This window comes from Parambassis ranga, chromosome 9 (genome assembly GCF_900634625.1).
Source record: "Parambassis ranga chromosome 9, fParRan2.1, whole genome shotgun sequence".
NCBI lineage: Eukaryota > Metazoa > Chordata > Actinopteri > Ambassidae > Parambassis > Parambassis ranga.
In genome coordinates, this window is record NC_041030.1 from 5,345,604 (window position 1) to 5,605,113 (window position 259,510).

At 41.5% G+C, this 259,510-nt stretch overlaps 8 protein-coding genes, 1 long non-coding RNA gene and 1 pseudogene across 12 annotated transcripts; 4 read left to right on the forward strand and 6 right to left on the reverse strand.

The window, feature by feature from the left end:
- Positions 1-36,305: 36,305 nt before the first annotated feature.
- LOC114441900 (uncharacterized) lies at positions 36,306-51,214 on the forward strand. Its single transcript, XR_003671291.1, has 3 exons — positions 36,306-36,317; positions 48,823-48,829; positions 50,905-51,214. It is a non-coding gene; the product is annotated as an uncharacterized LOC114441900 (long non-coding RNA).
- Positions 51,215-71,201: 19,987 nt separating this feature from the next.
- On the reverse strand, positions 71,202-72,244 carry tcima (transcriptional and immune response regulator a). Its single transcript, XM_028414461.1, has one exon. It carries the CDS (start codon positions 72,099-72,101, stop codon positions 71,799-71,801), a length of 303 nt encoding a protein of 100 aa, XP_028270262.1. The 5' UTR covers positions 72,102-72,244; the 3' UTR covers positions 71,202-71,798.
- Positions 72,245-81,607: 9,363 nt separating this feature from the next.
- Positions 81,608-96,822, forward strand: LOC114441834 (zinc metalloproteinase-disintegrin-like brevilysin H2a). 3 transcript variants are annotated; one of them, XM_028414937.1, is made up of 24 exons: positions 83,138-83,236; positions 83,727-83,788; positions 85,290-85,367; positions 87,460-87,548; positions 87,634-87,710; positions 88,012-88,090; positions 88,281-88,357; positions 89,021-89,204; positions 89,285-89,347; positions 89,539-89,610; positions 89,705-89,874; positions 90,474-90,555; positions 90,691-90,824; positions 91,896-92,073; positions 93,438-93,527; positions 93,868-94,063; positions 94,156-94,258; positions 94,340-94,496; positions 94,588-94,668; positions 94,863-94,956; positions 95,050-95,155; positions 95,234-95,315; positions 95,390-95,488; positions 95,564-96,822. In XM_028414937.1, exons 3-24 carry the CDS (start codon positions 85,310-85,312, stop codon positions 95,594-95,596), a joined length of 2,304 nt encoding a protein of 767 aa, XP_028270738.1. In that variant the 5' UTR covers positions 83,138-83,236; positions 83,727-83,788; positions 85,290-85,309; the 3' UTR covers positions 95,597-96,822. The 3 variants fall into 3 exon arrangements, with proteins under 3 accessions (XP_028270740.1, XP_028270738.1, XP_028270739.1); XM_028414939.1 differs by lacking the exons at positions 83,138-83,236; positions 83,727-83,788 and adding an exon at positions 81,608-81,626; XM_028414938.1 differs by lacking the exons at positions 83,138-83,236; positions 83,727-83,788 and adding an exon at positions 84,701-84,815.
- A 194-nt stretch (positions 96,823-97,016) lies between these two features.
- On the reverse strand, positions 97,017-131,301 carry LOC114441101 (serine/threonine-protein phosphatase 2B catalytic subunit gamma isoform-like). Its single transcript, XM_028413879.1, has 18 exons — positions 131,109-131,301; positions 126,829-127,000; positions 122,972-123,054; positions 121,419-121,904; positions 117,845-117,929; positions 113,573-113,770; positions 112,422-112,546; positions 108,853-108,964; positions 106,910-107,055; positions 106,678-106,817; positions 105,400-105,477; positions 105,218-105,312; positions 105,003-105,128; positions 104,502-104,579; positions 103,892-103,976; positions 103,005-103,102; positions 101,367-101,393; positions 97,017-99,553 (listed from the first exon to the last, which is right to left on the reverse strand). The coding sequence occupies exons 1-18, from the start codon at positions 131,211-131,213 to the stop codon at positions 99,393-99,395; spliced, it is 2,400 nt and encodes a 799-aa protein (XP_028269680.1). The 5' UTR covers positions 131,214-131,301; the 3' UTR covers positions 97,017-99,392.
- Positions 131,302-132,324: 1,023 nt separating this feature from the next.
- On the reverse strand, positions 132,325-138,397 carry LOC114440769 (ATP-binding cassette sub-family B member 9-like). The gene is made up of 11 exons (XM_028413251.1): positions 137,027-138,397; positions 136,036-136,150; positions 135,827-135,957; positions 135,537-135,742; positions 135,230-135,427; positions 135,014-135,142; positions 134,747-134,935; positions 133,984-134,157; positions 133,457-133,616; positions 133,231-133,367; positions 132,325-133,131 (listed from the first exon to the last, which is right to left on the reverse strand). The coding sequence occupies exons 1-11, from the start codon at positions 137,709-137,711 to the stop codon at positions 132,820-132,822; spliced, it is 2,436 nt and encodes an 811-aa protein (XP_028269052.1). The 5' UTR covers positions 137,712-138,397; the 3' UTR covers positions 132,325-132,819.
- A 4,016-nt stretch (positions 138,398-142,413) lies between these two features.
- LOC114440774 (phosphatidylinositol 4-phosphate 5-kinase-like protein 1) lies at positions 142,414-145,441 on the reverse strand. Its single transcript, XM_028413255.1, has 10 exons — positions 145,313-145,441; positions 144,527-144,717; positions 144,397-144,447; positions 144,145-144,299; positions 143,929-144,053; positions 143,679-143,710; positions 143,544-143,599; positions 143,363-143,475; positions 143,086-143,248; positions 142,414-142,672 (listed from the first exon to the last, which is right to left on the reverse strand). Exons 2-10 carry the CDS (start codon positions 144,713-144,715, stop codon positions 142,414-142,416), a joined length of 1,143 nt encoding a protein of 380 aa, XP_028269056.1. The 5' UTR covers positions 144,716-144,717; positions 145,313-145,441.
- A 1,324-nt stretch (positions 145,442-146,765) lies between these two features.
- On the reverse strand, positions 146,766-150,325 carry LOC114441102 (Golgi-associated plant pathogenesis-related protein 1-like; annotated as a pseudogene).
- A 1,237-nt stretch (positions 150,326-151,562) lies between these two features.
- On the reverse strand, positions 151,563-153,034 carry LOC114440775 (Golgi-associated plant pathogenesis-related protein 1-like). Of its 2 annotated transcripts, XM_028413257.1 has the most exons (6): positions 152,996-153,034; positions 152,883-152,909; positions 152,551-152,760; positions 152,382-152,459; positions 152,078-152,227; positions 151,563-151,706 (listed from the first exon to the last, which is right to left on the reverse strand). In XM_028413257.1, exons 2-6 carry the CDS (start codon positions 152,887-152,889, stop codon positions 151,702-151,704), a joined length of 450 nt encoding a protein of 149 aa, XP_028269058.1. In that variant the 5' UTR covers positions 152,890-152,909; positions 152,996-153,034; the 3' UTR covers positions 151,563-151,701. The 2 variants fall into 2 exon arrangements, with proteins under 2 accessions (XP_028269058.1, XP_028269057.1); XM_028413256.1 differs by lacking the exons at positions 152,883-152,909; positions 152,996-153,034 and having other exon boundaries at positions 152,551-152,851.
- Positions 153,035-157,332: 4,298 nt separating this feature from the next.
- LOC114440770 (folylpolyglutamate synthase, mitochondrial-like) lies at positions 157,333-164,422 on the forward strand. The gene is made up of 15 exons (XM_028413252.1): positions 157,333-157,575; positions 157,656-157,784; positions 158,080-158,133; positions 158,232-158,296; positions 158,810-158,924; positions 159,396-159,473; positions 159,563-159,624; positions 159,720-159,822; positions 160,968-161,045; positions 161,445-161,601; positions 162,410-162,490; positions 163,048-163,195; positions 163,464-163,539; positions 163,620-163,674; positions 163,932-164,422. The coding sequence occupies exons 1-15, from the start codon at positions 157,528-157,530 to the stop codon at positions 164,285-164,287; spliced, it is 1,605 nt and encodes a 534-aa protein (XP_028269053.1). The 5' UTR covers positions 157,333-157,527; the 3' UTR covers positions 164,288-164,422.
- Positions 164,423-172,413: 7,991 nt separating this feature from the next.
- Positions 172,414-191,606, forward strand: LOC114440767 (protein crumbs homolog 1-like). Its single transcript, XM_028413249.1, has 13 exons — positions 172,414-172,483; positions 176,107-176,802; positions 177,815-178,010; positions 179,280-179,419; positions 179,751-179,936; positions 180,012-180,125; positions 183,270-184,223; positions 184,955-185,496; positions 186,146-186,311; positions 187,441-188,302; positions 188,742-188,858; positions 189,012-189,138; positions 189,244-191,606. The coding sequence occupies exons 1-13, from the start codon at positions 172,414-172,416 to the stop codon at positions 189,463-189,465; spliced, it is 4,392 nt and encodes a 1,463-aa protein (XP_028269050.1). The 3' UTR covers positions 189,466-191,606.
- The last annotated feature ends 67,904 nt before the right edge of the window (positions 191,607-259,510 follow it).

Here is a 259,510-nt window from a genome sequence, read left to right on the forward strand (position 1 = left end):
ACCGATACAGCTGCAGTCTGCAGTCCCAGGGTTTTCAATCGCAGTTAAGGTTTGATTTCACTCACAGTTGGGGTTGCCACTTAAAACTAAAGGGTTAAAGTTAAGTGTTAAAATCAGGACTTGTCTTATAGCATGTATTCAAAATATTACAAGGAACACTGTTCCCTTCTGTGGTCAGCATTCTTGGCTACCACGGCAACAGGTCTCGAGGTGTTTCCAGATAAACACACCCATGATTCATTTTTAAGGACTGGAATTTTAACCTCATGTTATGTTCTCCTGGTGAGGACAGGGGACATACACTATAGCTTTGCACCATATTGACTTTCTCATGTTAATATTTAGACCACATCCTGAACAGTCGCTACCTCTGTCAGGTTAAAGTCCCAGCTAATGTCTATTGTAAAGTCTGGGACTTCTGACTATCCATCTGTTCAGTGTAAAGTGTCACTTTATTGCTTTAAAAATAACTAAAAAAAAATCAACTAGCAGTAAGCGTAGGTATTCACAGTTGCACAACAGTATGAGGCATCTTTCTGCACAAATCTGTTTTTTCTTCACTGGCCTGTATTTGCAGTTATTGATGTCTGTGTCCATTAGTGGTTTATTGTGTTGCACGGTTCACCAGGCCAGCTTAGGTAAAGGGTGTATGTGAGTGTGTCACATCAATATTAGAGTCGCATACAAATTCTAAAGCCCTCCGGCTGCAGGCCTGTGTAGCCTCTCTCTGTTAATATGATGCTAAGGTTTGAAAAGGAATGAGGAAATTCAATTTTGGCTCGGAGAGGGAACAAATTGCCCGTACATGTCAGGTGTGCTAATGAGCAGAGTGATCGATACCGCTCTAACAAGTACAACAACTCTAATGCTTAAAGTCTCTGATTTGCTGTTGGCATCCAAAGAAAGGACTTCTAACCTAATCGAAGATTTACTAGTCAATGGGATTCTTTTCTCTTTTATTTCCTTCTTTTTCTCTGCTCACCTCACCAGTTTCAAAGCCCAATGTACAGAAAAATGGCCTCTGGTTTTTCTAGGCTCTTTTTCAAGCATGACGGTCAGCACGTAAGAAGAAAAAATAGTAAGTCGGTTTCCTTAGCCTAGGAGGACGAGGCACTCGGTAGATAAGTGCAATGGAGAGGCTAGAAGTTAGGCTGCTGTGTGTGGCCAGCGTTAACTAAAGAGGAAGAGAATAGATTCCAGCTGACTTATGGTTAGGAGCTACTCATCCACCGTTTCCCAGCAGGCAAAGCAACCATTTGCCGATCACTTTGGAGATCTGTGCAAAGGTTGACCTTTGTAGTGTTTTGACCTCAAGGCACTTCAGTGGGATTAATTTACAGCCACTGCATTAACAAGTCCACCATGAAAAGGTAAACATTAGTAGCTGCGCTGTGGGTGGGAATAAATGAGGCTGGAATAATATATAAGATTTAATCTACATGTGAAGCAGTGAGACTCAGAGTAATACCATATTCAGTGGTGTGTAGCTGCACTCCTTATTGAACAATATGTACACACAAGCCAAGAGCTGTAAGCAGAAGTCTCTGGGAGTCCTGCCAACCTGACACTGACAAAGAACATAGCGCCTAAAGCACCAATATACTTCACCACTGATGCAGAAGTTACAAATTTGCATTTTTTTCTGACCTCTTGGATGCTTATTTTAAGGATCCAGATAAAGTTTCTGACAGCCACCCAGAACCCACAAGACAGTACTTGATATTTATTAACCAGCCTTGTTGGAAACAACAACACGACAACCACAGCACAGCTTCTGACTGGCACACAATGAATCTTCTGATCAAATGTCCATGGGCTTCATCATTTGTTATGCAAATATATAAAAGACAAAGTTATCCAGTGGCAGTGAGAGCTCTGTACTGTAGATCTTTACATACCTGACCCTATGACTGTATGGGTTATGCAGGCCATCCCATCTCCTCTGACACCTGTCTGCAATGGTATTGATTGTAATCTGCACAGTATGGTTCACTAGAGATAATAAACCAAAATTAGGTATATGTTATGGGTATTTGCTTTTCTTGTACAGTCATCTGTGTTGTATACCATACTTAATTAGCATCAGCTAATAATTATCATTATTCTGAACACATTTGTAAGTTTATATAGAGTTTTTTTTCCTTTGAATGTTTTTGTTCATGTAGTTTAAAAAGGAATTCATTTAAAAACAAAATTGTTAGGCATTCTTTTTATTTTTCTGTAATTCCTCCTTAAAAGAACATGGCCATATGACGACGAGTCCTGGGGATGGAGGACTGGGATGTCAACAAGATAGAATTCCTCTGAGCTTTCTGGATTCTCTAGTCACCAGAATGCAGATGAAATAAGCATTTGCGATGATTTTCTCCCAGCTTCACATAAATAATTGTCCCTTCGCTTTTATAGTCCATTTTAGTTATTTCTTTTTAGTATCACTTACTACAGAAATTGCTTGTTAATCAGAGCATTTCTGCAGCATGGATGCTGTGTTCAATAGGTCAACTCGTGGTGACAGCGTAATTATTGTGCCATCACCTCCTCCCAGGACAGCCATTTATCAGCCAGTGGTCACTCTATGTGTGTTCATGCTAACATGCCTGTGTGTGCATACAAATTGGCTTCAGACTATTAGCTGCAGAGGTCCCACTGCTGAAGCATGTGGATCTGCTGCAAATCATTTCATGCAGCAGCTGAAGGTTATTTTTTCTTAAACCCTGTGGATTTACGGTAATTACATAGTCAATACATGAAGAGCACATTACCTGACATACTGTTTGTATGTAAGGCAGAAACCATGTCTTGAGACTGTATGTGGAGCATTTTGTGCATCAGTGTCCTCATGTTTCAATAATAATCACTGACTTTGCCCAGTTAAAAGCATTCCATGCCAATGGAAAGCCTGACAAATCACTTATGCGAAAGATTTCTTACCATCAGTAGACCAATTCGAGGTTTTAAGTCACGCTGGCATATTTTGACAGTCAGCTACTCATTTGGGAAGTGGTGAGTCACAGATAATTAATCTCTAGACGTTCTCTAGTCTAGTGTGGTCACATCTCCATGCTCTGTCACATCAACACATGCAAATCCTTTGCTTTAAATTGAGGGTAAAATACCCCAGCTGCTTTATTCTGTTAGACCTAACTACAGCCATGCTCACAGCTTCATGAGGTGGAATTTTAGGGCAGCTAACATTCATGTTGACAATGCTAATGCACTGATGGCAACAGAAAAAGGTATTTCTGAGCCATTTGTCACTGATTGATTGTAATTGGCAGCATCACTGCAGTGATGAGTTCCTTCGAGCATCATTGACAGGGTCGTCCTCAGTATTTTCTTTAGTGCTTTCTCAGGCATGGTTGTCGATGCGAGAGGCTAGCCTGGGGAGCAATCAGACCCTAGGGGCTCTGTCCTGCCTGCCACACACCACCATCACCACCGGCATGATTCTTCCCTTCCATTCAAACAAGTAAAACATGCGCATACAAATCACATCTGCAAAGCCTGAAAGAACTCTCTCTAATAAGCCCTGACTGTTTCCCTCATTGCCATTCAGACAACATATTTACTGTTTGTGTTCAAAAGGAAGGGATTCAGCTGGTAGGGGTTGTTTTTTTTTCTGTACAGTCAGTAGAGCCACAGTTTCTGCTGTGAAATAGACTGGTGCTCATTTGGACATGGAAACAAAATGCCCTCTGGGGCCTCTTTGAGAAACATCAGTCAACCAATGAGCCCAAGCGCAATTCGAAAGTCTATACCTTAGGGCTGGGTGATAAATCAATTTGATCAATTAATTTGAATTTGCTCTTTTGAAAGATTTGTTTTTCAGAAAAATCAATTTTAACTTCCATTGCGCCTGTGTGCTCCCATAGTTTAAAGTGGGCTCAGCCCTTCCCCACGTGTATCTGACAGAGCTTGCCCCTAAAAAAGGCCTATGGAAGAGATTTGGCTTCGCAGTATCAGAGCCAGAAGCAAGCTTGCCTTTCAGAAATGTTTCATCTATCCTCAGGGCACTGCAAAGATCTTTAATAACATTAGTGTTCCACTCTCTCCTGATCACCCGCGTCACTGCATGTTTTTGTGTGTATGTAGTTGCGTGAATAATCAAAGGAGTGAGAGCTCTTACCGTTAATACAAGATCTTTAAAAAACACGCAGGTTTTTGAGCCATGTCAACAAACCGGACAGATCGCTGAATGCTGCGGGATGAGAGACAGAGGACAGCAGCCGCCCAAAGCCTGAGAGTTCAGAATGCATATGGATGAAGAGTGAACGCGTCTTGCTGTGCTCTGTGTTTTTATAATGTCCTTCAATCATGATGCCCGTACTCTGTCTCATTAGTAAGCTGTATTGTTAGAAAGTGTCTTCTAACATGCCCATCCAATGACAGGCTGAATAACACTACAAAGTAGGAAAACTTTGCATGCTGACATTTACGAGTTAAAATAAGGACAAATAAGGATTTCCTATTTTTTGTTGCATTTTATTATCATCCATTTACCAGCCTCCCTCTTTACTTGATGCCCACAATGTACCCTATGACACAGACTTGACTAGTTGCAAATAAATGGTTATCGGTATACCAAAAATCTAATTTAACTACTCTCCTGCTTCTCCTGCTACACAATCATTAACAAGCTTACTTTCTATTGGCAACATTTCCTGCTTTAGCTTGCCATGAGATAATCCTTGTTCTAGCCTGCTAATCTACAAACACAACTCAGACATGTTGCCTTTGAATTTGCCAGTGTTTGCTACTGGTTGAAATGATTAGAGCTGCTCATGAGCAGATGTGCTATTTATTTCTACATACTTTTATGAAAAATATATAGACCTTCACAGAGACACTAAAATGTCTGGTTTCCTCTAAAGATCAATACAGTAACTGCTGCTAGGATGATGTATTTATAGTCCAACTCCAACATAGTCCAAGCGAACACCACTTGCAGGATGTTTATTATCACTAGAAGTAAAAAGCTAATGGTAAGCTAAACAAACTTTCGCATGATGGTCACCATCAGCACATAGAATGTTAGACCTCTCCATTCAGTGAGCTGATGTTTAACTTCCCCAACAACCTCTGTACACTCATTTAGCTACTTGTTAGCAGCTGCAAGGTTAAATTGCTAGCACCTATCATGGTTTTAAGACTTATCTTAGGACATCAACATTGAGTCATCAATATATTTTTTTAAATGATTCCTCACATTTCTCAGACAGCTGACAAAAATTATAGGATGTTCAACTAAAACTTTGAGTTCTGAATTTAACAGTGGATGGATGCATCCGGCTGACTAGGATTTTTGACCCTCACAGTGTCTCTCTTCCTCTCAGTGCTCCTGCCTGTGCTGGTGTTCTCTTTTGTCTCTGTCCTGCTAAATGCTTGTGTACATCTATTAGTCAGCGCAAAAGTGCAATTATATGATGGGTAAATGTCATCTGGAACAGTTGGTGTATTTACTACAGGTAATATTTCATTCTCCCACCAGAATGGAAACCATCAGTTTCAGCCAGATGTTATGTAATAAGCTGATAACATTACATCTTTCTTCTGAAAACGTAGACAAATTTTTTCTTGAACGTTGTGAAAAAAAACTAATTTCATCACAAAAAGCTGTCATCTAGAAGTTGAACGCCTTACCAACATTCTGCTATCACTATCGTCTGACTTTTTGCGATGTAATATTTACATTTCTTGCCAATAAACTGATGAGGACAGCCAAGTGCATTTTTGGTCTCTGTGAAGCCAAGTCATTCAGAGAAAAATGCAGACTCCAAGTATTTGGTAAGAATAATGACTGAATTCTCCTCCTGGGGGGTTACTGGGTGACAATATTCACCAATCATCCAACACAGAAAATGAAAAGAGAATAAAGAAGGTTGGGGACACTGCATTGAAATGATCTTATCAGTGGGAAAGTTGTGGGAAATGATGACTTGAAGCACCTGTGGTTCTGAAGGCCATGGAAGGTTAAATATTGAACATGTATAGTGCATTGTGTGCTGAGGCAGAAAACAGCCAGGGCTGAGGCGGGGGGGGGTTCTCTGCCCATATTTTCCCAGCACTCATCTCCCATGTAATGGCTCTGTGATTTACAACAGCGTGCGGCGGGAGCTCTGCGAAAGAGCGGCCCATTTTTACACCTTGCACCCATTAACTGCTCAGCGGAGGCATTTTTTCCAAGGCACTTTATGTGCACGTGGTGGGCGGGTATCGATGACAAGAGCAGCTCTCAGTCATGACAATCATCACAAGCTAGGAAGGACAAAGGAGGCAACGCCATAGAGATCGTTATGGTTTTTTTTTTTATTATTCAGACTCGTTTCCTCTGATTATCAAGCCACTAATTAATTCCCCTGTGTGCAGGGAGATAACTCAGGGACCCAGGTGGTTACAAGGCAATTGTCAGCCTCCAAGTGGGGCAAGTGCCTGTCAGTTCACCTGCTTTCTCTTTTCTTCTCCTTTTTCTTTCTCTTTCTTCTGCCGATCGTCTCCCTTGAGGGCTGCTAGATGAGATGCCAAACCTCATTCATTTAATCCCCTGTCATTCACTGGAGGGTAATCAAATATTCACTTTGTTACTTGTTGTATACGCTGCAGAGAGTCATCTGTCTCAGCTGAACAAGGTCAGCCTGTAGCCACATTGTGTGGATGTAGAGGATATACACCAGTGCAAACTGTTAGGTGGAAAATTTGAACAAACAACGCTTCTTTACTAGAACCTCCATGCTTCCATTATATGCCAAAAAAATGTGCAGAATCAGAAAAAGTCTCACTAAGCTAAGCTTGTAATGTTGGTCAGTTCGTCAGCCATCCCTCTTTTGGTCTAAATTGAGAAAATCTCAACAGCTTTCAAGGTTTGACATTTTGCTAGTTCTGCTGTGACCTCACAAATTACACCAGAATCGCAGCTATTCAAGATAATTGATTTCTATAAGTGTTGGATGTATTGCCACAAGAATCCATAGAGTACCCCTGAGCCCATTTTTCCCAAACAGCCATGAACTGAAGATAGCTTTACTAGTGTACCAGTCTTTTCTGTGCTGCAAGTTTCTCCACCATCTATTCAATGTCCTCCAGCAATTTATTATCAGGAACAAAGCACTTCAACTATCCTGCAATCTCACTCAGAAATGTTTTTTTTTTTGCATGGTGGATTATTAGATGTAAATCTCTTCAGTGCTCCGTTGTACAGTCAAATCGCTTCAGACAGGTGACTCCTTCAAACACACAGACGACACAGACAATCATAAGCTGCAACACAGCCGCAGCGAGCAAGGCTGTTTATCATGAAGAGGGAATTAACTTCAAAGGGATTTGAAAATGTCCATGTGGAATGTAGGCTCCAGGATGAATTATGCATGAAAAAAATGCTTCACCAGAGTAATGTGCTGACACAATTTGTCACACACCATAGGAATACATAAGTTGTATGAGTATGCCAAGATGGAGAGGTTGATGCAGTCAGGTCGTGTGGTTGCTCTGGGCCATCGGAAGTTGTACAGTTGTGTAACCTACACCGAGTGCACTGTGAATTACTTATGAGAGCCCCCCTCCCTTCATCTCTGAAAGATAGCTGGCAGCCTTTATACAGTAGCTTGAAATTTTTACTAAGAAAGTGTGAGTGTGCTGTAGCACAGTGGTTACATGCTGTGTGTGAGGTCATGCATCATTATGGAGCTCTTCTAAGAGTATGTCAAGCACTGACGATTTGATGGAGAGGGAGGAAAAAGCAGCAAGGACTTTTAAGGTACTCCAAGAAATCCTTAAGATGTTTTGCAATCACTTGAGGGATGATGTCCCATAGGCTCATCAGTAATGTAGACACTTCTACTCTGTCATCCAGTGGTGAGTAATGTGAGGAGGAACATCACACATAAAGTGTAACTTCACAGGTTCCTGTCAAGGCCATTTAATGTGAGATTCACTTGGTCATGAGAAACTCAACCCTGGACCTGGATCTGTGGATTTCCAACCAAGAAACATCAAAATCAGTGGGAGACTACTGCAAGAGGAAGAATATTCCTCATCCTCTTGCACTGAGCATCACTGGCTTAAGAAATGATAATCGCTGCTTGTCACTGAGCTTTGTGCTGACATCAAACGTTCCCACAGAGTTGTCCTAGTTTGAGTTTTGCAAGACTCATGCATTTTACATTGAATACTTTCTGGATTTGGCATCTTATATGTCTTTTTAATATAGAGGTTATTGTACTGCATTTTGTACTTTTGTTTCCCAAAGAGCCTGCAATTCTACTGTCTTTGCAAGAGAGTAGTAGGCACCAGTGCAGCACTGATGAGTATGAGTATGACCCTAGAGTGTGAATCGTCATAATAGACTCTGGACATCACCATTTTGGCAGTGCCTGCAGTCCACCTAACTAAGACCCCGTCCACACTGGGGAAATCAATCCGGCTAGAGCGGGATTCGCTAGTGACGTTATACTTCCGGTTCACAGGGACAGTGTCCGTCGCGTACAAAAGCCGCATGTAAACAACTGTCCAACTACGATAGCTTTTCCCCAGGTTTATTTTCGGCAGGGCTACAAAGGAATAAACTGCTTTTTGAACCGAAAAAAACAAAAGAACAAGTAATAATAATAATAATAATAATAACTTTATTTATAAAGCACTTTTTTAAACACTTTTCACTCTGGTGTAATATGGTCACTTCTCCTTGTATGAGTGAGAAGCCTTGCAGCGGCATTCTGTATTAATTGTAGTCTGTGAATGTTATGTTTACTGATACCAGAGTAGAGGGCGTTGCAGTAGTCTAGCCTGGAGGAGATTAGTGCATGTATAACTGTTTCAAACAGAGGTGGGGAGAGGAATGGTCGAATTTTTCTTAATTGCCTTAGCTGTGCGAAACAGGATTGAACAACCTTGGTAACTTGAGTGTCATAAGAAAGTCTGGAGTCAAAGATGATACCCAGGTTGCGGGCCTCAGTGCATATATTTTTAGACCAGGTGCCAAGACAGGTGGAAAGGTGGGCAACATAGCTGGGGTTGGGGGTGGAAGGTGTAATGATAATAATTTCTGATTTAGCATCGTTTAACTGTAGGAAATTGCTGGACATCCAGTTCTTAATTTCTGTTAAACAGGACAGGATATGTGAGCCATCAGAGCTACCGGGTGTGAGTGGTATATAGAGTTGGATGTCGTCAGCATAACAGTGGAAGTTAATATTGTGTCTGTGCAGGATATCACTGAGGGGTAGCATGTAGATAGTGAAGAGAAGAGGACCCAGTATGGATCCCTGGGGCACACCACATGACAGGGGGGCGGACACTGAGGATGTGTTACCCAGTATCACAGAAAAGGACCTGTTTGACAGGTATGAGGTGAACCATTCTAGTGCCACTTCACTGACTCCAACAGTGTACTTCAAACGGCTGATTAAAACATTGTGATCCACAGTGTCAAATGCGGCGCTGAGGTCTAGGAGGATTAAAATTGAGTGTAGACCAGAGTCAGCCGCCAACAGAAGGTCATTTGAGACTTTTACAAGTGCCGTCTCCGTGCTATGCATGCTCCGGAAACCTGACTGGAACTTCTCAAAAATGTAATTATTATTCATGAAAGAAGTTAACTGGGAAGCCACAACTTTTTCTAGAATTTTTGATAGAAATGGTAGTTTAGATATCGGTCTGTAATTACTTAGAACAGCGGGATCGAGTACAGGCTTCTTTAAGAGAGGGCAAACGATGGCATGTTTGAGAGAAGATGGGACAATGCCAGAGGAGAGAGAACCATTTACAATGGCTAGGATACTTGGACCAACCGTGTGAAGTACATCTTTTAAAAACCAAGAAGGGATGCAATCTGAGAGGCAGGTGGTAGGCCTTAACTGCGTAACAATGCGTTCCAGTGAGGGGAGTGAAATTTCATGAAACTGTTTTAGAGCGAAAGGGGTGGAACAGATATCTTTTGGTTCGACAAAGACAGAACGGAATTGTTTGCGGATGTCATGGACTTTAGTTAAAAAATAGTTAAGAAATTCACCGCATTTCTCAGGAGAGGGTTCAGCAGGCTCAGTCGCAGGGGGACTCAGAACAGAATTTATTGTTCTAAATAGGAGTGACATGGGACAAAATAACGCATGTGCACACGCGGTCCTACCACAGACTGAACGGACTCTGTATATTACAAGGTGCCACCTAGCGGTTTGGAGGACAACAAACAAGCCGGGTTAAGCAGGACTGAGCGCGGACACACGTGTGTGATAGCCAGATTTGAAAATAGGTCTGAAAGTATCCAGGCTATCCGGATACAATCCTACTCTAGCTGGATTGACTTTCTCCAGCATGAACGGGGCATAATGGCTCATCCAAATATGGGCAAGGCAGTGAATCTTGTGCATTGCCATAAACTTTGGCATTGTAACATGGACATGCGATGCGATGTCCATTGCGTAGCATAGGTCCAAGAAACGAAGAACCCTGGTGCAAATAGAATGCACTGGTGCAATTGTGACCAACACTAGCAAAAAGGAATGAATTCATGATTTAATTTTTAAACATCTAAACTGGTGTGAAGTTCAAGTGTAGGCTTTACTGATGTAGCGAGGTGCTCAATTAAGCAAACAGGAGCACTATATTTTTACCTGACAGCTGCATCCTGTCAAATGAAAATATGACTTGATGTAAGAAGAAGTGAATGCCTTGAAGGAGAAAGCCGACTCGATGGGGAGTTATGAAGAGATTCCCGCTAATCCTGAATGCGCTGTAATTACAGCAGGTTTCGCAGCAATGTAAAGCTTAAAGCTCGAGTGTACATTCATACGTATGAATGATGGCAGGAATGTAAAGCACTGCAAATTAAAGTGCAGAACATAATAGAAGCAAGCCATTAGTATTTTTAGAATGATTATTCAAAGCCTTTTCCGAGGTCTTAGGTGGCTTCTGTTATATGCTTCCATGCCTTCATCCATCATTTCCATAATTAGAGGAGAGAAAAAGGTATAGTGATAACACTAACATTACCCGGAGTACCACTCCACTAACAGCAAGGTTGCCGGTTTGATCCCACTACTGTCAGGATCGTGTGGTGAGGACTTGTGTGGTGAGGCAATGTTCAAAGTTCAGATTTACTTAAACAGGGTCAATACTAGTTAGACAGCAAAAGTACAAAGGGATAAGGCAAAGTCGTGGTCGACTTGGGCAGGGTGTCAAACTGTGAAGAGCTAACAGGCTAAGACCCTGTTTACACATACACCGTTTTTTTGAAAAACTGAGACTTTTCCCGTTGTTTGTGCCTTTCATTTACACATAAACGGAGGTTTTGCCTTTGAAAATGAATCTTTCTAAAAACTCTGGCAAAAGTGAATATTTTGGAAAACGGCGTATTCGCTTTTGAATGTGAACTGACAAAAACGTAGTCCCACTGAACCTGGGAAGCAATGGCTGGAACTCTCAGACGAACACAAGACACTCTGGCAGGGAGTGCAGGGAAAGACACACACTACACAGGGGAAGACAATCAGACACAGGTGACACACAGTAAGGCAGTAAGGCAATCAAGGTACTAAACAAAATAAAACCGGAAAACCAGACCATGAGGAGGGGACTTTGCAACACAAAATCCGTTTGGTTCCCTTGCCACCAGTAAAATTAATGAACCATTGAAAGACTTAAATGAATTGGGACTTAAAACATTGGATTAATTAACCCCTTTAATGCCTGTTTACACAGTGGTCACTTCAAATGTTAGTATTACAGCTAACAGTACGGTTCTCCCATTTGAGCGCCACTAGCAAACAAAACACACCCAGACAAGGTATGAAAGTGGAATCTTTCCCTGGTTAATGACTGTAAAATTCATCACAACATTCAGTGGCAGCACAAATGTGAAGAGCTGGTTCACTGCTCAGCTACACCTCTGAAAAAAATGATGTGTAGCTCTGCTCCATGGCAATAAAATGACAACTACATTGATTATTTGTTTCACAAGTTGTCATGGATGTTGGTTTTCATGTGTGTCTCCTGTGGTTTTCTATCTTTCCTTCGTGTGTACTCCCCTCTCCAAATTTTACACTCACCTGTGTTTTATTAATGCATTAGCCTTGAGTGTGTTTACACTCCAGTCTCTTTCTCTTGCTGTTCTGTTTATCTGTCTGTTTAAGCAGCCTGTGAATCCTCATGTGATCCTTGCTCCACTCTGGCTTGTTTTTTTTTGTGTGTGTCTAACTTCCTCTATGCTCCACCAGTTTTCTTCTTGTTTGTATTTGTTAGTTTTGTATCGGCTTAAGTAAAAGCTCACTATTTGCTATTCCAGTCTACCCTGGGGCCATACCAAGAGATGAACTGTAGAGTCAGGTGATAATTATCTGTGGCGCACCATTCACCTCATAGTGTAGCTTTCAGAGGTGCGGTTTCTCACTACAAAAAGGAAACATTCCCAGAGGCTTTTCACATCATTCAGTAACTACTAAGCTTTGCACACCAGACACATTTTCATCATTTTAATATTACTTCCATATCAACTCTTTTTGGTGAGATTTTTATTTAAAATATGCAATTTTTAATTTTTACAAGTACCGGGAAACATCTTAGAAACTTGTTAATTAGCCACCTTCTTCTTGGCTACTACATATAAGTGAGAGTTGGTTGTTAGATTTAAAATAAAGTTAGATTGAAAGCAAGCATCAACCTTCAGGGCTCAGACCTGAAGCCCATTAGGAAGTGTCAGAACTTGTAGTTCACACTGCAACCACTGGGGGCTGGCTCCAGAAGCGAGTCACTTCCCATAGACTAACCCTCTTTTTCCATATTTGGATTTGGAGTGGAGGCGCACTGTGATGCTGCCAACATGGCGTCGGTCGGAGCGTCCCGGAGCCTCCCATTGAGCCTCGAAACAGCTCTTCAGAAACAAACAGATGACGTCACAGAAGCTTTGTCCATAGTTTTTACTGTCAATGATTGAAAGTCTGTCCTGTTCACACCTGTTGGTGATGATGTGTGCAGTAGTTCAAAGCATTTGTTTTTTGAATTCTGTGCATTGCGCCACATTAAGTGATCCAGTAGAATAAGTGTAGCAGTCTGTTGCGCCCCACTGTACGTGCTCTCTCTCTTACAGTGCAGACTGTGATTACTCTCCTCAGCTCACCGGAAGACAGCATGCAATTCCCATAATACTGACAGGGGAAACCACATTGATTATGTGCAGCAGAAATAAAGCAGAGACAGAAACAATGCTAACCGTCAATCTGTCATGTTTCCGCCCTCGATTGCACTGTCACTGTGTATCCCCGCTGGGGCGCACTGCAGGATGGCTCTGGATTTATTTCCATCTGAGCTTTTAAACAAGCAGCCACACTGCTCGGTGCTGTTCATGCTGTCTGAGACACAGACGGCCACTGGCTGGTCTTGACTTGGTCCTCAGTGGCTTGAACGATTGAGCCTGTGAGTACATCAGTCTTGCTGGAGGACAGCAATTGTGCAATGATAAACTGATAAGATGAAACCATCTGTTGGTCGAGACTGCTGGAGCGATAGATGAAAGGATGCCACCAACCTATTCAATCACACAGCAGTGACGATAAGAAGGGAACCTTTCTCTGGGGTGTCCTGTGGGTTTTATAATTTGATTTTCCAAATGAACAAAATGTATTTATTTATGCAGGCACTCAGAAGCAGCCATTATTTGAAACAGCTCCTAAAAGACTGAAAATGTTCCTCTACTGTTATGGCAGCTGTGCTCAAATGCTGGACTAACACCGCATGTGACAGTAATGGCTGATAAAAAGTCCAGGACAAGAAATAACCCCTGTGTACATACTGTTGTTGTGTATACATACTGACACACCCCAACATCTCCTTAGGATCTGTCGCATCATTTTATTGTAGTTTATTGTCATTTTACAGGTCCCTGTGGTCATTTTTGATCGTATTATTGTCACGTTGCATCCTTTTCTGCTTTCTCTGTGCTTAATTCGCATGTCTTTGCAATTGCTTTGTGTCTGTTTCTGTCTGTGTGGACTTGTTGCGCATCCTTTTGGCTTTTTTTGGGTCCTATGTGTTTAAATTTTGCGTTGCATCTCCTGGTCATTTGCATCTCTTTCTGGTTGTGTTGCATCTGGTTGTGATTGTTCCTTCACCTTCTTCTTTTACATCTCTTTCTGGTCCTTTTGTCTGTTCGTTCCAGTGTGTCTTTGCGTTCATTTTGCATCTCTTTGTTGTTGTTTTTCAGCCCTGTGTTTATTTTTAATAGTTAATGTATTTTTTAGAGCTGTTTTGCATCCCTTTGTGGTTCCTGGCTCCCCTGATGGTTGTTTTGGCTTTCTGTGAACAGTCCAACAGCACAAACAAAAGCTCACCGAGGTCATATTGAATGATGATGATGAGGATGAGGGTCTTTAAACCTTCCCTTTCTGTTTTTTTTTCTCTCTCACAGTCTGAAGAACCAGATATGTGTCCAGTGAGTCTGGGACAACGATAAAAACCAACTACTGGATTGATGTCAGACAAGCTGTGGTCAGCTTGCCCTGCTTTTCTGCCTCTGCCCTGCTTCTGCTCTCTTCAACATCATTTCACTCTCTCTCTCTTTCTATCTCTCTCCGGCTTTTCACTCTGTTTCAGCCGCCCTGACAAGGAGGAAAATAAAAGGGTGTTTTTGTTACACTCTCACACTGCATCAGCTCTCTCACCTGTCAGTATGAAATACAGTTTAAACAGTTTCTCTGCATTGCTGGCCACTCTTAAAGCATTGACCTTTGACATTCCACTGCAGCTGTGTTTTGTGTTTCTCTTCATCCACTGACTTGTTTGAGAGCATCTAAGTGGATCTGATACAAGGCAGCCTTTCTAAAAATGCATGGACTAAAGTATACTTTACTTTTCATAGAATACTGTGTGAGAATATGTGGATTTGTTTGCTTTTACTTGAATGAAATTGAAAGAAAGGGACATGCATTATTTAGCATTATGGGCTTTAACTCTCTCTTTGTCCTTTTAAATTCTATATGGTACACACAGTAAAACTGAGCTTTTATTACATATGTTCTTACAGTGGACCTAAATCCCCTTGGGGCTTTAAAAGGGGTTGATGGCAATAATGACACTGGTTGGTCTCTTAGTGCATCTTGTGAAGGTATTATCTTTTTATTGGCTATACTGAGCAGTGAATACTTTTTCTCCGAGGCTCTCCTAACCCATCAGAAGTAAGAGGTTTACTCCCTATCCATCAGTCATTACTCAGGTAATGACTTCACACTCACCAGGTTAGTCATTTAGATCTGGAACATCACTAAAAAGAAGACCACCAGGCCAATAAAAACTTCAATCCATCCAACCCACCATTTCCAGCATTGGACCAAAACGATAGAAGGCTGAGTGCAGTGATCCAGATAATGTTTTCCTGAGGTCTCGAGTCCTCCAGGGGTATCCTTCCTAGACCAAATAGTAGTGATCTAGCTTCTCCACCTAACCAGCCTCTGAAGGGCTTCTATTGTAAGCGCCTCCGATTGCAGTGATCCATATAGTGCACACTAAGTTTCCTGCTTTCTGCCATCTCATTCTTTCACCTGAGACTCAAACCCCCAGTTGAGGGGTTTGGGTAGCTCTAATGGCCTTCATGCCATCCAGGATGCAGTATGTGCTTGGCCTCATAATGATGTTTGGAACAGAATCACATCATCTGCATAAAGTAGATTTGCAGGCTTAAATGTAGAAGAGTGGGTTAGTATAGTTAACAAAGTGGCTAACAGTGCCTGAAATCTATCATGTCCAGCACCAGCATCATGTGATGGGAGGGCTGCATACATTTCTCCAACATTAACATAAACACCCACAATTGGTCAGGTAGAAGTTGTTGAACTGCCATAAAAACAGACAGTAATTCAGAATTAATCAGAAAGCTTTTTGTGTAACAGAGCATGCAATGAAATTTTGGGGACACTGCTCTGATCAAAAATCAAAAATAAGAAGCCAAAAAATCAAATAAATAGAAGAAAATTCTTTGTAGCAAAGTGCTCCCAGATCAGAGCTGAGCTGTCAACTCAAATATGAGACCAAAATATAAAGTCAGATTTCTCCTCATCTGGACCTCTTCCACAAGTTAAAATGGGATTTTCTTTAGCTGTGTATGGCAGCATATATACAGTTTACTGTATGTAACTGGTGTTATAGGCTTAGAAATCTTTCATTTCAGTATGGTCTTCATCTCAGGGAGGTGTAACTGGTTGCTTTTGTGAAACTTAACCCACTGCTGTTGAGAGTTGAGCATTCACGTACTGAATCCATTCCACTCGTGAGCCTTGTAGAACGCGTTTGTAGAAAAGGTACTACTAAAGGACTGAACCATCACTGTCATGGTTTCACTAAGAATATTGACATTGTGGAGTGTTTTAAAGGGTCTAATTAAGCTTTATATATTAGTATATATATAAATATTATTGGAAAACCTATGTAGCATTCTTGTTTCTTACCTGTCATATTAAGAAATGAAAAATGTTGACTTTGAAAGCCAGTATTGTACAAATGAGGAATCTATAAATGAATATTACTGTTGTGGATCAGATTAAGTTGTATTTGCTATCTGTTTACAGTATAAGTGAATTCATCTACTGTCATTTCCAGTGCTGTGTCACCTGCAGACCTGTGTTTGATCAAAATGTAGCTTTGACTTGTGTTGTTGAAGCCTTTTTTTTTTTTTTTGCAGAAACCTCAAATTTTGTTGACAGCTGAAATCACTTGAAATAGAGCTGGAGATTTGTACTGTAAGAGAAAGAGAAAAAAAAATCATCATTAAACATCATGGACTGAAAACTGAACAGACTGTAGCTGGCTGATGTCAGAGCCGCCAGCTGGTGGGGAGAGACTCCAACGCCCGTAGACATTAAAGATAATTTATAGAAATGTGTTTTTTTATATATATATATTGCAAATATGACGTGCACGTATGATTTGTTATTGCAAGAAAATGAAAAAAAAAATTCCACTGAATTGCTTTGCTCAGCCTGAGTGATGACATCTCTGTCGAGCTTTGGATCCATCCTTCATCACAGGACGTCCACCTCTCATACAACCCTCTAGTCCCCCCCACCCCTCGTGCTCTGGGTATGTGCTCTATTGTGTCTGAGAAAAGAATAAAAGACACTTGCAACTACATTTACTCAGCCTGGTTTCATGTTGCTTTTCTTATGTTGCCTCTGTGTTTGTTTATAATAATTATAGTGCTCGTCTGAGTGGGAAGTTAAGTGCAAATAATGTTAATCACTACACAAGTCCTAGGAAGAGAAGAATGGACCATAGTTTACAAAGTCTCTTATCCTAAATATTTAACATGTAATTATTAATATTCAGATTATGTATGGGGGAAAATTTTAATACGAATGAATGTACCTGTATTTGTGTCCGAAATGTTCTCTCAGTATATGGTCATTCTGACTACTGGCAGATTATTGTTATGATTTTAAATCTACTATCAACTATCAAGGTATTTCTGATAATTTGATGAAGTAAAACTAAACTTTTGCTGCAGCAGATGTTAATCTATAGAACTCTGAATCATTTTTCAGCATACAAGGTACCTCTTAGCTTTAAAATCCTAAATATGTAAATGGCAATGTGCCCAAAATATAAAACTTCAAGCCGCTTTATGCTTTTTTATGTCTTCTGTGTCGTAGTATGCACAAATGTTTCTTATGTTGTGTAAAATCACATCATTAAGAAATAATATGACTATGTCTAGATATGCTAGTTTGTTGACTACAATAGCCTATAAAGTCCAGCATCTCTATGGAAATGTTTTCAATGTGCACACGTGTTCCCAATCTTGGGAAAATGGGAGCTTCATACATTATCATTTAATTTACAAATTATTTTAGGAGTTTTTTTTTTTACATCATCTTTTTAGTGCAAACTTTTAGTGCAAATTGAGACTGTAATATGGCATTTTTCTACTGTACACATGATGCATTTAATCTAGTAATTCTGCCCTCTTTACAATGTCTCTCTGTGATGAACCTGTCTGCAGCTTTTGAGGTGGCATTGGTGGCTGTGGCATCAGGTGGTGGAGTGGTTGTCTACTACCTTAAGGTTGGTAGTTCGATCCCCCACCCTGGCTGCAGGCCAGTGTGTACTTGGGCAAGACACTTAACTCTAAGTTTGTCACCGGTTGCACCACTCGTGTGTGAATGTGTGTGGGCTTGTGTGTGCGAAAGGGGTAAATGTGAAGTAGCTTTGAGTACCTGAGTAGGTAGAAACGCACTAAATAAGTACAGACCATTTACCATGTTATAAGGGTCTAGGCGGTTTCCTACAAGTGTTAGAAAATGATAAGTGTTTGTTTTTATCATGCATGATCAGCATGTGATTAGACTGTGTTTTACTGACCTGAGGTCGCCCGCAGCATAGACATGTCGCACCATGAATCCTCGCCATGTGTCCTCCTTTCATTCCCTTTTTAGCAGTGAAACATTCCAGCAGCACCGGGCTTCTTGAGTCCTGACCCATGAAGATAGATTATTCTAATTAAGCTATGCAGACAACAGCGGCCCATCAGGAAGCAAGACTCATTAATTCACTCTTTTAAAATTTGAATAATTGAATGTAAATGGGAAAAGGGTCCCAAATTGGATCTGCATGAGGAGGCGTGTCAAGAAAGAAGCCAAAGTATTCCTGAGGTATCTGTGCTGACCTCTGAAGGGTCCTTAAAGTTCTCTTAAGGCGGAACAATGAGACGGCATCCATCAATTTGTCAATGACACACTTTTAAACCGAGACATCAATCAAAGTGTGGACAGATCATCAGACTGCAGCGGTCAGCCGGGGACAGTGTGTTATTACAGGTTTCTCTGACAGCTTTAAACATCAAGCTTTGTTGTTTGGATACACTTTCTAACCTCCCCAACATGCCAAATCATCCCTAATGTATGAGTGTTTGATCTATTGAATTGTGGTGTCTGAGATGCAATCACATCTTCTCTGATGTTCTCTCTGCCTGATATGAGAAGCAGAGAGGAGCTGGAGCCAGCATGCTGGGAAACATATGAGCCAAAGACATCTGTGGGGGGGTGGTGCCGTTCTCTGGCTTTAGAGAATGGGGATATTTCGAGGACTTTGGGGGCTAAGGTGAGTATGGGATTTTTGATTCTTTTTGCCCAGCTCTCACCCTCACTGCCTGCCAGTTTAAACCATGAAAGAGAACAAACACAGAGGAGAAGGACTGATGGGGGAAAAAAAAGCCTACAGATCTGGGACAAAACCAAGTCCCTTATGTATTCCTACTGTGAATACAAAATATATGCAGTTGCTTTTTTTTCCAGGACTGGAGGAATTAGGAAGTGATTTAAGGAGCTTTTGTGTAGCACACTGACAGTGGCACACTGACTTTACAGTCCATGGATTTACTGTCATGGCTTTATATTCCATGCACATGCACATCTTCAGCATGTCGCACAGACACATGCGGCGTGCTGAAACCTTATTTCGATTATCTCAGGCTGGGTGGAAGAGCTAACCACCAGATAAGGTGAAACGCAGTTCACATTCTAATGTGGACTTACTTTACATGCATTACATGTAAAGTAAACAGGCTGGTATGGTGTCATGGTGATGAATGGCAAATAGTCAATAGGCAATTAAACCACTTGGTTAGGTACGTTTTCAGTTTTAATGGCAACAACTCCTGCTTTGACATGCATTAAGGTGCCACGCCAAACCTGTTTTCAGTACGCATTCTGCACTGGTACAGCGGTCTGACAGCGGTCTACAGCAAATCAGGACGCAGATCACAATGCAAAATTGCACGAAAAAAAACCCCACAAATCTTCAAGGCCGCGTTATAGCGAGGGACCACTGTACTCCTGACACGGGCAGAGAGGTGGAGTCGAGACAGGAAGCAGAAAGCTTGTGATTTGAGTTGGGACCTGCGTGTCACTCAATGGTAATCATGAATACTGCAGAATTATATAGTCTACTAAATGTTAACTTATCAATAGAGACAACTGTTTTGTTTTAGGCTGTAAACATGTTTATGTTTATTTATTCATATATTTTTCTCAGCCTTGGGTGTTGCTGCTTGGGATGGGCTGACATTGTAAAGTGTATAGTCCAGTTTTACAGCGTATATGCAGACAGCACTGCTTGTCTAGAGAAGGCATTCCGGTGTGTGGTTCAAAGCTGATTATTGAATGGATTTATAAGCCTTTGCTGTTCAGTTTGTATTGCTGCTTTGGATCATAAGTTCCCAACACAAATTTGAGGAAAACACATAAAATATGCATGCTTATGTTTCTGCAGCAGCAACTATAATGTGGTTTAGATGGTGTCGTGTGTTTGAAGGCCTTCATGCATCACTTCGTATACTGCAGGGCTAAACTGATGCTATCTTGTCTCATGTCCTATTGGAATATGTGTCATGTTTGAAACACCCCTAAAAAAGCATTTTCCTGCCGCGCTATCAAGACATTGTTGTGAAATGTTAAATGTAGAAAACATAAATACTCCTTATAACCTTGCTTTCTGCATGCAAAAAAAATCATATCAGTTTTTATTGCTCACTAAATATAGACAGTATGATTATGATTATGAGTCTATTATATTATAGCTATGCATCCTGATTGTCAGATTCCTAACAGCAGCTCTAATTCAGTCATCTATGGGCAAAGAATAGTTAGCGCTCATTGCTTTAAAGCGCTAATGTGCTTCTTGGAGGAAATCAAATGTTCTCTCTGCATACAAAGTGGATGAAAGTTATCTGGGAAAGTAATGAACATGAATCAATTTTTAATGGTCCATTAATAAAATATTTTTGCCTCATAATTTCCTGAGGCGGAAACGCAGCCTCCTTAAACTTCCCTGAAGCCGAGTGCAAAGCTCTCCTCTCATTACCGGAGCGAATTTTTACAAATGGAAGAGAGGGAGAGGGAGGGGAGTATGCTACACACACAAACACACACTTTAGTTCAAACATACAGGATGCAGACATATAAATGCATGGATACACAGAAAAAACCCTTAGTCAGGAAAAGCAAACCACTTTCTCTGATAATCAAAGATAACACGTGTGAGAGAAATATGAAAGTTTCTTCTTCCCCCTTAGAGCAATTCACCTTCAAACAGTGCTGTTGGCTCTTTTCAGTAAATCACTGCTGTTTATCTCAGAGTAACAGTAACAGAAAAAAAATCAATGTACAAGACAGTCGCAGTGGGTCTGAACATTTTATGTGCCTGATATACCGCACACTGAACCATACACTTTCCCTTACACTGTCACTGCTACATAATATTAGCATGTGCAGGATTATGTGAAAGCCACCCGTTAAAATATACTGTGTGATAGTGGCTCTGGTGGTAATCACTAGGCCCAGGGTTGGTGCAGGTCTTTTTATAGCTGCAGCTTTTAGAAATACACAGGTCCATAAAGTGAACTTGTTATTACAAAATACTAAATATGTATAAAAAATCATATTCTACTTTAATTTTTACTAGATTAAGAATTACTTTATTGATCCCCATGGGGAAGTTAAGTTGTAGCAGGCCAAGTGAAGATAAAAACACAGTTAATGTAACTGAGAAGTTTGAAGTGCACCTGTGATGATGTTTCAGTCCAAGTTCATCACAGAGGAGTTATACAGTCTGATGGCGGACGGCAGGAATGACTTCCTGTACAGTGCCTTAGAGCAGCAGGGCAGCAGGAGTCTGTTGCTGAAGCTGCTTCTCAGTCTGTCCACAGTGTTGTGGAGAGGGTGGGAGGGATTGTCCATCTAGATCTGTGCAGTCATGAATGTTGGACTGAATGTTGGAGAAGTTTTTTTTTTTTTTTTTCACATATTTTATCAAAGCTGATAAATAATTACTGAAATGACTAAAACCATAGCACCATGATTAGACATGCATTTAAAGTTAATCAATTCAATTTAATATTGATCAAAGATATTTTATTAGTGACAGAAGCATTCACCCCTCTAATTATCCACACACACACACACACTTAAGTGGACATCTTTATAGTATATCATTGTAGTAACAAAATAGAGGAGATCATTATTATTACATTCCTCAGAAATGCAGGAATACAGACCAGCAACAGGCCTGGTTCCTTCCACCCACCAGTCCATGTGTCCATCACCAAGCGTGAGTCCACAGAAGGATGCCGTAGTCCCATGAAGCCTGGAGCTGCGAGGGCAGCTGTAGCTGCATGTTTCTGTCCATGTGTGAAGCAGGCCACATTTCCCTGCATAGTGTACTAGCAGTGTAGTGTGTAGTGTACTAGCAGTACCATGAGCCCTTTAGGGACACATTGACATGCACAGTAACATACCTTATCACTGTAGAGAGGCCCCTTTCAGATAAGAGATATGTAATATCACCACATTCATCAGACATGGGTCACTTCTAATGTTCTCTTTCATTCAGACCCTCGACAGAGAGAGCCTCTGTGTGCATACAATATTTACCAGATATGCAAGATGGGAAGTCATTCTGGGCCTCCTGCATCTCTCTGTCCTTACTTTGCCTCTGCTCCTGGATGAGGGCAGCCTCTCATTTATTTATGTCTCTCTCAGTTGCCCAAAAGTCTCAGAGGTCTGCTAATACCCAGACTGTTGTATGTGCGGTATTAAAATGAATATGTAATTGTGACTGCTATAAGGAGAGAGCAATTCAGCATAAATATGACATATCCGATTGCTGTCAGATGCTCATGTCAAAGGAGGTGAAATAAGAATTAAGACACCAGGCAGCTAATGTGTGTAACTTGTTTTTGTAGCCACCTTCAAGTGGAAATGCGTCTGAGGCTGCCACCAGTAAGCTTCAGCCTTTAGAGCTAACAATAACCATGTGGCAAGTGGGTCGACTTTGATATGAGAGTTTTATTTTGATGATTGATAATTGACTTGAATGTGACTTATATGTGCTTGTAGTGGAGTTCCTCCTGTTTAATTTGATATGTAATACTATTATTATTTACATGGTTTGTACAGTGTTTTATGGCTTTTATTGCTGGGTGCATGCAAAAGCCCCCACAAAAGGGGGCTGTTGGGATGAAAGGGTTAAGAGGCCAACAAGGGCTGGTTCCTAATTGGCACTTAGATTTTTATACAGCACAACCCAACATTTTAAAGCTTGATAGCTAGCATGCTAATCAAAACGTGACTTTTAGACCAGTTTAATGACAATATGATTGAATAACAATTCATCCAGGGACATTTTAGACACTTTGATTTAAACCACTTGTTTTATGCTAGGGTTTAAAAAGTGCTCATGGATTCGCACATTAAAGGTCTGAGATGTTCATCAGAAGCAGATATAAAGAGGCCAGGAGAGCAGTCACCAACAGGCGCTCCCTAATTCAGAGGCACATGTTTCCCATTCATAATTAATGGGCCTATAGGGCAGCAGGGTAGCCCTCCAATCACGCTCAGTCTCAGTCTCAGCACGCCCTGAGAGCATGACAGCATTACCACTGCAAAGCATCATTTACCTTTCAAGATGATCATGATAGCAGAGACATGGCAACAGGAGCGATCTGATTGGACGGTTTGTTACTCATATTGCTCGCTGTCTTCCAGCAGATTCATCAAGTGGTTGGTTAGATTAACGTCAGTGCTGACGAATGATTTGTCAGAAAGAGCCGCTGGAACACATGTAAGCATTTATTTGTTTAACTGTTTGTTTTCTTTTTTTCTTTTCTTTTCTTATCAGGGCATGTTCAACAAGTGTAATGACATCCTTGCATGTTAAAGAACCACGCGATTGTCAGCAGCACCTCCGGGGTGTGAATAATGTATGCAAATTTGCAGGCCCTCCTATAAGCCAAGCCATGTATTTTTAATTAGCATTTCACTCTTTTCTCTCTCTCTTTTTTTTTTTATAACTTTTTGCTTGCAGGCTTTGCGTGTTTATGCGTTAGGTAGAATTTGTTGTGATTTCATGCTGCTTAGCTGCATGCAAGTGCACATCAGGGAGACTCCCAGGCTCACTGGCGGGAGAAGACTCCTGGCTGACTTAATCAAAGATTCAGTGACTACACTCGTTAGGCACAGAGCTGTACCTTCTTGGCACATGTCACTAATTCTAAGGCTCACCCATTCTTTGTTAGCAAGGCAGTCCGCATATCACTACTGTGGGGACGTCCATGTGTCACGCCCATTCATCCCCAACATCGTTTTCATTGTTTTCACATGAGATCTATGGTAATTCATCTTAAATGTTGACTTTGCAAATATGTGGGAGGCTTTCTCTAGGATTGTCTGTTGAGTTATTCTTTTGATTATACACCTACAATTGAAAGCATAGCTTGGCTTACACACCTGCTGTTAGTGAGGTTTAACATATGCTATATATTGTGTTTATCTACAAATGATTCAAGGCCCATGTGGATCCAAACAGTAGAACTTGCTCTAGCTATACACAGCCTCACACCATTATGTGAAATTTTCATGTAATTTAATTTGTGTACACTGTGTATGAATTGAACCGTGAAGAATCGGCCATTTTCCCTGTCATGGTATAAAGCTGTGAAAGTCTGCATTAGCAAACTCACAGCTGATATTCACCCAGGACTCCTGAGTTCATGGTACTGTTACTTCAGTTTTTTGTGAAATGCTCCTTAATTTTCCGTTTCTGGTGTTTTAAGAGTGGTTTGGTTGTATTTCCTGTTTTACTTCCTGATTGTTTTCACCCATGCTCCCCTTTGTCTGTGAAAGGTGTCTCCTGTGTAATCAGGGTTGTCTGTGTGTTCTGTTCTTGACACTTATGTGGGACTCCTGCTGAAAGTCCACTGTAAGTTTAAGCCATCAACCACGGCTCCTTCCTTCTGACATTGAATTTCAATGACTATGAACCATGGTAGGAAAAAAACGGACCGTTGATGTCGGTCTGAATAAAAAAAATGACACAACTATTAACAGTATGAGACGCCCTCATTGTGTCTACCTGTGTTTTCCTACCATCAACACATGTATTTAGTCCATGTGTGCCTGGGAATGTCAGTCAAAATGAATAACAGACAAAATCAGGATGAGGTGTGACGTCTTGACTTAAATGCTTCATCAGTTTAACACATCAAACTCCTTGTTTGGGCTGCTTGGTAGTACGTGGTGCTTACAGTCTCTGTGTGCTGAAATATTCCACTGTTCCTCTATCAGCATTGACTGCAGCCTGTGCTGATGACACCATTATGTGCTGCAGGCCAGAGGCTGCAAGCTTATTGATCCATAGGCCGGGTGGTCAGTCCTATTGGAATCCTCTAATGATAGTTTTGGGAGACTCACTGTGTGTTGCTCTGTGTGTGTATGGAGTGAGCGCGCACACACACACACAGAGATATAGCTTCAGATTCTGGAGTGTTTTATTCTTGCTGCTGGGTCACATTTTGCTGCACGTCATCTTTATCTCATTTGGCTCTCTGTTAGATGGTGGGTGTGTGCTGAATTTCAATTTGCATGTAAAAAGCTGGTGAGTGAAGGCCTGATGAAATATCTAACATTAAAGGGAATATGTGTTCCCACACAAGATAGCCACTGAAAAAAACATGAGACACCTACTGTGGTTAAAATCCCCTCTGGCATGAAAACAAAGAAGAAAAACAAGCTTTTAAAGAAAAAAATATCAAATAAAGGAAATCATTTATAAAGCTCAGACTCCAGAACAGCCACATATGATTTACAGTCAAACTAATGATATGAATCTGCTGCTTTGCACTCGGTTTATTTGGCTTTTAATAGGCATTTCCACTAATTTAATGAAAGGAAAATTACCTCTTAAGTAATGATGATTACAGTCTCCATAGGAGACACATCACTGCTTTCTGCTCATCAAAAAGATGGAAGTGGTTGGAGATAGACTGACACTCTCCATGGGGTAAATTGAACTGTCACTTCTTAATCCAAAGGATTCGATGACAGGATGATGTGTGTTTATAGAGGAGTCAGAGAGGGTACACAGTGGCCATTTTGACTGTGGTTGGCTAGACAGCTGTGTTCAACCCGTTTAGTTGTCTCTTTTAGACATGCAAACCTCAAGAGTTCTCATCAAGAATTTATGGCAGCGAAAAGTGAAACTGTAAAAATAAAACGGAGAAGGAAAAGAAGGCTAACAGTATCACTCCAACTGAGAGGTCATGACCCAGAGTAGTTTATCCATACCTTTAAACTGAAATACAGCTCATGGACATCTATACCTTCACAAAGACAGCAGAAATCATCTACTACAAACATGCTGAACTTAGTTAAAAATGGTAAACTTTATTAATTTTGTTCATATCGCAACAATTATGTAATCATGTTATGAACTGTGTGTGTGTGTGAGTTTATTTTATCAGTGCTAACTGGTCCCTATCAAATAACCTATAAATAAATGCTAACTGCTACCTGCTAGCTTTCAGAGATTCTCAGCTACTTATTGTTCTTCCTCTTTGTCAGGGAGTGGTTGAAGATACCTCGTGATACATGGCTCGACCTGCAGTAATTTTTTTGGTTGACTCAGCAGAAACAAACCATCAGGTTAGTAGGTTGCCATTTGATTACAAAAAGGAAAAAAAGAGTATTCATAGATGGCTCTTTAACAAACAAACACTCCACATGTTTGCTTCCCAAAAGTATGACCCATAATAAACAAAATCTGCTAGGATAAAAATAATTAGGGTTAATATTTCCATTTTGGCAGCAATGCTGTGTTAAGCTGGATCCATACTCCACGAGAACAGAGAACTCCCTCCCCCCTGCAGACGTTACGCCCACAAAATAACGTCATTTTTTATCTACCGCCCGTTGTGCAGCGATCTCGTGCACAGGGTCCGGGCAGAACTTTTTCTCTCAAGGCTCTGCGTCAACCATGCTGTGATTGGTCGGAATTGATTGTGGGCATGATGAAAGCGCAAGAGCTTCTTCAGGTGCAGAACACACAGACAGAAGGAGGAAGTACAGCGACGATGGACAGTTTAGATGAGCAGCTGGCAAACAGCTCCTGGAAGGAGAAACACGGCGCACAGAGGAGAGTGTCTGTCCAAAAGGTGGCGATATAAAAACTAATCCCAGTATTGATCACGGTGTTACAGTGGCTCGTGCACATTAAACACCGGGAGACGGGATGTATTATTGCAGACAGTCATCCACACGTTCACAGAGTTAAACTCACACAGACCAGAGGTCTGCTACAGTCAACCATTGCATTGTCACCCTTTTGTGTGTGACGTGCGCTGCGTAGGAGGGCCGTATGTGTCATGAGCCAGGGTTCTGGCTCCTCGTCATGTTGTTTTACTGTTTATCTTGTTATTTAGTGTTGTGTGTTGTTCCTCTCTCCTCCCTCCTCTTTCTCTGCTCCTCCTCAGTCCTTCCCTCTCTCCTTCTGTTCCTCCCTCCTCTTTCTCTGTTCCTCCTCAGTCCTTCCCTCTCTCCTCCCTGATTACTAGCTCCTCCCTGATTGTGTTCACCTGTGTCTCACCCTCCTTATTTAAGCCTTGTGTTTCCCTTTGTCTTTGTCGGATCATTGTTTGCTGTTCCTGCGTTGTGGCTGTCTTGTCTTTGCATCCTCCCTGTTGTTTCGTCCTCCTTCCCTCCTTTGGATTATTCAGGGTTAGGTTTGTTTGTTTGTTTTATTTTTCGTTTATTAAGTCCAAGTCTTTGTCTTAGTTTAATCTTAGTTCCTAGTCTTCAGACGAGGATTGTTTGAGTTTACCTTGGCTTTTGAATAAAGCTCGCCTTCCGTTGCCTGAACTTCGCCTGCATTTGGGTCCTCCTTTACACCGCACATAACAGTATGAGGAGTTCTACACACACACGTCTCGTGGAGTATGGTACCTCCGTGCCGAAAAGAACTTTTTTTTTTTACTCTTACCACCCGTGGAGCAAGTTCTCTGTTCTCGTGGAGTATGGAACAGCCTTTAGTGTCACTGGCCGAAACCCTGACATCTGTTTGCCGTCTGAGTGATGACAGGTGTGTATGAATGTAGATGTAAAGGTGATATTTCAGAAAGGAAATATCCTTCTTTGTGTGTAGTCCTGACACATGTGATGGCAGAAATCAAAGAACACAGTCTGACGTGCTGCATTCCACTTTGTCATATGCTAATCCTGCTCTGTTTGAGGTGCTAAAGAAAACATGGAGCAGAGGAAGCAAAGTGAAGACAGATGATCGCCAAATGAAACGCTGGCTGTGTTCAGCTGTGCCTGCCTGCTGGCTTGGAAGATACGTTGCAGGAATCACAACAGTTCTGTCTGTAGCTCATATTATGCCCATTGTATTGCCATGATGACCTTGCTATTGGGACGCTAAGGTCAAGGAAATCACCAGCCTGCTGCACTCTTTTCTCTTTTAACCCTAAATTCGTTTTGACTGCCAGGATTAAATGGCACTGAAAGTCTTTCCAGTCAAATGTCACTCTTTCATCTTCCACACATGAGGACTCAGTTACAGAGAATGAATGAAAGTGCAATATTTACGCTAGAGTCTTCGTTTGGAGAATAAAGCCTTTGATATGTGTCTATAACTTTGAACCACATGAAGAGCAGCCAAGACAAAAGGTCACTTTACACACAGCATGTGATGACTGGGACAGATTGGAGACAAATTGAGTCTTAGAGAATCACATGAGGGTTTCCTTTTCTCTTAAGCTGATAATTGTTCAATTAGGCTAATGGTTGGTGAAAAGACTGCTCTTCATGAACACTGCTGCAGGTGTAAAGAGCTCTGCACCCTGGGAGGGCCGCAACTCGAGCCCCGCTGCCTTCTGAAAGCATCAAAAGCACCTTCAGAGAATTTAACACATTTACCAACAACAAGAAAAGCAAACATCTCATGACTGCTGCACCCTGTATTCCAGAGGTGGAGTGCAGCCTGGTAAATTTTCTGAAGTACCAACACTTGCTATTTTAACCGTCAGGCATCATTGGGGACAGACATGCCCTGCTATAATGGCCTGCTATAAAAACAGATGTTTTTTCTGCAGATATATGTTCAATATAAATATTGACTTTATTATCTAAATACACTGCTCAAAAAAAATCAAGAGAACACTTAAAGAACAGAATGTAACTCCAAGTCAGTCACACTTCTGTGAAATCAGCCTGTCCAGTTTGGATCAACACTGATTGTGAATCAGTTTAAGCTGCTGTTGTGCAAATGGAACAGACAACAGGTGGAAATGAGAGGCAGTTATCAAGACAGCCCTATAAAGTAGAGGTTCTGCAGGTGCTGACCACAGACCATTTCTCTGCTCTCATCCTTTCTGCCTGATGTTTGATCACTTTTGCATTTTGTCAGTGCTCTCACCCCTAGAGGTAGCATGAGGTGGTGTCTACAACCCACAGAAGCTGCTCAGGTAGTGCAGCTCATCCAGGATGGCACATCAATCGGAGCTGTGGCAAGAAGGTTTGCTGTGTCTGTCAGCACAGTGTCCAGAGCATGGAGGAGATACCAGCAGACAGGCCAGTACACCAGGAGACGTGGAGGGGGCCGTAGGAGGCCAACAACCCAGCAGCAGGACCGCTACCTCCTCCTTTGTGCAAGGAGGAGCTGGAGGAGCACTGCCAGAGCCCTGCAACATGGCCTCCAGCAGGCCACTAATATGCATGCTTCTGCTCAAATTGTCAGAAACAGACTCCATGAGGGTGGCCCGACGTCCACTATTGGGGCTTGTGCTTACAGCCCAACACCGTGCAGGGTGATTGGCATTTGCCAGAGAACACCAAGATTGGCAGATTCACCATTGGCGCCCTGTGCTCTTCACAGATGAGATCATGTTCACACTGAGCATGTGTGACAGATGTGACAGTCTGGAGACGTGGAGAACGTTCTGCTGCCTGCAACATCCTCCAGCAGGACCGGTTTGGTGGAGGGTCAGTAATGGTGTGGGGAGGCATTTCGTTGAAGGGCCGCACAGCCCTCCATGTGCTAGCCAGAGGTACCCTGACTGCCATTAGGTAAGTAAGTAAGTAAGTTGGATCAGCCTGTAACGTGATTTTTCCACTTTTATTTTGAGTATGGTTCCAAATCCAGACATCAGTGGGTTAACCCTTAACGCACTGGATTCATAGCATTAGGTGCTGTTTTGATTCACACCACTAGGTCAGATTGTCTTGGTCTGAACCTGAGTGTGATTATTGGGTCACTCCAGACAAAAGAAGGACAAATAATGAGACTTAGATATGACCCAGGAAAAGGTGCATGACTCCCTTTAGCTGGAAGCTAAATGGTTTCCAGGAATAGTGTCTTTTACTGTATGCACCAAGGAAACCTCCCAGCACAATGCATTCAAGTGGCGTTTGGCTGCCAGCAGGCTGGGATCTAGCATCCTTGCACTGAGAATCACACTCCTTCTCCCAGGGCCTATCTAAAGGACAGTGCAGTAATCTCTCTGTCATGGACCCTCCAGGTGTTCTGGGTGGCAAAGTGTTACTTTTTTAATCCTAAAAATTGCTAATGTTTTAGTTACACAAAAACTGCACTGCTCATAAAAATAAATGGAACACTAAATTACACCTCCTAGATCTAAATGAATGAAATGTTCCTGTTTAAAATCTTCATTCATTACATAGTGGAATACGTTGAGGACAAAATAAGATAAAAATGATCAATGTAAATCAAAATTATTAAAAACAGGGCAATTAGGAGATTAGAATTAGCATGAGTAGCCTGGGTGACTGAGTATCTTCATGACTTAGAACATGTATGATGAGTTGAATTCTTGAAAATGCTTTCTCGGTCAGAAGCGGAATGGCTTAAACACTGTCACACTGCTGGGTGTGTGTGTGTGTGTGAGGTCACCACAGCAGCAATAAGGCTGTCGGCCCGCCATGGACGGCAAACACGCAGCGCTCAGCATCTGTCGTGATGCAGTCACATGGAAATAAAATCACAGGAAACACAGAATGCTAAAGAGCTGTTGTGAAATCATCTGCAAGAACAGATACAGGAGGAATTCAGGCAGAAGTCTTTACAAACTGCCCGAGGCAATCACATGAAAAATCTGAATATCTTCGATACTCAGCCTGACGGGGAGGGGGGGCGGCATGCTGGAAGTTCAGAGACAGCAGTAACACGGGATGATAAAGCACGAAAGTCATTGTCCAACAAGAACACAATGTTCTCACTCAGGAAATCAGCAATCCAATCCAAGCAATGCTTCCTAATGGCATCACGCTGCAAACTATCAGGCACCAGTGTGCAGTCTGGGACATTTCTTGGCTGAGCTCTGGCAAGGATTTATGCATTTTTACATAGAGGAGATTGAAGCAAGGCGTCTGGACTTGTAGAGTTTTCTTGAAGACGTTTCGCTGCTCATCCAAGCAGCTTCATCAGTTCTAACTGTTTGGTGTGGAAACATGGTTTATATGTGGTTACAGACCTATGTGGGTGGGTCTGGGTAAAACTTACAAACAATAGCACTAAATGTTTCCATAATTACCTGTGATGATGTGACTGGGCCAGGTGTGTCTAACGACTGGCTAACGACTACGAAACTGCCGGAGGGGGACTGGTTGACAGCCCTTTGTTCTTGCTGTGAGTATGTGCAAACTTCCTGGGAATGGATGGAATCACTGCATTGTATGTGGTGGAAAGATGATGTCTGAGGCCACCACCTCTGTTAAGGGAAGGTTTTTCCAGCTCAACATAGATGGCTTCCTTGACTCCTCTTTCAAACCACCTTACCTCTCTGTCTAATGCCCGGTTTACACTGTGTGATTTTGGGCTGTTGCAGACGAAAGACGAGCATTGTAGGAGAATCGATTCGCATCGCATAGTGTGTCATGCAATGGACTTATAAGATCACTCAAAATCGCACAGTGTAGAAAGGCCATAAGATGTGGACATTGTTGTCCTCAAAGGAGTGTCCTTTCTCTTTGAGGTGGAGGTGAACAGCTTGTCCTGTGGAGGTGAGAAAAGACCCTCAAGATCTGGCTTTTTACTTTTTCTTTTTTGTATGTATCATGTAAGTTATTTCAGGATTTAGAATGTTTTTTGTTTGTCACTGTTTTTATATTTTCTGTAACAGGTGTGTTAGCTTTACATCACATTAATAATACAAGTAGGGGTGGTGCAGTGTTGCAGGGGTTAGCACTGTTGCCTCATAGAATATAACATCAACCCAGCTGGCTGGATGGAGCCTGTCTGTGGAAACCTCTTTGTTCTCCCTGAGCCTGTGTGTGATTTCCCCACATCGCCTTTTTTTGTTTTAGTCCACAGATGTGCATGTTGGGTGGGTTAACTGGTGATTCAAAATTAGCTGTAGTTGTGAATGTGAGTGTGTTTGGTTGTCACTCAGGGCCCTCTTTCACATTGCAGGGGTAGGAATGTTCTCAATGGCAGAATTGAGAAATTTCCCCATAAAATAAATGACATTCATAACCCAGAAATCTCTTCTTTTATTTTTATTCCCAGCTCCAAAATCCAAAGCCATCAAAGAATAGACATTTGTGAGCCCCAGAAATCCACACACATACAGACATGGGAGTGTGTGTGTGTGATGTGCGGTGTGTGCTCTTCAGGAAAAGATATGAAAGTGTCTTGTCAACAGGATCTCAGCTCGCTGTCGGGCTGAGCGGCTGGCTAGCTGATATCAGGCAGCACCCCCTCAAAGTGTTTTCTGAACCCTATCAGGTTATGTTCATCAGCTGAAGTGAGATGGGACAAGCCAGGAGAGAGAGTGTCTGTCCAGCTGTCAAATCCTCTGTGAGGACGAAGCAGCGTCAGCCCGGACCTGTGCAAACTCTGCCCAGCTCTGGATCCAGTGTCACTTCAATAGACAGGCAGCCTACGCTAGCAGCCAACTGTGACTGCTCCGGTTACAGCTGCGCTCACCCAATCATATCGACTTCATTTGATCTTCTTTATTAAACTGTCCTCCACCATCTCCTCCCAGGAGAGCAAGTCTCCAAAGTGACACATACAAAATGAAACATTTTAGCATTTCTTTATCTCCAAGAGGTCAACGCAAGACAGGAAAATATGATTAGTACTGCAGGGACTGAACAAACTTTCAGTGATTAAACTTTAGAAAAAGTATGCAAAAAGAAATGTAATTTTATAAATAAAGCAATAAAAAGAAAGAGGAAAGTAGAAAAGCTACACCACAAACGCAGAGTTACATTCCCCTGTGTATTTAACTGTGTTTATCCATTAATGTATATTGTTTGGCATAAAAATGGACCACAATGGCCAAAAAGTATATTTTACCTCCATTTAAAAACAAGTTACAGTTTGGTTTTATGAACTGTGAACCCTACTGTCGTGAAGAAAAATGTAAACAAATGTCAGTTCACAAGTAAAACCAAAAAAAGGAACATTGTTCACACATTGTTCATTGATGAATGTTACATGTAATCCCATTAGTTGTCACAATCAGCCCAACCATGCCATGTGAACATAAGAGGTTAATATTTCCAGGCCTTTGAAATGAACACTGTATGTGTATATAGTGCCCCCATGTGGCGATAGCTAAATAATGTAACACAAACATGGTCACTTCAAATGTCTTTATACAGTCAGTTTTACCCATTGACAGTAAAATCTATGGACAGAACAATCATCTGTTGCTCAAGCGGCAACGCCAATAATTATGAATCCGAATATAATTAAAACGAGTAAGTTATAAAAAAATTCACCCCTGTACAATTGACACTAGAAGGGAACCTGTCATTTGAGACCAGAATGGTTTTTTGTACCAGGCTGTAAACATGTTTATTTCTGCTGTGAAGCTGGACATTTTAACGTGGGAGTCTATGGGAAATGACTCGCTTCTGGAACCAGCCCCCCAGCAGTTGCAGGGTGAACTACAAGTATTGACACTTCCACATGGGCTTTAAGTTTGAGCCCTGTAGGTTGCCGTTTGGTTTTACCCCAAACCAAGATCCTGGATTAAAGTCTTGAACAAAGTTATTGATATTAGATGTTAGATACTAATGTACATCATCCAGCTATGGCCGATGGTTACGTTTATGCTAATGAAACATACTGACATATTGCCTGACATCATGCAAAATGGGACGATACAGCTGAGATCAGGTGACCACGAGAGAGAGCGCTGTCACTGGACAGTGAACACAACAATTCAAGTGTTTCCTGTTGTAATGCAGTGGTAGGGTTTGTTTCCCTGTGGTACTTTACCTTGTGAAAAATAAAAACACTCAGCAGTTGATTACAGCACTGGAAAGTCAATGGTAATCTGCTGAATCGTTCACTCGTCCTCAACAGTTATATACCGTCCAGGCAATGTGACTTACACTTTTATAAACAATGTCTGCTGGGAAATCAATGTGTCAGAGTGAAAACAATATCTATATGTAGCCACACAGGAAGAACCGCCTTGTGTCCTGGATTAGACAAAGTATTAATTCCGCTTACATGAGTGATATAGATTTCCCCGTGCAAATGTATTTAAAAGTTTTGTGAGAAGGCAGATTTGTCATCCAGGTTTTGTTTGATGCAGTGTCATCGGAAATGCTATCGCTGACAAATTGCTCTCAAAGCAAAGAAAAAAAAGCTGCTGGAAAAAAAAATCTATGAAAATATTTCTCTTCTGGTAATTCCTTCCCATCAATCTCTTCTCTGGTACATGCTGCAGAGACAGCAGGGTTTAGTTAAATTCCTCTTTAATAATGCAGCAGAAAGTCTACTTAACTATGGCCGGGAACACAAATTTGTTACACCAAGCCGTCAGATGGTGATGCTGCAGGACCGTCACGGCAGGCTGGCGTGGGAACAAGTTACTGTTAATGTATATAATGCATTGAACTCTGGCTGAGTAAACTTTTTTTGAAGAGCATCATCAGATGATGAGCATGACATTACCCGCAGACTGTAATGAATGAATGCAGTCATATTGGTGCAGGTGTCTGTGTGTCTGTGTGTGTGTGTATGGATTAATTGCTGACACACATGGCTAAAGGACAGCAGGAAATCAGCGTGGAGAGGAACAGTGTCAGGCAGTATCACTGAAGTGAGCTTACTGTAGAGGGAGCTCAGTTGCAGCAAAGCTCAACAGAAACACAGCTTTCACTATTACATATATAACAACATATATACTACTAACATTTGTAGCATTTTAGGCCTTAATAACGTAGGAGCTTTATGACCTGGGCTGCGTTTAATAACACGTCATGTTGTGTTAACCTGTGAAGAATCTCTCTGATGAGGTCATAAGCATTTCTTTGTTACATTCATTATAATTTACCCTCAAATTCTTCAAGATCGCACAACATTTAAATCAAAACATGATCAGATATTTACTGTCTAACAATGTGTGATTATGTGCAGTGTGTGCATTGGTGTCAGCCATGACAGTATGAGCACATGTGAGGTGAATAAATCTGATTATCTGGTTACCATGGCACCTGTCAGTGGGTGGGTTTGGAGCAAGGAGCAAGTGCACATTTTGTCCTCAAAGTCGAGGTGGGCATTGTGCAGCAGAAAGATATGAGCAACTTTGACAGGGACCAAGCTGTGAAAGCAATATGACAGGTTCAGAAGATCTGATCGGGTTTATCAAACGTATAGTCCAAGGAGGGAAAAGCTGGGTGACTGTGGTATGAGTGGTCCAAGCTCTGGTCCAATCAAATGAGTTTCTGTAGCTCAAAGTGCTGAATGCTGATTCCTATATGTATGCACATCACAGTTTATTAGTCTGGTCATTTAAGATTTTTGTAATCCCATTGGAATAATCTATGACTCAACCTTTCTCCTTTTGTAGTTTCACTACAGGCATCCCATCAGAAATTTACCTGAGACTCAGTCCATATGAAAGCACTGACAGCATGTGTCCTTACCCTGACCCTAATTTACACGAGAGGGCAAATATGTGCACCTGAGTCTTCAGTTTGTGGCCTGAGGAAGAAGGAACTCTCACACTCAGTTCAGCTGTTCATGCAGAAAGTTTGAAACTTTACTGGTATTTCTGTTCCAGGTAAATGAAAAACAGCCAGTTTTCTTTCTTTAGCACTGTCTGGATCCAGGAAAGAGTAGTCCTTTTTTAATGATACCTTACTTGGCCCAGGGCGGTTCTAACCCAGAGCTGGAGAGTAGCTGATGGCAAATAACCTCATTTAACTCTGCATCATTTACTGAAGCTCTGCTCTCCCCAGCAGAAAAGCTGGAACAGTAATGGTTGTGTTTCACATCTCTGGACTCTCTGATGTGAGATTTTATCTGAAAGATGTTTTATAAACAGTGTAAGACCTGCAGCTAAGATACCTCCCTCTGCACTTTCAATGCACTTGATTTAGCTTTTGAATAAGCAGAAGTGCATGTCTGATGTTGCTCAGCGTGATCGGAAGAGTTGTTTACTTAGACTAAATAATACATGTGTATTTTTTTTGTGAAAGAGCTTTCCTTGAAGATCCACATTTTGCCTGAGAGTACTGCACACATTTTGTGTGTGTGTGTGTGTGTGTGTGTGTGTTTGCACGTGGAGTATTCTTGTCAGCTCCACTCCCACGCCTCTCCTCCAGGCTGTGAATGCACCAACTTAGTTTTCAAGCTGAGATTTAGCACACATTCTCATAAATATTACAACTGTCTCTGTGGCTATACTTAGCCAGTTGATTCATGCGTCATGTACAACAGATGACTCTCCCCTGTTATATCAGATGTCCTGACAGAGGGAGTCTGGGAAAATGTCGATGATAATAACAGTACCTGCCACAGACTTTCACTGAGGTGATTATTTTTGCATTTCCGTGCATTGCTTATCATTGATTTATTCTAATGTTGTCTGGCTCTGTTACTGCATGCACTAGACTGTGTTTTTGAGCTGGTTTCAGAGAGCCACTTCTGATGCAGGTGCCGTTTCTCACAGCAGATGGTGCTTCTTAATCAGGTTATCACAGTGTTTGTTGTGTAATTGGTTGAATTTCTAATCAACTGAGGCTTTTTTTCCTTCTTTTTTTTACACCTGTTGGCACAATCCTCCCTGGCTCATTTTGTCATTTGTGAATTTGACACATTCGCAAGCGTGACAGCCCTTTACTGCCCCCCTTTAAAAGCTGCCCACAGCGGGGCCTTGCGTTCCAGCAAATGGCCACGAGGGGCTACTTTTGGCCTGTAATCACATCATTTCTCAGGCAGTGCAATAAATTCATATTCACATGCCTCAGAGGCAGCAATAATGAATGGAGCGAGCTGCGTTATTTACAGGGGAGACAGTTCTATTTGTCATTTCAGGGGGGATCAGGCGCCGTATCAGACAGTAACTGCATCGTTTAGCATTAACGCTGGATAAATATAATCACACAATCACACAAATTACGCACTGCTGCTTATCTACCAAAACATCAGCAGGTTTCAAATTAGCAATTCATATCAGGTGAAGGTGTCTCCTTCTGATAATGAGATTATCAGAAGGCTTCCTGTTGTTCTGCCCATATTTGCAGCTGATTTATGATCAGGGCTGGTTCTTGATAATTTCTTCTTTGAAGTGCTTAAAATGTTTGTAGCGTCAGTTGCATTCCTATAATGTCAGATTTAGGAGGGATAAGCATGTGGCCTGAGTTTTCTCTTGAGGGGAGCAGATGGCAGCCTTTAAGGACTTTGGAGAAGGCCAAAGATTTTAGCAGATGAAATATTACATTACATCATCATAAATAATTCTTCTAAATGCCACATCTCTTTCAACTTTGCTTTGGAACAGAATTACTACAAAAACATATAGTTTAGATAAATTTGAACTGGTTCATTGGTTATGAATGAACTTACTATCACTTATAAATGAACATTAGGGGTTTTTGAGGACTCGCTCTAAAACTTTACTTCTGAGTGGACTTCTGAGTTTTCTCAAGGTATGATGATGTCGGCTAATACGGTCATATGTTCATTTAATGCACATGTAAAATAATGTCATTTATGCGAAAATACATCCATATGCATCCTTAGCAGAAACCTAACCACAAGTCTTATCTAGCGGGTGTATTATCAACCAAATGTTTCTTTATTTTCATGAGAACGTGTTGACCCAATTGTGAATTTCCCCTCTGGGGGACTAATAAAGGATTATCTTATCTTATCTTATCTTAGCTTAAAGGTAGGGTAGGAGATGAAAACTCAGTGAGAGTCAGCCATATTTTGAAAGTAAACACACGCCCCTTTCTCTCTGAGCTCACCCTGAAGCCACGCCTCCCAACCAGTCTGTGACTTTGTTATGTTGCGGTCGTCTATTATCCACATGTATTTAAATGCCATTTTAATACCCTCTTATTATTTGAAAATGAATGATTATGTTTTGACTTTCTTCCATTGACTAGTAGCAGTAGTAGTACCAGTAAGTCTCTCCTTTAAATGTTGGCTAAGCTAAATGTCTACCTGTAACAGCCATGTTTCATGGTCATCACCATAAGGTTTATATTTCTGAGCTACTTAGTTCAGAGTGGAGGTTCTTCATATAGATATTATCTGGTTTCTGGTGTTTATGTGATTCAATTCAGCTTGATGATGTCTCCATACTATTAAATAAATTGCACAGCATTATCAAAACATAATTGTTAATCCAACTCTGTAAATGTGTTGTGTGTTTTTTTCTGCCATGCTCTCAAGAAAGCTCCTCACAGACAGGCGTGTCAATCACCGCTGTGAGTCTGTGTTCTCTCTCTCACTCTCTCTAAGCTCTGCCCTTGTGCTGTAACCTCTGCCTCATCCATCACACATTCACCCTGATCTCATTTGACATTTCAACCTGATTCCATTCCTCTTGCCCTCTTGTCGAAGGGTAATCACATCAAGCATTCATGAAGACCAAAGGTGTAAGTTATATTTCAGGGATGATTTCTCAGCGGGGTGACAGATGTGACGTGCAGCCCCCACATTCCCCTCAGTTCATAAAGTTAACTGAGTTCTTCTCAGAATCAGGACAGATAACAAGTGGGACAAAAGTTTCCAACAACACAAGCTGTGAGACACAAGGACGTTCCCAACCTGCGGTGAAAAAAAACCCTGGAAGATAATCTTTGAATGATATCGGACAGCTTCTAGGCATTTATCAAGGTGAAGGGAAGGGCTTTAGATATCGTCTGTTCCACTTTAGTCAGCTGCATTCCGGCTCACATGCTGGGTGTAATTACTCTACAAAGGCAAGCGTGTAACGTTATCTGCGATCTCTTCGCTCAGGAGAAGATGACTGTCAGCCGTCACGCCATCTCTAGGTGCATCTTAAATAACGCTGCAGCCCATTGAAATGCTCCTACAAGGCAAAAGCTGTTGTGAATGGACATTAAAATCCCCACTGTTGTCATTTACACTGCAGTTATCATCACGATGACCTCATTCAGGAAACATTCAAACACATTTGCAGCAGTCGAAACACTAAAAAACGACATCTGTAAATGGTCAACTTTCAGTTTTGCAGTGTGTGGGTCATTTTGAGCATGGCTTTATGGTTTAATTCACATGGTTAGCAACAGCTGAGCACAGTTTTTATTAGTGTCGACAGTATTCTCAATGACATTGCCCACAGGCATACTGCACCAACACAATAGGGATGAGCCAAGTATATCAGGACGACATATGTAGTGCAGAAGCACAGACCACAATGCTACATTCACATGCATGTATCCAGCTGCCACCATAAAGGTACACAGGAGAGCTGGGTGACGTGATGATGTACAGTAGAACATAGAAATGGTTTTGTATTAATGATCCAATGATCAAGGTCCATTAGTTCTTTTAGCCTTAGAAGACAATATTAATATAAGCATACAATGGATTGGATAAATTATAATAGTTTAGAATGGCACAGAGCACTGCACGATGCCACTGATAACTGGACCCAAACTTACCATGTTGGTGAAAATTCTCAGTCATCCAGGTAATTTCCATTCAGAAGGTTGAAGCGAAGCATCTGGACTCTACTCTAGAAAATTCTACAAGTCCAGTTGTCTTGCTTTAACGTTCTGAATGAAAATTTAACATGTGTGGAGTACTTCACCTTAAAGGTGGGTAGGAGGGTAGGAGATTTCATTCTGATGCACCTTTTGTTAAATTAGTGTAACTTCCTTTTTACAATCCGATAGCAACCAATTAGCAGTTTCGCTTTAAAACGAAAAGAATATTAATCATCTGTGGAAGCTATAAAACGCTAAAAACATCAGCCAATCCTACGAGGCACACCTGCACGGAGTATTGGCTGGTTGTCACAATTTAGACAATTTAGTTTGAAATTGTTTACATTTGTATGTGATTTTTTTTCAGCTTCAATTTAAATGTTTTAAAGTTTCATTTTAAGCAAATGTATCTCCGATTTGAACATTTTCAGTAATGCAGGGCAAATCAATTAGCCTGTAGTAATCAAACTTTCATTTCTGCAGAAACTCCATATTCCAATGTGGTTTTTCCCCACCATTAAGCACTTTTGTTTAATATAGTTAATTAAATATAATTTACTAGGATACAATGTAGTAAATTAGTTGCTTCAAATCTCTAGAACTAAGTTCAAACAAAACACTACAAATTAGTTGGGTCAACAAAACAACAGCTAAATTGGATGTTGACCCAGCCTAAGAACAGAACCACATTAGGCTAAAACAAAAAGCAATTCAATCAGACTTTCTGTGACTGTTCTGTATTAGGGCTTTTATTGTGAAAGATGTGCATGCCTGTTGTTCACAGTACATTTATTTTGGAGATATGCTCTTTAGATGTTTAATTGGCAATAACAAAGTAATGAAAACAGCATGATTGTGTTGTATTTCTTCAGCTTCAACAATTAAGTTTCTATGTGACGATACATGCTGTATTAAAATACACTGAGTACATAGAAATGAGATCAATAATTATTATTATTTCCTGCTCTCTGCGGTGTAACAGTAACTTGGTAAGAAGGCCAACTCTACAGGAATGCAGGTTTATGTAAATGATCAGTCTTTTATTTTGAAGTCCATTCTGCTGTGGCATTTACATCACATGAAACCGCTGTGTAAGCATATTTTTGTACAAACTATTCCAACCCTAAATCAGAAACTGACAGAACTAATTATTCAGCAGGGCTGCAGCAAAAAAAATAACCATTCTAATAACGTTGATATGGTGGGTTCATATCTGACAGACAAGAAAAAGCTGAATGTTGAAAGTCCACTGACATTTGATAAATAGCTGCATGCAACATTGCTGCCTCAGAGCACAGCAGCCTGAATCCTGATTAGCAACGCTTCATATGAAGACCTGTCACGATCTGGGCCCTGTTAAAAATGGCTGAAGAGAAGAGATGAAGTCTGAAGGGGGGCGGTCTTTGCTAATCATGATTTGAGAAAAGACAATCTCTTTTGTCTGGCAGGCGATGGAGTGTAAAAAAAAAAAAAAAAAACCCTCAGTCTGTTTGATCTCTTCGTCCAAAACTTGATGTTAACGCAGGCTGAATGAGTGCAGCTAATACAGGCAGGAGAGAAGTAATTGCCACCACTGACTGACCTATGGAGACATATTGATTTGGTGTTGTTTTTACCCCTATTGATACAGACACCCTCATTTGTTAGAAAGTAATTGAATTCTTCCTTCTTTGACAGAATTACAGCATGCCAGCCTCTGCATTGATTTACTGTGGGAACTGTGATTTAGTCGAGATTCTGTCGACATGTTAATACAAGGAACATTTAGGTTCGAAACAGAAAACCCTTTCTGACTGTAGCATTTAAAAAATATCACAATGACGAAAATATAAAAGATCTTCTGAATTGTGTGTCATCAAAATTGATCCTGTACGGCATCAAAATGATGCCGACATGCTTAAAGCGGTCAGTGTTTTTTGGTTTCCACAGCATGCCAGTTACTGTGTCAATGGAGGAAGCGTGTGGCAATGGAACAACAGGGCAGCACAGAAACTGTTAAGCTAGCAAATGCTGTTTGCACATTGGGGTAAATAGCCATTGTATCTACTCCTATATGAATGTAGAGCACGGCAGATACAAACTCCAGGTGCTTTTATTGTGGAAACCTAACCAAGTAGTTGTGTTATTGATATGAAAAAATCAGAAAAAAGACCCCGAATGTCTTGTTTTCAACCTATTTTTTCATAAAAATGGTTGTTCTGGCATCTAAAGGCCAACATGATTCTTCTCATCTAATAGAAATAGACCCTGTTCTGTGTCCGCATGGCTGCAACATTACAAATGATTTATTTTAATGTATTTTCTATTGTAAATTGAAGAAAACATGTCTCAGCCAGCAATAAGCACAGCTCAGTCAATTGGATGAAAGTTAAAGGCAAAGGCGGCATGCAGCAGAGGGTAAGCTAAAGCACTGAACCTTATCTGTACCAAAAGGTCATTTAAAGCCCTGTCATGAATGCTAAGGTGCTAGCATTCAGAAGCCAGTGATCTATGAAAGACATATGGAAGGTCTGAATCTCCTCTTCCTTCAGATCAGGAGTAATGATTCATCATTCTTTAACTATAGATCACAGCCTCAGCAGTCCATCATGCAACTGATGGTTAATATGTCCTCACTAGAGGCAGTAAACAGTTAACCTTCTCAGTTCAGAACCGGAGTGAGAGAGACCAGCGAAACATGTTTTCAGGTTTATCTAGAGAGTGAATGATAGAATTGCTGGTTTCTTCCTAAAGTACTGCTGTCATAAGAGAAATCAGACCTTCTAAAATGAGTCCATCCATCTGCTGGACTACCAGAGATAATCTGATGCTGCCTTCTTCAATCCAACTGCGATGACAGGTTCTATGGCCCCCGTACACATAACTAACAGACACATGAAGAGATGACTCAGCAGTAATCAATTGCAAAGGGCTTTGACTAATATCTACTGGTAGTTATTGGCTTTTATTATGATATTTTGATGATGAGATTTTGTGTATATATTTAAGTGTATATTTAGATTTCTTCTACTAGGGCTAATTTGGGGTCTTTTTTCCCATTTTGCAATTGTTTAAATATAAATCCTTACTTTTCCTGTTTATTTTAGAGTATCTGTATTTTCCTGGTTTATTTTGCCCTGTGCTTGGTTGTTTCCTGTATATCTGTGTGTTTTACTTCCTCTTGTTTTTCCTGCCTTTGTGATTGGCTGCCTCGCCCTAATGTGTTTTACCTGTGTCTTGTTATCCCTCATGTATTTATTTAAGTCTTGTGCTGCCCTTTGTCTTTGTCTGGTTGTACTGTGTAGTTCCTGTACTTGTGGTTTTTCATCTTTATTTCATCAAAGCTTGTGTGAAAATTCAACCTAAATCTTAAACAAATATCAGTGCCTCAGACAAAAGGGGGTGTAGTATGAACAAGCAGGGTTTCTTGGAGTGAGCCAACTTGACAACATCAAAGCTTGTGATCAAAGTTAAAGGTAGGGTAGGAGATTTCATTCTGATGCATTTTTTGTTAAATTAGTGTAACTTCTCTTTACAATCCGATAGCAACCAATTAGTTCAGCAGTTTCGCTTTAAAACGAAGAATATTAATCATCTGTGGAAGCTATAAAATACTAAAAACATCAGCCAATCCTCTGGGACGACCCTGCGTGGAGAGTTGGCTGGTTGGCTGCTCTCTTCCTGCTCCAGAGAGGTACGTGCATGATGGCCGAAGTCACAGGCGCTTGTCTTCAAGTAATGCACGTCCATGTGATTGGGAGGCGTGGCTTCAGGGTGAGCTCCGAGAGACAGGGGCGTGTGTTTACTTTCAAACTCTGGCTGACTCTCACTGAGTTTTCAAAATCTCCTACCCTATGTTGTACTGTGGTGTTGATGTTTTATATGAATAATATTATATATATAGATATTATATATTATCTATATATATAATATCATTATTTATAAAAGTTCACTATTGGTTGGGCTTTTGTCAAAATAAATAGTCATTCTATTTGTCCATATTAACACCCCTGTTTTTGAACAAAAGCTCACAATAGAAATTATACTGTTCAGAAATCCTAGTGTGTGTGTGAATGTGTGGTTGTGTGTGTTGCTTCGAGCAGCTCCAAATCTCATTTCTCACATCTTAGACTGGTCGAACCTTGCACAGACAGACATTTTTTTTTTTTTTTTATCCAGCTCGGGACCTTTAAAACTAGAATTCTTGGAGCCGTAATGAAAAGAAGAGAAGTGAGGAGGGTGATTTATTATAAGCATGAGATGGCTGCCTTGTTTTTAATAGATATATTCCTCAGCGCTCCCTGTCAGAGGTTTTACTCCAAAAGAGAAAAGCGCAGACGTATCTGCAGAGTGATAAACATATTTCAGGATCGGACGCCTGCACTGTTTCAGATATTGCTTCATTACCTTCAAAAGCTTCTGTTGCCTCTTTGAGCTGGTGTGATGAAAGTGCAGCAGCTCCTGCAGTGTGAGAAGAATGAGACCTGTGTTTCTGTATTAAAACTGATAAAACTGATCTTTTAAATGAGTTATATTCAGTGCAATAATGCAGAGAATTCTGAGTAACAAAACTAATGATACACAACAAAAACGGTGTATGGGATTACAGGAAACAAATTTTAAATCAGCATTAAAATTAATGAGAATTGTAGCTTGCTCCTAGAACTCTATGAGCTATATATCATACTTTATGCATTTTAATTCTTTTTGCAGACTTGTGGGACCAATTATATATAACTTACACAGTTTATGAGCAAAATCATTATATGAATTATACATAAGTAGGAGGATGATTCATATACTGCCAGTCCAGTGAGGAGAGTGCTGCAGAGCTGTATCAGGCAGGGACAGCAGGTGGACTCGCTGTTTGCAGCAGGAAACTTCTATTTAAAAAAGTTGCATAAACATTTGTGAAATTTCACAAAAGCCATTCCTGTTCTTTTCACCGGTCTGTGCAATGCATGATGGTACAAATCACTAACTGTAGTGACCATCGGATGGACACTACTTTTTTTATGATGCATTGTGGGATACATTGAGGGATTGATTAATTGATACTGACAGTCACGTTTTTCGCTGTTTTTTGCAACTCATATTTCAAGCCACAAATACCGTTTGTAATTCCACTGTTTAACGTGCATTGGATGATTTTTTTTCATATGACAAATATCAGATTTATCATATCTGTTTGGTGGTTGAATCAGATCACTTTCAAATTAAATAACATGTCATACGTCAGTCTATATGTAGCATCAGCAGGGTCTCAGACTGAAACTATGACAATAAACATCATCTTTCTGTGGAGACTGACCTTCACCTTAGTGATGAAGGAGGCTCCAGGTAATCCAGTTAAAGCTCCATTAGTGAATGGGCTCTTGTTTTTCTGATATGGGACAACGTCCATGCCTTGCTGGAGCTCCCGATACAACCCGGTTCAATTTTCAGTTTGATTTTTTTTCCCCCTAAATACATCCTGACAAATCTTCAGAGGGTTTTGGAGTGCTTGTTTTTGTAATGAAACAAGATTAAAAAAATAAATAAATAAAGGCTTGAAATAAATATGTCACCTCTCTCCAAAGCTGACCTTGCTTGTTTTGTGTTTTGAACTACAGTGGGTGGTTTTCACCCACAGTGGAGATTAAAAAGTTCCTGCAGAAAGAACTGAGGGGTTGATGGGAGACATTTTGAACCAACAATCTTTTTCAAACAAGAAAAAGAACAGTGTGGATTTCACAGAGAATAAAGCAATCTGTGTTTTTCTGATGGCTCCGGGGCACAACAGACCACTCATTAAAACCAACAAACTGTGCTTTCTGAACAACACTTCTCATGGATTTAAGCATGATTCAGTCTTTTCCAGTAAAAAAAAGGAAGGCAAAGCTCAAAAGTGTCAGAATGGATTGGACCTAAAGATGAATGGTGATGATGTATTAGCCTGTATGGCTGGTTAAACTCATGGAACACATGGAAGTGAAAACATGAGGACAGGAACTGAGCCTGCAGATTCTTGATGAATTTTTTTACTCCTCTATAAGAATAAGAAAATTCACTGCTGTTTGTGCCTCATCCAAGACTGCATTCAGACTTTTAGTACGTCTGGAGCAGGGCATCACTTTTATCTGCTCTATGAATTTCCTGAATCTGATCTGAGCAGTATATGTGCAGGGCATTAAAAGCATAAGAGGTTTGTCCCAGCATTCCTGTCTGTGACTTTGCAGTGGGAGTCAAACCTCTATCTAGAAGGAGGCTTGTAAAAAAAAAAGCGTTGTATTTAATTATTAAAAACAAGGCAGAGATTGTGGACAGAGGAAGCCGCAGAGCAGCTCGGAAACAGGACCGGCCGTCGTGTGCGGTTTAATCACCCTTTGCAGACTCAGCCGAATCTCTGCAGTGAGGTGGGGAAAGAGATAGGCAGTCGATAGAGAATGAAAGTGTTGACATTTTGCTCTCTATTACACTTTAATGCCGCCTCACTTTTCTTTGATGGCAGAGCAGAGGCTGGGATCAGACAGTTTGCACACAGATACTATAAAAAGCAGCAGTCACAGCCTGAATCTGTGACATCATGAGGCCAGACTGTCTCTAATGCTGCGTCCATATTATGCAGGGAATATAAACAGATGATTCAAACGGAAGCAGTGTAAACAAAGGTAGAGGTAACTAAACATGTACACACTTGTGTGATTTTATTCAACAAAAGACTAGGTTCCCACTTACTCTGGCAGCATGTGGAAGGAGGAGCTTTGGGGACTGGTGATTTCAGGTTGTCTACTGCAGGGCAGATGCTACGAACTGAGCTAATACATCCTGCTTCTGGATTTTCAGTTGTCATGAATTCCAGAAGATTTGTTTCCTCATTTATTTGTGTCTATACTGAGAGCTTTCAGAACATTGCTGAACATAGGTCGCTTGATGTGCCCAGCACATAATGACTGTAGCTTTAACTTAAAGCCTAAAAATACATTTGCAGATGCACTTTGACATGCAGGCCATCATGCCACTGGTGTAGGCAGCTGTATTAAAGAAAGGCTCATATGTCATGTTGACAGTAACCTACTGGTATGAGAAGCAAAGCACAGACGTGCCATGAGTCAGTCCCCATAGCATAATAGATGATTTGCATGACTCAAAAGTGGCTACATAAATCTGTTCACCTTCAGATTCTGAGTGAAATTCAGTCGTGATGCTTTTGAAACCAGGGCTCCGGTAAGCTTCAGCAGTATATTAAAGACATTAAAATAATAATTTTAAATGGATAAACCACTCAAGGCTAGCAGAATGTCCCACTTTGCATTTCTGTCAATAAACTGCTGCACAGTGGTGAGGAATGAAATGAGGGCAGAAAGTGTCACGGTCGTGTCTGGCGGTGCTGATAATACACAGAAATACATTGAAGAAAATGAATGTGGGGAAAAAAAAAATCCCAATTTATTCCTAGTTGTTTGTAGATGAATGGAGCGGTCATAGCAGCCTTTACAATAAATCAGACACATTATCCTCTGTTGCTATTTGCCAGTGTTAATCTGGTGAAAATGTGTTGTGTGTAAATATTTTAATTGCAGATGCTTTAATGTGGATGTATGCTAATATTAGCCTGTCATGATTCTGCTTTGTTTTTGTCTTGGCAGTGAAGCCATATAAATCAACCTAAGAGCTCCCCAAATACAAGAGCCACTCAGCAAACTATATTTAAAAAAGTAAATCTCACCACAACAGTGACCCGATGACCTCTTTCTAACCATAAAATGTATCATTACACTCAGAGACAGCACAAATCTTACCTCTTTTTTAGCTTGGCAGTCATTGTCAAAGCTGTCACTGCTGGTTAGCTAATGCCAGCCACTGTCAGACCTCCACACTAATGTTACCATCTGTGCTTGGACAAGATGGGACTATATATGTTGGTAAAGTGCAAATAAAATAACTTATTATTTAAATCCTGCTTCACTGACAGCGTTAAACCTGTTATTATTGTTTACATCTATAATCTTTAATGATGTTAACTGCAGTCAATATTTAATTTAATAAAAATGGATTTTAATGTGAACATTGCCATTGGGCTCCCTCTACGTGTGGGACGTTGTTATTGATACTTTTTGTTTCTTTAATCTCAAGCTGAGGACATTGTGCAGCCCCATAGATCACAGGGCACATGTGCACCTGGTGGATCTGGGGCTATACACACTAACACCAACAGGCAGCTCTGAGAAGTATAGACTGTGGCTTCTTGTTTTAAAAAGTCTGTGTTTGTCAGAATCAGTTTTTTTATTTTTGGCTTCAGATGCAGGGTCGTGTCCTCTAATTGTTTGTGGTTGCACCTTTACCATCTAATCAATAGACCTTTTCACAGCAGACGGTTGGCAGTAACAATGGCTGCCTTTCACCTTTAGAATACTGTGGTACTGACTGGACAGAATGCACAATGAATAGCTGTTAATTACACCTTAGCTTTTACAGCTGTCACCGTACCTGCTGTGAAGGAAGCAACACTTTGGGTGAATTTAGCTGTAACTAAATAAACCTGATGCCAGGTAAAACAAAAACAAAAGTAACACTGAATCAATAAACAAGTGTCTGTGAGGTTGTATAGCTCTATTCATGCCCTTCAAACTGCAAAAAAAGGGAACGTTGTCTGGCACTGGAGGGCCTATACGCTCCTCTTTCCATTCTGATCATTGATTTGTTGCTATAAAATGTGAATAATGAATGGACTCCGCAGTCAATACCAGGAGACGTTTCCTGTTGATTTATGAGTTGAAGTCAAACACGAGCTCCTGTGGACAGATAGCTCTTTGATGAGTCTGATGAACTGTTTAGACGCTGACTTTGGCAGCGCTGAGAACAGTGCTAAAAACTGAGGACTCATGCTTCTGTGCTAAATCTTCCTGATTTATGGAGGTGCTATCTTCTAAAAGAAGCTGAATTTATGGAGCTCTTTTAGGTGCTTCATCATTTCAACCTTAGCATACTCATATTCCTTGGAAGGAGCGTGTCAGCACTGATAAGTAGACTCTGCTGAATAGCTCTCAATCCGCCCCGGACTTGAATTAAATGTTAAACTGATCAAAGCTGAAGTGAAGCTGCAGACATAATAGAGTGAGGTGGTTTGTTTGGTTTCTTTGTCACAATGGGGAAAAAACAGCAAAAGTCAGCATCCACAGGGTGATTTATGGGTTTATGCTAATGACCCTGATATTTCTCAACTGAAGTATCATCCAAAGGAAAGACAGAACACTCACAGAGGCCATTGGTCTTAAGTTTTATCACCACCACCACTTATCTGACCATGATTCCCTGTGCAGATCAACGAGAGCCACATGTAGGATGCTGTCACGTAACTGGACTGTCATATCATTTAGGAAAAGTTTGAAGTCACAGCCACAGAAGAAGAAAAACAGAAAAATGTTGGTTGGTTAGTCCACGTGTCACTCATTCACTATGTAGTGTTGTGGTCTTTATGTTCTTTATTATCTCTTTACAAAATTATGTAATAAGTATAATCTGAAATGTTTAACTGTGTAAATTAATTATTCCAATTTCAAATATTTCAAATGACCCCCCCCCATATTACACATATTATACACTTATATATAACCATTATATTGTACATTCATACAATTTTAATGTAAAAAAGTTATTTTGTTTAAAATACATTCAATTTTATTAAATTGGAGCAATCCCATTATTTCAGGTTATGCTAAATTAAAATTAAATAGTTGGCTTTACATTAATGTAATGTAAAAAAGTCACATTTAAAAAAAATAAACAACTTAGTGGACCTGATAGACAACTCCCCAGCTCAACTTATTTTATATTTCCCCTTAACACAGGAGCATGAGCTAATTAAAAAATGTCCTCATGATGAAATGATGATCGATTTAGCTTACAGCATCTATAATTAATATTATTATGAATTATTAGTAAATAAATGAAATAATTATAGAATACAAGACAAACATCCTGAATCCCACAGCTCAACCTATTATTCCCTACTTTATATTTAGAGACAGAGGGCTACATCTACTAGCCAGGGCTCAAGGCGCACAGCTTACTGAGCAACCATGCTCCTGATGTATCAAGGCAAGGAGTTAGTTAGCTCTTTTTTAACAGACACAGACCAAGGCGGCTGCATATTGACTGCTGCTGAACCGCAGTTATGTTAAGTTATCATAACGGAAAAAAAAAATTCCTAAAATGAACAGCAGCTTTGTTTTACTTTTTTCAGTCCACTGAGGCTTTGAGCACCTTAGATGTTTCCATTTTCCATCACAGCCTTGTTTTTGTGTTCATGTGTGTTTTTTTATTGTTGTGGCATTCAATTACAAATGTTCTCAGTGATGCTAAAGGAAGCGAACCTCTGTCACCGCCTCCATTATCACTTTTATTCACATCCAACAATGGATCACTTTCTCATTTTCCACACAATGACATGGAAAATATCTGGATTAGGACAAATCCCTTGTGATCACCTTGAAAGAAACGTTCAGTGTCAGTCTAGAGACCTGCATTGTCTCTTTAAAACCTGAGTGGCAGCCAGGAGTGTTATTTGAAACACTATACCTCGTCTTTGTAATCAGATCCTGAAGAAATACTCCATGTAGCGTTAATTTCCCCTGGTGGCGCAGGTCACTTGAGAGCTTTTCACTCTGCGTTTTGTTCGAGGCCTTGCAGGTTAATTGACAGGCCTGTCAAGAGGCTGTGATATCAATATTAAAAGGCATCAAGTATTTCCATAAACGCTGGTGGTTAATACTGCATGGGAGGCAGAGAGCAGACGTGTGCCAGGCCCGGCGTGTCCCTGACATTAACAAATGTCAGTCTTTTTGCTATAGCACATTCAAAATGCATGATGGGAGGTGCTGAGTAAGAAACGCATTAAAAATAAACTGTTTTTAATTGGGATTTTGCCAGAAGATTTATCTGACATTTCATACACTGATGAAAACCTGATGGGGCCAAGACGTTTTATTAACAAGTCAGCCATTTGTACATATTGATATCTTTGATATATTGATATATATTTATGATCATAGCTTATAGCACCTAGCCCCTTAACAGTATTTTTTTATGACTGGCCTAAGACCTTTTTTAGTTGTTTAAATGGCCCTAAATGTGCCAATGCAGGCAGGTTCTACCACAGACCTCTCCTCAGTACGCAGCAGAATCAATATCTGTGTAGGAACCAAGCGGCAACCTTTGGGGCTCAGACTTAAAGCCCATGCGGACGTGTCAAATCTTGTAGTTCATGCCGCAACCACTGGGGGCTGGCTCCAGAAGTGAGTCATTTCCCATAGACTCCCATGTTAAAATGTCCAACTTCACAGCAGAAATAAACATGTTTACAGCCTGATACAAAAAACCATTCTGGTCTCAAATGACAGGTTCCCTTCTGGTGTCAATTGTACAGGGGTGAATTTTTTTTATAACTCACTCGTTTTAATTTTGTTCTGACTTAACATTACGCATAATTATAGGCGTTGCCGCTTGAGCGATAGATGCAACGCGAGTTACCTGCTTCCGCGATCGCCCGTCCCCCTAAACTTCACTCGTGCTCCCCCGCTTTGTCCGTATTTGGAGTTTTGGCGGCGGTCAGCACGTCCCGGAGCCTCCCACCGAGCCTCAAAACAGCTCTTCAGAAACAAATGGGTGACGTCACGGAAGCTTTGTATATAGTTTTTACTGTCAATGGTAGGAACATGGATGACACACTCAATCTGTTATTAAACGCATTGGTGGATGGTGGTGGAGGCACGGTGAGAATCACATTCTTTGACTTCTCCAGTGCCTTCAACACCATCCAGCCTCCATTACTTGGTGAGAAGCTGCTGCTGATGGGTGCTGGTGGGTCCACTGTCTCCTGGATCACTGATTACCTGAAAGACAGGCCACAGTTCGTCCAGCTGGGTGGTGTCCTGTCTGATACGGTGATGAGTGGTGTAGGAGCCCCACAGGGCACTGTGATTTCTCCATTCCTGTTCACCTTATACACCTCAGACTTTCAGTACAACTCAGAGTCATGTCACTTACAGAAGTTTTCTGATGACTCTGCAGTTGTGGGGTGTATAAGTGGTGATAACACAGACTCACTGCTGCAAGGGACAGGTTCTGCACAAGGTTTTGCACAAGGTTTAGGTTTTTCTTACTTTCAAATTGCACACTGTTGTTCTTGTATATCATATCATTTCATATCTTCATACCAAATTCCACAATCCGTTTCAGACTTATATTTATAGACTATTTTTGCTTCTGCACCTGTGTTTATATTTATCTTGCTGTAAATAATGTTTATACTGTTTAATTTTTACCGTTAGAGGTATATTTGTTATTTTTTTGGTATGCTTGAGTGAATGAATTTGGCTTCTGCAACAGTGAAATTTTCCCAGCTTGGGATGAATAAAGTATTTATATTCTATTCTATTCTAAATGTGGCTAAAAAACAGAAATGCTTATGCGTGAAAAAACCTAGAGATGAGGAATACATAAAAACAATGATGAGAAGCATTCAAATTTTTTAGATTTTTTTCAGATGTATGCAGTGCTTCCATTCAATACTCATTAATTACAGGGAAGAGCAACATACCCTCATCCATAACCAAGATAATTTCATTGCAAATGACTCCCAAAAGACCACCCCACACGATCCTTTTGGGGGGAGACTACAGTTCATTTAGGCCTCTGTGCTACTTGATTAGGTTTAAGGAATGATTATAATGTTTTCTTCTTTTATAGTTTTGCGTATTCCTGTTAAATAGGATGGAGAAAACAGATCGTGCGACCTCTAAATGTTGTTTGGATTGTAATATTTTCATTACCGTCTGATTAGTCTGCTTTAATGGGTTTGAGGAGGCATTTTATCTCAGGCAGATTACACTGACTCCTGGAGAGAGGTGCAAATTAAATGTTACTTATCTCCACTCTGCACAAGCACAGCTGTCAAAGCGCTGAGGATTTGACCACGGGAAGGTAAAATGACACTATATGGGGACTATCTCATATCTATTATAGACAATGAAACATAATTTCATATTTGTCCAATCTTTTTTTTTCTGGTGTTAAAAAGTAATTGAAATTGCATAGCTGTGAAATAATCAACAAGGAATTATAGTTAAATCATATCAGTTTCACTGCTGGGTTCTCATTAAGATGTCCCAGAGCTCACAAAGTGTAGCGGGATATGCACTGCAAATATAATATATCAAATCAAGCGGTAGTTATTAATTTACTACAGTTAATCTTTCATCACAACCATTCATCATAAATGTGTCAAATGTCAAAGATATCTTTTTACCAGTGCTGAACGACACAAGATCCATCTCAGGAGTGCCAAAGTATTAACTTCAGATGACTAATTCAAAAAGCTGGTGTAGCTCTGCAGACAGTCACAAGTGTATGAGACGTTCAAGATCTGAAGTGGCTCTAATGTGGCCCTAGCCTGACCTAAACCTGTGTTTTGTGGCTGGTATGACATTCTGCAGACCACCCATCAGATGAGATGCTGTCTCAGATAATACAAACTGCATGTCAGTCACCAGCTATCGCAAAGTAAATTCAATTGATCAGATCAATGAAAGAGGAAACACACCAATGTGAGATGAGAATCTTTTAAAGCTAGCCAGTAACAATTCTTTGTTAGATTGCTGGAAGATGACTTTGCAGAAACTACAAGGGAATTATGATCAAATATTTTCACAGCAGCCGTGTCTTTTTGGTAATACATGGAGGAAGTGATTGCTGCATTGATCTTTTACTTGGTGTGTGAAAGTGTCATTGTGAGGCAGGAAGTATGTGCAGTGTAGGCTCTCAATGGCAGCTTCCCATCCTGTGTGAGCGTGTGTGGCATGTTATGAAGTGGCTCTGTGACCTAAGTTTTACCTAATCTCTGGAAGCTTCAGAGAGTGTGTTGAGCTGCTGTGGGATATTAGCTTGAAATGCATGCAGCCTTCCCTCCTTCATGAAAGCTTTGATTTCCCCTCATGTCAGAGGACCTCTTTAGAACATCTCCTGAGTGACAGCTGGACTTTCATCTCTTCTCCAGCTTTTTTTAGGAACTCAAACCAGAGCTCTGCTTTACTTCCTGCCATTGACCATACAGATATTTAACAGGGCAGTATTGTCCAATCATCTCCCATTATTTCCAGCTACCATGGTGACGTCCTGCCCCCGGCATCACATTTGAGTTTCTGGAATAGCTGAAATGTATTGTACCATTTATGTGTGAGGATCAAGCAACAACCTCCGGGCTCAGACATGAAGCCAATGCAGAAGTGTTAAAAACAATTCACACCACGGCGTATGAGTGCATAATTATGGGCATGACTGCTTCACTCATGCTAGTGTCACCTACTGTAGTGGCAGATATGGTAACAGCCTAGCAGAAATCTTACAGGCATCACTCTATAAACTGTCTATCAAAGGGGAATGTGTACTAAGTGAATAAAGTACTGTGTGACCTTAAGAAAGACGGTATAGCGCAGATAACAACCCACAAAAAAAACTAATATAAATGTCAGCCTTCCTGCAAACACACAGGGAAAGTGGATTTATGTTGATCATCTGTGCAACCAATCTTGGGAACAGTGACCTCTTTACATTTTCCTGGTAAGGACATGCTTAAGGCAAAACACTGTTAGAATGTAGTGAGTGCTTTTGGTGGAGTTTTCAAAGCTTGGAGCAGGACTATGTCACTGTGTCAACAGTAATCTTCCTCTACATGTGCTGCATTCCTTCTAATATTAAAATGCCATTTTTAAATTTAAGCAGGTCTGTAGAGCCCTGTTTGCACATATATTGCTGGCTGGATACAGCATGTATTTCAAGCGTGGCCTCTGACCTTTGACTGCCATGTTATGACACAAGCAACAGACATGAGTGTGGTTCTGAATGCAGCAGTGCCAGTTCTGTCTTAAGAGCTCCTGTCTGACTTAGAATAGAATAGAATAGAATAGAATAGACTTAGGCTTAGCAGTGGCTACACTTCCTGAGAGTCCTCAGGAAGCACAACCTGCTGCTTGACCTTCTACCGCTCATCCATTGAGAGCCTGCTGACATACTGCATCACAGTTTGGTACGGCAGCTGCACTGTAGCAGACAGGGGGAGGTTAGAGAGAGTTGTTAAGACAGCACAGAAGCTCATCGGCTGCCCTCTCCTCTCCCTGATGGACATTTACACCTCCCGCTGCCTCAGCAGAGCCAAAAACATTATCAAGGACACTTCCCACCCTGGCTCTGACCTGTTTGCCCTGCTACCCTCTGGGAGGCGCTACAGGTGCATCAGGACCAAAACAAACAGCTTCTTTCCAAAAGCTGTAACCACCCTGAACTCCCACATACACTGATTTTAATGTACAATACTACATATCCAGATGGACAATATGCAACATGTGCAATATGTTTAAATTTACAACATGTGCAATATTTTTTTCTTAAACACTGTATATAGATCATATTTATATTCTCAGGACGGTGCACTAACTTCTGTTTATATTGTAAATATTTTTCTTAATATCTTTTTAATATCTATTTTTGAATATCTCTCATACATCTTTTTATACATTGCTTTTTTTGCACTGAAATTGGGTGCCAGCTTTAATCTCATTGTACTTGTGTATAGTGACAATAAAAGGCATTTTATTGTATTCTATTCTATTGACTTATGATCACACCTCTGAAAAACAAATGATATAATTAACACAGTGGCACATTTAGCAGCAGCTTTTGACTCTGATGATCAGATCCGTGTGTTACTGCAGCTCTGGTGGCTTCTGAGTGGTATAAACACTCTCTGCACTCTTAATGAGCCACATTGAATGAAAGGTCACTGTGTATCATCTCACAGTGCAGTCTGGTACAAGGACAGGGAGACGAGTGGACCTTAAAGACCAATCAGGCTGACTCGTCACAGGCAAGGACACATGTCTGTGCAACTATGTTAATTTTCCATTGACCATATAAAGTGTGGCCTATATGACATCCTCTGTCTCCCCCTTACTCTTTGACACAGTCACACGCTGCAGCTTCCAAAGCCGGCCGTTAAACACTGATGCACCCAACTTTATCTACACAGGCTCTCGGTGCCCCCTGGTTGTTGTCGTTCAGTGAGGTCCCATGGGAATTAAGCACGCCATGACATGCACTTCCTCTCCCATTGGACATTCTGTCTTCCTCTCTCTCTCTCTCTCTTTATCCACCTCGAGCTCATCAAAGGACTGCGAGCAACAACAAATGAGGGAGGAAGTGTGCAGCCTCCAGGCACCTCACAGGCTTTTCTCACCCTATCTACAGATTGAGATCAGCTTCTGTATTTGAAGCTGCAAGCAGCTGTGACACTTGCATAATTGTCACGCTTGTTGTGGAGCAATTGGTCCGTGTGCGTGTGTAACCTCTGATGTACAGAGAGCAGTCAGCGCCTGTATTACGTCTACATCTTCCCTTCTCCAGTAATTCACTTAGGCTCCTTGTTTCACTATAGCTGTTATGTGAGAGGATGGACATTAAATTACATCACCCATCTGCACATTCAAATGACAGACTGGTGTTACAAGGTGTATTGCACACCAGTGCTTTGCTGCCCTTACAGGATGACCTGCTTCTGTAAGTGTCAGAGTGCATTTACACTTCCTGTGACTGAGGGCTACATCCTGCTCAGCTTAATGGGGTTAGACACGAGCACTGGGCCGCAGGTCAGAGAGGGCAGTCTACTTTGAATCAATCCACAGGACAAATGCGATGGTTTGATGATCAGCTTCGGTTACACCACTTCCTGTTTCGCTGTCACATGCTCTAGCGGAGAAGGATCTGACAGCCTGGTGATTCAAGCAGACACTTGAATGACATCAATACAAGAGGAGACTTTGCTTTTGTTCTACAAAGGGTTATGAGGGGGTTCTTTTCACTACTGATTTGCATTTGTATCAGCAGCAGACACAGGAGTTTACAGCTGTGTGTCATCATTAGGGGCACGGGAGAATCACGTTCGTCTGGCTAAGCACTTTCAGGGTATTAGTTCCCCTTGCTTCTGCCAGAACGTTACTCTCATTAACATCCTGCCCCGTCTGCAGCCACAGAGGAAGGGTTTCAGTCAGTGAAAGAGGACGAAAATGTCCATCCGACACCCATCAAGCCCTCATAAATCTTCACTGTCATCTGAGAGAAAACGACAATGCATAAGATCGTGATTAAGACCAGTAGTAGTGCTACATTTGGACACCTAAAATAAATGTCTCATTTGTCCTCTGGATTGATTCAAAGGATGAATTTGTAACAAAAAACTTTGCACAGAATATTTGTATTATCAATGTCTCAACCAGTCATGTCTCCCAACCAGCACAAACAACATCATTTTACATACAAACATATTGGATATAATAGTTATAGATGTTCACATGGAAGCAGGATGAGTCACCACCACCGAAGCAGGTGAATGAACAGATCGTTTTCAGTAAATAAAGCTACAAACAAAACTCCTCAAACACGGTAGTGTGTGTTCTGTGCTACAGCAGACACGCTATGATGATAAGTTGTCTGGCTGGGATGACATGTGCACCAGCTCCCACCCTCCCCTCCCCACCCCTCTGAGAATTGCTTCACACTGCATGACAAAAAGGCACTGCTGGCATCTCAACAGCAATTAAAGTGAAAATGGCCATGTCAAATCCATCTACCGTGTTTCCAAGATAATTATAACCATCTTGGTGGGTGTCAGCTCAGCCAGAGAAGTGGGTGGAGGAGAATGACAGTGGAGGAAAGTACAGAGAGGGAGGGAGGGGGAGGAAATTGGACCATTAAGCATTAGATTACCAACAGCGACAATACGATGTGCCTGGCTAGCCTGTATTACAGCCCATGCAGGGTCCTGAGCCTTCGCCGTCCTGTTTACCCATGATTCCTTCAATGCAGCTGAATGGTTTTGAAACCATATTGCCAGTGAATGGCCCTGGGGCCCGGTGATGTGCCATCACAGAGGCAGTGGGCTTTTAATCGTGTGCTTGGCAGCAGTAATCGCTGACAACAGCTGGTCCTTTGCCGGGGCCTTGAACACTGAGGCCAGGCTGCAGGGTTCAGCAGAAACACACTGGCCTTATACCCAACGGCACATTCCCCTTTAAACTCTCTAATCATGTTGGAGCAGTGTGGTACATAAGGCACTGTCCAGCATCACAAAGCAGTCAGACTTCAGGATGTCACATAAACCGGCTTTGATTTTATTCACTGTCATACTCAGGTCAACAGGCTTAGAAACAGATCATGACAAACTCTAACCTGCAGGGTTTTATTATTTTTATTTTATGAAAACATGTTTTTAAAGTGTGGTGAGGCTCTAGGCTGACCGTCCAGCCTCAGAGCTGGTCCTGCGGGGCCACTTCATTCTGTGCTGATTGCTCTGCAGACAGGTCTTAGCTCATACAGTGAGGGCTAACAGATGTTTATCACACAGAGGGCAGTATTGAATAGCTAAGAGCACACTTATTGTGCCTCCTCTTTGGCAGTTTGGTGAAGTGACTAAAATTCTCTTGACTGACAAATGCTTTGTCCAATCACCTGCCAGGGTTTTTTTGTTTGTTTGTTTGTTTGTTTATGGGCACCTCTCTAGATGATTCCATGTTCAATAGCTATGAAAGGGAACTAACCAACATGAGCTTTATGAAGTATCAGAAGCTGCAGTTCCCCAGATGGCCACTTGAGGCAGGTTCCAAACTTGTGATATTACTCCCCATTAAAGCCATTTTAAACAGTAGAACAGAGGGAGGATTCTGTATTGTAATCTCTGAGCTCAAATCAAGAAGTGATCACACACATCACAGACATTTTCAAAGTAAGTGCCATTTGTTCAGTTTTTATACACTGTTAAGAAAAGTCAGCTATGCCTTAATTGTACAGCAGATTTGAATAATCAGAGCTTAACCGTTTTTATTGCTGTGCATGTGACTCTGTCAGTGGATTCATTTGCACACTGCGTTGTTAATGAGTTGTCAGTTACCACGCTCCTTTAAAGATCTACTGTACATCTTAGCGTGTAACTAATTCCTCCTTTCAGTGGATCAAAGTATTGTTTCTCCTTTTCCCTAGCGAGCATCAAACACAGTGACTCATAAGCCTTGTGTTTGTTCTGGGCTTTTTTTCTCTGCATCTATCTGTTTAGCTTTGCGAGTGACAAATTGTGGAATTAACGGCAATGAGAACAATGACCACTGGAATCTGCCCAAAGCCCGATGTAAAGAATCACCCTGCCAAATGAACAGAAAATAGCTCCGGCTGCTGGGTGCACACACAGGATGTGGCATTCTTTAGCTGCCTCTAAGCTAACTCTTTTGTTTATTGTTCCACCCTGAAGGCAATACACACTGATATCATGCTTCTGTTTGTTTTGTAGGAATGTGATTCTAGGTCATGCTTTGGTATATCTGTGCATACCTACTCTATTTTTTAAATCCACTCAGCAAGTGGTAGTATGCAGTTTGACCACTAGATGGGGTAATAATCCAAAGAAAACAAGTGAATGAAGCGCATCACTTATTAAAGTTTTAATGATTATAGACTCTTAACTATTGGGATAATTTTTGTAGTTAGCTATTTTTCACACAGTACAAATTGAGGAGTACAAATACAAATAAACACTCAAATCAGCAGAAAACTTTACTATATAATGAAAGAAAATATGCAAGTACAAGTTAAGCAAAATAAAATATGTGTTGCTTGAATGTAATATAACTCCATTTAAGATAAAGGTGAGGATTTTATGTGATGAGGATGCACCGAAAGGACTGAACAACTGCATTAGAGAGGGATCTGTCTGCAGAAATTGGCTGTAGTAGCTCTAATTTACCACAAGATGGCACTAAATCCCACTAATCCTTCAATTCTGTCAAATATATTTCAGAAAGAAAACAAAACACAGTTTAACATGACAGAAACACACATGGGTGTTTTTATTACATTTAAAAATATGTTCATATGCAGCAGAAGTTTTGGTTCTGTTAGTGCAGACCATTATGTTTTTCAGGACTGCAGGACCTCTTTTGGAAAGGGCCATAGAGTCTTGATGATCTCAATTATGTTTAATGCGCCACCCACAAATATGATCTGTGTACAGCACAAATGTCTCTTTTGAGAACAAGTTTAAAAACAAGCTATTAAAGTAAAATGGTCCCGGGCAGATTCACCCACATTACAAGGTTGTGACATTGAGGTAGAAGCAAACCTTTTTCATTTAAATTACATTTAAAAATATTATATTTATATTTATTTTCAGTTAAATGGATGGAATTCTACAGGAAATAAGGAAACTGATGTTCTTTTTCAAACAACTGTCTGAGTTTCTTTTGTCTGTTTGTTTGCATGTGTGCAAGATATAAAAGAGGAACCCATAATTTATGATATACTTTCAATTAAAAAATTATATACAGATTATATACAGATGCCTCCTGGACGCCTCCCTGGGGAGCTGTTCCAGGCATGTCCCACAGGGAGGAGACACCAGGGAGACCCCTAGGACGCGGTGGAGAGACTATGTCTCTCGGCTGGCCTGGGAACACCTTGGGATTCCCCCAGAAGAGCTGGAAGAAGTGTCCGGTGAGAGGGAAGTCTGGGCGTCCCTGCTTAGACTGCTGCCCCCGCGACCCGGCCCCGGATAAACAGTTGGATGGATGGATGTTATATGTTAGTGTAGTGCACGTGTAAATAATAAAGTGAGTGAACCTGATATTAAGCCTATTGTATGCTGCTATAAAATACTTTTTTTAGAATCCTTGGGTGATAAAATCATGCTTGGAATTAACACGGCTGTATCTACTGTATATATTAGAATAAATAATTTGAGCTTTTAATGCACTAGAATATAACACAGATGCATATCAAGTTGTGTGATCAATTGCAAACACCAGATGGCGCTGTCCACTTTGCATCCACCCTGATGCCTCACCAGACTTTCTCTCTCCCTGACTTTAAACACCATTTAATCTGACCTCGCTCTAAGCACCTTAAGGACGTTGCTTCCCATGTCACTGTCATGTCAACAACAGTAGAGAAAGAAAACGAGGGACCGCTGTAGACGGCGCACCTAATCAGTGCCGATGTGAACACACATGTGCACAGTGTGATCCGGAGGCCCTGACATCTGTACACATTTACACTGAGAGCAAACATGAAGCTGCTGCACAGAACAAAGGGAGCAGCAACATCAAGGGAGCTGGTCTGAACCAGTTTTCAACAGCAATCTCATCTATCTCATCTCAGAGCTCACCTGATCCAGGTAGTAAACAGACCCTTTCACACAAAGGAGCTGCGCGTGTCCTCCTGTGCCATTCACTGGTAAACAGCCTCTTTCTCTCTCCTTTCTCTCAGGTACCTGGGATCAGAGGGAACACAAATCAATCTGGTTCCAGCACAAAAACACAGCATGACATAACTCCAGTTTGGACTTGATGACTCATAATTGTGGGCGATGATAAGCTTCTTTTTGCACCTTTGTGTTCTCAGTGCCGTAAATCTGATTAAAAGTGCATATTTCTGTGATGGCCTGCAGGTATGACTGCTTTGATTCCTCTGAAGTAAAACCTTTCTTTGACTGTGCAGCTGTTTGACACTAAATAAAGGGACAGTGCTTTAAATATGAAGAAGAGAGTAGTGAAACTGTGTCACTGAAGCTGCACACAGTGCTGCTTGCTGACTTGTGTATAGTGCGGTATGTTTGCTCTGGCCGGCTGACAGCTGATCTGCTTATAGGCTTTGCTGTAGGTGCCAGGCTGCCTGGATAAAGCAGTGGTGTGGTGTGATCTGCTGCTCTCTCCAGCTCGCTCTGACATGACCCGCAGGGTTAATCTGAACAAGTTTGGAACCGGTTTTGGGCCAGCGCATGCAGCCAGACGCTGTGTAGATTTTACTCTCTTGTTGTGGAGTGTGCTGATCCAGCATTAAGGCTCTCTCTCTCTGTGTGCAGCCTAAAAGCCTGCCCTGTCCTCGGCTAACTTTGTGATTGGTCTCACTGTGGAGGCTTAATTTTAGAGTTACAATGGCAAATGGTCAGCTGATGTTCATTCACATGATATCACCAGTTAATCATTATACTACAGAGTTATGCTATGGAGCGATATTTTCTCGTGAGAAGAAAGAAAAAGGTCAAGATTAATGGAGCAACTATAAAAGCGGACTGTTAATCACTCTGATCATGCAAAGCAGAGCTGGCGCTGCAGAAAAACATTCTAATAAAAGCATGTATGGGTGAACAAGAGGTCAATGAGTATGTGATTCAAAATCAATCAGCATCTTATGAGGAAGTACTTGGCAGGTATGTGTGTGTTTACAGTGTGATTATAATTGAGAGATGTAACTATTCATTTCTAAATACTATTCTCAGCTTTAACTTTTAGTGGCTTCTTCATGTCATTATTGACACTAAACATCATTTTCTGGTGCCAGTAGGAAGAGACGATTATTTCTCTGTGTCATCCTAGCCTCGCCAGTGACCCCCGTTCAGGACCCTCTCACAGCGATCCCCTCTCTGTACTAGTCATACTCATATCATGTGGCCCCGTTGGTTTGACAGAGCTTCATCCTCACTGAGCTGACATTAGTAGCCAGATTAAGAGACCTCACCGCCGCCCACCATCACAGCCTGACAACTACCGACTGCCTCCCTCTCGCTCTAATTAACATAGTGATGTTGATTACAGGCCTGGATAAATACAGCCTCTCACATCTGAAGAACAGGACAGAGGAGGGAGGATAAGACATGTATTTTAGCTCTAAGGGCTTATGTCGGTTGAGCAATGCCGCAAATACCTGGTGGTTATATCATTTTTATTTTCAACTGCGGAGGACAAAACTTTTCATTCCTTTTTACAGCAGACACACTAAGGCATGCACGATCAGGGCTGACAGACTGATGACAGATGACTGGCTCCTGTATTTAGGGAACTCTTAAGCTCCCAAAAACATTATCAATGCTTAATGCTAGGTTAGCACTTAGAGAAAGGTCACAGAGCAATATTAGCATATTTAATACATTAAAGCACCGTTGATTAACTGATATTTATGTGGGATAAAAAATAAAAAACACACAAGTTGCTCAAAAGTTATCACAAATATATAACACTAGCAAGCGTGTCTGATTTATTGTAAACAACTGTACAACATTCTAAAAACTTAAACCAGAAGTCAACCTTATATATGGTCTGAACCTTACCTAGTAGTTTTAATGTTTTGTCCCAAACCATGACTAATTCTGATAAAATAGTCTAATAGAGGCTACTGAATTTCTATTGCAGCTACTTGCTATAGTTGTAGCTTGTAATGAGGGCTTTGCATTAGATAGATGTCACTTTTTAACATCTAAAACCTTGTATTTTTCCCTAGCCTGGAAGCTAAATTGGCAGAATTCCTGCCTCTATATTAGACTTGTTTACCAAGTTCAGATCTCTTTTAAAGGGTTAAATGTTTAAACCATCCATGAATAATGCAATTTAATGGCCGTAATGTCACATATATCACAGTGAAAGTTAAAGTTAGGGTAATGGAGTGAGCCATTGTCACTGCACAGGTATCTGCATGCTGTAAAGTGTGAGAGCAGATATGATCTGATTTTATGGTGAGATAACTCCAGAGGGGGTAAATGATGCATAACAATTCCTGAGTGAACAAAGTGCATTGTCCACTTGAAGTTACCACCCATTATACTGCACACCCTAATGAACTGACCCCAGCAGCTGTTCAGCTCATTATGAAGACATAAACGGCAGCCCGGTCCAAAGCGTGACTGCAGCAGACGAAGTACATATCCGCTCTCCCAGTGGCGTAAGGCCTGACGTTTGCCCACTCAGATACGGATCAGCGACAGAGCAATTGAGCCTTATCGGTTTCCCTTTTCTTTATCAAGTTCCTGTCGCTCTGTGTCTGATGGATGTTGAGCAAGTCTCTGTGCCCGAAAGCTGCTATTGTTGTGTGCATTTCACTCTGGACCTGTAAAAATGGGCATTTGTCAGAGACGGGCAGAATATAAACACACACAAGCTTCAGTGGTTAGTAATATGTGGAGTTTCCACAGGAAAGATCAGGGAAGCTACCATTATTCTTCAAAATAAGGACTCGTATATTGTTCATCTTTTAGTGCAGTGTTTGGATGGATTATCACTTAACTCTTAATGTATTTACTGTATCGAGAATGTGGATTCATTCTGTTGACTGTCTTATAATTTACTCACCGAGGACACATTTGAGCTTTGCCCTCCTCTAGACTGCTTCTTTGTCATAGGACAGGGTTACAGTGTGTTCTCTCAGTATGCAATTTCACACACATCTTGTCACATGTTAGATGCATGGCATGTAAGAGAAGAAGAAGTAGGTCAGTGACACCAGTACTGCCTCATGTCGCCTGTGAGGTCACCTAATGGCCACCGCATAGGTAACAAGCTGTTACAAAAGCAGTTACAATTTTTGTACTCAAGTTTCATTTTCATCACTTTTTTTTTACTTTGATATAAATCTTACTTGGTAAAGTTTAGAAAAACCTCATATTTTCATTTGGGGTTACCATGGCAATGGTGACAACTCCTGGCCCTTCTAAAATATGATTCGCTGCTAAAGACCTTCTATAAAGTCTATTGGACTCCCACTAATATTCAAAAATTACGCAAAAGCAGTTGATCATATGTACATATATACACATCATATATGTGACGCTCTGAGACCCTGATCTGATTGTGTCTGACCATGGGTTTTCTCCCCTCGCTGCATAGTTTTGCTAACCTCACATTTCATGTTTTGCAAGTGAAAGTGTACACATCGTGATGAACAGAGAGAGTGTATGCACTCAATGCCCTGCACTCGATGCCCTGTTACACCTGTCTGCTACATTTTACCGGCCGAGGACTTTGACCTGTATTATACCAACTGTGTTCGCCTGCAGTATCTTGTAAGCTCTTGTGGGACACCTATAAGCATGCTATCTTATGCAGATTGCGCTCGATGGTGTCAACCCTCATTACATCACATTAACCTTCCTGTATCCAGCTGGCAGCCTAGTTTTGGTTATTGTGTGCCTTTGTCTGTCATACGTGCTGAAGTCATCTGAGATAAGATGAAACCAATAAAATATGAAATAATTTGTGAGGGAGATATGGGTGACTCCACAGCCATGGCACATTATCAAATCAGTCAAGTTATTATACAGTGTGTGCTGCTGATGATAAGAATGTAGTGGCATGTAAAATAGACTTTACACCCGGGTCAAAGGGGGAGTCCCATAACCCTGTTGGCCATCAACAACACATGTTTGTGTGCTGACACAAGGGATTTTTTCAGTCCAGTGTGCTAACAGAATTTTTCAAACTGATGTCAAAGCCCTGAAATAAGCAGTCAAATGCACAGATAAAACAAAGAATTGATATATAAATAGGAGCTATTGTTTCTAGGCCTGCACTTCCTTCTTCTCTAAGCCACAGATCAGCTGCACCTGCAGGGCAAGAGACACAGGAGGAGAGGGTGGAGGTGTTGGCAGACCGAACAGGACAAAGGGAGTGAGGGCTAGAACAATGGTAAAGGCCTTGTGGTGGAACTGAAGCGAGACAGTGTGTCTGCGGAGCCGCCGGTGGCCCGGCCCCTGAAGGAGCCTCCAGCGCCACACAGGAAAAGGGCTTTTCTCCAGAGCTGCGTAAAACACACACACACACACACAGATACTTACACAACATACAGACACACACTGACACAAACAATAGAGCCCACCTCCCCAACCACCCCACAACCCCATCCTGACCGAGCCCTGGATATGAATCTGCTGTAACTCCAGGGAGTCATCTTACACAAACTCAAAGAACAGACAGTCCTGTCAGGAGGGACAGAGGTTACTAAAGGTCAGAACGTTTCATAGGAGATCCAGGTTTACTCATTCTGCTTACACAGCACTAACACTCAGAAATGGACAGATTAATACCAGATAAAACCAGTTTCAGTCAAGTATCTCAAGTTAAACTAAAGCAACATTTGTAAGAAGAAGCTGTACTGATTCTGTGGCCACCAGTTGGTAATCATCACAGAGCAGCACTGTCAGCTGTTACAGAAATATTGTTTTATATCAAATGAATGAAACAAGTACAAGTTCTAAAGCCAAGGAGCACATGTTTCTGTCAGATTATTCTTCATCCCAGTCATGCTGTTTACTGGAAATGGAAGGATTTATAATCTATATTAAAAAAATGTGGTCTGCAAAATGCTGCACTGTGGTTGGATGATTAGTCCACCACTTTGATATTCAATTTGCAGATGTACAACTTATATTTACACTTAAATTTTTTGACCTGATTGCTTTCTTATCCTGAAATATTAGTGCATGTCAGTAGCTGTGTTCCAAGTCAAGGGCAGCGTCTTTTAATGGAGGCCTAGCCTTCATAGCCTCAGCAGCAGAAGCAGAAGTTTATCTGTTGCCCGGCAACCTGCCGTTGATGATGATGAATATTTTAGAGTTCCAACCATCACTGGTGGGCAGTGACTCCTTGCATATGTTAGGACGGAAAAGGATCCGCCTGATGTATGTATGCAGGAAAAAGAGGGACACATTTATCAGCCTCATTGTTGTGCTGTGACTGTGACGCAGTCCACCTGCAAACGCATATTTTAAAGGATGCAATCCATGAACTGAGGCATATAGCACATTTTTGTTTATCTCTCTCTCCTCCCCCCTTCACTATACATAAAATGAAAACAATGTTTTTAACTGGTGGTTCACCTTCTGCCTTATTAAACTAAATTTAAGATACTTTTAAAGGCTGTTGTTTGCTCCATCTGGTGATTAAGCAGACTCTTGAGATGCAGTGCATGTGTATTAGTCACAATGTGGGGGTGGAAGCCTTGAGTTTCTTCTGGACAAAATAGGGGGATAAAAAATGCTGACCTTTGCAGGAATGTGCTTTGGATGTGTTAACATCTATAGAGATGGATTAACCCAAGGTTAACAATCAGAGAGAACATGACGTGTTTCCAGAGGAAAGAATTCAGTGTTTCAAACACACCACACTGCTTCCCTATAACAACACATGTGCTATTGGTGGTTATCGTCTGCATTCCGTGTTTGTCAGCAGCCGCAGTGACAGGAAAGATCTCTGTCCCAAACCACCCGCGTAATCCTGAGCTGCCATGATGTTTTGTTTCAATAGGAGTGCCAATGGCGTCCGCCCAGTCCCTCCACGGGTGCCATCCAGGTGGAAGGGGTCACCCTGGACGCGCACCACTGACGCACTACTTGCAGCAGTGTTAACGTGAGGTCGCAGCAAATTGCGCACTAGAGCGAAGGGCAACATTGCAAACTGCACTGACTCATCCAAAAACAACAAAAAGTGCTGCCAAGCTAATGACATCTGCACGGGGACAAATAGACACTGCAAATATGGCAAATTCTAGGAATGGAGGTGAAGAATGCCTTTCATTTTCAGTCCGTCTCTTCTGTGTTCTCATCATGAACTAATCCGGATGATGCCGCTGCACACATGGGGCCCCTGTAGGAAAAGCAGTGAGTCAGACAGGCCGGCGCTTCAAGGAAAACCCTTGGACAGTCAGTGACAATTGTTTTCCTGCATTCTTCTTCTTCTCACACATTGGAGCCTCTTCCTGGATGGATCTTACATCACCATAACCCCCTGACCTTTACTCCATCCTGACCGGCCGGGTCGCTCAGCTGCTTTTGACATGTGGTGAAGAAAATAGGGCACTGCTTCGGATTGAACCATCAAAAACAGTCTGCACCAGAGGAGACAACTTTGACAGTCAGAGTTAAGGAGGTGGATCTGATTGTGACACCCTAAACAGTCATTTACAGCAGACTGTTTCAATTTCACTGTAATGACTAGATCAAGCACACATGGCCTGAAACTCATGTTTAAGGAGAATTATCCCAGTGTTACTCAGCAGGTTCACTGGGTTCTAACCAGAAAGCTAAATGACTGTTGTGTTGGGGGAGCTTTAATCAGGCCAGTGTACACTGTTATCCTGTCTGTCTTACATCCAGATGGAGTTTTAGATGAAGATAGAAACTCCAGTGGGATAACTGGCAAGCACACAAAGACAAAACAACTACAAAAAAACAACTGAATCTGTCTCAAGATGTGGTTTTCACACTGCATTAGTATTAGTAACATTATTGTTAACACACAGATATATATCTTTTTAAAAGCCAGATCTTTTTTTCTGGTTTGAATAAGGCATCATTTGTTACAATACAGAAATTCAGACACAAGTATGCACATTTGTTACAGAGGCAATGTAAAAAAATCCACATTATTAATGTTGACATGCTGTAAGATAACACTCAAGAGCAGAGAATATATTTTAATACTCACAGTGAACAATGATGGAAGGCCAAAGATGAAGCTGTGGCCAAAAAAACAGGAAGTGAGAGAAAAGTCTGCCCTATACTTCTTTACAAGAATCTGTATTTTTGCCTTTATTAGGGCAAGTAATGGAGTGAGGGGATGACATGTAGCAAAATGAGCAGGTGTACAATAATAATAATAATAATAATAATAATAATAAATAAGACACATTCACATGCCAAACTGAATGTTTAAACTAACATGACCCTAGCTCACATTATGTGGTGGGTGGCTGACAGTAACGCCTCCGTTTGTTTAAAAAAGCTTTTAAAATAAACAGCGGGATGTGATATAAAACCATTTTAGTCGCTGCTGTCCAGTTTTGGATCTCTCTCTCTCTCTCTCTCTCTCTCTCGCTCTCTCTCTCTGATGCCTCTGATGTCAGGAAAAATCCAGCTGCTTGGCTTAATTTATGATAAAAACAATCTCAACATAAACCCAAGAGGAGTCTTTTGTTAATGTGAGACAGGCCAAGTGTCGCAGCCCACAGCAGTTCATCAGACAACAGACTCCGACCTACGTGGTGAGCTGTTGATTTTATGGGAGCATCTTCCAGCCGAACGCTGACTAATCCTAAGCCTGTGTACAGCTAATGCTTAGTTCCTCATCGCAGACCTCAGTTTGAACCGGTCTGCGCTGGAATCGAGTAGACTGCCACTCCCTGCACTGTAATCACTAATCTCGCACCTCTCCAGCTGGCTTCCTCCTTCCTTTTTCGTTATCTAGCCTGCTCTGTCTACAAAGAAACAAAAAAATCATCTAATAGGAACAGGCCAGGTCTTGTTTGTCTTTATTCAGGCAAAATGATTCCTTTTGTGGCCATGTAGCCTCAGGGCCTTTTCACTGAAACTTAAACAACAGGAGAAACATATCAAACAAATACAGGCTTCATTTCATTTGTGTATTTGTTCTGTTTTCAGTCGGCCTTTAATACTCTTTCATTGATGCACTTCTGGCCCTGCTTCACTCACACCTCCACCCTGCATCTTCCTCACTGTCCTCCAGGCTCGAAGGCTGTCTGCCACAGTGTCTGTTGACATCAAAGCTCTCGCCGTTTGTAAAGCTGATGAAAGGCAGGAAGAGGGTGGGAGAGGACAGGCTCAGGTCCAGCACTGGACACCGCTGCCAAAACAGCAAAGACAGCCAAGGCAACTGCCTTGAATGTTTAGCTTTCTTTTCCTTAACAATTAGATATCCCTAAAAAGGAAAAGGGGACCGATAAAAAAATGCTGCCTGGTGTGAGGTACACATGTCAAACAAAGGGGACAGCTGTGAGATAAAAGAACAAAAAATAGACAGCAGGCTAAACACACTGTAGTAAAATTCTCACAAAATAATGAGTATTATTTGATTCTTATTTTAGACCTGTTAGGAAACATGGATGGTTATCTGCCTTTATAGTTTATTATGAATGTATTTTTAAACTGCTAACAGGCCACGAGCTAGCTGTGAGGGTTTATAAAAGATCCATCATGGTCTGTTACTAGCTTTTCTTTTTTCAGCTCTTCTTCCTTTGTTCCGCTGAAGTTTGTGTTTGTTCTTCTGAGTTTCTGTAATGGTTTGTGTATGATTTCTGTTCTTTTTTTTCTTTTGTTATTTTTCATTTTTCACAATACTTTTTCGACCCTATAAGAGCTCTTGTTAGGAAAGTCACAGTAGTGGTAGCAGAGATGACAGTTGATGCACACATTTGTTTACATCCATACTTTTAATGCTGTTTGATGAAAGGCATGGGGGCCCTAGGCCAGCTGGGGGCCCCTGAGGGCCAACAAACTTTAAACTACAGCAGTGGCAATGTAGACAGTTGTTCACAATATCACTTCTTTATTCCCTTTTAGCTCTATTTTTGGTCTCCATCCCCATAAGGACAAAATCTGGTTCATTTGCTAGTGTTTATATTATTAATTTTATTTCTTCTATAGCTACATACCTGTCTCTAAGTGAATCTCTATCTTATTGTATATATACAAAACTATAGGTTAGGTTTTATTTATCATGTACAGGAAAGCCCCTCTAAAAATGACACCTGTGCTATTACATTTAAGAGTACACGCTGTTGTTTGTGATAGTTTCTGGTGTCAGCATGCGAGCACTCCACTGGTGACTATTCACCTGAGAGTTCCGTGCCTTAGGGCGACAGCCAAGCCTTCACATATCAGTGAGCACATGCAAGAAGCGCCTGCAGTCAGATGTCGTCATGCAACCCAGGGAACTGGTTTGAGCTGGTAGAGGGACTATCAAAGCAAGCAGATTAGCAGGCATCCACTCAAGTGATCTCTGTGTCTAAAGCCTGCGTACACACCCGCCCTATTGCTGACACAAAATATACCACAAAGCTTCTGAGATGGGAGTTGTAATTGTAGCAGGTGGTTGCGGTAATGGTGGGGTCGTTTATGCTGTAGTCGAGGGTAAAGAATCAGAGGGCGCGGAGGAAAAGCCTCTACGCATCTAAACCCTGTAATGCTACTTAGACAGGCTCTTATCTAAAGAGCAGGCATGATTAAATAGACTCCATCGCAAACACGCTATGTGGAGAAGCCGTCCACCCCCCTCCGCCCCACTCCCTGCCTCCTCCACCCTCACAGCACAGACCTGATCCAAACTGGTTTACGCCGGTCTGGGGAAGCACACACACAAAGCGCAGTAGCTGTAAGGAAAACCCAGTAAAGGTTAACCACATCCTTTTATGAGTAACCATATTCCCTACAAATGTCCTCTATGTGTCACAATGCATCAAAGCACTCCCTGAAATGTGCTTTGTTATTACTAATCAACAATCCTAGATTACATGACTCAACACTAAGTGACCACATTGCTTTGTGTCTGTCTTTCTTTTCTCCTCTTATGGAATGTGAGGTCAACACCATCTATTGCCATGGTGATGTGTATTGTCGGGGATTCCCTGTGTGTGACCAACACTGAGGTCATGGGTAAGATGCTGCATTCACTCCATCCTGATTCAGACCTGCGATATATAGTAAACCTGTCATTTGTCCTCCATGACTCCTCAGTAATCCTTGGATGATAAAGGTCAGCACCACAAGCCTCAGCTAGTGTCAAATATGAAGAGGATGCAAAAATCATGTGAATGATGTTTAATAAGGACAAACAAGGGTTCAACTTTAGTTTTCAGTGGAATCATTTATTTTAAAAAAATAACAAAGGAAGGTTTTACAAATGCAAATCGTTGTGCTGAAACATTTGATGAAAATAACACATTAGTGGCCACTAATGTTAGTGTTCATACAACAAAATGAAGCTTAGAAACAAGGCATGTGTTCAGGACAGGCATTGGTTTTTTTTCGGCACTGTATAGTCTCATATTGCAGCTGTGCACCAGCATCAACACAGTGATGTGCACATGTACAAGGTGCTGCTTCACAGTCACGCATCCATAGGAATGCATACATGAATTCAAGTCTGGGGAGGGGGGAAGACGTGCATATCCCTTCATATTCCCAGTCACTTCTTCTTTTTGCTCCAAGCAGCAGTCTCAGCTGTCGCCTCCGTTCCATGAGGCGACAGTAGCCGGATCTCGCCATATAGTGCGCCCCTGGCTGCACCTTCTCGATCCGCACCTGACGCACCTTTTTCCAGGGCGACAGGTGAGCCGCGTCCGCGGCGATAACCCAGTCACATTGGGAGTGTTTTCACCTTCAGCTCACGCAGGAGCCGACAGAGAGAGACACAGGCGGTGATGGCCTGGTACACGACACAGTCAGCGCAGCCTGAGCAGCTGCCGGACCATCCCCGCAATCTGCATAAACTTGTCCTTCTTTCGCTGCTTCAGAGCCATCAGGGATCGTGCCGTCTCCTCCGGGTCCTGCGTGTAAGAGAAGATGCTCCTCACTCTCTCCTCCGCCTTCATGTCGCCCGTTTTCTGGAAGAGCCTCATCAACGCGTCCTGGTTGACATTCTCAAAAATGTTGCCAACGGCCTTTTTGCGGTGAGCTGTGTCAAACTTGTTGCCGTAGACAGACGGGCTGACCCGGCGGGATTCATAGCACGGGTACGCAGACATCCTGACTCTCCGGTATGTATCTGGCTTTGTCCCTTCTCCCAACTGTGGCCCTCCAACTCGCTGTGGATGAGTTGCTCGGTGCGCACTGTTTTGCCGGAGCGGCTCTACGTCAACGAGGGCTGGGAGTGAGTGAGTGCAGTACAGCCGAGCCCGTGGACATTTATAGAGCCGTGTGGGACGCGCTTTGGCAGAGCGCACTTCCATTGGTGACGTCAGCCGTCGTGAAGCAGACAGAAGCACCGCCTCTCGGAGCACAGTTGGAGAATGCGGCTCCACAAATACGCACAACTCTGATGAAATCGGCGAGCAAAATATCACTTCACTTCTAAAGGGAAGAGAGATGTCTCTCACTGAGATGCTATAAATCTGTAAACTATGGACTAACTAAAACTATGGAAATACAAATGCATAAATTCAGTATTTTTTTTGTATAAAAAAACGAGAACGGCTGCGTTTGGACTCACCTTTTGATCATGTATTTTCTAAATGGGGATAGGTTTATTTACTATTGTGTGCAGTAATCTAAGGCTTGAATGTCATTAACGCATTTGTTATTAAAAGGAAAGGGAAACAACATATCACAAATCCAACCTTCAAAATGATCCAATAAGTTCAACCTAATATGAATAAACAAAACATTTTCAACAGACAACTTTATGTTCTTAAATAAAATGTGAAAATAAAAGCACTACATGGAGAGATAATGTGTTATTTACATGCTTTGGTAGGGACAACAACCACCCCCAATCATTGTACTGGATTTCTGATTTTCCTATGTAATCAAATAACTATTTTAACATTAGTAAGGATATACCTTATATTAAGCAAATGAGTTTGGCCTAGACTACGGTACTTACAAAACATGACTGAGTCAATACTGGGTCCAAATACATTCTGAATTTATCAAGCACTGATTCCTCATTACCCTGGCTTGCATCTGCCTTATACTGTCTTTCCTGTACACAAATGATTAATTAATTAGCTTTAATAGTGCATTAATGGCAGCCTGCTCTGGGCACTAATTACTCTCTGTGTGTTGAAATAGCTCCATGTATCTTTTTTCTTTTTTGGTGGCATTTAATGTCATCAACAAAGCAGAAAAATTACTTTTTTATGAGGATATGAAGTTGCAGGCTACCACAGATAACTTAAGTTGACAGCACAACACAAAGGCCTGTGCTCTCTTCCTTGTTTTTTCTACTTGCCACCACTAGATTCACTTTTGTGTATGTCCATGTAAGGAGAGCCTGCAGACAATCTGTTTCAGCCAATGAGATTGCAGTATGGATTACCTTGTCGCTCTATAGCTCTGGAATACAGAAATTCCATATGAAATTGGAAAACAAAACGACTACTACAATTACTATTGAGTCTGCAAAATATATGTGAAAAAAACATATTTTTGTTATATAAAAAAATAAATGCTAAATATATTGAGGGACTATTTTGCCTAACCCAAAATATTGGTTGTAACATGTCCCTATGGTCCATATGCAAACCCATGCCCCTGTTTTCATGCAGGACACAGTCAAATAAGGACACAGGATGTATTGGCTCATATGACTCATTTGTTTCTTTTCACCTGCTGGTTGAGGAGTAGTTTACAAAAAGTCTCAAACACAGAACTGTGTGGTGTTCATTTCCTGCTGCAAACAAACAAGCCGCTGTATTAGGTAGGTGAGGGGTTATTTGTAAAAGTAAAAATGACTGTGTGGCTCCCAAAATTGCTACATCAGATAAAATCTTCCTTTTCCAGTTAGCTGTGAGCTAAAAATATTTGGCTTACATTCTGGACTTTACATGAGAGGGTTTTTGTTTACAGCTGGAGGTGACCCGGGGCCTGTGCAGCGTGGCTGACCCAAGCTGATAAGGCTGCAAGGCGTTCCCCCACTTGAAAAGCTCCTCATAAACAAGTGTCAATCCCGTGTTGGTGTAACAGTGTTTCTGATAACTTGCATTTGCCCAAACATGTCCCCTCTGCAAGTGTGACAGCAGGCTGGTGCCTTATATGGAAAAAAACACTGTGGCTGAGGAAGTGTTTTTTTCTTGCAGAATAAAAACTCATGCACGGTATGCCCGGCATGTGGCACTGACTTTGTTTGCTGAGTACAACAATGAAGCAAAAATTCTTGCTCAGTCTGAAGGGAAACAATACCCAGATCCTCGCTGACTGCTTTGTTCTCCAGGTCTGCCTGAACAGTGTCGCCACAGGATACCTGTCTTGTCTCCAGCTGGCATGACATTTTCAATGGGAGACAGAGAACATCCCTGCCCCTCAATTTTTTTAAAAAAAGAAGGAAATGGCATATTTATGACCCCAAAGTTGTCCCAGAAGCTCAGGACACAAGCAGCACACAATGAGGATTCAGCGGGTAGACGGAAACCTGAGCCACTGACCCTGTTCTCCTGTCCATCCCAAGCATTCAGACTTTATCATAACAAAAGAGACACTAAATTTATCCTGGGTTCAAAGGTTCTGTCAGCTTTTTACCCCAGGAGAAGAAACCTCAGTGGGTTTACTCACTCCCTTGTTTAACATTTGGCTCAAATTGCATAATCAGTCTCCCAAATGTCCCTAAAATAGTCCAGGTCAGAGATAAGACCTCACGGTATGTCGCGACGCCGTATCGGTTAAGCAACAGGGTCAATGTCCAGGGTTATCCATGTGGACTAATTTTGCTGTGTTTCCCTCCTTGTCGTCTTTGTTTATGGTTGTTCTGTACTTTAGGCACAAAGGTGTGATATATTATATAATATATTTGTCAGTTGTAGCCTGATTCTATAGGAGGCAGCGATAGCACAACATGAGTCATTATATAGTCTGTGGCATTTGATTTGGCACTGATCACTGAGGTAATATTATCTTAAAAGGGAATTCTCTGTTGCTGTTTGATAACTAAATAGTGAAATTAATTGCAATACTGTGATCGAGACACAAAACGATTTTTGAAATTGTCCCTGAGTGTGTTTCCAGGAAATGTATCTCAAACCTCGGGAACTCAGAAAGCTCTGGTTTCCTCATAATCTGGGCCCACAGTCCTCACTGCAGTAACCAAGGATGTGTTCCAGCCTGAACCCTTTGCTGTGTGTCACCTTCATTGCTTCTCCACTTATACAGTCAAATAAAGGCTTAAAATAAATACATAAATGTAATTATGCAAATCTGCACATTGATAGTTGGTTCAGTTGGTGGTGCTTTATCAGCAGTCCTTGTGAAAGAAGAGGGTGCAACATACATTTACTCAAGTGCTTTACTGAAACAGTTGAAAACATGGTGGAAATATGGTGATGGCTGATTTTACTTTCATATTAACTCTTTCCTTCTGCTGTCTCAATGATGGAAGCAAATCTAATTAACAGTTTTAAACGGTGAGCTAGTAGATGCTGATGTTATGGCTGTCAACTAATCTTAAGGAGGAAATAAAAACAACAATAAAAAAGCCTGACCCTTAGCAAGCAGGTGAGGCAACAAAAAATATATATTTTAACAGGAACAAACCTTGAGCAGCACCAGGCTCACTCGGGAGCCCTCCTTGCAAAGAGTAGGCATCCAAGAGTTAGACGTAGAGTTGCTGTGTTTACCCAGAGGAAGCCTGTGGAACTCCATGACTGAAATATCTCTGAGAAATATAATTTAAAGTAAAGCTTTGCACTGTCCCTTTAATCCCCAAAACATGTTTTAATCTGTGTAGTAAAATTCACTGTTTTAATACCCAAAGCCTAATCCCAGCAGGGACCTCCAGGGAGGAAAAGTTACACACACTGAGAAAATCGTGATAAAGTGACAGCTGTTGTTTGAGTGTGCCCACAAGAATTGTTGTAGTCATGCAAAAAGGTCCAAAAGACGATGCAAAGAGTAGCTGTACTAGTTAAGATTTTGTTATTTTACATACTGTGACCCAGATTTTAATGTGTGATTGTTTGATGTGTGTTTCATCAGGGAGAAAAGACCAGCCAGTGAAACAAACAAGCAGTGATGCTTGGTGAGAAAGTAGGTGATGTAAGAAGACGAAATGCCAACATTTGTACTAAATCCTGTGTACTTCAGTGATACTGACCAATCTCGGGTTGCTTGCTTTTCCCTAATATGGATGTGCAGTGTTTTATAAATGAATTTGTTGTTTGTGTGCAGTCTGCTGAGACCAGACCAAATCAGACCTCTTTATCAGAAAATGACCTACAAGAGTCAATCAAATGGTTTGGTTAAAAAAAATAGAGATGGACCAAGAACAATATAAAAACATTTCATAAAAACAATTTCCTGGGTTGTGCTAAATATAAATGAAAACAAACCAACAGCTGTTTCAGCCTTGAATGGCGGTAAACTGAATTAAATGACTCTTAGCAGCATGCACGAGTACCGTAATGATGATGAATAATGAACCCCCGCAGGCTTTGTGGTCACAGCACGAGAATGTATTTATTCAGGCCTGTGTTTATATCTGGCTGCAGACTTTACTGGAATCTGCCACTAGCTGCATGTCTGTTTGGTAGAGTGGCTGCTTATGTAACATTAGCACAGGAAGGACATTTGGGGAGAGTTGGAGTCTCCAGTGGGTTGGTGTTTGTGTGTGTTCGCGTGGGTGTACAGGGACTGTGTGTGTGTGTGAGAGAGATTTCAGAGTGGTGGTACGGGTGGAGCAGATAATCATTGCTCAGATTTAACTGGCATTGCAGGGGTTCTGATGGTAATACAGGTGAACTTTGACTCACTACAGACATTGTTGCAACCACATTAAGCAGGGGGTCCAGTCGAGCCAATAAAAAACAAGCCAATTATAGTAAATAAGAGCAGGAAATAAGTATTAAGTGTAGGATTTCCCAGAAAAAGGCAAGAGACATTTAATAACATATTGCATGAGTAACACAGCTGCCTCATTCATCTCTCCATCATTAGTTTTTATGCCTTAGACTGCACCTGACATCATATTACCTTAATTTAAATTCTTCCAAAGGCTGCACAAAGGCTTCAGAAAAACCACCAGGTTTTATTTTAATCTTCAACTGTTGTTTTTCCTGCTGAGTGAGCAGCATCAGGGCCACAATAGACCGAGCAGGCACAGTTGCACACAACTAAGAGTTCGTATTTCCACTCTCCTCTGCTTCCTCCTGCCCTCCAGGGACCATGCAGATTAAATGACTTAGCACAAGGCACCATCGCACAGAACCAGCTCAATCCGGCTGCTGCTCGGGTTCACGGCTGGCTGCACCACAGGGGCCCGAGGCCAAAAAACCTACTGTTCATCTGTCCACGCGATGCTCCCCCAGCCAGGATGCTGAGCTGTGCCTGTATGTCCATGCCCCGCTGGATCAGGTGGATCATATTAACAGTTCTGATGTACGGGGTGCTTGTTGAAGGATAGTTTACTGGTACAGTAACTGAAAGGCAAAGTTCTGATGTAACCCTGAGTATAGCAGCTTTTGTTGTGTAATATATTATTTTATGGGAGCTGTTCCGGTACAGTAGCACCACTGTCTGAGCAAATAAAGAAATAAGAAGACGTATTGGATGTTTTGTCATTTCTGTCATTTGATTATTAAGATTTATTAGGACACCAAATATAACTAACTTTTAATAAGTCCTTGTGTTTTTTAAAAGGCAGAAGCTACACATTTTTTTTTAGAGAGTTTTTTTTTTAGATGTCACCATTCTAGGGTGTAAAAAAAAAACTGCAGTTCCCTCCACAGCCTCTAGGGGCTGACTCCAAAAGCGATTTAATCCTCATAGACCTCCATGTTAAAATGTAGTACAGCCTGGTACCAAAATAGGTTTCGTCTCCATTGATAAGGTCAGGTGACATCAAACATAGTCATATTTTTTATGTTATATTAAATTTTGCAAAAATATGGGCTTGACTGCTGATTGACAGGGTTGCTCACAGCATAAGCTTCTTCGCTCCACGACTGCCTGGCCACGTCAGCGCCATTCCAGCTCCAGCTCCAATTCTGCCTGTTAAAAGCCAACATGGCAACAGCTTTTCAGAAACCTATAGGTGACACTTTCCCAATGTATATTTTATTTCTCCTATCTATATGTTGTTCATTCTTTCCCTGAAGCTACATCAGAACTTTGGAGTCTTACTCCTGTAGGTCCAACTGTTTAAAGTAAGGTCACTGCTAAATTGGCAGGATAACCCTTTAAGTGCTGCATGCGCTGCATTTTAATGATATACACACAGAACACACGATAACAATTGTGTTTATGGAGGCATGATAGACACAGGGATACCCTTATCCAAGCGCAGTTCAAAGCTCACACAAGCTATAAAACACAGACATGCCCGCATATGCTGTTACAGTTTCTGTTTATCATTAGCAGAGCAGGGTGGCACTGTAAAGCACTCTTCATCCCTGAGAGAGGTAACCCTGGATGCACTGCTGCTCACGGCTTATCACAGCTCAGATTCCTTACTGTCGCTATGGCGATACGGTTTGGATACAACATGAGTAGTAAGCGGGTGGGCGGGTGGAGGGACAGGGAGGATACTGCTATAGCGTTTGACTGGGTCACCATAACACTGCACCAGCAAACAAGCAGTGAGTCAGAACGCTTTATAAATTGTGACATCCTGTTATACTTGAGGCAGAAACAGTCTCTGCTGAGGAAACAGAACAGAGTTTTGCAGGTAGATGTTAGTTTCATTTGATATTGTGACTGAATATTTTTATAAAACATCATACACACTACTAGTTCTTACTCAGTGAAACTAATTAACACTCTACTGGACGCTCTGTGCTCCAGTCATCTGCTTCTCCACCACTGCACAGTGAGGTGGCCAAATGAGCTGACTCCCTGTTAAGCACAGCAGAGTACATGAACTGATGGAGCCTGGTCCAGTGCCAGGTAAAGGAAAGTGCTGGAGCTGGCCGACATCAGGTCTATTGTTCGCCGTGGTGGGAGGGCAAGGTCACATCAGAGAGACCGGTGGGAGCAACACGCAAGTCTGAACTGATGTACAAGTAATCTGCAGCAGGAGTCCTGATTAATCTGAGAGAATACACCCATAGATAGGAAATGTCACACTGGGGGTACTGTGGGTCATGTCTGTGGAATAAAGCCCTGTAGTTTTTGAGCAGAAACGTGAGGACTAAAAGTGCAATTTCAGCAGATGTTGATAAAATTCACAGCACCAACTACTCTATTAATCTCAAATAAAAGAACAGAATAATTTTTAAGTCTATTATAATCACAAGAAATTGAATAAATGTATTCAAAATGTCAACTTCAAAAGTATTAGTAAATTACATTTTTTACAGACCAGATTAAAAGTTATTCATCTTTCAGCTGAATTGCCACGACTGTGATTCTCCATTAAAAGCTTAAAAAATACAGATCGGATAAAATCAGAAAACTTAAGCAAACTATATAAGTGATCTCTGACCTGTGACCAGTATTCCCGATTTCTCCTACTTTAACTTTTTTTGTCGAGTTATAAGCTGATATTTTGAAAAGTAAATGAAACATATACAGTATGACTTACAGTAACTCTCCCACTTTCAAGAAAGCAATGGTACTTCTTAGCACATCCCCCATGCAGCAGACACATGGGAACCATGAAAATGACTCATCCCTGTGAAAGGGTGTAGTGATGGCAGACTGAGACACTTTCAATCACACCACTGGACTGCTGCTGAGACAGAAGGAAAAGGAACACTTATGCAAAATAAGTCTTATTTACCGTCATCTGACATTTATTGGCCTGGAGTTATAGTGCCTGAAAGACTTTTCCTTCCTGTTTCTGTGCTGGAGAACAAAAGCAAGTGCTATAAAAAGGAAGGGTTACATTTGTGTCAACATGTCAATGAATTAAAAGAAGGAAGGCCTAATGTAATATGAATTAACAGTGAAACTAGACGGATTAGGAGGAAGTCTATCAGCTGTTCTTTCAGAAACTTTTTTCTGAGCTCAGGGAGGTTTAGAAGTGCTTAGTGTGGTAGGTTGGATGTGGAACTGAAAGCTAGTTTCAGCTTTAGGCTGGTTTAAACCGGTCTGCTGGTGAGACAGTCTTGTGGATGTCTTCCCTCATGGCTATGAGTCTTTTATATCTATATCCATGGTAGACAACAGACACACTATGGTAAGAGAGGGAAAACAACAACTCTTATCCTGGCTATAAGACTTCTCAGTGTGTGAAACAGATCATAAACAACAACAACAAAGACAGTGGGGGGGGGGGCTGAAAATAGGTCAACGGTCACCCTCTATCTCCACAGCATTGGTGATCCACTCAGCATGCACACACTCAATGACTAATGGACTCAGAGTTTTGCATTAAACTGAAGTACTGATGGGTGTAAGTCCATGTTTTAGCCGTGCTTCATCCCTAGCCAACCCCTGCTCTAGTTTGGGCGGCAGCACGTGGCGTAAATAAACAACCTGACATGTGTCCAGCCAGGATCCCGTAAAAACACGGGAAACGCTCTGACTCCGACTGATGGGTTATTGTATAAATATTGTATACACAAAGAGAATAGTTTAAATGACAAAAGAAAGAAAAACAAAAAAAGACAAATGCATGTGTGCACTGTCTGCTCAGTGTGTGGTGTAATAAATGCTGTTTTTGTGAATTCCTGCCAAATAGTGTGCACTAAATCGTCTGAGAAAAAAGTGTTTGAATATTTGTTTGGAATTGTAAACAGTTCTACAATTAATAATATATATTTTACATTTAAACAATATAAAACAAATATATTTACATATTGCTGACAGTGTTGTTGTGTGATTGCAGTAGGTTATCTTTGGTGAGCTTGGTGCTATGCAAGTATATTTAAATGTGTTAAAATATTGCAGTAACGTGGCATCATGTTTTTCTCTTAAGTTAAAAAAAATCAAGTCACTCTGAAAATGTGCAATTTCACATTCTTTCCTTAAGTTGCAGGTGAACGATAACATCTGGTTTCCCATGCACTATGATACTATGTCAACCGTGAGGGTCGATCTGCTCTGCTCTAATGTGATATGGATCTTTGCCTGCAGGGAAACTGGAAAATTCTGCAGTCTGAATAAACTGTGATCTACAAGGTCATGCTGCTGGAGAGACCGTAGTGCCATAATTTCTGTGTGCATGATCGATAAAGTCCCCTTTTCCACAGATGTCCAGTCATGCAGGCCAGCTGTCCTTCCACAGATCAGCTGCAGCACACTGCCTGAGGCTGGCAGCACATAAACACAACTTCATTGTGTTGTTCTTTTTGACTTTTGTGGCTCATAAGAGTGTCTAAAGTGTCTGAAAGTGGCCTAATGAAATATGTTAATAAACCCTGAACTAGCTTTAAAGATGACTTTGACTGATATCAGACTTGTGGTGAACTTAGTGTTGTGTCAGAGCCCTCTGTAGCCAGGTCAGGTTTACTGCAGCTGTAAGGATGTGATATGAAGAGACTGCCCTCCACTGGTACTGGTGTGCACTGCAAACCACTGATTATATTTGTTTAGGATGTGGAGGAAGGAGTAAGATGTGGCTTCGAGTCAGCAGCCTGCTTAATATAATTCAGAAGTAAACAGCATTCAGTCATTGTGTGTGGGTGGGTTGGAAACAATTATTGGTATGTCTTATAATACATTTAAGATGCTTTATTTGGCAAATCAGTGGGTGTGTGTGTGGGCAGATGTGTGTGTTGTGTGTGTACATGTATTTGTATATGACTACTGGTCATTGCTGTTGTGTATATTTAATGTATGTGTGTGTGTAAAGTCTCATACATAAAAGTCTCATATACTCTTGTGTGTGTGTTTGTTAACATGGAATTTTTGTACAATTTTTAATGACAATCTGTGGACATGAGGGGAATTTGAAGACAGTCCTGATGTCTCTGAATTCACATGTTAGTGTCTGAAAAGCACACTCTAACTTTCCTTTTGCAAATCCATTATTACCACGACCTGTTTTTTTTTAGTGTATACCAGTGTATAGAAAAGCAACGCCTGGATTCACTGCCAGAACTGACGCACAAGGCCCGATTTTGGCGGACATTTCGCTGATTGGTCCATTTTCTTAACTGGGCGGGGCTTATCGGAAGACAGCTCTGCAAGGACCGCCCTGAATGGCGGTGAGCCAGAAGAGGCCTGCAGTGAATGCACAGGTAAGCCTAACGTTGCATTAATGACGTGCATGTACTCCGAAGGACTTTTGCACAGTGACAATAACTCATTAAGTCATGTTTTATTAACAAAGTTGATTTTTTTCTGTACATTTTAATGCTAATAAGATAATGGCACCATTACGCCTTACAGTATAAAATCATGCCGTGACATAGTTTATACAGCGTGTTTTTTTTGTGCTAGCTTGTGACCAACGCAGCATGCAGAGCCAGGAAGCTAATGTTAGCTGCAGCAGCTTTGTGTGAGTGTTTAAGGAAAGAGAGAAGCAAGGGGAAAACATATGGTCGTATGCTTTTTGAATTTTTTTAACTACTTAAAACAAACTTATTATTCATGCTTGTGGAAGCTAGTGTAGTAGCAGCCTGCCATCACTCGGACAGTGGGTGGGGAGCAGAGCTGAAGCTGCTAACATTCAACCGGTCAGGTTGGTGATGTTGGACTTGGACATGGAGTAGGTGGTTTTAGTTAATAAGGCTCAGTCAGCATGTGGCAACAGGCTTCTTATTAGCTTGTGTTTTTATGTTCTTTCATGAAATCCGTTTGAGGGCCTTTACTAATAAGATCAGATCTCTGTCATAGATTTGTGTAATGAAAGTGTCGGGTTATAACAGTGAGGTGAAACAAATTTATGGTACAGGTGTTTGGGCTGTGTGTTGTGACATGGACCTACATACATATACATATTTGATTCTTATTGACCTTTCATAGATATTGGATGATTACTAGAATGTTTTTTGTGCTCTATTCTATAGTTTCTTGCAAACAATGGTAAAAAAAAAACTACACATTTTAATTTGACCGCAAAAAAAAAAACAACAACAACAAACACAAGGGTCCCCCCTTTTTGCTTTTACAGCCTGCATATGATTGTTTAATCTAATGCAGATATTATCATTATTTTATCTCATGAGTGCCGAATCCTGATGGCCTGTGTTGTTGCTATGGAAGACAACAGAGGGAGGTTAGACTGAGAGCTGGTTGCAGACTGAACCCAACAACTACAGCGTTTGATCCACTTACCTGGATTAAAAAGGTAAGCTAATGATATTGATGGTAGCAAAATGTAAACTCTATTGGCGCAGTGTGTGTGTGTGTGTGTGTGCAGTCAGCTGAGTGTGATGGTTTTTAAGGGAAGTGGTATGTTGGTAAGTCTCAGACAGGTGGGGGAGGGAGTCAGCAGTCATACTCATTCTGATAGATGATCACCCAGCCTGCGGTAATAACTTCAACGCAGGGCAAAAGTCAAAGGTAAAATAAAACGGCATATATTTCAAAACATCAAAATCCACAGTCAGAGTTCAAGTCAGAGTGTGACTGGGCTACAAGAACTTACATGAATCAAATGTCAAATTCATTAATTACAATTGACTTAAATGTTTGCAGTCTTGTAGACTGTCATTGGCTAAATTTGCAGGTGACTAAAACAGTTCCAAAAAGGACATTGTCCTCTCAACATGAGTCATGATGTCTTTCATATGCTAAGAGATCCCTTCTTTATCATATTTGTCTGTTTTCTTTACCAGAATATTGAAGAAGAGATGCCGAAGACAACAAATACTCCATCATCAATGAGTATCTTGTACAGGTAGGCTTCAAGGAATTAAAACTAGAGGATCCTAGAGGTTCCTCCTAAGCTGTTTGTGAATCATAGGCTTTATGAAAACTGGATTTTTTGTGTTTGTGTAAATTCTTAACTCCTCACACAAAGAGTACAAATCTTGATGGCCTAATGTACATCATCTTTGAAATCAGCACTCTGTGAATCACAAAGATATTCACTTCCTGACCCTGGCGTAACCTTGGCAAAACCAGTGTGACCAGTAGTTTGGGACACTGTGTTGGCAGACAAACTCATATTCACTGTAGCCAAACATGTTGGTATGGTATTTATTTAGGACTATTTATTGCAGGTTCCTCTTTCTATGTGTAAGTCAGAGCCTGATCAGCCATATGAAGCTGAATGGATGATTCTTTAATACTTTTGCTGCTCTGACTATAAGAACCAGAGGGTTAAAGATGCACTGTTTTCACTCAGAATGGGGAATTCACTTTGTCTCTGGGTGCAGCCTGATAGCCTCACAGTAAGGCAATTGTTCTGTCACATCTCTATGAATGGACCTATGAGAAATGAATGAGCATCTTGAAATTGCAAAAACTAACATCTGTTAACCCGTTTTACAGTCAAGAAGGTTTCTACCAGACATAAACAATCAGTCAAATTTCTTTTGCATTTTTAATTCCTGCTGTTTTTTTTAAAGAAACAAAAAAACCTCTGGACACTTATGACAATGCATGCTGTGTATTATAAGTTTGATCACAGTTGTGTGAGCAAAAAAAACTGCCTGTATGCTTATGATACTATCACACAGTGTTGCTATAAGTCCACCATGCTCCACCTACTGAGCCACCCACATTAACCCCGTGTCCTGAATTGTCCAAAGTCTGCTGACAAGGGAGCATGCACATTGGTCTTATTGTCTTTGGATGCTTTTGTCTCCGCTGTGACTCCAAGCATGCAGTGTAGAGTGGGAGAGGGACGGAGAGGCAGAGGAAGAGGCATCAACACTGCTGCAGATGAAGTTCACTTTTAGTGTCTATATTTGGCAGAGATGGTGAGAAACTTTATGAGGTGGTGATGACAGCGTGAGAAGTGGTGTGTGCGGAAATTACCATATGGCTGATGTAGTGTTAGTGAGTCATTCAGCCACAACACACAATGAGTCAAACTGCTGATTTATGGCTTTAAAAAAAGGAAGAAAGACAAATTTCAACCAAGAAAAAAGGTAGGAGATTTAAAACTGCTGCTGAATCTAAGCTACAGCTGATAAAATACACAAGTGTGTAATGGGAGAATGCAAGTTAACCTCTCACCACAACACACCCGTTTTCTTCCTGCATTCCTTAAGAGAAGCAGGGGCGTGTTTGGGCCGCTTTGGGAGCGTGCTCTAAGTCTGCTGTCAATGAGGAAGTGGCTATGACAGGTCCAGGGGGGCCGGAGGACAAGGCGTGGCCTCGCTAGAACAGCACTGCAGTGTGCAGGTAGACAGTATAAAGCCTGATCAGGGGCCTGATCTGCTCTGTTACAGTGACTGTCTGCACTTGGACAATGACGCCAACACTCCTATTGTGGGTCCTCATCCTAAATGCTTCGCTCAAGCCCTCAGGTAAGTCACTGGATACTGTTACCTCCACTCAGCACAGTGGCTAATTAATAACTAAAGGCTAGCTCTATTCAGAGCACTTTAAATTGTAGGTTTCTGAGCAATAGGCAGTGCTTTGAAGCATATCATGAATTAAATGAAGTTTTTATATTATGTTTAGCTTCCGTGAGATCATAGTCATGAAACGTGATTAGTGTCTTCTTGTGTAAAGTCCTCCCTGACAATTAATAGCTGTTGTTATATTGTAAACACGACCTACACATACTTCATAAGCCAAACAAGATAAGTAAGGGAATTACTTTAAAACGCATCGCTGCTGTTGTTGTGACACACTTTCTGGGCTGGATTACAAACAAACCAACACCCTCTCAGGTGCTACTATGGGCACATGGTAGCTGTGACTCAGACGGACGTAGTCATTTCCTTTAAGGCACTTTCATAGTTTGGGGAGTACAGTTGTTTCTTTACTTTGGTGACACAACATCCGACAAAGATGAGAGACAGGATGTCATCCAATAAATCTGAAACATCAGTCGATACTGCATGGACTGAAACAGTTTGTGGTGAATCAGAGCTGATGTCAGATCAGGATCTGAATAAATTTATGCAGAAGTGTCCCTATTAATATGGCAAGTAAGGAATCAGACAGCAGACCAAAAATGTTCTCTCTGGTTTATCACTAGTTTGATCTATCTGCCTAAATATAGCAATAAACTGCTGTATAGACAGCTTGGTTTCCATAAAAGTAAACACAGAAATGCTGTGTTAACCCACACTGTTGTGTTGCTAAAGCACAATTTTAATGATAGCATTACTGATAAGCATGTATACAATCAGACAAGTCTGTTTTCAGCAGGTAAATCTTACTATATTTTGCAGTGTATTCTGTTTGGTATCCGTGGTGACGATAATGAGCGCTATTGTGAATAAGTGCATGTTGTAGGCTTATCAGAGTGCAGCCAAAAAACCCACACCATATTCTGTCACTGATCAGAATCCAGTGTATCCATCCATTCATATCTAGACAATTTTGGTAACCCTCAGAAGTTGGCTTTTAATGCTTCAACAACCTCTGCAAAACAAGCTTAAGTCATAAAGCACATCTCCAAATGGTAATTATTATGCAAATGTTAGATTTGAAAGTTGAATATCCCTTTTCCTGTTCACATATGTTTAGAGTTTACATGTAGCTTCCATGGTGAAGCTGCAGATCCTGTGCTGATACTGTAAACACTTCATAATAACGTGTCATGCAAAACAAAGACAATAGAAAATCCTGTGATTACAGGACAGCTTTGTTACACAATTGTCAGAGATTTCAGAGGTCACACAGCAGCAGCAGCAATCAGCCCAGCCATCTTATCTGTGGTCTGTTATGAGCTTAGATATCATCAATCTACTCGATAACCTTAGCGTTTTTCTCCATAAAGCTGCAGATACAGGCGCTTGATGTGTAACAGATGTCATGTTTTTTTCTCTCTGGAATGAACTTCTCTTAAGCCAGAGGCTAAAGCAGAGAGACTCATGGGGCCATTCAGTGTACAGATGGGCTGAGTGAAAAGTCTGACTGAGATTCCACACATAACTTGGTTCCATTATCCTTTATCTTTATTTCTATGTTAATATGCTGACTTGATATAACAGTGACATCCTTAATCTGTACTGAAAATATGTTGGGTTATGCTGACCCCTGCGTACACTTTAAGTAAACATAAGGCAGATGTTCAACATTTCAACATTTTAACAAAGACTTATGGAGCCATAATTGATTGTCTGTTGGTAACCAAATCTTCTTAGTCAAATGAGAAGACCGATATCCGTTTCATCTCTTTGTGTCCTGCACAAAGACTGACACCACCACTGGCTGTTATATAGATGCCCACAGTCATACACCCTGTGGCTGCTTTTACCTCACGATGACCACAAGCGGCACTAATATTGAGTTGTATTGTTATAGATAAGGAGTGAATGGCTGAGCCAATAATGATTTATTGCATGCCAATATACTGTGCTCTGAACAAAACTCTGCTCGCACACACAATAAGAGATGCAAAATTGGATTCGGATTCATATAATGTGTGTTTTGTCTTAACAGAAAGCCACAGTCACGAGTTTGAAGAGGCAAAGGACTATGAAGTGGTTCGACCTGTCAGAATTCACACAGTCAGAAAAAGACATGCAGAGGCAGGTTTTTCTTTTTAAATTCTGTCACAAGACTTTGTAGCAAATATTGTGCTCTCACACTTAATATTTGTTTTTTTTCCCACAGCACCTAAGACCAGAGACTATTAAGTATGTAATGACTGTGGGAGGAAAAGACATTGAAATGCAACTAGAGAAAAATAAGTAAGTTTTTTTTTCATATTTATTACTTGACATGAACAATTGGTATGGTCACTCAGATCAAACTGGGATGATTATTTTAATCATAAAGCTGGAAGTAAAGAAACATTTATCTAGTTATTGTTGAAAACAATGTTTAACAGCAACTTCCTGGTTTTACTTCCCTTTTCACAAAAAAGGAAGACATGATAAAAACTTTTAACCACTTCTTACACAACTAGAGACTTCATGTTTTCTGCCTTGTCTCCAACTTTAGTGAGGTAAATCATGTGCATATTTCCATTTATCTGTCTGTCGTCATTAGTGACTTACTCACCAAAGACTACACTGAGACTTACTACAACGATGATGGGACTCAAGTAACTGCAGCGCCACATGACATTGTAAGTGTCTGCATCTGTGAGTCTCAGTTCCTCAATCATAAAATGCCAGCATTCCATTTAAACCAGACAAAATATTATGAAACATTTGTTGTTTAAGAGTAAATGCTGTAAAAAAAACATGTGATAAAGATAGATTTCGATTTTCCTGTTTAATAACCCAGTCTTTCATTTCATGCTCGTACTCTTACAGGATCACTGCTACTACCATGGCAGAATTGTGAATGACAGCAGGTCATCTGTTAGTATCAGCACTTGTGATGGACTCAGGTGAGCTGTTGTGTAATAACACATAATAATCCATTATGGTTGAATTTAGGTAGAGATGAGGCTGTAAGGAGGATTCATTCACAACATGTAACTTTTGTAGTTGATACAGACCTTTCAAATGCAGCTATGTCTAGAACCTGATTTTTTGCTGTTTCTTCATCATCTCCTATGTAGCATATAAGTCTGTTTTACTGCTGAACGTTGTCAGTGGCTAAATTCTGATGTCTGATGTGCTGCGCAGGTAGCATAACTGTAGTCACAAAATATGTGTGAGCTGAGTAGCATAAGCTGCCCTAGTTTTAGCTCACAGCAGTCAGTGAGCAATGGCAGTGATGTCATCAATGCAAACAGTAAATGATACATAACTCTTCAAAAACAAAACAGCAGACTAGCTGAGTAGCCAGTTCTCGTACCAGTGTCACACAGGCTTTTTGGAGGCTGGTGGTGGGCAGGTTGATAAGATCATAAACACCCTCCTGCCAGTGTCACACAGGCTTTTTGGAGGCTGGTGGTGGGCAGTGGCAGAGGATAAGATCATAAACACCCTCCTGTGGCTATATTTTATTATTCCAATTATAGCTGCTAGCTACATATTTAATTTTTAGCCAAGTAAAATAATAATATGGAGGCCTTAAATGTCTAACTGGAATGGTCTCTGTTTAGGGGTTACTTCAGGACATCTGCCCAGAGGTACCTGATCGAGCCCCTGTCAAGTGATGATGAGGGTGATCACGCAGTGACAACTTTTAATGAGAAAAACTTCACACCTGCAGTGTGCGGCGTCACCAACACCAGCTGGAGTGACGACTTTGAACCCCCAACAAGCCGCAGTCGTTCCAGATCAGCGGTAGTTTATTAGTGTTGCAAATCTACAGATGAAATGCCCACACATTATTTAGACTCATTCCTATTTTTGTGACCTTTTAGGGTATTTCCATTGTTCAGCAGCAGAAATACATTGAGCTCTTCCTCGTTGCTGATAATCGTGCGGTAAGACAACAGGAAGTCTTCTGCCTGTTTTTGTACACGTTTTTGTAAATCACAAGACCAAATATATATATATATATTTATATAGTATAAATGAACCTTGTGTAGTCACTGTTGGTGTCGGCAGTGTTTTCTAATGAAACCACTGCCGACACCAACAGGATGTGATCTAACATGAAGGCATGGTGTTTCAGTATGAGAAGATGAAGAGAGACCAGACAGCTCTGAGAAAGAGGATGTTTGAAATTGTCAACTTTGTCAACATGGTTAGTCAAGGATTTTGCCATATATGCACATTTAAAAAAAGAAATGTAGATGTTACCTGCCTCCTTATTGTTTCTTCCTGGTGATCTTCTGCAGGTATACAAGCCCCTGAAAACCTTCATTGCTCTGGTGGGTCTGGAGATCTGGTCCAGCAGCGACTTGATATCTGTGACCCCTCCAGCCGGGGCCAATCTCAACGCTTTCATGTCGTGGAGGAACTCTGAGCTGATGCCGAGGAAAAATCACGACAATGCACATCTCATTAGGTTTGAATGACACTAAGCCCCAAATTAGTCAACATGCAGCATATTTTCCAAGTTTACCCCCCACTGATACATCAGATCCTTATGTACTCAAAGTCTAAGGTTTCTACACAATACTTGTGTAACTCGTGTGTATTCTCACATTGGAGTACAAATGGCCTCACCACTCACAAAATGTGACTTTGTGAATATTTTTGGAAAAGAACAGGGAAGTCAGTTTCAAGGTAGCACTAACCGCCTTTAAACTTGCATCACTCCAGTTATTAGGAAGACGTGTGTGTGTGTGTGGGCAGGTCTATGCCTTGATAAGTTGAACAAACCTGTATTTGAAAGTCAAATGATTAGAGCTGCCAACTGTCCATTAAATACGTACCTGTACCTGTTTAGATCTGTAACTCAGTGGATTCGTGGCAGCATTGTTATCATGTCTTTGCTTTCCACGCAAGTAACCAAATGAAACCCACAGTGCTGCTGATGCAGTCATGGTTCCCCTAATTCGACATGCATTTTTTTTTTCATTTCAAACAAATGACTGCCTGTCTAATTGGAATAAATGGATAAAGTCATACGTTTATAAAATATTTTCTCATCTTCTCTTGCAGTGGTATTGATTTTGAAGGAGCAACTGTAGGTCTTGCTTTCATTGGGACTCTGTGTTCCGGTCATTCTGTCGGGGTAGTACAGGTGAGGTGCTCAACCTTGTGGTTCTCTGAATCAGATGTGATGTGAAATGAACAGAAACTGAAAACATTGTTGTATCCAGACAATCACAACATGGCTAGCAGACAGGTGTAACAGGTGTCTTTTTTAACCTCCCAGGATCACAATGACCGTGCCATTGCAGTCGGAGCGACACTGGCCCATGAGATGGGCCATAACCTGGGCATGGACCATGACGACTCCAGCAGCTGTGCTTGTACTGGGGAGAGCTGCATTATGGCAGCAGCACTCAGGTAATAGAAGTTCTAAAGCCTCAGTCCAAAGGTGCTTCTGTAGAAATAGGTCAGATAAAAGACTCATTTGTTTGGTATAGTTACACATTTTAGAGTTAGAGTGATGCTCATTTGCTTCTTACTGGTAGTTTATGGAGTGTATTTCCAGTTTCTTATCTGTGAAGTCATCTGTGTTAAACTGGAATAAGGGAGGGCAGCTGATATTAACTCTGCTAAGTCAAGTTACATTATGATGTCATGCAACTTTTCGGGAAAGATAAAAATAATAATGATAAAAAGTCGAAAAACATCTTGTCTGCAGCTGAGGATGAGCTGTCAACACGTGTGGGCTCAGCTGTGGTCTGTTCAAGTTCAAGTTAGTTCACTGGTCAATCTACCTTCCTACTCACCGGTTGTTAAGGGTTGTGACTGAAAGAATGAGCTGCTGAAATGAGTTTCCTCCACAGTGTGACTAGAATCTCTCTTAGTGGTAGAGATAGGCTGAGGAGCTCTGTCAACCAGGAACAGTTCATAGTAGAGTTGCTGCTCCTCCATGTGTTGAGATGGTTTGGGTTAGGGTTCCTCATTCATATGCCTCTGGTGAGATGATTCAGGCATGTCCATCTACATGGAGACCTCAGGGCTTATATCTCTCCTTGCCCTGGGAACACTTTGGTACCCCCAGTGGAGGAGCTGGAGGAGGTAACTGGGGGGAGGGGGCCTGAGCTGTCCCTGCAACCAAACCCCAGATAAGTAGAATACAATGGATGGAAGGGTGTTTATTTCTGCTGTAAGGTTCATGGGGGTCTATGGGAATTGACTCACCTTGGAGCCAGCCTCAAGTGGTAGGCTGAGGAACTGCAGTTTTAGACACAATTGACTTACCGTACCTGTTCAGTTTGTGAGATTGCTGCTAGCTCTAAGGAGTTATACTTCACCTCAGATGACAGGTTAAAAAGTCATTACTGTGGTACATATTAAAAGACCTAATGTAGTTAAAGCAGTGTAGAATCATAGTATCATCAGTAACATCAGTGTAATTTAATTTCAAAGAACTTTGATGCTAATTGGGTCAAATGTGCTTTCCTTCAGCTGGAACATTCCTCGGTCCTTCAGCAGCTGCAGCAGCAACAACTATGAAAAATATCTGACAGAACGCAGCCCCAGCTGTCTGCTGAACAAACCAGACTACAGGGGTCTGGTGGCTCCTGCAGTCTGTGGGAACGGTTTTGTGGAAAGTGGAGAGCAATGCGACTGTGGAACTGTGGCGGTAAATACGCTATCAAAGCACTCATTCAACACAGATATGCAGCATTTCACTTTGTTTTGGATATTTTCACAAACCTATACTCATCACAATATGATTAATGCTGTGATTGTTCAACTATTAAAAACTGTCTGTGCACGCTCCAGTCTGACACACAGTCTTCCCCACAGCTATTATTTTCTGAGACTAAAATGCATAGCACTGTTTTCATGACTGAAGTTTTTTTGTCCTGAGGTACCTCAGTCTGATGCAACCTGACATGCACCGACACATTCTTCTAGGAAGTCTTTCAGAGTGAACTGATCTAAACTCTTAAAACAACGTCTGTTAGCATCCTGGCACATACAATGTATAGACTAAGAAAAGTATTTTTACATACATCACGTTTGTTACATACACCACGAGAACAGATTACCATTAGATACTACACACTTACAATTGTCTCTTCTACGAAAACACCTCTATGAAAACAGCACAAGAAAGGTTAGAAGTAGAAAGAAGTCAAGCATGTGTTTTTGCAGTACAGTTACAAATGTATAAAAATATTAAATATTCTGCATGTGAGCATTAGAAGTGAGACAAGGGTGTCTCTCATGGCTTCCTAGCTGTGGTAGGAAGTGGAGAAGTAGGCCTACACTTTTTTTTTTCTTTTTTTTTCTCAGAAAATGTTGGCAGTGACCATTTTTTGTCTTGAGGGAAATTTTAATTGAGGCAGATTTGGTCATATGTTCCAACAGTTCCAACCATCTCAGTTGGTGCATTCATGGACCAATAGAAAGCTCTCTTTTTTCTTATATATCTTTTATTACGTACCTGTGCAGGTTCTGGGGGTCCTGAGGGTTGTTCAATACTTTTATTAAGATTTTATTATTTTACTTGCATTTTTTTTGCACAGACACACACCACTGTGTGTGGTTTTCCACTGCACCTTACTGTATCATATAACACCTAAACAACAATTGCAATTTTTACTTGGATGAACATTCCTCTCTACAGTCGTGTTCCGACCTGTGGTTGCCTCTAAAGGTATTCAGCATATCCATAACAACAAACTCCAGCCCCCTTCCCCCCTGTCCTACCCTTAAGTCACGGGCTTTACAGCAGCAACTCCGTAAAATAGATTTTTGTGGACATGTTATAGGAAATGAAAACGTGTGTCAGAGAGTATAGAGTAACAGAAAACATGCAAAATACAGCCAGGAACTGAAACATGAATTTGCACAGTGCGCATTTTCATTTGCTTATTATGTCCAAATTGTAAAAAAAACTTCCAGTTCATATTTTCTCAAAACAAAAAACACAAGAAGAAGGGATCAAAGATTAATTAAAAAAAGAGAGCTGAGTTTTGTTAATCCTGATGTTTTCAGGAGTGCACCAACCCGTGCTGCAATGCCACCACCTGCACCCTGACGGAGGGCTCACAGTGTGCTGAAGGCGAGTGCTGCGACAACTGTAAGGTGAGTCAATATGAAATCCCTACATCCACTCAGCTACAGCCCTCTAGTGGACATTTGCAACATTAAAAATAGATCAGAAGAGGAAATAATCATCGATTGCAAAGCAATATAATAAAACAGCATTTTATTAGTGTAGTGAACACAACCAGTAGTGCTTAATAAAATATTCAACAATAGTATAATCTTCACACTCCTCCTAAACACTCCTAATAAAGTGTTTTCATCCCTCCAAACATGTCTTATTCCAACAAAACAATTTGTGTGGCAGCGTTAAATGCCTGTTGAAAATATTACATAAATATATTTACATAAATAAACTGTGTTACCTTGTTCCACACAGATCTCACCTCGCTCCAGGGAGTGCCGCAGGAAGCAGGATGACTGTGATCTGGCAGAGTACTGTGATGGGAAGAGCGCCACCTGTCCTGAGGATGTGTTCGCTGTGAACGGGCTGCTGTGTGATAAAGGCCGGGGATACTGCTACGATGGCAAGTGTCCACAGAGGTCGAACCAATGCATCAAGATGTACGGAGCATGTGAGTGGCCTCTTCTTTCATGTGACCTGTTCTACTTAACATCCTGTAATCTGAAATGACATTAAAAGTTACTGCTCATGTCATCCCCTCAGCTGCTACAGAGGGCGGACAGTACTGCTACGACCAGAACACCAGAGGAGTCTACTACGCTTTCTGCAGACGTGACAAAGACCAGTACTTCCCCTGTCAGCGACAGTGAGTCAAGGTGCAAAAGTTTTTTTTCTTGAATAAGTTGACTCAGAAATAAAAGCAAACAAACCCTCCTTCTCTTTGCAGAGACGTGCTTTGTGGGAAGCTCTTCTGCCACAATGGTATTGACAGCCCAAACTACGGCCGCATGGTCCGGTTCGGAGAATGCAAGGCAGCTTTCTTTGATGACTACACCAAAGACTATGGCCAGGTGGACACAGGGACTATATGTGGAGAAGCAAAGGTAACGGTTTTAATCATCTACAGACAACTGAGAAATCATCCACGTGTTGCAGAATTAAACCTGAGTGTACATGTTTGTGCCACTTTTCAAGGTGTGCAGCCAGAATCAGTGTGTGGATCTAGCGACGGCTTACAGAAACGTAAACTGCTCAGCTAACTGCCCCGGCCACGCTGTGAGTACACACCACTAACCCCGCTGTTAGAGCTCATTTTTCATTTTTAGTTTTCAAAATGGAGGTTAATGTCTAAAGGACACCAGGCTTTTGCCATCAGGACACCTCAACTTTGGAACGACAGTTTTTATAGACAGGCTTTGATGTTTCCTTCCATTAAAATTGTGTCTTACAAACATCATTTTGCTCTCCAGGTGTGTAACCACAAGAGTCAGTGTCAATGTGAACCAGGCTGGTTGCCTCCTCGCTGTGATTCACAAGATGAAGCCTTCAGTGCTCTTTCTTCTGGTAGGATCCGTCTACACACTGTCTTCAATAACACACACATGCACCATGTTGCACTGCCTCACCAAAACACAATCTTTACTCCCCCTTTTGCAGGAGCAACTGCTGCCATTGTGGTGACAGTTATTCTAGTGCTTTTAGGTGTCATAGCTGGTGCGGTGGGGTTCATCTGGAAAAAACGACAGAGTCCCACATTACCCACGTAAGTAATCGCTGCACAAATCCTTCTTGGTGTGACTACACTGAGTACACACAGCTTAAACCTTTGTTTGCATAACAGTACACACAGAAAGCAGACACCCAGCTCCACTCCACACGTGAGCAAAGGGCAGGTACCCAGTCAACACATGTCAGTCGGACAGGTAATGTAATGGAAGACACTTTGTAAAGCTGCAATATGTCAAAGTACAATTACTAAGAACAGCTGTTATCCTAGGTTGGTATGTCAAAACCAAAAGGAGCTCCTCCTCCACCGCCTCCAGCAGGGAACAGACCCAAACCCACAAACCAGAACTACTACAGCAACGCACGTCAGGTAACTCCCTTCTCTGCTATAATGATATTTACCTGTTAATATTTTGTATTTAATCCATCTCTTTTTGTCCACTAGGCTCTGAGGCCAGTACCTCCACCTAAGGTGTGATGTCTTACATGGTGCCAACTATGAGTGACCTACTGTCCTCAGTGAGAAGCTGCTGGTGATCCAGAGGAGCAAAATGGTGTCATTATTACATTATGTTGCAGTTTACAGTGCTCTGTCAGGCATCACACTGAGGACCAATCTTTTTGTTTTTAAGGCCACTTTTTATTACTGTCGGGTAGCACAGGTAGTATAGACTCTGGCCCTAAATGTAAGCCATATCTTTTTTTTTTCACAATAATAGAAAAATCTGTGAGAGTTTTCAATGTCAATATTTCATGATGTTTTTTCACCCTTAAAAATATCCTGATCTGGTCTGATTAGCTTCGTCTGACACTGCCATACTAACTCAGTTATAACTGCTGTTATACTGACACTCAAACAACGATTTTAGATCGAAATGCTGTGAAATGAGTGAGCAATTTCACACATTCCATCAGCATAATTTTAAAATGCTTTCATTATAGATTATTTAAAGTTCATCAGCAAAACTTGAGATTCAGCAAATTCTGACATGATTCTTGTAAATAGATTTTTTTATGCAGAGCCACTGCTGCTTGTCTCGAGTTCACTGTGTGAACATGTACATAATGTAAAACAGCTCAGTGTCTAGATTTCACATATAGCACTGAGAAATTATATGATGCTAGCCAAAACATTTCAGATGACTGTAAATGTTGCATCTAAAAAACCATGTCTGGTGCTTTGTTAAGTCAGGTGGCTGACTTAAACAGGCCTGTGACTGAGGTTTCACAGCTGCCTGAACAGCTCTGGGTTAAAAGGGGTTAACGCCAAATTTATTGCATACTGTCTGAAAGACAACTGTAAATAACACAGACACATAGGTGTCAATGTAAAATACAAGCCCATACATATATCTGTGGATGCTATCATACATCGTTTGATAGAAACGTCTTAAAAAAAAACAATCCTTGAGTCCAGTTGCCTCAATTTAAACTCCTAAAACAGCCCATACATGCACCTTCCTTTTTTCCCTCAATACCTTTGCACATTTGCTTGTTTTTGTATTCTTTTTAAATTTTACAAGTGCTGGCTGGAATGTACCTCTTCACTTCTCACACAGTGCTTATGCAGCTTGTGGCCCTGTAGATAAGTCTGCATGGACACAATAGCAGGGATTCACCTTCTAATGATAAAATGCACATTCACAAGTCGCTGCTCTGACAAGTTTTGAAAGAGAAACTTAAGGTAACATAATTAAAGCAAAAATAATTTGTAATTTTATACTCTGTAAAAGATTTTTTTAATTAAACATTGATATACGTTTCTTTTTGTTGGTGTCTTTCTTCTAAAGCCCTGTAGGGGGCAGCAATGCAGGTGACATCATTTGATCACTGTAGGACCGTCAATAGCCTAAAAAGCAGTTTTAAATACACTGACATAAACAAGATGAGTCAAATAAAACACTGTATTTTAATTTTATTTTTTTCCCCCCCAAGTGATACAACTACGTAAAAGATTTCATGGCCTTGCATGACAAATACGGTACATTTTTTCACCTTTTTACAGCTAGTATAAGATTTTTGATGAACAACATTTTTTTTTTTTTTTACATTCTGCGAGATATGTATGGGACCTAACAGGAGGTCAGTATACTGTATGGCTCACCCAATAAAGCCTTAAAACAAATTTCAACATCACAGTTATGAATGTAAACCCGAATACTTAATCTTTAGGAAGCTTCCCCAGAAAACAACTGAACATAACAGCAAACAACATGTTGGAAATTTTTTTTAAGGATATTGAAGATTACCGAAATTTATTGTTTAGTCATTTAGCTCCTGGCTTGACTCACCATCCACACACACACACACACATGCACACACACACACACGTGGATCTCGACGTGTGAAGAAAGTGGCATGGCACATGAGCACAACTGCCTTTTTAAAACAAAAAAACATCAGAGAAAGGACTTAATTCACAAGAAAATAGCAAGTTTTAAAGCTTATCTCTCCCTCTTTTTCTTGTGTGACAAAAAGACAACAGAATTACAGTCAGGTGTGTCGAAGCACCAGTAGAGTCAGTTTTGTATGTCCTTGAAAAAAAGCAGGTTTTAAAGGGCTGGGAGTGCCTGTGAAGAGGAGGAGAGAGAAATATATATATATATGCACTAGCAATCTCAGCATGATTCCCCATTTTGGTGTGACCACGAGTTGTAAAAATAAGATACCATGTATGTGAGTCAGACAGGCGTGAGATGATTACAGTACTGTGAGGCCTTGACAGACAGCTGTTAGCGTGTTGGTGGTGGTACCTTTTATAGCATCATCCCTGCCGAGGGGAATGACTCAGTCCATTGTGTCCTGGTACAATGCTGTCATTTCACTGAAAGTCAAATGTTTCCCTTATTTGATACGCACGGTTATCACAATTCAAGAAAATCTGCATACTGTATAATCAACAGCAGATGGAGACAATAATACGGCTTTAGAAACAAAGGAAAACTCCCGAAGCACACCCTGTTTTTTTTTTTAGTGTTTTACAATAAAACATCAAATCAAACTGTCATTATTCTGTTAAGTACACTGAAATTCCTACGCAGTAATGAACATTAGTCTGTGTTGAGAACAGTATGGCCAGCAGTTTCTTGTCCAAAGAGTAAAACTTGTCCTTTTTGTGTGTTGTTGTCCTTATCTTGTTGCACGGCGCTCAGCACTGAAGAGGTTGGTTTACCCAACGTTTGAGGAAGAAAAAGTGCTTCCAATGAAATCAGTAGACAGTGCTGACTGCAGTGACAGAGCGAGACATGCTGTATGTGTGTGTGTGTCCCTTTTTTTTCTTCTTTTCTTTTGGTTTAGCGGAGCGAGAACATCCTAGCTGCCATCTTGCGAACACGTTTCGTAACCAGCACAGGACAGCCAGAAACACAAACTATCATTGCACATAATCCTTCACTTCAACAGTGTCCTTTACAAATTACAGAATACACTCTTAAAGCGAACAAAATACTGAAGAAAAAAAACATCCATTCAGCATCTTTGGGGGATTCATTTAAAATGTATAAATAAGACTATAGGTCTTCATTAAATTTCTGCTTTAAGTATAAAATGCTCATTTGTCATCATTAATATTAATCTGATGGGATTTACTTCCCTTCTTTTTTTTCAACCCCTCAATACATATATATAATTCATATGTTTACTGACATACATATAAGCATACACTGCACTGTATGAACCTCAAGTGCCTATATGGACCTTGTATGATCCGATTGGGACTATTGAGGCTACAGTATTTGTACTTTTCCCTTATCAAATACATGGAGAACAACAATTAAAAAACTTAAAGTGGCTAAAAGTCTAAGATAACAAGGGCTTCGCCTATGTTTCAACTCAAATTTATAAAATTATTTTTTCCCTCATCATTTTGACATGTATAAGTTGTACAGTCAATAGCTGAACAGTTGTATAATGTTTTCAATCAATGATTTGATATTTGATTGCTATTACACAATATATATCTAATATATTTAATCTTTAATAAATAAGAGAAGTTTTAGCCCCAGAATAATCATATCGAGTGTTTTTCCCAGCACTGTGGCCTCCTTTTGTTTTTATCCACTGACGTGTCTGTGATGCTTCTGTTGTCCGCCCAACTGTGGGCAAGCAGAAGATGGACAGGCAGCTTCAGCAGAGGAGACAGACAGAGAAAGAGCGACAGAGAGTGGGAGAAAGAGAGCGAGCGCGAGAAAGAGAGAGAGAGAGAGAGAGAGAGTGGGGTTGGGGGCTATGAGTCAGGTGGTGTGGGCCGTGTGAAGATGGAAGGGTTCTGTTGCTTATCCATCAGTACCGTTCTTGTTGGGGGTGTTGGTGTTGATCGTGGTTCCATCTGGCTGCTGGCCGTCCTTGCGCGGTGGCATCCTCTCGTTTATTCTGTCCAGGCCGCGTGCCTCCTCAAAGTTCCGGATTTTCCTCGTGGGAGAGAAGCCTTGAATGGCTGAGGGGCAAAAGAAACACCGAAAAGAAAACCGTTAGAAGCTGGACAGCTTTGAGCAGTAACCCTACGTCACAGCAAGTACTTGCTGTGAACTCTATTGCTTAGCCACAATCAAACTGGATTCCTTGAGGAATTTCATTTGATATGCACGAAACACATTATCTGCCTAGCACAGAACAGACGGTCTGAATACGGCACATGCACAGGTAAACAATGACTTCTAGTGTGGAAACACCAGTGGGACAAGCTACAACAATAAAACACCTCACACTTTGTGGACTTACGGTAACGTCCGGAAACAGCCAAGGAAACCAGACAGAGAACGTGTGCAAATGAGAAGCAAACTTGTAAAGGACTGCTCAGATATACTCTTCAGTCATTTAGATTGTCAAGTTAAACAGAGAATGAAAACTCAGATTTTACGATTTATTTTTGATTATTTCGAAACAAGGCTACTCTTGCACAACCAGATATCTGTGAAAATAATTACGATTCCATCAAAGACAATATATACATCTATTATTGTTGAGAAGTCAAATATTTAACTCCCACAATGCTTCTGCTGTGTCAATGTGAAACATTAAACTGCCAAAATAATGACATACATGCATTGTCATACAGTTAAGGATCGTTATTACTCCAATAATTTGCTATGAATAAAGATCATATGATCAAATAGTTAATGTCATAGATGAGTGGTTGTTGACAGTTTGCAAAAACTAATGATTGCATATCGTGGTTGTGATTATAGTAGGAATGGTTATGCAATTTGAACGTAATTAACTGAAAGCAACTCTTACACATGTTAAAACAATTTTAGCGAAATATAATGGTTATCAGTAAGCTGAAAGGAAGAGTCGCATGTTGAAGCTAGTAGTTAAAGAATTAGTAATTAATAGTTACATAATGAAATAATAAGTTATTGACTGGATAAATGTGGAAAAATCAGCTTCAAGTAAATCTCATAGTTAAATGTTGAAATTATCAGCTAAAATATCTTTATGTAGCTTAAAGTTTAGGTAATAGTTAAATAATGTGCAAAGAATTTGCAGTTTATGTGTCATCAAAGGTGTCTGAGAACCTCTGTGCTCTTGACAAACCTAGAGCAACTTCGCTCTGTTATCTGTGCACCTTATCTGTTGATGTGCCCTGCACCAAATCCACCTCGACTAAATCTTTTACATTTTACAGATTTGACAAAAATAAGCATTTATCCTGACTGATCCAGCAACCATTACTATCAACCAGAAGGGGCAGACAGTGTAGCAACAGCCAAACGGTGTAACAGGATTAGTGTCTGAAAATATCCCAGGCAGGGATGTCCCTGGTTTTATCTTAGCCAGGTCTTAGCAGGCTTTTCTATGTGTGGGGAGCCACACTTGGCAAGAAAAGCCTATGTGGCCACAGCCTGAGACTTCTCATCAATAAGCGACAAGCCAGGTCCTAAACCCAATCACTATAACTAACTACAAAACCCCTGTGTAGCAGGTTTTTAGGATGTCTAATAATAAGCTGAAATGTACTACTTTGACCCTCTTATAATTGATGCAACAAAAAGCAGTAATTATTGTTTGTAAGATTCATTTCAATTCATGTTATGTTCATCTCATCTATTTTTACACTGGAAGAACCAGTGTGATTGACAGACACTGATTATGCAAGAGCAACCAGCATAAAGGGACACAGTATACAGTAAAAGGGAAACCAGTGATATAATAAAAGTGGGAACATTTTACGAGTGGGGCTGTTTAAAAAGTGAATAACGCACACAAAACACAGACATTGAGATTTGAACCACACAGCCAATGCGTACCTTTTGCTTTAGCTGCCTCAATGGTAGCTAGGTTAATGGGAGTTGAGGAAGGAGGGGGGAAAAAAAGGGAGTCATCAAAGCAGCCAGAGACAGCAAATAAACAGTAAACTGTAGACCCAAGTGTAATCAACAGCAGAAACAGATGGCCCCTGGCAGTCATATGGGGCCACAATTCACAGCAGCTGTAAAATGTCATCAGAACATGTTAGTGAGTGGGTGGGAAGGTTAGAGTGAAAGAAGCCTGTTGGAGATTTAAGATGATGCTGGTGTTAAAGAGTCATGAGGACTTAGGTGTGGACAGCTGAGGGGGGATTTGGCTGAGGACTAAGAGTCTAAGGCTGGAGCGAGATAGGCAACAATGACCAGCAGGATGAGGCGTTCATACAGCTGAGCTGAGGTGCACACACCCAGGCAGATGTGCATGTAGACACACTCCTTTACACAGCTTCAGTTAAATTCAATTAAAAACAGGAAAACAAAATCACCTCCCACACTTGACGAGGTGCAGTGGCGTTGGATTAACCAACGAGAAATGGACAGAAACACACAAACACCTCCCGTCTTTGTTAGAACTGCCCAGGATGATCTGAAAGCCGCAGCTTGAGAGCGAACATGGACAGTGACATTCTCCAAAAGGTCATAACATGTGGCTTCTCCTTCGATTGCTGGGCAACTTCTGTAAGCCTCCAGCGTGGCAAAGCATGGCTCCCAGCATGTTTTCTGGCGGGCAAGGCCGCGGTGTTGACCTTTAGATCAGAGGGTCAGCGGCAACTTTCAGGTGACCTCCCTGACCAGTCAGCCCAAAGCTCAGACTGAAAACTTTCTGCTTCATGGAGGTGAGGGGGCTTTCATCTAAGTCTAGCCAGTGCTTCCTGTGGCAGGCACGCAGCCATTGATCATTGATCTATAATGTTTCAAAAAGACTAGCAGAGCAGGAAAGCTGGTCTTCACAAAGCTCCTCCATCATCAAAACTGCAATATGCACTGACAATTAAACAGAAAAGTGGAATTGCCCACTCTCTGTCTCACTTAGACATTGACGTATTTCCCACAATTCATTTTTTTTCAGCTTAAAGAGACAGGGTGGCCCTGTTGTGTGTTTGCACCTGCTATCAAAGATGAAACAATCAAGCTTTGTATAAGGTGACAAAATATCAATACCACTTAGTATGTACTGGGCTGGTTAACTCAGTATAAAGACAGGAAACAGTTAGGTTGACTGAAGATAAGCTACAACTCCCTGCCAAGAAAAAAAGTCTGGCACACAAAGTGGTAAGACATTATTCAACACTTTACTTTTTTAGGGTGGGTTACACAATCACAAACTGTTAGAAGAAGTACTGGGAGGTAGATTGTTTTACTTTAAAACATTGACCGTTTCCTCACTAACAAAGACTTAAATAACTGCATTATCTAATTATTTCCTTATTCAAGCGGGAACCTCTTATCATGTTACTGTGAATTCTTCTGTAATCCTACACTAGAAAAAGAACAGATCATGTAACACCACCTCGTGCCTGTGTTGTGAAAAAACAGGACTGGTCACAAGAGTGAGGAAATGTCTGTGGGAGTCTAAGTTGTGCTAAATAGCAACTAGAAAGAATTGTAAGCAATTTATTAAATATAAAACACACTTACCGGTCTGTAAAGTCTGCTTTCCCCCTGACAACACTCCCACCGGAAGAGTTCCAGTTGGGGTGAGGCCTTTGAGCGTTAACACACTCTCACTTTCCTCCCTGGTCCACAAACAAAACAAAGACACATGAGGAACACACACACACACACACACACACACAGATTACATTTCAGTGAGCAGGGTTGCACCTGTCTGTTACAAAGCTGTCTGTAACTAAAGGTCACAAGTTCGATCATCACTGGATATTTAATCTGTGCCCACTCACTCACTGCTTGACTGATAGACTGGCAGCTTGAAAGGCCTCCAGCCAAACAACTAACATGTGTCCTGGTTTTGTAAGTGGGTCACCACCAACACAATTTTAGAACCTGGAGCCATATTTTTAAGTATTGGTTCGGTGATCAGTGTAAAGATTTGTGTCAACACAGTCATCTCCAGTTCCTTTATCTTCATATAGAGTCAAAAGAAACTATGGGCAACGAATATCATTTATTACCTTTGCAGAAAAAATAAAAAGGTCTGAAAGACTGCTGCTCTACTTCCCACACAATTGCAGCTATGCAGCAGGCTAGCAGCAGCAACAGCATTAATCTGGAATAATGTCATTATACAGTCTAGGTGCATCGTGACTCATCTCGTGCCACCTCATTAATCCTAGCAGGCCAACATTGTGTTTTGAACCAGCTCTTTATTCTGCACTCAATTGACTTCATTTCACCAACACTTGCTGGCTCTGTGGTGACCTGCAAATAATTTTTTTTTGTATTCTGACGCCCTTCCACAACAAGCTCCTTAAGATCCATGTGTGTGCGTAGAGACACCTTTTCCAGTCCAAGCATTATCATGGCAAAAAGAAGCATGGAATTTACACACAATGCTAATGACAGACCTGAGAACTGAGAAGACCCGGGCCATTTTTCCCACAGCGCGGATTTTATTCCGGATCACCTCCTTACGCATAGCTGAGGTGCCACCTGGAAAAGGTTGAGGGGTTTAAGACACAGTGATGTTTTCATATTTTTAACATGAAAATGATGTTGTTAAAAGAACACAAGATGACACGTCTGAAAGCTGAACTGCATGTAAGGGTGTGTTTCAGACCATAGTGGCTATACTTTTGTGAGCAGAACTCCCTCATCAACAGACAACTGAGATCAAAGCTGAATCATGATGAAGCTCTATGTATAAATCAACCTCCAGCACTCATTTTAAATTTATCTGACATATTTTTGGAGCAAATCTGCGGACAGGGTAGCAGACTCATTGTATCTAACAATGAGTATGTTTTTCTATTATACACCTTTAGATTTATTACACATTTTCTGTCACAGTATGCTTCAACATTATACTAAAACCCATGTGTAATGTATCATGCAGTATGATTACATTTTATAAAGAATAGGTTTGGTATTAAAATGCCTATACTGTTCACAATCTAACCAAAATGAACAGGTCTGAACGCACTTTCAACAGCAACATTCTTATTCTTTCAGACTTACCTTCATACAAGTCGTCTCCTTCTGACATGAGCTCGTCGTCAGAGCAAATGTTCAGTACATTCACCAACATCTCTGTCACTGTGTGTGAGAGAATTAGACCTCAATTTGAATTAAAATCCAAATAACAAATTGGTTTGGTATCTCCTTAAGTTACTGCTAGGCAAATGATGGGTTTACAGATGGAAGCTTCTAAAGAGTAACCTGGCCTGTTAGTATCATCCTCAAAGCAGCAGTTTATGATATTATTAAAGCCAGTTCCTCATGTTGACATTTAATGTCCCAAACAACCTTTGTTTTGACTTAACCACCATTTCTTTTAGGAGGTAATGATTCATATTGATATGTCATTTTGCTAGTTGTGTCCTAAATTAACAATTAACACAATTTACTATAAATTCCAATGAGAAAACGAAACACTTCAGGGCTGGTCTATAAAGAATGAATCATAAACGACTCTTTACAGGGTTTATTGTTGTATTTTTGGCTTCTCATTGTCAATACCTTTCTCTCCAACAAAAGGCAAAGACCACGTGAAGACATCCATAAAGTTGGGCAACCAGTAAGGGTGGGGTGAACAGTTGAACTGTCGGATGTTCATCACGTTGTTCTCATATTTTAATACAGCAGCTAAGATTGAAGGAAAGAGACAGGAGTCAGACATTCAAGGACTAAAGCGTGGTAAATGTAAGGAAAAATGTGATTCATAAGACAGAGACCTTTGTTGTTGTAGACGTCTAGATAATTTGGAGCTGAAAAGATTGTGATTAATGAAGGGAAGCCTGTGGTCTGGCTTTTTCTGTACATCCGATACCTGTGCAGCCACAAAAAAAATACAGACTCAATAAACATACTGTATATAAATAGTATGCTAGAAATTAAGATTACAGATCATGCTTACCCTGCATCCTGTGCTTCATGGGCTCTTATTACTGACAGCAAGTTATTATTTACCAAAAAGTCACATACTGCTGCATAACTGCAAAGAGAAGCAGAGAGAGGGCAGACCTGTTAAACCACAAAGGGGAGGTCAAAGCTAAGTAACTTTAACCATTAAAAGGAGCAGCATGACGGCCCTTAAGAGCAATTACAAACTGACTGCTGCTGGCCTAAGTGAAAATGCTTCAATAGTTATTTTCAGCATGCTGTGCCCTCTGGCCTGTTGAGCTAGGTTTTTAGGGATGCTGAGCATTCAGGGGCAGGACTGAGAACCACAGCCGGCCTCAGCAAGGGTGCAAGAAATATTAGAGGCTGAACAGACTAACATCATGCAAAGACACAAATGTACCAAGATTTTTCTTAATGTGTAAATTAGAAAAAATGCTACAGTTATGAAACCAGACAGCAAACAAAGATCCTGGGCTTTTTTCTGCTGCCTCGACTTTTTTGGTGACCAGCGCCCTGTGCCTATTGATTCTAACGGCAGCAATGAACACAGTTACTTACTGTCAGACCATAATAACCAAACTAAATCTTGGATGAATTTGTTACAAGCCACATAAAAACATTGTGACACCAAAAAGAATGAGTTTTCAAATTATATTTGGTGGAGATTCTCCAGCCCATTCAACAACACAGGATTTGTCATTTCCTATGCTAAATCTAGCTGCTACTTGTGTAAATATCATAGAGAGTAAGAACTAATATATAGTAATATATATAGTAAATATATAGGTTTGGCAAAAAGACATTTATAACACAGTGTACAAACATAACCTACCATAGAAATTCAGATTATGGATAGAAATTCAGAAATTCAGTTACTATTACACCATACAGCAACACTACCACCCCACCCACTTAGGGGAGAGGACGTGTGTATGGTGTTATCTTTCACTGTGTGGAGTGCCTTTGCTTTCACACAGCTGTAGAAAAATGCATCCATATCTGCCCAAAGATGTTGTTAGACTGCATTTTACTTCTGAACTCATTTCCATTTAATACATTGAACGAGTTGTTTGCAACTGTTAACCTATTTTGTCAAGGCACATTGAATGTGCTAACCTATTTTGATCAAGCTGTTATTTTTTTTTAATCTTTTAACCTATTTTGAGAAGGCCATTTTTGAAAGTGCCTCAATCAACTGTTTGCCCTACATCCTCTGACCTGTGTGAGACAGCCTATTTTCTGTTAGATTATCATTTGTCATTATTATATGTCCACACAGCAGTTTTATTACCTGAAAAAGTAAGAGCAGCCTCTGACGGAGTTATGGTTGAAGTGTTCAGATGTCTTTTCACTGCCGTAGTCCTCACCAGGGTCGGCCCAAATCAGGTCGCACATTGGCCCAAATGCTGGAGGCTCTTTAAACCTGTCTAACTATTGAGCACAATACAAAACCAGAAGAACTCAGTTTGTTTTAGTACAAAAAAACAGCAAAAGAATGAGGCATTTACAGTTTCATCACTTACTTTCCTTATGTCATCTAGGCAGTTAATTTCTGGTGAGAGTCCACCGTGTACACACAGAAACTGTTGATTGAGCAGGGCAGCAAGGGGCAAGCAGTCGAAGGCCTCCATACAGGCGTCATACACTCGTTCAGAGTATTTAATTTTACCTGCAGAAAAAACGATGTCAAATTACACTTCACTTTTTCTAGCACAATTTGCAATCAATGTCTATAAAATCTGTATCAGCAGCCAGTACAGCCCGTCTGCCAGCAGCAGAACCGATGATTGTTTCCAGGCAGTTTCTGCCACTTGCGTAAGACTGCGGGTCAGGTAAGGTCAGGAGGAAGTCAACTCCTTATAGAGAGGGAGCAGCCAGGACAGTACAATATGAGTGCCAGTAAAGAGTGCTGGATGTAGGTAGTGCATGCTTTTATTAAAATGAATACTCTTTAGTCTAAAAATTAAGTTAAGAAGGGACCACATTTATAATGTTTACCTATTTTAATAACACAATCCACTATACAACTAAATATGTCTAATTCTTTAGTACAAAGATATAACAGCAGCCACATAAATTACATAATAACTGGTCTAACAGATTTTGGACTACACTCTTCTAGACTATGACGTCTATTGTGTTGTATGACCAAACTGCAAGTTGTTAAAACACATCTTGCTCCAAAAGTGACTATAATATGTTGTGTATGTTGCAAGTGAATATGCATAATATGTGTGTAAAGCTTCTTTATGCCTGACACATTCATTCGACTGCTTTAGCAGTAAGAATGAGGATTTCTTGATGCTCTGATAGTAACATGAAACACTGCAGATCAGAAATAAAACTAAATAAATGCATGAGTATGTTTTACTATGCAGTAAAGTCCATTGGACTAGTTGTAATCATTTCCAATTGCTATGCTTAATTTCTGGAGCAAATCTATTATCTGATCAAATATAATCACAGTGCTTAACTGATAAGTGAGTATAAACCACATCACATCAAAGATTCGTCACAGCCAATCAATATGCTTGTTAGGCTCTCCTTTCACAAGTGAGTGCTGCTGCTTAGAGAAACTGGTGTCACACAGAGGTGAGTAGTCTGTAATTTAGGCAGCAGCAGCATCAGAGGGAACCCTAAACATTAGTTTAGTCCTAAAAACGTTTACCTAAATCTAATGCATTGTCTGCATTATTACTTTTTACATGCATGCTTTCCCATCTTAATTATAAATCTGTAGCTATGCATTCAACAACTACCTAAAAGGTGGTACAGTCTGCGTGTGAGTGTGTGTATGAGTGAGTGTGTCAGTGTGTGTGTGTGTGTGCAGATGAGGGGGTATGTGGGTGGGAGTGGAGACGTACTGAGTGAAATCTATTTGCAGCTGGCAAGGCTGTCTTTGCTGACTGCCAAAGTATCTTTGTTTCTGAGTTTGCATACTAATATCTCCACACCTGCTTCATGGACACGCACTTGTGCATGCATACACGCACACAGATTCACGCAAGCAGCTGTTACAGATTTAAATCACTTGTGCGTGTGTGTGGCTGTCTGAGATGCATCAACAGCATGCCTGGCTGCTTTCTATGCTTCAGCAATCCATCATCTGCAATGTGAAAAGAAAAAGTCTACCTCTGCTCTGTAATGACTGTGATGCTGATAGACTGCTTAATGTAGTGATGGGACTCCCCAATCCAGCAGTTTGTGACAAACATATTTGGATGCTAGACATTTTATTAAGGGGCTTTAAAGTTTTCCTGTTTTACTTCCTTATTTATGCCTAAAGTAACCTAAAAACTACCAATACAAACCTACACTTACATTGTGACAATCTTCTCTACCACTAAACCCAAGATTTGCCTGAAATCTGAATCCTGACACTGGTACTGATACTGGCCAGTCTGAAGTGGTTCAGAGAGTATAGGAGCACACCAGACTGCCCTTCATATGGCTGAAATGCACTTACATTCCTGTTTGAAGGTGAAGTACTCTGTGAGGTGCCGGCACTCGTGGTTCCCACGCAGAAGGAAGAGTGTGGTAGGGTGGTTGATCTTGAGCGACCAGAGGTAGAGAACACACTGGGGAGGAGAAGATGTAGGAAAGGAAAGATCAGAGATGGGTGCTGATACTTAAGATGTGCAGTGTACAACACGTTTTTTTATCAGATCTTTTCATATACAGTACCATTTCAGAGGTCGCCAAAAGAAAGCATTTAATAATATTACAATACTAATTCTTTGATCTCATATAGCACTTTACAAAGTGCTTTACATTGAAATCTTTCAATCACTCCTCACCCAACACTCCACATTCACACAGTGGAGGTTTAGGAAGGACATGAACTTGGTAGGAGATTGGATGAAGAACCTGTCAGTGACTGTGTATAACAACCATATCCAACCAATCCCTACATAGGAAATTCTAAGAAGCTAGCAAAGTTCTTTGAAAGCTAGCGAGTAACAGTTGGTGGTCAGTTAAACAGTACACGGGTTAAATGTCCACTATTCCCTACTACTCAATCTCAAAGCTCACAGCCCTAATTACAAATAACCACGTTTTTTCCCACATGATTGTTTGTGCATGTTTCAATCTGAACTTCACCAAAACAAGTTAGTTTAACTACCCATGTAGGCCTTTTTTACTTTAATAAAATAAAAATAAATGCATTCTGATCAATGGATATAAACATGTATAATTACATTCGGGATGCAAAAAAGACAGCTTTTCCTTTTACAGACTCATCTCATATTACAATCCTCTGAATGCATCAGAGGCTGGCTCTAATAAAACATAAGAAAGCAGATCAGCATTTACAATCCAAATGAACTTCAGTGGCCAGACACAGTTCAATAGCTGCCACTTGCCACTCTCAGCCCACTCTTTTCACATGCACCAACCATGGCCTGCTATTAAGTTGTTGGAACAAGATGCCAAGGTAACTGGAGCCAGCAGGTGTGTATTCACATAAATGACAATGTAAAAAAAGAAAAAAAGATTTTATGAGCCACGACTCGCTTGTCTAATTTGCTTCTATTGTTGAGAGGAATACAGAGCTGTGAAGAGTAGGTAAATGTGAGGGGATGTCGGTGTGACTTGATCTCTTATGTGCGGAGGCGGAGGAAGGGACATGGCTTAGAGTGGCTGGAAGCTGACATGGGTTTTAATGAGAGCCCTCTGCAGTCTTTTGCCACTCTGTGTTTGAGGCTGTAGTTGGGGGGGGGGGGGGGGGGGGTGAAGAAAATGGCACAAAGGTTTGTGTGGCAGATGTAAATACTGGCTATCTTCACCTCAAACCCAGAGATGCACACAGTTCAGCCTGTGCCTGGTGTGTATAGGGGTGGGGCTGCATGAGGCTAGGAGAGTTACTCCGTCCACAGACACACTCTCAGATCAAAGACTATTCACTAAGTAGATAAAACAGAGCACAGAGAATAAAATGGGTTGCTCACATACACTCAATTTAGACTTTGGCAAATTGCTGGCCTCCAGTGGTAATATACTTCAAGAGGCTATGGTGACTCTTTATGTTACCTAGGTAACGATATCCTCATATCCATTTTCCTATATCTGTCTCGTGTGTTGCTGCAGTGAGCTCCGTGGCCTTTAAGATGAATTATCAGCCCTGCTAGTAAGAACAAACAGCTATAAACGTGAAGCTTATATTTCTGCTCACTTTACATACACCACACAGACAAAGCATCTCTCTCTGATAAAAAGGAAGGAAAACAGATTTTATATATTAACTCATTTAATGTTGTAGTTGTCTGTCTACAGCCAATTCATTTGCTTGGTTGTGAGGACAATTTTGCCTGATTAAGGGCTGCCAATTACTGATTATTTTCATCACCATGTCTGCAACTTTCTGAATCTATTTATTATTTTTGCATAAAAATGTCACAGAGAAAATCAGAAGATTTTGAACTTACATTGTAGAGTCTTTTTTAATATGTCTTAGAGTAGTCAATGATTTTTCTGTCAAACAAATGGGAAATCTGGTTCAACACTAGACCAACACAGGTGTGTTGTTAAACATTGAGGGATGTCTAATAATAGCTGCATGTTGTTAGTATTGCATCCATGTTTTAGCTGCAATGTTACACAACGTTCCACACAGGGTGGAATAGCTCTAGTTATTCAGATATTATAAGAGCTGTTTACAAAAGTGTCACTAAGATCAAATTGATATCCTTTGGCCTGCGATCTACCTCCTTTACTTATTCCCAGTTTTAGTCCCCACTTTGAACACTGGTATTTCACCCTACCTCACTGTAAAATCCAGCAGCCATCAAAAGGCTGCACTTGTGCATGCAGCTTGGCCAAAATGTAAGTTCACTGTAAGTGAACTACCATAAGCAAATTTGAAGAGTCTGTCCCAAGCCACTTGTTAATTGATAATGTAACCGCAACCAACATAAACACATACAGGAATACGTAAACCAGTGCAGAATTATTTGTAACAAAGAATACAAAATTAATACTGCACCTCCCTGTGAGTCAGAATAAACAGCAGTAAAGCTCGAGATTCACACTACTCCCACAAGGTAAAAAAAAAAAAATGTTTTTTACAAATCTCCATCAAGACCAAGATTAATTCAATGCCATCTGGAACAATGTCTGCCTGTTCTTTGTCAGTATCCATGCTGGCAAAAAGTAGTAGTTCTGCCAATTTTTCAAACTGATACTGAACCATCAGAATAGTTTTTACTCAACCTGCACAAAGCATTGCGGTATTAGGGTGAGGAATAAACTTTCTTTCTTTTTTTTTTAACCAATGATAATGGGTCACCTCCCTCCAGTCAAGGATGTCAATTGGAGGCCTGTGCTTTGTAGAGTCAGCAGTCAGACTGCCTCCTCTTTACTTTAAATGTTCCCATGAGCATGCATGAACTGTCCCATTTGGATGTGTCATTACCTGCATAATTAGTTTGTTCAACAGACAATACACAAGGATCTAGTACCCTCAATCGTTTTTAAAGGCTTTCATTTTGAGTTGCAGACAGTGCTTTTAATGCACAATATAATATATAATAAAATATGTACAATTACAAGCAGCAGCATCAAAAGCACATTGGTTATACAGTTTTGTCACACTTAACACTTGTAAAGACTGATTACATCTGAAATTAAATGTGGATCTGCCTAAAATTTCTATTTATTATTTCATGTATTTGTCTCTCTGAACCCCTAACATATTTGGGGTGTTTTCTATTTTTACAGCTTTTACAAACCAGTTTTTCCACTCTGCATATCAAACCTATAGCAAACTAACTTTTTTGCTTTGTAGCCATGGGACCACTGGTGAGTCAATCATGACTACACACTTGGACTAAGAAGTAAGCAGTTTTTTTGTTTTTCACAGAATCTTGTTAGCACGATTTGAACAGTGGTTTGATGCATCGGAAAGTTCATATCCCAATGGTTATGTCTGCTTCTTGGGTTTCGTTCTTCTTATGAAGAACATAAAAAGCAGTATTTTTGCACAAAAAGCATTTTAGGTTAAAAATGTATTATTAAAATAAAGGACAAACGACTTACCTCAATACTGAAGTATCCTCGATCTACGTAGTCACCGAGGAAGAGATACCGTGTGTTACTGGGTGATCCTCCCACTTCAAACAACTTCATAAGGTCAAAGAACTGCCCATGGACATCACCACATACTGCCAAAAGACAAACACGCTGATATTATTTATTCATGTAAGTTAGTATTATTTTTGTTTCTTTACTAAAATGTCACACAATAATTCAATTTAATACTACAAATCCTGATTTGATTGTAGAGTTTAACAATTATACAGTATACATTGCCTACATTCAGCGGTTTGAAGATGGATGAGTGGACATTGCCTACATTAGAGAAACTTTAGAAACATGGGCTCTCTGGGTTTGGCCTTTATATTTTACTTCAAGTGAGAAAACCCAAGGAATGAAAAATCGTGTTTTTCTGACAGCTGGTTAGATCTGAGGCAGCTGAATTTTGTTGTGCTGAATTGAGACCATGCAAAGGTCAGCAAAGTAAGTGCAGATCCTTTTCAAAATCTGAGATGACGGAGTTGACTCCGGCAGTCTGTGAAGACCTTGATCTTTTACTGGAGTCAGTTTAGACCAGCTGGCAGTATATATGAACAGCACTGCAGTGGAATTAAGCTATGTTTAGTCATTGTTTACAATGCTTTATATGATGTGTTGAAGTGACTCATTTATTCCTCATCCAATCCCTTCAAAACACACAGTATGTGTGCATTTATGATGTCAAATGTCAAGGTAATACATATAAAGAAGCTAAGCAGCTAAGGTGGATGGCACATTAAAGAAGAAGTCATGGCCATAGACTCCAGCTGAAGGACAGTCTTCCAGTTTGCTTCATTACACTACTACATCCAGGACAACAGCATGTCCATTTTTTGCCAAACATACTTTACAGCACAGTCCCTTTTTGGCTCCAAGCATATATCTGCCAGTCCACCTGTTTTTTTTTATATTTAAATTAAAATAGTCATTTGAAATATTTACCGAAAACAAAATACATTAATTCATTCGTGTCCTAAGAGGATACCAAAAAAACCCACTTTAGAAACACCCAAATGAAAATATTTTCAGAAACTAAAATACACCATTCCATTCTCTACGTAAAATAAATTGTGCCCATCTAAGATCTTTGCCCGAAGGCGTGCTCCCCTCCCCACCTGTTATAGGCGCCTCCACTTCCAGCATGCATTTCTCTTGGCGAAGGACGTTGGCCCCATCATTGACGATCTTAAGAGCCACGTCCTCTTCAACTCTGCCCTCCTTGACGAGGTGGTTGCGGAGCAGCTCAGCATTGGGCTTGCCATCTTCAAACAGCTCTTTTATAGTAAGCTTATGCTGTGGAGGGTATGGCACAGCTAGAAAGGAGAATAACAGAATTATGATAAACGAGGGGGAAAAAACAAAACAGTGGGCATGCAACAATGAAGACATTCCATGTTTATACGTTTTTTTATACATTATACGTTTATTTGTCTGAACATACATGGACACAGGCAGGAAATGCTAACAGCTAAGTTGGTGCCAACTTGCCAAAAAGAAAATGAACAGAAACTTATTTTTTTATGCTATAGTCCGCAGTGAGCTACAATAACTGCCTTCCCTGGCAATGCACCACTTCCTGTTTACATTCCCCAATGCCTGTAAAATATGGGAATTTTTACAGTTACAATAAGGTTCACAATTTCAACACAGTTCTGATATTTCCGAAACTCTCCATGACCATTTATTACATGCTTGTGTTGAAAACTAAGCCATCAGAATCTGCTGATTGATGAAAATGCCAACATCTTCATATGCATCTGTACAAGAAGCATGTTGATTAGTAATATATGAAAAGCAAAAGACTGTAAATCTGTGATATTTGCATTTGAGGAGGGAAACATCTACATGAAAATGCCATGTGAGAAATGTGTAAGAGAGACAGCCAAAGCCCTGCACCTCAATTGACCCATCTTTTCTCTGTAAGCTTCTCCATACCACCTACACAATCCTTTTACTGTCATCACTAAAGGTCAGTGCTGTCGAAGCTGAGAACTGAGAGCTTCATGATCAAAACGCAGGTGAGTTAAAGTTAAACTTTAAAATTTATCAGAGAATGAAAATGAAAGGCCAGTGATGACTACTGTGTATACATGAATTATGGATTAAAGGAAGACAGGTAGTGCCAATTTGAAAAAGAAACACAGCCATTCAATGCAAAATTATATGCAGATTAGTGCTTCATCTGTTCAAAAAAAGCCCAGCAGCAGATAGTCACAGACTAATCTGCACTTGTTCAAAACAATAGTAAGAGTGTGATCCAAGCACTCTCACTTCCAGGGCCTGTGAGGTAAAGGGGATTACAGCTGGTGTGTCTAATAACAGACTAGGCACACACCATAAGCATTATGCCATCAATTAAGTATGGTGCAAATCTAGTCTGCAATGCTATTTGTAAGACACACACACAAAAAATTGGCTTTATATGGCAAAAAAGTGATCATGTAACAATCCTGAATTCCTTGTATCACAATTAATCTGCAAGTCAGTGCTCAGGAAACCCTGTTCCATAAAATGTGACAAAAATACTGATATCAGCTTGTGTTACTTCTGTGAAAGTGGTGCTGGTGGGAAGGAAAGAAAAAAAACAGAGGCACTTTGAGAATGCAGTCACGCCCACACAAAAGCAAATCCAAGTGCAGCATGAAAAAAAAAGCATTAATGACTTTTTTGTGTGGGTGCATTTACTAATCAGTGATGCGGTTCTTGAGTGCAGGGGAAGACAAATGTATGTGCGCCTAGGTCTGTGTTGCAGTGTGCACTTAGAAAAAACATACTAAGAAGCTGATCCACTGAGGCTGTGAATACAGAAAGGGGGTGTTTGATTCATTCTGAACTGTTGTTCCAGACTATAGCCTGACCTGTTAATGCAAAAGCTGGGAGTATAGCTTCAGCTTGGCTAGCTTGCCATGAGGACAACCTGTCATGCATTGACCAGTGTGGTATAAATAAACAGTAAGTGCTCCCAGGCCTACAAGGCACGGCTGTGAAGAGAGCTGTAAGCTGAGGTACGAGCCTTAAGAACAGATTAGGTAAAGCCTCTATTAGCAAGGGCTTCCAGATTCACAGGCTGTTTACTTAAAAGCCTCGTCACACTGAAAGAAGCCTCCTGTGCGAACAAAGCAAGCTCAGTGAAAACATAAGGATACAGAATGGGCTGCATCATGACCATGGGGTAACCAGACCGTAAAACATTTCAGGCAATAGCTGTGCTGACCAAATTTACGAGTATTTGCCTGGAGGCTGGCAGTAATTACCCACGCTGTACAATAATAACTCATCTCAATGCCCAGAACTGAATACTCCGTCCAACTCAACAGGAAAAAGCTTCCTGCCCTCCAATAATAAAAACAACAATAATAATAAAAATCCTGGGGTCGTTTGCTTGTACAATCAAGGCTGGACCCATCTGTTCAAACACAGATACAAATGAATCTCTGACTACCAGTGAGCTGCATCACTCCTCTTAAACACACTGACTGAGCGCTAAAACGGTGCGTACAAAAGCCAGGCCAGCCAGTTGTTTTTCTAACACACGACCCAATGGAGAAAATTGTTTTTTTTTGTTAAAAATAATAAGCTAATAATAAAATAATAAGCTGCCACTGCCCTGAGACTGGCTTCTTATTAGACACTGCCTGGCCTAATTAGCATTAATGTTTGATGAACTCTTCAAAACCACAGACACACAGCGGGTCACTGCTGCACTGCATCAACACCCACAGTCTGGCATGACAACAAACGACTCAAGAAACAAAGACACCACTATCTACCATCCTGCCCACCGAGGATAATGTTTTGGACAGTGATATGAGCCTGCGTCTGGAATATGTTCACTATTGTTTCAAAATCAACACAATAGAAGAGGATTGAATTACAAAGATGCGGCTGGATAGAGATGAATGGAGCGGACTGTGGCTTGATGAATCATGAAGTCCACTTCAGATTGCTCTAATTATCAGTGAATGCATTACCGTCGCAAGCTAAATAGCCAGGCCTGTGGGTTTATTCGCCATCTCTGACTGTCAGTCACGTGGGTTAGTAGTAACAGCATACATTTGCACTGCCCTCTCCATGATTTTATTTCACACACACACACACACACACACAGTGTCAGCTCTAAGTCACAGCAACAATACCGCTCAATCAGAGATGATATAAATCATTGCCACAGCAAGCCGGAAGCAAAGCCTTGTCTCGCTTTCTTCACAGCCTGAGGTGAAAAGATCTAACTTAATGACCAAAAACCTGAGCTACCAAGTCAAAGGCAACACTCAGCAGCTTAACTGCTGACTTACACAACCAGAGCAGCATTAGTCTTAGGGAGTCTACCAGTTAAGCCCTCTTACAGCCACCAGTTACAGAGAAACTTCAAACCTTATTGTGATCTTTCATATTTTCAAGTCATAAATCTAAAGTTTGACTTTTTTAACACATCAGTCTGGGCTCCCACCAGAAAGCAAAGGTGTTCAGCCTACTCTTTCTTTCCTCTTCCTTGTCACGCTCCTATCCCCCCTCTCTCTCTCTCTCTCTCTCCCCACTGTGTGGCTGGCCATGTTAGGAACATCACTGGGGAGATTCTTTCCACAATTAACTCACTCTCTCCCTACTGGCTCACACTTCAGCATTCCAGTCCTCTGGCAGGACACTCTCCCAGTGCCCTTGCAGACAGACAGGGATGTGGGCTGCACTGGCATTAAGTCGTCGTGCTGGCAGTGATTGGTAGGAGGGGTGGAGTTGGACTCCCTCTCTCCCCCCCTATCTCCGTCTTTCCCTTCTCTCCGGAGCTACCTCCGACTTGGCTTTGCCTGTCCCGTGTTAGTGAGACACAACAAATAGTGCCCTGTCTGTCCAATGAGCCACAACGACCTCAGTGTGGAGGAATCCATCTTGTCAAGCTCAGCTGGTAACTTGAGCAGACCTTGGGTATTCCCAAGAGTGAGAAAACACCTCATGATCTCAGATTTAATCCATCCTGAATATCAGCAAGACTAGATCAGACAGCTTCACAGCTTTGATTTCTATTGTGTGATGGTTTATTGCAAATACTATTACATATACTCTGGAGAAATTAGAGACGTAGCAGTCAATAAAAAAGATGCTTTGATCAATGCTTATGAACTGTTAACTAAAGTAAGTAGAGTAAGCCTGAATGTGACCACAATATAAAAGTAAAATATCAACATAAACTACACATATATACAATCATATTCATTATGATTTCTAAAAATCTGTAGATTTAGCTTCAGGGCACAAGCCTTTCAAAAAACAGTGTGTTTAAACAAAAGTTGTTTTTTTCCTTTTTCAAAAGCTACAGGTGGTTTTCATTCATACATTAACAAGTCAAAAATGTATGATGCTAGTATTGCAGTTTTATAAAACTGACTTACCTTTTACCAGCCGTTCCGTTGTGGACTGTTTCTCCTGTTTGTCTTTGTCTTTATCCTTTCCTGACATCTTTGCTGCGACTGGAGGCTAATTTCGGGGTGCAAATCTTGTACAGTTCTTAGCCCAGCTAGCCTGAAGACAAGCTAGCACACAGGTCTGGCCGTCACCTCCGTCTTGACTTTCGTTTGGGGTCAGAGGCACTACTTTTTATGTTTACTCTCTCCAACAAAGAGTTCAGATTAGCTAGCGAAGAAGGTGCTTCTCTTGTTGTTGTTCAACCAGCTAATAACCTAGCTAGCTTGCAGCAACATTAACGCTAGCGGATAATTAAAGCACAAAATAGGAATTATGACACAATAGTAGAAATGTTACAGCGATAAAAACGGGCAACCGTTTGCTGGTAATAGTTGTGCAGTACAGCAAATACCTGGATATTACCCAGAAGGAGGCTGCCGTTAGCCGCTAATCCGATTTAGTTACTCTTTTTCAGCTAGTTAGCCAGCTAACATCTTAATGTATTGGCAAGTCGGTGGACAGGCAAAGACAGCAGGGAAGACTGGCGTCTCATTTTCTGTGTGCAGGTCCTCTGTTGAATAAAAAATAAAAGCTGCTTATTTAGTATGCATAAACACCGCAAGTCCTTCCAAGATGCAGACAGCGTCTTGACAGTGTATCCTCCTCCTCGGATTAAACTCTAATCTGACAGTGAGTGAGGAGCAGTGGTGGATTTCCTACAACATGGTGGAGCCGATGTGACGTGACTATGGAAACGTGACACGTGGGTTAGGGGTGCGTTCACAAACACTTTTCCTCCTTGATGTGAGGTTTGTTTTGAGAAAACACTGCTGCAGAGTTAATGTCAAATGTCAGCTCTTAAAGAAGGTCGTGTGTCAAATGTCTTAATTCCAGCACGTTTCCTTTTGTATTGCACATAACAGTGTACAATCCATGAACAAGTTGGGAATCTGAGGTAATAGCTTTTCCCGTTCTTGTTAGTTCAATGTAAATTCTCGACTGCAGGTAGGTGTGCCAAGGTGGTTTGGATTTTGTGTTGCTGGACTGAAACATCATCTCTATAGCCGGATTAGTTAATTATTTTTTCACCCTAAAGCCTCTTTGTGGGTCAAAAATGTGCAATCCCAGCATGGATTACAGATTGGAACCGAGTGTCAGATTTGGTATTAATGATATCCAAATAGTGACTTTTGAGTTTGAGGGTCTGAAGATCACATCTATTCAGTGCTGGTTTTCAGCCCCTTGTATGAAAAGATATCTCTGGATGTGGGTCTTATAATAAAATTTAAAATGCAATACTGGAGAACATTGACATATTATTACTTACCAAGTAGACCCAATTATAGGAATGCAGCATAATAATAATGATCATATATATTCAACAGAATATTGATAACATGCTTCTTAGATAGTGAAAAGTTTCAATCATTACTAAAATGGAACACTAGAGGGCGGTCTTTGTTCATTGTTAAGTACGATGTGTCTAAAGGGAACTCTAATATATTCAGGATGTGATAATAAATCACCTGGATGAAAACATACAAAAAAATGAGATTTATTGAACTTGAAAATAGCATTAAAGTCCACTTAAACATTCATTATAAGTAAATACCTACAACATTACACTGAAATTATCACCAACCACATATAAAACCATGGATGCAGAGGATCAGTTTAAACATAAAAAGCAGCTTGATAGCTAAAAAAAGGAATTATTAAAGAGGAGTCTTCTTCAAACTGAACACAGAGCAAAGGCCATGCACATAGATTCTTCTATTGTTAGTCATTAGAAATGCTGGTTCATCGAGACGTTGATGCTTCAGCTTCTTTTTCTGTAGTTTTGCCTGCTGACATGTATATTGTGTGCATTTTTTTCCATCACAGAGATATGACACATATATTCAAGAGCCCTGTTTTTTTAACCAATTTTAAAAAACTAAACAAAACTCAGCATTATCACATGCAAAAATATGATTTCACCCCAAGTGATGGAAGAGAAGTAGAAGCACCACTAGGCACACAGCCTGGGGTTGTCTCTCGTCTCTGGCACGTTACCTATCAGCTTTCTGCTACTGCTGAAAAGCAAAGACAGTCAGTCTTTTTTTTCCTTCAGGCTGAACACAAAGCCAGGAGCAGAAGACCAAATGCTAGGCCTTTTTTTATCCTAAACATAGGGGTGGATAGGTTCTAAACATCTACAGCTGAGCATAGAGGAACATAGAGTCAGCAGGACGTGATCAACGTCACTTCAAGTGTAGGCACTCATGGCTCTTCAACAGTGCACAGCAACAGCAGACGGGAGGAAAAGAAATCTTTTTTTGTTTTAAATCGCACCAGAGAAAAGGTTTCCTCCCAAAGCCAGGCGGAACCTGTAAGTTCCTCTTGAGGACATCTGGCTTGCATGTTTTACAGGAGTGTTTCAACTTATCATCACACACAGATATGTTGGGAACAATAGTAGATAATCCAAACAAATGTTTCACTTACAGAAAAAAAACAACACGGACTGATGTGGGAAGTCTTTGGTGCTCAGTGTGACAGAAAACTGAACGGAACCATTCAGTGTGTATGAGATCCAAAGAGCTGTTGGCATCATTCTAATCCCAGCTGAGGGTGTTAAAGACAATGGACATAAAGGAGTGTTTGCATTACAACAGGAACCCACAGAAACAACACACATCTGTAGTGTACTGTATGGCTATACATAAATCCTTCATTTCAGGTACGGCTCTGTAGGCCTTCCTATGTGTTACGACAGTTCAGCTGCTAATCCTCCTTCTTCATCTCCCTTTCAAACTTCTGCCCTGAGATGGAGCAGTTAGCCATCTTGAACTAGGCAAGTCTGGATTCTCTTTAGAATAACCCACAAGCCCTCCTTTTATACATGTTAATCAGTCTATTCCTGGCTAATATTAACATTACTCAATTAGTACTATACCATAAGAACGTGTTGAAATTCAAATATTCCTATGTACCTTGAATTTTTTATATATATTAAAAAAAAAAAAATCACAGCATAGATGCAGTTTTTGCCTGAATATATTCTGGGAAATGATCATCAAAACTGCACAGTAATTAGGGTCTCTTTGCTTGCATATATATTATTAGTGAATTAATATGCTGCAGATGGAAATGACTAATCAAACCCTATTTTAAACGACTTTACTGTTCCAACACAGCTTGAGGAACATTTGAAGGAGGGGTTGAGAAACAGGCTGTGGGTGAGGGCAACATAAAAGTGCTGATAAATGACAGGTTCAGTGACTCATGGACTGACACCTGGTTTCGCTGCAGCCTGAGGATGGCCGCTACCCTAAAGGTACTTAGGGCCGAGTCAAGGCCGATCTTGTCACGTCTTTTATTTTTTTGGGGGGAGGTGTTGGTGGGAGTGAGAGGGGAATGTGAATCCACAGAAGTTATTGGAGATCTGCTTCAGCTGAATGTGACCAGACCAGCCGGTGCAGGTCTGCCTTCTTGTGTTGTGACTGGTCGTAATCCAAGAAGGCAGACGACATAGTAAAAAAATGTCCTCAGAGAAGTTCCAGTTCTTGTTACTATTTACTGCATGATGAAGCCAGGTTGTGGGGCCATACGAGGAGGGGGCCTCTGAGGCAGAGCAGGGGGGTACTGAGAGAGGTAGTGATTGGGGTAGCCAGAGGGGACGCTGGGGAAGGGTTGCCCTGTTCTGGGAGGAATTGGTGGGTATGGCGATGCTTGATAGAAGACAGCAGGCCGGGGAGCAGAAATCGGAGCTGGAACTGAATTCAGAATCGGGGCTGGCTGTGCTGGAGGAAGTGGTGGTTTCCTCCTGGGCTGGGCAAGAGGAGAGCTGCTATCAGCCTCGCTGAGGACAGCGGCTGCAACTGACACGTCCTGAGATCGGGAGGAAGGGACTGAGATCTGGGGGAACCGCTGGCCCTTCAGCACCATCTCCTGCAGCTTCTCGATCTTCACCCTTCTCAAATGGGCCAGCTTCCTGTTGCTCTGGTAGGCATCAATGAAGGAATCCAGGGTCATGTCACCATCTAGGAAAGAATCAGCCATATTCTGTTGACAGAGATTAGAATAGTTTTAGAGAGCGAGGAGAGAAAAGTCCCTTCTTATTGGTTCAAAATTCAGTTCAGTGCAGAAATGAGTCATGAGGATGGAAATAGCAGCGATTGAAAAATCACAAAGAAACAAACAGTCACACAAAGTGTAGTGGATTTGAACATTTGTAGACATATTAATGTAATCATTTACAACAAGCAGGCAGAGAAAAGGCTGAAGGCTAATTTGGGTGTATGATCTGTATGTGTAGTGCATGCAGGAAGTTTACAGATCAGATATTGTCTATATTCAGCACAAACTGACCTCTTTATATACAGACACACATCACAAACCATAAAACCTAGTGGCTTTGTATCACTACAAACACAGTGACATAGAAAGATGGGGTTTAGAGAATGAAGTGTCCTATGAGCATGCCATGGTGTGTTTTACATTGTATTCTGTCATATCTGTTTCCAGTTTTTCCAGTTTCTGTCTAATGCTTATTATATGAAATTTCAGAGGATCACCAGTGGACTGCCAAACATGTAAACAAAAGTCAACAAAGCAGTTCCAAGCAGTTCCAAGCAGTACTAAATTATCATCATTATTTTATTTGTAGTTATTTGCCTGATGTTAGATTTGGGGGTTCTTGTATAAAATTGATGATGATGTGGAGAAGCAAGACAAATGGAGCCATTCCTGGCACAATTTCACTGTTTTGTTTTTTAATTTATATTCATCATCATCATCATGTTAACCTGCTTGTGTGTACTTTTGTTTTTTATTAGGAGAACCACTCCTAAAGAGTTTTAACTGGTGATGGCTGATGGCACATGCAATGACAATAAAGGCATTTTACATTTCTAAATAAGCAATGACAGTTTGATTGATGGCTTATAGCGCTGGCAGGCAGTTCCAACATGGCTAAAACTTCTGACCCCAGAGTCCACCATTCTGCCAACATGTTTTTATTCAACAAGTGTTGGAGATTGGAACAACGAAGCTTCTGTAGGAGAGGACACCAGCAAGCAGAGAAGCAGGTATATGTACTCTATCTATGGAAAGTGCAGTAGAATGCTTACCTCTGTCTCCTCTTCTATTTTGGCTCCCTCCGCTTGCAGTAGGGCCAGCAAAGTATCCAGGGAGGTGTTTCCTGACTTGTGGTCTGTTAAATAGCAAGACAAGAATAACACAAATGTTATTATTCAGTTGGACCTGAACTGACAGAAGGCATGTTTTAGCAGACAGTATTTACACTGTATGACAACAAGACTGTTAGCATGTTTACAAGTACAGTGCAGCTGATAAACATAAAACTGCTCACAAATCAAGATTGTGTTTTTTTCCCCGATGGAACTGGAGACGTCGCAGAACCGCACATTTTAACATTATTTTCCACACATTTGAGTCAAAGTATTCATATACAACACAGATGCATTCTGGATAATGTATAATCCATGCATGGATTAACCAAAACACTGCTAAATCCTTATAATGAATGCGTCCATAATAACAGGCTTTATTGACTGCTACACAAAGCTGCGGCCGGACATGTGAAATCTGCCAGTCACAGGCCTGAGACTGGCACTTCCAAAAGGGCCATAACGCCTCTCTGTTTGCTGTGAACTTGCAAAGCTCAACTGAGTCAACTGAAACTGCTGTGGTGTCTCTAAGGAGGGACACAGTTTTGTTTGTGTTCCTAAGCAGGGCTGAAAGTCAACACCAACTGGGGCTGGGACTGACAAACACACACACACACAGTGGCACCCTGACAATAAGACCAATGACACAGCACTAGTTACTGATCTCCACTATAGCATTGTACCAACGTTCCACCAAGCCTGGCGTCACTAGTGCATCTCTAATTACTGGAAGGACACCGGTCTAACCTGATGTGCTACTCTGACATAACAACCAAGTGAATAAAGATGAAAAGATGATGACTGATTAATAAATGTGCTGTGCAGGTTAATCATTTGTAGCAATACAAATGAAATAAATTGGCTTTAAGCTTGAGTTTTGCTAATCTGTCAGACAGAATCATCAACATTGCAATGACATCACAGAAAGTTTTACCTTTACAGTTTCTGTATTTATGAACTCACCAACATTCGTCCTTACATGGGTGGGAGATGGCTTAGCAACAGTTTAACAACCTTTTTCAAAAAGATGTTGTGTGTACACTTAATAATAACTTACAGCTCTCCAACTGATGCTTGTCATTTAAAAATTCAGAATGCTAAAAGGGATGAACAGGTGGTGGTGATGATTAAGTGTGCGCATGACAAATGAAAAAATGTTGACAAAAGATTCGACCATGCTGCCTTGCTCCTCCACATTCCTCCCAGTCTGGTCCAGTGTTCAATACCATACCACACAAGGCATTTTCCTGCTGCCTCCCACATAACAGCAGCGCACACTCATGAGCATACCAAGACCACATTTCACACATCATGTCAGTAAATCCAGATGTAATGAAGGTGACACATTTACAGGGGAAATTAGGGAACCAACCTCTTTGTTGTTAATCAGCACAAGCAAATCTGCTGTTTTGCTGTAATACTGAAATGCATCAACATATAATGTCTCTCTTGTAATAAGAACCACATTTAAAAGACAACCTGCATATTAGGGATGCTGGCCAGCTTGCAGAACTGGCCAGTACAGTTTGGCTTAGCTTGTCAGAGCCAATAAGAGTTAGATAAGCAAAGACATGACACACACAAGCTGACTGACACAAAAGAACACCTAAGCATTAATGAGTATCTGTATCCGTCAGCAAGTGGCAGCATTTGAAAATGCTTGAAGTTATCCAAGTTTCACATGTGCATAGTCAAGATTCATAATCTTGGCCTGACTTTTATCTCTGAATTTTGGCACTAGATTCCAAAATCTTTGGCAGATTTTACTGACTGCAGTTTAAACTGAATAAAAGGCCCGTATAAAGACAGGGGCTTCATGCTTGTCAAAGCCTTTTTGCAATGTAAACACCCATCTCCGTCTGTATCAATCCTTCTCCCATAACAAGGCAGACTCTCAGGCATATCAGCAGCACTCCTTCCAACACAAAGCTGTGATTCTCTGGCTGAGCAGAAAACATGCCGAGCACAACACACAGTCTGGGCCTGGAGATCATGAGACGGCCATTTAGTAAATGAGTCCACGTCAAACTCTGCTGTGAATCTGAGGGAGGGGGGGGGGGGGGGATTTTTGGCCTGCTTCGCCTCTCCCTGTCCAACCCTTCCAACTTCTCCGTCTGGCAGTCCCATCATCCACCACTCCCACTCCCTCATCCACTGTGGCCGTTTTAAAACAGCTTGCATGGCAGCACAATGGTCCACTGAGACACTGAGAGCTGTAATACTCAGAGAGTAGTGGATGGTGACTGTGGGGGGTTGGTTGGGGTGGCTGCCCTGCCATTTTGACCCACCAGAGCCTACTGGCCTACTGAACAGTGAAGGATATTACAGAGTGGAGGAAGGGGGGGAGAGAGCTGCTGGTGTGACTGTATGATGCAAATGACAATGCAACAAGCTACTTTACAGTGAATCTTTAATCTGGGTCAAACGGCTACATCTCTCTCAGCTCTCAGCATCGCTGTCCTTCCCCAGCTGCTCAACAACAAATCCACAACTAGGACGACGAGTGCATGGAAGGCGGGGGGTGGGGGGATACTGGTTAACCTACATTTGACAAAAGCCACTGCTTGCTGACAACAAACAAAACTGCAACATAAAGCAACGCCGCATTAATTTACCGAGTGAGTGAGAAGCCCTGTAAATGTAGGCAAGAGCTTGAAACATTTCAACAATGTTTCGGAGATTAAACATAAAAAATTCAAGTAATCGCAACAAGAAAATATTTCATTACAGCTAACATTTTGCAAAACCATCCTAAAATAGCTCTAACAATGTGTCAAAGCTCTCAGCGGCTGGATGCCTTGCAGGGATAGAAGAAAAAGTCAAAGTTTTTATCATCACAGCAGAGGAGTGAACGGCTGGCATGCTATTTTTAAGAGAGCTGCTTGGCAACCACCGCGTCAACAAGGTTGCAAATATCGTCACTCACACACAAAGAAGCGATGTGAAGGTGTGTCAGCGAGGTACATTATAGCTCTGTCAGGCTTTTAGGATCCCCACAGTGGAAATCTAAATCAGATCTGCAGTTGTTCATCCAGAACAGGGCTCAATTACGGCTACTGGAACAAGACAAACAGAGCTTCTGGTAACAGCGCTGCTGCACTGATCGATAGGAAGCATGGGAACTGGTCAAACAGGTCTTTTCAGTATGTGCTTACATGGAAAGAATAAATAATAAGGAAAAATTGTAACTGTTAAAGGAAAAAGGTTCACTCATTAAACTGCATCTAAAGTCTCTGCTGTGACTGTTAAAACGGCTAAAACCGAGCTGAAATGATGTCAATTCAATACTGTATACACACACCCAAAAATTTTTTTTTTAAATCGGAATTGTATCAAAGTATTTGAACTCTGCTCTAACGAACACCTACAGCTTTTTGACTGTTGGGAGGAGACTGCAGAAAAACTCTTTTTGAATGCACCTACAATATCATTAAATGAGTGGAAGGCAATAAACCTGCTGGCAGGTTGAAATCCAGTTACTGTTCAACTGACCTGAGCACTTGTATTCACATGTTCAGCCTAGGTGGCTGATAAGATGTGTTTGTAGCAGTTCTAAATTTGATCAAAGCCCCACGGAAGGTCCTCAGCTCCACACTAATTCACTGATTAAGTCACAAAAACTATTGTGATAAATAACTTTCTCTAACCCACTCCGACATTCTCTCCTCATACATTAGTGTCAGTTCTCAGTGACTTCATGGATAAAAGTGTTCACATTTCTTAAGGGCTGGCTAGCATTAAAAATTTAACACCTAGTGATATAAACTGATCAATAAAAAATGTTTCCAAGTCTGTACCTAGGGTGGACTTGCGAAGCTGATAGGTTTCGAAGTCATCCTGAAGAGAGCTATAGCGTTTGGTAAGCTGCCCCTTCTTGTGCTCCAGCCTGGGCTGCAGGGCGAGGTTTTCCTCGGCCAGGGTTCGGTTATTGACCAGCGTCCTCTCCTTGCTCTGCTGGACCTCTTGCATCTACAAAATACAACAAAAACATGTCAGCAAAGACAAGAAAGGCTGTCAGATAAAACTATATTTAGCATTTGCTGCAAGTAAGAAATAAAAAGAAGGAAAAAGTAATAACTATAAATCATTACACTTAAACAATCGGCTTAACTCCCACAAACCTCTGCATGCATTTAAAGGGAGATATCTGGGATACAAATGTGTCATAAAATCTGTACCTTTATTTGACATGCCAACAGAAGAACTCACAGCAGGAGGAGCTTATCATCAACAATGTCAACAACAGAGGCACAATGCAAATATATACCGCAAGTTCCACTGAAACAGATCTAGAAACAATCTAGATGAAGTATCTGTAGTTCTGCAGATCCTGAACACAAAGCGTGTGTGCCAATCTGATTTAAAAAAATGGTATTAATAATTTGTGTCTTTGGGATGTACATTTTCTAAAAGTGTTCTTAAACACAGATGGTGTGTTGTCGCTACCTGTTGTGCTACCTTTCTTAGAACAACTCAAACCCAAAATGTAACAAGTTACATCTACTTAACACGAACTAGTTGCCCAAACACACACACACACTGAGAGGCAGCTTGTAACACTACTGACTGACAAAGCTGTAATGGCTTCCATGTTTGAGTGATTTTGCATTCATAGCAGGAAAACCACAAGTATACCTAGTAATGGTAATTATAGCAGCATTCCATTCAGGTGTACCGGCTGACTCTCGCTGTGTGATTCTGTGGTAAGCACTCAGGAATTTTCCAGTTATGCTCTATTTACATCATATTGTTCAGTGCATGATTACAAGGAGCCAATTTGGAAAAAAAAGTCTGGATGTCAGAAATTTCTAGCAGCAGAAGTGAAGGCATCAATCGAAAGCAAAACTGACTGTGTAGCCTCACTAACTGGTATTTGCATTTAAGCAAAATCCAGTTTAAAAAAATCCAATATAAACTAACAATTCCTTTCAACATGACATAATTTGCCTCAATTATATTAAGACTCATTACATGGAATAATCAGAAGCCAAGGTATCACATGTCTTTGTTTCAGGCATGTGCTAACTGACCTGCAATAACCCTGAGAGGCACCATACCAGATACTTTTTCCAAGATTTCCTCTAAAACAGCTTTTAAAGGACGAGCCGTCCTCCATGTGAAGCCCTTTTAAAATGTGACCAAACATGATAAAGACAAGTGGGAAAGCCAGAATGTGAACAGTGGAGGATGCTGCTTCTCAAATGACTCATTTCACACTTCGAGCCAACATGTTGTATGTGCAAACATAACCAGGGCTGGCCGAGAAGACGTAGGAAAACTCTAAAAATACACTCTTGTTTCTAAAAATCGACCATAAGCCTCATTTAGAGAAAACAACATTTCAGGAAAAGCAGCTAAATCTATCCATTACTACTTCATGTGCACCATCACATCCTGAGGTGACCGGCCCACTCATTCATCGGGGCAGACTTTTAAATAGCATCTATAACTACAGGCTTGTTCTGTCTAACCAAACACATAATTGTTTGCTGGGGGGGAAAGGCCCCTCATCACGTTCCCCTTTCCATAAAAGCTAAAATAATCACAGATTATTTCAGAGGTTGCCCTGGATGGACCACAGACCTGAATTTTTTGGGAGCTGGTGTAACAACCTACAACTGAATACAAGCTGTGATAAAAACACTACCGTACTCACAAAAACCTTTCAAATTGGAAGCATATTTAATGACTCTTCTGCTCAAATGGCAGTTACATTTCCTCCTCCCTTTTATTCCTTATTCCTGTTACCACATAAAAATGTTTTTGCAGTCATTACAAAAGTGAAACAGAATGATGAACTCTGGCTGCAGAACCAGGTCTGCTTCTCATACGTCCACACTCTTGGTCACAAAATTCTAAATTTCTCTATACATTTGTTTTAAACATCTATCTTGGCAGCAATAACTGGTTCGCAAGAGCTCAAGAGGGGAACCATCCACCACCAAAAAACAGCCCATTAGCGAGGGTCTCTAAAAGAAGCTAGGCTACGTCAAAGTATAGCATAGAAAGCTGGTCTCTAACGCAAGCTCTTAACAGCGTACATACTTAAACACACAAATGGCTTTAAGTATCTGCAGGTACTTGTAAATAAAAACAGGACACACAAAATCTAAACAAATTAACAACAGCAGCATTTGCATTATTCAAAAGGCACCACATGTACTGCAGTCACTGTGTGTTTTGCGAGGTGAGCTGGCTGTTGCCTACAGGGAAGCTTATGTCTACCTCAGACAGAGGCGAGGGTTTTTGTCCACATACTGTTGTATGCACAGTTCCTCTCAGCACTATTGGGTTTCACTCAATGCCTCTTGACACCCACTGCTTTTGTTCCCATCCACTGTACTGTAAAGAGTGAATTTCTCAGACACTTCCACCTTTGGCTCAGGCATGTCTGTTCTTGGCAGATTGTCTTACATCACTCCCATAATCTTATGACTAACAAAGTCAACAACTGCTGTGTCATCACACCGAACAAGTCCCTCCCATCTCTGTAACCTGTGGGACCAGGAAAACGAAACCACAGAGACAATCAGACAGGGTGTGGATCAAAACCAGAACTAACAACACAAAAGGCCGACGCGCCGCGCGGCACTTATCCAAATGTCAAATAAAACCACACAATATACTTCTTCTCATGAACTGAAATAGATCGGGTACACCTATAATGACACACAGTAGGTTTATAGTGTTCTCCTGTCTGTCAATAGAGGCTATATTATCATCATGTTTTAGACAGTGAGTCCTCACTCTTGTGCAAAAATGAGCTTAAATTAGACTGCTGAAGTGAAAGTCACAGCACCATGACAACAGACAAGATAAATCCCCATGTCCCAACAATGTGTGTTTAATGTTTGTAATTACTGATCTGAGGTCCAAACTGCAGGGTAAGAAAAGAATGTGTGAAGTGTTTTCCTCAGGCTCTTACACTCAGTTAAAAATAAAAAGAAAGGGCACATGGTGGGAAAATTGTTCCAACAGCAGGGATCTGGTGGAGCTGATTCAGCAGGAGGACATGAGGGTAGATTAAAGGCCACAGTGGAATTGACTATTTTGGAAGGAGCAGCAGCAGCATGGCAAATAATCAGAAGCACAAATCCTGTATAAAATGCTAATCTGTTAGCCCTCCCTCTTGATATCCCAAATATCTGTCGCAGTAAAATCTTGCTAAGGGCTAGGGCTGGTAATGGTTCTGTGTGTGTGTGTGGAAAAAGTGAGGCTTATCAGCCGCTTATCACGACAAGGGCACACTTATGATACAGTGCTAAGAAGGTACACAATAATTGGGAACTGCTGACTCCTTCAGCAACTGGAGCATGGCCAGAGAGTCCAGATCCTAGTGGTCTGTGTGGAGAGGCAACTCCGAAAAGTGTCAATTTATGTAACTTTGCCAACTGTCTGATACACATGGCTGTTGTGGCAGAATTTAAGACCTCTCCTGTTTATGAGAATCTGGTGAATTTGACTTTATTACACTGAGCAATATTTGATCCAGAATCAATCTGTTTTGTTACAATATATTTTAGTTAACATAATTTAAAAGGCTAAGCGTGTTTAGTGCGGTTTCCGTGCCTCTTTCTACCTGTTCAACGGAAAAATGGCCTTAAATTAGCGAATATATGAGTGGGGTTTGGCGTGAGGTCCTGTCCCTGACAGTGTCGAAGCTAGGCCACTGCTTAACTAACATTTTTATTTCGAAAAATGGCTTAATGTTAGCATAACTACGTAACACACGCGTTACTCAATATAGACGAGCTCCTGTTGACTGAGGAAGTAGGGTGTTTGTCTGGGGAAACAATATCGCAAACTGGGAATCCTCGAGTGTTCAAACTTGAAACAATGCTCCGTCCCAAGGTTACAGACTTTAAACCCTATTCTGGCTTTCGGGACATTTAAGTTCACTTGACAACACACAGTTGTGTTTACATGCCAACAGCCTTTCGAAAAACCCATTTCCGTAAGTAAAACGTGCGTGTGTTGGGAAAACACAACAAAGGCTTGAGGAGGAAAAACACACAGTGACCGAGAAAAAGGAGTAAGTGGCTAACATTGGACTACAAAAGGAAATAGCTTAACATACCTCGTCCATCTCCTGAACCATTTTAGTGAGTTTTTCGTCGTCCTCCAGTAATTCGTTGAGCTGCGTCAGCGTGTAAGCGCTAAACTTGCTGGAAAAACTAGACATTTTAGCTGTGGTTGTCTGGTTCTGCTCGCCTGTGCTCCCTCTTCTCGCCTCTCAGATTGTGACAGCTGACCGAGCTTCCCTTACAGGAAGTAGAGGATACAGGCCCAGTGCGCCGTTCAAGTGCTGTCGGAAAATGTGCGCTCGTTAATCCTCACATCCTAGAGATCTACTCCGAGCACATTATGCGGATTTAATTGTCCGTACCTTTACGGGCTAAAATACGAACCAAATATAATAACAAGTATATGAAATAAGAAAATTTAGTATCTGTTAATATATTGTTAATGTAATTTAGGCCAAACCCCGTGCAATTTGAACTTATTTCATCTTATCTTATCTCATCTTTACTTAAAAACACTCAAATAAATAAATCTAAGGTAAATATGGATGGATGGATGGATGGATGCACATACTGGGTCACAGCGGATGTTTAGCAAATCATTATGGTGGGTCTATGGCCACCCATAAAAACCGATAGCGATTTTTCCTAGGACACCAAAAGGCAGCATATGACATTATTTCCTGAACCTCTGTACCCACACAAACAGCATCTGTTTGTAGTTTGATTGCCGTTGTTAGGCAATCAAACTATTGTTATTCACCCTTTCTTTTTCTTATTAGTTTGATCAACTTCAAGTTCTTTTCAAAAACGTATAATTTTTCAAATATTAAGCAATTTCGGTGTCATTTTTAACATGGGAGTCTATGAGAGAGCCCTTCAACGAGGGTCATCTGCCAAATGTATCTCCTCCTACAAATTTCACGCTACGGACTCCATTTTAGTCTTGAAACGCTCATTAGATGCTGCTCTATCAAACTTGTATTCAGAATTTTCTAATTCCGAATTGTTTCTGCACGCCAGGCTCTCAAAGTTGGAGTGGTTTTTGAGGTCTCCTCTGCTGTTACCATGGTGACAGGCTGACACACAGAGGCATACAAAGCTCTGAATTGCTCTGATTCTCCAGCAATTCAGAGCAATCCTTCACATCAGCATTCAAACTCAACTCAAACTTCATCAAACTTGCATTTTCCTCAGGAAATGCTCTTTTCTAGTTGCATATATTATTCATTTGCAGTAGTATGTTCAATAAATTTTCTGCAGAACCATTTATTGATTTATGTGTATTCTAACGATTGCAAATCTTTATTCATTTCATACCACCTCACTTTTCATTTGTACTCATTACCTCATGTGCAGGTGAAATTAGAAATGGTACAAGTGAGCAGCTTTAAAAAGAAACACCAAGCATTTCCAAACCTACCAGTGTGAAGACAACATAAATATAAATCCTAAGGAAGACTTCAACACAAACATTTTTATGGCTGAAACGAAAGGTATTATGAGGTATTAAAATTTCAAACATCCCCTAAATACATCTCCAGCAACATATTGTCTGTTTTTAAAGCTAACGTATCAAGTAGTAGCCATACTGGCTATTCATTCAAGTTTTATTTCCACTGGCAATTATTACCCTTTTTGATAAGCTGATATTTATGAATGTATTTTTAGCTTAAAACATTTCACTGTTAAACAGATCAAGACCCTAGTTTTCAGTGTAGTGCTTTGTGCTGTAAATGACACAATATTCAGCCCAAACATAGATTCTCAGTAGCGCACGTTGCACTCAGACTCGCTGTTGCTGCTGCTGCTTTGTCTTTTACGCTGACATCCTCCTTCAGACCTGAGGTTCTTGGGTGGGTTGAGGACCTCCGCTCCTGTCTCTATACCTAGGACCTGCCTCTGCACTAGCTTGCTGTAGAGCCCGCCGCTGGCCATCAGCTGACTGTGAGAGCCCTGCTCTGCTACGCAGCCCTTGTCGATCACAATGATGTTGTCTGCCTTCTCCACCGTGCTGAGCCGATGGGCGATCACCAACACCGTGTGCTCCTGCATGACGTTGTTCAGAGCCTGCTGAACCTGCAGTGGCATTCAAGGACAATCAAACACATGCTGTATCAATAATCATGTAATATTCAATGCTAAAATACATTTAGCCTAGATATAGAGTTTATTTACCGTGTGTTCACTTTCTGCATCCAAAGCACTGGTCGCCTCATCCAGGATAAGAACACGTGGGTTACGGATGAGTGCTCTTGCAATAGCAACCCTTTGCTTCTGGCCACCTGACAACTGTGTGCCCTTCTCTCCAACACCTTACAAAAAATACAAACAGGGTTACACCTGTTTTTCATCTTTTAGGCACCATTTAGACAAACCGTTTAGATTTAAATGTCATATTTACTTGTCTCATATCCTTTAGGGAGTGTGGTGATAAAATCATGAGCATTAGCCTTGGTCGCAGCCTGCACCACAGCTTCCTTTGCTACATCAGTCAGGCCATAAGTGATGTTCTCTTCAACTGTCCGGGCAAATAGCACAGGCTCTTGGCCCACAAGAGCCACCTGCAAATACAAAGTAACAAGTGGAAGGCTGTATTTGTGAGCAACAATGACTTCATTCTTCAAACAAGCCTTGAATTTGTATCAAAAGCCTGATGTATCATATTCCTCCATACCACAGAGGTCCATTGTTGTCCATAAAACCCATCACTGAGACACACTGTTGTGCTGAGTGGCTTTCATTAGATGCAACCTAAGTAGGGTTGTTTATTTCAAAGCAATCTTTAATTCCCCACCCTGCTGCCATGAATACTCAAAAGAGCGCCAAAGGTGTAACCCAAAGCTAAAAAACAGCCCTAAACAAATGAGCAACAGTCTGTAAAAACTAGTCCACTGTTGATGTGTGTATCCTATCCCGGAGGAAACTGACCTTGGAGTGGAGGTAGTCATGCTGGAAGGTATGAACAGGTTTTCCATCCAGCAGCACTTGGCCTTGCTGAGGACGGTAAAAATTTTCCAGGAGACTCACACAGGAGCTCTTTCCGCTGCCAGACGGTCCCACTAGGGCGGTCACCTCTCTGGGCCGCAGAGTAAATGACACTCCCTGAGAAAAGAAGCAATTCAGGCGGGGGGGTTTCTCCAAACGAAAACTAGAATTACACAGCTGTACACCTCAGACAAATACTGCTTGGTTGGATTTGCTGGTGTGTGCAAAACATCAGACCACATGTTAATAAGCCACATCATTTCCTGTTTACCCTCAGCTGATTTTGGTTTGCTAGCATCATCCACCATTCCTTCCATGGTTTTAAATTCTGTGGTTCCGTGTTTTATGGTCTGGCCTGTGTTTATATTTCAGTGGAAGTAAACCATAGACACAGCCATCACTGGCCACAATTTTATGAGACCAAAAGCTGTTTGACTGGTTTTTGCTTCAAATTTGAACAAAATTCCTTCAAGCAGATCATAAGTCACAAAAATGTGACCTTATAGGCTAATGATGTTTTGGGATTTATGGTGCCAATATACAACATGCAAGTTTTTTTTTCTCTAAATATGGTCATTAACTTATTTTATAAAGATTTTTTTTAAAAATGAGCACTTATTTTAGCTAACTGGTCCCCTCAGCAGTGCCATCTGGACTCAAATACAGATTTATTAATACTGTGGGAAAAGAAGAACACTCCACAAACCTTAAGAATATCAACCTCGGGTCGTGTCGGGTAAGCAAACGTGATGTCTTTAAATTCCACCAGACCACCGCATGTGTCTGGAGTCTCTGTGCCATCAGCAGGGTGTTTGGGTTTTCTGTCCAGATACTCAAAAACCTTCTCAGCAGCTCCAACCCCCTGCATAAGGCCCGTGTACACCGATGCAATGCTCTGTAACATAGACAAGAGTTACTTCATTGTTTTTACACATGTATAATACAATATAATACAATGGTGGTGATGGTATACCTCAAGACATTCTCCCAGCTCCAGCATGTATATGAAAAAAGATATCAAGGCACCACTGCTCATCTGACCTGTAACCACAAGGTGGCCTCCATAGTAGAGAATAGCAACCTCTAGAGCAAGTTCAGATATCTAAAGAAAAAAACACATAAATCTTACTGATGCACACATACAGATGTCGATAAAGTATTAGGTACAAAGGCAACCGCTGGTACCTACACAACTGGACCACATGTAGCAAGCATATGCCAGGGCTTGTTTTTTATTGAGCTGGAACATGGCTAAGAGCTTGGTATAATAGGACTCTGCCTCTCCGCTCTCATTGGCGAAGCTGCGTACTGTCCTCATTGCTGAGATGGTTTCTTCTGCAACTTTATTGGCTTCTGCAAGGGTTGTTTGCACCTCTTTGGTCAATTTCTGAAAAGATAGTTAGTTAAAATTAATTGTTAATTGTATTTACATTAACACTTCAGTGTATTCTTCTAATTTTATCAAACAAAAGCAACACTTAAAAGAAATGCTTTGCCTTATAGTATTCGCCGTAAAGTTTAGAGACGAGGGCGATGAAAGGGAATCCCATCACGGTCACCAGTGTGAGTTTCCAGGACATCCCAAACATGAAGATGAAGAAGCCGACGCCCTTCACGACGCTCCGCAGGAAGACATTGACATTCTGTGAGATGAGGTCGCTCACCTGAGTGGTGTCGGCTGACAGGCGTGAAAGGATGTCACCTGCAGGGCGGTACAGACATGAAAGGAGTCTGAAACAATGAGATGCAGATGCAGATGGAGGAAAGGCTGGGTGGAGTACATTACCTGTGTGGTTTTCATCAAAAAAGGCTATTTCCTGTCTCATCAGAGTTCTGAAGAGATGATTCCTGAGGCGGAGGTTTAATCTTGCAAAGGACAGGGTGAATACTCCTCCACGTACTCCAACTGCAAGTGAACTGAAGAAAAAAATACAACAGTTCATATTTACAGTTAAAATGAAACTGTAATCACAGAAACCTCCTGTAGATGCTCACCTGGCTAAGGCCAGTGCTGCCACTGTGATCACGGGCTTAGCAAAGTGCTCCAGGCTTTGGTGAACCACAATGCTGTCTATGGCCTTCCCATAGTAGTATGGAATAAAGGCTTCACCTGAAGGTACAAAGAGACACAAGGATACAGCATAACGTCAAGCCTGCAGAATATATGGTAGTGTTTACTAATTGTACATGGGATCATTGATGTTCAGATAGCTCTATGAAAAATCAAATATTAACCTGACATAGAGGCAATAAGTGTTGATTAGATCCATAACACCACACCCATCTGAGTCACAGCTCTGTGTGGTGTGTTGGATTGTATGTCTTGTTAAAAAAAAACCCTACAACTCTACAAAAGCATGCTGCAAAAGTCTTCCGCTCCGTCAATACAAGGCCACACCATTCTACAATTTATCTTTTGATAGGTCGATCAACTAGGGAACTGAGCTATATAAAGGCAATAGACTGGCATACATTTAGATGAGTTAATATGTAACATTTCCTTAATCTATAAATGTCCTAACCCTCTCTATACATGGCGTCAACTTCCTGGATCCAAGTTTCCCCTTGTGTGTCATGGTGAACGATAACAAAAAACCTAAGTCTTTGTTCCTATATCAGATGCTGGCTGAAACTTAAATGTGATGTAATCATAGAAATTGTCCAGCAGCACTCTGAATCCACTCAGCACACAATGTCACAACAGAGTAGACAGCAAGGTGTGTAATCTTTCATATAGACCAGTTTTTGGCATGCTACTTAGCTAGCTAACCAGCTGTACATACAGTATATTAAAGCATGCTAAATATTGGCAGTAGCCACAAAACTACACTTTCAGCCTGGCTCTACTTTCATTAACTGGCTCTGCTGGGATGTTGCACTTGATAAGAGAGAGATGTTATCAAGATTCAGAGATTTGCTATTAAGCAGTTGTAAACCTTTGTACATAGAGTAAAGAGAGAGACATCCATATGAATGGGGCACGTACACACTGCAGAGATGAGGAGGAAGAGGAAAGCTACAGAAAGCAGCCCAGCATCCTGTTTGCAGTAGGCCAGCAGGCGTCCTAGTGTAGCCCCAGAGCTGGTCTTTTCCGTCTCCTGCTTCTCTTCCTCTCCTTTCTTCTTCATCCTCTCACATCCCACCTCCTGCTCCTCCTCACCACCTGTCTCCACTAGCTTTTCAGTGTCCTCAGAGCCTCTTCCTCCTCCACTACTGCTGCGACTGCTCACCGAGTTGGACTCCTTCCCCAGCCACCTCCAGAGCAGTATGACACATAGTGAGGATCCACACGTCCAACATATCAGACTCAGGAGCCAAGGCTGGTGGGTGAGAGACTCCAGCTCAGTCAGCATCAGCAGCTTGGCCAGGGCATAAGTGATGGCAATCAGGCAGACAAGGATAATGAGGGTGGTTAACTTAGAAACCCTCGGTGGGCCATCCACCATGTTCCACGCCATTCCTATGGAGGCTCCAAGAAGGAGAGAAACTCTGAGTAACATAATCCCCCAGAGGTCCAAGACAGACTGGAGAATGTTGAAGTCCAGGACATCATTTCTGAAAATATCCAAGTGTGATCCGTGTATGTACAGGACAGTGGTGGTGACAACATCCAGTAGGACGTATAACATGGTGCAACTCACAGCTATTTTGAAACCCATACTGATTATCATATAGAGCACTAACAATAATGAAAATTGGCTTTTCAATATATTACTCTAAGAAGTTTGCAGCTCAATAATAATATTGGAGATTGATTTCAATTCAAAAATCAAACGCGGACATTTTCAGATTTTCATCAGAAATAATAATCTATTATTTACTAATAGTTTAGACTTTTATTTTTGAAGTTAACTTCCGGTCTTCTGCGGCTTGTAGCTACCACATGGAATAATAGGATAGTTCTGTAATGCTTACATAATATAAGTAAAATATATAATACTATCATGCCGTAAATGATTGTCAAGTAGGGTTGCAACCTCGGGTTAGCACGTATTGTACTACATCGTTAGTTAGCAAGGTAAATTAGCTGTTAGCAGCCATTGAGCTCGGCTGTGTTGCGGCAGGTTAGGTTACGAATGCTTCCATGTTTGTTTATTCCCTCAGTTTGTCGCCGGGTGTCCTCGGGAATATTAAACTGTCCCTGTCTCCGTCTCCGTTTACATTAAAACACCAATAATATTTTACTCGCTAAGAGAGTGACACTCATGTGTCAGGTTAGTTCGACTTAAGACCGGACAAGTGGACCTCTCAAAGATCGTCTACGTTACGAAGACGTCACACCAAGTATGGCTTTTGGAATAAGAGCCGCTGCGAACTCAGTCTGCGGCGGTTTTACTCCATAGAAAAAGTAACAGAGTGATAGCTCTTCCTTTGTATCCTCTCTGACGGACCACAGTTGTTGCGGAAGTGATCTGTGTACCTCCTCTCTGCAGGTACTCCAGGGAGTGTTCAAGAGCTGCGGGTTCAAAAGCCAACACAAGACGTTGTAAAGTGTAGCTGTAGCTAGCAAAACAGACCAAATGGTCATTATTTTTGTAAAAAAATGTCTTTAATGTATTACCAATACATTGTTCCAAAATTAAATATCTTAGCAATGTAAGTATTTGTTGTCTGATTTGATAAGTGTAGTGTGTCTTTACTACAAACTGTGGTTCAGTCACACAGTGATCATCGTTCTGTTCTCCCACGTTTTTTTTAAGCCAAAATAGTGCAAAATCAGCAGATAATATGTTTAATTTCAACTTCTGAACAATATGAAATTGCGTCCCGGTAAATATCTACTTATTAAATAGCAGATTGTGACATGTAAGGACTAAACACAAAGCCTACAGAATACCTTTTTTTAAAGGTATTTGCACCTCGAAAAACGATTGTATGACAAATAAGTTAACATCGTTTCATAGGAAATAACTGAGCTCAACATATGTAGGCCAGAGGTCACTGCAGCTTCTTTGGCCTGGGGATTCAGTTTTGATTCATCTGCAAGTGAAACATCACCCTGCAGGGCCTTCAGCTGTATGACGAAAGAAGCTATCGTCACACTTCATCAGCAACATCCGGCTTTCAGTCATCTGGCTGCTCGCGATGTGCAGTCATGTCTTCTCTATTCTATGACATTTTCCTCAGTGGACGTCAGACTCTGCCAAATCATACGCTAACTCAGTCTTCATGTCTTCTGAGCCGCCTTGCCCGGTGGTCAGCACCGTCTCAACAGGGAAAGACAAATACAAACTTTCTTTTACTTTCTTTGGCGACGGTGAATCTCCTGCAGCAAACAGGGGCTCTTCCATCTTGAATGTCATCTGGGGCCCATTGTGTGCCCTCCGTTTGGCGTTCTTCTTCTTCTCTTGTTTGTATGCAGTGTTCATGTTTGCTATAACCTGCAAGTAGACGCATACGCAAAATGCAAAAAATGATGTAACAAAGATCAAAAACAAGTATTGATCTTGTATCTTAAATAACTCATGCAGCTATATAACACTCAACCAAAGGGTGAACTGAAAAAACAACAGTTTAGTAAGACCAGCTGATCCAGATCAAACTCTGTAAGAATAGTGTTACTTGCGGCATGATATAAATGCCAATCAGTGTTTTCCACTGACTGCTGCAGACACAGGCTGATAGCAAATTAGTTGCATATTCACACTTACAGTGCAGACAGGAAATTAAAAGATAACATAAGCGGAAAGCAAGTAGCACTGCTGAAAGACAAAATCAGTATGGTCAATCTTCTTATCGAATTTGTCAGCGCTTTCAGCTTGCTACTGCCCCCAAGTGGCCAAAAGCATTAATTGAAAATCTTTGAATTCATTATTAACAAGTTCTGGATCAGTATTCTTTTTGCAAAAGGGTAAACTAACCAGTACCTATTTACACTAGTAAAATATTAATAAAACATGGTACTTACAAGCTGTTTAATAGAATTCTGTTGCTCCTGCATTATGGACATACACGTGGACGCCTTCTCCTTCGTGGAATACATATCCTGCTCTTCGTCAAAGTTTAACGGGCTCAGCGCATTCTAGATGAAGATAAATCATGTTTAATAAACATAAAAACAAATCTTTTTAATCCAGGTTTTTTCATGCAGACTTGCCTCGTGTGGTAAATTAGCTTTCCTGCTAAACATGAGAGAGTAAGGCGTGAATTTGGTCGTAGGGTTGGGGGAAGTCCTGAACAGAAACAGCACAGGGTCTAGAAAGTCGTCCCATTCTGCTTGCTTCTCCGTCACCATCTGCACGATGGCCTCCTTCAGCAGAGGGCTGGTACAGTCGTGGAGAGGGTTGAGCTGAAGCTGATCCAGAGGAGAGACCCTCTGCATGATGCCCCACCTTTCACACAACAGGTTTGTAACCTAGGAAACCAAAACTCATCAGCTCTGACACAACTCCTCCACTATACCTGATCATTTCAACATCATCATCATCAAAATCTCACCTCATCACAGAAGTCAGCATTCTGTGCACACGCTATTGTTTTAGGAGCTCCAAACCTGATAAACAGTTCAACCTCAGATTAAAACATAATGATTTACTGACTGACTTTTCACCTCACTGTGTGCCGTTTTTTTACCTGTATATGCATTTAGAGAGGCATCTCGCGACAGACAGAGCATCTGTTTTTTGAACTGGAAAAGCCTCTGGCCATTTACTGAAGTAATCAATGATGACTGTAAGGCTTTTGTTGCCTTGCTGCGTCTCTGGGAATGGCCCTGATGAAGAGAAAACACACAACAGATGTCAGATACCAGAAAAAACATTATCCTGCAGGACTTAGAGAAATCAAATGAAAGACCTATAATGTCAATCCCAACTATGTCCCACGGTGCATCCACTTTTATGGGCCGAACTGTCCTGGCAAGGTTTTTACTCCTCTCAGTGTGCTGACACGTATCGCAGACTTTAATCTGAAAAAAGTCATCACAAACATAATAACCCAATAGAATCAAAACACAAACACCAGTAGAAAAATGTATGTACCCAGTCCACTACATCCTTGATGATTCCCAGCCAGTAGTATTTGCTCTGGATCCTGTGGACGGTCTTCTTCTGGCCCAGGTGATGGCCGATGTCATTGAAGTGGCAGTCGAGAAAGATCTGCCTCTTCCTCTCAGTTTCTATCACCACCTCCCTCTTCTCCTCTTTCTTGGGTCCCACATAGTACAGTTTGCCATCTAAACACAGACCAGATGAAGGAAGCAGGCTGTGATCTCATACTGGAAAAACCAAAGCTTAGGGTGCTTTCTTGTTTGCTAAGAAGACAGACATGTAATTAACCAAAACCTTGTACTTTCCCATAATCCTGTGTGTGTTAACTAAGTAGGAATCAAGAGTGCGAAGAGGTTTTGATAAAGCTCAGAGACCCCATATGTCATCTTGTAAGTAAAGAGACCGTGATGCTGTAACAGTGCTTTAAAGGCAGCCTTACCGTCAATGATAAATTTCTGTGCGTATCTTTTCAGATTTTTCTTTCGCAAAGGATTCATCGTCTGAGGAAAACAGCCTTTAGCCACAAACATGTAAATGTCACCGAGTTTGTTGGAGCTGGACTCCACCACCTCCTCCTCGGCCACTTGCAACGACTCCACGCTCAGCATTTCAGACGTCCTTTCTACGCAGCGCCTCGATAAACATAAATATAATGTCTGTCAATCGGCAGCAACAGCTACCGCAAATAAAAACACAACAACAACACTGTACTTGCAGAATGAAAGTACAGGCAGCCTGCGAGTGTATTGGTCTTCTTCTTCTTCGCTTTCTTCTTCTTCTATGCTGTGTGTACGTAGATGGTATCCAATGTTTTGCATTTGCGCCCCCTTGTGGACAAAGCTGGGTACTGCCAGCCACCATAAACATAGGCTTTATGTAAAACCTCTGCCTTATCTCACCTCTCAACTTTTTACTCTTTGTGCTTTTCATTTGGCCTCGTGCCTTGAGCTTAATGTTAATAAGTAAATTAAACAAATAAATGATTTGGTTTGTTAAGTACATTTTGTGTGACAGAATGTGATCTGCAGAGTGTGTAACTGATGTAATGTTTCATCATAACAGTTAAGTCCTGTAGCAATTTTGAAAAAAAGGAAAAAAGAAAGAAAAAATGGTTATCATTGGAGGACAGTGTGCTTTCTTCAGAGAGCGAGAGAGGGTTTGAAACAGTCCTGACATCCGTCCTCTGGAGGTTTCAGTAATAACACGTTGGGACACCACCACTTTTTTTAACTCCTCCTCCATCATGGTTGGAGTTTAACATTCAAAGGATCACCTAATACAGTTTTATATATTTTGATTATACTGGCTGAAGAAAAAACTGTTAGTTCACATTCAACAGAGGGAAAAGAAAACATAGTGCACACATCTTCACAGATGCAGTCTGTCACTGAGTGTGGCCCTGTATCCACTGGCAGAACCTGTGTGAGTACTTGGTGGGGCTGACTGTGGAAAAGGACCTGCCTGGGTATCGAAGGCTTTTCGACAGACTCTCCAGTCTTTTCTTCCACCCATACATTGTAAAAATGTCAATAATACCCACAAAGTAGCGGCGATCCGGCCCGTCTATCACATGAACAGCGTTTTTGAAGTCAGGCAGCAGCCTGCGATGCTGCTTGTGGAATTCCTGCAGTTCTAAGTCTGTCCTGGTTTCTTGAAGGAGGATCCCTTCATCAGTGACTTTAAATGCTGCTTGTGGCAAACCTGACTCAAGGTCTGCATTACCTGGTACCACATCACCAGGGGTCTGTTCCAGTAACGGAATGCTGGAGGGGTCTGTCTCTGTGGGATGGTCACCCAAGTCCAGAGACCTACAGGGAGGTCCAAAAAGAATCCAAAGTTAGTGAGAAGCTTTTAAAGTTACTTTGCTTCATTTTTAGGTGGTCTGAACTTTTTCTAAACACCACTGTATGTTCTGCCTTGGACTCTGACAACTTCCAAAGCAAGTCTGTAGACACTGGATATCTGTCTCTGGTGCTTCCAGGCTTTAGCATCTTAAATGGCACACAGACATGACATGTGATTTCCCTGTGAATGTTCTGCGCAGTATAAAGCTTACTTTGTGGTGCGAATAACAAGGTTCGCCAGAGTGTGTTTCCGTTCTATTTCCTCCTTGTGTAGAGGTTGATGGGCCAGCAGGAGGCTATAGTCCAGCACGTTGAGCTCTCGAAGAAAGGCAGCATCCAGTTTCACTTGACTGGCAAACCAGGATTTATCTTGACCTACAGCAACCACAAAAAATTCTATTAAGTGTCCCTTTGCCCTTACCTCTATGGAGCATTGACATGTGTGTTCCTAGCTAGCATCACAGGTATGGAAGTAGGAGTGAAACGTACCCAATGAAATGCACTGGCCTCTGAAGTTATTGTCCTTCAGCACTTTTATCCTGTGTTTCTCTCCTGTGTCAGGGTCAGTCCATCTACCCACCTCACAGCCTTTAATATCATACCTGTGCAATCACATCAAATATATTACAACTCCACACACACTGACATAAACGTACTGTACACACAGCACCTAATGTTGATCCTCTCATCGGGGTAGAACACACTCTGCATCACGATGAAGTACTTCTGGAGAACAGACAGACACTGGACTGTAAGCACTGTGAGGATTTATTGGATAGATCGACGCACAGTGTTCATCAAATACCTTTATTTGATTGGAAATAATCCTGTGGACACCTGAAATGTGATTACATGATTATTCTGCATAGGACCACACATCCTTACAAGTAGCATCCATCTGACTGTAGAGTCTATGCTATGCTGTGTTGTAGCTCTCAGATGTTATGATGGCTTTAGCTTTGAATTGGTCCTTTCTGTGTATGTATAGTAAGAGAAAAAGCATGTTTAATCAAAGTTACAGTTAAGTACAGTGTTAGTCTGATAGGGAAACATACCTAAAAACCTGACCAACAGTGAATGAGGGTATTTCTCCAGATGGTCCATGTATGCATGCAGGTTGGAAAGAAGAAACCTGACCTCACGCCTGCTCTGCGTCTTTAGGAAGAACCGCTTATTATTCCTGAAACCAAGAACAGCAAGAATATTAGTAGAAGATGTTTAGGGATGAATTCAGTTAATGGAAGGTCACTGTGTAAGAAGGATTTACTGACGTGACAAAGAAGTTTGCCTTGCTCTTGGAATTGCTGACAAACTGAAGGTAGCAGCCATCTGAACAAAGACAATTCATGTATTCCTCCTCTTTGATGTCCAGCGAACGCCTCAGTTTAGCAAACACTGGTGCTGCGAATGTTTGCATCACAAAACCCTGAAGGACAAGGGTTAAAAATATGACAAAATAAAAGTATGATTCATCAAAGATTCCAAAATGGCAGCAACAATTTCTGATGGAAGTGAGCACTGACTTCATGAGCTTCAGTTTCCTCTTCCTTAAAATGTTCAGGTGAGAGTGTGTCCTGTGTGAAAGGGCCAGTGTTCATAAAGAGCTTTATGCAAAGTGTGTATCTAAGGTTGAAATTAGAAAGTTATTTTTACCTGGACCGGTGTGTCCATTGTAGCCTGAATGGAAGCATGTATGCCATCTTTCATCATGGAGGTCAGATGGTAGAATTCATGCTCTGGGGTGATTTCAAACATCCCCATCATCCCCCACTGCTGTCTCAGATGCAGCCATGTCCTTTGGCTGGTGGCTCCGGAGGTCCTGGTGGATTTTTTCGGTGCCATCTCTGACACCAGAAAGATAACGTTGAAAGTAAAGTAAGATGAATTACCAGAAGGTTTTACATGAATGTAATGCTGTCACTACATCTACAGTCAGTGCTTGGTATTGAATGATGATTTTCGGAGTAGTAATTGGACAAAGGATGGACCAGACATTCTATAAAAGTATTCTGACCACTTCCATTGTTGGACATTGTGGTATTGAAAGGACATTTTCCCCATATATCTGGACTCTGTTATAAATACCGTAGTTCCAATATGACCCATGAGAAGAGAGTCTGTTTGACAAACTTAGATTTCCAGTCCTGAAAAACTAAAAGTGTGTCCAGATTTGAAGAGTAAATAAGTGAAACATTCTTAAACAGTGTCATGAGGAGATGAAAATCCAAAGCATCTGTTTAAGAATGAACAAACTAAATATGAAACTATGCAAAAACCCATACCAGTACTTAATAATTCAAAATACAATGTCACCTCCAGGTTATCAATCTACTGGCTTCCCACCATGTGACTGAAAACTAAAAAGTACAGATCAAGTCTAGAACATATGTTGTCTTGATCCAAGCCGAGCCAAAGACACACGGTGAAAACACATTTTACCTGGATTCCTGTCCAGTAAGAAACACCAAATATTTCTTCCACTTTAGTTTGAAATGAGCCTCGGCTTTGTGCGTACTCTGCTGCCTCTCATTTGATCACCTGCTCCATTCCAAGCCTGTTAGACAAGCTGTGCAGGGTGCGCCACACAGACAAAAGTGTGGCAGACGTATCCTTTCACTTTCATTGATAAGGTGTAATATTTTCATGTTCATGAGAAACCCTCCTGCTGCACAGCTCACAGCTGGATGATGAGGAGCTGGATGAGTCACTGTAGATTTGCTAGAGGCCGTCTCACTCCTCTGCAGAGGAGGGTAATGCATCTCTAAGCAGTATGACCCGGCTGATTTCAAAGTGAGTATGTGCCAAACATTTGTGTTTCTTCACATAATTGTGATACCACCTATTGCACAAAAAGAGGAACTACAAGTAACTACACATGGATAATCAGATTGTTTATATCAGAAAAAAAATCATCCTGAAGTTTGCTGATGACACAGCTGTGGTGGGCCTACATGGACTTCAAGCTCCCTGTCAGGATGCTCAGGAACTTTTACACATGCACCTTAGAGAGCATCCTATCAGGCAACATCACAATCTGGATGGGGAACTGCACCAAGCAGGACTTTCTGGCACTCAGGCAGGTGGTCCGCTTGGCTGAGCGTATCATCAGAACCACGCTCCCAAACCTGCAGGACATTTACAAACAGAGGAGCAGATCCAGGGCCAGAAAAATCATCAAAGAGCCCGGCCACTGCTGCTGCCTTCTGAAGGCCAACACACAGAGGATGTGGAGGAGCTTCTTCCCTGAGGCCATCTGCATCCTAACAAAGACTAAGGACAACAAGAAACTGATGCACAGCCACACTTTAACTCTTACACTGGTTCACTTTAGACAACCAACTGCACTTTAACTGAATCAGGCAGGCTCGACCTTGTCTAGGTCACTTTGAATTGTCTTCTTTACTTTGTTTACTGCTCTTATTGTCTTGTAAGTGCACATATACTGCTTACACAAACATTTCACAGTGCATTGTGTATGTGACAAATACCAGAGCTAATTCAATTTAATTGATTGAACTCCAACTTCTTAACAGGCAGACTGTTGTGTTAGGCTGCCATCTAGTGGCAGTATCTGCCATAATCAATTGACAAGTACAGCACCAACATCATGGCAGCAGTATGTAGTGACAGCAGCAGGTAAGATAATGTTGTGGAGAAGACAAAGAAATTAATAAAAAATAACTATATTGATAGCAATTATCATGTATGCGAATGTTTCTTTCACTGACAACACCTATGAGCTCAGTTTACCACCTAAAATAAAAAAGCTTTTAACTCTAAATGTTCCGTAACATACTGTATATATAACAAGAATTCCACATACAAGGTACAGTGTAACCAGCAAACAGAATCTTTTATTTATTTATTCATCTTTTTTTACAACCATAGCCCTGGACAGTCCGGTTCATCTACAGCAGTGTGTGCAGGTGTTTTCCTTGCTGGAAGAGCTGCCTCCTCGAGCCATCGTCTCACTTCCAGCTGTGAAATGCACCACTTTTACACTGGAAAGAAACAGTAAACAGTGGTGAGGCATGCAGGCGTTCATTTGATGAAACAAAGGCATGAGAGGCATGACTTAGTGGACAAGGATGAGTAAAAGTCATGTCAGCTGCTAATACCATGCATGCAGTAGTTTGGGGTGTGTCAAAGTTACAGTTGACAATATGCAGTGTCAATGAATGACCACTTACCCATGTTCCTAGCCTTAGCCATCACCATTACAGTCTCCAATCATCACTTTAGCTAACCTTGTTAGGACATCCCATGATTTTGTTTCCCCTTTAAATCTATATACAATCATTTTCAAACCTGCAGCCGACCTTCAAAGTAGAGACCTCTATGTAACATCTAAACATGTATTGCATTCATTCACATACATCAGTACAATATGCAAATCTATAATAACAGGTTACCTTTGGGGAGGACATTTTTCTCAAATAATCCTGGTTTGGAGCCGTTGCCAGCTGGTCGGTAATGCCCAACTACATAGGCCATGCTGCCACTAGTGGCCACGCCAACACCACAGGTTTCCACACAACCTGAGTGAAATGACCTGCAGGAAGAAACACAGAACAGTAAACTCTATAGAAACCAAAACGAGAGGGTGGGGCAGCGAATTCTTTGTTTTTTTAATAACATTTGTGGTTCTTGATGTTGGTGGGTTGAGTATTACCAGATTTTCCATCGGATCCAGGTTTGCAAAAATTGTATTCCTTGACCTCACTGTACCATGCATCTATAACTTCTCTCCATCTTTAGTGTTACTGTGTCCCAGGATGCCTGTAGCCAGCAGCTGGTCGGCCCACTTCTGAGCCGATCTATTCAACTCTTCATTGTACTTCATCGGTGGTGCACTATGCTTCGCCCCGTAGGAGTTGTGGGTGTTCAAGAATTCTGTCTTAAATCTCTGACCTGCACAAAATAAAAAAAACATTGGGTTCAGAGATGAGTAGTGCTGAAGCAGCCCTAAAGCTGTGTAGACAGGAAGCATCATGCCCCATTACCCTGGAGCACAGAGAGTACTTATTGTACTTACTTGGCATTGCTTCTGAGGTTATGGAGGCTGGAATGAAGTAAGAGCAGTGTTTAAAAAAGAATCAACACTAAATGATCATGTTGTGACAGAGCAGCACTCTGTGGTGAACTCGCCTGGTTCAGTGTCAGGAAGAATATCCTGTGAAGATCCAGTTCGTCAGCTGGCTTGAAGCTCATATTTATGTACAATAGCCAGACCTCTCCCACCTCATCATGTGGGAGGAGACAACCTCTTGCCTGTAGTTTTCCTTTTTTGTTTCTTTTTTTTGTTCATTGTGCCAGTTGTTTACTTTGAAGAAGATCATTTTAAATAAGTGGGATTGATCTGTTGGTCTTTAGAGCTGGAATGAAGAACATTAATGTTTGTTTGCTTAGAGAAACTGGATTCTTCTATGTTCACCATTGGAGTTACTACATTTAAGGTTTTGACATTTAGAAGAAATAATATTTATATCATTAACGCACCCACTGGTACAGACATGAAGCTAAAGCAGGTGTGCATAAAACTGCAGTGCCTCAAGCGGCCACTTGAGGCTGACACTGTGTAAAGATACCAATTGTGCCAATCATAAGTGAGGATGTGTTGTTTGATTACTCCATCACAACCAAGATGCTAACCATCGAACCCTCCATCCCTAAGAATCAATAAAGGGGTCTTCAGAAATCTGGTGTGTACAACACACAACATACAGTATTTCCATAAACCAACATATAGACAGAAAAGTCTTATTAATATACGGTGTTTGCACATCTGCTTTCAAATTACATAGAATGATACTGTCTCACAGTCTCTCAGTGCAGGATCATCAAGCTGCATGTTCCCACACGGCTGTTAGGTCTGTATTCACTGCGAGTCTTTGGTCTCAAAACCTGCACCTTTTTGTGATGCTGTCTGTGCTGTGGGCAAGGATGCAACCTGTCATCATGAGCCATCTATAAGGAAATATTTCCTTTGTTTAAACTCTGACAACAGCCTGGAGGGGGCTGTCATATACCACTGAAAGATGGAGAGGAGCTGTGTGAGAGCCATCGCATGATTGCTGCTATTACTGTGTGTGAATCTGCCTCTAAAATTGACCACATCTTTAGTGTCAGCTGGTGCTTTATAAATGTTAAATGGACCAATAGAAAAATGAATAAAATAGAAATATTTGTGGCTAAAGCCAACATTTATTTCTCAAGTCACAACAGTCCTCGAAAGATTTCAGACAGATCTCCAAGCACAGACTCATCCTCTAATACATTAAACACACCATGAACCATGCACAGTTCATTCATATGTTGTTTATCAAGGCTCAAAGTGTCAAAGTGACAGTTGCTCTCTGTGAACATAAATTTTTACAGTCTTTCTGAAGAAATGCTATCACCACACACACCAGACTGTTGAGAAACGGGGTATAACTTGTGTATGAACAACATCAAGTCTATAAAAACACACAAACGTGTGAGGCATTGCCCAACTTGCTGCTGTGCAAATGTCCTGAAGTGACACTGCCATGAATAAGGCCCATGATGAGGCCATGCTTCTGGTAGAGTAGGCTCTCACTCCCAGAGGAGGCTGAGAGCCCTTACACTTGTAAGCAACCGAAATGGCCTCTACAATCCAGTCTGAGAGGACAATGGCTTACCCTTATGAGGAGTGGATCAGGAAACAAACAACTGATTGGTTCTCCTAAACTCAGCCGTTCTATCAACATACACCCCCAGAGCCTGAACAGGGCACAGGGTGTGAAGTCGCTTGTCTTCCTCTGAGGAGAACGGAGAAGGATGAAGGGCCAAATACTCCAAAGTTGGGCATCTGTAAGAAGACTCCATGACTTTAGGCACAAATAGGTGTGTCACTGCAGCTGCACTGCTCACAGCATGGACGAGGAGCTTGATATGTCACTGTAGAGTTACTAGAGGCCTTCTGAGGACAGCTTCAGACACCTTGGAGTCAGTCTCTCAGGATCTGACATCTCACATCAACTCCCTGGTGAAGAAGGCCCACCAGCATCTTTTTCACAGACCTGAGGGACTTCAAGCTCCCTGTCAGGATGCTCAGGAATCTTTACACATGCACCTTAGAGAGCATCCTGTCAGGGTATGTGTCAAACATTTGTGTTTCTTCACATAATTGTGATACCACCTATTGCACAAAAAGAGGAACTACAAGTGACTACATAAAAAAAAAAACTGTGGTGGGTGGGTCTGATCTCAAGTGATGACGAGAGGGCCTACATGGACTTCAAGCTCCCTGTCAGGATGCTCAGGAACTTTTACACATGCACCTTAGAGAGCATCCTATCAGGCAACATCACAATCTGGATGGGGAACTGCACCAAGCAGGACTTTCTGGCGCTCAGGAGGGTAGTCTACTCGGCTGAGCGTATCATCAGAACCACCAACCACCAGCTTCTTCCCTGAGGCCATATGCATCCTAACAAAGACTAGGGACACCAAGAAACTGATGCACAACCACACATATATATTTAACTGAATCAGACAGGCTCAACCTTGTCTAGGTCACTTTGAATTGTCTTTTTTACTGTGTTTACTGCTCTTATTGTCTTGTATGTGCACATATGCCGGGTACACAAACATTTCACAGTGCATTGTACTATGTACAACTGTGTATGTGACAAATACTAGAGTTAATTCGATTTGATTGATTGAACTTTTTAACATGCAGATTGTTGTGTTAGGCTGCCATCTAGTGGTACTTAGGAGTATCTGCAATAATCAATTGACAAGTACAGCACCAAGACGAAGAAACTTTGTGAGTCCATGTGTATTTATTTATTTACTCAGTCATTCCCATAGATTTACCATGGAGAGACTCATAGTGCCTCAGCCATAAGTACACCTCTGTATGAAGGTTCCTATATAAGAGCCTCCTGCTGATGGCTCTGGGTGCAGAGTGCACTAGTACAATCATGACACATGTTTTTAGGATGTGATGTATAAACCTCTAAACCTTACCAGTAAGGAAAAGAACTTCTCTATATAATAATTTATAATCTATGAATCTCTGTATCACAACTCCCAGCTCTTCCCCAGGAAAACTGTCATCAAATGCACCCAAAGCTCTGGCTGAGTTGATAAAGATTACATATTGTCCATCAAAAGCAACAGCTATTTCAAAAATGCCACATAAGATGTGTGCTCAAAGTTTTACAACATATGAAGGATTTATGAGCTCTGTAAAGGCAGGAACAACCAAGCAAAAAGGTCCATCTGAGAGGCCTTTAAAGTCCACACTTTGAAAACAGCAGGCCTTTGGCAGGAATGTGCAACTGCTTGTCTTGAAGGAGTGGATCAGATTTTTGATCAGTGTGTCAAATATGTGCCCCAGGATTTTAACTGCCAAACTGTGGTTCATTCATGCATTTGTTGGTGTCAAAGTGCTGCATCTACAGTCAGAAAGAATTGGCACAGATTTACCATTCATCACATAAAAGAGGGAAAACACTATTTTACCATTTATCTGTGCACAGAGCACCAAATGTTTGAACGTGTGGCTTTGGTGACCAAACCATTGAACCATTCACACATATTTGTTTAAAACTGCTTGTATGATGGGAACGTGGCAGCCATCGTGAATCATATAAAAAAGCTTTTTATACAGTGTAACCAGCAAGCAGAATATTTTATTAGTTCTTTTTTTTTTTACAAGTTTACAACCATAGATGTCTAACATAAGTGAGTCCTGGACAGTCCAGTTCATCTACAGCAGTGTGTGCAGGTGTTTTCCTTGCTGGAAGAGCTGCCTTTTTGGGCCATCGTCTCACTTCCAGCTGTGAAATGCACCGTTTTTACACTGGAAAGTAACAGTAAACAGTGGTGAGGCATGCAGGCGTTCATTTGATGAAACAAAGGCATGAGAGGCATGACGTTTGTATGCTCTCACTTAGTGGACAAGGATGAATAAAATCCTAAGAAACTAACTAAAATACAAAAGAAAGCCCTGTCTTCCATGGATGAACCTGCAGCAGCTGCCTCACATATGCCAGGCAGGAAGTAGTTAGTACAATGGGATTACTGTTATCACCAAACAGTGTATTAGTGTCATTTTAAGTCATGTCACCTGCTATTAACATGCATGTAGTAGTTTGGGGTGTGTTCCTAGCCTTAGCATTGCATTCTTCCACATACATCAGTACAATATGCAAATCTATAATAACAGGTTACCTTTGGGGAGGACATTTTTCTCAAAGAATCCTGGGTTGGCGATGTTGCCAGCTGGTCGGTACTGCCCAACTACAAAGAGTTTTTGGCCATTAGTGGCCATGCCAACACCCAGTTCAGTACTTGATTGCCACACAACCTGAGTGAAATGACCTGCAGGAAGAAACACAGAACAGTAAACTCTATAGAAACCAAAATGAGACGGTAATTTTTTTTATTTTCAATTCCGCATATTGCAAGTATGCAATATTGCGACTACATAACATAATATTTGTGGTCTTTGATGTTGGTGGGTTAGTAGTATTACCAGTATTTCCACCGAATCCAGGATTGTCAAACTTGTAATCCTTAATCTCACTGTACCATGAATCTACAGCTTCCTTCCCTGATACAAGAACAAATGTCATTAAACAGATGAACATTTAAATTAATAGAACCATAACAGGACATTATAAAAAATATGCAGACTAATTCACCTGTTGGATTCACAGATGAAGAGCTGGACATGTAGAAGACATTCTCTCCATCTTTAGTGTCACTGTGTCCCAGGGAGTTTCTAGCCAACAGCTGGTCGGCCCACTTCTGAGCCGTTTTATTCAACTCTTCATTGTACTTCAGCGGTGGTGCGCTATGCTTCGCCCTGTAGGAGTTGTGGGTGTTCAAGAATTCTGTCTTAAAGCTCTGACCTGCAAGAGGGAGAAGAAAATACAAATAGTGCTGAAGCAGCTCTGAAGCTGTGTAGACAGGAAGCATCATGCCATAAAAAAATGCATTACCCTGGAGCATAGAGAGTACTTATCGTACTTACTTGGCATTGCTTCTGAGGTTATGGAGGCTGGAATGAAGTAAGAGCAGTGTTTAAAAAAGAATCAACACTAAATGATCATGTTGTGACAGAGCAGCACTCTGTGGTGAACTCACCTGGTTCAGTGTCAGGAAGAATATCCTGTGAAGATCCAGTTCGTCAGCTGGCTTCAAGCTCATATTTATGTACAATAGCCAGACCTCTCCCACCTCATCATGTGGGAGGAGACAACCTCTTGCCTGTAGTTTTTTTTGTTTTTGTTCATGGTGCCAGTTGTTTTTGAACTCATATTGTACGATCTGCTCGGGCAGTCATATCAATATCACCTCTCTGTCTGGCATATCAAGATCGGGGATTATACACTCAGATTACTTAGGCACCATCATCAACAGTTTTGGCTGAAGAAATGTGTCAACGGTGTGTTGAGGTTCCATCCACTGCTGCAGATTCCTTCTTTACTTAAAACAGTGACAGCACAGTTGCAGGAGGTTTATTCGGCATTTACCACAAATCCACTAAGTATCACCCTATAATCCAGTCCCAATGCCTCATGAAATATATTAATCCCAATACTCAAATATGTTTAGAAGGTGTATTTACTTTGACCCCCCTGCACTCTCTAGGTTGAGTTGGAAAAAAATCATGTTGGACAAACTGAAAAACATTATAATGCATAAATGTACTTGTTTTGACTTGGAGCTACATGTACTTATTGGATGGAAATCTTGCCCACAATTTAATTGAGTTCATGCAGTGAGTCATTAGTTACCAGTTATTAGTACCAGGTATTAGTTACCAACTCTGATCTATTGCTCCCTCTAAATTTGGTACAACACACAGCACAAACCAACATATAGACAGAGAAGTAGAGTGCATCATTTTGATTTGGATTATTATATAATCTGCTATTACATAGGTGCTGTCTCACACTCTCTCAGTTTAGGATCGTCAAGCATGTACACGTTCTGTGTGTTTCCCACACAGCTGTTAGGTCTGTATTCACTGTGGGCATCTTGTCTCAAAATTTGCATGTTTTATGACTTCATTTTTCAGCTAGACTGCTAAACATTCTGATCTGCATATCTGAGTAATGCCAAGAGCTGTTTTGACCTGTAATCAATTAGAGCAAGCACGCAACAAAAAGATGTCTGTGCTGTGGGAAAGGATGCAACCTGTCATTATGAGCCTGCTATATGGAAATCTTTCCTTTGTTTAAACTCTGACGACAGCCTGGAGGGGGCTGTCATATACCACTGAAAGACGGAGAGGAGCTGTGTGAGAGCCAGCGCATGATGCTGCTATTACTGTGTGCTATTTGACAGGAAACACTAATAGAAACTGTCTCTAAAATTGACCACGTCTTTAGTATCAGCTGGTGTTACGCTTCTCCTTTAAATGTGTTGACACACAAGATGACACACAAATGCTTTATAAATGTTAAATGGACAAATAGACAGTCCTTGAAAGATTCTGACAGGTCTCCAAGCCCAGACTGCTCCTCTAATACATTAAACACACAATAAAACACATACAGTTCATTCATATCTTGTTTGACTTGAACCACCGATGCGATGAGGGGTGAATGGAAAACTGATAATGATAACTGTCCTGTTTAACCAGAAAGACAATTGAGTGGAAGTGAAATTACTGTCATCTTCAAAGAAGGCTCAAAGTGTCAGTGACATTTGCTCTCTGTGAACATAAATATTTACATAAATATTTCTGAAGAAATGCTTTCACCACACCTCCGTCTACTGTTGAGAAACTGTCAGTAAATATACATGAGAATTCCATTCATGCTTATTATGACCTAGACAGACCAAAACTGTTTCTTTTATTTGTGTCGAGCTGTAAACACGTCTGTTTCTCTTTCTTAAGATTGGACATGTTAACATGATGGGTCTATACAGTTGAATTTTTTTTTTGCAGCCAGCCTCAAGTGGCCACTTGAGTTTTTTTGTTTCTTCCTCTGAAGGTACACATCGTGAGACAACATGATCCTGGCGGCAAATCTGTCCTTTGTTATTAGTCGAGACAGTAAACAAGCACTGTACTACAGCCAGCCTGTCTAGAAAACATGGCCGTGCAGCATTCTCTGCTTGCTTGATGTGGTGATATAATAATGTCATTTTTTTCCTAATTAAACAGGCCTGTCTCTGTCCTTGATGGGCTGTGTGGGAGACACAGAGGCTGACGGCAGGAATTAAGTTGTTGATAGACAACACTCAGATCATCAGGACAAATGTGATAAAATGTTATATATTGAACTTTGAGTATGTTTTCTTAGTACAGAGATGATCCTCATTATTATATATAATTGAACTGTGCAGTCCAATGGACCACACACTGCAGCAGCAACATCCAGTCAGTGTCACAACCACCACAAAAACATGCACCATTTTTTTTTTTTTGGTTCAGTTTTCCAACCCCAGCATATGGAAACACCATCCTTTTCACTACACCCATGTGTGTTCCATTTGTTTGTCAGTGGCAGCAAACAAAGAAGAAGCTGGAAGAGAGGCTGCAGCTGCCTGGAATTCAAACCCACCAATGTTGCTTTAAACGTAATCAAATGTGAAGTTCAACATTGCCACAAGTGGGTTTTTATCTCCTGCTGTACAATGTTCATCTGAGCCAGACACAACAACAACAACAACAACAACAACAAAACTCTTCTCTCCAAAGCTCAACTAGGAAGCTGTGATTGAATGATTGTGACCTGTGGTAACATGACCAGAATTCAGATGGATTTTTTGTCTAATCTACAAAGTTTCCACACTTAAAAGTGGATTGTAAAGGTTGTAAAAATACAGATAGTTTAACATCTACAGCATGTGAAGCTCTCTTTTATCCAAGATGGTAAAAGTGACCCTTTAGATTAAAGAAGTTCTTACTAAAAAGCAAAAGCTATCTGCCATAAAACTAGAGGATGTAGTTCTTTGAAAGCAGCTTGATGAACTGTCATCAGGTGTGAGTTCCTTTGGCCCACACCATGGTTTCGGCTAAAGTGAAACTTCGGTTTTGTTTTACACATTATTGAAGTATGCTCTCACGCACACACAGTATGCCAGCATTCTGCAGAAATGTCACTTTTGATTAGGTTCCAGAGAAGCAATGAAAGCGAACAATACACCGGCAGAAAGTTAACAAGTGTTCACAGTGAAAGACAAGCTGTAAATAGACCTACTGTGTGTTTCCTTTGAGGAATTTTTACAATACCTGAGATCATTCTAAGATAAGGGAAGAGAAAGCAGAAGCCGAGTAGGACTGACAACCAGTCAGAATCCTGCAGCATACATTTGTTGTTCTGAATGTGAGTAGCAGACATACATCTGGCCCAAACACTGCTCCTCTGACTGCACAGTAAGTGTTGGATTTAATGACCCCTCATTTACCAAGTGTAACCTTGTGCTGCATGGATTAGAGAGTCATGCAAACACAGGCACACGGTTTGCTGTACTCTAACATGCAAAGCTTGTGGTTACTGCCACATTAAAGCCTTTGGGGGTTTTTCAGGCTGTGCAGCTTCTTGTGTGGGGCCATTTTTCAATCATAACATGCTGAACACAGCATGAACACCCATAACTAAGTCAACAAATTATACTTTAGTCCTGAGTTTGAGTCAGTGTTCATACCTGACTGGACCAATCCAAACTACAAAGTAAAACAGCAGTGTCACAGCAGAGGTCTGTAGGCTCTGACATGTAGCTCTTGGTTTATTTTATTTTTTTATACTTCTCTGATCATAGCACAGTCTGATCTTGGGCTGATTTTGCGGGGACATCCACTCCTGTGAAGATTGTTGTTGTGTGTCTTGAGTTGTATTTACCTAATACCACAGTATTATGTTTTTACACAAAAATGTGAACCTTTGTACATTCTCAGACTCCATAAAAACACCCAGGTATTTACCAGATATACTGCCATGTGTAGGTGGAACAGCACCTATATATGAAACAACCTGTGCATGCCTTACATGAAGTCAGTGAGGAACCCTGCAGCATTGCTTCTCCAGGTCCTCTTTTCAGTCTGTCGGTTGCAAAAAAAAAACAAAAAAAAAACATAATGCATAAAACAGACAGGCTGGATGTTGGGGTGAATGAGACACTGCAGGGCTCTTCAACAACACTGAAAAGAATGAAAATACATTAACTGATTCACAAAAACAACGACTAAAGATCAACATGACAACACACAGAACAACCATGAGCCCACACTCATGCAAATAATAAACAGAAATGTACAAAAAATACATGTAAATCCACACAAAATAAATAAATTGCAGCCTCCCACTAGTGTATTACATAACTCCGTATTGCTTCTTTAAAGTGTTTTGGTGTAAAATAAAATTTTATGTCAGCTTCATTGTAATCTGTTAGGTGTGTTGGCACACTTTTATGTGTCCCTGCTATATGAGGCTGTAAACAGCAGAAATCTTGTGCAAACAGCCGCCTCATGCAGAATGAAGGGGGCGGGTCAACAGGAACCTGATCGCTCCAGTTTTTATCTCTAATGCTCAAACAGCCACAGAGAGAAATTAGCACTTAAAGGCTTTTTTTTTGCAAGCTTTAGCCGCATGTAAAGTCACATTAGTCTGTTTTTTATAGAGTGCTGACTGGCTGTTTATTCATTGATAAGGCTTACTGTCATGGTACTGGGTCAAAACGCTGTTGTGAACAGGACCAAAACCTTTAGAGTGAGTATTACTGAGCTGCTGCTTTGACTGAACTTTAATCAGTTTGGTGTCACTGTGTGTGTGTGTGTGTGTGTTATCAGGGGGCTCTGTGCATCCTGGACCACCTGCAGAATAATGGTGCAGCGTTGAAGCGACTGCGTGAGCGCCAGGACAATCCGGCGGTGCAGTTCCAGGCCATGGAGGGATTCCTCCACCGCACTGGTGTTACTGTGTGTACAAACATGACAAATATTTTTCCCCTTAAGTGAGGCACACCCAAGTTGTTGTCATTAAATGTAATTAGTCTCTCACGTCAATCATCGCTGAGAGTGACTGTATAATCTTTAACACATGAGTACGCCTTATTAGGAAGACATATTAGTGGAGTGCATGAAAACTGTTCAAGATTATTTTTTAGACCTGCTGAGTTATGTGATGAAATGCATTAATAAGAACAGTGTCTACTGAAATACACAGCATACACAAATATTTTAAGTTCTGTACCTGCTCATGTTGTCTCTTTAGGTGGGTGAACTGGACAAACTCAACATCATCCATGTTACTGGGACCAAAGGAAAGGTAGGAAACATGATGCAGGCATATTCAAATTTTATTAAAAAAACGAAAAAAAAAAACGAAAAAATAAAAATTATAATATTAAAATCCTTGTTTTCCAGGGATCAACATGTGCTTTTGCTGAAAGCGTGCTCAGGAACAATGGCTTTCGGACAGGATTTTACAGGTCAAGATTTCAACACATCAGTTTCTATTCATGCTTCTGCAGGTTCTTTCAGAATGCAATTATCTGTGCAACAGACTACACTCACAACCCTGAATGCACTAATACTAATGAAGAGGAAAACGTGAAAAATATTACAGTCATTATTAGGTGCCTGCAGTTTGGACTTTGTCTGGCAGCTTTTTCCTGCAGTTTATTAATGGTTAACTAAGTGCTGTGTTAAGCCTGGTGACCTGTCTAAGAGTTTATCTCTAGTTGTTTTTTGTTTGCTTTGTTTTTCATACACACATAAAGTAGAATGACTGACACGTGTCTGTTGTCGCTCTTAATATATTTGTGGTGTCCTTGGATAATTAAGTGCAATGACGTGTCAATGACAGTCCTGTTACTCACAGTTAAGCAATGTCAACTGTTGCTCACAACAAAAGCAAGAAGCCATAAATAATATAATAAATAATTAATTATTAAATATTACTATTTCAGCAGTAGTAGTAACTATGACTCCTCTCCCCACAGCTCTCCACACTTGGTTCATGTCAGAGAGAGAATACGCATCAATGGTTGGCCAATCAGCAAGGGGCTTTTCACCAAGGCCTTTTGGGAGACCTATGAGCAGTTAGAAGAGACAAAGGTAGGATTTGCACATGCAGATGTGTTTTCTGTCAATCACATCACACCAACTCTGGGCCTACAGACTATGTTTTTAACCTGATGGATTTATTACATTTAACAATGATGGGAAGTTGTAGATCACATATCTCATAAAAACCTACCTGAGGAAGTACTGGGAGAAGCACTCATTGCCCTTTATGAACACATTTCCCTTGGCATGGTAACTGCTACATGCTAGCTTTCAAAAATCATCAGTGGCTTCTTGTGTTTCTTCTTCTATAATTAATTGTCCTGATTGGTTGAAGTTTTGGAATACACAGTGAGAGATGGTTCATCCTCTGTGCTTTCTCTGATGGACAAATCTTAGGAAAGTAACTGCTTTTTTGGGTCTGTGCAGAGTCTCTGCCACAAGCAAACAGGTCAAATCATAAACCTTGTTGTGTTAAACACGTTGAGCCCCTCCATCACATGGACTTTGATGAATCCACAGGACTCCCATGGAGGCACCATGCCCTTCTATTTCCAGTTCCTGACTCTTCTAGCTTTCCGTGTCTTCCTGAAGGAGCAGGTATGGTTCACACACACACACACACACACACACACACACACACACACACGTTAAGCCTTATGTTGTTTGAGGTGCTTCTGTGAGCACAGGTGGATTTAACAGTAATTGAAGTTGGGATCGGAGGCCAGTACGACTGCACAAACATAATCAGGTAACATGTTGAGAAACAATAGCTTGGTCCACAGTATCAGAAATGTTTGTCTGTGTATGCTGCAGGGGCTACCTAACATTTCATTTGATTGACAGGAAGCCATGGGTGTGTGGGATCACATCTCTTGGTTTGGATCACTGCAGTTTGCTGGGAGACACTACGGAGAAGATTGCATGGCAGAAGGCTGGAATATTTAAGGTGAAACTAATTCCTTTACAAAGGTGCCATGATCAAACATTTACGAGGCTGCGGGTGTGCGGATGAAATTGATTGTTGAGGGTTTGTTGTGGTCACAGATCTATGGTTAGTTGAAACTGTTGTCAGATTGGATGTCATGCATGGTCAAAGCTTTTCAGGAACAGGATCAGTGTAAACAAGATTAGCTGATAACCTGCATAGTTTTAGGAAATTTGCCAAACCACAGCTGTACCTTTCTTATGAGAGGGACTGGCTGATATCAGTGTGTTGACAATAACACAAGATTTGTCTGCCAGACAGTATTTGTGTTCAATTTCAATTTAAAAAAATACTCCTGATAAATAAAAGTTATGTTGCCTATATCTATTTATCATCAGGTGGAATTGTACTCACACGTGCTTCAGGTATGCGTGTTATGTAATCTAGTCAAAACTGGTATAATGTGCAAGAGAAGATGTGTGTCTGGGTCTGCATGGCAGACGGTCTTTTGTCCCACACATGTGTTTTGATTATTAGAGAAGCCACACAGCGTTTTAACCTGTTTACACCTCCCACTCTTACTGTCTCACTCTTTATTTTCAGCTCCATCCTAAAAGAGCTCTGAGTCAGTTTGTGTTGTCAGTCAAGCCAAGATCCCACTACGCTCCCTGCATGTCTGCTGATGTGTTATGTCCTGTTTGCTGTGAAAAATGAAACATCAGCGAGGATTCCAGAGGGGAGTGGTGGACTGTCTGTGTGTCTGTTGTCCTCTTTGTCTTTATCTCCCCCAACCTGTTGCACTAGTTGGTTTGTTTGTGCCAAAACCTCCATGAAAATCATCCCCAGGAGAAGATCAAATACAGCCAAAGGTTGATCTAAACCACTGTGATAAGCTACACGTGCAAACCTAGACATCTGCCTTACTATAGTTATAGTTAAGTGTTGATGCATCAGTAACAATTATCCAATGTGTGCACAATTTGTAGAATGAAACAACACTTTACACTTTGGACCTTTGATATAAAGATAGGAAACTGGTGGAGAAATCTGGAGAAACACCAGCACTGATAAGAGTGTTGGTGTGATTTTTAGAAACACACAGCAACACAGGGCCTGAATTAGTGACCACAAAGACAAACTGATTTTAATATGTGTTCTATCTGCAGCCGGGTGTCCCTGCATTCACTGTCAGACAACAACCAGGCTCTCTGAAAGTGCTGCAGCGACGTGCTGAAGAGATCGGGGTAAGGAGCAAAAGACCAACCCAGTCCTCTGTTGCTGCTGCTGTTGTTTTTGGGCCTATTTTCCTCTAATATGACTCTAATGACTAACTAACTGAGTCGAAATGTTAAATGTTACATTATATTTTTGGTTCCCATACTCCCTCCTCACCAGGATAGTAAATGCGAAAAAAGTTTGATGAGAAATACACATATTTTACTGAGGACAACTTCAGGGGGCATCCCAAACATGCCACAAATTAATTAATTAATAAACAATGTAATAAAATGTATTAAGAGACTAATTCAAAACTCTCTGATCAGTTAAATATATTTCATTTAACGCTCACCTTCTGCTTAAGACTGGATTTGAATGAATGTGTGATAAAGTCCTCAGGTAAACCCTCTCTCTGTCCTTCGCAGTGCCCCCTGTCTGTCTGTCCTGACCTGGAACAGTATGAAGCTGTGGTTGGTCCTGTGAGACTGGGCCTGGCCGGAGCACACCAGCGCCTAAATGCATCACTTGCCCTGCAGCTCAGTTTCAGCTGGTTGCAGCACCATGAGGCTAAGAAAACAGGAGGTATGACAGATTAACCAATACGCTCACAGTGCTTATATTCTTTAAAAAACCGAAGTGAGCACGTCGTCGAAATTTCTTATCATATTGTGACAATGCAAATGTCTCTTATTTGCTGCCGCCATCTTGACCACGACTGCATAGCATTTCTAATAGCTGCACTTCAGGTGCTTTCAAAATAAAATGTGCTGCATGACATTAAACACATGTCTACAAATAGACATATGTACATGAATATGCAGATAGCCTATGTTAAATGGCATTGTATTGTAAAAACATAAACAGCAAATATCAACACATTGTGAACATTATGACCTTTTAAAATCAACTGAATGTTGACTGATTGGTAGCGTCTGTTGCAAGCTATGTAATTAAACCTGCACCGGGTAGTGTGGGTGTGTTTGCTCAATCATTTTCTCAAGAAGTTAGTGAGAAACAAACACATCCATAGATATACAGGAACAGGCAGCCAAGGACAGTTGGATGTTTGTTGCAGAAATGAAAAGGTAGGGGCTTGATAAGCACCCGGATGGGGGTGCCTGGATAACTGGCCTGGTAGAACCGGTCCCGCACTGCAGGCCCTGGTTTGATTCTGTACACCTGTTGCGTTCCACTCAGTACCTTTAGCTAATGAAGCAAGATGAAAGAATAGATCAAATATTTTATCTTGACCCACAGTACTTCAGAAAAACTAGTTCTTCAGTGTTTGTCTTTGAGGCGTCACTACAATGAATTTGCATTTTCTTCATTGTCTGGTGTGCTTACATTGGCTGTGCATTGTGGAAATACTTACACATGTGACTGTTTGCAGACAGTCTCACTTCAGTTCCAGCAGCCTGCAGGCTCAGCTCCCAGACAGACAGCTTTCTGCTCGGCACAGCCACGCTGAAAGGCAAGTTCTGTAAGAAAAATAAATTAAGATTAAAAATGCACATTTTAAAAATCATCATACGCTGCAATAAAAATACTGAATCGACAATTCTTAGTTGTAAAAAACACAGATGATGAAAAATAGTATATTTTTATTACAATATAAAAAGAAGAAACAAATGATAACTTCCAAGTTGGTTTTAAGCATTTATAATAACATGACTCACTCATGACCTTGAAATGCAAAATAAAAAATAAAATAAAATTTCATCATTGGCAGAAAAAAACACACAGAATCCTTATAGCCTACATGTCTCGATTAAAAAAAATCACTGGTAATATATAATTTCCTCATTAACATTAAACAGTGTTTCAATATATTTGCAGGAATTGTATTATGTTAAAAATGAGCCCACACAGGTAAAAAGTGCATTATTTCTTTCTATGGAATGTTTGACCATACGCTTCACTTTTTATTGCCTAATCTTTTATTTTATTTTATTTTATTGTCACTGATATTTCCTCATCCCAAAGTTCAAATCCAGTCTGAAGACTTCCTTCCTCCTCTTTCACCTCCAGGACTGCAGGAGACAGAGTGGTTGGGGCGCAGTCAGACCCTGAGACGTGGCTCTGTCACATATTACCTGGATGGAGCCCACACCACGGCCAGCATCCAGTCCTGCGTCTGCTGGTTCAGAGAGGAGATGCAGCAGAGAGACCACACTCAGTACGGCAGCAGCACACCACTTTAAACTTATCTGCCACAAGATGGAGACACACAACTCCAAATACAAAGTGTCTCAGGGCCTTTAGATAAAAGCAGGTTGGCTTGGATTCAGACCGGGGCTGCGGATCAGATTTCAGATATTTTATAGAAGTCATGAATCTAATCTAATCATTGGCTTAGCTTCCACAAAAAAACTCCCATCAAAAAAAGGAATCCCAGAGACAGATATGACAACCACCAATGATTTCATTTCTCCCTCTGTCTGTAGAAACCCTGGACTTAGAATTTTGCTCTTTAACACGACAGGAGAGCGAGACTCTGCTGCTTTACTCAGACTGCTGCTGGTCAGTATAACACACACACAGTCCTGCTTTGAAAGACAACACCTTTACATTTTTATGACATCAAAACCTGTGGCTCACAGCCCTGCAGGTTCGACTATTCACTCTTCTGCCCCAACATCCCAGAAACACCCACAGGTGAGAAACAACCTCTGCACAGATTCATACATCTGCACTGAACAGCTGCTGTGCATGAAGCTTTTTTTTAGTTACTACTGACAGTTGAGGATAAATATGAGCCTGATATGGTAGAAAATAGTGTATGTACATGTTTTTCCCACCCTAGTTGATCATTTCGACCCCAAAAGATGAAGGTATATACAACTAGCCATTAACTTGATCCAAAGCATGTGCAGCTAAAGGTGAAGGTCTCCTGTATTCCCTCTCCTCTGCAGCTCACCTCGGCATCAGTGTGCAGCAGATGTTGGTCCGCTGCAGCGAAAACCAGCTGATCTGGCAGAGCTTGAATGCACTGGATGCAACACACCAGCGCCACTGTAACTCTGGCAGTCAAAGCCTGGTGTTTCCCTGCATCCTGAGCGCCCTCCAGTGGATCAACTGGAGAAAGCAGACAGCGTCAACCCCTGCTGTATCTCTGAGCTCTAACAGGATCTTTCCTGATTCTGCTGAGCTGCCTGACAGGCTGAGAGAAGCCGGCCAGATCTCTGTGCTGGTGACAGGCAGTCTGCACCTAGTGGGAGGAGCGCTAAAACATCTGGAACCTTCCCTCAGCACAGTAGATTACAAATAGACACTTTTATTGCCATGATGACAGTTAATAGTCTCTGGTTGACATTTAATATGTATGGTTTTCATATTGCTGTGATTAATACTGTGTATATATATATGTATTTATATTAAATACAGTGGTCTTCAAGTTGCCGAAGTACGGTAAGATTTTTAAATAGATCATTGTTAAAGTTGTTGATACACTGGCCGGGGTTATTTTCATTAACAGGTCTTTGACCAAATGGCTTTAAGATGCTCACAGGAATCGAGGCTCATTTTTCGCTGTGCACCCTGTTTGCTCGTAGCAGTGCAATGACACCAAACATTATGCCAGTTTAAACTAATAAATTAGTATTTGCTAATGCCTTTGGCTTTCAATACTGTTAACTCTGTAAAAAATGGTTTGTTCCTGTTAGTGTTAATCTTATATTTGTATTATGATGTCAAAAAACATCGCCAGTTATGGTTGTTGCCATGTTACCCATTATTCTCTGTGGAAATTTTAATGAAGTAAGTTTGCTCCATCACCAGCTCCCCCATGCGTCACAAGCATAAATGATGTGTCATTAATGCTGTGAATTGTTGATGTGATGGATGAAAAAAGTGAGTATAACAGTATGTGCATGTACCAATGTTATACCAATGTCAACACCTGTCAACTACCACTCTAAGTGTCCCTCTGAGTCTTGTCTATAAGCTGAGCACATTATGTGCTGATCATTTCTAACATTTTCACTGGTGTCTGCTGTGGGAGAACATGGTGGACAGAGCTGCGGAGACTTGAACCAGAATAAAAGAGAACTTAAATACCTCCTCTTTTGGCACGCTTGCTTGTCTGGAGCTGGAAATCTCCTGCAGCTGTTTTGTCAGGCCCCTGGAGTTTGTCTGAGCCAGGGAGCTGGGGTTTGAATGCTGAAAACATGGAGGAAATGACCTCTGCTGAGTCAAGATGCCTTCTGGTGTTCACCTCCTACACCAGCATGGCCTCTACTTCACACTGGCAGGCCTATCAGTGGGCCCCTGCTCTCTTCCACCTCCTCTGCTGCTCAGCCACATCTTCAACTGTCACCTCAGATGGGAGCTGTATCCTGAGCAAACTTCAAGATATACTTTATTTATAGGAAAGCAGCTTGTAATAATGACATTTACATCTCTAAAGATGCAAAGACAGAGCCCAGAGAGTGGGCATAGCAGTTAAGCCTGAGTACAGCTGAAGAGGGCAGGCTGCCATGCAAGAAATTAAGTTGTCATCAGCAAGACAGACAGATAGATAGATAGATAGATAGATAGATAGATAATTTCTTCTTATGTTATGTTGGATATTAAATACAAAGCCTTTTACTACTGCATCAAACTGCAGGGCCTTATAATACAGTAAAATAAACATGTCTGTCTAGCCCGTCTTCACTCCCCTGCTGTGAATTCCTGTTAGTAATGTCAGAGCTAAGCTGACAGACAGACGTGGTCTTAGAAGCTAAATGGAATGTAGTGTTTTGCTATTATATTTACCTTCCACATATTACTGCAGGAGGTTTTCTTTGATCTCCTGTAGCTTTGCCCAAATCCCTTTCATTACTTGAGCATTTGCAAAAAGGGGCATGCTTCAGACCAGTTTTGGGGGCAAGGAAAGGGTTAACTGGGGATGTTTTGGAAGGTTGTGGTACCCACTTGGGGGGGGCACTGCTGTCTTTCAGGCTTATTAGCTTCTCATCAAGATTAGAGGCAGAGGCCAGGACAACAGACTGAGGCCTGACAATCTCTTTAGTCCATACAGAGAAAATATCATTAGAGGAGAGGTCAGCTGTTTTTTACCAATCACACACATTCTCACGTGAAGCACGGAGAGTTAGCTACATCCAAATACTTTATTGTAAATTAGGTACATTGTACAGTTTGTTGCAGACACTGTTATCTTAATAAGAAGCCAGACGAGAACAAAGACCCCAACAGACAGGTAGAGAGGGAAAAGCCCCCGTTGGTGTGTAAATCACTTTATTGTGCTAATCAGGTATTAGAGACAGTCGGAGCAATTAGTGAAGTCACAACAGAGATTTGTTTCAGCGAGCCACTGTCAGGCATTTTCTCTCTGAACGGGAAACCTCGGGGAGGGATTTGATCATGTACAGAATTAAGTGGCAGGATTCCTCTCACTGGGACTCCCTCTATCCACAGTAAGTCTCTTACAGGAGAAGGCAGAGCACGCTGTTGTGGTTATCAGAGGCACCTATTGTGGACTCTGATGGTGACAAGTAGTTTACATTTAACCTGTAGATGGATGATATCGCCCATATCTCTTGTGTTTGCACAGTGCCCCCCTCCCCACAGGAGGCCTCCCTCTGAATGTTTCTCTTTTTTACCAGCGTTGTTATTGAGGGAAAGGTATTCTGGATCCTAAAGCCTGTCTGACCCTGGGGCCATTTTGTTGTGCCAGCTTTAGGTTCCACTTGAATACAAGAAGTATCAGGTTTATGAAAAAATCATAGATATTTGGCTAAGCTATTGGGGTGCGTGATTACTATTTTTCATATTTTGTAGGTGTGTTATTAAAGGGAAAACTTCATTTCCCTTTAAACTACGTTTAAGTTCATTGGTTGTCTGAGATCGACCAACAGTTCCTGCTGTTTAAATGCACTTTCTGTGTTTATAGTTGTTGGTTTCTGTGCTGCTAAAAACAATAAAATCAAGTGTTGAATAATATATAGCCACCACCACTTCTGGGATATTAGCGTCTATAGCCTCTGCATTGGTTGAATAATGTACTACACTCAGCATAGCAACTTAGACAAGAAACAAACTCAACGCAACACTTTATGACTGACACTGAAGTGCATTCTGTGCACAATGGTACACTGAAACACTTTTTTGAGGCTTAGTTGTTCGATCAAACCTCTTCAGATGCCTCTAAAGCAGCACATTTTTTAATACAGAGCTGGGCTGCCGTGGGCATGTGAACATGGATGTGAGTAGTGGTGGATTGGTTGTTAAATGGAGTTTGAGCCTCCAGTAGCATTCTTTGTTGAGACTTTTTTTTCTTTAAAAAAAGGGGGAGAGTGAGGGGGTGAAGTTAGGGGTCACAAGGCAATTGGAGCTCTTTTGAGATGCTATTGTTGTAGAGGGTCAGACAGGAATGGATGTTAAAATGTGGAGGGGAGGGGAATGTGAGTGTGGGTGTGGGTGTGTAAGAAAGAGAGAAACACACACACACACAGAGTGTAGTGAGTAAGATGGGATGGAGTACCCACAGCAAATCTGTCCGGAACTTTATAAGGATGCTCGTAAATTATAAACAGCTCCTCCCTCCTCTGTTAAGGGGAAGCAGGGAAATGTTGCTGGGAAAAACCAAAGTGTATAAATGTCTGCATGAAAACTGCTGTTATTTGTCCAATTGAGGCCCCATGTACTTACATGCAATATATACATATATATATACTTAAAACTTATTCTAATTGTGGCCTAAGTGTTAACAGATTCACATCAGCGGGTGATGATTGGCTGTTTTAAACCTTTATTGCTATACAATAGCAGAATTAGCATTAGCCACCCATTAGCAGACAGCTGTTGTTTTTCTCACCGCTTGTAAAATACCACCAACAGTGTTTTCTCTTTGTAACCACGGTAACATGAACAGACAGAGGTACAAACACAACAAGAGTGCTGTGTGACCAGATCAGAGGCTGTTTATGCTATTGCACCATAATTTATAATCATCAGAAATAAGGTAGAAAATATGATTGTAAAAAAAGCAGAACAAATATTGCAATAAATGAAGGTAAGTAAAAAAGGAAAACGTATAAACAAAAATACACAAAAAAAGAAAAAAAAATCAGTTTTTAGTGCTAGTATCACCCTACAGTGTAAATTTATTGCATCTAGCTGGAGATATGGACTCAGACCTGCACTCATGTATCAAAACAAGGATTTAAAAACTTATTTTTCAGGCATCTGAGGAAGCAAAATGCCTGATTCAGTCATAGGAGACTTCCTTTGGCCAGCTTCCAAACACAAACTCTGTGTAATGCTCCCTACAGTCAACGTGTAATGTACAGATGTCTGGAGACAGCATGCAAGCAGTTTAACTTTTCTGCTGGAGTAAAGATTGCTGCCCACTCTTAAGTCAATAAAGTGAAAACATTCGACTATACAAGGTTTTGTTATCAATGCATGAACTTCCATTATTACCAATGAGTCCTCCTCCTACACCACTCAAACAGTGTTTCAGGAGGTAAGAACAAGCCTGGCACAGACAGTCTCCCACTGTGAGCTGCATTTGTAAAAGGGCATCTCCGGGTAATGTCTGGATCTGATTCTACATCTCTGTAAACAGCTTTGGACTCATCGGTTGTGACACTCAACCAGTAGAGAAGCCACAACCAGCCAAGGTGCAGAGACAATTACAGGGCTGTGCATTTGTTAGTATTTGTGCCTTTTGGATGATAAGCTGTCACAAATTCAATATCCTAAATGATTTAATCGGAATTCATTAATGCACTGTATCATTTGATGTTGCCTAATAAAAAAATAAACATTTAAATAAATAAGGAAGACTTTCTCAAAGTATTTTAGTTTATCACCTCTATATCTACCAATGTGATATATATACAGAGGTGATCTGGCTTTTCCTTCATGCATGTGTGAATTCTTGCTTTTAAAATACAGTTTTAACTCCACATATGAGGTTGATGGTTAAAGTCATATCAATATTAGAAATAATGCCGCATATGTAATTGTTGGCATAACTTGCTTTTTTTATTTTAAAAAGTCACATGTTGACTGAAGCTTTCCTTGAGATGTTTTTGTGGTTTAGTAAAATATTATGGTTTGGGTTAAATTACACCTAACATTCATTGTCATGGTCGCCAGGGTTACTGGTTCTGCTCATATGCATCTCACATTTCTGAACCTTGTGAAACTGGTGGACCATTGGAACTATCACTCATTGTGTATACATGTGTTGTGACAGGTGAAAATTTCATTTTCAGTAAATGGCACCTGATGAAAACATGCGATGCTGTTAGTTGTCTCCTCATTTTCCTGTGTTTCATCAAGAGTCTTCTCTGTGATGTTGAGAATTCTTCCTGTTGTAGTACCTGTTAGATCCTCGGCATTACCATACAGTGCAGGTGTGAAGGAGGGTGGGGTGTCAGCATCCTGTTGTCATTTTCTAGGCGTGAAGCTTATAATTGCTCATGACTGCATTGTGTATTGTAAGCATGTTTGTTTACCCACAGACAAGTGCAGCAGATCGCTCAAACTGCTGCTCCGTATGGTGGCAGAGGGTTGTAAGCTGCGAGTACTGACACACAGGGACAGATTGCCGTGTTGCCTGGTAATCTGGACGGTATTTGTTTATAGACATGATAACCCCCCCTGTCATGGTTTTGTCTGTGCCAGGGATAAAACTGGATTTATCCGTCCAACTGCTATTACTGGAATAGTTGTGTGGGGTTGACTACTTTTTCCTCGTGGTGTATGAGTTATTACATTATCCAAATACTGATGTTTATGCGCAAAACCAAAAGCTCACTTCACACTGGTTCTTTTGATGAAAATTAAATTTGAAGTTTAGCATCACACATATAATAAGAAAAGGGCCGGATTTTGGTGTCACTCAAGCGGACTTCTGCAGACGTCATGACAGTCAGTAGAAGGTCAGATTTTTATTTCTAATTTTAACCCATAATGTTATATCTAAACCTGATAAAATAGAGGAAAAACAGGATAAAAAAGTCATACATGACTCTATACAACATCTTTACCGAAATCACCAGCATCGCCTAATTTTTGGTTACTAGTCAAAAACATATAGAAACAAAAAGACAACTTAAGACAACATTTTTGTTAACCATGGCTCAGGCAGAAGGTGATAGCTGTAACGTTTGTGGTTCAGTTCTGCTGCCCAGCCTCCTTGGGAATGATGCTTAACTTGGAGTTGCTCCTTACGGCTGCACTGATGGCTTGTGTGTGTAAATGTTGAGTTGTATAAATGCTGACCATTTTACTTTTTCGAGCTTCTGGATCATCATCTTCATTTCCCAGTGCCAGGGGGCTGGTGCTTATTCAAGCATATCCTGCTCTGCTGCCTTTCACACATTCATCAGTTCATTCATCAGTTCTCCTCTTTCATCCTGTTTCTGTGCCTTTCGCACAGAGTGGTTATATAATAACCATAAAAGGGTTAGGTGATTATTATTCATTAACAGTTCGTTAATCGCACTTGACACAGGTTCTCCCTTGTCATCAGCGCCACCTGTCAGTCACGCGACTTTGCTGCTTCTCTAATAAATCAGAGCTGTGGGAGGTCTGATTCATACTCCTTCTCGTCTGTTTATAGTCCAAACATGTGCACTGATGGATGCATGTCACAATCTAAAATAAGAAAAAAAAACTCCGTTAGACTGTCAGCATCCCGGGACCTGCTCAATGTGTGGCCAACCTGCTCTGTTCCTCTATTGTGTGCAGCATTGAAAAAAAAGCAGCCACTGAGGAATGTGGAGCTGCTGTGACTCACTACTTTACACATTTGCATGCTGCTGGAGTGAGGAAGGCCCTGTCTCCTTAACGCCTCCCCTCCTTCCTTTTCTCGCTCCCTTCCCCCCCTCGCCAAGTGTTTAATTAAAACTTTTTTTTGTTGGAGTAAACGCAGCAGGTTGGAGTTAAGCCTGATGCTGGGCTCAAGGCCTGGGGTTGCAGAGGGGGGTAGCGTGTGTGTGTGTGTGTGGGAGTGAGTAGAGGGGGGTGAGGAAGGCATTCGTCTAGCTGACACAGAGGCCTCCGCCAACCAGATAGGTGCTGGATAAGCTCCCTCCACCTCTGCTCTCCAAGGTGGGGGTGGGTGTTGAAGGGAGTGGGGACCAGAAATCCATTGATCCAGGACACTCATAATAATCCTGGACTGGACTCCAGACTGGAGGACAGCCAAACGTCTGAGACAGGAAGAAATCACACAACTGCTGTTCCTCGAGTGGCCACTTAGAGGGTGGATCTATGAGATCATCAATCCCCACGCTCCCATGTTAAACTGTTCAACTTTAAAGTAGAATGTGTGTGTATTAGCTAAAAATTAAAATTTAAACATATTAGGAAGCAGGTGTACATTTAACTCCATTCACTCCTCACTCACTCACAGACTAGCTCTGTGTATAATTAAGGTCATAAATAGTAAGTGAAGATCACTTTCTGTCCTGGTGTGACTGCTTTGAGTGACAGACAGGTGCTACGTTTGTGAACTTCCTGCCCACTCACCTCAGCTGTGCTCGCGTTCCACCATGTCAGTCACCACGGAAACAGAGGTTCGACCATCGTTTTTTTACTATTGGTAGAACAGTCACAGAAAACTGAATGAATGATCAATTTGGCTTGGTTTGATCAATTGATGTTTTAACATATTTATGTGATAACTTGTTGTTTTTGGCTCATTTTGTCTTCAGAATCTACCAAACGTAACTAAACAGAGGCAGATGTTTCTGACCTCAGAAAGTTGTACTGCTTTCTGAAAGCAGACAATCAGAAATGTTCCAAAGACATGCAAATTTTGGGCTGAATGGCACAAATAAAACGGAGGGAACACAGTTCATTGCACAGCAAAATACAAAATGTTTATAAAAAAGTACAAACCCAAAGAACACAACACATTTTACTAATACAAAAGTGCTGTCTCTGTGAGAGGCTGTTCTTTTTAGACTTTTAAAAGAATTTTAGGGCATCTATTAATTCATTTTTTTTAGTTATCCTTAAAATGTCCCCGTCTCAATGTGAAAACAATATTGTTATGATTGGAGTAAGTGCACTAAGAAAATATCCTGATAAAATATAACAGCAGGGTGAAGAGTAAGTGCAGTTCATTGAACATGTGATTCCAATCCATGACTCCATCCCATGTTTTCCTCCCCTCACTCTCTGCTGGGGTGATTACTCTCTGCTTTACTCCATCCCAGCCTGGTCCCCTGAGAGAGTCTCTCTCTCACACACACACACAAACTCCAAAACACACACTCATACTCAGAGTCCCAGTGGTCCGGCATGGAGGTGCTGATGCTCGCTCTCAGTAGCTAAGTTGGAGAAGCGTGGATGGAGCGCCGCAGAGCGCTGGATGGAGAACCTGTGGACTGACAGCATCGTTCTGCACTGAGCTCATCAGCCTGCTTTACCATGGAGTTTGGACGAGTTTGGTCCAGATATCAGAGGACGGTGCTGATCACTATGATGATGTTCAAATTTGGTAAGTTGTGTATCATGTAATATGTACAGACTCTGTTAGGCCTTAGAGCAAAGCAGGAACTTTTACAGTACAGTTATGAAGTTTCATTCATAAGTGAAGTTCCAAACTTTGCCCTTTGTGTGTGTCCATGATTGTTTACATGTACACATGCGTTACCATGTAATGATATGTGTGTTTACTATTGCACCACATGGCTGAAATAACACGTTTAGTACTCAAAAGATCAGCATGCTAAACATGCTAAAATATTACAAACATTTTTATCTTGTATTTCAAAATGTTCTGTTCAAATGTCCAAGTGGAGGTTAGGCATACTCATTTGTTTGTACATTGTATTGTAATAATGGCACCAATTCATGCAGCCATGAAACCTCTATGAACTTCTATGTTCAGATGTTGTCTGAATGTGCCATCCTGGGGTGTGCTGGTTGTGTAGGTGCATAGGGGTTTTTTAGATGGTCTACCCCCGGACCTTACGAAACCCTGTTGACCCATTTTTCCCGCGACCTTCATTTGTGCAAGGCGTCTGAAGCTCGTTTGAACGGTGGCGCAGCGGTGGCAGGGATTGGCTGGCGGGCTGGCATTGTTAAAGTTCACCATGGTAACGAGCTGAGCGTCCGGCTGCACTGCTGCACAGCCTTTTTTTTTGTTGTCTCAGCTTTGAATGGAAGGGGGTGATGGGTATTAAGGAGCAGGCAAGAGACCTGGCACGCTGCTCTTAAGTTTAAAAGAATAAAGACAGCTGAGGAAAAGCATGAGAGGAAGGGTTTGGGTGGTGAGGATGAAGACGATGTGAGAGGGGGTGCAGTAAATAAAGAGAGCACAGTAAATAAAGAAAGATTCAAGGGAAAGACTCACAAATCAAACCTTAAGAACAACAGCAGGCCTGTTAAGTGCTGTCATCTCCAGATGATACACACAGAGGACACAGGTGCATTTGTCAGTACAGTTTCTGTTGTTAGTCTAAAGCTGTGACTAATTCAAAGAGAATTTGTCCTCATGTGAGTAATAAAGTTGGCATGAAAGTCCAAAAATGAAAGTATTCATAAGTTAAAGCACGAAAAAAGGCTGAGGGGAGCCAGCAGACTAACCGATTGCCTCATATGTTTAAATTCTTCAAAACTTTCTCAGAATAAACAAAGCACACATTTTGCCCCCAAACGAGACAGAAGCATTGTGTTTTAAGTGACGTACCCTTTGCAGCGGCTCACACAGGAGACAAAGGGATGTACATCTCAGACTCGGTGTGTAACTGTGACTGACTCAGAGGGGATTTGTGCATTTTTTTGTGTATAAAGCAAAGCAACCACCTGCTGTGGAGCCTTCTGAGCACAAAGCCGCTCCCAGGCGGAGCTGCCGGTCTCTTGTGGTGATTGAATAAAATTCCTCTCAGCTCAACTTGTGCGTTAGCCAGGGGCTTCCCTTTCTCTGTGATTCACTGCTTCCTCTGCCCTGCGGCATGACTCTCTGTTGACTCTGTGTTGCTGTTGCTGTGACTCAGGGTAAACACAACCTCCCAATGTCTGTCCCCACTGTTACACCTGCTTTTAAAAACATTATTCATTATTCAAAGTGAATAACAATAATCCCATGTGTGTTCTGTTAACCTCCTCTCAATACCGATGCTGTATTTGATTTTTTTATTTTTTTATTGTCATAATTTCCACTAACATCTGCATACCTCAGTCTCACGAGACATCTACTCTTAGGATGTTTCTCTACATCTGGCTATTCTTACCCATAATCCTGAAAGATAAATACATCAAATGACTGAGCTGCTAATTAAGGACATGAAGACAATTTATTTAAATTATGGGGGCTAAAATGACTAAACTCGTCATTGACAGCCATTGATATTCATTAGCTACTGGCAGTGTTTACATTTGCAGCACATTGTCTTTATTAGCAATATATTGAGCTCTCTCTGCCACTTCACATAAGTTTGAATTGTTCTTTATTGGGCTTTTTGCTAAGCTTTGATAAAGCTTGTTAAAAGGCATGTAATAGTTGCAGGTTTTTTATTCAAAGAGGGATGAAATGAGAGCATTATATGTGTGAATCAACTCCCTGCCTCCCATCAGAGGGAGTATATCTGTGTTACAGCTCTCTCTCTCTGAAGGTCTCTGGAGAGCGTCAGCAGTTGTATTCTGACATCTTTCTACCTGCTAAAAGCCAGCGGCTCTGCTCAGCGTTATTGTTGGGCTGAAGTGCTGGTACCAGTCAGTGCCAGGGATCAACCCTGTCTGGTTGTAATCTATGAAGTGCTGTGTGATAGGGACCTGCGGTTGGAGGGGGTGATGCACTGTGTGTTGGAGGAGCTCTTATCATCTCCTTGGAATGTGCGAGGGGTTGATTTAGTTTGGATGAAGTGCTGAAGAGTGAGGAGACCCCAGCTGTCCCTCCTCTTTAGGGTTACAGGCCAAGAGAGGAGCCAACGGTGAGGGGGCTGAGGGGGAGTGAGGGATTTATAACAAGATGATTCAAGACAGAGGAAATCAGTGGAAAAGATATCACAGCATGAGTTAAGATAAGAAGGAAACACTCACTTTACCATACAACAACCTGTTGAATGGTGAGGATGACTATATAGTTGATCTCAAATCTCAGCAAAAAGTAGGTCAGAGGTAATCAGCTGGTATGTAGATATGGTTTTGAGTTACTTGTACTGTAGTTTTAAATATTCTCTACTTTTATCTCCCTAAATAACTACAATAAAAACTCACAAAGTGGATTTTCTGCTATAAAATATAAATCAAGTAATAAGCGATATAAATAAAGCTGTATCAGCAGAACAGCACCTCACAGGTATAGAGAGCAGGAAGACGGTGGGGAAGAGAGGTGAGATGTGAGGAGGAAGGATCAGCATTTGAGCAGATAAAGGAAGTGATAGCAGACACATGCGAGGGGAACTGAGGGCGTTAAAGTGGAAGGGTGGAGAAAAGATGCCTGTAGGTGTTACAGGGTAGATGAGCACACATTGTTACTGGGATGCTGTTGGGGCACGATGTGTGCTGTTTTATTTCATGCATTTCTCAGTGTGTGGGAGCCTGTTGTGAAAATCAAACACTTTGTTAGAAGTCACAGGAGAGGGAGGTGTCAGAATGTGCCTTCTAAAGACACATGCATTAAAGAGAAGTACTGCCTCTGTGCATACACATTTTTTTTCAATGGCTAAAATGTCAGTGCTACTCTGTACACACTGTAGAGAGGGAAACTTTCATTGACACACACCGACAGCTGCTAGCTCAGGCATGTAATAAGTTTACTTTTAAGACCATCTGCTGTAACCTTAAATCCAGGGGAAAGAGGGGCTTCCAACTCTTCTTCACCAGATTGTTTTCTAAGCACCTCTAAAGGTCAGGTAGCCCACCGTATAAGCCCGAGGGTAATGCAGCTAAGGCTTATGGTTGAAGTGTAGTGTTAAACAACAGGTGTTCATTTCACTTAGCTATTCACAGTTGTGTTGTGTATCATCATATTATTATATTCAGGCTGTGCTTGATTGACAGCATGTGAGGGAGGTTTGAGTTTTGACTGATGTCACTGGTCCTGTGGATTTTCATTGGTCACTCGTTTCATCAGCATTGATCATTTTTAATGATAATCTTTTTCGTCTTTCGCAGGTTTCCTGTGTACAGCAGCTGCAGACAAGTGTTTATCATCCCCCTGCAACAATGGCGCTACCTGTTTTGAACACATGGGTGATTATGTGTGCCTGTGCCCCAAAGGACCCGTGTGGTTCATGGGTAAAAACTGTGATGAGCTGTACGATGCCTGCATCACGGCGCCTTGTACCAACTGCACCAGCAAGCTTGGTACATACGAGTTCACCTGCCACTGCCCAGATGGCTACACAGGGTTCAACTGCACCCAGGATGTGGATGAATGTGAGAGTAACCCCTGCCATGGAGTCAAGTCCTACTGTGTCAATGGAGTCAATGGTTTTTCCTGCCACTGTCCCATTGGACGTGGAGGGGAGGACTGTCAAGATAATGTCACCTCCTGTTTGACAGAAACGTGCCAGAACGGTGGTACCTGTATAGACATACAAGACCTAGGGCACCAGTGCCTGTGTGCTGCTGGGTACGAAGGGACGAACTGTGAGGAAAACATCGACGAGTGCCAATCTGAGCCCTGCCAGAATGGAGCCATCTGCAAAGATGGGGTCAGTTCCTACCAGTGCTTCTGTGTGCCTGGATTTCAAGGCTACCACTGTGACTTGGACATCAATGAGTGTGCCTCCCGACCTTGTCAAAACAATGGCACGTGCCTGGATGAGGTGGATCACTACAGGTGTGAGTGCGCTCCAGGCTTTAAAGGTAAAATGCTGTGTGAAGTAGGTCAGGTTTAAAACAGGGCTTTCAAAGGTAAATACTGATGTCATTAGACCAGGAACTCATAGCTCACAACTCAAGTATGAGGAGTCCATGACCATCTGGTACTACAAAGGCCATGGGCTAATTGTATTGCAATTACATTATGGTAATTGGATTGATTTAACCTGGGTTTAAAAACCTTTTGTGACAATCAAGCCCTGACATGAAGTGTTATGTGTATACATTCAGCACCAATGCCAGTGTATAGAATAATTACACAAGGTTATGCATGGAAGCCGAAGCAGACAGTATGTCTCTTTATATTTACTACTATGTGATCTTTATTGTGTTATAATGGTTAATCAGCATCACCTGTATGAAGCCTAAGGTGCCAAAAGGCCACCACAAGGTCAATGATAGAACAAAGGAGGAATGGTGATAGGTTTGATTGTTATTTAGGTGCAGCTACAACTTTGTGCTTAATTATTAAGTAAATTATTGTTTGTTAATTATTGTATGAGACACTTGCAGACCCAGACCATTCTTCTATAAGTGAAGCAGTGAGTATAGGAAAAAAGTCTTGGTCTCATTTCTAAAGGTCAACATAAATCTAAGTTGTGATTTATGAAATTTATCAAAGTGAGTCTCATTTTAAAATGCAGGATTTACTTATTTTCAATAATATTATTTAGTAGCTATATAAAGTTAGATATAATTTTCAGACACAGCTTTTAGTGAATTGGGCCATGATGGTTTGTCTGTGACAAAATTCTATGACTATAAATCTGTTAGTTTTCAGATGTACTCTATGTACGACAGTCTCTTCATGAAAAGAAGCTACTCCATTTAAGTACCTGTAGTATTAGCCTGTGTTACTGTTGTCTGTCTGCTGCTGAGCTCCTGGCAGCAGAGCTGTTGTTGCTTTGCTTTGCTACAGTGCAGCGTGCTAAGATAATTAGGCGTGTTACCAATCTCGTGCCTTGGCACGCTGCCACTGCCGCTCTGTCCCCTGCAGGGATTAACTGTGAGGTGGAGATCGATGAGTGTGAGGTCCTTCCATGTCAGAACGGTGCCACCTGCCGAGACCACATCGCCATGTACTCTTGTGAGTGCATGGCCGGATTCCAGGGCCGAGACTGCGAGGTCAACATTGATGAATGTGCCAGCATGCCCTGCCTGAATGAGGGCAAGTGCATAGATGGGGTCAACAGGTAGGTCACACATACACACAGCGAACACTTCCATCTACACATTACGTACTTGATAGTACGTGTGGTGTGCAAAAGTAAACTTTCCTAACTTGCACTGGGCAGCATATAGTTAGAATTAGTGTGCAGTATGAATAATAGACAGAGCTGTGCTGAGGTTTGGTCCTATTATATCTAATGGTATATCATAGTGTACCTGTGTCTACTTCATGCCATCCAGCAGTGTGGATGTCAAGTAAAGATGACCATGGATAAGAATTAATCCACTTACTGTCAGACACAGTGATGAGTCACTAGACAGCGGGGGGTGCTCTGAATACCTGGTACAGGATGTGATCTTTTATATGGCACGACTGGTGAGAAAGGGTTCAGTAAAAAGCTGAAGAGTAGCACAGTAGTAAGAGCAGCTGTAAGAGCCTCATTAATGAATTTACCACTTTGAAAATACACATATGGATCCTGCACCCCAACGATGCTGCATGGTTGTATTAAACTAAGAAGGGAGATAAAGTTGGAGGCAGATAAACTTCAGCTATTGTTCATTTCAACTGTTAGGAAGATAAGACAAAGCTGATTTCATCAGCTATATCGGGTTAGCAAGTCATAACTCTATGCAGCCAACAAGAGCTGTTTACCATTTGTGTGTCAGACACACTGATGAACAAAAAGCTGGACAGTCCGCCGTATGAGCCTGGTCCAGTTTAAGGTTTCTTCCAGTTAAAAGAGAGGCTCTGAGACACTTTTGATTGACACTATATAAATAAAATAGAAATGAAATTGTTGGAGTTAGCATTAGTCTTGTTATTGCAGCTTCACAGTGGAATGTGATACAATGAAGTGGTGAGGAAGAGCTCTGCTTGATGGGCTGATTATGAGTAGGTGTGTGCAATCAGCCAGTGTAGAGGAGTGGAGAGAGGGAGGGAGAGAGAGAGGGGAAAAAGTAGTACACTAGGACCCCTTATAATGTACAGTCATCAGGGTCCCTCTCTCTGCAGTGTAACTTTGCTTATACTCATACTGAATATCACCCTAATTAGTCTGGTGTGGGAAAGTAGTGTAATGATATAATGCTAGAAAAGTTCAGGTGTATGTTGTTGTCTGCCTGATATCACTCAGCAAAAGTGAAACTGCTTTGCATCATTTAATTGTTGGCTTAATTTTTGTTCTTTTTCATCCACTGAAAATATGAGAAAATGTTTTCATTCATTTTTCACAGGATGAAATATCTTGTTGACACACTTGCTAATGTTTGCGTCTTTGTGTCTTTCTTAGCTATGAGTGTGACTGTGAGGGGACCGGCTTTGTGGGTGACCACTGTGAAGAGGATATTCCTGAATGTGCCTCTGACCCCTGCCAGCATGGAGCCACCTGTTTGGAGGGGATCAATCAGTACAAGTGCCTCTGCTGGCCAGGTACACTTCTGGTGAACAGTACACACACCAACAGCACCAGGCCCTGCTTCATCAATATAATGACAGCCAAATGTGCAGTGAACACACACATCAAACCCAGCAAAGCAGTTCAATAATCTGATATCAGAGTTTTTAAATGACATGGATGTATAAATCAGCTGAAATTTTCCATTGGCTTTGGCTTTTAAATCAGAAATCTATCTGGGCCTGCGTGTTCTTACAGCTTACAATTAGACTAGGCCCACAAATATTCAAATATTATTATAAAACATGCAGAAAAACCCAACACTATGCTTTAAACATGTGGTTTTGCACCTTTGTGTGTGTGTAGGTTATGAGGGAGAGAACTGCCAGGTGGATATTGATGAGTGTGAGCTCAAGCCCTGTGAAAATGGTGGCGAGTGTTTCCAGCGCTCAGATGTCCAGAACTATAAAACGCTTCCTGAACTCAGCACAGCCAATTTCAGCTACCAAGGGGCAGCTGGCTTCATCTGCCGCTGCCTGCCAGGATTCTCAGGTAAGCCAGATTCACAGCAAAAACTACAGAACATGCCTGCATGTCAGGGATCTGAATCTCGTGTTCCACTTGCAGGAGACAACTGCTCTGTCAACGTGGATGAGTGCGAGTCTGCTCCGTGTCAGCATGGAGGAAGCTGTCAGGATCTGGTCAACTCTTATCAATGTGTCTGCCCAGACGGGTTCACAGGTACAGAAAGCTCTAATCTGCTCTGCTGATCTTATCTCCTAACAAAGCATCAATTCTGAGCTCCTCTTCCTAAAGAGACACTGCAGCTGCTGAGCGTAACTTCAACTTTACACATTCAGACAAGTGCTTTCTCACACTGTTAAAGGGCAACAGAGAAAAGTGAGTGATGCAGAGATAGTCAAGTCTGCCCTTTTCCTCCGAGTTGTTGGTTTTGCAGTCAAAATATGCAGAACAGGAACAGAGAGGGTCACTAAAATCACAGGTGGTGTGAAGTTTTTATTAGAAAAATGGCTGTAGTAGTTGAAATTAACGACTAGTGTTTACATAGTACCCTACATGAAACATTGTGCTAGTCAGGATGTCGCCATGGCAGCCAGGAAAATTAAAATCCATCCTGGTTGTTTCTTTCATAATAGGATACAGTTTCGCCCTTTGCTTCTGCAAACCACTGAAGGTGCATTTAATGTGAGGTTCCAGCAAAATTTAAAATGAAGTGAACGTTCAACGTGCCAAATGTATTCTCTCATTCTCTTGAGGCATTCTCAAATTATTGCTTCATTGTTAACAGGAAGATATAATGCCTCTGCCCATGTCTGCCCCATGCAAGGGCATAATAAAATGGTGTTAAAAGATTTGTTTTAGATTGAGAACACTCAACACATTTATGGGTTATTTTGCAGTCTTTTTTCATCAAAAAAAAACAACTACAGCGCAAGAACACTTGCAATATATGGATGTTCCCTTTACCTGTCATTATGTTTGCATTGGTCTCACACTGTGGAGATCCTTGTTTATGTGACCATGAAGATCTGAAGTGAGATAAACATTTTATTGTTGACATCCTTTATGCCAGTTTTCGGAGCCACTTTGGCCAAACAATAAAGTGTTAATCCTCCTGCCGATGATCATTGTTCATGGCCAGCCAAGGTATTAATTCCTCATTAAAGGGAATTTGTCATTGCATCGCTCAAACCATGAGGAACTGTACCAAAACCTGACCTTGAAACACAAAAGTCTTTGACATAGAAGTGGGGAATTCAGCCAAAAGCTCCAATCAGCAGAATGAGCAGCTAATTTGCTAACAGTATTATAACTATCAGATGTGGAGGCCACAACAGGGCAGAGGACAGGAGGGGATAAGAGGGCATATGGTATGGAGGAGCATAGCAGAAAACAACAAAGCCAATAACAGGTGCCATATGTCAGGCTTCCATCTTGAGCATTAAACGGGGGTCTCCTAAGAAATTTTAGGGGGAGGGAAGATTACAGCAAAGCTGCTTAGCAGCCTAATTAAAGCCCAGTAAAAAAAAAAAACAATACAGTTTGAACAAAACAAGGAGGGGTCTTTTCCAGTTGATCTGCACGCAACAGAAGGAAAATTCTATACCAGCCTTGTATGGCATGTGTCCATGAGGAGGTTGTGGACTTAACCTGCTAATAATCCAGTTAAGCTGAACCCCTATTGTGTCCCCTTTGTGCTATGATTGATATACTGACAGGTCTAGAGGTTGTCACCTCACATGCACTACAGTCACATGACCACAGGAGGGCATTAGATTGTTTAAGAATGCTACTATCAACACCTTGTGATATGTGTGTTCTCTGGCAGGATGTTAGGTCTCATAGTGTTGCTGTAGGATGGCTTTAGGATCAGCTAGATGCTCCCCTGAGTGATGGATACCAATGTGAACAGCAGTGGATGAATTGTGCATGAATGATTAAAAAATATCCCTATATAAAATTAGAGCTAATCAACAAGAACTACTTTAATATGTTTGAAAAAAGATGCAACAGTTTGACTTAATTGTGAGGTAATTTTTAATTTATGGTCCCACACACCTCACTTCCCAGCTAAAGATAGAAGATAGAAGCATATGAAACCACATAAAACTGACTATACTATACTGACGTATAATCAGAATGAATGAATGAATGAATGAAACAATAAATAACTTGATGATTAACATGTAAAAACTTCATGTAACAGTGCAGCCCTGCACAAGCCTGTCCAACTGAAGTCTTGAACCTGCAGCACCTCCTGCTGGTTTTTTCCAGCAGCTCCTGCTACTAGTGGGCATCCACAAACAAGCACATGGAGCAGGGAGGGGACTGCAGTACTGCATTCCTCTTGTCAAACACTGACAGGAGCCAGCTGGAAGCTGGAGGCTTACTGCTCTGCTATAGGGCTGAGCTGCAGACATGAGAGAAGCAAGGGGGTGGGAGGGAGGAGGGAGGAAGGAAGGGATGGAGGAGGGAGAAAGAGGGAGGAAAAGAAAAGGTGGGCAGGGCTGGCTTGTAATCACTCTGCCTGTCTGCCTGGTACAGAGTGGAGGAGTGGAGGCACTTCTTCTTTGTAAGGTAGAGAGAGGGAGGTAGAGAGGACCTGCTTGTGTCACTTCTGCCATCCAGCAGTGTGAGGAGTTTGTTGGCACTTGCCTCAGTGGATCATGGGGGGGAGAAGGTTGATGCTGCTGCTGCTGCTGCTGCTGAGCTGCTGCTGTGGGCCTTGGCGGCTGACAGGTACTGTGTGGTACAGCACTATTTTTTTAACCATCGAGGAAAGTTACATGATTGTGTATGAGGGCGGAGTCTTGGCACAAAGACAACGAACAGCTTTAGGGTTCCTTGGGTGTAGAGTATTTTAAAGGACTTTGTTAATGCAAGTTGACTGCTGCTGCCAGGGCTTAATGGTGAATGCGGTTTGATGAGGCCAGGGAGACAGGCTGTAATTACAGAATAGACTGTGTGGTACAAATTTGCCATATTTCACCGTCCAGTTGATGCAATCAGTGCGACAATCATCTGGTTTAATTATATTTATGAAGGCTGCAAATCCTGTAGACATCTAATTGTTCAAAAGCTATTTCCTTGAGTCATTTCCTTGTTTTTTCGAGATTGCTCTGTAAAATGTATTCCTTTCTGCAATCAAACCTCAATGTTCATCTGTATGTGTGCATGTTTATCCATTCCATCGTACCCTGGATCTAATGTGTTATTTTACAAATTGAAATTACACTTGCCAGGTTCTCATTACAGTCAAATTATTGGGCTAAAAATAATAATTCTTGGTTTTCCACATGGATCCAGAGTTTAAACACCAAAGAAAAGTTTGTTGTTGCACTAAACTTCAGTGTCCTCACCCAGGTGTGCACTGTGAGGTGGACATCAACGAGTGTGACAGCAATCCCTGCAAGAACGGCGCCACGTGCGAGGACGCTGCCAACTCCTATAGGTGTCACTGCCCCATGCCCGAGCCTGGCCTGGAGCCCTGGGGTGGACGAGACTGTGACGTCAGGCTGGTTGGCTGCCAGCAGCACGAGTGTCAGCACGGAGCAGACTGTTTCCCTGTCCTGACTGACGCCGACGAGCACAGCTACACCTGTCTCTGTCCATCTGGCTGGACCGGTGAACGCTGTATCACCTCCACCACTTTCTCCTTCAACTCAGAAGGCTACGTCTACATGTTGCTGCCTGTTTTCAAGAACAGGACAAAACGAGTGACCAATGATCACAATCACGGGCTCCACATGCAGCTTCGATTCAGGACAACTCTACCTGACATGGTGCTGTTCTACCGGGGCACCATGGAGCGCTTTGTGTCCCTGGAGCTTCTCAAGGGCCTTCTTTTTGCCAGGATGAAGTCAGGGAAGGTTCTTCAGGCCATTTACCACAGGCCAGTCAATGATGGAGAGTGGTACCAGGTCACTGTGAGTATGGATGAGAGGTTGGTTCTGACTGTTAGAGGAAATGGCTGTGAGGAAGGATGCCAGGTGATGAATGAAGGCCACAACCATCTGATATTCCTCCAGCCCAGCTTCTTCCAGCAACTGTATATTGGTGGGGCACCACAGGATTATTTGGCCCACTTGTCCAGTGGGAAAGGATTTATTGGCTGTATGGAGGACCTTCAAGTGGACCATAAACTGCTGCTGCCTCAGGACCTCACCAGAGAGGATAATAAGGGCTTGGAGCTAGGATGTATTAAAAAAGAGTGGTGCCAAGATGACCCATGCATGCAGCATGGACAGTGTGTGGACATGTGGGTTCGTGCTAGCTGTCTCTGTCACCGGCCCTTCTATGGAGAACACTGTGGAAAAGGTATGTGTAATAATGAACTGAAAGAATAAAATCTCTGTCTTAAGACTATTTTAGCTATACTAAAGGTAGGCATTCAAAAAAACAGTAATGAAATTTGGCTATTATTTTTTTAGTGACAAAATGTTGTACTTACTGAACCCATTGTCTGGATAGGGCTGGATTTATCAAAGTCAGAACTCTGCCCTCACTTTGGGATACTATTATAGCTCTCAAAAACACAGACCGAAAAGTCTTGCTAAAGTTGTACAAAACAGATCAGTTCTTGTAAACGACAGTTGCCACTAAAACTGTGTAATCTAAGAGGCATGGTAGCAGACACATCCAGATCAACAAAGGGTTCTGACCATGACAATAGGTTTATGTAAAGGTATTAGTTATAGTGCTAAAAATGCTGACCAAGAGAGTGTTTTAATGTGTAGCTCTAAATCTAAAACACAATAACTTTATATTTGGTCAAGCTATGATAATTAAATAGCAATGAACAGCATGTAAAATGCAACTTGGGCTTGGTGTGCTAGATCATAATGACGAGTTTAATCAAGAAAAGTTAACATCATAAACTTAAACTGCTAAACTAGCATATCTTAGTATAGCAGTGTTATGTTGTGTCTCAGCAGTTGACTGGCTGTGTACATTTTTATTTGGTTTGTTTGTATGTTTTGTAGAAAGAATTGCTGAAACATAGTTAGGTTTAAACAGTGACAACTTTGTGCTTCCCATCCCTACTTTAGAGTACCCATCCTGGACTTTTGGTCATGAGAACACCAGCAGCTTCTCCACCTTCAACATCTCAGAAACCCATGGAGAGAACTTCACAGTGTCCTTTTTAATGCGCTCCCTCAAACACAATGGCCTGCTTCTACAGTTCCGTCGAGAAGGAAAGGCCTACCTGACCATCTATCTGAAGGAAGGTACTGTTGCCATCTACAGTCCTCACACCACACTGCTGTCAGAGGCCAAGATGGTCACGGACGGGGACGATCATTTAGTGACTGTGAAGGTCATCTACGGCCATGTGGTCTTTCCCAAAGCGGGGGATCATCGTGCCTTAGGGAATGTGAGTGTAGATGCAGGGGACGTGGTGTATGTTGGTGGTCTCCCTGAAGGCAAGAATATAAATGCCTGGGGTGGAAACTTCAAGGGCTGCCTTCAGGACATTCGCCTGGACCACAGACATCTGACCGCTAAGGATCATCCAGAGGGGTTGGAGGTCTACCAGGCAAGCACAGAGGAGAACGTGCTGCAAGGATGCCAAAGTGACAACACATGCAAGGTAACAGTTGCCTGAGCAACATGTCTGTCGTGTTTCTGTGCAATGTAGAAAAGGGTAGACTACTTGGGGGTCAGAATTGTTTTGAATCCCAACAAACCTAAAAGGACAGTACTCAATCAGATGGTCTGCAGTACTATACTTACAGTATTATTATTGATCTGTATATATTGATATGTTGCTGAACTGTGTCTGTTTTCCGAAAATTATGACAGGTTTACTCATAATAATCCAAAGACCATTTTGAGAATGGGATAACTTGTGGTCTGTGGTTTTTCTTGTGGATGATTAATGGAAAGAGACACTGTAGTTGAGTCTGGTACGAACAGTCCTCTCTGCGGCCACTACAGGATTATATAATTAAAAATTATGCATTGGTAATGCTGTAAATATAAAATATACACTTTTAAGGCAAGGTAAACACTGATATGTTTTGTGTACAGCTCTAACATTAAACCCATGCTAATTGAAGTACTGCCTGTTGGCTCGGCTACATTGCCTCAACCCTATTAACATTGATCTTGTTGGGAGTCCCTTTGATCTGTACCTTAGCGGTCAATCCTCTCTGCAGCTTTTACCTCTGTGGGCACATCAGGTGAGAGATTTTACAAGTGATCATCCAAACCATCCATCTGTGTTTGTTTGTGTGCAGGATGATCCCTGTTTCAATGGTGGACAGTGTCAGGTCACCTGGAATGACTTCAGGTGTGACTGCTCCATTAACTACTCGGGCCGGCTGTGTGAGACACGCTTGTGGTGCGTTGACAAGCCCTGTTTTGACGGAGTGCGCTGCATGGATCTGGAGGATGGTTATGAGTGTGAGTAAATCCCCTAACATGATTTATGACTGCTGGTTAGGACAACCCAAGTATTTCTGCTATGGTTATTAAAGGCATGGACAGGACAACCTGCCAAACTTAGACTCGCTGAGCTCAAGGAAAGCAGTGAGGGAAAGAACTCCATGACCTCAGGAGGAGCTGAGAGCAAAGACTGTTTACTTATTCCTTCTAAGAATTTATGTTTAGGCTTTTATATTTGAATGGTAGACTGGTCTGAATACTACAATACTCAAGAACTTTCTTGAGAGATACCAACAGGCCCCACAGCTTCTGACTTCTTGCGACCTTGATTAAAATTGCAGTATGTGTTTTAGTTTACACAACAAGAGTTATAGTCCACTGGCTGGACATGTCCTGCTGAATTACACCTTGGGATATGTAGTTAACTTCTTCATTATTATTTGCATGTACACAAAATTAATGTTGCAATCTGCAGAAAAAAAACTGTTAAATGTGTTTTAATGACAAGGGTTTGTAATTTTGCCAATTGCATGCAAGTATTACCGAAGAATCTTACAGTCTTTAATCATCGTACATTGTCTACTGCATTCTGTATTTCAGAACTTAAACTAAAGACAATACAATCCAAAAAGGAAAGGACAACTTCTTTCTGTGTTATACCACCCTATGCTGTGTATAGCCAGTTAAAACATTCTGTAGCACATCCATTCCTCAGATGTTATGCATACGTTTTGCATTCAGTGTAGCTGCTGTTAGAGAAGGGTTCATTCTGAGCTGGACAGTATGACCTTGTTGCAAAGTCGCTGATGGTATCAGAGAATTTTCACATTTTTTCACACATTTTCCACAAGGAGAATTCAAATGTAAAACTAGTGTAGCACCTGTTAATTGTGTATATATATAACTCTTGTAGAAAGCATTACAACAAACTCAAACTTATCTATTGTAGCAAATAACACTGTTAGGTAGATGGCAGAAAATCCTACTCCAAATGTGCTGTGAATATTCTGCTGATAGTGATCGATGCACTGGCAGAGTGCTGCCAAACGGAATGTCTTTGAACAACATCTGGTCAGGACGTACAGATTTAACAAATGAGCCCACATCGAGCCAAAATAAAGACTCACATCATGCTCTTCTTCCACAGGTTTAACTGAAGCCATTTTTCAGGATAACTCTCTCCAGTATGTTGCAAACAGCTCCCTGCTGAGCCCTGTAACCAGCATCGGTTTGCACTTGCGGACACGGGATGAGAACGGGATCTTGCTGAGGGCTGAAAGCATGACGGAGGTCTTCTGCCTGGGCCTGCTTAACTCCAGTCTGTTGGTCAAACTGGACAGTGGGGCGAGTGGACAGCTGCTGGCCTTCACAAGTGACAGGACTATTTCTGATGGAGGGTGGCATAACATCCAGCTCACCATGGTTGACCCCTCACAGCCAGCTTCCCGCTGGCGCCTCACTATAGACGGGCAGAGAGCTGGTGGCAGCTTTGGAATTAGCGGTGATCTTAACTTCCTCAATGACACCAAAATCTGGTTGGCAGAAAAATACACTGGCTGTTTAGGGGAGATAAGAGTGGGTGGTGTCTACCTGCCACTCATAAACGTACCAGGTGCCCCTCAGGTTAGTCAGTTCTACAGACTGGGTGGGCACGAACCAATCATAGGATGCCAAGGTGCACCGATTTGTGATTCCCAGCCCTGTCTCAACGAAGGCGTGTGTCAGGACCAGTTTAATGAGTTTAACTGCAGCTGCAGCCCTGGATGGGAGGGGGAGCTGTGTGAGACGGAGATAAACGAGTGCTCTTCAGCTCCCTGTGTCTACGGTACATGCAAAGACCTCATGGCAGACTACGAGTGCAACTGCGAGCCTGGATATGAAGGAAAAAACTGTAAGGACGAGGTGGATAACTGCCTCGAGTTTAGCTGTGTGAACGGAGGAGTGTGCGTGGAATCTGCAGAAACCAACACATGTTCATGTCCTCCTGGATATATTGGCAAGCGTTGCCAGTGAGTACACACACTCCTGTTTCTTTCCTGTGTATCACATGGTTAGGGTGGACTGTCCTGGTATGAATTTAGCTGAAAACACATACTTTGTTTAATAGTTCTAGCCTTGTGTGAGGTTTCCAGGACATCCAACTACACATCCGAACATCCAACAGTGTAAAGGCACACAAATCAAAAATGTACATGTGTAGCACAGATCAGCTTACAGAGACCACCTAAAGCACCTAGAACAAGTAGTGAAAAAACAAAACACAGTTGCATGCGCCGTGCCACTGCTAGCGACTATGCTACTTAACGCTAGTCCAAAGTCCATGCTGACACATACTATTTATTTTCGGCAGAAAAGCAGGCGTTTAGATACTGAATGCACAATATAGTAGACATCAGAAGATATTATTTGCTACATGTTAGTCATATATTTTCTGTTTATGTCCAATAGGTGGCGGTTTCCTCCAGTGGCGTGCGATGCAACCAGAGAGTGTCTCAACGGAGGGGTTTGCATAGGAGGTGACACCGGAGGCAACTGCACCTGCAAACCTGGATACACTGGTTCCAGGTGAGAGCAGCACACTGCACATTTCCGCCCACACACCTGCTGCTGATCACAGAGAAAGTGTTGCTGAACCATGTCCAAGTGTAAAGGTCAGGAGTGTGTGAGCTGCTGCTCTGTCAGTCAGTGTTGTGCTAAAACCCTGCTGATGTGTTTCAGGTGCGAGACAGAAATAGACGAGTGTGATTCCGGCCCCTGTCTCAATGGCGCCACCTGTCTGGACAGACTTAACCACTTCCAGTGTGTGTGTGTGCCAGGCTTCAGCGGCACGCAGTGTGAGAGCAATGTAAGTGACACACAGATCAACAGGTTTTTGGGTTCTGCTGTAGAAGAGTATACACTAGTCTAGAATCTTTCATGAATTTTCTACAACTGTGCTGGTCTGTTGCAGAAAGAGGAGTATAAGGAACGTGTTCCCTGGCTGGCAGTGGCCATCCCTTTGACAACCCTTTGTGTGTTACTGGCCATCCTGGTGGTGTTTTTCCTCGTCATGACAGCAAGAAAGAAGCGTCAGTCAGAGGGCACGTATAGCCCTAGCTCGCAGGAGGTGGCTGGTGCCAGGCTGGAAATGGGCAGCGTCCTCAAAGTGCCCCCAGAGGAGAGGCTGATCTGAGGCCTGCAGCCCCGCCTCGCAGATTTACATCCAAAGGATGTATATATATATATATATATATATAGTAATAGCGGAGAAGACAAGATGCTTGGCTGTGTTGTCCTGCTTTGCCTTCTGTCACTATAAAGATGGAGGATAAATAAATAATGAATCCTCTGCATGTGAGTACTACTGAGGAGTATTCTAAAGTTGAGGGCAGTTTTCCTCTTGTTTGTCACATGTCTGCAGGTTCCCCCAGCCGCTCCTTTGGTGTAAATAAAAAAAAAAGACTCCAGGACTCTCAAACTGAATGTGTGGACAGACATGACTGCAGTATTATACTGTCAACATGAACTGTATGACTTAATAGACTCTGCCCATTACTGTGTAATTATGAGTGTTTTATCTTTTAATTGTGTTGTGTATAATGTGCTGCAAGTTGAAGTCACTGTATTTTCTGTTTTTGTAAAATTTTTGAAGGGAACAAACGGTATTTAATTATAGAAGTCGTGTTGCTGTGGTCTGAGGTGGTCACATCAGTATTTGCAGTCACAGGAAGGAAGATTATTATTATTCTTTTAAGGAATTTGTGTAACATAGGCTAGCCTAGCTTAGCATAAAGGTTGATGGAAAAGGAGTAGGAGGTGTGAAAAAATACAACTACCATTAATCACACAGCCTAATCCATAAAAGTAGGAATAAAAAATAAACCAGCATCTCCCTCTGTTTTAACTCGTGCTAGGCTAGGCTAACCACCTCCTAACTCCCTCACCTATCTGTTCATTATAGGATTTTTCACCGTGGTTCATGGCAGAATGGCATAGTGCTGAGACGACAGCATCAACATTGCAATGCTGCATTAATTTGATTGCGAGCAAGTCATGGATGGTTAAAATATTTCACGCATAGAGAAATACTGTAGAAGGGGTTGAATAAGGCCCAATGTTTCACAAACACTGATGAGACTACCTCTGACCATAAGGGTAACATAAAGATTTAGGACCTGAGAAAAAAACTTAGGGTTAGCTCTTTTTCATGATCTGATGCCACTCTACTCATATCTGTACTCCAGGAAGTCCAACTTGCCTTCCACTCACCAGTGCTGCTAACTTTACAGAACCACTAAACCAGGATGCTTAACAGTTCATGTATGGTGCTGATCTGATATAGATTCTGTCAGAGGCTCGACACTGGTCAATACTGAATGTAGTATTATTAAATGTCATTTTAAAGGGGTAGCCTAGCAGCATTTTGATCTGGTTCACAGAGCTGTCTGTAGGGTTGGTACCAATGACTCAGATGCAACTATCTGAATTGCTGACACAGATTAGATACAGGAGGTGACCAAAAGTATGTGGTCAGCCTACGTGTTTGGGGTTAAAGAAATGGACCAATGGAGCTGCATGATTTGTTTTCGCTTGGCCTGTGTAACTATGTATGCATGTATATGTGGGTTTTCTGACACAGTCTTTAGAAGTGGAGATCCATCATCTTAATACAACTCTACACAGAACCAAACACACACAGCATTTGGCACAACTGACCCTGGTCTATTGTTCTTTATGCTGTCACAGCTAGCTTTCTACTGGTAGCCTGAGCAGCATGGGTTCTACTTAGCACTCAGTCACTCTGACATCCAGATGAGATCTAAGTGTTGGGATCTGATTTGCTGTCAGCAATTCTCAAAGTTGTTTTGCTTTATTTATGAATTAGAGTCAAACACACTGGCCTAACAAGTTATGTATTGTCACAAAACACTCTTGTTGTTGTTAACCATACTTCCTCAAAGTTTTAGCTATGCATTTTTTTTAAAATGTCATCTGTTTTGTCAAATATCCTAAAAAGCCCCCTTTAAAATGTCGGGAATGCACAGGTATGATGAGATGTGCCTTCTTGTTTTCCTGCATCTATTAAACCCCAGCATCCTCATGCAAACTGCATGACCTCTGTATATGTTGTTAAAATCATTGCAGGTATTACACTGAACAATGCTGTGATAGATAATCCCAGCTATGTGAGGACTGGTAGTGATCTTACACTGGAGTTGGTTTTACTAAAGCTGTACCATGTACAGCACGCTGTAGGTCAGTACCTGAGGGGTTCTATTCCAGAACATTAGACTTCATGGAATATCCATTAGAGTTCAGTTTGTAGGTGATGTTATTGGGTCAATGCATGTATCTAAATGTTTTACATTTCAATGCCACTGTTTTCAGAAATCTCCCTTTGGAATAAAACTCCTCATCGTGCTGTCTATATGAACAAGATGTAACTATGTGTGAAGTGAGATGTATACTTTCATGCTGAGTTGATAGTTGCATTGTATGTTTGTGTACATAGTGGGAAATGCCACTAAAATTAAACTGAGGTTGTGGGAATAAAATGTGTCTTAAACAGTGTTAGCAACAAATAGTACAGTATGTATTATGGCAAAAAGGCTATTATTTCCTTGAGCATGATGTTTACATTCCTAATAACATATTACACATATTACATGACAGGAATGGAAGGACCATATCGTGTATTTCTGTAACTTAAAGACAGAAATAACTACATAAACTTGTTTAAAAAATAGAAGAGAGATAAGATGAACTGTTGAACCCTCCCTACATCCCTGCTCCTTTTTCACACATCTTATTTTCCCACTTTGCTCAGCTCACCCCGCTCACCTCTGCACCCTCCCTCCTCCCTTTGAAGCTATAATGGTGAATTCCTTTGTGTCTCTGAGTGACTCCCACCCAGGATGGCTGCTGACTTGGTCAGTGCTTCTCCTCTTAATGATGGCAAGTGAAGCAGCACGAGCATCCTCCTCCCCTGATCCCACTGTGTGGGGGCAGAGGAGCCAGGAATGTTGGCAACTCAAAACAGGCAGGCTTAGTGCTTAAACGTTCAAACACTGAAAAGTGGAAATGTGGCGTACCAAAAAGGTTCCAAATGTTAGCCATGAAAAAAAAAAAAAAAATTACCAAAGACACTATAGGTTGTTTATTTCCACTGTAAGGTTAGGTTGGTCAGGTTGACTCATGGCCTTAGGTGGTCATTCCTGTGAATGCACTCTGACGCTAAGCTATAGAAAGTTCTATTTTCTGTCCCCTGTTTGCATGTGTTTGTTCTGAGATGAAAGTCAATTTCGTACAGTCATTTAGTACTCCCATGTGCAGGCTAGTGTGGAGCAAAATATGAGCCACAAATAGCTATTGGACAATTTTTCAGATAATAATAACAATTTAAAGCAAGCTCTAATTTTTCCACATGTATGCCTATACTTTTCTACATCTACTTTTCTTCTCATGTGTGTGGCTGCTTTTTGGGGGGCTAGAGAAAACTCAAATATGTCCTGCAGTCATAAATAAAAAAAAATCAAAGGAAAAAAAAAAACAATAAAAAGTTGCTATCTTTTCATTCAATCTGTAATAACTACTACTGTAAATACATCTTGGATAAAGGTGTTAGCTCCTTATTCCAAAATCAGCTGCAGATCAGCCAAATATGCTAGCAGGCAAATGGCCATGCTCGTCACATGACTGCTGCCGGTCAAAGGTCAATCATATTAAGTTTAGTTATGCTGTGTAGTGCAGATTTTTTTTGTTTTGTGTTTATTTTTATACAGCGCTGTTGTTGATTATTAGTAGATTACACATATATATTTGGAGCCCTTTACTGTTTCTGTTATTTTACATCATTATTAGAACTGTCACCACACTAACATGTCAACACTGGTCCACATGTCCCTCAAACACTTTGACACATATTGACATTGTGCTATACAAATAAACTTCATTATAGTCTCTTTCTCCCTCCCCAGCCCTGAGAATAGAGTGCATGGTGTACCCACCAGCACACGCCTCCTCCTCCTCCACCTCCTCCTCCACCCATCTGCCCCTCGCTCTCCCTCACTGGATGGTTGGCTGGCAAGTGACAGGACTGACAGACGAGGCCTGTTCCTGGGTTAGTATCATGTCGGCGGGGAGCGAAGCCTCCCGGCGGTGTCAGCCATCATGGTGCCAGCTCCAGGTCTAATGAGGGAGACTGCCGCCTCGGCATTCCCCTCCCCAGTGTCAGGAATCGGCCGACAAATCAGCAGTGCATCACGGGCCCACCACAAATGATATGTTGACAAATGCAGATATTTCACTTTTAATTGACACTAAGAGAGGGAGATGATCCGGCTGCCAGGGCTTCTGAGGAGACAAGGACAAGACAAGATGGGAGAGAGATATGGGGAGCGAGAGATAGAGCAGGACGGCGTGGGGGGTGGGGGCAGTGTTGGAGAAAAGAAGATGTTGGAAAAGGCCTTGGAAGATGTTTAAAATTTGCGCAGGGTGTCATTTTCTTTCTACGCGTTCTGGTGGAGGGGGAGAAGAAAGGGGGGGTTGAGATTAGAGGTGTGTGTTTCTGAGACTTGTCAGCGCTGACAGCGGCTGTATTATACAGCAGCCTCACAGCCGACTGACTCCTCTAAACCCTGACAACATTGCCTATTCATTTAGCCAGGTGGGCTTTCTTTGCAATCGTTGCTCTTCCTGACAAGAGCTGGATTAGACCTGATATTCCACTATCCATTTTGCTCCTATTGTCTGCTTGCTAAATCATTTTATGGGACTATTATGGCTTTCTTCAATAAAATTTAAACTACAAGATGAAAATACTACAATTTGTCTCATCATTATTGTGATGAGCCTACATTACAGCACTAGTTTAAAATGAAACAGATACAGTAAGATGTGTATTTAAACAAAACAGACAAAGAAATGATAATTAGTTGATTTAGTGTTAAAAACAATAATTAAAAAAACAATTTTTCAGTTAAATATCATAATATTTGTATGTTATATCTTTAACATGTGTGCTGTGATGTTGCCGAAACATTTCCAGACATGTATAGCCCTAGATACTGCAGCTTAGACAAAACACACAAAGAAAAGCATTTCAATAAATCACTATTCAAAGATGGCCTGATGTCGCCTTACATCCTTTTCACCTGTACATATTTAGTAATTATATGATTCAACAAACTCATATGCACACTGTAAATCAGTCAATTTCCAGTCACATTTTTTTAACATTTTCTATTTTAGGTGATCTCTATTGATTAGCTTTTCTTCATATTTCCAGACTATATAGGAAACTATGTATTTATGGTATATACACCCACTGCAGGCTGAGATAAGCCCATAAGAGTTACATTGTAGGAGATGGTTTGACTGAACATTAACTTTAAGGACACAATCTCTACCTGCTGCTTAGTATATCCCACTCACTGACAGTTGCCATGGTAACCAAACAATCAGTGGTAAGTTATTGCTCCTTATGTTCAGGCTAATAGAGTATAATCAACACTTACATTGTCAAATAGCAATGATATGTATCTTTTATGTCTGCTAAAACTTTTTTCTGGAACAAAACAAACAAACACAAAACTGGAATCTCACAACTTTTGTTAATACACTAACTGTTAAGTGGACGGTTTGATCTCAGGTTTACACTTAGTTCCTCATGTTCTGTTCAGTAACATGAAAACAGCTAATGCTAACTGAATCAGGCTAATCATACAGACAACAGATGTAAAGCTTCAGTGGCAGACTGCTCCACCCTCGGTGTGTGAAGGAGAGATACAGAAGGTCTTTCTTTCCTGCTGCTGTCAGACTGTATAATAAACACTTCTGATAGGTGGAATACTCACACACCACAGTGTACAATACATTATTTATTTAGTTTTTGATGCACTATGTACAGTTTATAAACCATTTCTACCTCCACTCACCTGTGCAATAACTGTTAATATGTAAACTGTTTATAATGTATATATCTTTTTATTGGTAGTCTATTTTATAATGTATATATCTTTTTCTTAACTTATCCCTTGCTGTCTGTATGCCGTTGCAAAAATGCAATTTCCCCATTGTGGGACTAATAAAGGTTTCTTAATCTTAATCTTAATCTTAATCTTAAATGGGTCAGTTACTTTGATATAGCTTACACAATCACTTAAAATAGCTTATTGAAGTTCTATATATGAGATGTCACTGTTTATGAGCATTGTGCACTGCCCTAACACCCCCCCCCCCCCCCCCCCATCAGCCCTATTACGACAACCACTTTTATCCTAAATAAATAAATAAAAATCTAATCTACTTCAGCATTCAGAGCTGCAGATTCCCAGCAATACACACATCAAGCATAAAATTCTGATAAGTGGCTGTCATCTGATATCTCCATCGCTCTATGTAGAAAGATGCATCAGTGTACACTTATGTATTCACACCACATTAAGTTGTTAATTAATAGTGGTAATTAATGCAACATTAGGCATATTCAACATATTGTCAGATTTTTGAAAAATTAGCCTTTTTATATTCAGAGACAGAAGACAAGAAGAAAATAGACGAGGTGTAAATCATTTAAAATGGAAAAAAATAGAGAAGAGTTAGAGCACTAAGTAGAGACATAATCTAGTAAAAAAATATAATTTATGCAAAGAGACTGAAACACATTAATTCTACTTCAATCAATCTCATGTGAATCTGATGTTATGTGGGACTGAAGAATGTTTTCTGAGGTCAACCTTTCACTATCACCACCTCATGACCCTGTAATAGCTGGTATGTAAAAACAGCCAGAGTATGCTGATAAATGTAAAATAAATTACATTTTATGTTTAAGTGTTGAGTCAACATTTCTCTTACTGGCAGAAAACTTTGCATTAACTAGATAGAAAGATGTTTCATTGAGATTTACAGTGCATTTTCTGTTGTGCTCTGGTCCTGTTGCACTTCAGTGTCTTGTCCAGCAGAGGGCAGATGCAAGCTGCATTTCTGACTGTATGGAGCATGGAAGGAGAACTTCCAAGTTCCAGTGTGTTTATTTGACATCTTTGGGCTTTGCTCATCAGATCAGTTTAAATAACTAACCCTCCCAGCTTCCACGGCTCTCTCATGAATAAAGCTGTGGCCCTTAGTGGTGCCTGCACTGTCTCTTGGCAACGCTAGACTGCGCTCTGAAGCTTAATACACAGTCACTCACAAAGACGCACACATGAAAAACCCACAAATACACACGCGCAGCATGGGTAATAGTTGCGGGTCACAACAGAAACATCATTAGATATCCAGCTGTCAGCCACTTTCTTGGATTCTAAATTGGACGAGTGGATCAGAGTGATACAGTGAAGCCGAATAATGACTCTATTGCATATTGTCTGATCTGTTAAAAAAGAAAAAAAGAATCTAGTGTCTTCTCACCTTTTAAGTGTCTACTGGAAGTGAAAGCAGACAGACTTAGTACCCCAGGAATCAAGTTGAGTCTGGGCTGAAGCTCTTAACTGGAGTTGGGGGGGTTGGGTGGGCGCCGCTTTCTCACGGAAGTAAGAGTTTAAGAGAGGAGTAAGTTTCACACGGCAAGAGAGAGTATTTACTCTACTGATGAATTTGTGGTTAATTGTGAGTGTTGGTGTGTATGACTATGCGGGGGGAATGTTAATGTGTACCCTTGGGTAGAACTGATAGAGAGGGAGACATCCCTCATTAAAGTAATTAGACCTGCAGGAGAGGATCCCCCGGCCCAGGAATAGATATGCACACCACACTACACACACACACACACACACACAGCTGTGAAGGCCTCTCATGATCCAGAAACCTAGACATGCATGCGTGCACAACAGAACATGCATGCATGTCTCAGCTCTCTAACCTACACACATTTCTTCAGACGCACAGCCTAATCCAGCTCTAATTTTAAACATGTAACTGGTTCAGGAGCAGAGCAGCAAACATTGTATTGCTACTCCCTCTGAAACAGGTTTCATCTAACTTGGTTCCTAATTAGGCCTGATCAATTTATTGAGACATGTTTGCAGGTTTTAATGAATTGACTGAATATGTTAGTATTATGACTGAAAGAAGTGATGACAAAAAAACTGCAAAGAAAAATACATTTAAAAAATCCTCCCTGTGTTTTTTCAGTCCTGTTTTTACAGTGTGAAAACATTGTTCACTACAATATCACGTCCTGCACCTCGATGGAAACAGCACATTCATGGCTACAAGCTGAGAGAGTTTAACACAGTTATAAAGCAGGAATAAACATAGATAAGAAAATAAAAATTGTTTAAAAAAGATGTAAATAAACTAGAATCACTAAGTTCAGTGGAAAACATCACTGAAAAAAAATGAAAGCCTCATTTACTTTTTGCAATTGTGCAGCTGCTATAATAACCAAAAGATTTGAGATGTGTTGCCAGGTGATGGCTGGTAGGTCAATCATGACTTCCTATAGTTTTGCTGAGAAATGTAGAATTTGTATTTAGTTCTTTTTTAAATGTGGAACTACTGCTTAAACTACAATCTGGGCCTCCATATATTTTTTTTACTCATTGTAGGATGCATGCAGAACTTATACCTCCAGACATACTTAGATCAGCAAAGGACATTTGAGTTATTTTAGCATATAGTGAAGTAAGACACAATATGCACATTGTAGAGTTTTAGTTACGCTGCCCTGGTTTATGGCTCAGTGGCTTTTAACCTCTGATTGTCTCTCTATAAAAAAACCTAATGCATTGTGGGTGTTGAAGCGTTTTGTTTGTTTGTACTTTTCAGGAGATAATACCAAACATAAACTGCATATCTCTCCATAAAGTGTTTCATTTTTATTTAAATGAATGGTCTGATGTTCGACCACTGGTTTTGAGCTGATTGCTCAACCAAATTAGTTTCCAAGGTTTCCATAATGTTAGCAGGAGGCAACACACCTGTGGTGCTAATTACAAAAGACACTTGTAGATGTCCACACATATGTGCTGCTGGACGCCCTGTAGAGGGGCCAGGGATGAAGATTCAGTCAGCCCTCTTCTAACAGATGAGTTGCAGAGGTAAACATGAAAGTGTGCTGCTGTTTGTCTGAGGGAATCTTGAGAGGGGGAGAACAACAGAGCTAATTAGTCAAGAGAAGCTGACGAAGCTCGCCAAATGGTTTAGCAGCATTAAGAGATGCAAGGCCACCGTGAGGGCAAAGACACCAGGACTACACTTGTTGTAACACAGCGTGCAGATCATTATCAGCTTGATTATCATTGCTAACAAAAGCAGTTAGTAAGTGCTCGATGCACTTAAAGGAGCAACCTTAGGCTCTGTGGGTCAAAGAAAAACAAACAAATCATGTCCCTGTTATATCAGAAGGAGATCTGAGAAAGACCGATAAAGAGTCCAGAGAGCCAAGCGTGCCACAATGAGTCAGGTCTGGGTTGTGGTTTATAAGTTTTGTTATTTTTTTTTTTTCTTTTTTAAATTTGTTGTCACTGGAAATGTTTGTGAAATCAACAAGTGCCATCAATTTCTGTGTGAAAACAGCATCAGCAGTGTAAAAGAATATCAATATCAAGCTGCAAAGTTTTTCAAATTTAAAAGTTGCAAAACCTCACCGCTCTTCACTCAGCATTTCCTACTGTGCCGCAACATCAAACTCATTTCAATTTTAACTCTGACAAATTGTACGATGAGTCAAATTGACACCACACTCCAGAAAAAGTGGTTATGTGGCAAATAAACACTTTAAACGCTACACGTTTTCATAAGTGTGAGAAGAAAGTACAAAAGTGCAAACATTTGCCGATGCAGAGCGTTCATATCCGACTGCAGAAAAGTAGTTTCCACTTCTGTCAAATTTTCCAAACAGCTCATGCAGCAGCCTTTAAAAAGGCAGCCTGAGATAAAGAGATGGACAGATAGGCTGGCAGGGAGCGAGGGAGCCAGCACAGACAGTAAGAAGTGAGAAATGAAAGCTTGTTTAATTAAGCTGAAGCTGAAAGGGCCACTGTCGACCAGCCTGTCAAATCAGCCCGGCTATCTATTACTTGTAGCTGTTATTCACCCAGGGAAATTTGCTTATGTGCTGCTCTTCAGCTACACTTCACTGTCTTCAGTTACAACATGTGGCAAAACACACACACACACACACACACACACACACACACACTTCAGTGGAGCCTGTTAAACCGAAAGAGCTAATCAATGGGTTTATATTAACTATGAATTAAATAACTATGTTATGTAAAGGTTAGGTTCTTAGTGATGAACCCACAGGAAAATTATCTCCCACCCCTGAAGATACCTTCAATTACAGCCCCTTTCAGCTCAGTGTTTCGGAGTGCCTTTAACTTTTTGTTCAGACTCACAGCTGACTGAGCTTTCCCCAAAGTCCATTAATCAACAGGTCAGAATCTCAAACACCCCTAAGCTAAATAACTGATTTCATTACACACTTTATTCTACACATCTCAATTAAAAGTGTGCTTGTAGAGGCATGTTCAAGTCCTCCATACTTCTAGCCATGATGTGCTGTTTCCATAGAGGTGTGAGGTTTAGGTGGCTGACTAAAAATGTGACAGGAGTGAAAAACACCCAGAAACCCTGAAGGTTGCTTGTCTTTTTCAGTGAGCAAAAACACTGTGCACTATAGACTCACACTTTGATTTAAGCGGTAATTCATTTTTAAGTAGCTATTAATCCAAATCCTACATAATGCCTTATATTTACACTAAAAATGTGACCCATTGCAAATCCAATTCTCCCCCACACTTATCATTGTATTGGACTGATTACAAGCGGCTCACATGTAGATTGTATATTAAGGAGTCTCACCCTCTGGACACATGTGTCTTACAAAATATGTCAATTTATTTTAATGTTTGCAGCCACATGCAGCTCCTCTATGAAGGTAAGAACTGACATGCTGCATGAGTCCATGCTAGCAGCTCTGCGAGGCTGTATACAGGCACAGCGGTGCTTTGCTTTGAGCTACTTGGTAATGTAAACAAGGCCGCTATTTAGCCTGTTGTGATGTTTACCATATCCACAGTCCTACTTTATATGCAAGTATGTTAACATTTGCTAATTAACACAAAGCTGTGTGTCTCAGCTGATGCTGATGAGAATGTCATCAGTTGTGCTGGGAAATCAGAGAAGCAAAGACTTATCTCAATACTGTAAATCAGGATCAGGATCATCCTTAAAGCATAAAGCAGCAATCTAATATTAGACTTAGTGCCTTTATCTTTTTTTATTTTTAATATAAACTGTATTTAAACAGGTATAAAACCCGAATGTTACTCACAGTAATCTGGGATAGGCTTCTTCCATCAATATGTGCTGTGCTGTAATTACACATATTTGTATTTACTGAAATGACCATTAAATCAAGTAGTAATAAAACTAGAATTTTTGTATTGTTATAGGGGAGAAAAATTCTGTTTTGAAAAGACGTGTTTTTAAATACTCCACAACCTTAGGGATAGGAGTAAACCTTAAACCTAACAAAGTATTTTAATATCTAAACTTAACCAACACCAGCCACATGCACAGATGTGTGGCCCTGGCTTGTTTCTGGAGTAGGTGGAAATAAACCAGATGTTCGTTTAATACAATATGTGACATGTGGTGAACTACAGAGTTGATCCACTACTCCAACATAGATGAGAAGTAACTAGAAATAAGCACAGTGGAGTTGAGATAAACACATCAGCCAACACACAACTTTACTGAGCTTAAAATAAATAGAGACACAAGAGCTTTGTGTTTTGTCTTTACATTAACATGCACCCTCCTGCTGGACATTGCACTGGCTTAATGCCCACAAACGTGCAGTCCATGGCCAGCTGCTTGTTGTGCTTAATCCACTAGATATCACTGCAACACATTACACAGAGGTCTGTTGTACATAATCTGTTAATAACTCAAGTTCATTTTCAGGTCTTCTGAGCAGTGGAAGTGATATAATACTGATTGACCTGTGCGTTGCAAGTAACTAAAAACATGATTGTTCAAATGAATAGCAGCGCTGTGGAATAGATATTCTTAGAGTCAGAAATTCGAGCCCATGTGGCTGCTTTTCACCTGTGTCAGAAGTGCCGGCTGATCCTCACCTGCTGTGGTAGATAAAGGAGTGGGCTCAGTGCATATGAAAAGATTCATACATATTGAAACCACAGCAGGTCTGATCCCGCCCTCATTCATAATCCATATTCCTTAAGAGCCCCAAGAACAAAATACCTCTTAGTGCTCAGCTTTGGCATTCATTACAATACATTCTCCCACTGTTGCTTAGTTTGGACCTCAGTGAATGCAGAATAGGGTTCAAGGAATGAAGCTGTGTGGCCGACATATAATGTGATTACACATGCAAGGCATAATGCATTTGGTACCATGGAGGTTTTTTTTTATATTGGGCAGATAGATAAGGTCAACCGACAAAGGAGAAGGCATTGGCAGATTGTGAATAGAGGTTATCCGGCAACTTGCAAAAGCATGGCTGATGTTAATAAAGGGAAATTTTCAGCTAATGTTAGCAGGATGCTGTTTTAAAAGCATTCATTTGCATTTACTAAATGACTTAGCAGGAGAATGAGAGAGCAGACATTTCCTGTAGATGGCTTTTTTTTAGTTTTAGTTACCTCATAAACAAATGACAGTATGGACAAATAACATCACCACCACCAAGTTTACCATTGCCTCTTCTAACATATTGATTGATTCAGTGCTGACATTATTTGAAGTCCCATTCAGCCATGTTAGCAACCACCTTTTACTAAGACACATAACTAGAATTATCAGCTAAATGTGCCTTTCTTCTTGTTACTGCCAGGAAGGGAAGTAACACCCATCCCCGACAGCTGCTCCCACATCTCCATACTGTATATATAAAACTATATGTGTTTTCTGCACATTTCTGCATGTGAGTGATGGAGAGCTGATTAACAGAGTGGTGAGGCAGAGGGAGGAAAAAAAAAAGCACATCCTGAAAAACACGGCACATGCAAATGTGTTTGTCACTCTGACAGTATGTCTCAATTAAGGCCTGAAGAGCTGAGCAGAGATGGTCTTAGCTGCCAGCTTCACTGACCCCCCCAACGCATGCACACACATACACAGCTTACGTCCACACAGTTTCTTAAAAGATAGCAAAGAACAAAGAAGAGAGAGAGAGGGAGAGCTGAAGGGAAGGGGAAAGAGGAAGCCTTCAGCGGCGTGACAGCGGGGGAAATTCTTGAGAGCGGACGGCGTCGTAAATTGACAACCGGAGAGCCACGGTGAGGTGGGATTGTAATGATAAGACTGGCTGAAGCGCATACGCCACTGACGCCAGCGTTAGCCGTAATGACAACAATAATGGCAAACAATAAACACTCAGATCTGACATCCCACCACAGCCCCTCCCCTTCTTTACACCTGCCATGTAACCATCCCACAGTCAGTGCTGCTGCCGCCGGGTTTGACGGCTTCTGTGGCATAGCTCTTGCACACATGTAGAAAACACACTCAGAATAAACACACGATGTACATATATAGGCACACAAATTCACACCAAACACATATGGAGAAGTGCAATTGCACAAACACACTGCTTTGGAAACAGCTGGACACACACACACACACACACACATATGGAGACACTACTGCACAAACATATGCACTTAAAAATGTCACTTTGTGCAGCTGTGTGGAGCTAACACACTACAAATGGTGATTGCACACACACACACACACACACACACACACACACACAGATAAACATGCATTTCAAAAGTGTGTGTAGCTGCATGGGAAGTTGTGCACTCTCTCCCGCCCCACTGTAGCAGGGAGCTGGTGGAGAGGAGAGGATGATGATGGGTGATGTGGCGGTGGCTGGCTGGGTAGCCGTTTAATTAATCTCCAGACAGACAGTGCCATCAGAAAGAGAGCGAGACAGAGACAGAGAGAGAGAGAGAGGGAGAGTGCATCAAGAAAATAAAGATGGAGGCAGCGACAGCCACACAGTCTGTCTTTCTGTCAGCCCTCAGGACACATCAGAACACAAACTGCAGGAGTCTCCAAAAATCTGTGACGTGCTGGATCTTAGAGGCCCATCTCTGCCTCAGTGGAGGAGTCCCAAGTCTCTGTTTATAGAATACAGAGAAAGGGGGAGAGGGAGAGGGGCTAGATTGAAGGGTGGCTGGATGACTGTACTCTGAGTTGGGCAGTTATTCTAGACAAGATACTATCAACTTATTCTTTCCTTTCAGTCTGTCATGATATGAATGTACTGATCTGCAGTGTGAGGTGATGTCGCCTGAAAACAATATTCATTTTTAAAATGTGGACTAATAATGTTCCATTCCATGTGCAACATTCTTTAAACACATAATAAAACTATTTTGATGTTTGATGATTAACTGCTAATTAGAAAATTACAGGCTATATAAATATATTATCCAGCTTAGTTATAATCCTAAGTAAACAAACATCAGTCATTCATTTACTTTCTTTCTGTTTACACATATTATAAGGTGATTCCTCAGCTTTAAATGATCCAGCAGTTAGCTCATAGCCTAGTTAAACATGTTAAAGTTGCATTATGATACTAAAATTATGGGCTTGTCATAAAGTTAGGCTGTCCATCACTCTAAAAGGTAGACCTCAAAATGCGCTGGGTTCCTAGCCTTTTTAGCTCATTTTCACTGTTGAAAAAAACTAAATAGTTTAATCATTTCCTGGCTTTAGCAGACTAGCATTGAGGTTATTGATTGCATTTGGAATCAATACATATTCATCATTGATTCATTCACAGTGTTCAAACAGTGGCCACATCTACAGTCACTGCTTTATACTTGAAAGAGAAAATACACATTATTAATTTTACAGGCAAATAGTTGATTTTACAAATAACAAGATTACAAAAATAAATGTCATCTTATACTATAAAAGCTCCACATTATTGTAAACAATTAGCAAATGTCTCTACCATTCCAAACCTCAAAGCTTTTTAGTTAGAGACTATGGCCCTGCTGGTGGGCATCATGGCTTTGGGCTAATTAGCCTGATGACTTGGGGTAAAGTGTGAACATATTTCAGAAATGGTGTTGTGTCATCAGCCTCCTCACTGTTGTCAGGAAGCACAAGGGAGACAGGAGCTCCTGTGGTTCCACACATGTCAAAGTGTCGCTGGATAAGACACCAACCAATAGACTGATATTAAAAATATTCACTGACGTCAACCTATAGTCACTATCTTGGCAGCACCTAAGTCCACATAATGGGCAAAGAGGTGGAGTGGTGGAGGTGGAGACGTGGAGCCACGTAAGCAGGAAAATGGTAGTTTTTTGTGTCCTAAGTGAGTGTCAGAAGTAAACATCAAACTCATTTGGATCTTCCTTTTTTCTCCTACTGCTAAAATGAGATATTTGCACTGGTAGCAGTTAGCAAAATATAGTTAGCATTCTGTAACGTCTAAGACCTTGTGAAGGTGTGAATATTGTGTTTGTTTATTATGGGTGGTGGGTCAGTAAAAAAGCCCAAAGACACAGGAAATGACTGCTCAGTGAACTGTCTTATGTCACAAGTGTCTGTCATATATGTAGGACTGACTAGCTTTTGGAGAAGCCTCAATTGACCATCTGAGGAACTGCAGCCTTTGGCGCTTCTGTTTGAATTTCTCATATTTGTCCTGTGTCCTTTGTATTATAAAAACTGTCTACGCTTTGGAGACTTGCTACATATTAGCTGGTGCTGTAGTTTATTTTCTGCTGAGCTTTACTTCAGAAACAAATAAAACAGACCTAAATATATTTAATAAAAGCTTTAGTTTACCTCCAGACAAAAAAAAAGACTCTTTTTGTGTATTTGGAGTGTGGATTGGTCCACATTAATTTCAGCTATAGGGCTTTTACTTGTAAGGTCTTGTAAAGCTTTGTTGTGCTCTGCTATTGATTAATGTGCTTACTGCTTTTAAGAACAAAATAAAATAATTCCAGAGTCCTCAGAAACACCATTCAGACCACACGCAAAACCAGAGACGATGCTGCATCGGCTTTATTATCTGGGTTTTAAGGCCTCGGATATGTAACCAGTGTAGTATTGATTAACCCTGCAGCTCATAGTTAATCAATTAAACAGCGTCACATCCATCATATCAGAGTGACTGGATGAGATCTGTTTCTAATAAAAACTCAGCACTGCTTCAACATAATTACAGATGTAGTTGTGATTGCTGTTTGTGATTGCATGGTGAAATGTATGTGTGTGTGTATACTACATGTATGGGCCTGAACATGTGGGAGGCTGTGCTTACCTGTACATAGTGGGTGTGTCACTGGTCCCTTGGCGTGGAAGGCCCAGTAACGGGGCTAATTGGGTGTAAAGGGAGGGGTATGAGTGTATCCTGTGTGTGTGTGTGTGTGTGTGTGTGTGTGCGTGTGTGTGTGTGTTGAGACTCTACAGCATCAGCTGCACCTGATGTGGCTGCCTGATTAAGCTGTGTAATCTCCTGCATGAAACAACAGCTGACCAGCTCCCCTGGGGTGCTGGCCACACACACATACATGTGCTGGTGGCCATGACAGCAGGCACCTTGTGCTCCCCGAGGAAGGCGCTCTCTATCACACACCTGGTATCTACAGCTCCCCTGTCTCAAAGGTAAAATCTCACAACAGAAAAACAGGTGAACTAAGCACCAGTGTGCGGCTTAAAATTCTCATCTGGGATTGTGGGAAAATAAAAGCTGTTCCTGACATTGTTTTAGAGACATATGCACACATATTCTGTGTGTAAAAGGCATCATAAATGAAGATGCTTTGAAAAATAGTTATGTTCAGACTATCTACTGCGAGACAGGACAGGCCACTTCTGACGGCATGGATATAAATCTAAACAAACTGTATTACCTCTCAGACTATGTACATGAGTCCACTTCTGTTGGAATAAGTTTTATAATAATTATCTATAATCCCACAGCTTGACCATCACATATTAACAAACAGATGTCACATTTGATTTATTATCACCTATCCCATTCAGTTCCCCATTCAGATGTTGATGGGTCTAACCCTGCTTTAGACTTAATGTCACTGTTTGAGTTCAGCACTTCCTGCATGTCACTTCTGTTTAGTTTTCCCCCTCTGCTGTAGCCATTTTCAGATACCATGGTAACATGTACATACATACGCAGTGGTGTATCTGCTGGTGTAATATTAGCGTAATATTACTTTTTCCCCAGTGATGTCTACTGCTTGCAAATGTGTGTGAACACATTTTGACTTTAGAACATTTTGTAAGCTCCTGCTAAAAACAGGACAAAACTGAATACATTTACTCAAGTATACTTTTAAGGTCATGCTCCTAATATCAGTGGTGAAAAACAGCAACTGTCAAGTGTGTTTATAATTTGCAGGAATTAATGTTGTAGTTTTACATTGTGGTACTTAACACTTTCATAAAGGACTTTTAGAGGTCTTATTAGATTAATGCAAATGATATTTGATCTGATGAGAGATTTCTGCAATATTTAATGCTGTATATTTTGGGGACTCTTCAGTTTTTAGTTGTCATTTGTAAGTGGAGCTATTCAGAAAGAGATGGGGTGAAAGATAGGAGAAGGCACAGCAAAGCGTACAGGCTGGAATCAAACCTGTGCTGTTGTGGAGAGGACAAAAGTGGCCTGGCTGTACGTATTTTAATAATAATTCTATGACTTTCAAAATTATGGCCAAAATACACAATTTTAGTCTTTTGTTTATTTTTTTGCAATTTGGAAGACTATATTTTTACAGATCATCCAGTGACTTTATTGGCTGTGGGATGGAATGTGAGTTATTTCTAAATTTTTCCAAAACCTCATGTAGCTGATGCACCTCTTTATTATTTTGCATAACATTATTCATGTTTTCATTTGATCTGGTTGTGCTCTAAAAATGAAAGATATTCAAGATATAAAGTGAACTAAGAAAGTGAGTCCAGTCCATTTCAGAAGCCCTGTATTGTATAAAACAAAGCTGGATGATACCAGTTTTCAAAATAAATTTAGGCAGTACTCCACTGAGTCTGCATGTATCATAGTTGTTTTCCTCTCTCAAGCTTGCAGATTATTCACAGATTATTCAAACATTACAGCATGCAGACACACACACACACCCACACACACACGACTCCAATAACTTCCCTCCCACAGCGGTGTGCTGTGGGAGCTGGTCAGCGGCGTCAGTCAATTGATTGAGCGCAGAAGAGGAGGAGGAGGAGAAAGGAAGAAGGAGCCGCAGGCCATGAGCAGCAGAGGAGGTGAAGACCTATCGGAAATCAGTGCACCATGAGCATTTCTGCCCCATATGGGCAAAACACGCGCTCAGGCAGCTGCCACAGCCCTCAGCAGCCGGCCCCATCACACACTGAGAGGGAGAATGTTAACTGTGCAGCGTCCACGCTGTCAGCAGCCTAACTCTGTTCACTGCCCATTGATTCCAGCAATCAGCTGCTTGGATGGAGCCACATTCTTCAGGGAAAAGATGGGAGATCATAAAGGAATTTTGCATACTTGTCTGAATATAATGATGTTACAGTGTATTCACACCATTTCTTTTGATTGTTTTAAATAAATCTGCAAACATATTAAACACATAATTCAACTCTTCCATTACAGCTTATTGCTAATTAGGTAAAAATGGAAATTGTATCAATTTTTAAGTAAGAGTGTACAAAAATCAATTTGCATAAACTTTCTTGGAAACAGTTATATATTAACTTAAGAAGCGTCCCTTTACATATCCTGCTGCTTTGCTTAAAATGCTAATTTTACAACAGTAACAGTTTTAGTTTTCAATACATTTAACAAGAAAATAAAACAATGTGAGAAAACAAAAGGGAAAGCAAAAGGGTTTTTAACATAATGCATTAAACAATATTGTTATATTTTGAAAATATTTCCATATTTAAGCAAATCCAATAATTTTGAAGAAAAAAACAATAAAGTAAAAAAGGTACTTTCATAAGTAAATACCAAGTTGTTTTATCTTAGTTGCATAGCTGGGACCTCAGTTATTTAAATTTATCAAAATCAAGGTGAGAATTACACCTGAATGTGTCCAAAACACAAAGAAGCAAATGCATTGTCATCACCACTTCTGGGTGCTGAGAGCAAGATGGAGAATCAGGGTGGTTCCTGGTAGAATTAGACTGGACTAGACCGAGGTATTTTTCATCCCCATTCCGACCTGTTGGCTTATTTTACTGCTTTATGTCAGTTCTACACACATGGCTGAACACCACTTTACTGTGTGTTGTTTTAAAAATGCAAAGAGACCCTTGGCCCTCCTTCAGTCCCAGAGAGGAGCAACTTCTATAGATACAAGTCAACAAACACACTCTCCCACTCCAAACAATATCTCCAAAGGTACAGTGTTGTGGTTAATTAGAGCCTATTTATAGAATTGGTGCTGGTGAGGGGGGGTGGGTTGACACTGAGAGGCTGCAGTACCCGATGGAGCCTCTGGATGCCAGTGTGGTGTCAGTAACAGCCTGGAGAGGAGCGGCAGACAGAGGGAATGGGTGATGAAAGCAATGGACGAGCCGGTTGAAGGCGAGGAAGAGCGGATTTTCAGAGGCGAAAAAAGCAAGTGGAATCTTTTCTTCTTCTCTCTGTTTGTCAGAGTCCGGCTGCACCTCCTAGTTCCTCCAAATCCTACTACTGAATTGTGCCTCTCCGTCCTCTCCGCCTGTTTTCCAGTGTGTGATGGAGGTAGACCATGGTGTGGCAGACTTGTAGGCTGCCTAATTAATGCTCCAGAGCCTGGGAGGTGTGTGTGTGTGTCTGTGTGTGTGAGAGAGAGACAGAGAGTGTGTATCTACACTTCAAGTCTGTGTGACTGCGTGCACAAGCATCTGAGGGGTGTGTATGTTTATGTGTGTTACCCCCACCACCACCCCCACCCCCAGGGTGTGAAGCAGACTGCAGGGGCTGGTGCAGGAACAGAGCTGGGATCATGGAGGCAAGCACTGCAGGCATCTGCCCCCAGGAAGCAGCACCAGCCCCGCGCAGCTGGCACCGAGGCCTTCGTGAGCCAGGAAATAGCACACCTCCCGCTCCCCCGTCCCCTCCAAACGCACGCACACACAAACACACACACACACACACACACACACACACACACACACACACACACACACCTCACACTGTTCATCAAACAAGCAAACATCATTGATTCTTTTTGGAAGAAAAAAAATCATGGTGGGAGGAAACAAATGTTCGATTAGGAAGGGTTTCATTTGCTGTTTGTCTGACACACGTCAGTTTTTTGTTTTGTTTTTTCTAAATTCAAGAAGACGGCTCACATGACAGAAGTCTGCATTATGTGAGGAACGGCTGTATCTTCAGTTTTGTGACATTAATTCTTGCCCATTTATCATGTGCCACAGATTGGAGAGAAAATATAGGACTTGCTTAAGATTCAGTTCATCATATTTACATACAAAGTTCTTTGGGGAATTCAAAGATGGACAATTTGACAATTACAAACTCCCCTCCCCCCACCCCACAATGAAAGCCTTGGATTCCCTAAGGAATACACCATGCATGACATAAATGCACTTCTGTATCTATCTGCCTCTCTCTGGATTTCATGTAAATGTAGTTTGATTTATTGTTTGCATGTGTTGTGAGTGGGTGTTTGTTTGCATGGCAGCAGGTTCAGAATACATATCTGCGTTTTGTGCAGGGCGGCGTGTCCATCATCCTCCGCTGCCGTTAGACAACCAGCTGACAGAGCGACAGGCCCTCACCTTGGATTACTCCCATGCTGAGGAGGCTGCTCTGGGCCTGGCCGCCAGGGCAAGTAGGGTGCTAACAGGCCTGGGCCTCAGCCATCCTCTCTGCAACCCACACACAGGCAGGACTGCGGGGTACAATTAGGCGGACAGGACGCCATACCACCGCTCACCTGTCAGCCAGACTGGCGACGTGCGTGGGGTGCAAATTGACATGAGTGCCACAACCGGGCCGACAGGAGATCCGCGGCAGGGACAAATCTCCCTAACAAACCCCGGTGTCCTGTCAGTCAGTGCAGGGGCCACCTCACATTGACCCCCCGGACCAGGCGCTGGGCTCTGCCTCATCCTTGGTGCTCCCCTGGCAGACGCCGGCCACCGCAGGCCCTGTCACTGAGCTAAGATGACATGGTCACATGCAGGCGCAGCCAGCACCACCATCAGCCTCTCAGTCATTACCTTCCATCAGCCGACCAGAAAATAGACTGGTAGAATCTGTAGGAGAAAATGACCTAAAGGCCTGACCTGAAAATGGCACAAAAAGCTGAGAGATGGTGCTTCTCGCTACCAAAATAATAGTCTGTGTCAGTGCACCTGGCCACTAGCCACTGGCCATATCAATGCCTCCCAAACGAGACAGAGGAGCACAAACTAGACAGAGATCCTGTCTAAAATTGCCTCTGCCCTCAGTACCATGGCTTAAAAGAACACACAAGATCCAAAGTAGTTTTCCTCTGCTTTACAAACAAAGTTGATCATTAGTGATAAAAATAAAAGGAAACTTCTTTGTGTGGTCGGCAGAAGAACAGCAAAAAAAAAAAAAAAAAAACATAAAGCCTGACAAAAGATTACGGCGGGCAGGGAGCAGGAACTCAGCTAATCCAGTTGTCTGACTGCGATCTGCCATTTGGAATGTTGCAAGGGTAATGCACCGCTAAATTTACTGACGTTTGCACTAATCCATTTAATTCTCTTTTAAGGGGGAAAGTGTTCACATGAGTGAGCGGCATGTTTTAATGTTGATGATTTAAAGATGGACAGAGTTATGGAAGCAGACAGATCCATGCACGCAGCCGGCCTGACCGGCGTGGGGTGAGGATGCAATGGGGTAGAGCCGAGACTAGGTGGGGAGAGGGTGGAGAGATGTGGGTGGAGGGGGGTTTAGGTTGCCAGGGAGGCCATTTTTTCCTATCTCTCTATCATTCTTTCTGTAACTGTCTCAAAATAGAGTTGAGCTGAGGAGGAAGGTAGCACTCAATTAGGCTTTCCATCTCCTTTAACACAAGTAATGGTTCTCCATACTGGGGACTATATGGGAGCCAAATGCTAGGGCTGTATGCAGGGCCGGTCCCCCTGGCGAGGCGGGCTCATCCCAGCCCATTGTTCTCTATCAGTGGACAAGGCTGATTCCTGTAATTAGCTGTCAGCACAGAGCCCTCAGCAGCTTAGTGCTGTCCGCTCAAATCAAACTAATGAAATGCAATCCGCTCAAATGTCCTGGATGCATATCTGTAACAGGCCTGCGCACACGAGAGGGGAGGCAGGGGGAGCCTGCGCCACGGCAGGGAAACATCCCCCTTCGCCAAACTTAGGATTCAAATCCACGCTCATTAATCCGTTAATTCAGCACATTTTTGACAGCCAATTAATGCGGATGAGGAGTGGGTGATCTGGGCAGGACAGGAGGTGCCTGTGCACGTAAGAGGACCAGGCGTGAGGGGGTGAAGGGCTAGCTAGGACCCCCAGCATCACTCAACCATTTCATATCCCCACAGTGATCCTGGCAACCAACAAGCCTCGGTGTAGCAATAATTCCCCACAACGGTAGTGCACAGATTTATTTGCCTAATCTATGTATAAGACAGTAGAAGATACTTTAAATATCTCCTAAACAGAGGCGGCTGCCAAGATCTTTCATGCTAAATTTGACAATTTAACGTAAGACTTGTTTTATGGTAAAAACTTCCAGAACTGGGAGGTATGTGTTCTGTATATATTTTACACTGGCTCTGGCTGCAAGTTGTAAGAAAAGATAAAACACAATACTACATGCAAAGATCAATTTACTTAGCTCAACAGAACCTCTTCTAATATAAGCAAGAGAGGTTAGAGAAAGAGAGAGGTTAGGCAAAAGCAAAGCACTAAAGCACTGAAACTAAAAGACACTGAAAAAAACTTTGGGGACAGATTTGTACAGCTACGGTATGCATTGCTGTTTATACCTATGTTTTGTTTTGTTGATTTCTAAATTAGATCTCAAAATTCAAACTTCCATTTACAGCACAAGTAGAGAAAATGTTAAACACCATTATTGGCATGCAATGTGTCACTGCAAAATAGTGAGCTTTGCAATGAGTTTACCTTTCAGGCCAGAAAGCTCTAGCAGGCGGAGCATTGCAGTTTTATAGACAGTAATGTTTAGCAGGGATCTGCATCTGTTGAATTTATGCTGATATTTATAAAACTCCATTCGGTGATGCTGATAACTGCAAAGAACCCCAAGGTGAAACTAACAAAGTCAATTGAGTAATTAAATTTGTTGTGTTGTAAAAGTCCTATATTCGTTCTTCACATATAACTAAATGATAACAATTTAATGTTTTTAATAATATAGTGCCACAAGGTTAATATTATATTCCTGTTTCATCATGCACTTGGTGACAATGGAGAAGAAGAAACTCCCCCTCAATAGGAAGCAACCTCAGGCAGGAGACTCAGGGTGGGAGACACTGCCTCGACTGACTATAGTGCAATGAGAGCTAACAGACAGAGGCCACAGGTAAGGCAGCAGTGGCATTTTTCCTATATCAAATAACTGATTTTGATAATAGCAACATCCCTTTTTTCTTCTTCTTTTAGCTTTTATTATCTGCAGTATGTTAATGATGCCAGTTATATGAGGTAACGAGGATGAGTAGAATAATGCCTAACACGTGTCTGTGTTTTCCTGTCATTTCCTTGTGCTGACTCATGTTTATGAATCCCAGTGAAACGAGTGGAAGTGTTCTGCATGTTGCCGTTGTTCCGCTGCTTGTGCTGACTGGAGAAAAAAAAACCCACTCAGCATATTTGTGTTTACATGCCTCTCATTGTTTAAATCCTATTTGTTGTGCATATTAACGTGTTTGCTGCATCAAATTATGCTGTCACTCAACTTCATTCATCTCTTCCCTCCACCGCCTTCCCCTTTCCTATGCTGTGTGTGAGGATGATGTGGATACGATGGAAGCCTGGGGGCATTAAAAGCAGCCAGGGTTTTCACCGTAGTGTTGGTGGGCTCACAGTCTCCACTGAGCCGTGATCAGATGGGGCTGGGCCGCCTAGGGACTCGGCCTCAGGCGCTCGACAACACCGCCAGCCCCACCATGTGTGAACACTTGTTCTCTTCAATTAAAACAGTCATATGAATATTCAAATCACATTGCTTAATGACAGCTCTCCGCCACGCATGCATGAAATCCAAGTGGGGGTCAATCAGCCTCGACGAGGAGCCTGGATGGGTGGACGGGCTGACCCAGACAGAGAGCCGGCACTCCAAACTACTCTTTAATTAGTTTTCAAATGGAATATAACAGTACTGAGTAGTAGCGTAGTGGTTATAATTTGTCTGGCAAGTAACAGTGACACAGCAACTGCATAGTGAATTCATCCTTATGTGAAAATGTATGGAAATCTATGCAGGAACTTACTGTATCGTGTAGTTTTAGACTTTTAAGGCCTGCATGTGGCATAAACTTTATTTATGCGGTTATTTTCATGACAACTGCAGTTACATCAGACTGTCACGTGAATTTGACTAGGACTTCTTTTGTGTCCTGTTTTGACGGAACTAAAAATGTATCAGATTGGAATTATGACAGATTTCAGCATGTTATTAAAAATACACAGAAAATAGCAACATAGAAGCCATAGACATCCACCCCAAGTGTACATCATGTCAGCCTTGACATCCCAGTATCTATCTATCTATCTATCTATCTATCTATCTATCTATCTATCTATCTATCTATCTATCTATCTATCTATCTGCTGGGCATCAGGATTAGTCTAATGTATCACTTCACGTGTCATGTCACACTTACGCTTGACTACACACGTACGTGTGTGTGTGTATGAATATGATACATTATGGCAGGCTTCGTGCATTCACCCCCGTCCTGTCACACAAACTGATGGAAGTGTGGTCAGCCGTCATCGGCCACCACTCACTGGAGGATCATTGTGTGTTTGTGTGTGTGCATTTATGATTGTGTACACACTTGAGTACTCACTGCGCAGAATGTTTGCATACGTTTCTGTATAGTCACATTATTATTTTAGCTTCTCAGTGAAGTTTCCTTACACAATCAGTTCCACATAATACATTATTAACTTAACTAGTTTACCATATAAATGTGGTACATACAGTGTCCTTGCAAATGAAGCTGCCATTTACTGCGCTAGGAGTTTCCTTCGACCTGCATTAACTATAACTGATGTTTGGATGTCATAACAATAAGAGAGATGCAGTGGTTTCTTTTAACACAAGTGTTATGAAGTTAGTCCACACTGGTGGTCTGTGCATTGCAAGTAAAACATATATTCAAGGCTCATCAATATACAGTATATGATAGATTCTTTATGCATGACTAAGTACAGTGAATATTCTTTTTGTTTGTTTTAGCCAACGTGGTTTTTGCACAACAATCGTTTTAAATAATAGTGAACAAAGCATAGAGAACATTTGAGCTGCTTGCTAAAATTTAAATTTATTCATTTATTTATTTTTCCCCTTACAAATAAACACTGACATCTCCTTGGGCTTTTTGTTTTGATGAAAATATAACTTTCCTAAAAATATTTGTTTTGTATATACAATGTTAATACAGGTCCCAACTATTAAAGACATTTTTCATTTTTGTACATTTTGGTGACACAGAGAAGGCTTTGAAGGGACCAAGAGCCTAATAATCAGTGGACAAATTTGCTCTTTTATTTATTCTTTTATTCTATTCAGAAATCATTTTTTATTACAAGATGTTGTTATACATTAAAGCTAGATGTAACATTGACATTTTGCCAGACTCTAGTGTAAACATTAAAAACATGTTAGGTTGAATCTAAATCAATAACTCCAGCATAAATACAGCATAAACCTCAAGAAGTATGTTAGAAAGATCATTATAATAATGCAATATTTAAACTGGTAGGCACACACAACAAAAAGTCATTGAGTGACTATTAAGTTGTAAATGTCTTCCTGCTACTTTTAGAAATATGAATGTGTACATGATTTCCATATGTTGTTGTTGTACTTGAAAAACCTGCCAAAAATTTTGTGGTATACTTTTTGTATAAATGTCTTATGAAACAGCAACTAAAAGATCTGAAATGCAGGATGTTCACAAACCTCTGACTTGATGTGTGTGTTCTTGTTGGTGTATGTGTGTGTGTGTACTACACTGTACGCGGTAGTCTGAGCTCATCTGAGCATCTGGGGAATTGAAAAAGCAGTCAAGTTGTTCACTTGAACCTGGCCATATTGAGGCCTGGCCAAGCGGGCTCAGGTATGGCAGCTTTTAAATGCAGCTCATTACTCATTACTGCCGAGCCCAGGCCCTTTAATTTGTGGAGCTTGGCAGCTGGACCACCTGGCCACACATTAAACACTAAAGGCTGCTCTCCCTAATGGCCGCAGATTAGATCATTACCTTAACAAATCAGAGCAGAGTCCGCCCGGGCCGAGCTGGCAGCTGGGAGGGACACAGAGAGAGGAAGAGGAAGAGACTGCTGCAACTGTACCCTGGTTTTGGGTCACACACATGAGTGGGAAACCTGAGGAAAAGTCATTCATTTCAGTAATACGGTAGTCTACGTATATGTGTATGTGTATATGTATACACATTGCACACCATTATTGTTAAAGCGAAAAATACATGTCATTTAAATATATAATCCCTTATATGATTCCAATTCTGCTGAGAATTTAAAAAATGTCAGTAAGGAAACACAAAAGGACACAACACAACAAAATGATCCACACACAGTAAGATAAACTATGAAAGTGTTTCCAAGGTATTTCCAAGCCACTTAAAAGAGTCCATGAAGTCATCAGATCTCTAAGGTTGGGGAGTTGATTTCAAAGAATAGGAGCCAGTATAGCAAATGTGTGATTGTCTTTTGTCTTAATTGGAATTGAGAATAGATATAAGGCTGGAATCTGACGATCAGAGCAATCAAGAGGCAAGTAGGAGATCCAAAGCATAGCAAAGGGGGAAGGTCGTGTAGTGTATTGTCAATTTTATCCAAAGCCAGTGGAGGGATGCAAGAGCAGGGGTCATGTGGGGCCAACAACTAGTTCTGGTTAATAACCTGGAAGCTTTGTTTTGAACCAATTATAACCAGTTTAAAGAAGCTCGACTGAGGCATCCGCGGAGGGAATCGCAGTAATCTAGTCAATTAAAGATGAAAGTATGGATTAACAGACCAAGGCCAGAAATATGTCAGATTTTGGTCTTTCTTAGGCAATAAAAATAAAAATCAAACTTCTCCCATCTGCAACTAACCTCTTGGCTGCCATAATGGCAAGTCCTTCACCTGTTAAGATAAAAATAACAATAAATAACAATAAAAATCTGACGGTCAAATATTAAAAGTAATACCAAGGCTTCTTGCAGTGGTTTTGACATTTGGATGCAGTGGGCTAATAAACTGATCAACGTAACAGTGGAAGCAGGAGAAGAAAACTGAACCCAGTACTGACCCCTGAGGAACACCAAACTGTAATATAGATGATATGTACCCATAATTGTTAACAGAAACATTTGGTGTCCACAGAGAGTGGAACCAGTTTCAGGCCAAAGATGCCTACCCAGTTATGCAATCTGTCTTGTATAATGGAATGTTGAATGGTGTCAAAGGAAGTGTTTATGTCCAGAAGAATGACCATGATATAGTCTCCTTTGTCAGCGGGCCCTAATAGTGCAGTGTCTACTGTGTGAAGACATTTTTTTTCCAGAGCTTTGGATAATTCTGGTTAAATGAATTTGATTTTCAGATCTTCGTCCCTTTAACATGTTGTCATGTTGACATGCCCTCTGTAAGGACAACTTTGTGTTGACATGGAAACAAGACAGAAAACAACAGAATAAGGGAGAATAGAGATGAAGAGATCAAGTCATGTAAACTGTGCAGTGCAAATGAAAGTGATGCTCCACGTGCAGTGTAGCCTGTGTATGTCGTGAGGTTTCATCTCGTGCATACACGCATATATGTGTGTGTGTGTGTCCATCTGAATCTGCAGCGGATGGAGCGATGCCCGTCCTCAGTCTGCAGACTATTCCTTCTGGGTCAAAACTAATTGGTGCGGCAGCGTTGAGACTTTTGCTCTGATAATGACCACAAGCACTCAGGCTGCTCTCGCATGACCGACCCAGCACTCCCTCTCTCAGTCACCCTCACCCCCCCATTCCACCCCACCCCTGAGCGCACTTACACAGGCCAGTGCCTGAGCGAGACACAGAGGGGGTGGTCAAAGCTAGGGTAGATGGAACACAGGAAGATAGAGCACACAGCGGTGAACTTCGATGTGTGTCATTTCTTTACATTTAATGTTATTACTAATTAATTATACTATCAATATATGAACCAACAAATAATGAACCAACCTGTGTTTATCCATGCAAAGAAGTGCCATTAAAATCTTAACAGGTGAAGGACTTGTCATTATGGCAGCCAAGAGGTTAGTTGTAGATGGGAGAAGTTTTATTTTAACAGTTATATTTTTAACAGAAAATGTGCCTGTTCTGTCAGACATGCTATATAATAAAAAAATTTAGCAGGTACACATTTTCTTTTCCGACTCATTCAAGAAACAAAATGTTTTCTTATTTATTCTAACACCAATGTTTTCTTATTTATTCTAACACCAATGTTTTCTTATTTATTCTAACACCAATGTTTTCTTATTTTTGCCTGTACTCCAGGTAAGATAAAATTTTAGGAGTGGTCAAGGGCATTCTTATCAAGATAAGAGAAAAATATCTGGCCAGTCCCATTATCTATAATTATGAGTACAAACACAACATTTATTTGATGGAGTGCTCAATTAACTGACCAAAATCTGTTTAGAATGATCTCAATGAATAGTGCAATGAGGAAGCATACGTTATGAGAAATTATAGAAGTTATGAGAAGTTATAGAAATTTGTGTGCTTTTTCACTGCCGTTTTGTGGCAGCATCTCTGAAAATGCTAACCCAAAATTGGCTGTTTGCACATGGCACAGCACCCTTTTTTATGATGTTTAGAGGGTGTCACATTTGCCAATTACGTCGGCAGCGCACGACCCACTCAGTCTCACGATCAGGTGAGATTCAGCATTCAGCACACCTAAATAAGTGCAGATTTGGACAGTAAGAACATAGAACTTGTGATGGGTCTTGGATGGTCTTCTTTGCTATGAAGTTGTATAAATGTTAATTGTTTCAGTATAAATAGAAACAATATAAATGATGTGTAGGATTTGGATGATGGTATGTTTCCAGTAATGGCTTTCAGTTTATTGTTTTACAGCAAAACCTATTTCTTTAGAGGGAGACACAATAATCAGTACAGAACAGAAGTTTCCTTCACCTGTTCTGGTTCTGTTCTCTCATGTGATGAACATGATGCATCTTCATAATATCCAGCCCTTCTGAATCAGTCCACATCCATTCTGCAAAGGCTGACACACTAAAAGAGCAGCCAGCCACACGTGAACAAATTAACCAAACAGCCCTGCTAAAGTTGGGACAGTTTAATTAAAATTTTAAGATATTACTATGGTTCTGAACTGTTAATGTGTACAGACATTTTTCCTAAATCAAGTCTCCTTCCAATTACAATGGTTTCCAAAGGGGATCTGAACTTTTTTTTTTTTTTTAGGTAAGTCTCTTGTACTTATCCTTTTGCCTACCTCATCCGCAGTCCCATTCTTACCCCCTTTTCCTCCCTCCTGATCCATATCTTTTTTGACCCCCTACCCCCACTCCTGCCCCTCACAACTGATACACACATCCATAACCATTCTTCCTCCCAACGCTGCCTGGCTCACTGCTGTTTAACATGACAACAGCCCAGAAAAATAAACAGCAACATTATTCCACACCACTACGCAGAGCACAGTCGCTCTTTAACCCAGCGGCCTCCTACTTCTCTACCTCTTCCTCCCCCTCATCTCCCCCGTTTTTGTTTTCACCATCTTCTTTCACTCATGCATGTTGTACTGTGGCTAAAACGTGCAAGCAGAGCTCAGGGTGTAATCCAGTCAGATCCTGCAAATGCCTTTCGGTGGGAGATTGCAGTTACAGTTCTCCCCTGAGGAAAAGGGAGGGAACAAACACACATACATTTCTCTCTCTCCCTCTCTCTCTTTCATCACATGTCTCTTTTTCTTCAACACGAGCAAGCAGCACTGGCTAAGTGTATGCACCTGGTGGAGGATGTATTTCTTGACTTGCTGATTTACATGGGAGTTAAGTTGCTGTGATGTATTGGGTTGAAATGTGTGAGAGCAAGGAGGCATGTGAGACATGCTGGAGTTCAAAGCTGCTCAGCAAGATGGGGAGAGGAGGATATCAAGGGGGCCAAGGAGAAGAAGCTGTGAGTGGTAGGTCAGCAGGAAGTGAAGATTTGGATGTAGATGGATGAATGGACTAAATCCAACTGTTTGTCGATAAAGATTCTCAGAACTGATGAAGCTGCTCGGAGGAGCAGAAAAACACCTTCAAGAAAAACTATGGACAAATCTTCCATACGTCATTAGTTTGTTTCTGAAGAGCCGTTTTAAGGCTCGATGGGAGGCTCGGGATGCTCTGACCACCGCCATGTTGACTGCGTCACAGTCCACCAACACTTAGGCCCATAATAATGCGTAATTTTAAGTCTAAATATAATTAAAACAGGCGAGTTATAAAACTACTTTTTTTGTACCAGGCTGTAAACATGTTTATTTCTGCTGTGAAGTTTGCCAATTTAACATGGGAGTCTATGGGAAATGACTCGCTTCTGGAGCCAGCCCCCAGCGGTTTTGACACTTTCGCATGGGCCCCAGAGGTTGTCACTTTGTCCACATGCCTTGCTTCGAACTTCTGAATACATAATTCTGTGTGTGCTTTCTCTAGAAGCATTGTGAAAACCAGAGCACCTCGTGCTACTGAAATCTCCATTTAACAAACCTGTAAGGTGTCCTATCTTACAATCAGTTCATACTGAGTAAAAAGCAATAGAATGTAAAACATATGGACACAAATTCCACAGAGTCACCTGTGGGTGACACCTGAAAAAAAGCAATTTCTATGTATCTGTAAAAAAAAAACACAGAAGTCACTGAACTTCGACTGTGTAACAGAGTGGTCTAGTTTATGAGTAAGATAAGGGTCTTGGTAACCTGGTCTCTGCAGTAGGCAGAGTGCACATAGCTAATCTAGCAGACCAAGAGGCAGGTTGGCTTTTGGATCATCTCTAAACTAGACACAAACGCTGCTACTCTGACACTACCTCCTCTCGTTGGCCTGAGGGCAGAATTGTTGCTGCATTAGCCTACTAGATTATCTTGTGGTTTGAAGGGATATTATACAAAGGAAGAGTATTCTAGCTTGCTATATATTTATATAACATATTACACGGAGATCTGAGGCATACTGGGATCGCTGTTCCTTCTTCACATTCTGTTGATAGCATCAGTTCCTTTTTTCAGCTCTCTTCTTTAATGCAAACCCTTAAAATTTGTTTTTACTATCTGAATACTCCACAACAGTCCATACATAAATCACTGTGGTTACTCTCTTTGCCATTCAAATTAAGAATCTATATCTGAGCCACAATTATACCAGGCAGCTCACTGTAGGTGCACTTCAAGCATGATTTTCTTTTCTCTGCAGATTCAATCAACAGGCATGTGAAAACAGTTTGCACAGTTTAATGAAAAACTACAGATCAATTAAAACTGTTCTCTCCACTAATAGCCCCCTCAGGACTATATTTCCCCTGTGTCTCCAACTAAAACACCTGGTAACCAAGGACAACGGTCGCACAGACCTTCTTTTTAGCAAGTCTTCCTGGAGTTGTGGCATGCAAGTGGCAAATGTGTGCTTTGGTATCTAATATAATGACACATGTTATTCCATATACATCATCCTGATTTAAGATGAATCAGACTTAGTTCAAGTTACAAAAATCACATGGGTACAATCACAAACCCAGGGGATGAACCTGGAATCAGCCATGAAAGTAAGGAACAGCAGATCCTCTTTGTGGCAACTTTACACCAGCAGGTCTCTGAAGTGTCAGTGTCACATTTGACCACAGAAACTCCCCTTATCTGTTCCATATGTGGCCAGTTCCTGGGTTGAACTCCACATGCCAGGCTCTATCACACCTATCACATTCACTTCTCTTATCAAGCAACTCTGACTGCTGTTCCTCCAGGGAACATCTCACACTTCATCTGCCTAATAATGACTTATTGGTCCCATCCTGTTGCACCCCAGTGGAGTTAAGGCAACACCTCAGCTGCCACCTGAAAGCATGACAACAAATGAAAACCAATCAATCAGAGGACGGGACAGTGGAGTGAAAGGGAAGGCGGAAGTAAATAATGAAAGGCGGGGGGGTGGGGGTCTTTTAAAGCTTTATGACATTCCTGTGTAGATGGAGATGGGGGTCTGGTGGGGTGGAGTGGCCTCTGATGTTCCGCAGTGGTCCCAGAACCCTTCTTTCATTAGTGGACTGGCCCATAAAAGGGCACCCAGAGCACCTGACTGCTGGCCCAGCCAGCGCCGGCTCCCCTCTGCCTCCTTACTTACAGCCTGCCTCCGCCGTGCCGCCTGCCCTATAAAACATCTGGTGACACAAGACCTTGACTGTTTCAGCTAAGTCTGCCCGCCGCACTCATAAACAGTCTCTGGTCTAATGCAAGACAGAGGTGGCGTGACAATCCATGGCCAGACTAGACCAGATCCAGAGCTCATATACAAGAGATTGTGTTCAGTGTCTGCAGACCAGGAAGGTCTGGTGTTTACTCTAACATCAGATAAATCAGCACACAAATAATACATCAAACAGACTGGGAGAAACACATACACACACATGGAGTCCTATTATAGGCGACACTTAACAGCCTGCTTGATTGGTCCAGCGAGACCCGAGACCTTTCCAGGTAACTCAGCAGGAGTCTCCGGCCCTCGATTAGCCAGCCACTCCTTCTTAAGTACACTGCCGTTCATTGTCAGGCTAAGCAATCACTCACATCAAACAGAATGCAATGGACAAAAAAATGCAACAGCTTATGAAGGGAAAAGTGCTGAACTCAAAGAGAGATGTCTGTCCATATTTAATTTAAGGCAGGCTGCTGTCAAGGAGGCTGGGGCCGAGCCGATCAAAGGCCAGTAGCGTGCTGCTGCAGCTCCTAACCACTTAGCACCTTTTCACTGCCTTTGATCTGGTAATTAAGAGGCTACTCCAAGAGCAGGTGGCACTGATAAGTGTACCACTAAACCAACAGCAGAGTGCACACAGTCTACACAGTCCTACAACACAACAACAACAACAACAACACACAGATACATAAAATCTCCAGCCTATCCATTGAAAGTAAAACTAAAACACTAGCTAGCTATGAGTAAATAGCACAAGCCACTCCAGTAAATGATGAGGCAAAGATGAAAGTCATAATAGTCTGAGCCTGATGGAGGATGTTGACTACTGAGAGCACAGAGAGAAAACCAAAAACATGGTGAGACAATGCGGATTGTGGGGAAATGGGAGGGGGCGGCCAGCGGGGGTTCATGGCATACTGAGGTGCCCTGTCCATTAAAGGATGTGCAGAGGCGCATCTGAAGACAACGATCCCTGTTGTTTTGTAGGGTACCGAGGAACAGGAAGCAGAGGTGCGCACACCGTGTCATTACAGTGGCTTTGAAGATGTCCCTGTTTGTGTGAAGCGGCTCCACATTAAAATACTGCTCTGGGGAAAGCTCCAGACTACCTATAGTAAGCGTAGAAAGAGGGGAACACATGGCTTGATGGGAACCAAAGCCCAACACCCGAGTCCTTCACATTTATCTGCATTTTTAAAAAAAGTTTCAATATTGCCATATCAAATATTTAAAGTTTAGTTATATCTAGCAAATTATTTAATCTTGGAAAATATACTTTAAATATGAACATGACTTTAAGACCATCAATATCTGATCTGTTGGTCCTCGAGTCAAAGTAAATGTGCCAAATTTGAAGACATTTCTTTTTAAACATCTTCAAAAGAATAGACAAACATGCAGTCTCTGGCCCTGAGTTAAGTACCTTCTATACATCCCTCCTACAAGCCCACCTTTATTATATGGTCATCATTCCAGCAACTCCTAAGAGTATGGATTTTTACGACTAAAATACAAAGCCCTATGTCTATAGTCAGTGTCACTGGGATTATGACTCCTATCTGAGTCCATCGCAGAAGAGGACAGGGAGGAACTAAATCTATCCAGCACCCTTTTGAACTGGGTTTGTGGGGGATGGTGTTGCGATGCGTCACGCCATGACAAATGAGGTAATGAGAAGCGAGAGAGAGAGAAGCAGATATCATCCACAGGTAGCAGACCTGCATCTTCAGATAGCTTCCATAAATCACTGCTTTGACGTTCCCCCCTCTTGACAAGAAAGCACCTAAACTTGGGCAGACGTGCCAACACCGTCTCTTCTCCTCCTTTTTCTCTTTACCAGAATTAGTCACAGCTCAGCTCTGTTGCATAAAACCTGCAATAGTGATATGAGGATGTTTCGTTTCAGAGCTGTTAGTTTCAAAATTCAGGGACAGCAACCGCGAGTGTCTTTTCCCTGCTGTCAAAAAAAAATCCTGACACTGACCCTTGTGAGACAGTATAAATAATTTTTATAGAAAAACGGCATTTTCGCTGACAATTTTTCCATTAAAAGTTACCCTGTGGTTAATCAGACACAGTGAGGCTAAAAAACAAAACTCTGCTGCAGCATCAACAGGCAATTAAAGCCAACGCCAGACCAACAACAAATAATACTTATAAAAATCTACTATGTGAAAGGAAGTGATGGCATGTAATTGCCCATTTAAACAACATATGATTTCTGGGGTTTTTGCAAATTAATAACCTGTACAAGTCTAAAAATCTACATGTTTTTTAAATAACTGAGTTATGATGACAGAACAGTCTAAGTCTAACATTTGATCGTACGATCAGCAATACTATAAAAGCTAATTTGGCAAGACAGCACCACAACTGAACAATGAGCACGCACACAGGTGGATTTGGTGTGTACCAGGAGGGATAATGAGGTCAATGACTTCTGCCTACTACGCTTCTCCAAGGCTACATAGGATACCTACACCCACACTAACATAATAAAATGTGAGTAAAAGGAACAACTTGTGTTTACAAATTAGAAACCATTACCTTCAAATCATTGATTTATTTATTGTCTGAGTTCATTGCAAATCCGTTGTCATGTCAGAAATAGGGCAGAGCGTGTGTTAATGATAAACCAGATGATAAATTCCTTCCACATTCTTCAAATCAAGCTCCGCAAACACAGAAATCCACCTCCTTGCCCCGACAGCTAACAGCACACGGGTGAAAAAAAGGTTTGGGGCGAAAAAAGAAAGAAGGAGAGAAAAATAATTGGACCTCCCTCCCCCCATCCTTCAGTCTCTTCTCCTTCTCTCCCCCTATCCTCGGCCACAGACATAATTAACACTGGCCTAGTCAGGAGGCCTGGAGAGAAAATCTGCTGTTTGGACAAAAAAATGACCAGTAACATATTGTGTCCTTTATATACATGCATGCAAACAGTGCTAGTAGCGCTGTCCAATGTAATGAAGCCATGTAAAAAAGCTGGCAAAGTCATTCATTCATAAAATCCCAATGTGTGACTATTACTCTAATTACAGAGCACGTCGGCCCCAATTAGCCCACTGCTTCTCTTCTGTTTCATTCTTGATTAACGGAGCCCTGGTAATTACAGGTTTCATGAGAGGGGGGTTTTAAGGCATTAGCTGGCCCACACAGCAAGCTGTTAACTCCATCCATGTTGCTTTCACACTGCGGAACCTTGCAGTACACCGTAGATCCATCGCTGCATTACCGACTGCTTGGTTTCTGCGTCAAGGTGTTGTCTTTGTCTTCTGCACCTACTTCCACCACAGCATGAGTTGGCCCAGGAGCCATTATGTTTCATAATGAAGAGTACGAGCAGAGGGAGGAGAAATAAATTGAGAAAAAGAAAGAGAAAGAAAGTCATAGTGACAGGATCAGGGCTAAGGCTATGCCAAGCGCAGGCTGCAGTGCCATGTGTTAATTACACATGTAAAGCCTATTATATCTAGAGAGGACACCTGCTGGCAGGGGAAATGAGGCCAGCGCCAACGCCTGTCGCACAGAGTCAAGCGACCCTCTCTCTCTGCCGGGGAGATGATAGCGCTCTGATTACACTTTCATACGGCGCCTGGATTGGAGGGCGCACTTAACATTCAAATCATTCTCCAGGGAGCCGTCACAGGTTGAAATTGAAATGTTCCTGGTTGAAGGGTCATCACTTAGAGTGCTCAAGGGCCGCTGCCACGTCAGGTCAGTGTCGCGGTTTAAGGTGTTGCAGATGAAGAGAGACTGAGATCAACTGGTGTACAATGAAGTGTGCTCACCTCCAACCCTGCAAACACATACACACACGTGTACACATGCACACTGTTTGGTATGCATGCACGTATTTCCAGATTTCTTCAGACAAATTAAGTCTCAGCCTTCTGTTTACCCAGATACAGTAGTTAACATCTACAATCCAGACCAAAGCATTTCTCATTTAAATGTGCACCAAAAAAAAAAACATTCCCGGATTAAGTCAACAACTCTAAACCTATAAAGTATCATAAACACATAATCTAAACACCAGCTTTTGTGTCTTCTCCTTTTGGCAGTGAGAGTAATTACACAAACATTGTTGACAAATCCATGTGACTGGAAGATGAGTTTGGCATCATTACCATTAGCTTAGCGTAGCGTAGTCAATGAAGTTCAGTCTATCCAACTAGCATGTCATGAGCAACGGTGAGCAAAACATGCGCTCTCTATCCGCTGGTGGTGCTCACCTGTATGAGCGCACATGTCTGGGTGTGCACAGACAGCAGCCATGATCATGTAGAGACAGAAATTACATGCCACTGTGCAAATAAGATAAATAACATAAGGCTATTTAGTTTGTTTATTAAAAGAACAAGGTGTAGAACTGACTTCTGTAAGAAAGTTAACCTTAAATGACTTCTGTTATGAAGTCAATACAGAAAATAAAATGAAATAGAATTGACTTGACCTTCTTGTGCTAAACCATATTCTGTTTCATTTTTTTATATGTTTTAACAAATTGTGTTGTTTGAGAAAGAAAGACATTTCAAAAATTTAGCTGGACTAACACAGCAGACTATAAACAAAAAAAGGAATGTGCTGTGTGTCAAATCCTATTCTTGTCTACTACAAATATGGTTTTGAGTGCAACTGAATTCATACTGAAAATATGGCTTGTGGATGGGGTACTCTGGAAGGTAAATGGTGGCAACCTTGCGTAGAGAAATGGAACTACTGGCAAATTATCAATCATGTGAATATAGCAGCAAAAACGTATAAACTTCATATTATATATGTCCATGTGAAGTGTGTTTATTTTTCACTAATGTCACTATACTGTTGTCTGAAGCCATTATTAGGGTTATGGGAAAATATTATTTAATATTATACACTACTATAGATGGAATGGAGACAAGTGTTCGAACTACCACTGTTTTTTTAAAATGATTATTTTGCCATTGAAATATGCTATTTACATTCCGCTCTAGGGAGCGTCAAGGTATGACGAGACCAGTGGCAGCTTTGTGCATGATTGGACGTAGTGTGGTGTGGGTCTCCTCTCTGCTCTGACTGCTGCTGAGACTGCTGCATGAAGCTCCAGTGAGACTGACCGCCTGTGAGTGCTTTGGGGCATGGGAGGAGCCTAGGTGGCACCTGCTGCTCGTTGAGGACAGTAAAGATACATGCTTTCACGTCACCAGAAAACAATTTAGCAAGTGAGTCGCCAAGTTGGCGATAAAATGCAGCTTGAAAGTTACAACTTGCTTGTACATTCGCAGATGGATCTCATACACTCAAAATGGGATCTCTTTTAATCTTACTCCATCTACAATGAATTTTTTTATTTTTTTAAATGAAGTAATTGACTATTTTTCAAGCAACAAAAGAAATAACATGCACTGAATTACTTCCATCGTGCTTTGACTCTTCCTTGTGCTCCACTTCTTACAAAGCCGTGCTACGTAACGATGAAACGCCCTGGATTAAACTTAGCACCAAATGAGGCTTGGTCTTTGGAAGGAAATGATATGATCAACTTCACACCCATCAGGGGAGCTTGTGTACATCTTGCCTAGGGTCTCACATCCTCATACATATTCAAAGGCCTTTCACAGTTCATTATAAACTCACAAAATCTCTGCTCCTATCTTAGATGGCCATGTTACATTCATTAAAAGGGAGGAATACAAAGCCCCCCAAATTATAACGATACAAATTCCTCACGCAATTAGAATTTAACTATTCACCATCTCACATCTAGGTCTCGCATCAGAAAACATCAAACGCGAGCCTGCCTAATGGATGTCTCTCTACGTTGCACAATTAACACTCAAGGACAAACAATAAAGGAGTGGGAATCATAGATGTCTGATGTTTAGTTTTTTTTTTTTTTTGTCATTCAAGGCCATTTGAGATGCAGGTCTAAAAAGTAAACACCTTTGTTTTCCTATATCAAGAGTCGTCCCCTGAGGGAGATAACTGGGATACAGACCTGCTGCAGTGTTTGCTGAAGATATTCTCAGGGACAAGTTAGAATCACACTGTCAGAATAATAAACTTTTTTCATGCAACCCATAAGTCAAAAGCCATTTGCGATGACAAATATATAAATTTAATGTTAACACAGGAATATTGGCATTAATTATTTTTTAATGTATTAAATAACTGCATGCAAAGTGCACTGAACTTGGGAATAGGAAGAAAAAAATTCATCTCCATTTGCGTGTTTCAGCCAGACTCTGGGTGTGCCGATAAGTGTATGTGTGGATGTTAGATCAAGCCAGATGATGATCTGGTTGACTGGTGTTAGCAGAGCTGATCTCACAGTTCCCGGGTTGGAGAGAGCTGAACGCCAATCGTCTCTCCTGCTGCTTCCCAGACCAAGCTGGCTGTTTCTAATGAGACAGGCGGACAGGAAGCTGTCACACTGACGGGGGCCGCCTGACACATGAAAATGAGACCCCCCGATCCGCATGCTGGGATAGAGAGGGGACCGGGAGGGTGAAGAAGTGAAAAAAGGGGGAAGGATGGAGGAGGAGGAGGGCGGCCTACCAGCTGTCAGAGGACTGAGTGACAGGTCAAGGAAAGTGGCTGAGCAGCAAAACTCCTCCAAGGGCCTTTGAGTGACAAGTGACGAAAGGCACATCTCTGTATACACAGCAGAGGCTGCAAACTCTGCTGTCTGACTTGTCTCTGTCATCTGACAGGCCTACAAGGACCAATCCTGTTCTACTCTGGGACTATTCAGCCGAGTTTCAGCAGAACATATCTTATTGATCTACATTTAGAACTTCCTAATCTCCTGTTCCTTCAGCCAAAATTCAAAGTGCCAGTTTTTCTAATCCAAATTCCTCACAGGATTGCTCACTTTTGATTCCAGCTTGTGATAAATACAGTGGTTTCGGTGACGTTTACCATCTCAATGTTGCAAAGCATATCTGGCAATTCCTCCAAGATGCCCTGCAGACATGCCTTTCTGAGTGATGACTGTGGGATTATCTCTCCATTACAGTGATTCTATCTGACAAGGCGTTCTGTCACATCTCAAACGGCTGCTTCCCTTGAAGAGCCAGGTGCTCTCCGTGCGTCGCTCACATCCGCAGATTGCCGGAGATTTGAGACAGCCCCACGTTACGTTTCATCTGCGGGGGAGAAAGCAAGCGCTTGGGCTCAGCGACACTTCCATCCTTCAAGGTGTTCTTGTTCCATCTGCCTGAGGGTCCGGCGGGAATACTTCTCTCTGAGCTCCTTCCTCAGTCCCAGCAAGCAGCCTTTCATGTCAGACAGGATACCAGACAGGAATCCCAGCTAGCATTCGGCTTCACTTAAGACTTACATGTTGACAGAGAGAAAGAGGAGAGTTCTCTTATCTCTGAATGGTCTCATTTTTTTTTCTTAGACAGCCCAGACTTAGATGCCAAACTCAAACCTTATGTAGCATTGTAAAGGATGAATCAAGAGATATGTACAGTACTGTAGAGCTGTCCTGTGGCTCTGAATATAGTCAAGGCACAAATGCTATGCTTCTACTCCACTTGAACTGCTAGGGCCATCTATTTTCCACATTAGCAGTATGAATCTGTATGATATTTTAATAAATAATTAGATTTCCATTTATTTAGTTTATTAATTGATGAATCCTAATGAAACTTATTCTGACCTCTGAGCTGATACAGAACTCAAGTTTGGACTTTACCAAACAGGTCTTATCACAACAAGTCAAGCTCAATAAAAAATATGATATGGTAATAATATATATTTAATACAAGGAAAAGGAGTTGAGTTAAATGTAGATTTTCCTACCTAAACTACTAGTTAATAAATTATTATATAAAGCACCTTCTAGGTTTGTTTGTTTATTTGTGCTTGCAAGAGATGCTACATTTATTTATACTCCAGAGTTTCCTGGATTCAGGACAGTCATGGATTTTTGCTTTTGTTCTTTTATGCTTGTAGTACTCATTCACATTTTTTATCTACGCTGAGTCTACACCACAGACTGTTTAAGCAGCAAGGAAGCCAATGTGGAAGTATTAAACAGTGGCCTGTTGCAGCCGCTAGAGATTTCATAGACCTCCACATTAATTCAATTAATGCCTAAAATTTCACAGAATTAAGAGAATGGCTGCTTTAAGTGACAGGCTGTGCTGAGTCAGACAGCACGCTTCCTGCTTCCACAACTGCTTACCCAATATAGCAATGGTCTGAGCCTCCAACACAGACAAACATTGTTACATTCAGCAGGCATCTAAAAGCTCAGATCAATACACATCAGCGGGTTTAAATAAAAACTCCATGCACCATATGGCAATATGGTTAAAAGGGGAGTTCTTGTGCTTTTCCAGAGGACTACATGAAACTGCATGTTTTCAAGATGTGGTGTATTTATTGATAGGTGAGTGGGTCTTGAAAGGCAGACAGAACATTGTAGCCAGGTGTCTTTTTTATGTGGAGATGTCTGACAACACGTGAGCTGCTGCAAAATAACAACAACAAAGTGAATGGTATGGATTTTCCATAACAGTGCAACAAAAATGGACAAAATGTGAAGAGTGTGAGAGCAGAAGTGGATAGGGAGGGAGGGAAGAGTGGTGTCTCTGGTGAGTGCAGGAAGTGGGTGGATATGACAAAAATGGCTGAGTTAAAAAAAAAAAAAAAAAACGTTATAGAAACATGGACAAAGACAGTCAGTTAGCAGAGCCCATGAAAGGCTACAGCTGAATTGGCTGGAGCAGGAATCAATACAGGTGCTTCAGCTGAAGCTTGCCTAAAAAGATGGCTGGTCTGAAGAGAAAAGCACATCAATGCTCAAGGTTGTTAAAACACTGTAGAGCTGGAGAGCAGTAAGGGCTATCTGTCAATGAAATGTGTGTGTTGAATATGTGTCTGTTGGTATGTGTGTGTATGTCTGTTTAGTGGACAGGGAGATGTGGCCTATGAGGCCTCACCTCTCCAGTGGAGTGGTAAATCAGCCATCAGCCATGTGACAGGCTCAGTGGCCCCCTGCTCTGCCCAATGAGACATGACCCTCTCAGCCCTGTTCCCGCCCCCTCCTCAGCAGAGCTTTGATATCCCTGCTCGCTCCACTGACCAACCGATAGGAGGGGGGTACACCCGCAGCATTCCTCCAAACCAGCCGAACGGAGCAGCTGAATGTATCCCATCATGCAACAAAAAAAAGCCCAGAGGAGCCATGTTGGCCTTTGGAAGTGAAGAGATAGGAGGGTGGGGGGAGGGAGGCATGATGTTCACTCAGCCCCTTCAGCCTGATAAAGCGGGGTCATCCGTCCAAACCACTGCTGACCCGGTGGGAGCCAAACAACTGCTTCCTGTCTGCTGGTATTAGCGTAGCTAGCAGTGAGTATAAGCTGGCTGCACCCCGGGGCCACAGCACACTGACCTGGCTACAGTGCTACCTGACTCACTGTGCAACACAGCTGTCATCAACACAGAGTCAACAAAGATGCTAAAGGACAACAGGCCACATTATTCAAAGATAAAACTTTAGAGAATATATTTTTTCTGCTTTTTTGAACTCTATAAACAGAGACTAAAAGCAGTAAACATGTTTATTTCTGCTGTAAGGTTGGACACTCTCACATAGTGGTCTATGGGGACTGACTTGCTTTTGGAGCCACCTGTCAGAGGCCACAGAGGCAAGTGCAGTTTTGACATTCCCAAGTTGGCTTTATTTCTTAGGCCTAGAGGTTCCCAGAGTTCAGGGCTCTCCTATGCCCTTGTGTAATATCACTTTGTATCCCAAGGTGGTGTACTGAGTCAGTGTAGCATCTAGTATAACAAGAAAGACGATGGCAGGAGGCTGGGGTAGAGGGAAGCGAAAGTCCAGTTTCTAGAGATTCTACCATTAGCAGCATCTTCAAAAAATGCTTGCTCAAGAGCACATCAACATGTGAAATTTAAGAAAAACAATACTCATCTTTGTGCAACTGATGGGATTTGTACTTTTAACTGAACCATGTAAATCTAAGCCACTAATTGGCTGACCACATTTATTTTTCAGATTTTTCTCTTCCTAAAGTTCTCAACCTGTTTTCTGAGTTGAAGACCACAGAATTAGTCAGTTTGGAGCTTAAACATGTTTTGACAGTGAAAAAGTGAATAATGTTCTATAGTTATGGATGATGTGCATGTTTTTCCCCACCATAGGTCTGTGACACATTTGTAACCACTGTGAATCTAAGCAGCTGCAGGAAATTCTCTCTCTAAGATATATAAAAAATATGATAGTAAAAGCTGACAACATAAGAACTGGTGAGCTCCCAGAGTTAACTAAATGATTTGGCAAGTTTTAGAAGGCAGCAATATTTAGGATGGCACCTGCAATGTCAGCAATGTTGGTGACAGAGCTGACTGAGCTGGCAGCGCAGACGGTGTTGGCGTTTGCAGTATCTATGGCATCAGAGTGAAGCCACCAGGGTGTAACTCTCTGGAGGCTCAGGCGCAGGCTGCATATGCACTGTCTCCGACACCTAATGCCATCGGCTGCACTGAGCACAAACACTGCCTCCGCCTCGGCGCAATCCTCTGGGACGCCAACTCACTGTTGCACTCACACGCACTCAGCTTGCATCACTTCAGAGCTGAAGTAAACCAAAACCCAGCGTCAGAAAGAGACAGGGATTAGGAACTCCCCCCCCCCCACCAGGTGGAGCTGAGACTTTTCAGAGGATTAAAAGCTCGAATTAAGAGTATAGGGCAAGATCAAAATCTCTGTATGAACTGGATCAGATATTGCAACAGTAAAGATTATTTCATGGACAGTGAGACTGCTTTAATCTTTAGATGAAACATGAATGTCAGCCTAAAATACAAGCCTGTTCACAGTTTCTTATTGTGATCACAGTTCTGTGCAGGATTTGAGACTCACAAATTCATTCTGCAGTGTAACAACTCAACCAGACACTGCACCAGAGCAACAACGAACTGTCTTCAGCTACATGTCCTCCATGCACCCCATGGAGCTCTGTTCTCAAAACTAAAGCTACCTACCTGCCAAGCCAATATGATCTCACTCGTATGTCCAACAAGGTTTACATAGTATAGCTAGTTTTAAAAAGCTCATATCAAGTGATGTTCTTTGGATGCACTGGCATGGTTACAGAAAATGCCATAATCTAGGATAAAAAACTGTGTTATTAAAACTACTGTATTTTAGATATCTCACTTACAAATGTTCTCAAAGCAAAGTAATTTCACCAGCAAGATTTAAAAATGATTCAGTTAGGTGGTAGGGGATGATGATGGTATGGACATTATCAAAAGTAAACCTCTAATCTGAAGTTAGATAAACTATTAGCAGCATTATTGAAATTTTCAGCAACACCCTGTCCATCAATTCACCTTTCACTGTGCCTAACAGTATTGCCAGTGATCAGTGCATAAAGTAAAGTTCTTCAACAGCTGGTCTCTATGTCCCCATAGGCATAATGTATCATAGTCCTTCCCCTTAAAATGATAATGCTAATTTCCACTTAGCCAATGCTTGTCAAAGGTAGCCGCTTAAATGGTGGTAATTGGATGAATTTCTGTGGCAATGCAAATAAAGGCTAATTGCCACTTCCACTCCAGGCCACAGAGAAATCACCACCGTGTGGAAGCGGAAAAAACGGCCCACATCGTCGCCGTGAGGTTCCCCTGCAACATGTAACTTGCCTTCATTCCTATTCATAGTGTGTTTGCATATCTTAAATAGCTCATTTGAATTGGTACTCTGCCAAGCGACTCTCTCTCTCTCTTAACAAACAAACACAACAACAATATTGTGAGTCAAGCTGTTGTTTGTTACTGGGCAGCAAGATGACGGCGTCTCTGTGACTCCTGCATCACAAACCAGTGTGTAGTGACCTGACCCCCCAGCTAAAGGGGTGCGTGAGGATGCTGAGAACGGGGAAGGAGATATCAAACCCAGGCAGATGGGATGAAACAATGGCAACAATGCAGCGCCGCTTCTGACAGGCTGCACCAGCTGATCAAGGCTACAGCAATTTACTGGCGATGAGAGGAGATCTTGCAAACACCAAATGTTACCAAACAGCAGAGCTTTGCTTTTAAAATGGCTATAATTTGTCTCCTGACAGGATCTATATGAGCAGTTTCTTTGTCTTATTATCTCCTCTATGGATGTAGCAACTGTCTTTTATTTTCCCAAGTATTGTTCTTTATTAGGTGGAACACAGAACATTACTCAGTGACATGTCAACTCCTGCAATTTACTATGTAGGATATGTTGTCTACATCCACTTAGCTAATTAAGACAGTCACAGCAGTGTAGATTTCAGGGCAGATCAAACAGCACTGTGTTGATATGGGAAACAGAGGAAGACTAGTCTCCACCAACTCTGTTATATCATAATCCCTGTTCCTTCAGCCTGATTAAAACATTTCAACAAGAGCCTGGGCTGCCTACCGTGGTAGTGCCGTAGAGAGGCTTGGTGTAGAAATATCACAGCTCCCTCATTAGTGAGAGGAGATTTCAGTTGGAATATCTCACCAAGCACTTTGAGAGATGCGGCTGTATTTACATTTAAAAGATCCAAAGTGGCCGTCTGAAGCTAGCTACCCCTTTCCTTAATTGCTGGCTTCAGTTGTCCATGAATACATCCACTTTATTACTGGATCTCATTACTGGACGGCGAAGAGGAAAGTCTCTTTCTCCGCTGTCTCTATCCCCCCTCCTCGTCTTTCTCTCTCCCTCTCCCGCTGTCTCCTAGCAGGGCAGGACCACATCAGAGTTCTCCCAGTGGCCAAAAGAGACAAACAATCGAGAAGGATTAGACTGTAATCCTGTTTTTACTTTCATCTGCCACATATTCAAAAGGGAAGCTCTGTGAAGCATGGAATTCTTGAAGGATGTGCTCCATGGAAAAACAAGAGGAAGCGGAGTAAACAATACAATAGGAGGGGGATTACAAGTTTTAAATGACAAGAAGACAATGAGCTTGACACAAGATTTGGACTTAGTCCTAAGTGAATAAATATTCCACAATAGTGGATTAAGATAGTGAAAGATACAGTGGAAAAGTGAACAATGTGGGGTCACTTTACTGCATCTTTGCAGAAGGTGAGTGTTCGAAGTTCAAATGCAGGCTTTTTTAACTTCTGAGCTCAAGTAACCTTTTAGATGAGAGGTGAGATGTCATTTTAAAACTCAAGCAAGTCCACTTGCCACAGATTTTTTTTTACCCACTCTATATCATGCCATATATTGTCATCTTGTTGCTTTGTAAATCTGGAAGTTTGAAAAAAACTGGACACACATTGACATGAGAAGTCAAGTGATGGTGCGTTTTTCTCCTTCTGAACTGATGCTGTTGCTCCTGTGAGTCTTTGTGCATAACACTGAAGATATCTTTGTTCTCCTGATTCAAAATGGCACAACTTGATCAGTTTTTGCTTTTAGACTTCCACCCATCCATTTTCTTCACCCACTTTGTCCTGGTTCTTCTGGTCAAAGGTCTAACCCAAGAGTCAGTGTAACTCTGGTGTAGTCACCAGTTTATCTGTGAGCTAACATAGAGAACACTCCACATTGAGGAGGACAGAAGCATCAATGTGGAGGTGTACAGGAAACCCACCCACACAGACCAGTACTTGCTGTTTTGATTCCTACCACCTATTGAATCATAAGCTGGGGGTCATTAGAACCCTGTAGCACAGAGCACAGGCTGTACCCACCAGCTCAGAAAGAAAGAAGGAACAACAACACATCAAGAAAGCTCGATATGTGGCTATCCCAACTGATCAAAGCCACAAAGAGAAGACCCACAAACAACAGACAACAACCAGCAGAGGAGGAACATTGCCATCCTATATGCCTCAGGAGTATCAGAGAAACTTTGTAGAATCTTTAACAACCACAACATCCCCTTACATTTCAACCTATGACAACACTAAGAGAGAAACTGGTACATCTCAATGACAAATCACCCAGGGAAAAACACAGCAATGTCATATGCAGTTCAGTCCAGTGAGGAATGCTCTGACCTGTACACTGGTAAGACAAAACAAAGACTCCACAGAAGAATTGCTCAGCATAGGAGAGCCACCTCCACAGGACAAGACAGGCAGTTCACCTCCACCTCAAGAGAAAGGACACTCCTTTGAGGACAACAATGTTCACATTTTAGACAGAGAGGACAAATTGTTTGGAAGAGGACTTAAGGAAGCCATCTACGTTAAGCTGGAAAAACCTTCCCTTACACCATGCATCATACATATTGCCTGGAACCAGTTTCAGCCATGCAGAAACATTTTGGCTGGACAGCGATTTTAATTTATATATTAAATATTGGTACAGGCCCAAGGTAAACACACACTCATACAACAATATAAATATGAAACCAAGAAACCAACTGTGTGCGCAAGACAAACAAAGAGTATAGACCCGGATCTTTGTGCCTGGAGCTAAAAGAGTGTATTCAGTTTTATCCTACCTGATCCGACGTAGTTGTTCACTTCACAGCTCATTGCAGCGACAATTTCATATCTCACATGGAGGGCTCGCCATCCAGGCAAGGCTGGAAAGAGTTCTCGATCTCTGGAAATCTTCTCAATATTCCTGAAACCTCCTCAAAAGGCTCTGGAAAGAAACTCAGAAACCCAAGGCAAAAAAACTTACATGTGAATGAGGCCAGATTAAAAATTAAATAAAAACTGTATGAACACCATTGATTACAGAACAAGCTAATGAAACGTAATATTCTACTGTCATAGTCTCTGTTGCACAACATACTTTTTTAACATTAGTTATAACTCCAATGTTTTCTTCAGTAAAAAAATATCATTAAATCATATGTGCTGCTCTGCACTGTGTGTGAGGGACGTAGACACACACAGGGTCGGGTCGGAAGAGGAGAGGACATCACAGTACATGTCTTTGTGTTTGGGGAGTAGCCCGTAGGGACCCTATAGTGTCCAGCAACACCTTTGCGTACAGGCAACACAAATCACAGTCTTCTGAATGCAAATAGGCTCTAGGCTACATCACAAACCATGTCTGCTTACAAGAAACATTTCTTACATCCAACAACATATGACGTTTTGAAAGGTTAGCAGAATCAAATGGGAATTTAAAAGGCAATATTTAGCACATAAGCTAGCAGACTTCTGACGCTAAATTAGCCGCGTGTTAGCGGACATCTCGATGCTAATTAGCCACATGCTAATAGCTGGAACACTCACCAGGGCACTGCATCACCACACACGCTAGTAATGGCGTTTGGCCTACTCGGCACAGCCTGCTACCGACGAGTGTCGGTGATATCCATGCCACCGTTTTATAATGTCACATACTGCATGACTTTATAAAAAGAAACACGGTTTTAAACTTATAGCAACGTTTGCATCTGTCTGACTGGTTTTACTGACGTCCAACCAGAGTGACCTGCTCTGTCTTTCCCTTCCGGTGGCGTGACCAAACAGTGCAAGGTCATGGGGAGGGCTAACAGCACCTGATTGGCTGGACAAAGCCACGAGTTTGTCTATTATTTGTTTATTCATTTTAACAGTAATTTGATTGCTCTGCAATAAAATTTATAATTTCAAATTACAGGCAGTAATATGAACATGTTTTTGAATCTATTATATTCGTCTATTTATTAATTCTATTTATTTATTTATTTGCTTATTGTTTGCATTTTCTGGCTTATTTGACCATGTGGATTACACAGGATTTAAAAGATTTTGCTACTTCCAATTCCACTTGTAACTTGGGCAGATTTGACTCTTTGCGGCTACCAAGAAATGCAAAGTAAAGTAGAAGCTTTAGTCATTATTTGTCACTAGTTTGCTATATATATATACTTACTGCTCTTTTCTTCACTTCTTGTCATTATAGTTGATCTGCACATGACAAACTTGCATTTTTAAAATTTTACATCACATCCTTTCACAAAAACTGGCCTTCTGGGAGAAGTTGACTTAAAATGTAAAGTTTTTCCCAAAAAAAAGAAGAAGCCATATCATTCCAGTTGTTGTAGAAACACAGTGGAGCAGTTGATGTAACTCCTTTGGAGTTCAGTGCTGAGTACTTCAAACCATCGTGTATCACATCTCTACTCCCAGAGGGGAGATTGAGACTGCCATATCAACACAGGAATGACCTTGTTTCCCTCAGCCCCCTTCCCCTGCATGACCATTACTGCCTGGACAGCTCACACCTGACCTGTGTCACTCAACACAAGCAACACGTGCACACACACACATTGGCCTGAAGCAACACTGCAGTGGCCCTGAGAGTGTTTGTAATGTGAATGTTGACGAAGTTCTGGTGAAAACTATGTTCTGCTTTTACAGTTAATTTGACATACAGGATAAATTGTCAACATAGATGGACAGGCTTATAAAAACCTGCCAAGTGTAGACAAACTTTAAATCATAGATCATGTTTTTGACAGATTTATTGTGCTCACAAACAAAAGCGTGAAACTGAAGTAAACCTGTATTTAAGTGTGAGACGTGCCTCAGAGATTGAGTTACATCCGACAAATGTGAGCAGATATTACATCTGTATCATTTATCACATTCTTTGCAGAGTGCATTGCAGGCTGTTGTCTAGCTGTCAACACTTTGCTTGGCCCAAAGCCCTGGGATTACACAGGACCTGATGGCTGTCTGTCAGAATGTGTGGAAACCTGAACATAAAAAGCCTGGAAGAGGAGAAAGTGCAAGAGAATGTCATGTACGTTCAGTTAAAAAAAGGAAGTTACATTTATATATTGCTTTAGTGCCACTAATTTAACATCAAATACAGACAAACTGCTTACTGCTATGAAGACGCTGCATCAGCCAGCTTGATAATACTTTCATTTCTTCTCTCATGCTTTCCTTTCTTTCACGCTTTTCTCTTCTATTCCTTCCTTTCCTGACACCTGGGATCCATCTTGCCTTGGGTCCAGTCATCATCCAGATCCCCTTTGAAAAGCAGAGATGGAAGTGAGACCTTAAAACTTTATGGTGAAAGCCTTGGTACCACATGCCGTTTCAGTAGCAATGCTGCTAGCAGGCCTATGGATTTATGGCTCATGACACACATATATTTAATTTGTAACCAAACACTTCCTTTTCGCCTCAGTTTCCTCAGAACTCTGGGACACGTCTTGTTTTCTTAGGTCAGGGGTTAAACAAAGGAAACATAGTGCTGGCTAGCTGAAGGGCCAGAGAAGGGAGGAAGATGTGATTGCTGTTGGGGGGGGGGGGGGGCGTCAGGGTCACCTCCACCTCTGAGGCCGGGCCAGAGCAGACTGTGGGACACATCAAGGTCAAAGGTTTAGCTGTGAGATCCGGTAGGAGGCTAGACCACTGCGAAGAATTAATGTGGACATACATATAACAACATCCGAACATAAACTGCTGGATCCTCTTACTCCTCCTGCTCGGTAAGAAGCTCGCTCAGTTGTTGGCCGTGACATCTTTACTGCCCCCATTGGCCATAAACCCCCGAGGGCGGGCCCAAACACCGTTACACGCCCCACTAGCTCTCCACCTCTGTGCGGCGATGTATAAACATATAAGTTTATTTAGTGTGAATGTCCCGCAGAGCTTACTGCACATCATTGTAAGCAGATAGCCAGTGTGGACATCAGAACTGGATTTACTGGCTGATAAAAAATACCTCATGGGGATATTTTATGATTTTACTCTGTATCCAAACAGATTTTTCAGCTTTGACATGTTTACCTACCATGATTTTTAATCAGAAGGGGCAGCTCTAGCTCTCCAATTTCTGTTTAGATATGACCAACAATATCTCACCTGAATGTGTTTCCTCCTGTGGCCCTTGTATACATCAGCATTACATCTCTTAAACATTTTTTCCTAGACACAAAGAAGTAGAAGCAGCTATGAGAGAGAGCATATCTCTATATCACATGAGAAGCTGCAGCCAGAATCCCTCTTCACTCCATCTGCTCAGTTCACAGAGCTGCCAACTGCAGCTCTGTGAAACACATCCACTCATTGCAATCCAAACTAACATGCATGTATACAAGCTTGGTATAGAAACACCACAGAATTAAAGTGTGCTACACAATCTTCTAATGTGAATAAAATCAGAAGATGTGATTGCTGTGTGCTGTAAACAGAGCCAAGGCGCAGGTCTGGCCAGCCTTTATAACTCCTGCCTCCTTTAGAGGCGTCTTTATGGGCCATTGTTCACCATATGGGGCACGTTAAAGCCAGGGACAGCAGGTAAATCACAGAGCCCAGCACACAGAGCAGGATGTGGCCACCAGCTTGTGTGAGAAAGTGTGCTGACTGTTGGGTTAGTTTTTGACATTGATGCTGGGAGGATAAGGGATTTTTTGGGGGGACGATAAGAATTAGCAGTTGTAGAGTTGTGTGTCTGTTCTCAAAGTTGCATGTTTGATGTTTTGTCATTCATAAACAAATAATAACAACAACAACAACAATATTATGTTGGTATTTTGTTTTATTATGTTGGTATTTTGTTTTTTATGAGTTGTCAAAATTAAAGCAAATTCATCCATTTTTCATAGAAGTGCCAGTTCTAGATGTCAGCGTTTACTGTCCTTGTATGGATCAGGTGTGTGTGATCAGGAAGTTTTCTTAACACAGATCAGTTTTGTTTCTACAACCTACAACCTCGCTCTGTTTTTTAACACCTAAGCTTAACTTCACTGCATTAAATCAACGGTGGCATGAAGCGGATGTGAACCTGGGACTCCTGCTGAAAGTCTGCAGTGGCTTTGTGCCACAACCTCAACAGGAAAAGGTAATTTAAAATAAAAAAAAAAAACAAAAAAAACACCACATCTGGTCGATAATATACCCACCTGAACATCGGAACATATAGATGTTTTTTCCCATCATACAACATTATGTTACCTTTACACACATGGTTACCTTTATGTTGACTGAACATATGATTACCTTTCCCGACTTCATCTGAACATGGAAACAATAGAGCGTACGCCACTGCGGTTACACTCACTGAGTTACAAAAAGCAGTGTATGAAAAAAACAACATACTTAACATCCATCCATTTTCAAACCGCTTATCCATGGCCGGGTTGTGGGGCATACTTAACATGATTCTGATTGCTGTATTGATGACTGGTCTGGCAAATATTTAGCACATTTAATTGATGTTTTTCATAACCCTTTATCGAAAAACAGCTGTGATATTGAACCTTTTGAGGTTCAGATTAAATGTTGTCTAATACTATCAATATAGGCTACAGGCGCTAATGATACACAGATTTATTTGATGATAAATGAATACTCATTACTAGTAAAATTGTGTTTGTTGTGTCAATATGAGTACATATAAATGTCTGGAAATTTTGATTCCCGGCCACATGTCAATGTCCATGAACCTCTGGTTCTCTGGTACGTTTACAGGGTCGCTGTCCAGTCCAACTGCCTTTAATTTAAGGACATAATTCTCTGGTTTCCCTGTGTTAGCGACTTTTCGCCACTCAGTCCGAGTAAGGACTCGTGACCCACTGAGAATGTGACGTACGTACATACCCTGTATAAAGCAGCAAAAGTCCAAGTATGGAGGTGAGTGGAGGACAGTCGATGGGTAATGCCAACTTTGCAGGTGTATGCACTCATCTAGGTCCATATATTATACCATACCCTGCTTCACTAAGTGCCCAACCACTTCAATATTAGCCTCTCCTGCTCCCTAATTAGCATTTCCTGATAGTGAACCTATGAAAACTGATTTCTTGGGGACAATGGGCTAACCCATTCTAAATGTGATCTACAGTCCATGTTTGGAGGGTTACAGAACAGCGTATCACCAGTGTGAGTTGAATATCACCACCTTATAATTGACACTTGTTGAGTTCTTTCAGTATATATTCTTATGAAGCATTCGACCAAAAAAAGGAGGAAAATTGTGTTTTAGTTATTTATTTGGGTATTGTAAGATCATTTTGAAAACAGTACCAGTCAAAACAGGCAAAACGATCATTTTATAGTTTTACAATTTTAGATCTTTCCATATTTATTTAACAGCTGATTTATTTTAAATCACAACTTATTTATTTTGGTGGTTTCTTCTTCCTCTGTGCTTCTGTTTTCATAAATGTTGTGCATGAGGGGTTCAGCTTAACACATAGTGGAGTTTTTAAAAATGAAGCTGTTGTACACACCTCCTCTCCGTTCATCCTTCCCCCTCCCTCCCTCCCTTCTCCCGTTGCCGGGCTGCTCACCAGCAGGGGGGCCTGTAATCCCAGCAGCACCATTGTGTGGACCGGCAGGTATTTCCCCTGCCGCCGCTGAGCTGCGGACTCAGCTGACTGGCAGCGCTGTGGGAGCGGGAGGAGTTCTCCTCCTCAAAGCCTGACTTCTTTGCTTCCTGTCTATCAGCTGAGCTCTTATTGAAACACAGAATAATAACAACAAAGCTATTTGTTCTGATCCACCACCAAGATTCATGTTTCATAGTCACGGTGCATCATATGTGTTTTAGGTGGTTTGCCTGTTTCATTCCTAATCTTCCATCAACCTTAGAGACGACCACTTAGTCTCCAGCAGCTTTCTATTCAGACCAGTGGATGGGTACACTTATTTCATCTTGACTGATCTGGCCTAACCAGTGAGTGGTTAATGTCCTGCGTGTGTGAGTGTGTGTGTGTGTATACACTGGGGGATTTCTCTCATCTCTACAGCTGCACCCTTTAGAGAAAAGGTTTCTAAAGTAAGACTGGGGGTCTTCAAGGGGCCCATGAGGGGGTTCTACAGGTTCTCACCAATTTTACAATCTTTTATTTCTTGGGCACAGCATGCAGCAGCATTGGTCATTTGTTTAACAGCTTGTGTTTTGAAAAAATGGGCATATGAGACGTTAAAGAAGCCTCTACTGAAGGAGAGTGCATCTATATTATTACTTAAATAGTTCTTGTTTTAGGAAAAAATATTATGCACAAAATATGAGTTCAGATGAGTCTTACTGCATGTTTTAAAATGTGTCAAAATTAAACCATTTGATGAAAACTATAGAAGTTGTTGGTCTTTAACCTTTCTGATGGCAATTGAATTGACAATATATGAAAATGTAACCTAATAGCTTGAAGCTGATGTTTAATCTTCATGTGTCAATTAAAAAGAGATCAAAAATACACTCTGTGAAGCAACAAAATGAACAAAATTCAGTGCAGCTAACAAAGTCATGTCTGACTCAGCTGAGATCAGCAGGTATGGTACAAGAATTCAGCAAGTCTGCAGGCTTCCCAAAGCTAATGTGTTGAGTTGAGTGAAAAACTGGTTCGCAGAAGCTCTAAAAATCAAAGTAGCTAAATATCTATTTCATGTGGCGCTACTGTTTTTTTTTTTCAAGTTTAAATTGCCTCTAGGCACATGAACATTTGATGTACTACTCATCCCATCTTATTTTATTTTATGTAAAATAAATAATCTAAGATATTCAACTTGCGTTTCTCTTTTTGATTAAATAATAGTTATGGAACTGTGTTATAGAGCACACAGACATGTTTGCGTACTTGCCATGATGGTGCTGTTTCCATAGAGGTCCAGAGAGGACTTTATATTGCAGTGAACAATGAGCCCACAGTCGCTGAAAATGTGTCAGCACAGACTGAATGTGCAGGTAGAGGCAGAGTAAGGCAGTGCAGGATGCACATGTACAGTATATGTAAAAATAACCAGCTGATATAAAGATACAGGTGTACACTGTATTAGCATGCCTTATATATCACGTGTGTCTTGCATGTTAATGTTAGGTAATCACACTTGATCCAGCCTTAACCAGTAAAGGGTCAAATTAGAAGAAAGGAACCACACATATTACATATTAAGTTGTGTTGTTGTACATATGAAGAGGGGCTCTTAGTGTAGCCACAGTAAATAAAGTGAATCTAACTAGGACTCTTTAAACAGTGGCACACTACTGTAGCGGCCTTTTAGAAGTTCTGTCCTGCTGCCTGTGGCCTTTGCAGCCCTGGTGGGGCGCATTTGTCCCCCCTGCACCGCTGCCCTGCCAGTTGGCAAGCCTAAGCCAGGAAACTGTCAGTGTCGATTGAGCTGAGTGGAGGAGGTCCTGCTAAAGGAGCCTTGCTAGTTCCAGGGCCCACCTCTGTTTCCAAAGCATGGGAATAAAGAGCTCTGCATTCCACAGGTCTGAGCTGCCAGCTTTCCCCCTGCCCACAGTTCACAGGGAGCCCTGAATGAGATTAACAAAAGCGTTCTGTTGGACCCCTCTTGGCCCGCTTCCACGTCAACAGCTCGCAGGGTCAGGGGTCACACTAACTACATTCATTCCCAGCAGACCCCTTGCTCCAAACACAGGCTGCCAGTCGCACAAACTCCCAGCTTTTCCTCTAATCCCCCGAGATATGTCTGATCTCTCCACATGTTTCTGCTCAATTAAAGCAATATCACACCTTGCAAATGGAACAGAGAGAAAGAGAGCGAAGCAGGAGAGAGTGCAGCCGCAAAGACGAACAGAGGAGAGAAAGTGAGAAAAGCAAATGAATGGAACATGGAGAGTGAAAGAGAGAGAGGATAATGGAATTATTAATCTGCTCGTGTAAGGCACTAGCACATGAGTCTGCGCACCTGATGAAACACCGCAGGCAAAAGCTCAATAGTTGATGGAGGACACATGACTGGCATGGTAGTAAAGCCAATACACACATGCAGCACGCTCACACAAACACTCTCTCTTTCTCACACACACCTGCTCCATTCTTTAGTTGAACTTTGAGGTGTTTTTGAAATTCTTCTTCAGCAAAGGTTACTATATCATGTGTTAGAGACTGGTTGTAAGATTATTAGAAGTGATACTTATTATTATACCCACACTACAGTTATGGTCATTTATGGCCAACACATTAAAACTATGTATTGCATTTTTGACAAACGAGATCATGTGACCTGAAACTGCACCAGTCATCATAGGTGAAGGGAAAATGTGTCATGTGAGTATTAAGTGATTTGGTGCCTTTCAGGTCATTGTTTTGGTTTCATGACCTCACTGTTTAATTATTATTCAGAACATATAAAATCAAATTGGCTATATGTCTTAGACATCTGGTTGATGTGATGCCTTATGACTGTTTGTGACATCACCTACAGGTTTCTTAAGTGTGGTCTTGAGTCTGTGTGGGAGGCTCTGGCCTCGCCATGTTGGCAGTATCTGAGTCTGGTTAATCCAAGTATGGGTAAAGAGGCAAATGGAGCTGTGATGGGCTAGTGTATAAGGAGAAATTATTTACATAAGGTAGGCCTGTTTTTATTACCAGGATTTACATTTTGGGATATTTTAACACTGTGATTTAATAGGATTGGCTCACTTTTGGAGTCAGTTGTGGTCAAGTGGTCAGTTGAGGAACTGCGGTTTTTGACACTTCCAGGTTGTTTTCTTTCTCTCTTTCTTTCTCTCTTCTCTGATGCCTCTGGTTCACACTTATTTATTGCATTTTTGCAAATAAATCAGTGGCATCTGAAAACTTCCTCTGTGGCTCCTCATGTAGTGGGAAGCATCTAGATGGCTTATAAGAGAGTGATTTATTTAGCTGTAGCTTTTTATAGGGCTGTGTTATTAGTGGAAGTGAAACAGATGTGGATGATGTTCATACTGTTTCCTGACATTCCCACACTGACACTGTCTGTTCTGAGATTATTGCCATGTATATGTTGTGATTGAGTAATTAAAAGTTGTTGTTTTTTTAGATAAAAGTGTTGGTTTATAGCAGCTAAGGGCTAGACTGACATGATTCAGAACCTTTCTCAGTAAACTCTGCCCACAACATGAAAAAGTCACTCAGTATTTCTGCTCACACCTCAAAGGTTGTGTGCTTTGTCCTGCATCTGAAACCAGTTAGCCCCAACAGCAGTGGTAAACTAAAGTGGAGGGGGGAGAAACAGTGACTGAGTAAAGATATATAGAAATGAGGGTGAGGAGGTGGGGATGGTTGGTGGGGGTTGTTCACAGAGAGGATCATACATTATTTTTTTCTCCCCCAGTATTTCTTGTCCTTGATCTGCCTGCTTTTCTTTAAGCTGGATCCAGAGCCCCGCCCCCCTGCCGTGCCTTGAGCCCAGAGGAGGGGAAGCCTCGGCCAGCTGCAGGCTCCAGTGCAGCCCTGCACACAGAGGTGGAGGGGGTGGGGAGTTTCTTTTTCTTTTTCTTTTTTTTTTTCTTTTGGAAAGGGTAGGGTGGTGGTAGCAATAGATGGGGAGGGCAGAGACACAGTGAGTGAACGAAGCTGAGAGAGGCAGCCGATGACAGCGTGAGTGCAGCAGAGGATATTCCACTCAAAGACACAACACGGGCACCCTGAGAGATTGAGTTTCAAAGCGGGACAAAGAGCGCAGGATTTCCCCGGCAGATCCACTTCCGCCGCTCAGACCATCCAAAATGGGACTCACCAGCTTCACCATGGCAGCACGCTTTGGCCTTTTAGTTATTCTATTAAAACACTCTCTATTAAAGATCTGAAACTTCTAACAAATAAATAATTAATTAGGGACTTGATAAATCATTTAGCATTGCTTTATAGACTAGTAATAAACCATTATTACACAACATGTACTTGTAACTCTGTTGTTTTATAGGCAGCATAACACATAACATCACAGTTAAAAAGTACAGTCCTACAGATTTAAACAACAAAATAAATCAATCAATCAAATGCCTCATATTTTTTCCCTAAAATAGTTTTAAAAATAAATAAGGGCACACGTATTACTCATATCTGGAAATGTTGCAATGAGAAAAATCTTTGTTGATCGATTCTTATACAGCCAAATTTCAGCCTGAAAAGATCTATTATAAAAAAAACCAAAAGAGTTTAGGTCATTACAACACTAAAAAACATCTCATTTGACATGAAATAACCTCACACTGCCTGAAGATGAGTTACACAGAAACTACATGATGTTGTCTTTCTATGTAGATCACAGAGTTACTGAATTGTGGAATATTTTTCAATGTGTTCAAAAGCATGCGTATAGAGACTGATACTGTTATTCCTTTGTGTTTTTTATTGCACAAATCAGGCCCCTTTGTATGTTCTTCATCCAGAATTGAAATCCAAGTTGATCAGGTCATCATGTATAGCTAGTGCATCTTTAAGTCCTTCTGGGAGTCCAGCAGAGCAGTGAAGTGTTTGATGTAGGTCCCTGTGCCATCAACAGAGGGCGCTAGGACTCAATATGTGGCTCCACTTAAAATCAGTGAGAAAAGCATGTGTTTTATCATATTTGATATGAGAAGTTGTATCTCAAAACGTCTGCTGTCTGACACAACTAGTTGACAAAATCAATGTGATGAAAAATTAATTTCAAATGTGGACGTGAGGAGATCCTCTTATCTGACATTTAGGAAGCATCACGTCTACCTGGATTAGTCGTGTGCTGGTGTGAGGGGAGATCCAGTTGAGATCAGATCAGCCAAATTACACTTTCAAAAATGGGAAAAAAAACTCAACATCACAGACATCTTCTCTCTCTCTCTCTCTCTCTCTAGTGCAAACACCCAGAGAACAGCATTACCATAAGGCGCAGCTCCAACATGTGTAACCAAACAGTCAAATCCCAGAGATGGTGTTTTATGATCTGTTTGATAACTTGTGTGAAACAGCACTCCCTGTTCATTTATAAATCCCTGGTAATCCCTGAGAGGTAGTGACAGCGTATTTAGAGACGCTCGGGGCTCAGTTGGTGAAGATAAACTGAGGTACTTTCTAGCGGCGAGGTCTGCAGAGGGCCCAGAGAGTCTAAATCACTCTTTAAAGAGACAGGGAGCCTCAGCTACAGCCGCTGGGGGCCACGGGTGTTGAGGGGCCACTGGACGGCCCGTGCCACATTAGCTTCATGTAAGAGCAGGTCCTCCTACAGTGTTGGCGGCAGGTTTCTCTAAAAAGTTTCCTGCAGGAAAGAAAAGGAGATAATTCATACATCTAATGGGAGCTATAATCCCTGTTATTAACTTCACCGCACCACAAAGGAGGGCCGGAGCCTGGAGAAATAAGGAGACAGATGCGGGCAAGCAAGGACAAAGAAGTAAAACATCAATTAAAAGTTAGAGAAAGAGAAAAAGAGGAGGGGGTGTTTTAAGAGAAGCCAACTAATCAAGGATGGCAAGAATTAGGGGTTCCCATCAAGACATGATCCAGTACAATCGTAAAGAAGAGGAAGGAAGGCCTGCACCACAATTAATGTAAGATGAGGGTATGAGGGGAAGAAGGGGTGAAGGCAGGCCCCGGGTGCAGGGGTGAGACGGAGGGCGAGAGGGCCTGGTGGCAGGGCGCAGGCCCTGGTGGTGCGGCGCTAACAGGCCCCCGGGACCTGCGCTGACAGGCCCATATGGGGAGCAGTGAAAGGGAGAAGAGCAGCGGGAGCCCCAGGCTGACACGCCACCGCTGCCCCCTGCTTCAGCTGTTCCCTGGCGCCCGGGGACCTGGGGATTAGAGGCACACAACAAAGGCAACACACACAGGACAACACACACACACAACACACACCACACATTCACAGAGTGGACGCCAATGGAAGGAGTCCATCCACTTAAAGTACAACAAAGACAGGTACACTCTGGCATACATGCACTTGCACAATAGATGCATTGACAAACACACATACATCCACACACACGCCACACCGCGCACACTAGCAAGGCCAAATTCATTCCACTTATGGTCTAAATGATTGGGGCCATGTAAAGGTTACACAGTACACATAAGCAGCAGGTACAACCAGTCTCACATGTGTACACACTACATTTCACACACTCACACACTCAACCTGACACAATCTGAACAGGATTGCAGGGAAAAGATAAAGCCACTGATCATTATCATATATTTGGTTGATCGATTATTTTCTGGTGTTTACAAACCTCTTATTTTATTCCTTACAACCCTGTGAAGTGATATCTGGGCTAGTCTCATATGATGAGACACAATGCTGTCTACAACAGCAAGGGCATTCTATTAGAAAGTTTGCTTTAGTTCAGCAGCTTCCATAGACAATACAATACAATGTGAAATTTCCTTTGTCCAGAAGGGTCTGGTCTCAGGAATTTGTTGGGGACACTATAAAATATTTTATGATCAGTTACACATGAATTATTAATTACACATGCTTATGATTGGTTGCTTTTCATGCGGCTTTTGTGATTTGACACCATCTGATCCCCTTAAACTGTCTGATCTAACACCTCACGGTACCCATAATACATAAATCATTATAGTTGGTGTCACTTTCTTTCTTTTAATTCTTTATTGTGCCATAGAAAGGAGAACACATTAGGGCATCTCGCCTGGTGAGCCTGGTGAGTGTCAGAGCCACCAATATATTTTAACTTACACCAAAAACTGTACTGTATGAAGCTGGTAAAAGTTACCTTACTTGATCAAATGTGTGTGTGTGTGTGGAGGGGGGAGGAGGGGGGGGCAAATCGGAAGCTTCCAACACCACTGCTAAATCTACCCCATGGCAGAAAGTACCTGCTGCCTGCTATCTCTGTCCTCTGTAGCCCGGGGCCATGAAAGCAGCCTTGGCTAACATTAGGCTGCATTTCCTAAGTCTCAGTAAAACAGAGTACCACCTGTCCTCCTTAATAACACAAAAAGTAGCTTTTCCCTTTCCTCTCTGTCTTCCATCTCTCACAAAGACAATGAGCTGCTGCCATCTTTTTACAGCATGCATTGAGGTCGGACTGACGGGCAAACCCTCCTCTAGGCTTCATGGAGCAAAGGGGGAGTGAGGAGATGTGGTATGGATGGGGGGGGGGGGGCTGCGGTGGGGGGTGGACGAGAACGTCAATTGCACCTGCAGTGTCACATCCAGCCTCTCTGTTAACCAACCACCAACCTATACCATCCAACCACTCAGCCTCCAGTCCACCCCAGTCGGCGTGGCGCCTGTCTTCCATCAGGTCTCAAGTCTTCTCCCAATTCCCCAGTTCAGCTCTGGATGACAAACAGATAATTAATTTCCCTGTGCCAGGAGAGCAAGACTCAAGCTGGGGAGGAAGACTGCCCTTAGCAAAAAAGAGTGGAAGATGGAGAGATTAATCATGAACCATTTCTTTTTTCTCCTCCTGATGTATTTGCATGAGGAGTTCTGGCTGTGGACTTCGGTATGCTGTCCTCTCCGCTCTCTGCATACACCACACACACACACACACACACACACACACACAACACACACACACACACCAGCACACACACACACACACTTCTAATTCACATTCACCTCCTTCTCGTCACCTTTAGCCTTTGGCGCTCTCCCTCTCCAATACCTCATACTCAATAAGAACCAAATGCATACATTACATCATTAAAATTCATGTTAAATACACTATATAGTCATAAAAATTAAGAAGTAAAATAATGTGAGGACAAAGCACGAATGTGGCTTTACCTCTATTAACCACAGAATGAACTCTCACTTTATCTAAAAAAGAAAAAAACACACACTATTCCTCCCCCTGTGGACGCTGCCTGAGCAAAAGCAACATTTTAAAGTCTGGTCTGATGGAGATAAACAACTTGAGCCCTTCCTGTTTTGTTTTTTGGTGGGAAAAGAGACTGATTCAGCTAGGCGATTGATCTCATTATGCCACTGCTGAATAGTTTTGTGGTCATTACATCACAGCTTGCTCCACCACTTTATCTGTATTATGATGTATTGAATTCGGCCCCTCTGCACCGCAGATACAGAGAGGATGTCTTCATTTCCAGTCTGTCACACTGAAACCGACCATTATTAGTTTCACACTCAAAATGATGTACAGAAAGGTTACTTTAGCGGAACGATCGGCCCTTTACTTTTAACGAGTGCATATATCATAAAGCAATCTGAGGGCAATAATCGTCCATCATTATTGAGACGACAACGCTGCTTTGGGGACCTGGCGGCCAAATGGAAAACAGATTTCCTTCAGGCTGTGGCTGAGGTGTTGGAGGATGTGTTCACTGCAGGAAAAGATGGAATCTCAGTAACACAGATGTAATGATTTCTAATCAGATCGGACAGCAAAAAGCTGTTCCGTACTTTTCTGTTCCAGTGTGGACAACCAATTATATTTAAATTTAGGATTTGTGAATGGCTGCTCATGAATGTCATTCACCTGAAACACCTCTCTATTGTGTTTTATCATACAACCAGAACCGGCATAATTTTTGTCCTTAAAAAAAGTAAGGCAGAGATAAGTTTTAAGTACCATACGCATCATTTGCCCTGTCACCACTGTACTTTAATCATGCAAATCATTATGTACATACCAGCCTTTTAATCAGTTAGTAAATGCTTACATTTATATGGAATCGAACTCTACATAAGCAACTAAATAGATACAGCCTGGTGATGACCCAAACACTGCTAGAGGGAGAAGGGTTTACTATTAGTAGACATATTTTTAAAACTTGGCATTTTCATACAACATTTAGTGAAGTAGAATATATTTTAAATGGATGCCACGTGACCAGAGAACACAGAGGGCAAATATCTGTGCTGCTGTATTTGTCCTGCTTTCCCTTTGTTTTGGGCTCATAGCAATTCTCCTTTTAAGTAAGTGAAAGTCAATTAATTATTTAGAAATGCTAAGTCAGCTATAGTCAATATTGAAATTGTCTCGAATGGATTCCATTCAACAAACAAATGTGGCTCACAGTTTATTTGGCCCTAATAGTCCCACATTTGGAAGCCTCTGGTTTACAATAAAATTGTAAAATTAGACATGTGACTACTTTTCGTTCTTGTGCAGTTTTTTTATTATTATATTTTTCTGTATATTTTATCTCATAGCTTATCTAATATAATTGAACTTCCAGGAAATGTTGACTTTTCTGTTCTTCTGCAGGCTTTAGGCCATATTTAACATGCAGATACCACATAGATGTCCAGTTATTGCCCTGCTAGTCCAAATCAAGGTTCAGAGTGGAAAGGCTCAAAAGTGTCAATCTGAGCATGAGGTTTTGTCTTTCTGGAGAGAAAGGACAGGCAGAAGCGTCCCAGCTTGTGTGTGTGCATGTGTGTGTCCCAGTCCCCGAGCGTAAGGTGAGAAGGTTGTTGTGCTCTGTGTTTTATTGCACTCCAGCCTGCAACTGAGCCAGGCTTTTAATTGCGGTGGCGGCTGTGGGAGGGGCTGCCTGGGCGGCTCGTCACCCTGCTGCTGTGAGCTGGGAGGCTGGGAGTCAGGGCAGGTCCTGATCCTCTCCCTGGGGGCCAGGGGGCCCAGCAAACTGTCACCTCTTCCTCCTGATGCTGCACACCTGAGACTCCCGGATGCAGCAGCCACACCCACCACCACCACCACCAACCCCCTCCCTCCTCCATAACTCACCTCCCCTCCCGCCTTGCACCCGCCGGCCCTCCTGACATTATACAACTCACAACGTCTGTCCATACGCGTCTGCTGATCAATAGGCTTGACTTGGAGCATATCGACGCTGGCATCGGCCTCATTGATCACATCCAGCCTCCATGGTTGGGTTTTCAAAGATAATTGGGCCCTGGAACCTGCTTCCTTATGAGTGACAGTGGGCTGAAATGGTAATCAACTGGATTCAGTCCAAGTACAATCCCAGTAGGAATGGCTGGACTCGAGGCGGGCAGCAGGGTTTCCTATTTTTAAAGGGTCTTTTAGCTCAGCTGTAGCCTCCAACAGACATTCAGAAATCATAAATACTGCATCTGTGGCTACTGAAGAGCTGCAAAAAAAAATCACATCAGATGACAATATGTGCAAGAATCACACTAATAAAAAGTGCAAACAAAACAAAATAACAGTACCACAGAGAACCAAGACATTATTAATAAGCCTACTTAAGGCAGAAGTGCTGCAACAACTGGATACCAAAAATATCTTCTCCCTGGACACTCGACCCCCCTCTCAAATTGAGTGTCTGAGAGATGATGTAAGGCTTTAATAAAAGGCCACGCTGCTGATATTGATATTCATTATTACACAGCCTGAGCTAACCCCATTATGTTCCCATTAAGGCTAATAACACATACAGCTAACTCATTTGTTTCATTTAGCCATTCTGCATATACAAAATTAAATGACACAGGATGGTGACAAAAGGAGACAGAGTGGTTGTGCATTTTCAACTCGTAAAACCGTTCCAATGATTTTAAGTGAAAGGAAAGTCATCTGAATATCAAAAGGCATCTTTGGAGAATAATGAGCATGCTAAATCAATATTTCATATGTGAAGATTTATAGTGTATTGTGAGACAAGTTTTTTCCCCCCTGACATGAATTCTTAGTTTTCTTTCCAGCAGGTAGCCACAACACAAGATCAGCAGCACCAGAATAGCTGTGCGAGGTAGAGCTGTAGCTGCTGAACTGGGTGAACGACGACGAGCCCAGGGCATAGGCCTACATATTCAGAGAGAAGAGGACTCAACCTTCTTTTGGAGGATGAAGGCTGCTAAAAATAAGCCAGAGGAGCAGAAATCAGAGAGAGAAGAGAGAGAGAGAGAGAGAGAGAGAGAGAGAGAGAATGAGAAAGAGAGGAGGAGCTGCCATCAGCAGGCTGAGCTGGGTTTTGCCCCTCGCTGATTTAAGCCAGAAAGCTCCCACATCTCCACTGCTGCCCCCGCTGCCCCTGCTGCTCCGTCTCTGAGCCCAAACCCCCTGCGAGACGCTGTGCCCCTGTGCTCAGGCTGTCAGGCCAGCACACCAGCTCACTACCGAGAGGCATTATGCTAATGGGAGGGCCTCCTTCCCTCTCTCCCTTTCTCCACAGCCCTTCACCGCTCAGTGGATCGGCTTGCCTTAGGGCCCTGCTGCTTGTTTTGACAGAGCATCCCCTGATAGTTGGGATTAGTCCAGCTTGTTTGGCTAAACTAGGAGAAGGGGATCTTAGGCTACTTTGAGTTTTTGGAGCTCCGCTGGAGCCAGATGCCTCCTGCTTTTATCCCCACCAGGAGAGGGCCTACACCCCCCAAGGCCTGCCTACAGCCATGGGCAGCCATAACCATCCAGGCAGTGTCAGGACCCATGCTGCACAAACACACATATATGCAGCGGAGAAACACTTTTACAGACACAGACACAAACTCACACACACATACACACATATATCCAGAAGACAAAATATTCACAGCAACATAAATAGTCATGCAAAACCCTGAGTAAAGGAAGCAGATGCAACCCTCAACCCGCAACCATCACAAGCCTCTTGCGATGCAACCTGGAAATACAGCAAGAGTTGTTTCATCCTCCAAGTCGGAAACAAAAATATAAAGCCATTTGACATACAATAAAAATAAGAAGAATTAAACTGATTTGACTGTTACTGCTTTATTTTAGGATAGAAAATAAAATAGCAGGGTCCCTGTGCTTCCCAGGGAAACCTTACATGAGGAAGTGCTGTTTTACGGCTACATTCCTGCTCTACATTAATGGAGGCGTCGGGCTGCTATCCCTTTGAGAGGCTTGAACCTCTCTATTAAAGTGGCTGACCTGTGGTCGGCGGTTCAAACAGCCGGTATGCACATTAACGTCACATTCCCGGCGTTCGCGTCTGAAGGAGGAGGAAAAGAGAATAAATAAGAGGAGGTGGAGTGATCTCCCTTTCAGCAGCCATCCCCAACAGGAGGCCCACACTATATTTTATTCACTAATGTCAGGTGGGTTCAGGCAGACTCAGGGTCGTCCTCAGACCGGCCTGCTCCCCTGTTTTCATCAAGGTCAGCTGGATGAAAAATAGAGCTATCCCCTGTTAGATCGACTACAAACAGTGCTGCTGAGGCAAAATGCACAGAGAGGAAGATTTAAGAGGAGAAGAGGAAAGAAAGGAAGGCTACGGAGCAGAGATGGCAAAAATGTAAAGGACAAGAAAGATTACAGAGGGGGAAAAAAGACAGAAATCATAAATAGCCAGAGATGAAATAGAGGATGAGAGTGAATTAGAAGTGGAACTGGAGTGGAAAAAAGGTAATGAAAAAACAAGGAGAACAGAGATGGAAAAAGTATGGAAGGAAAAAAAAAGGAAAACCCACACAAGGAGAGGAAGAATGAAGAAGAGCTAATCAATAAAAAACAGAGGCGAAAGAGCAGAGTACAGAAAAAGAGGAAGAGAGAAAAAGAAGAGAGGGGTGTCTCAGGAGGGCTGGGTCACGGAGGCCCAGGGGTGATGTCAGCCTATTAAACTGATTCACAGGTTCCCTTAACGAAGCCTCTGGCATGTTAAAGGGCAGGAAGCATCCTATTTCAGCCTTTTCTTCCCCTCCCCTTTAAAGCATGGTGAGTGCGGGACTTATTGACAGCTCCTGACAAACAGGCATGAAGGAGGGCAGCTGCTGGGGCGCTCCCTCAGGACCCAAAACACAAGGTGGTATTCAGCGGCGGACCTGCCGATCTTCAAACCCCAGCCGAGCTCTGTCTGATAGCTCACAGAAACCTGATCCCGAATGTTGGGAGGTGCAGTTCGACTGATGAAGGGTTACTCTGGGCCAATAGCTCTGTTGATATTTTGGAAAGAATTTGGTATTAAAAAGCCCAAGACCAGTTCTAAAAATAGACCAGAGGTATGACTCTGCTCTGTCCCTCACAAAATCAATCAATCAATCAATAAAATATGTACACATCCAACATGTTTTTTAACAACCATAGAAGTGTTATGTCTCTTGTAGTACAAAAAAGTATTTTAAAATAATAGCATAAATAACAATATTATTGTGAATTATTCACCACTTTATCTACTGGATGCATAAGCAGCGTAACAAATATGACACCAAAGGTTCCAATAGCGCCTTATGTCCACTACTATGATAGCAGGGTAGAGGTTAGATTTTCAACAGATGTCTTTATGCATTTTGCATTTAGGGTTTGTTTTAACTTGATGTTTTGTTTTGTTTGTCTTGCTGTTTTAGGTCATCACCAGGAATATGAAATATGATGTTGATGCTTACAGTTCTTGCATACTAGCCACCCTCCTATACATTGCATGTGTATTCGGGGGGCAGACTCATCAGTCACAGCAGCCAACAAAACGGTGGCAGCAGGTGGGAATGTAAATATGTTTAATGCTATGATATGTGTAAGCATGTGTTTTTAAACCAAACCATGATCCTTACCTAAACCTAACCCAACTATAGAAATAGTATGTCTTCTCAACATAAACAGTACATTGCTCAATAACCCAACCAAAGAAACAAAACATAGTGGCATTTTCACTGGATGTACATCTGTGTTTTGTGCTGACATCACCTGGCATGGTGGCTATAACCTGGGTGCAGACTTTAAGGAGTCACTAAAACAGCCATGGTCATCATTGAGTCCTTATTGACATTAAAAAGCAACAGCTTAAAAACTGTGTTGGGTTTAGTAAAAAAAAATCTTTATTTAAAAAAATAAAATCATAGTTTACGGTCAGTTACCATGGTTACCACTTCTGCCCTACCTGTCGCTGTTTCACACAGTCTATTCCTGTCCCTTAAAGCACTTTAATGTATGTATCATCAATAATAAAAACTGACAGTAAACTTCAGCTTTATGTATTTCACTCTTTCACACCCTGACCATGCCACAGCACTCATAAGTGCCTAAGATCAATAAGTCCTGGATGGAATGCATACTGAAAGTCCTTTTCTTGTTTTACACACAAGCTCTATAATATGTGTGAGACCTCTGTGTGTGTGTGTGTGTAGTTAAGATTTAGGAGGTTACGAACTTATGTGACCTGCAGTTACATATACACAAGGGCCATATACACTGCTTTCCCAACATCACACTTGAGGCTACAGAAGCAGTTCGGTTTTGTAATCATGGAGTCTCAATGTAGCATGTTCTGTTGAAGTTTAGAATAAAACTAATTGTAAGTTTGCTATTGTATTTATAAACATGAATGAATTGTAGTGCCTTATTTCTATAGAGCTGAAAAAAATATGTTAAATTTAGCCTATTTGGATAATCTACAGATATGACTATTACACAGATGTGTGTGTGTGTGTGTGTCTGTGTGTGTGTGTGTGTGTGGTGCTGTCCCCTCACTCCCAAACATACACAATCTGCTGAATCGTCCTGTCTGTTATCTGCAGCTGGCACTGTTGCCTTGCTATCAGTCCCTGCAGCATATGTTACCAGGTGTTCTCTCCCTCCAAACGCAATCTTTCATCAAGGTACCCCAACTGCAGACAAAATTAATTAGGAGAATATCAAGTCGACAGCACCAGGGACCAGAAGTTGAAGGTGTGGTGTTATCAAAGCAAAAAGCCAGATTTCTTGGCTTCTGTCCCTTTCTTAGTTATTTTCCTGTAAAATTTCTTCTTCCCTCCCACCCTGCAAGGCAGATTTTTTTTATGATTATGAAATGTTCAGGCACATTAAAAACCTTCCAATTACCTTCTGTATTCATGTAAATTAGTTTCATGTCTAAATGAGAACAACCTCACATCTTACAAAACCTTTCTTCTTTCTACTTTCTTCCTTTTTTGAAATACAATCATGGCAGTCAATGCTGAGTTGTTTATTTTGACAAGAACATATGGTTATGTATATGATTTACATAACATGGATGGCGTCAATTCAGTCTGTCCCATGAGCCTCAATCCATACATAACATGTTAATGGCAACAAAAAGCCGAAAGACACTAACACACACATCAAGAGCGACTCTAAAGCTGTAAATCACGGAAGTCATTCACTTTCCTATGGTCAAGAGACGAGCTGCAAAGCTTGAATAGAGCATTAATGCAAATAAGTTATGACGGGTTCGGCTGTAAAACCCTGAAACCAATTGGAACATAGACGTCTCTTCGCTTGCATGGATCTCAGCGTACTGTGGTTCCTATTAAAATGATGTGCGAGAGGTTGATCACTGCCATCACTGTGCACCTGGTGGTTGTATGATCCTACTTTTTTTGCTTTTTAGATCGACACATGACGGCTCTGGCCTGGGCCGAGGTGAAACAGGCTGTTGGTTGGCAGCTGTCAAGCTGTCTGTACTTAAAGCATATGGCTCCTTTAATGGATAAGCAACAAATGACACGAATTGATTTTCTCGCGTCAGAGCAATTTGATGCGACAAATCTGACAGAACTTTTTATAGCAGCTATACTTTTAATAAGTGGTTTTTACAGCTTTAGTCGCTCTTTGTGTGAACGAAGGGTAAGGCCTTTTACCTAACACACAGACTGTTGTTACACAGCCCACAAATTTCATGAGAATCTAGATGCAAGGTAAGAACAGCTGACAAATCATAAGGTATGATCATAGTGAGCATTTACAAGCATGCCTCCTCATCAGGTAGGATCCACCAGGTGCACATAAAAAAAATCAAAAATCAATTTCTCTCAATTCAGTACATGTTCTCTCATAAACTCCTACCTCACGCAATACAACCCTAAAATGGCCTTGATAGAGCTTTTATGGGGCAAGTTCTGGGTTTTGAGAACACCTATTGACAGTCGTAGGTTGCCCTACATTTGTTCCTTCCGGCAGTTAACACAAGCGCCTATAAGCAAAGGTACCACATGGTCTATTACACAGAACCATTTCTGGTTGGAAACAATAAATCTTTCAAAAAAGAGATGGTGAAGGGATGAAGCACCTATCACAGGGGTAATTTTCAACAAAGAAACACAACAGGGCTCATACAGCTGGTAAGGAAACTATGTGCATGAAAGGCACCTAAAACCCCCAAACCCTTTCTTAATAGTCACTAATTGGTCCGAACCACTGGTGGTTCAGCTGCAAGCACATGGCTCAGAGCCTGCCAAGATGGATTTTTGCAAGTTTTTGATCTCAAAAATCTCATGAGAATTGTGCTGCTGTGCAATGCAACACCCATAGCTAATAGCCCAAAAAAATTTTCTACCCAGCAGGTGGAGAGAGCAGAAGAAAAAGCAGAACCTGGGAAATGGGTCCAATTTTAGGTACGAGTCTCAGGGCTCTGGAGTGTATAGCAGGCCTAGAGGAAACAGTATATATCTGAGATGCTTTTTTAAAAATCACAGCTAAAGAGAAGACAATGTCAAATACCAGTTAGTGTGAATATCAGACTACCTTCTTAGAGCAGATTCAGAGATGGAAATGGTCAAAGACTGCAGTGCACTAAAGCTTTCTATGATAAGTGCTATTCTTTTCATGGAGTCCTCCTTCAGCCCTCAACCTCTCTCTCAGGTAAATGTGCTATTTGTCTGCTAAGATTGAAGTAAGCAAATCATCCTTTTCTTTATTTTTTGCAAGGCAAATATATCTTCATATGCATTTGAGGACTCACTGGTAATTTGCTCATCACCATTCACACAAACACACACCACACACACATCACCGGGATGGACTGGCTTCTCATTCTCTCAGCCTAAATGGATCTCAGCACCAATCCTCAGGACACCAGTGACCTTCAGTCCATTTAACAGGCGTATGATAGGAACATGATATCAACACCTGAACAAAGCGCAGTGTAAAGAGCCACATCAAGCTGCTGTTATTCATAGCGCAGTTGGTTGGGTCTGTCATCTAGGGTCAGTCCTTTGAATACTCCCCCATTACGGGCGGCGACCGCCGTCCCCTTTGCCTTCCAGTTAAAACAGCCGCACATCAGCCACTTCAAAAGAGCCCGGCTTCAAACATCGCGCTTTCCAGTATGACAAACGTACTTCATAGCAACGGCTCTAACAAAATATGCAGCAGGCTAACGTAAAG

Bases quoted from the DNA above. Each gene is read 5' to 3' on its own strand.
- tcima (XM_028414461.1), bottom strand. From the start codon at position 72,101: ATGTCTGCGTACCCGTGCTATGAATCCCGCCGGGTCAGCCCGTCTGTC.
- LOC114441834 (XM_028414939.1), top strand. From the start codon at position 85,310: ATGACGCCAACACTCCTATTGTGGGTCCTCATCCTAAATGCTTCGCTC. The intron at 85,368-87,459 runs GTAAGTCACTGG...TTGTCTTAACAG, and splicing joins TGCTTCGCTCAAGCCCTCAG to AAAGCCACAGTCACGAGTTT. The intron at 92,074-93,437 runs GTAAATACGCTA...TGATGTTTTCAG, and splicing joins GCGACTGTGGAACTGTGGCG to GAGTGCACCAACCCGTGCTG.
- LOC114441101 (XM_028413879.1), bottom strand. From the start codon at position 131,213: ATGTCTAGTTTTTCCAGCAAGTTTAGCGCTTACACGCTGACGCAGCTC. The intron at 127,001-131,108 runs GTATGTTAAGCT...TGTATTTTGTAG, and splicing joins TGGTTCAGGAGATGGACGAG to ATGCAAGAGGTCCAGCAGAG. The intron at 105,478-106,677 runs GTAATAAAACTG...TTCTCTTTGCAG, and splicing joins GGCTGCTCTTACTTTTTCAG to TTATGCAGCAGTATGTGACT.
- LOC114440769 (XM_028413251.1), bottom strand. From the start codon at position 137,711: ATGATAATCAGTATGGGTTTCAAAATAGCTGTGAGTTGCACCATGTTA. The intron at 133,368-133,456 runs GTAAATATGACA...ATTTTTTGTAAG, and splicing joins CCCTAAAGGATATGAGACAA to GTGTTGGAGAGAAGGGCACA. The intron at 133,132-133,230 runs GTAAATAAACTC...ATGCCACTGCAG, and splicing joins ATGCAGAAAGTGAACACACG to GTTCAGCAGGCTCTGAACAA.
- LOC114440774 (XM_028413255.1), bottom strand. From the start codon at position 144,715: ATGGCACCGAAAAAATCCACCAGGACCTCCGGAGCCACCAGCCAAAGG. The intron at 144,300-144,396 runs GTCAGTGCTCAC...CTTGTCCTTCAG, and splicing joins AGGAAACTGAAGCTCATGAA to GGTTTTGTGATGCAAACATT. The intron at 143,249-143,362 runs GTACGTTTCACT...TGGTTGCTGTAG, and splicing joins AGGCCAGTGCATTTCATTGG to GTCAAGATAAATCCTGGTTT.
- LOC114440775 (XM_028413256.1), bottom strand. From the start codon at position 152,830: ATGATGCTTCCTGTCTACACAGCTTCAGAGCTGCTTCAGCACTATTTG. The intron at 152,460-152,550 runs GTGAATTAGTCT...TTCTTGTATCAG, and splicing joins TTCATCTGTGAATCCAACAG to GGAAGGAAGCTGTAGATTCA. The intron at 152,228-152,381 runs GTAATACTACTA...TTCTTCCTGCAG, and splicing joins TGGATTCGGTGGAAATACTG to GTCATTTCACTCAGGTTGTG.
- LOC114440770 (XM_028413252.1), top strand. From the start codon at position 157,528: ATGGTACTGGGTCAAAACGCTGTTGTGAACAGGACCAAAACCTTTAGA. The intron at 159,625-159,719 runs GTAACATGTTGA...TTTGATTGACAG, and splicing joins GACTGCACAAACATAATCAG to GAAGCCATGGGTGTGTGGGA. The intron at 163,675-163,931 runs GTGAGAAACAAC...TCTCCTCTGCAG, and splicing joins CATCCCAGAAACACCCACAG to CTCACCTCGGCATCAGTGTG.
- LOC114440767 (XM_028413249.1), top strand. From the start codon at position 172,414: ATGGAGTTTGGACGAGTTTGGTCCAGATATCAGAGGACGGTGCTGATC. The intron at 172,484-176,106 runs GTAAGTTGTGTA...CGTCTTTCGCAG, and splicing joins TATGATGATGTTCAAATTTG to GTTTCCTGTGTACAGCAGCT. The intron at 176,803-177,814 runs GTAAAATGCTGT...TGTCCCCTGCAG, and splicing joins GTGCGCTCCAGGCTTTAAAG to GGATTAACTGTGAGGTGGAG.